This window comes from Diabrotica virgifera, chromosome 9 (assembly GCF_917563875.1).
Source record: "Diabrotica virgifera virgifera chromosome 9, PGI_DIABVI_V3a".
Classification (NCBI taxonomy): Eukaryota; Metazoa; Arthropoda; class Insecta; order Coleoptera; family Chrysomelidae; genus Diabrotica; species Diabrotica virgifera.
The window spans coordinates 177,294,516-177,582,873 of record NC_065451.1 but is presented as its reverse complement, the minus strand read 5'-3'; the positions used below and the strand labels follow the sequence as shown (position 1 = coordinate 177,582,873).

At 32.8% G+C, this 288,358-nt stretch overlaps 1 protein-coding gene across 1 annotated transcript; it reads left to right on the top strand.

Moving 5' to 3' along the window:
* Positions 1 to 88,382: 88,382 nt before the first annotated feature.
* LOC114337294 (ankyrin-3-like) lies at positions 88,383 to 201,180 on the top strand. The gene is made up of 12 exons (XM_050660764.1): positions 88,383 to 88,472; positions 91,366 to 91,662; positions 99,292 to 99,447; positions 114,381 to 114,707; positions 120,603 to 120,879; positions 138,604 to 138,764; positions 140,342 to 140,545; positions 142,132 to 142,353; positions 146,881 to 147,105; positions 154,204 to 154,500; positions 161,491 to 161,677; positions 200,903 to 201,180. The coding sequence occupies exons 1-12, from the start codon at positions 88,383 to 88,385 to the stop codon at positions 201,178 to 201,180; spliced, it is 2,721 nt and encodes a 906-aa protein (XP_050516721.1).
* Positions 201,181 to 288,358: the final 87,178 nt, after the last annotated feature.

The following is a 288,358-nucleotide window of genomic DNA, read 5'->3' as shown; positions in this document are numbered from 1 at the left end:
TTTCTAGATGGTCCGTAAAAATATCTGCTAGTAATGGGCTTAGAGGATTGCCCATAAGTCCTGCACTGTTGTTTGCGTATATTTGAGTATTAAATTCAAAGTAGATTTCTGCAAATTTCTAGAAGGTGTAAAATTTCAGATGTAATGATTAGATTCTGATGATACATCATTATAACCGGCAAACGAAATGATCAAAAAAAGGAAAGGAAAAAACAAAAGGACAAGAAACAGAAACAGAAAAGAATGAAGACATATAATGAAACTAGCCCGAACAAGGTAATCCCAAAAAATTTTAAGATCGTTACACAAAAAAATATCAATAAACATTGAACACAGTATTAAATATAACAATGAGATTGAGAGGTACTAGAACATCGAAAATTGAAGTCAATGCGAGCATGACACAAACGAAGAGAGGATACAAAGGCAGCTCTAGATAGAAAATCTTAAAAGAAACTCGTTCATAACACGGATTCGTTAATCTGTTATATTGTGATAAGAACTAAGTATTTCAACTTACGTTGACCGCATAATATATTTAATTTAAAACTGTAGAATTGGTTTTACACCTGTAGTAAATACCGAGAAATTTATAACACCCTAAGTTACTAATACCGTATAAATTTCACCCCTTTTTGCACCCCAAATTCCCATTAAGGAGCTTTTTATCTGCTTTCGGAACGAAGGGTATGATATTATTGATTTTGTAATCATGCTAAATCATCAATCATCTCCATAAAGAAGTTATATTCGCTTCTGTTTGTAGACCGAAATGCCTGAAAAAGCCGAATATAATATGCTCAAGTTCCTAAATAGAATTTTCGGGAAAATAAACATATAAATGGATAAATCCATCAAATAACTGGAAAGGTGTTTCATGGGACTCATTTTTTTATGCAAAAATATGAAAGAGAAAAACAATTTGGTTTCAGGAAGTGCAAAATATTTGGAAAATATTATTAATATTTTGTATTTTGGCAACGGCGTCCGATATGGACGTCGAAACGTTAATATAATCATTTTTTAGTTAAATTGTGGCTTATTTCCCATTTAGAATAGTCAATTACAAAAATGCCACAAGGAAATGGCTTCAGAACAACATTTGGAAATTCGTTTATCAGGTAAAGGATCCCGAATTTATTTTTTTGAACTATCAAAAATATCCAAAGCGTCATGCATATTTTTTTTCTGGAAAAAAATTTTAGCTATCTCAAAAAAAAGATTTGCGGAATATCCATTTGTTTAATTAAAGAACGACTTTGCAAATTGATTTTTTTTAAACGTTTTAGAGGATCCAGTAAAGAAAAAGTTTATATATAATATAATATTATTCTCTCGATATATTATTTTTACTGGGAATCTTGGTAGAATTTCTTAACTGATTGCGTTTGTAGCATTTTTTCATGTTAAATTCCCATCTTATACTGACAAATTTAATCTTTGCTACCTCTTAAACATAACAAGAAACAGAAGTATTATATCATAATGTAGTAGTAAGACCTATTTTACTGCCCAGAAGTAAAATAGGTCTTACTATGTAGTACCTTGTAAACTTTGATTTATAATAAATATTCTACACAGATGATGCATCTTAAATATTCTATTGCCTTTAATATGCCTTCTATGCGAGGAGACACTATTATTTGCTACTGACGTTGTATTACTCCTTCGAAAGATATGTTGTTGAAAACTGAGGTACTCACGTATTTTAAAATGGAGTAGTGTTCGAACTCATCTTTGTCCACTGTGAAACTTTATATAGCTCTTGCACCTGTCATCATCTAATGAAATTATAATCTTTCTCCAAAGTAATTATATATATATATATATATATTTCTATAGCAGCTATGCTATCAGCATATAAGGTCTTGAAGTATTCTGCTAATGAATGAGTTATCCAGGGTAAACTTGGGTTATCCCCAACTTGTATTATCACTTTCCAGTGCAAGGTTATTAATATTGGAGTACCAAAATAAAATTTAGAAAATGTGGAAAAACCGAACGTCAAGAACAGTACGCATCCAAATCTCAAATACAAAGTGAATTTGGTCGTGCTATCTTCACAACATTTCTGGTACAGTTTGTCAAACGTAGGAAAGAGTTTGACAAACTATATCTGCTAGTGACATACTAACCGACCTTTATTTGTTAAACCTAACTACCTTAATGCCTGCAAAAATCCTCCTTGTTTCAGTACCACTCTTGGGTATCTATGTATATAACTGTAGCACATTTTCGTAGATAGAGGAGTGAGACAAGGATGCATTGTGTCACCGGTGTTATTTAATATGTATTCTGAACATATCTTCGAGCAAGCACTGGTAGAACTATAGGAAGACGTACTAGTCGACGGAGTGCGTCTAAACAACATTAGATATGCTTACGGCACAGTAGTTTTTGTAGATAGCTTTTAGATGGTTTGCAAAGAATAATGTCGCGCATCATCATCATCAAGGGTCTCGACCTTCTCAAGCTTTCTACGCCATTCTGTTCTGTCCCTTGCTTGTATTTTCCAGTTGCCGACCCCTGTCTTCTCGACATCTTGTGTTACCCCGTCAATCCACCTCAGCTTTGGTCTACCCCGTCTTCTCCATCCCACGGGTTGAGCTGTTAGAATCTTTTTTATCATGTTCGATTCAGGGGCTCGGGCTACATGTCCTGCCCACTGCAGGCGGTAATTATAGTGATAATATATTTTCCACCAAACGTATGCTTGTAGATATTCTGCAGTTCAAAGTTATATCTACGCCTCCATATTCCGTTCTCACAGACCGCTCCGAATATCTTGCGTAGCACCTTTGTTTCAAAAATCGATAGAGCGGATTCATCTGTTTTAGTTAGCGTCCATGCCTCTGATCCATATGTGAGAATGGGGACTTTCAATGTTCTATACAGCCTTATACGAGTTTTTTGAGACAGACGTTTGTTAGCTAAGTACTTCGATAGTATATACTATGATAACACCTGTTTGCAATTATTATTCGTCTTTTTATTTCCCCTGATGTGTTATTATTAGGGTAAACTGATGTCCCTAAATATATGAACTCTTTGACCGCTTAGATCTGCGTCAACATTTCCAGCTCTTGTGTTTGTGTTAGTCGCCATGAATTTGGTTTTATTACGATTTATATGTAACCCCATTCATTCTGCTGCTGCTACTAGCTCGGTTAGGATTTCCGCAGTTCTCGCTATGGTTCTTGTTATAATGTCCAAGTCCGTCGGTCGTCTGCATATGCTTGAATTTGGACAGATCTATTGAATAGTGTTCCCCTGCTATCTAAATTAGCGTCTCATACGACTTTTTCTAATGCTACATTAAAAAGTTGACACGCCAGTGCATCTCCCTGCCTTAACCCCTATGTATTTTAAATGGGGTTGACGAGTAGTTTTGAATTTTTACTGCTAATATCATCTTCGTCATTGTCAGTTTTATCATACATATGAGTTTTTTGGAATTCCTAACACATTCATAGCGTTGTAGAGACTTGGCAAATAAGACACTGTCATATGCAGCTTTAAAATCGACAAAAATATGGTACATATCTGTGTTAAACTCTTGCCCTTTTTCCAGGATCTCTCGTAATGTAAAGATCTGGTTAATGGTTGAAGGTAGACGCCTGAATCCTGCCTGATATTCTCCTAGAAACGTTTCGGTATAAGGCTATGTCGCGCATATCAGACACAAATAGAGAACATGGATTTAATCTCAATAAGAAAAAACAAAATACATGGTAGTCAGTAAGCGCGAAATAAATCATACACGGCTTTTGGTTAAGCATTGACAAACCAATTAAGCCACCGATTGGCAAGGTGGATAGTTAGACACTTACAGATACAGTTTGGTACCTACCAAAATTTTTATCATAAAATGCTATGTATTTTCTATGTTATTATACGGAGTAGAGGTTTGGACACTTTCCGAATCTTCTTTATGAAAACTCGAGGCCTTCGAGATTTGGTGTTACAGACGCACTTTAAGAATGTCATCGGTGGACCGTGTGAAATGTCTGTATCCCGAAAGATGTCTGTATCCCGAAATTACCAAAGTACGTGCCTCCTAGCGGCGGGATACGGGCAACAATACATTGGCTTATAGGGCAGTCCTTACAGTAGGGATCCTGGCCTATACAGAAAAATGCAGGCGGGTGTGGAGTAATACTGCACTTTGGTTGCGTTGGTGGTGTATTGGCTAAACGTGCAGGGCAGGGTATGGTGCTGATAGAAAAGGCATTCAGGCATCAAATATCCAAAAATCTTTTCAGGCCACAATAATGAAAAGACCTTCTCCAAACGCAGTAAAAACTTATACTGAAATGATGGCATCTCCTGAGGTAAAATGTTCCGGAAGTAAAATGAGCCTCCGTTCGGATCTCCGGATGAGGACTATCTCAGGGGGAACACCATTGCAGGTTAGAAAAATCAGGATAGGGTCTTGGAATCTTGGTAGTCTTACAGGTAAGAGTCTGGAGTTAGTGGATGCGCTCAAACGAAGAAGAGTTCAAATTGCTTGTATTCAAGAAACTAGGTGGAAAGGACAAAGGGCGAAAGAACTAGGTGAAGGATACAAATTGTGGTATGTAGGGAGTAGTAACACTAGAAATGGAGTTGGTATAATTGCTGATAGTGAAATGAAAGATAACGTAGTAGAAGTTGTAAGAACGAGTGATAGAATGATGTCAGTGAAATTTGTAATTGATAAAGAGGTATTGAATGTTGTTTGTGTGTATGCTCCCCAAACAGGTCTGGGTGAGAATGAAAGAAGAGCTTTCTATGATCAATTAGGAGACGTACTGAGTGATATTCCAGCAGAGGAGAAAGTTATAATAGGAGGTGATTTCAATGCACATGTGGGCCAAACCAAGACAGGATATGAAACAATTCATGGGGGATTAGGCTTTGGAACTAGAAATGAAGCTGGAGATGACATGCTTGAATTAGCAACAGCATTGGATATGGCGATTGTTAACACATTCTTTAAAAAGAGAGAAACTCAACTTATTACCTACAAAAGTGGACAACATCAATCCCAAATAGACTACTTCATGATACGGAAAGAACACATACGTGAATGCAAGGACTGCAAGGTAATAGTGAGTGAGACAGTAAGCCAACAACATAAGCTGCTTGTTCTGGACATCGAAGTAAAAAGCGAAACTAAACAAAAATATCGGAGAGGACCACAAAAAATCAAATGGTGGCTGCTGAAAGATGAGAAAGAAGGTCTATTCAGGAGAAGAATAGTAGAAAAAATATGTTGGAACATGAAAGGAAGCCCTAATACAATTTGGAGAAAAATGGCCAGTAGTATTAGAGAGACTGCTATTGAAATACTTGGGAAAACGTCAGGAAAAAAGTTTGAGGATAAAGAGACTTGGTGGTGGTAAGGAAAAATAAAAGAGAAGAGAAAATTATATAAAAAATGGCAAGAAACCAGATCCGACACAGATCTTCAAAACTATATGGTGGCGAAAAAGGAAGCGAAAGTAGCAGTAGCAAAAGCCAAAGCAGAAGCGTATTCAAACCTATATGATCAACTTGATACCAGGGAAGGCGAAACGAAGATATATAAAATAGCCAAACAGAGAGCAAGGAAAGCAAAAGATTTTAACCAGATTAGATGTATCCGTGATGAAAATAATAAAATACTAGTTCACGAAAGGGAAGTCAAAAAGAGATGGAGAAAGTACTTTGACAGCTTATTAAATGAAGAATTTGACAGACAGCCTGTAGAGTCAACGGAGACAGTAGCAGCAATGGTCACCAAAATAACCAACGAGGAAGTGGCTCAAGCGCTTCAAAAAATAAAGAAAGGAAAAGCGGTAGGACCAGATGATATTCCTGGGGAAGTATGGAGAGCATTGGGAGAGACAGGAACAAGGTGGCTAGCAGGTCTATTTAATAGAATTATGGAAGTCGGACAAATGCCAGACGAATGGAGAAGCAGTATACTGGTACCTGTTTACAAAAACAAGGGAGATATACAACAATGTACAAACTACAGGGCTATAAAACTGCTTAGCCACACCATGAAAATATGGGAAAGAGTAATTGACAGACGGATACGTGAAGAGACCGAAATATCCGAGAATCAATGTGGCTTTATGCAGGGTAGATCAACAACAGATGCAATTTTCATTATAAGGCAGTTGATGGAAAAATACAGGAGTAAAGAAACAAACGCTCATATGGTATTCATTGATCTTGAGAAAGCATATGATAGAGTTCCTCGAGAGATTCTGTGGTGGGCACTCAATAAGAAAGGAGTCCCTGGTGAATATGTAAAGATTGTGAGGGATATGTATGAGGGAGTAACGACTAGTGTTAGGACAGGTGTGGGAGAGACTGATAAATTTCATGTGAAAGTAGGATTGCACCAAGGCTCTGTGCTTAGTCCGTATTTATTCTCATTAGTTTTGGACCAGGTAACAGCGAAACTACAGGGTAACATTCCATGGTGCTTAATGTATGCTGATGATGTCGTGTTAGTAGGAAATAGTGAAAGAGACTTAGAACAAAAACTGGAACAGTGGAGACAAGCTCTGGAGGAAAAAGGTTTAAAACTTAGTAGGACAAAAACAGAGTATTTGGAATGTTCATTTAAAGATGGAGCTACTACAAATAAAATGGTATCTTTGGATGGTGAAATGATTGTGAAAAGCAATAGTTTTAAGTACCTAGGATCGGTATTACAGAGTAATGGAGAAATAGATGGAGATGCATGCAGTAGAATTAGGGCTGGATGGATGAAGTGGAAAGAAGCGAGTGGTGTGTTGTGTGACAGAAAAATTCCAATGAAGCTGAAGGGAAAATTCTATAAAACAGCCATAAGACCGGCTATGATGTACGGAACTGAATGTTGGGCAGTGAAAAAGAAAGAGGAACAACGAATGCATGTGGCGGAAATGAGAATGCTTAGATGGATGAGTGGAGTGACAAAGAAGGATAAAATTAGAAATGAGTATATTAGGGGAAGTCTAGGTGTGGCACCAATTGATGCCAAAATGAGAGAGCATAGGTTAAGATGGTTCGGTCATGTTCAACGTCGAGACGTTAATCACCCAATACGAAGAATAGCTGAAGTGCAGATTCCTGGAAGGAGTAGGAGAGGAAGACCAAAGAAGACCTGGGGGGAGGCGATAAGGCAGGACATTTTGGTAAAGGGGATTAACATTGATATGACCCAAGACAGAATTGTGTGGAGAAATGCAATTAGGGAAGCCGACCCCGCATAGGGATAAGGCAAAGAGAATGATGATGATCGGTGGACCGTGTGACTAATGTTGAGGTCCTATCTACAATGGGAAAGAAATACGAGATTATTAACTTAATTAAAGAGCCAATTAAATACTGGGTAGAAAACGTTAATGACAAGAGAGGGAGTGGAGGAAGATAGTATTCAATAAGGACCTACAAAGCCTGTACATGGCTCATATATATTTTATTAAAAAAATTATAAAAAATACATATAAATTCTGTAAAATCTCGCGAATGTTCTAAATGTTTCTCCACCAAATAAACATTTGATCTCTAATAATAAAGGTGGCTGTAATAAAACCAACAACAGCAACAAACGAAAAACTTTCGAACTCGCCATATTTTGGGCGTCGTAAACAATGAGTCGGCGACGCCTGGCGTTCAGCTGAGACGCCAACCTATCCTAACATTGACGGACGTTCAAAATTTTTGGCAGATCGTAATCTTAATGGTTAATATCCGCAAAAGTTATATAATTGAAAAGTTTTGTGTAATCGCCCAAAATAAACACCTGTAAATATTGTTGTTTGTTTGGGTTTATATGACTGCGGACACTAAATCCATTCGCCAATTTTACTATTTTTTATTTTATTAGTCATTTTTTCGTATCTTATCCTAAAACTAATACTAATATAATAAACAATTCTACTAATAAATAATTATTTTTGTATTTTTTTTTTAATAATTTTTTATATATATATTTTTATTAATTTTTTTCCAAATGATGTTCTCAGAGTTCCACAGCAAAAACTGCAACATTCTTCTTTAGCCCTCTACTTCATTCGAAAGCTATTTTACTATGGACTGTCCAAGTTCGTCATTCATTTTTATCTACATATTTTTTTTTATATTTTTTTAATTATTATATTTTTTTTCTATTTTTTTTATATATCTTTTTTTATATTTTTTCTTTCTTTTTTTTTATTATTTTTTTATTTTTTTTTATTTTTATTTTATTATTTTTTTTATATTTCTTTTCTTTTTTTTTCTTTTCTTTTCTTTTCTTTTTCTTTTAACATATAACAATTTACAAGAAATACTTACTCTATATTTTACAATTACAATTTAAGCTTAATATCTAAAATATGTTTATACAATAGTCGGTATACCAACTCATTATTTTCTAATGTTAATAAATAATTTAAATTAATGGGATGGTGGACATCAGTCAAAGAATACAGTGAATTTAAAAACATATTAACTTTATTAGAGATAAGAGAACAGGTCAAAATTTTGTGTTGTAGATTGCCCAACTGTCCACAAATACATTGTGGACTATCAGCTATATTAATTTTAAATAAATATGATGGAGTAAGACAGTGGTCAAATCTCATTCTGCATATGGTTCTTATCATATCTTTTGTCGACTCCATTTTAGAAAACCAAGGTTTATCCGTTATATAGTTTCTGATTGATCTGTAGTGGTTTCCTGTATTTACGTTTTCATCAATATACCTTTCTTTCCATTCTTTCTTAATCTCTTTGAATAAATTTGATTCAATATCTTTTGGCGTACAAAGATAATGGGTTAATACTCCTTGTGTCACCGCGTTTTTAGCCAATTCATCTACCATTTCATTTCCAGTTATTCCACAGTGGCTTTTAACCCATGCCAACTTAACAGACTTTCCTTGTTGCTGAAGTTCTTTAATTTTATTTATGATATATAATTCAATGTAGTTCACTTTTGATTTAGGATTTATAGCACTAATTTTACTAAGAGAACTTTTACTGTCACTAAAAATTATAAACTTTGAATGATTTATATTAGATAAATATTTTAGTGCTTCCATTATCGCTATTAATTCAGCTGTGTATATACTCATAATAGAATTTAGTTTAAACATTTTACTAATTTTATTACTGCTATCCCAATAGGCACATCCCACACCTTCAATATTTTTTGATGCATCTGTATATAGCATACAATAATCTTTGAACATTTGTGAACTGTCGGAGATAAACACTAATTTTCTTAAAGATATAGGCAACTTGCTATAGTCCCTTAAAAAGTATACCTGAACTTGTTCCATACTATTAAAGTCAATATTATAATTTGGGTTTATGTCATATTTATAAAGTTGTTTATCATATATTGTCATTTTTGAATATCACCTGTAAATAAAACCAGTGACTGTTTTAATATAAGATACAAAATAATAAGATAAAAGATAAATGTCAAAAATGATTTATTTGAAACGTCACTTATAAGTTTGTTTATCGTGAAAATTATTGTAAAAATTGCTAAAACACAATCAAAAAGTCATGGTAATTCTCGTAGAAGACGAAGTCCCACCAGAGGAGTCCCATCGCAAATTATTCGCAATCCTCTCTTGAATTTTATAAGATTTTCGTAGGTCCGATAAACAAAATTTCTCAGTACCTGAATTAGTGAGAAGAGGAGCCCAAATTTAAAGGGAGATGAGCAAAAAGACTATTTTTTGTTCCTTTTTGTAAGGTTTAAAATCATTTAGTGTGTTTTATAATCAAAATTTAACCTTCACGCACAAGTTGTACGTACAACTTCAGTGAGGAACTAAGTTTATTTTATCATGTACAATTTATTTGCTACAAATACACTCCATTATTATTATTATTATTATTATTATTATTATAGTATATTATTATTAAGAGAGTCTTTTTTCATATATTTTCTTTCTCTTCGTCAGCTATCCTTATTCTCATTTCTTAAGTATTAAGTCCTTGTGATTAAATTCATCCATATAAACTGCACTTAAATTTGTATAGTACGTGATATTACGTTCAGTTGTTATTAATATATTAAATATATCTTTTTTGTCTTATTTTTCTGATATCTTTTTTATTACCAAGCCATATTTTGTCATCGTCTCTTAGACCAGTAAGGATGTGCGAAAAAACGTCTATTTTTGGATGTGATAGGTGGCATTCGGATTTTTGCAGATAAAGTTAGGTGACACCTTCAGTAATAATAATTGACTTATGCTCCTTCTCAAATATGCCCGGAACATTAATAAAAAAATTAAAATATTTAAAAATTTCGAAAAACGTTGATTTTTTTCTGCTTTCTTTGCTTATAACTTTAAAACGATTCGTTTTGGAACAAAGTCGTAGAGAAATAAAATAAAGACAATTGAATTTTGTATGATGTACGACTGGTCAAAAATGTCTTAACGTATTACATTTTCTTCAATATAGCAATAAATACAAAATAAGGGGGCAAAATAAGTCTGTTGTTATTCAATATTTTTTAGCCACTTTGGTGGCACTTAGAACCTTAGTAATTCACTTACCAAATTCTTTGTAACATACTTAAATCGTGTACCAAATTTCATAAAAATCGACCTAATAAATTTTGCATAATAAATTTGCAATCTAAATGTTTTTAAAAAAGTTCAAAATTTTTAAAATCTTTCTGAACAAAAAGTAGACCATTTAGAAGTTGGCTAATATTTTTACATATAAAGAGCTGCTCTACCTATCTAATACACTTTACAGAATTAAAATCGGATTATTTAAGGGGCCCCAGCAATGTTTTAAATTTATAAACAATTTTTGTATATAATTATAAACTTTGTTTAATAATAAAAAAAATAATTTTTAGCAATGCAAATAATTAAAACCGGTATAATTTGACTTAAACTTTCAAATGCTGTCAGCGGAATTGCTATTTTATTTTTTAATCAAACGTTATTCGCGTTCAAAAATTGCAATTTCTCGATTTTTTGAAAGTTCCACCGCGTTTATCTCGAAAACTATGCATCCTACGAAAAAACTTGTAAGAACATTTTTTGCTTAGAATTACCCAACAAATTCAAAAAAATGTTTTATTTTGCGAAAAATCGATTTTATGTAATTCCTCAAGTTCTTTGTTTATAACAATCTTATCGACATCCGGATCAACTGTTTCCCAAAAAATTCGTGTTCTACGGGTCAAAATACATAAAAAAACTTGGGTAAGTCCATCTAAATAAAGGAGCCCGTAGCACCCCCTCCTGGCCACAGCACTAATTTGTTTATAAGCCAAAAAATTGTTTATAACTTTAAAACATTGCTGAGGCTGCTTAAATAATTCGATTTCAATTCTGTAAAGTGAATTAGATAGGTGGAGTACTTCTTTATATGTAAAAAAATTGACAAATCTTTGTATGTTCTAGTTTTTGTTGTGCAAGATTTTAAAAAAATTTAATTTTAAAAAAAAAAGTTTAGATTGCAAAATTATTATGCAAAATTTAGTAAGTCAATTTAAATGAAATTTGGTGTACGGTTTTAGCACATTACAAAAATTTTCTAAGCGAATTAGGAAGGTTCCAAGTGTAACCTAAGTGATGGAAAATCATTGAAGAAGGACAGGCTTGTTTTGCCCCCTTATTTTATATTTATTGCTATTTTGAAGCAAGGGCGATAAATTAAGATATTTTTAACCAATCGCATCTGATAGAAAATGTAATTATCTTTGTTTTATTCTTATAGGACTTTGTTCTAAAGTGAATAGTTTTTAAGTTATAAGCAAAAAAAGTAGAAAAAAAAACGAAATTTTTTGAAATTTTTAAATACTTTATTTTTTTTTATTAATGTTCCGGGCATATTTGAGAAGGATCATAAATCAATTATTATTAACGAAGTTATCACCTAACTTTATCCGTAAAAATCTGAATGCCACCTCTCACATCCACCTAAAAACAGATCCTTACTGGTCTTTCTGTATAATCTTGTTTATTGTTGGTTGATTCGCCAAAGGCGACATTTGCAATTGTATTTTAGAGATATCTCAGAAAGAAACAGATCTTTCTTTGTAATGCAATATCTAATAAAACCAAAAATTGTCTCACGAGGTGAAGAAATCCAGATATACAAAAACATAGTATGACCAGCAGTCACTTATTAAAGCGAAAGATGGACGCTAACGAAAACAGAACTAAACATACTGGTGGTGAGGAAACATAAAATTCTTCGAATAAATATGGCCCTTGCAGTGATAGCGTGACAAATGAATTATATTACGGATGAATAGTTGCTTGGAAAATACATACTATGAAAAATAAAAGTATGTACCGATTGATTTGATTTCAAGGGGTTTTAGAAATTGTCTGTACTGAATTGAATCCAATAATAACTCTTTTTATGATTCACTCCACCATCAATAAATCGTAATAACAAAATCTATAAATACAATTCCGAATTTTTAATTGGCGAGTAATGAAGCCAAGTGATTTTTGGCCACTCGCCAGACAAACTTTCAAATTCAATATTCTTAAACACGTATTACATAGAATAAATCAGAACCAATGTAGATTTTATGCTCTTAATTTGTTGGGATTGTTTTAAGAGCCATATCATTCAGAAATATTAATAATATTATAAAACTAAATGGAATTTTTAAACAAAAATAGGTTTATAGTTTCACGTGCTTTTATTTACAGAATTGTTTGTAAATGTTTCACATCACAAGTTAGTCCAGAAAGCCACTGCGCATCCGCTAGGAAAAATATTCCGATTCAGATTTTTTGCACAATCTTACTCAAAAAGGACCCCTTTTAACAAATTTGCTTGTTGCCAGTACCAAAAGTGGGTCAAAAATTTTTTAAACGTTTTTTTTTTGTTTTTTTTTCCTAATATTGTTTTTTTGCATGGAACATTTTTTAGGTTTTTTGGGTCACTCCAAACGGTCTTTATAGTGGCTGACATTTCTCTAAAGTTGATAGTTTTTGACATATAAGCGATTAAAAATTGAAAAATTGCGAAATTGGCCCTTTTTAACCCTCAAAAACTATGTGAAAAACTGAAAATTTAAATGTTGCCGAGGTAGTTAGATATTCTTTAAAAACATCGATTGATGAAATCCCGAAGAGTTTTTTGCAATACAATATTCAAAACTCCTTTGTTTTTTAATTGCTAATCAAGCCTGCGCGACACTATTTTCCACCGACAGTATGGTGAAAATGAAAGGAATAAATTCGTTATTTCGTAAACCGGCGACTTTAAGGAAAAATACCGAAACGGGTCGATTTTTATTTTTAGATTATGATATTGTGGCACATATGGTATACTAGTGACGTCATCCATCTGGGCGTGATGACGTAATCGATGATTTTTTTAAACGAGAATATGGGTCGTGTGCTAGCTCATTTAAAAGCTTCTTCAATTCTCTATTCAGAAATATAATTATTTATACAAGGTCTCCTTTTTCTTCTTTTTTTGTCCAATAATTTAATTTAATAAAAAAATTTTGGACACCCTGTATAAATAATTATGTAAATAAAAAATCAATGGGAAATTCCCAATAGTTGGCTGTATACCATAGTTTAAAAAACCAATACAGAAGTAAAAACTTCGAGATGTATTCTGGTATAAAATCGTTTATTTAAAACTATAAAATGTCATCGATTGCAGAACGTTTTCGTTCTAAACAGAACATCTTCAGCGCATCCTGCCGAGTATTTTGAAACTAGCACACTGTAAATAGTGTTAACATCATCATATATGGTTTACATAATGTAATATGTTAAAATGTTATGACTACAAGTCGATGTTAATGGATAAAGTGGAAGACATGCTAAAAGGGTGCCATGGTTCCCTGCTCGAAGATACTAGGTACTTGCCAATTCAATGGGCACAGACCAACTAAGGTCTGTGCCCATTGAATTGGCAAGTACCTAGTATCTTCGAGCAGGGAAGCATGGCACCCTTTTAGCATGTGTTCCACTTTATCCATTAACATCGACTTGTAGTCATAACATTTTAACATATTACATTATGTAAACCATATATGATGATGTTAACACTATTTACAGTGTGCTAGTGTCAAAATACTCGGCAGGATGCACTGAAGATGTTCTGTTTAGAACGAAAACGTTCTGCAATCGATGACATTTTATAGTTTTAAATAAACGATTTTATACCAGAATACATCTCGAAGTTTTTACTTCTGTATTGGTTTAATTATGTAAATGTTTACATTACTAAATAGAGAATTGAAGAACCTTTCAAATGAGCTACCACACGACCCCTATTCTTATTTAAAAAAATCGTCGATTACGTCATCACGCCCAGACGGATGACGTCACTAGTATACCATATATGCCACAATATCATAACTTAAAAATAAAAATAGACCTGTTTCGGGTTTTTTCCTTAAAGTCGCCGGTTTACGAAATAACGGATTTAATCCTTTCATTTGCACCATACTTTATGCACATTGCACATGCAACGGTGGAAAATAGTGTCGCGCACGCGTGATTAGAAATTAAAAAATAAAGGAGTTTTGAATACTGTATTGCAAAAAACTCTTCGGGATTTCATCAATCGATGTTTAAAGAATATGTACCTACCTTGGCAACATTCAAATTTTAAGTTTTTCACATAGTTTTTGATGGCTAAAAATGGCCGATTTCGCAATTTTTCAATTTTTAATCGGTTATGTGTCAAAAACTATCAACTTAAGAGAAAAGTCACTAAAGACCTTTTCTATTTGGAATGATCCAAAAACCTAAAAAAACTTTGTTCCATGCAAAAAAAATAATTTTAGAAATAAAACAAAAAAACGTTTAAAAAATTTTTGACCCACTTTTGGTCCTGGCAACATGCAAATTTGTTAAAAGGAGTCCTTTTTGAGTAAGATTGTGCAAAAAATCCTGCAGAATATTTTTCCTAGCGGATGTGCAGTGGCTTTCTGGACTAAGTGTAGTTTATTGTTATAGTTTTATAATTTATAATCGGTCCATAACGTTCTACAACGTCTTTCGATTCCCAATCGCCATTGTTCTCTATCGTAACACATGTCTTCGTTCAAGCCTCTTTCGCTAATTTCCCTATGAATTCCCTGTATCCAGCTTTTCCTAGGTCTTCTTCTTGTCCGCCGTCCTTTTGGTGTCCATCGTAGTACTTGCTTAAGTAATCTTTCGTCTTCCATACGTTGTACGTGGCATCTTAGTTGCTTTGTTTTTATATCGTCAATTATAGTATGCTTTACATCTAGTATCTTCAATATTCTTGTATTTCTGTTTTTATCTCTTCTTGATGATCCGTTTCAGTTTTTCTGAGCTGAAATTTTTCATATTTTCTGATTTTTCTTTAAGCGGCCAAACTTCGCTGGTATATTTTATCATGATCTTAACATATATTTGAAGCATCACCATATCCAACCCTCTGTATAATATAAATCTTCTAAGTTCATTTTATGAAAGTTTTAAACATTATTATAAACATCCGAAACGTCTTACTTATTTTGCAATTTTTGAAGCAACACAAGGCTAGAAACGTTCCAATTACAAAAGCATTATAAATGCAATGTTGAAGGTTTTTATATGACATAGGTTTTTGTTCTTCTTTCCAGACATCTTTCCTCTGTTCTCTCTTTACCGGTTTTCTTCATTGTTACTCCCAAGTAGTTAAAGCTAGATACAGTTTCAGAGACTAAGGTTCTGTGTTATTAGATATTTCTGAGTTCTATCCTCCTTTCCTATCATCATGTATTTTATTGTGTGCTAGTTTATCTCTAGACCTATTCTCTTTGCTGCCTTGTCTAATTTCTCAACTGCTGTTATAAAAATGGCATCTTCGACTTTGTTATGATCTTGAAGTTGATTTGTAGATAAAAATTTTTTTAAATAATGATAATAATATGATTTTAAATAATTATAATAATAAAATACTAGTTCACGAAAAGGATGTCAAAAAGAGATGGAGAAAGTACTTTGACAGCTTATTAAATGAAGAATTTGACAGACAGTCTGTGGAGTCAACGGAGACAGTAGCAGCAAGTGTCACCAAAATAACAAACGAGGAAGTGGCTCAAGCGATTCAAAAAATAAAGAAAGGAAAAACGGTAGGACCAGATGATATTCCTGGGGAAGTATGGAGAGTATTGGGAGAGACAGGAACAAAGTAGCTAGCAGGTTCATTTAATAGAATTATGGAAGTTGGACAAATTCCAGACGAATGGAGAAGCAGTATACTACTACCTGTCTATAAAAACAAGGGAGATATACAACAATGTACAAACTACAGGGCTATAAAACTGCTTAGCCACACCATGAAAATATGGGAAAGAGTAATTGATAGACGGATACGTGAAGAGACCGAAATATCCGAGAATCAATTTGGCTTTATGCAGGGCAGATCAACAACAGATGCAATTTTCATTACAAGGCAGTTGATGTAAGAGATACAAGTGTAAAGAAACAAACGCTCATATGGTATTCATTGATCTTGAGAAAGCATATGATAGAGTTCCTCGAGAGATTCTGTGGTGGGCACTCAATAAGAAAGGAGTCCCTGGTGAATATGTAAAGATTGTGAAGGATATGTATGAGGGAGTAACGACTAGTGTTAGGACAGGTGTGGGAGAGACTGATAAATTTCATGTGAAAGTAGGATTGCACCAAGTTTTGGACCAGATAACAGCGAAACTACAGGGTAACATTCCATGGTGCTTATTGTATGCTGATGATGTCGTGTTAGTAGGAAATAGTGAAAGAGACTTAGAACAAAAACTGGAACAGTGGAGACAAGCTCTCGAGGAAAAAGGTTTAAAACTTAGTAGGACAAAGACAGAGTATTTGGAATGCTCATTTAAAGATGGAATTACTACAAATAAATGGTATCTTTGGATGGTGAACTGATTGTAACAAGCAATAGTTTTAAGTACCTGGGATTGGTATTACAGAGTAATGGATAAAATAAATGGAGATGCATGCAGTAGAATTAGGACTGGATGGATGAAGTGGAAGGAAGCGAGTGGTGTGCTGTGTGACAGGAAAATTCCAATGTCACACAGTCAAAAAAGTTGGAGGGACAATTCTATAAAACAGCCATAAGAGGAACAACGAATGCATGTGGCGGAAATGAGAATGCTTAGATGGATGAGATGAGTGACAAAAAAGGATAAAATTAAAAATGAGTATATTAGGGGAAGTCTATGTGTGGCACCAATTGATGTCAAAATGAGAGAGCATAGGTTGAGATGGTTTGGTCATGTTCAACGTCGAGACGTTAATCATCCAATACGAAGAATTTCTGAAGTGCAGATTCCTGGAAGGAGTAGGAGAGGAAGACCAAAGAAGACCTGGGGGGAGACGATAAGGCAGGACATGTTGGTAAAGGGGATTAATATTGATATGACCCAAGATAGAATTGTATGTAGAAATGCAATTAGGGAAGCCGCCCCCGCGTAGCGATAAGGCAAAGAGAATGATGATGATGAACGTTTTTAAATAATGAATGGATTGCATTAATAATGTTTTTGTTTGCAAAGTTTTTCCTTCTTTTTGTCCTGCATTTCTCTGTTGTATTCTCTCAATTTTTGAATTATTTGCTACACTGTATGTATGGAATTAATTGTCGATCTCCCAGATTTAGGAGGATAATTATCATAATATTATAGTATTTCCCATTCCATTTTAACTCCTGTTAATTAAACCCTGTTTGATATCAAAGATTTAACATACCATTCCAGCTTAGACTCACACCAACATACCATTAAAGCCAGTAATGTATGTCAGAGGGGCAACCTCAGGCCGATTAGAATATTTTCGAATGGGGTGCACGTAGTCGGGGGTGCCGATGGGATATGAGACGCGCCGTCGCGACGCAAGTATTGACCGGTGACGTAAGAAGGCGTCGGCAAACCAACGCATGGACTTCTTTTCAACCGGGGTGCATCCACTAGATTCGGATGTTAAACATTTCATTTCTGATATATTTTTCACGACTGTGATTTTAAACGAGCTGATATATTATAGGAAAATATTTTTCGGTGTACTTTAGAGATTTTATACTAACGTTTACAGACTTGGTGAGGTAAAGAGTGTATCTGGATGTGTATTATTACCTGTTGACGATTTCTATGACCAAAATGGGGTGTTTTGCTTGATCAGTTGCAAAAGCCCAACTGTTGTTTAGGATGAAGTGTTTTATATGATGTCTTTGTGCTTGAAGTGTCTACGAATGGTGAGTTTGCAGTTATTATTACCAAGCCTATTCTTCTTCCAGAATATAATTTATTATAAAAAAATATGGCCCCCAAATTTAATTTATATAAAGGAATATAGTAGTTATTTAATAATCTAAGATCACTGATTCAATAGATTGACATGCCAGTTTTACAGTCACTTAGGGGAATACTATAATATGTAAACATGAAAATATGCGAATAAAAAAATCAAAACAAAACATTTCTATCTGGTTAAAATTGTCAAAAGCCTAAATTTATTGTTTTAAGTTATTCATTCTTTTAAAATAGTATTATTTAGTATTTAGGTTATGTGCTCAATGGATGGCCTAAAATTTAATACAAGAAAATAAATAGTATTAACCTTTCAGTAGTCTCGTAGATTTTCAGGACATGAATAGTTGCGCCGCGTCGGTCCAAGAGATCTGTACTTTTTCTTAAGAATTTATTGATGAAGGATATAATCTTTAAACAGTTGTGTTTTATTATTCTCCAAGTTTGTGATCCGTATAATAATACTGCCTTTACATTACTATTGAAGATTTTTTACTTTGGTGTGCAATTTTCTCTCATTAAATTTCCATATATTATTTAACATATTGTATGCTGTCAGTGCTTTGCTAATTCGTGTTTGAATATGCTCCTTTGCTCCTCCTGTCCTGTTCAGTATGCTTCCTAGATAACTGACTTTTTCCACTGATTTCAGCTCTTGATTATCTATTTGTATGCCCATCTCTCTCAGTGTGTTAATCTTCATTAATTCAGTTTTATTCCTGTTTATCTCGATACTCATTTTTTACATTCTTTGGCTAATTTCTCACTTTTCTCTGCATGATATATCTCTTTGCTGAAAGTAGGCATATTTATATCATCTGCGTATTGAAGATCTTCTAATTGTTCAAAGGTATTGCAGTGTATCCTAGTTTTACCGTTGTAGTCCGTTCTTTAACGGTAAAATATCGCAAACCTCTAAATTTTAAAGAACCGCTTAGATTGACATGAAATTTGGCACACACATAGCTAACATGTCAAAGAAAAAAAGTGATATTGTGCCGATATGTGCTTTTGCTTTGGGAGTGGTTTTCACCCCCTCTTGGGGGTGAAAAAATATTCGTCCAAAGTAAGTCAGGAAATGGATAAACTGGCTAATTTTAAGTAACTATTGTTCTATAGAGTTTTTTCACTAAGTCAATACTTTTTGAGTTATTTGGTAGTGAATATGTTCATTTTTTCAACAAAATAACCACCCTTTTAGACGGTTTTTCGCAAATAACTCAAATATTTTGTCGAAAAAACATTCTTAGCAAAAATATATCCTATAAAAAATTTAAAAAAAAAGTGGTGTATATATCACGTCTCTATACCTAGTAGAAGTAGAGTTATAGCTAATTAACGTGAAATATCCAAAAATGAAGCACATTTAGGGGAAAACTCATTATAACTTATTTAAAATGTTTAAAAAAAGCTTCACTTCTGTTTTATAAAAAAAATTTCTGGCATCAAAAGTAAACAAGTTACGTTCAAAATAAAATTAGTCCGTTTTTGTTTTGGTAAAAAAATCGAGAAAATCGCCCCCTAATTAGTATCTTAAATGAACTTAATCGTTACGACTTCAGAAGTTTCTTGACTCGTGTATGTATGGTTTATATGATCTATAAGTTTCATCGGTTCAAAGTCCTTATTATTGAAAAGTCTGTAGTTAAAAGGGGTTGAACGAGTCACTGATCACGAATGTATGCAAATTTAGAAACACCAAATCTTAATCAATTTTTGTCTAACAGAAAAACAAAAAAAATACGTGATATTCAGAAAAGCAATGCTGACTTTTTTGTTTTTCGAGATTTTTGGTATCTCTAACAATATTTAAGTTATTTTGAATAAAAACATATTTTTCAAAATTAAAATTTTTAAAAATTTTACTTTGAAACCAAATTTTTTCAAAAATAAGCACTTTTAATCAATGAAACTTACAGATCATAATAAACACAACATAAGTAAAATAATTTGTGGAGCGGTAACGATTAATTTCATTTAAGTTGCTAATTAGGGGTTGGTCTTCCCGATTTTTTTTTTGCCAAAACAAAAGGGATCAACTTTATTTTGAGCGTAACTTGCTAAATTTAATATTAAAAACTTTTTGTAAAAACAGAAATAAAGCTTTTTTTAAACACTTTAAAAAAGTTATAAGGGGTTTTCCCCAAAAGTGCTTAATTTTTTGGATATTTCACGTCGAAATATTTTATTTGAAATTTAATGAATATGAATCTATTTTTCATTGGCTATAACTCTGGTTCTACGAGATCCAGAGACCTAACGCGTACACCATTCTTTTACTTTTTTATAGGGTATATTTTTGCTAACAACGTTTTTTTCGACAAAATACTTACTTTTTGAGTTATTTGCGAAAAACCGTCTAAAAATGTCGCGTCAGAGTAGAGAAGGCGGGGCGATGCACATCGAGAACGTAGGCCTCGATGACAATATGACACATTGAATACTCCACTAATAAAACTGTAAATTTTGAACACCCTTTAGACAAATGTGTAATAATTAATTATGGAATACATTCAACCAATATCCAACTATTTAGATGTAAAAGTAATGTTTTTATAATTTCGTAGATACCTTGAGAATAAGCCTTCTTTTATAATTTTACATTTTAAGAAAAGTCGACATAACTCAGAACACTCTGTACGTAGGTATAGGGAAGCCTTATGAAACTATACCTTATTTTTTGCGGAAAATTAAAAAATTCAATAAAATACAGGGTGTTCCATTAGAAAAAATATAACTTTGATACGGCGCCATTTATTGGGACACCCTGTATATTTCAAAATAATTTTAAAATGTAGCTTTTATCAACATACAAACTATTCAATTTAAATTTTTTTCAAATCTTTTACCATTTCGCTGTAATCTTCCGTCGCGTTAGTGGTGACTCACCCTGTATATAGCGACTGTTTTACAGCATCATAAGCCGTTTATCGCAATTCGAACGCCATTGTTTTCTGTTTTGCCATGAATCTATTTCTATATTTCTTCTGTTCATGGCTATATTGATCCCTTTTTCCCAAGTTTTTTTGGTCTTCCTTTTTTCCTTCTTCTTTTTGGGATCCACCTCCAGGTTTTAATTGGTAACCTCTCATCATTCATTCTTCTCATGTGTCTCTATCGTATCCGTTAATGTTGTTTCCACCTTCATCATTTCTTTTATTCTATCGGTTCTTACATGATCGTGTAATGTTAATCTACAGCATCTTCGCCAAAAATTGTTCTCTACTGCGTTTATTTGGTTCTGCATTTTCTTATTTATTGTCCAGATTTCTGAGCCATATGTAACTGTACTTTCAATAAATGTTTTATATAGTTGTTTTTTTTGGACTTTCTCGTATATCTTTACTCCATAGTAATGAGTTTATCTGACTTGTGATGGCTCTTACTCTACCTAATTTTTGTTGTATGTCTGTTTCGTCGTTTCCATCTTCCGTCAATGTAACTCCCAGGTATCTATATTCTTTAGTGTTTTTTATTATTTTTCCTTCTCAGTCTAGGTCTTCGCCGCCTGTGCAGCCTATTGTCATATATTCTGTTTTGTTTGTATTTATTTCCAGACCCCAATCTTCATACTCCTCTATCAGAAAAATAATAATAACTCCATAACTCCTCCATATAAAATAATAATTAAAAACAAAATAAACTACTATCACCACATCAGGAAAAAAGTTTGGTCGTTTATTGGAAAGTACACAGAGAAAAATACCACTGTAAATTTACATGTTTACGTGTTTAATAAAAATCAAATAAACGTTTAAATCATTTTAATTTTCAGCTGTCTTCTGATTTTGTTCAGCTGCTTTGCTAATTTATCTTAGGTGTTTCATAAATATTCGGTAAACATATGTCAAGATTTTTTTAAAAGTGTACGTGCTGCTAACATACATTTTTAAAATTTAGCAACTGTTTGTCAAAAGGCATCTGGCTAATGAATTTTAAGTTTACAAATACTTGAGACAAAGCTAAAAACATTAGAAATCAATCATTTTCTTAGACGATTTATCGAGGTTTTTATTGGGTTTATTTCAGGTACAGGAACGTGATTTGAAAACGTGTATGTATTTTAATTAAATCAAAGTTATTTATACTGGGAATTTATACGTTTTTTTTATTACGATATTTTCGGTGGATCGAGAGTATAATCAGATCCATTGACGTCATGTAGTATCCACAATATGAAATATTGACGACTAAACAGTTTTTTTCGTGAAATTAATTTTATAATAAGTGAAAATAGTTTCTATCCTTGTGGGATTGGCGGAATGGGACGTTTCGGCGTCGCCGTTTCGGCGTGGCCATTTCGGCGTGGCCGTTTGGGCGTAGAGCCGTTTCGGCGTAGGCCGTTTCGGCGTAGGCCGTTTCGGCGTCAGAGATTTTATTTTAGTTGACTAAATACCTACATTGGAGTCTATTAGTAAGACATTATTTTGAAAAAAATCTTTTAATATAGTTATTTAAGTAGATACATTGGAGTCCATTGATCACAAAATTTTAATATTAATGGTAGATTTGTATATGTCAATTTTATACTTATGTGTGTGTGCTTGTTATTTAGCTCATAGTTAATGTAATATCTGTAATTGGCTTCTAGCTGTAGATATTATATATAAATAAATGAATAAACAAGATTGCAAAGAATTTTGATTTTCGGGAGAGAATCGTGGCTGCAACATCTACAGACCTCAGATGTGTGGTATGGTGACGGTACATTTGCTATAGCACCATCTCTATTTTTACAAGTATACACAGTTATGGCCACAAAATATAATGGAGTCCATCCAATATTTTATGCCATGCTGCCGAATAAAACAAGATCCACATATACCCGTATGTTTGAATTGATCAGACAAATTGTACCAAATTTGCAACCCAGAGCAATCCATTGCGATTTCGAACAGGCGGCATTTAAGGCAATGGAAGATTGTTTTCCAGGCGTCGACATCAATGGATGTTTTTTCCATTTGGCACAAAATATGAAGAAACAAGTGGCTGCTATGGGATATACGAGAGAGTATAATGCTGATCCACAATTCGCTTTAAATTGCAGAATGTTGACAGCATTAGCATTTGTTCCTATCGAACATTTAGATGATGCCTTTGCCGTTCTAGCGGAAGCTCTACCTGCTGAACACCAACCACTTGTAGACTGGTTTGAAGACTACTATATTGGACGTATGAACAGAAGAGGAAATGGCAGAAGACCAAGTTTATTTCCCCAAAGGATGTGGAACCTCTACCAGAGAACTCTGGATGGAGAAGACCGGACAAATAATCACGCTGAGGCCGCCCATAGAAGACTCAAGATGGAATTGGGAGCAGATCATCCAACCATATGGAAATTTATAGATGGCCTGCGTCAGGTGCAGAAAGGTCGAGATGTCTATTTCGAGCAACTTGTGGCAGGTAATCTCCCACCATTGAAATTAAGAAAATACAGAGACGCAGATGATCGCATTTCACGGCTTGTGGGAAATTTTGATGCAAACGGGGATGTTTTAGAATTTTTAAGAGGACTAGCACATAATTATAATATGTAAGTAGGTACTTTATTTTAATTAATATTTCGTGAATAAGTTTTGTAGGTTAAATATAAATGTCTTGTATGTAAGTATAAATGTTTCAGAATTTTTAATTGGACTAGCACATATCTAATTATAACATGTAAATAATAACTAAAATAAAATATTCATTTTTCCAAAATCTTGTTTATTCATTTATTTATATATAATATCTACAGCTAGAAGCCAATTACAGATATTACATTAACTATGAGCTAAATAACAAGCACACACACATAAGTATAAAATTGACATATACAAATCTACCATTAATATTAAAATTTTGTGATCAATGGACTCCAATGTATCTACTTAAATAACTATATTAAAAGATTTTTTTCAAAATAATGTCTTACTAATAGACTCCAATGTAGGTATTTAGTCAACTAAAATAAAATCTCTGACGCCGAAATGGCCGACGCCGAAACGGCCTACGCCGAAACGGCTCTACGCCCAAACGGCCACGCCGAAATGGCCACGCCGAAACGGCGACGCCGAAATGTCCTAGACCCTGGGATTGGTACTCACCGAAGGGGCCGCGGACGTTCGGATACAATTACAATTAGCGTCTCTTTGCAAAGACAATGACGTCGACTTTGCTTAGTAACAAGATATTTACTCAACACACATACACTACACATTACACTAGGTACCTGATTAAAAAAATCAACTACCATGCCAATGGCCAGTAGTTTTCGAGGCATTAAGCTAAATAAAAAAAATTTAATATCCTGATTTATTTGATACAACTACCTACTACACAAGGCGGCAAAAGTTTTAGAATGGTACATGATGTTTGTAGATCCTAGAAAAATCTGAGAAATTGACAAAAAGTGTGTTATTTCCGGATAAGTGAAAAGGTGACAAAGAATAAAGAGAAATATAACAAATTTTCAAGTATTCAAGCTTTCTCTGTTGTTATACAGTGTGCGCTTTTTAAACATAAATTTAAATGTACAGGCTTTATTTTTAGTCGTGCAACCTGTACATTTTTTATATTTTTAAAAGCTGTTTAACAACCTATAGTACGTTCTTTAATGGTAAAATATTGCAAAACCTCTAAATTTTAAAGAACCGCTTGGATTGACATGAAATTTGGCATACACACATAGCTAACAAGTCAAAGAAAAAAAGTGATATTGTGCCGATGTGTGCTTTTGCCCTAAGGGTTAGTTTGACCCCCCTTTTGGGGGTGAAAAAAATATGTTTAATAAAATAAGTCCGGAAATGGATAAAATGACTAATTCCAAGCAAGTTTTGTTCTATAAAGTTTTCTCACCAAGTTAATAGTTTTCGAGTTATTTGCGAGTGAATATGTTGATTTTTCTACAAAATAACCACGTTTTCAGACGGTTTTTCGCAAATAACTCAAAAAGTAAGTATTTGATCGAAAAAAAATTCTTATATAAATTATAGCACGTAAAAAAGTAAAAAAACATGGTGTATGTCTATATATTAGGTCACTATACCTAGCAGAAGCAGAGTTATAGCTAATGAAAAATAGGTTCATATTCGTCAAATTCCAAATCGAATATTTTAACGTGCCATAACCAAAAAACGAAGCACTTTTTTGGGGGAAACTCAGTTTTAACTTTTTGAGAGTGTTTAAAAAATGCTTATTTTTGTTTTTTAAAAAAATATTTTTTAGCATCAAAAGTAAACAAGTTACGCTCAAAATAAAGTTGGTCCCTTTTTTTGGTAAGAAATCGGGAAAATCACCATCTAATTAGCATTTCAAATGAACTTAATTGTTACCACTTCACGAGTTTTTTACTCGCGTATGTATTGATTATATGATCTGTAAGTTTCATTGGTTCAAAGTCCTTATTTTTGAAAGATCTGTAGTTAAAAGGGCTTGAACGAGTTACTTATCACGAGTGTATGCAAATTTAGAAACACCGAATCTTAACCAATTTTTGTCTTACGGAAAAACAAAAAAATACAAAGTATTCAGAAAAGTAAAGCCGACTTTTTTTATTGTTTAAGATTTTTGGTATCTCTAACATTTTTAAGTTATTTTGAAAAAAAGCATTTTTTCAAAATTAAAATTTTTGAAAATTTTATTTTAAAAACAAATTTTTTTAAAAATAAGCACTTTGAATCGATGAAACTTACAGATCATATAAACACAACATAAGTCAAGTAACTTGTGAAGCGGTAACGATTAATCTAATTGGGGGTGATCTTCCTGATTCTTTTTTGCCAAAACAAAAGGGACCAACTTTATTTTGAGCGTAACTTGCTTAGATTAGATGCTAGAATTTTTTTTTATAAGAACAGAAATAAATCTTTTTTTAACACCTTAAAAATTGTAATGTGTTTTACCCAAGAATGCTTCATTATTTGGATATTTCACATTGAATTATTCTATAGGTAGGGTTACCATACGTCCGGATTTCGTCCGGACAGTCCGGATTTGAAAGACATGTCCGGATTGGCGTCCGGATATGAGAAATGTCCGGATTTTTTTATTTACTAAAAAAATATTAAAAAAAAAACATATTTAACAAATTACTCGCAAGATCTCAAACATGCAAATTTTATTACGGTTACAATTGATAGTTCAAACAGAAACGAAATCAAATTGACTCCGGTATGTGTTCCTTATTTTACGCAAAATGAAGGTGTCAACGTGAAACTTTTATTTTTTGATGAATTTCCGGGTTAAACATCTGATTTTTTAGTAGAACATGTTTTAAAATGTATTAAAAAGTACTCAGTTGATTCAAAAGTAGTTTGCCTTTGTGCTGATAATACTAATATGTACTAACTTTGGTGGTGTCAAAAGGCAAGGGCAAGGATATGTTTTTTTCCTTGGACTACCCCTGTCCGGATTTGGCCTTAATAAATTATGGTAACCCTATCTATATACACCGTTTTTTTCACTTTTTTATAGGCTATAGTTTTGCTAAAAATATTTTTTTTTTGACAAAATGCTTACGTTTTGAGTTATTTGCGAAAACCCGTCTAAAAACGTGGTTATTTTGATGAAAAATGAACATATTCACTTGCAAATAACTCGAAAAGTATTGATTTGGTGAAAAAACTCTATAGAACAAAAGTTGCTTAAAATTAGTCAGTTTATCCACTTCGGAACTTGCTTTGGACATATATTTTTTCACCCCCGAGATGGGGTGAAACTCACCCACGAGATGGGGTGAAATTCACCCCCAGGGCAAAAGCACACATCTGCACCATATCACTTTTTTCTTTGACATGTCAGCTATGCGTATGCCAAATTTCATGTCAATCCAAGCGGTTCTTTAACATTTACAGCAAAAACCGTGAAAGAATGTACTACTAATTTCAACGAACTATATTATATAGGGTGTATTATGAATAATACAGGGTGAAATTTTGAAATTATAAAGTAGGCAATAAAATTGTTTGTGTCCTTAGAACATTATAAAAAATACTGGGACACGTCAACTTTTAAATTCAGATGAGCGCCTCAATACGCGCTTCAACACGTGCGTTGGTCCGAACCATAAAACATTATTTTAAAATAACAAATTTATCTATTTACTAATATATTTGTGTATTTTTTTACTGTGTCTATAGGCAAATTACTTTCCAATATTCGTTAACTCTCTCTATGTAGAACTAATCCATTGCTCTATAAAGACAACGTCATCGCTCGACATGTGTGTGTCGACGATTCATCTATCAAGTGTCTCCCTAAAAATAAATCCAAAGGGGTGCTACATCACACCCCAAAAAAGTAGCAGATGACCCCAATGTTTGACTATTGACTCTGTACTAATATCTCACACGCAAATGAAAGACAGGTCCACCAATTAGAACCGTATTAATTAATTATTGTGTCAATTAAGTTTAATTTGTTAGGTGACAGTGACGTAGGAGATAATTTAATTATTTTTAGTGTTTTATTTATTAAGCGGCCTAAATGGAAACATGTATGTTTTAGGCAAATGAAGGTCATTTATTTAACTATTTAAATGTGTCCCTTTTCACTAGAAAGTCACCGGGAAAATTATGTAAAATTTTACTTTGAATACGAAATGCTTTTCTGATTGAATAATTTACCGCAGCATTTACCAATAATATAAATCCATACATTTTAAAATCAAATCATTTATTCTTATTATTTACAATCAAATTAAAATTTGACATGTAGAGGAAGATCCATTGATAACTGTCTTTACATAAATAGGCTATTGATTATGTATTTTAGAAAGGAACTACAACGTTAACGGGGTTTTATTGTTTCATATGGTCAATGGACCTCTAAATAATAAAAACCCGCGGAGTGCTACCATTTAAAGGGGTGCGTTTTTGAGAAAGGGGTGAATTAGTCCCTAGGCACAGGGCGAATTAGTGTGAGTTCTATGCACTTTTGGTACAAACATGTCTACAGGAAAATTGTTCCAGGTTAAATTTACTATCGAGGCATCACCTTTTAAAGTCAAAAATAATTTTTTTTACAAAAATATATTCAAAAGAAAAGCAAGAAAAAAACACAAATGATAGCAATTTTGTTTTTTGCCCCATAACTATTTTCCACGGGGATGTGGGTATAGGCATTGCTTCACGGAAAAAAATATTCCATTCTTTCTCTTTAAAATGGCGTTTAGTAAAAGTCTCTGTGATTTATATTTTCCAAAATATGATTTTTAAAAATTCGCCACTCACAGCGATTTTGGCCCATTTTGCTTGTTACTTCTCAAACATTGTTCTGTAACTTTTTTCTACGTAGCTTTAGGTATATGCACTGTTACATTTAATGGGAAGAAAAGTTAATTACTCTTAAAATGGTCTCCTATAGAAGGCTGCATGGCTATTTTTAAGCAAGATATGGTTGTTCAAAGTTTTACACTTTTAATGATTTTTGATATATTTTACCATTATTTTTAAATTTCTTATAACGTTTGTTATGGTATATTTAGGTATATACATTGTATAATAAAAAAGAAAGCTTATTTTCTTTACTTTAAAATGGTGTATCTAAAAAAATTCTAGCGCTATTTTTAAACAAGATATGCTTTTTCAAAATGTGACATATACACATGCAATAGGTCCTACTAAGTGGAAACCATATGGAAAACTTTTTTATTATTAACTTTAGGAAAAAAATATTGTTTATAAAATGCTCTGAATAGTCTAAAACCTAAGATGCAATCATCAGATATAAAATTTTATCAATAGTGTACGAGGTATATTAAAAAATATGAATTTCGCTCAAGAGTAAAGTACCTTTATATTTCACAATATCGAAAAGTGTTATTAAGAAAAGTTATTTGGAATTAAAAATTATGTTATAATATGCAATTATATTCTTCTGATTGAAAAAAAAATAAAAAAAATTTAATTTTTTTTTAAATTGCGGATACTCTTTGATATCCTACGAAGATCTTGTTTAAAAATAGTCCTAGAATTTTTTGCAATATACCATTTTAAAGTAAAGAACAAGGAAAAAATTCACAATGAGAAATTTAAAAATTAATCTTTAAAAATATCAAAAATTATTAAAAGTATAAAAATTTGAAAAAGCATAACTTGCTTATAAAGAGTCGTGTAACCTTATACAATAGACCATTTTAAAGGTAATTGATTTCTCTTTCTACTAAATGTATATAGTATATACCTAGAAATGCGTAGAAAAGAGTTACAGAACAATGTTCCCGAAATAATGGGGCAAATGTCCCAAAAATGATGTGAGCAACGAACTTTGAAAAATCCTATTTCAGTAACTATAAATTCCAGAGACTTTTACCAAACTTTATTTTAAAGAGAAAGGATAGAAGTTATTTTTCACTAAAGCAATGCCTATACCTATATCCCGGTGGAAAAAAGTTATGGGGCAAAAAACAAAATTGCTGTCTTTCGTATTTTTTCCTTGCTTTTCTTTTGAATATATTTTTGTAAAAAAAAATATTTTTGACTTTAAGAATTTGATTTTTCGATAGTAAATTTAATCTGGAACAATTTTTCTGTAGACATATTTGTACCAAAAGTGCATAGAACTTACCCTAATCCACCCTGTGCCTAGGGACTAATTCACCCCTTTCTCGAAAACGCACCCATTTAAATGGTAGTACTCAGCGGTTTTTTCAAATTTAGAGGTCCAATGACCATATGAAACAATAAAATCCCGTTAAAGTTGTAGTTCCTTTTAGCTCTCTTATTTTGAACATTATCAATAGCCTAAAATTATTGAATTAAAACAAGTTAATTATTATAGATTATTCGAATATTCTTGCTAGGTCCACTATTTTGAATCTCTTCAAACGAATCTCTTCGTACATCTATAGTACGTTCTTTAAAGGTAAAATATTGCAAAACCTCTGAATTTTAAAGAACCGCTTGGATTGACATTAAATTTTGCATACACATAGCACATACAAGTCAAAGAAAAAAAGTGATATTGTGCCGATTTGTGCTTTTGCCCTAGGGGTGAGTTTAAATATATGTTCAAAATAAGTCCGGGAGTGGATAAAATGACTAATTCTAAGCAACTTTTGTTCTATAAAGTTTTTTCACCAAGTTAATACTTTTCGAGTTATTTGCGAGTGAATATGTTAATTTTTCTACAAAATAACCACGTTTTCAGACGGTTTTTCGCAAATAACTCAAAAAGTAAGTATTTGGTTAAAAAAATTTCTTATCAAAAATATAGCACGTAAAAAAGTGAAAAACATGCTGTATATATTAGGTAACTGTACGTAGTAGAAGCAGAGTTATAGCTAATGAAAAATAGGTTCATATTGGTTAAATTCCAAATCTAATATTTTAACGTGCCATAACCAAAAAACGAAGCAGTTTTTTGGGGAAAACTCATTTTAACTTTTTTAAAAAGTGTTTAAAAAATGCTTATAAATCTCATTCTATTATACTAAATTAAACTTTCACCTTAAATTACAATCGATGACGTCACGCTTCTAACCACGATATATACCAATCTTATTTCCAACAAACCAAAAATTATTTCTGGATTATAGAGTTGCTAAATTTGACTTTACAATAGTTTCTCAACATATTTTTTAAACAGTTTCAATTTTATTTTCAATCAGTTATTAACTACCTTTACATTTTAATTAAAATCCAAAAATTAAAACTACACTTTTTGAAGTTCGTAACCAAAAATTGACTTTACCTTGTCTTGTCATGTCACTCTTTGTCATTCATTTTCCTTTCATATCAGTTGGTCTGTGCTAATGGAAATGGCAAGTACCTAGTTTTTTCGAGCAAGGAAGCATGTTGCTCTTTAGGCACATACATACTTTAATCTATTAACATCGACTAGTAGTCACAATATTTTATTAAAATCTATAATGTAAGCCATATATTATGAGGTTACCACCTTCATTGGTGTGCTAGTTACAACTACTTTGCGGAATGTAAGTATTCTCCACATATTTTTCTCATTAACAGTCACAATTTTAACCTTTTTGCCTTAATCTAACGTGGAAATACTTCATTCCAGGCACTGAAGATGTTCTGTTCAGAACGAAAACGTTTTGCAATCCATGTGGATGACTTTTAGATAGTTTTTTAAATAAAACGATTTTGTACCAAAATACAATTTGAAGTTTTTACTTCTGTATAGGTTTTTTTTAAACTATGGTATACAGCCAACTATTGGGATTTTCCCATTGATTTCATTGTATTTAAGTTTCCTTAGTGTTATCTGTGAATAATTTCACTCTTGATTCTGCTTACGCCTAATTTAATTTCTAATATCTGATTTTATATCAGCCACGGCATTTCGTTGCTCCGTTATATATATGTTTCGAGACTCTCCGACACTTTACGGGCGCACTGGTCTGCTGCTTCGTTTCCATCAATACCGATAGGAGACGGGATTTATATGAACGTAATGCATGGAGGAAGTAATGTACGCACTAAAAAGAATGAAAAACGGTAACGCCCCAGGTCTAGATGAAATACCAACGGAAATCCTTAAACTGATAGAAGAAGACTCGATCAACATTTTAGTTGAACTTTTCAATAGCATTTATACACCAGGAAAAATACCACAAGAGTGGCTTTTATCCACCTTTGTTATTATACCAAAAAAGGTGAATGCCAAACAATGTAGTGATTACCGTAGTCAGTTTGATGAGCCATGTACTGAAAATATTGCAGAAAATTATACACATTAGAGTACATAGAAAACTGGAAATGGACATCAATGATACCCAGTTTGGATTCCGAAATAGACTCGGAACAAGAGAGGCGTTGTTTGCACTGAACGTTATGTCTCAAAGATGTCTTGACATAAATCAAGATGTATTCATGTGTTTCATAGATTATAACAAGGCCTTTGATAAAGTGCGGCATTATCATCTAATCAGACTCCTGGCAGAAAAGAATTTAGATAAACGAGACATCCGACTAATAGCAAATATGTACTACAATCAGAAAGCAGTAGTGAGAGTAGAGAAAAATACCCCTGAAGAAATCGAAATAAATCGAAGTGTGAGACAAGGGTGTATACTGTCACCAACCCTGTTTAATCTTTATTCCGAAGACGTAATGAATAGAACACTCTATGAGCAATCCATAGGTATTAAAATAAATGGTGTTAGATTAAACAATCTTTGCCGACGACACCGTTCTGATCACAGAAACACTTGAAGAGCTACAGACATTAGTGAATAATATAGCAGACTGCAGCGAAGAATATGGACTATCTTTGAACATAAGGAAAACTAAATTTATGGTAATATCGAAATCAACACGAGATGTCCAAAATTTATATTTACACAATGAAATTATCGATCGAGTTAGCAAATACAAATATTTAGGCACTTTAATAAATGAAGACAACGATAGCTCAGCAGAAATCAAAATAAGAATAGGAAAAGCCAGATCCATATTCACTAAAATGAAGAGAGTGTTCTGTGGAAGAGATTTGAGCCTTGAAATGAAACTTCGCCTGATGAGATTTTACGCACTTTCTGTGCTGTTCTACGGAATGGAGTCATGGACGCTGAAAAAGATTGATACCAAAAAATTAGAGGCATTTGAACTGTCGATGTATCGCAGAATCTTGAGAATATCATGGACGGAGAGAGTCACAAACGTCGAGGTCTTGAGAAGAATGAATAAAGAAAAGGAAGTCATATTTACGATCAAAAAACGAAAACTGCAATACTTGGGACACATTACAAGAGGCGAAAGATATGAACTGCTTCGAATAATTATGCAGGGGAAGATAGCAGGAAAAATATCCATAGGAAGAAGACGAAACTCCTGGCTAAAGGATCTACGGGAATGGTATAGCTGTAGAAACAACGAATTGTTTCGGTCAGCAGTTTCGAAAATACGTATAGCCCTGATAATCGCCAACCTTCGGAACGAAGATGGCACTTGAAGAAAAAGAAAAAAGAATTCATCTGGAATTTTCTGAGCCTGTTGTAGATCAGATTTGGAAAATGTGGAAGGCCGAAGATCACGAGGAAGATCCCCAACAAGAAGGATCCATCAAAGTACAGGAATATACAAAAAACTTATTCATGAGTTAAAAGAAATGACCAGAGACAAAGATCTTTGGAGACGGACAATACACGATATCAGGTCGAAAACTACACGGGTGCCAGGATTTAAGAGAGAAAAGCTAAGACTTTCCGCACATCAACTTTTAAAGATGTGTTAAAAGTAAATGAATAACTTCTAATCCAAAATAATAAACCAGTAAGACATTAAGAGCGACCCAAACCTCGTTTTGTATAGAGCAATAAATTTATATACAAACACCATGCATAAAGTTAATTTTACTTCTAGGAGTAAACGTACTCAATCAAAACTAAACTGTGCACCTCATGATATAACAGATATATTTAGTTCGCGAACAAACTGCAAGTAAACAAAACGTAGAAATAACGAAAGTCATTCAAATAAAAACGAATCCGTTGCCGAACAGTTGCCAAAAAGTCGTTACGAAATAGGTGTTTATAAATAAATAATGGCTTGTCTGCGGATTGCCGATGGCACGCAACCTGGTTCATTACCATCCACATTAATTACGGATCTATTAGCAGATTAGCACTCAGTCAAATAGTAGGAATCTGTTAATCAAATATCGATCCGTCTCGTCTATAGTGTTTCGTTTCGCTACATTTTGAAGATATTTCTAGTTAATGTAGTCCAGGGTAATAAGGTTTTTTCCATGACACTTGAACAGCCAGCATACTGAAGCGTTTTTTCGACAGGTAATACCTATAAGAGCAAATTGTAACTATTTCCTGCGTAGGATCTGGCGGCCATTTCTATTTATAAACAATTAAGTGTCAAAAAATAACATTTTTCACTTTTTTTTCAAATAAATGTAAAACAGGGAAACTTATGGTTTTTTTAGTACAAAAATATCTTCGAGATTATGGAAAAAGCTTTAAAATGACGTATTACAAACTTTGATATACTCATTTATTGTTATATATAAATGCGAAAAAAGGTCGGAATTGCAAAAAAAATTATTTTCGCAATAACTGTAGTAAAAACTAGTGTACAACTTTGAAATTTTTGTCAAATAAGGGTTTTTTGGCGCTTAATGTGTGATAAAAATTTCAAAGCGATTCATTCAATTGTTTAAATTTTATTCAAATTGTTTATCCCAGAGAGCATTTTTTTGCAATAACATAACTCAGAAGAAAATGACGTTAGAACCATTCCACAGGTGTCAAATGAAAAAGCATGAGCTATATTTTCAACTTGGTTTAAAAAAAGTGAATAAAAAATGCATTTATTAGTAATAAATAATTATGCAAAAGTATCGTAAATATTTCCTTATAAACTTTTTATTTTGTTATGTAAGAAATTATACATATTTATTACAATTTTTTATCAATTATGATATAGATAACATTACTTGGTAGTTGTGCACTTAAAACAGGGTAAAAAAGTTAATTTTTTTGGAAAAAGTTATTCAAAAAGTTTATAAAGAAAAATTAACGACACTTTGGCATAATTATTTATTACTAATAAATGCATTTTTTATTCACTTTTTTAAACTATGTTGAAAATGTTGCTCATGCTCTTTCATTTGACACCTGTTAAATGGTTCTAAGGTCATTTTTTTCTGACTTATGTTATTGCAAAAAAAATGCTCTCTGGGATAAACAATTTGAATAAAATTTAAACAATTGAATAAATCGCTTTGAAATTTTTATCACATATTAAGCACCAAACGACCCTCATTTGACAAAAATTTCAAAGCTGTACACTAATTTTTACAACCGTTATTGATAATTTTTTTTTGCAATTCCGACCTTTTTTCGCAATTATATTAACAATAAATGAGTATATCAAACTTTGTAATACGTCATATTAAAGCTTTTTTCATAATCTCGAAGATACTTGTACTAAGAAAATCATAAGTTTCACTGTTTTCCGTTGATTTGAAAAAAAAAACGGGGAAAATGCCATTTTTTGACAGCTACAGTAGGAAAAATGAAAGAATACCCATGAACGAACATATAAAACACGCTGTATTTTCCTGTCACCGTGTCAGACAAAAAATTGGCAGCGCAAGTACATATACATATACATAATAATTATTGTTACATGTACTTGCACTGGAGAATTTTCTTTGTGACACGGTGACAGGAAAATACAGCGTGTTTTATATGCTCGTTCATGGGTATTCTTTCATTTTTCCGACTACACTGTTACTAATAAAACACTCGTATTCTAAGGTTATACCGTATTTATATCTAGAATAGTTATTCTAAGTATAAGGTAGATATAGTGCGAAAATAATTTGTTACTAATAAACTCGGTATAAGTTAGATAGAAGTATTCCAACTTTATTCCGAAATAATAGTTTGGCAACGTCGCAATCTTCTGCACAAATACATAGAACAATGAGATATTGTGTCAAATATGTCAATTTTGATTTTTCTCTGTAACTGACCAACCAAATTAACCTGGGCAAAAAGTTTTTTTTTTTGAAAATTCGTGTAAAAATACCAGGTTTACAAATCCCAAAGTAGATTAGTCCACAGTCAATATTAACAGAGTTATTCAAATTTTTTATAAGCCAAAATTGACTCTACTTTTGTAAAATGTTTTCGGAATGATAAAAATGAGTTTTTATTGATTTTTTTAAATATGTTTAAAATAACAGTATTCTTCTGGCATATGGTTTCCACAGAATTGCTTTAATCATTATTATTTTCTGAACAATAACATTGCAAAAAAGCACTTTGGGATAAACAAATTGAATAAAATTTAAACTAACTGACGAATCATTTTGAAATTTTTTGTGCATTATATGGACTGTTTGACTCAACTTTCCATGCAATATCAAATTCAAATAAGTGAATCACCTATTAAATTTTCTAAAAACCTTACACCATCTTTAGAAAAACTGATATTACTTAATTTTGAATTCCTTATCGGTGTATTGTGAAAGGGGATTTATTCTATCTTTGAAAAATTTCCTTTTCGGGTATTTTCTATTATGTTAATTAAATTATCAACTTCTTTGACAGCCGCAACATCTCTTAAACACATTTTTTTACTCACAAAACAAATCAAAATATTATAATATATTTTTGCCTCTGATGACATTGATATCCATAAAGTAGGTTATATCATACCAGACTTTTTTTTGTAAGCATTTATTAACAATCAGAATTACATACTCTATGAGTTAATTTGATAACAAGTACAATAACTTATATCAATGTAGTATTGTACACTAAAATGGCGTTATGAAGTACATCACCCAGCGGTTTCACCTCAGTTTCAGCGAAGATCTATGAGCCATAATCTTCGCAATCTTCTGTTGTTTAGTGGCTGCAGTAATGGTAATATTAATTGGTTGGGGTGGCCTTCCAATTTCTCGTGGTGTCTGTTGGCTCTTTCTTGAATTACTGTGCTGACTAACGGGATGTTTAGGTCTGTATGAAGGGTTTAGTTGGAAATGTACCACGGGGCATTTGCGATGGTGCGTAGAATTTTTGATTGAGTTTTTTGGATAATTTTTGTGTTTGATTTGCTGGCACAACTCCATAGTTCTATACCGTACGTCCATATAGGTTTGATGACTGTTTTAGAAATCAGCAGTTTGTTCTCAATTGAGAGTCGAGATTTTCTACCTATAAGCCAATTAATTTCTTTCACTCTTAACTCAATTTGTTTCTTCTTCTTTAAAATGTGTTGTTTCCAGTTTAATTTAGAATCAAGATGAAGCCCCAGGTATTTGACGATATTCTGTTGTGGTATGTTGACTTGATTAAGGCTAATATTTGGGCATTGGTCTTTCCTTAGTGTGAAAGTTATATGTGTTGACTTAGTTTCATTAGCTTTTATCTTCCATTTCTTTAACCACTGTCCAATTTGGTCTAGGTGTTCTTGAAGTTTTAATACTGCAGCTCTTGGATCCTCTTCAGTTGCAAATATTGCTGTGTCATCAGCGAAAGTTTGAATGGTGGTTTGTGGAGAGGTTGGTAAATCGGATGTGTACAGTACATCAAGAAGTGGACCCAATATACTACCTTGTGGAACTCCTGATTATACTAGACTTAAACAAGGGTGTGGGTCGGTATAAACTTGGACTAACTTTTTATACCAAGTATAACCTATGTCTAAGTTATTCCATGTTTATTGGTAGTGATTTTGTCTATACCTGATTTATTCTCAGTATAACTTTTATACTTGGTTTATTAGTAACAGCGTAATTGTTTATGAATAAAAATGGCCGCCAGATCCCACGCAGGAAATAGTTATAATTTGTTCCTATAGGTTTTACCTGTCGAAAGAACGCTTCAGTAACCTGGCTGCTGAAGTGTCACGAACAGGGTATATTTTTGTCTTATTACCCTGGCCTAATAGGGTTCGAAAGCTGTTGAGTTGTGTAAGTTAAATGTTATGTTTATATGGGATTAGCCACAGTTAGGTTGTAATCATTATTTCATTCATAGAAACTCTGACCAATAGAAACCTACAAGAATAAAAATTACAGCGATTATTTCATTCAAGTAGGCAAGCTTGTTTTTATGTAGGATATATGCTCTTGGAAAGTTATAAAATAAAACCATTTGATCTTGACAATTCTCTGTCGATAGACTAAATAGTTTTATTTGGTTTCGGCCATATTGCTTTATGGAGATGCTGAAAGCCATGATAGATTACAATATAAGGGTTACATAAAAATTATAAATAAGCGACTTAAAGACATAAATTCGATTTATTTTAACGTTAAAACATTAAGATTTTAGATAAAATTATTTTTCTTTCAAATTAATATTTTTCGAATTTAAATTGTTTTATTATTGTATGTATGTATATGTATATAAGCTGTACACTCCCGTGGAAGTTATAGCTGTTTTTCACTTTAATGATCCGTTAAGACATGGGGGATCAGGCCACTTTTCTTCTAATCTCTCTCCTCAAAGCTTCTGGTGTGTCTTCGTTTCCGTCACTATTTTTCTCCACTCATTTCGGTTCTCAGTCTATTTTTTCCAGCTTCGAATTCCCATAACTCTTAAGTCGTTTTCGACTTGCTGTTTCCATCTTGCTTTTGGTCTGCCTCGTGCTCTTGTCTCAGGGGGTATCCAGTTGGTAATAACTTTAATGGGATCATCTTCACTTTTTCTACTTATATGACCATACCACCTTATTCTTCGTGCTTTTGCTTCTTTCACTATGTTTTCTCCTTCCATCCATTGTTCTATTTCGTGGTTCATCCAGGGTCTTCTTTCGTTTTCATTTATTACTTTTGGTCCCAGAATATTGCTCATTATTTTTCTTTCAAATACTTTCAGCTGTTCTTCTTCTTTTAACGTTAGGGTGTTGGTTTCTATATCATACATTACCACTGGCCTTATGGTAGTCTTATATATTTGCATCTTTGTATTTCTGCTTAATTTTTTATCTTTTATTATTTTCTTATTTTTGTGGTAAGCTCTATTTCCTGCTTGTAGTTTCTATTTCAGGTCTATTCTTTCATTATCTCTTCTAATCATCGTTCCCAAGTATTTGAATGTATCTTCTTCCTCAAATCTGTAATTATCTACTATCATTTGTGTTAGTCTTGTTTTCTTGAATCTGCTTGCGTTCATGTACTTTGTTTTTTCCATATTTATGTCTAGTCCTCTTCTTTTTGCCCCTTTTTCTATTTCAGAGAATGTCTTAATTAATGATATTTTGTCCCGGGCTATTATAACGATATCAGCTGCATAACCTACTATTTGTACTGCATTTTTATTAATTATTCCGTTATTTGTTGCTTCTTTTATTGCACAATCTAGAGCTGTAATGAATAACTCAGTTGACAGGGCATCCCCTTGTCTGACTCCGTTTTGGACCCTAATCTTCTCTGTTGTCTTTTGACCTAAATCTAATTACTGCTTGTGCCTCTTTCATTGTCATTTTTATTAACTGTATTAATTTGCCTGGTATTTTTATGCGTGTTAGATCTTTCTGTTAATTCTCCTCTTTTTAGTTTATCGAAGGCCTGTTTAAAATCCACAAAAAGCATATGCAGTTCCATGTTGTGTTCATATTATTTTTCCGTGATTTGTCCTATTATGTGAATAGCGTCTATCGTCGATTTTTCTTTTCTGAATCCATATTGGTAATTTCCTATGATTTTTTCGGTATGCTCTGCTAGTCTGTTCTTTATTATTCCCGTCATGACCTTATATGTCACATTTAGCAAGGTGATTCCTCTATAGTTTTTGCATATTTTTTGGTCTCCATTTTTGGGTATCGTTATAATTATTCCCGTTTTCCAGTCTTCTGGCATTCTTTTCTCTTTCCAAATCGTTACAATTAATTCATGTATTTTTCTAGTTAGAGCTTCTCCACTATATTTGATGAGTTCTCCGTTTATGTTGTCATAACCCGCTGCTTTTCTGTTCTTGATCTTCTTGATACTTTCTGCTACTTCTTCGTATGTAGGTTCCTTGTATTCCTCCGCGTCCTGTCTTATCCTTGTTATGTCCCCTTCCTGTGTCATCTCACCTGTTGCTTTATATAATTCCTGGAAATGTCTTATCCAAATGTCTTCTTCTATGGCTACCATCGATTTTGGTTTTTTCCTAATTTTAAGTAACTATATAGTGGTTTAGAATTATTTCTCATATTTTCTCTTTCGATGTCCATCATTATTTCTTCTAATTTTCTTTTCTTTTTCATTTTACATGTTTGCTTTGCTATTGTCCTTGCTCTCCTATATGTTTCCATATCTTCTGCTGTTCCTGAGTTTATCCATTTCAATCTGGCTTTACTCTTTCTTTCTATTTGTTCTCTACATTCCTGGTCAAACCATTCATTTCTTCTGATGTTCCTTATTGTGCCAATTTCTGTATCCGCTGCCTTTCTTTATGACTTGTTTAATTCGTTTCCATTGTTCTTCTATTTCTTGTTCTTCGTGTTGTATTCTTCTTTTAAGTTCTTCTTTGTATCTATCTTTTATTTCATCCTCCTCCAGTTTTTGTATGTTCCATTTCTTTTTCACTACTTTTGTTTCTTTTGGTTTTGCCTTAATTTTGCATTTTGCAATCACCAGCAAGTGGTCGGAGTCTATGTTCGCTCTTCTATATGATCGTACATCATTTATTGACTTCGCTTGTTTTTTCTTGATCAGAATGTGATCGATTTGGTTTCCGGTATTAGTTCCAGGTCTTAACCAGATTATTTTGTGTACATCTTTATGCTGATTGTTTTATTATTATTATTAATTTTTAATCGCCAAAAGTCAGGAATTTTAGGGCGCGTGAGTTATTTAGACCTATTTGTGTTAACATTATCAATAAAGTTGGGTGCGCAAGTGTTTTTCTACCTTGACAGTCCGAAATAACCAAGTACTTTTTATTATTTTATGTTTACAAATACGTATCTACCTATCATAACACATGTAAAAATTTGTTGGCCTTTATGGAGTATATGGGTTTTAAGAAACCTTTTTAAGTTCACTATAAAACTGCCTGCACTTAAAGTGTCCTTTAACATGGTTTTAAAAGTGTTTAATATATATAGCTGTGTAACAGCGTAGCAAGGGGCTGCGTGCTAGACATGACATGGCTAACTTCAAGCCAGTCAACATGGTTGTCACTTGTATGATTTATTGTATGTAAGATGTTTAGTAAGTTTTATAAAAATATATAAGTTTACTCAATACTATGATTGTTTGACTTATAACCCATTAAATAAAGTAGTTTAAACATGGCGCAGTCAAACAGCTAGTTGGGTTACAGTTTCCAGTCGAAAAGCTAAATTTATAGCAACTTGTACACGAGGTACCATACATAACCTACAATGGCAGTGATGGGAATAAATGTAAAATTACCACCAGATTTTGACCTGCAGGATCAAAATGCTGCAAGCGAATGGAAGTTCTGGAAGACTAGTTTCGAAGATTATTTACTAGCAACGGGACAAGACCAGTCAGCAGATAAAATGAAAATGTCAATTTTAAGAAATATAATTGGGGCTGAGTCTGCCAAAATTATGTCCACATTCGAGATCCCAGAAGCCGAAAATAACAAGTATGACTTGATGATATCACTAATCGATAAGTATGTTAATCCAAGGATGAATGAATCATTTGAAAGATACAATTTTATCATGAGGGTCCAGAAAGAAGGAGAGTCGTTTGAGCAGTTTCTTACTAGTTGTAGACATTTGATTCGAACATGTAATTATAATGAAATTGATCCAGAACAAACAGCCGAAGATAAAGCTCTGAGAGACAAAATATTAATGGGCATCAGAGATCCAGTTACTAGAGAAGCTCTATTGAGAGTGGACAAACTTACCCTACAAAAAGCCATCGAATTTTGTAGAACTAGTGAACAAAGTAAGAACCAAAATTTGAAATTTCATACCGAAAGAAAAGATGTAGACATAGGAGAAGTTCGTAAAGATAGGTACCAGGGCCATAGAAATTATAATAACTCTAGAAGTAAAGCGAATACCAATGAAAAATTCAAGTGTAAAAGATGTCAATCAACTCATGGGGCCAGAGAATGTCCAGCGTATGGAAAGAAATGTAAGAAATGTGGGCTTTTAAACCATTTTGCAAAGTCGTGTAGAGTGAAGAATATTGATGTCATAGATGAAGATAGCAGTGATGGATCAGCTGATAGTTTTGTAGGAAATGTCAATAAAGTATACCAAAATGTAAGTAGTCAAAATATTTGGGATGAAATTATAGAAATTGAAAACAAGAGAATTAAAGTAAAACTTGACACAGGTGCAGATGTAAGTATAATTCCATTAAAAATTTTTAAGAAAATTGATAAACAATTTAAAATTAGGGATAATCATTATGTACTGAAAGGGTTTGAGGGTACTCAGGCTAAAACAATGGGTGTCGTAAATTTATTTTGTAAACATAAAAATAAGTATGTTTACGAGGATTTTACAATTATTAATGGGGCAACTCGAGTTCTTTTAAGTGGTAAATTATGTATTGATTTGGGGTTAGTTAAACGAATCAACAATATTGAGAGTTGTGGTACTTTAGAATTAGCAGAAAGGGATAAATTTATAAACCTTAACCCTGAAGTTTTTAGAGGTCATGGTAAATTTTGTGGTAAACATAGGATCACTACAGTAGACAATTTTGAGCCAGTAAGTTACCCACCTGTAAATGTACCTGTCGCAATTAGAGATAATTTAAAAAATGAATTAGATAGGTTGACAAAAAGAGGGGCAATTGTCAAAGTTAACGAAATTGACCCCAGGGCAAGCATAAACCGCATTGTTATTGTGGAAAAGCAAAATGGTAAGTTACGTTTATGCTTAGACCCATTAGATCTAAACAAACAAATAGTCCGCAAACCAAGAGTAGTACATAAATTGGAAGATGTTTGTGCACAAATGATAGGTAAAAAGATATTTTCTGTATTTGATCTCTCTGAAGGGTATCATCATTTAGAACTTGACGAGACATCATCATGGAAATGCTGTTTTGCAACTTCTTATGGAATTTTCAGATATAAAGTATTGCCATATGGATTATCAAATTCCCAAGATCTGTTTCAAGAAGTAGTAGAAGATAAATTTAAAGGTATAGAGAATTTATTGATTTGTCATGATGATATGATTGTTATGGGAACAACAAAAGAAGAACATGATACAACTGTTAAAAAAGTGTTAGAAAGGGCTAAAGAAGTAGGAGCAAAGTTTAATGGGGACAAATTTCAATATTGTCAAGAAGAGGTCAGATTTATGGGTCAAGTTTTTTCACATAAAGGGATGCAAATAGATCCTGACAGAGTGGAATCACTTTGTAAACTTGAAAAACCAAATAGTAAAGTAGAATTACAAAGAATTTTGGGCGCATTTAATTACGTTAGACGGTACATTCCGAACATGGCTGAACATATTCAACCTCTTTGTCAATTACTTAAAAATAATGTAGAATGGGTGTGGCTCCCGTCACATCAAAAATGTTTTGATAATTTAAAGAACATAATTTGTAAATCACCAGCGTTAGTCCCTTATGATCCTAATCAAAAAATTATTTTACAATGTGATGCATCTAAAAATGGTTTAGGTGTTTGTATGTTCCAGAAATATGATTCTATTTTAAAATTAGTAGCTTGTGCATCACGAAATATGAATGATAGTGAAATAAATTATAGTCAGACTGAGAAGGAACTATTGGCAATTTATTATGCTACTCAAAAATTTCACAATTTTATTTATAATTTTGATGTTGACGTTCAATCAGATCACAAACCTATAATCTCCATTATGAAGAAGCCAATTTCCAAAATTGGATCAGTTAGACTCCAACGTTTAAGGCTTAAACTTCTCAAGTACAGATTAAATGTATATTTTGTTCCTGGGAAAGACATACATTTTGCTGATATGCTATCTAGGTCCAGTTTAAATATAGAGACACATGACCCAGAAATGTTTGAAATGGTCCACTCAGTGAGTAAACATTTACCTATGAGCCAGGAAAAGCAATCTGAGTTAAGACTAGCTACTAGCCAGGATGAGGCATTAGCAGTAATTTTTGATTTTTATTATAATGGGTGGCCAAAAGAAAAAAATGTTCCTCAAGTGTGTAAAAAGTACTATGGTATAAGAGATTCACTGTATTTTGAAGCTGGCATCGCATTTATTGATGACAAAATAATTATTCCGAAAAAACTTAGGCTTGACATGATAAAATTGCTTCACAAAGGCCATATAGGAGTCAGTAAAACTATAAACAAAGCCAGGAGTATATATTATTGGCCAGGACTTAATGATGATGTGACAAACTATATAAAAAAATGCAGGATATGTGAGAAATACAGACCAAATAATTTTAAAGAACCAATGATGCCTCATGACATTCCCAGACTAAGATTCAATAAAGTTGGTACAGACATTTTAGAGTATGGTTCAAAAGCATATTTAGTAATTGTAGACTATTTTTCGCATTGGTTGGACATTTCAATATTAAAAGATAAAACCTCCAGTTCAGTAATCAACTCATTTCAAGATACTTTTAGTAGATTTGGATATCCAGAAATTTTAATTGCAGATAATCTACCATTTACTTCGGTAAAATGTAAAAATTATTATAGAGAAAAAGACATTACAATTATGACATGCACTCCACATTACCACCAGAGTAATGGACTTGCAGAAAAAGCAGTCAATATAAGCAAACAAATTTTAAGAAAGAGTAATGAGGAAAATGTTGATTTTAGAGATTTGGTGATGGAATATAATAATACCTGCATAATAAATCTTGATGCATCTCCAGCTCAAATTTTACAGAGCAGGATCCTGAGAGGACAATTACCAACTACAGCTAATAAATTAGAACCTACAATCCAGAAACAAGTATATAAGAATTTATGCAAAGAAAAAGAGAAATTACAAGTACGTTATGATAAGACAGCACGAAGAAAACCAGTAGAGTTTAGAAAGGGAGATAGGGTAGTAATAAGAAGTTCAAAAGATAATTATTGGCATAAAGCAATTGTGTTAGAAAAGGCCAATGAACCTAGATCATATTGGGTGAAAAAAGAAGATAACAATAAAATTATTAGACGGAATTCACACCAAATGAAACATTCATACACCACAACACTTGAAAAAGAACTCATTTTAGAACCCGAGTTGTACCCTGATATTCAGTCACAAAGTGTTCATAAAGATACCACTCACATTAACGTAAATGATAGTGTTAATAAAACCATTAGTTGCCCAAGCCCAAATGTAAAATCAGTACCTACATTGAGTCATAAAGTCAACCCAAATATTGAGACTTCTAACAGTTATAAGACGAGAGTTGGTCGTAATATAAAGACCCCTTATAGATATCGATCTTAGGGGGAAGGTGTTTAATATATATAGCTGTGTAACAGCGTAGCAAGGGGCTGCGTGCTAGACATGACATGGCTAACTTCAAGCCAGTCAACATGGTTGTCACTTGTATGATTTATTGTATGTAAGATGTTTAGTAAGTTTTATAAAAATATATAAGTTTACTCAATACTATGATTGTTTGACTTATAACCCATTAAATAAAGTAGTTTAAACAAAAAGCACCTTCACAGCAGCTTTGAAACCAGTTGCTTAAGAAAAAAAGTTTTAAGGTTTTTATTTTTGGTTTTATTGACCTCTTTCAGTGTGGGCCCTTTTATGTTGAAAGCGGTTTTATTGCAACCTTACTTAAAAAAGCAATTGGTTTTAATTTTAGTTTTATTCTACAGTTTCAAAGCATCCTTAAAAGACTTAATAAACCTGTTCGGTGCTACTTGGGAATAGTTATAATTTGTTCTTATAGGTATTACCTGTCGAAAAATGCTTCAGTACCCTGGCTGTTGAAGTGTCACGAACAGGGTATATTTTTGTCTTATTACCCTGGCCTACATATTCTTGGCTATACGCTGCTATTCGATGTATTTCACGATTTTTCACAAAATTTCGATGTATTTTTTCAGTAGTCTCAAACGAAGAAGGCATAAATAGGCGGAATTTACGAAAAAAAGCTGAACGTGTAAAAAACACCTAGTAGTAGTGCTCCATTTTTTGTATAATATAATGTCTATTAAAGGTTGCTGATTTTTTTATCTATTTCATAATTTCACTTAGTTAGAAACAACTGTTAGGTAAACACAATTAATTGGAAACACGTCCCTGACTCACGGACCCTCATCCGGGATAGAAACAACCCCTAAAAATAGACTCGTATACATAAAATTGACAAGAGATCGCGAGTTCCTTCTTTTACGTTGGTAAATGTCAAAGTTCGTCGACGAATCGATAAAGTTGGGGTAACAAAAGTTGGACTGTCTCTTCCTGGCACAACACATTTTATTGTTATTTTATGTTGCGGTTTGCGAATAGGTGAACGCGTACGGAAGTAATTATATGATATTTAGTGAATAAAACGTATACAATAAAACAGTTAGTCCAGGAGCCAACGATCAAAGTCCACGAAGTTTCAAATTGTATTATATTCTTTAAGCCGGATTTATGTTAGGACGGGACGTGCTCGATACGTGCCGCAAAACAATAGAAAGCGTTCGTCTCCGCACGCCCCCTATGTCGCCCCGTTCCTATATATGATAAACTAGCCAATTATTTTCATATCGTACCATTCATCAACGTGCCCCGTTTGATCGCCGTGTCGTGCATGTCCCGTCGTAAGATAAATCAGCCTACACTGCGTTTAGTTTTCAATTAGATATATACGGACTTTAAATAGTCGGCAACACTGCCAGGTACCACATACTATAATTCAATAAGCTATGCTTTATTCTTATAATTTATAGACATGTAAACATTAAGAATACAGACAGCATAGAATCATAGAGTACCAATTTCTACTATTTTAGTTTTTTTATTATACGACTATTTCGTTTAGATTTTAAATATTATAGGGGAGTGCATATACATTTTCACTTCGGAAAAAATCAAACAAGATAGAACTTTTTGTAATTTCATTAAAAAATGTTTAATAAACAACATATATCAAAAAGTTCTACTCGAGAAGTGGGTGCTTCATTTTTGATTAAACAAATGAACTACGAAATTAGATGTTTTTTTTAAATAACTCCGAAAATATAAATTTTAGAAAAACTGACTTGACCATTGAAAAATTCAGAAAATTTTACAAAAAAAACCTTATATAAAGAATTTTCTAAAATTAAATCTGTATCTTATATAATTTTTTTATTTATAACGCCAAAGTCACCCTTCTCACAAACATTGGCGCACTGTAAACTAGCGTACGGTGAAGTGCACGGTTGAGTTATTTTAATGTAATTCTTTAACTAATGGATCAAATGAAATTTTACAAATCGAACATGAAAGAAGAATAATTAACCTATCTTATGGTTATAATAAAAATAAATAAAATGTATGGGCATAAGTACGGTGTGGGCGGAAAGTGGGCCTTACATGAATTTTGTTTAAAAATGATTTAAAAATGTGTAACTAATACAATTTTTCTTATCAAACTCTGAATGTTGCATAACTTACCTTTCAAGCATCTTACTAAATGATGTTTCATTCAAAAAAAATCTCAAAAATTTAGTTCACATGATATGACGTCTCAAAAAATGTCATTTTTGAAATCTTCGTAGTTTTATAGAATTACCACCACTTTAAGACGGTATTACTCAAGTTTGAACAGATCTATTACAGCTTTATATATGCTTTTTTAAAGCTTAGGATGTAGTCTTTATAATGCACTAAATTATTTTGCTTTAAAAATGAAATAAACTATTTCTTTTTGAGAAAATTAAGAAAGATAACAAAAATGTAATACAAAAACCGAAAATTACCTGCTAAAAAAATGTTTATACAAAGTGATCAAAACTTTTTTCTGTAAAACTTACCTAAAATACATTTAATAACAAGCTTAAACAATTATGTTCAACAAAAAAATTTTTTTAGCTCTTATACAGTATGTCTGCGTAACTTGAAACCTATTGATAACTTTTTTATTATCAGTTTTACGAAAAAAAGTTATTCTTTATAAAATACTCTGCATCGTATATAATCTCTAAGATGCAATCATCAAATATCAAATTTAATTAATGTTATACGAAATATGCCAGAAAATATGAATTTCACTCAAGAGTAAAGTACCATTAACTTTCACAATATCGAAAATTATTATTAAGAAAACTTGTTTGGAATTAAAAAATTTGTTTTAGTGTTCAATTACATCCTTCCTATTAAAATATTGTGAATAATAAAGGCACTTAATTCTTAAGAAAAATTCATATTTTTTACATACCTCGCATAAAATTAAAAAAGTTTGATATCTGATGATTGTATCTTAGATTTTAGACCAGGAAGAGCATTTTATGAATAATATCTTTTTTCGTAAAAGTGATAATAAAATAGTTATTATAATTGTAATAAAATGATGATGAGTATCCGTAATTTGAGAAAAAATTAATTTTTTTTTATTAGAATGATATAATTGTATATTTAAACATAGTTTTTAATTTCAAACAACTTTTCATAATATCATTTTTTTATATTCTAGAATATAAAGGTACTTTACTCTTTAACCAAATTCATATTTTTGACATAACTCGTATAAAATTGATAAAATTTGATATTTGATGGTTGAGTATTAGATTTTTGACTATCCAGAGCAATTTATGAAGAATAACTTTTTTTCGTAAAATTGATAATAAAAAAGTTTTCCATGTGGTTCCTAGCTACGCAGACTTACTGTATAAGAGCTTCTGTATAAGAATTTTCAAATTGCAATACCATATTCGGATTCAGCATAATCAAAAACAAAAAAGAAACATATTTGATCAAAGTAAAATGATGAATTTAACGATATTTTTAAAATTATTTATACAAAACAATTGTTATTGTTTAAACAATTAATAAACAATTAGCGGCCAAATCTGCGAGTAGAAATTTTTACTTTAACAAGTATATAAACTAACAAAAAAAGTTTTAGAAAAATATAAGCTTGTTTGAATTTTTCCGAAACAATGCCTCTTTTCGTTCTAATTGCACTCCCCTATTAGTGGAAAATTGTTACTTGTTAATTGTTTAAATTATTCATTAATTATTTTTAACTAACTATGTATTTAGTTAATACAATAATTTATATACTATGCACTAGAAACTAATAATCGAGAAAAGAGAAAAATTGATAAAGTCATTTTAATAGCATATTGTTACAATCGAAACCAGTAGATAACTTTTGAACAGCTTAACAGTTAAAATACAATTTCAAATGTTTGGTATAAATGTTTAGGAAATTTGAGTAGCCGCTTTATAGATATATCGCCCACGATTATTTATAGACACTTACAGGTATTTTAACAATCGTATTAGGTCACCTACTCATTGTAAATTAGTCATTTCAGAACTTAAAATTCGAAGCTTGCATAATATGGTACAGTTAAAATTATTTAGAAAAGAGAAATTAAACTTTTTTTCCACTTTTAAACGGGCTCCACACTCTCAGTGAAGTTACTTCGCCAAAGTTGACCGAAGTTTGAAGTACCGTCACTACACACTCGTTCTACTTAGCGAGGAAGTGCGATACCGACAAAGATCCCTTTGACTCGGACGCGCCAGACCGACAGAGAATGGAAGTAGAACGAAGTGAGGCAAAGTTGTACAAGGTGGCCGTCTACACTCACGCACTTGTTGAACCTCGATCGACTTCGGCGAGTGTGGAGTTCGCTTTTAGAGACAAAAAAAGCAAGTTCATTAGCGGAACCGATTCAAAATTATTCTGCACATAATATTTGAAGCAGTATTTGGTTACATTATCTCATTTTCTTATTGGTTATTTCTTTGTTATTATTTATAACTATAACAAAGTTATAACTGTAAAAGTAGAAGAAGAACGAACTGACCCAATTGAATCTGGCAATGGGAATTGAATCCGGCTATGGGATAAGACAGGAGGATTCCATGAGTCCTCTATTGTTCAAAGTTCAAACTAATCATGGATGAAATAATTAAAAAAGTAAGAACTAAAAAATAGTACCAAATTAGAGAAAAACAACTTAAAATAATCATAAAATGCAGATGCTGCAATACTAATCTCTTAAAGTAAAAATGATTTACAACGTATGCTGCACCAATTCAATTTAACCGCCAAAAAATTTAACATGTTAATTTTCCCAAAAAAGACCAAATGTATGGTTATAACACCAAACCTACTAAGATGTACATTAGAACTGGAGGGTCAGATAATAGAACAAATCATTTGAGTTTGAATATCTAGGATAACACAGAATCTACAGTTGAGTCCGCGAGTCTTTACCCGTGCGTCATCATTTAAAGCATTCGAAATAAGTCGATGATAAGCCGGAAATTAAAATTTACTAAACGCAACAGCAAGTGAGAGCAACTGTAGCTATGGAAAGCTCGAAACGGGGCTGCAGGTTACCTGAATGAAACAATACGGAGAAATAAAAATATCGGAAAAGAAATGAAAGGCAGAATTTGCAAAGCAGTCATCAAAGCAATAATGACATACGTAGCAGAAACACGACCTGATACAGAGAGGACAAAATGAATGCTAGAAACAGCAGAGATGAAAACAATGTTCCCCAATACGAAGGTCAGTGGGAAGACCACGACAATGATGGAATGACAACTTACTGGAGGCACATTGGAAAAACAGACAGAGTCATGTCTACACAAAAAGAAGAAGAAGAACAGGAAAAAGTTGTAACAATTATAAATGGATATTTTTGATTAAAAAAGGCATATAATTTGTTTGAGGTTTTTTCAACTTAGATTATAGCAAAGTAAGTGACATTGTCGTATTGTACGATCCAAGATAAAATGTATAGCTGCCGAAATATAGCAACGAAGGGGGGAAAACTTTAAGTTTTCTATTTTTTTTTTTTTTCAGTTTATCTAATAAAAAAATTTAGCCCACCCTTTCAAGTTTCCGCACACTTGCGGAAATTGAAGAAATTATAATTTCTAATAATATTTCCAAGCGACTAAAGCAAAAAATAGGATCATAAATTTACGATTTAAATACCTACATCAAAAACAAACACTGCCGGGTCTAAATATCACTTACTTTGATTTATATTGGGAAATATCATCCTTAAATCCGTTTACCGACTTTAACATAAGCTGCAAAGAGGTTGAATTAAGCATGCTATCTCAATTTCATGAAAAATGCAGCAGGAACCGTGTGGCCTGCAACAATGGTGCACTTGTGCGATACAACCATTAGGGTGCGAATTCTCGATGGGGATTGCAGTCACCTTACGCTGCGTAAACAGGGTCAAAATTTTATGGAGGGTGACTTCCATCAAAGCGTTTGGGGGTAGTCAATCTCGAAAATCATTAAAACTATACGACTGGCGTATGAATTGGCCACGTGATTATTATTACTCATTCGTTTTGTATTGCAAATGATGGATAATCATGAGTTTTGTTTTGTCAATTTACAAGGATGAGTTATTATTTTTAAATTAAAAATGTTTGAAAATAAAAATTAGAATGAAATGAACAAAGACTAAAAGTTTAAATAATATAAAAAAACATTGTTAAATACAATAAATGGTATAATGTCGCTAAAAATGATAAACGTCAATGAAGGATTTTAGACCATGAAGAACTCTTGCTCGTAAAGTTTAAAGAAAGTAGAGTGGATATCAACATAAACCTATATAATTTTGTATAAACCTGTATAAACTTTGAACAAGCATCATCAAGCAATAACTAACTTTTTGAATAATTTATCAAAATCCTCAAAACAAAAAATATTTGGATTTGCAGACATAGTGAATTTGATCTCTGATAACGAAAGAATGACCTACTTTTTGAACACCTAGTAAAATGCTTAACAGAACTATGGTCGAACATGGGCCAGTAGGAAGACCAAGGAAGAGGTGGATAGACGAAGTGAGAACAGATGCTAAAGAGATACTGAGGATGGACAACTGGAGGAGAGCAGCCAGAGACAGAGATACTTGGAGACGGATGCTGGGGGAGGCTAGGGCCCGACTTATTCTTTCACGTATCCAATAGTTACTTATTCATTTAATATTGAAAAGCTAAACTATTGAAATGAACGACTAAAAGTAAAATATTTTATCCGAAATCTCTGCCTTGAAGTGATGCCTCTACATTCTACGGGTAGCGATAAAGTATGGAAACACGGTAATTTCTTTGAAACCGCTAGTAAGATTTTTACCGATTTTAGTGGGTAAGGGTCTTTTAATACTGCCGATATTATAGTGGTAGTTACATTGTTGTCAAATCTTCCTTTTTCTGGAAATCTAATGAACTTTCTTATTTCAAATAGAACATCCTGTATATTTTTTGCGTCTTGAAGTCCATAAGAAACACTGAGTATTTTTCCTGTTATAGTCCCTATACACAAATGCCATATTTCCGGAGTTATTGCTACATTTATTTAAAAAAAAATAAATTAAACAAATTATAAAAATCATTTTTATTTTCGGCCCGGCCAGATATTATTTTAGGTTCTTTGGATCATTGAGAACAAAAATGGTCTTTTGTAATTTTCCTCTAAAGTTAATCGTTTCCGGTAAATAAACAATTTAAAACTGAAAAAAATCGAGAAATGAAGATTTTCAAGGTTCAAAAACACAATAATACAAAGTAAATAAACACAAAAATACAAGTAAAAAATATTATTTTTGAAACTAAAAAGTGCCTAAATCTAAGTAAAAATCATATTTTATCAGTTACCTATAAGTTATTTGGTCATATTTCATTTTAAAACATTGTTTTTTAGTTGTTAATGCAACCCGATCGCCCGTCCTCTCATATGCGCTTTAATAACATTAAAAAAAAACAATGTTTTAGAATAAAACGTGCCAAAAATTCTTATAGGGAGCTGATAGAAGGAAGTTTGAGCTTAAAATTAGGTACTTCGTAATTTCCAAAATTATTTTTTTTCTTGTGTGTTTTGAACCTTAAAATCGCCATTTTTCAATTTTTTTCAATTTTAAATTGTTTATAACTCGGAAACAATTAACTTTACAGGAAAATTACAAAAGACCTTTTTTATTCTTAATGATCCAAAGAATCTAAAATAATATCTACCCAGGCCGAAAATATTTATTTTCATATTTTGTTTAAATTATTTTTTTTTAATAAATGTAGCAATAACTCCGAAACTATGGCATTTAGACATAGAGAATATAACATGAAAAATAATCAGTGTTTCTAATGGACTTCAAAACACAAAAAATATACAGGGTGTTCTATTTGAAATAAGAAAGTTCATTTGATTTCCAGAATAACGGAACATTTGACAACAATGTAACTACAACTATAATATCAGCCGCATTAAAAGACCCTTACCCACTAAAATCTGTAAAAATCGTATTAGCGGTTTCTGAGAAATTACCGTGTTTCCATACTTTATCGCTACCCTGTATAACACAATGCTTTGATAGTCATGAACTAAAATTTGTAAAATATCATCATGTTTTCACAATTTTAAAGTACTTGCCAATTATATGGTCTGTACATGACTGAAAAGGTTTATGTTGCTGAGACAAACTGTCCATGTACATGTAATAGCTATTTGTATAACAAGGGGGGAAAGTGCTACTTTTCCTCCCGAGAATGAAGTTTACTTCTCGACGCGTAGCGGAGGGCAGTAATCATTCAAGGGAGGAAAAGGCACTTTACTCCCATGTTATACATATGATTTTTTCACCTTCCTCAAATAACAAGTCTGTTTTCATCGTTAAATAATTTATTGATGTCACTAACAAAATTAATTAGAGAACTAAAATTAACAAGTAGGTACAGCAGAACTATTAACTGTCAAATATACGTCAAATTTATGACAACATTTAGTGCAAAAGATATCTCGGCAATATATATCTCAGCAACAGTATGGTCCATAAGTTTGTACGTAAACGGGTAATACAATCGGGTAATAATGGATGACAAGATCCTACTTTCAGCAGCGACTTATATTAAAAGAAAAGTTAAAGTAAAAAAAAAACATTGTTAATTCGGCCTTGCTTTTTTCCTAATTTTTTGTGTAAAAATTCAAGCTTCTACATTATTGAAAATTTAAATTTTTTCAGCAACAAGAGATCATCTGTCCCTTTTTGCATTTCGATTTTTTGTATTTCAATTTTCACATTCGTCAACTCAAGGCGTAAATGTATTTTATTAATAAAATTTATAATCCTCTTATTTGGCGAATTATTAATAGGGTTAAGAGCTAAGGATCCTATTATGAGACCCGTTCCTAATATGAGACCCCTGTCTCTAGAGTCTTGTAAGTGCTGCAGCCTGGTTAGTGGGGTAAAAACAAGTTTTTTGCGAGTCAGAAGTTTTTTAATCGGTGTAGCTCAAACTGAATTTTTATTTTTAAGGTGGGAGAAAAAAATCACCTTAGTAATTAGTTGATAGCTACCTAAATTGGTTACAGAAACACGCAATTATAGTGGCGTAAAAACCAATCCTAAACTCAAAATACGGACTAAAAAGTTCACACGTGGTTGCTCCTAATATGAGACCCTCAAGTGTGCCTAATATGAGATATATCATATTAGGGTACTGTAATGTTTTGAGTATAGCATCATGTCTTTTTATTATTTTATTGAGAAATAAGCCACAATTTAAGTTAAAAATGAAACTTGTTGACGTTTAGACTTCTAATTTTTATTTTTAACTTAAATTGTGGATTATTTCCCAAAAAAAAAAGAAAATTGCATAATACGACACAAAGAAACAGCTTCAGAACAGCAGAATCATGTCTACATCATGTAATACAGTTTAAATCCAGAACAATGCGTTAAAGTAATTTGTATCACCTTTTTAACTTATATAACGTGGTGTCTCATATTAAGATACCACATGTTGTTCTGAAGCTATTTCCTTGTGGCATTTTTATGATTAATTATTTATATGGGAAATAAGCCACAATTAAAATGAAAAAAATAATTTTATTAACGTTTCGACGCCCAAATCGGGTGCCGTTGTCAAAATACAAAATATTACTAAAATAAACTAAAGTGTTGTTGCTAAGCAAAAAAAAAAAATTCTTCTAATAATTTATTTAATCTCACTCATTTATATTGGCAATTCAGACATATATTATACATTTTAAAGTAGAAGACTTTAAAATGATATTGCCAATATTTATTTAAGTGAGATTAAATAAATTATTAGAAGAATTTTTTTTGCTTAGCAACAACACTTTAGTTTATTTTAGTAATATTTTGTATTTTGACAACGGCACCCGATTTGGACGTCGAAACGTTAATAAAATTATTTTTTTCATTTTAATTGTGGCTTATTTCCCATATAAATAATTAAGATACCACATGGTCTCATATTAAGACACCTTTTTTTAAGTTGGGAAATTTGACATTTTAAAAAAATTATTTTATTAGTAAAAAAATGTTTAAAATTAATTTTGAACCTGTTAAAATATAATTGCATAATTATCTGACATTTATCTCATTTAAGATTTCTTGAATCCATAAACTTTACGATTACCAAGAGTTTTTAAAAAAGGGTCTCATATTTGGATCCATTACCCTACTAAGTGATCCATTTCATCTTTCCTCGTTACAGGTTTAACCATACTCCTGTATAAATAGTCAATTATTTATACCGACCATTCCATGCGTTTTGGTTCAAATCATTCTTCTTGCAAAGCCTCTTTGATAACGGGTAAACCTAGAAATACGTGTCAGGGGATGGCAAGAGACTTGATTTGAATCAAAACGAAACGGTATTAGATTACACAATTATGACGATTCAGATGGGTAAACTGAGATGCGTTGGTGGAATATTTTCCTAAGCGTCGCCCGTTTGGTAGTTTTATACCTAGGTAAACAGTTTACTTAAATCTATTTACTAATCATTACTAGAATTACTCGTGTTAGACAAAGATGAGTGTTGTCACCTGACTTATTTAACATTTATGGTGAACATGTCATGAGGATGGTTTTAGAAGGTTGGGCCGGTGGAGTAACACTAGTTGGTAGGAAAATCTCCAATTTAAGATTTCCTGATGACACTACACTTATAGCAGCAAATGAGCAAGAAATGTTTGATCTTCCGCGAGGAGTTGAGTACGAAAGCAATAAAATGTCTGAAAATCAATAAAGCTAAGATTCGACACTATTCAACTGACTAACATGTTACAGGAATACCAGATAGTAAACACCTTTATCTATCTCGGGTCTAGTATAACTAACGATGGTAACTGTGAAGCAGAAGTTCGGAGACGTATTGGTATGGCAAAAAATGCGATAAGTCGCCTAACTAAAGTTTGGAAAGACAGATCTATCTCTCAAAATATCAAGATGAGACTGGTGAATGCCCTTGTATTCTCAATATTTCTATACGGAGCAGAGACTTGGACTCTTCGCGCATGCGAGAGCCAAAAAATTGATGAATTTGAGATGTGGCGCTGGAGAAGAATGCTGCGCATACCTTGGACAGCTCATAGGACAAACGTTTCCATTCTAAACCAACTCAATTTAAAAAAAGGCTGTCCAGCAATATGTCTGCAATGAATTCTGCAATTCTTGGGTCACGTGGTTCGCAGAGGTGACGACAGTTTGGAGAGATTAATTGTTTATGGAAACGTTCCGGGGAGAAGGACAAGAGGACGATCACCAACTAGATGGTCTGACCAAATAAAGCATTCAGCTGGAAACTCATTCTGCGAAGCTCTTAGAGCAGCTGAAGATAGGGACCAATGGAGAAACATTGTTAGGAATATTGGAAGAAATCACAATCCTAAGTAATGGGGAAACGACAAGAGAGAGAGAGAGAGAGAGAGAGAGAGAGAGAGAGAGAGAGAGAGAGAGACTAGAATTACTAATCATTTTATTCCCCAAAATTTCCAAAAAAACAAATAATCTACAAAACAAATTAAACATTGCAAACAAAGTATTTTCGTTCACCAAGCGGTCGTACGGCAAATATTATACTGAATATTATGGCCGTTACTGTTGCCGATATTGCCAGCTACTCTGCTGCAGCCACATATTGCTTTAAAAATATTGCTCCTTTTAGAGGCACCTTAAACAACAGAAATAAGTTCTGGAATAGCTATTTTTATAACAAGGGAGGAAAGTGCTACATTTCCTCCCGAGAATGAAGTTTACTGCCCGACGCGTAGCGGAGGGCAGTAATCATTCACGGGAGGAAAAGACACTTTACTCCCATGTTATACATATGGTTTTTCCACCTTCCTCAAATAACAAGTCATTTTTTCATTTTTACTTAATTTATTTATGTAACTAACCAACAAAATTTATTAGAACTATAACAAGTAGGTACAATATAACTGCCAAGTGTCAAATATTATAAGTCAAATTATTAATGTAAACATTGTTAAATCAAAATCAAAATTTACTGTTTTTTACCATTCCGCAAAATACCGTACATTACGTGTTATAAATAAACGTTAAAATCTATAGATATTTACGTAATAGAAAATAGATATTGTACAGGGTCAATAAGTTATATTTCATGAAAGAAATACTATGACGTCACTTTTACTTTTCCTCCCTAAGGAGGAAAAGTACAACTTTGCTCCCTCCAATCAGGTCCGGAAAAGTATACTTTCGGTAGAGGTAGGTGGAAAAATTTATTTGTTATGATTATGATCAACGCTTAGGTCTACGTTTGTTTTGATAAGTCACCTTTTATCGAGATGTGACTTCTTTTTCAAAATATACCTAAAACTGTAAGATATAAATAAATTTTAAGATTATTAATAGGTGTCTATAATCATACTAATATAAAAATATGTGGTGGATTCGACAAATATTCAAAATATCTCTATAAACACTGGCTTATCAAAAAAGTACTAAGAGGCAAAAAAGTTTTAAAAACATTGTGTTTAACTAATGGTGCCACAATAATAATTTAAATGGAACGTGCACAAAAGTTTGGGGGGGGGTTAAGGGAACAAAACCCCCATAACATTTTTATGGGGTGCACAAATTTCACTTCAATTTTTTTTAAGATGTTGCTGCCATAAAAATTCCACATGTCCATTTTCATCTAAGAGTTTTCGATATATGAAAATAAAATCGATTTCCATTTTGTAAATTCAAAGGGCTGTAACTTTTTTTGTGTGCACTATTGTATATAGGTAATCAACCTATTTTTGACCCCAGAATCTGTGGTATAATTTATAACCAAGCTTTTCGGGACACCCTGTATAATAATATACAGGGTGTCCAGAAACTCTACCGACAAACGAAGACAGGAGATCCCTCAGATAATTTTAAGACAATTTAACCCAATTCACCTAGTCCGAAAATGCTTCCTAAGGGAGCTAGAGCTCTTTGAAAATGGCGCCATGTAATTAGTTTTTCTTAAATACCTCCGGAGCGCTTCTATTTAGAAAAACGAAAATTTGTATACATATTTACTTTCCTGAAATGAATCGATTCCATCCATTGTGAATTTCTAGTACCGGTCATAGGCGTCTGTTTTGCGTAGGGCAACGGTTATTTTATCGCATAACTTTTTTGTCTTCAATTTTTAAGCATTTTTGATTCTGGATTATTAAATTGTGAGGTATTCTAGTACTAAAAGGTGCTCTTACTTTAAGTCGGTAGTATACACCGTTTTCTAGAAAAATCGATTTGAAAGTTTTTAGTTTTGGGAATTTGAAAAAAAAGTTAAAAAAAATTTAAAAAAAAATTTAAAAAAACGATATATTTTACAAACTTAAAGCAAGAGTAACTTTTAGTACTCGAATATTTCATAATTGAATAATCTGGTGTCAAAAATACTTAAAAATTAAAGACAATAAAGTTATGCTACAAAATAACTGTTGATTTACCCAAAACGGACGCCTATGACCGGTACTAGAAATTCGCCATTAATGAAATCGATTAATCTCTGGAATATAAATAAATGTACCAGTTTTCATCTTTCTAAATAATTTTTTTTAATCTTTTTTTTTTAAATGTATAAACATTCTCAATTTCTTTGCAAAACGAAAATGCAGCAGCTGCATAATACTCTGGTTAAAGCGGAGAGTGCAGGAAGAGTCTATACCGGTTTCGGAGATCTTTTTCCCCTCATCAGTAAACCCATATCCTCTTCTCTCCGCTTTAACCATTTACCATAGCTTAGGGCCTTCCCGAATTGCAAAGAAAGAAATGTCACGGATGAACTAGGGCCATCTACCGGAAAACAAACTAAGTTATCAATCGAAGCAGCGCAGAAAACGACAATAAATATCGCCTCCGTACCACCAGATTGACAACAGGTGGAATACTTTCTTTGGTTACACCTCCTGAGACTTTTACAATTTATAAGTCATACAGGTGCCGAGAAAATTAAGATGAAAGAATTTTAAATAATTCACAACTCATCTACTCAGCATGGTAAAGCTCCAACAAGAAAGATTCCTTAATACTCAAAAGAGTAAATGAATTAAAAATGTATAAACATTCTCAATTTCTTTGCAAAACGAAATTGCAGCAGCTGCATAATACTCTGGTTAAAGCAGAGAGTGCAGGAAGAGTCTATACCGGTTTCGGAGATCTCTTTCCCCTCATCAGTAAACCCATATCCTCTTCTCTCCGCTTTAACCATTTACCATAGCTTAGGGCCTTCCCGAATTGCAAAGAAAGAAATGTCACGGATGAACTAGGGCCATCTACCGGAAAACAAACTAAGTTATCAATCGAAGCAGCGCAGAAAACGACAATAAATATCGCCTCCGTACCACCAGATTGACAACAGGTGGAATACTTTCTTTGGTTACACCTCCTGAGACTGTTACAATTTATAAGTCATACAGGTGCCGAGAAAATTAAGATGAGAGAATTTTAAATAATTCACAACTCATCTACTCAGCATGGTAAAGCTCCAACAAGAAAGATTCCTTAATACTCAAAAGAGTAAATGAATTAAAAATGTATAAACATTCTCAATTTCTTTGCAAAACGAAAATGCAGCAGCTGCATAATACTCTGGTTAAAGCGGAGAGTGCAGGAAGAGTCTATACCGGTTTCGGAGATCTTTTTCCCCTCATCAGTAAACCCATATCCTCTTCTCTCCGCTTTAACCATTTACCATAGCTTAGGGCCTTCCCGAATTGCAAAGAAAGAAATGTCACGGATGAACTAGGGCCATCTACCGGAAAACAAACTAAGTTATCAATCGAAGCAGCGCAGAAAATGACAATAAATATCGCCTCCGTACCACCAGATTGACAACAGGTGGAATACTTTCTTTGGTTACACCTCCTGAGACTTTTAAAATTTATAAGTCATACAGGTGCCGAGAAAATTAAGATGAGAGAATTTTAAATAATTCACAACTCATCTACTCAGCATGGTAAAGCTCCAACAAGAAAGATTCCTTAATACTCAAAAGAGTAAATGAATTAAAAATGTATAAACATTCTCAATTTCTTTGCAAAACGAAAATGCAGCAGCTGCATAATACTCTGGTTAAAGCGGAGAGTGCAGGAACAGTCTATACCGGTTTCGGAGATCTTTTTCCCCTCATCAGTAAACCCATATCCTCTTCTCTCCGCTTTAACCATTTACCATAGCTTAGGGCCTTCCCGAATTGCAAAGAAAGAAATGTCACGGATGAACTAGGGCCATCTACCGGAAAACAAACTAAGTTATCAATCGAAGCAGCGCAGAAAACGACAATAAATATCGCCTCCGTACCACCAGATTGACAACAGGTGGAATACTTTCTTTGGTTACACCTCCTGAGACTTTTACAATTATAAGTCATACAGGTGCCGAGAAAATTAAGATGAGAGAATTTTAAATAATTCACAACTCATCTACTCAGCATAGTAAAGCTCCAACAAGAAAGATTCCTTAATACTCAAAAGAGTAAATGAATTAAAAATGTAAAAACATTCTCAATTTCTTTGCAAAACGAAATTGCAGCAGCTGCATAATACTCTGGTTAAATTGGAGAGTGCAGGAAGAGTCTATACCGGTTTCGGAGATCTTTTTCCCCTCATCAGTAAACCCATATCCTCTTCTCTCCGCTTTAACCATTTACCATAGCTTAGGGCCTTCTCGAATTGCAAAGAAAGAAATGTCACGGATGAACTAGGGCCATCTACCGGAAAACAAACTAAGTTATCAATCGAAGCAGCGCAGAAAACGACAATAAATATCGCCTGCGTACCACCAGATTGACAACAGGTGGAATACTTTCTTTGGTTACACCTCCTGAGACTTTTACAATTTATAAGTCATACAGGTGCCGAGAAAATTAAGATGAGAGAATTTTAAATAATTCACAACTCATCTACTCAGCATGGTAAAGCTCCAACAAGAAAGACTCGTTAATACTCAAAAGAGTAAATGAATTAAAAATGTATAAACATTCTCAATTTCTTTGCAAAATGAAAATGCAGCAGCTGCATAATACTCTGGTTAAAGCGGAGAGTGCAGGAAGAGTCTATACCGGTTTCGGAGATCTTTTTCCCCTCATCAGTAAACCCATATCCTCTTCTCTCCGCTTTAACCATTTACCATAGCTTAGGGCCTTCCCGAATTGCAAAGAAAGAAATGTCACGGATGAACTAGGGCCATCTACCGTGTAACGTTTGAAAAAACTCCAACATTAATTTAATATCCCAATTCCCAAAAAGAATGTCTATTTTTTTAATTTATTTTGTGAAGTTCAATATCATTATAAGATCCCAAGCCGACCCTGTATACAGCCATGAAGTATTGCAGCAACATTTCAATGTGTTACAAGATTCCTGTTTATTTGAGACGCAGAAACAGAATTTGTAAGAAGTGTTGACAAAAGTACAGTTCTAATGCGTAGATGAACTTTCTAGAACAAATCTTGAACTGAAAGTTGAGTTCTTGTCAACTAAGCATCCCTAAGGATCAAAATCGCTCGGTACTTCCGTCGTATTTTCCCCGATCTGTGGCTTCAGACCGAAGCGCAGATCAGTCCGGTTTGATTTCTTCAAGCGTGAAGATCGCTTGCCGACTCACCCCAAAAGGGCGTGGTGCCTTTTGTTACCCGCCGGTAAAGGGTATAGTATGTCGTTCTGGAAGATCTAGTGTGAGGGCACGATGTTTTTTTTTACCCCGTAGTGAAGTTGGGTGCTCTTACACTGTGTTTGAGTTGTGACGCAGTACTATACGCCGGCGTGGTATGAAGTCCCTGTATCTTGTCCAAGTTCCTGTTTAAATGAAGTCTTCCGAGTCCCGATTGATGTCCTGATGTAGACATTTTGAGTTCCAGTCCCGTGATGTTTATCCAGTTGATTGCCCCGAAATAAAAAGGAAGCCATGAAGCCCACCTCAGGTCGATGACCCTGCTTGTTTGTAGATGAACCCCCTTTCCGTGTAGTTTGTGACGTGTGATAAAGGATTTTGTTTAAATATGGTATGATATATTTTTTTAAATTTTGCAAGGATCCCAAATGGATAAATATTTTTGTTGGTAAAGAGTTTTGAAAAATAATAGTTGTTTGTGCTTTCATGATGCAACTTGTAAATTAAAATGACAGTGACTTTGACCTTTGACAGCTGCGTCAAAATTTTGTTTTGACATACACTGTCCAACAAGTTCTTTTGTCATTCTTTTGTTATGTTAAATTGAAGATTTTTTTTGTAATGTAAAAGATTTGTAGATATTTTGTCCTGTAAAATCATTTCCTGTTAAAAGTTTTTTTGTTTGTTTAAAAAAAAAACCACCGTAAAGTTTTAAATAAATGTTTGTGAAAGTGTATCTATCATCTCATTTCTGTAGCCTTTGGAAAAATTTTAACAGAAAACTAATGCAACTGTATGAAAGTTTTAGTTCAGGAGAAAAGAAAGAATATGGCATAGAAGCCAATAATAAGGAAAGATGTTGTCCCAATGTAACCCCAAAGAGGAATCAATGATGATTGTCCCCCCGATTGGTACCCGTAAGTAAGAAAGTATCCAGTAAGTACCCATAGGTGAAATAGAGGATTTATTTCAAACGGCGTCCCTTTTTGTTAAATAGTAGAAAGATCCTCTAGTCAGAGTAAGTACCCTTATGTATTTAGTTATGGTAGTGTAGTCATCTTAACACCCCTTCACCCTCCCTAACGAATCTACGACCTAGCTCCCGCACAACAAATGAGCTGCCGTCCCGCAACGAGGCTTTATGTGTCTGCTTCTTCTTCTTTAGCCCCATTCTTACCCCCCAGTATCTCTATAGATAGTCTTTCCTTGTTCCCATATGAGCAGACAAGTAAAATGCAGCAAATGTCGCCCAACGTGTGAGGCCGATTCATTTTTCTGCCTCCTTCAGTATCCAGTAGTTGTCTTGTCCAGTTGAATGCTTCAACTGGCCCCGACAACGTGGGGCGTGTTATTTCTACCCCCTGACCCCATTAGCATGTGCCCACTACCATATCCCTTTAGCCTCCTTTCGGTCTCATTTGTACTACAACTGTTAGGCAGTGCCCGTCTTGGGTAGCCGATCTCAGTTTGTGGTGCAGGTGTTTCCGATAACATGGAAGCTCGACTCGTGTCATGTTTTGTATGCCCACTGTTACAAGTCTAGCTTGTAGACATGTTCAACTAGTAGTTAGCCTATCTACTAGTCCCCAATGTCTTTAGCCACCCCCCACTTAGTGTTACATTTGTAACGTACACCCTGAAGTTTGACCTGAGTAGATATCGCCCCAGTCTTCCCATGTAGTTTAGCCCAGATTCCTCTTGTCTTGCCCCCCCGAAACTGTTTCATGTCTTTTAGTGCCCCCGAAACTGTTTCAGTCTGTTAGTCCCCATGAAAGAGCCCATTTTTGTAGTTTTTGTTGCAAAAGTTAATAATTTTTCCAAAGAGGTGTAAGTATGTACACATTTTGTTGTGATGTTGATTTGGTCATGCTGTTGATTGTATAGGCATGTACCATTTCATACATCATAGTGTATTTAACTTGTAACCCCATATGTATACTGGTATTGTATGTATCGTAGAACAGAATTGTATGTTATTTTAGCGTACTAACTGTATTGTATTGATATTGTACCCATGATGAAAGCATTGATTTGAATTTTTTTGAAAATATTGATGAAATATATAGACAAACAGTTGAATAAAAAAGTAACGTAAAATTTTTTTGAAAATTTTGATTAAAAGTAACGTTAAATATTTTGAATATTGAATCCAATTATGAAGTATAACAGTATGTTGTATTTTTTGCATGTATTCCTATAGATCAACAGTTTTTTTACAGAATAATCGTTTTTTGTGATTTATTGATTTGGTCATTTGATTAGATGTGTGATGTTGTTGGTATGGTCCGTGTATGAGCTTAGCCCCGTATAGTCTGTGTGAGAGAAGTTACCCCTTGAGAAGTGGCCCCGTGAAGAAGTGAAGAGGGAAACCGTGGAGAGGCCCCCCACTTCTGTGTTTTTTTCAAGCAGCCAGGAGAAAAGCTGTCACTTTTAGATTTGAAGATAGCGTTCTCTGTCGACACTGTTTGAGAATAACTGTCTTGAAGTGTAGAAGTTAGCCCCTGAAAAAGCCCCCCCCCTGTCTGTGTTGCCCCTTGTTTTTTTTTTTTGACTAATCTATCTTTGTAGGTGTCAAAAGGATGCCAGAGGTTAGTTAAAAAGAGCCCGTGAAGTAGTAGTTGAAGTTTCCCCCCAGTGAAGTAGTTGAAGTCCCCCCGTGAATGAAGTATGTCTTTTTGTATCTGACATGTCACAAGTGTAATACTCGTGATGAAGGAAGTGTTGTTCAGCTATCTGTGAACACTTTCATTAGTAGTCGGAGCAAGAAATGTCTTATCCCGTGTGAGCTCATATAGGAACCAAATTTCAATATTGTTTGTGTTTGTAAGCCCCTGAGTATATCTAGAAGTCAAAAAGTATGTTGTTGTCTGTTTGTTTGTCTATCCCTGTTTTGTCTGGAAGTTTTAGAGCCCATTGTCTGTTGTCCCGTGTTGTCTATTAGCCTGTGTTGTCTATTAGCCCGTGTTGTCTATTAGCCCGTGTTGTCTATTAGCCCGTGTTGTCTATTAGCCCGTGTTGTCTGTTAGCCCGTGTCCGTGCTGGAGTTTGATTTTTTTTGGCGAATAGTTAGTTGACCTCTCTTCTCTTTGTTGATTGAAAGTAGGCCAAGAGCAGAAGCTGTGACAAGGCTGGTGAGGTTAGGATCTGGCCGCGTTGAGTACAGGTGAAGCTTGCTTTCGGTCGATAAATGGAAGCGGTTGTTCGTCAGAACTGTCATACTTTCCAATGTCCCTTTGGTCTTCCCCTTGCGTGTTGCTTTCACCCCCTGTTTTGAAAAAGTAGCCCCCCGTTTTAAAAATAAAGTCCACCCCCAGTCTTGAGAAATGAAATGCCCCCAGTTTTGAAAAGTAAGTCTATCCCCAGTTTTGAAAAGTAAAGCCCAACCCCCCTGTCTTGAAAAATGAAGTCTATCCCCTGTTTCGAAAAGTGAAGTGTAGCCCTGTTTTGAAAATGAAGTCTTTCCCCAGCTTGTGATTTGAAAATGAGAGAGTTGTCTAGTGAACGTTCATGAAAGGTTCTTATGTCCTGGATTGGACTGTTGATTGAAAACGTAATGATGTAGTGTTCTCTATATCATATGTTGCGTTCATTTCCCTTAGTCTTGTTTAAAAAGTTTGATATCCTGTTTGAACCCAGTATACTAGTCTTTTTGGTCTTTTGTTGTTGTCACACATACCCCCTCCCCCTTGTTAGTCTTGTTTTGATTTTAGCCCTTGTTGTTGTCATATACCCCTTTGTCTAGCCCTGTCTTGTTTGAATGAGTTGTTGAAGTAAGTTGTTGGTGAGATTTTGTCTCACTGAGGTGTTTAGACTGGATTGTCTAAATCCTCGTTTTGCAGAACCGTTGCCGAAATGTCCCGTGAAACTCGCTAGGTGTTAGCAGAGTTTGGGCAGATGTTTATCTGTCAAACATCAACTTTTTAGTTTTTGTGAACCGCTCGCGGTTAGGCAACGAGGTGACAAGGCTGTGTCTGCCCTGGTATGTCACTTGTGTTACTGCTGTGGATGTCAGCGAGGTCCACACAGGGCACAAGTTTAGTTTCTTTCCCAAGGCACAGAAACTCTTGTCACCTACAGTTCTTTGTAGAGTCAAGAAACATTTAAGTCTACTCGACTTTAAAGAGTCTGGCGATTGATGGCACGCTAGCCCAATCCCTAACGACTTTTTTGTTTTGTTTAATCCCCACTAGCCATTATCTAAATATTTTGATATTGTTGTCCTGTCACACCTAAGATGTCCATGTTGGATTTTTTTCTGTTTGTTATCGAAAACTGGATAATCTTATCCAGGTTTCTCTTTTGCGCGGAGGCTTTGTAACGTTTGAAAAAACTCCAACATTAATTTAATATCCCAATTCCCAAAAAGAATGTCTATTTTTTTAATTTATTTTGTGAAGTTCAATATCATTATAAGATCCCAAGCCGACCCTGTATACAGCCATGAAGTATTGCAGCAACATTTCAATGTGTTACAAGATTCCTGTTTATTTGAGACGCAGAAACAGAATTTGTAAGAAGTGTTGACAAAAGTACAGTTCTAATGCGTAGATGAACTTTCTAGAACAAATCTTGAACTGAAAGTTGAGTTCTTGTCAACTAAGCATCCCTAAGGATCAAAATCGCTCGGTACTTCCGTCGTATTTTCCCCGATCTGTGGCTTCAGACCGAAGCGCAGATCAGTCCGGTTTGATTTCTTCAAGCGTGAAGATCGCTTGCCGACTCACCCCAAAAGGGCGTGGTGCCTTTTGTTACCCGCCGGTAAAGGGTATAGTATGTCGTTCTGGAAGATCTAGTGTGAGGGCACGATGTTTTTTTTACCCCGTAGTGAAGTTGGGTGCTCTTACACTGTGTTTGAGTTGTGACGCAGTACTATACGCCGGCGTGGTATGAAGTCCCTGTATCTTGTCCAAGTTCCTGTTTAAATGAAGTCTTCCGAGTCCCGATTGATGTCCTGATGTAGACATTTTGAGTTCCAGTCCCGTGATGTTTATCCAGTTGATTGCCCCGAAATAAAAAGGAAGCCATGAAGCCCACCTCAGGTCGATGACCCTGCTTGTTTGTAGATGAACCCCCTTTCCGTGTAGTTTGTGACGTGTGATAAAGGATTTTGTTTAAATATGGTATGATATATTTTTTTAAATTTTGCAAGGATCCCAAATGGATAAATATTTTTGTTGGTAAAGAGTTTTGAAAAATAATAGTTGTTTGTGCTTTCATGATGCAACTTGTAAATTAAAATGACAGTGACTTTGACCTTTGACAGCTGCGTCAAAATTTTGTTTTGACATACACTGTCCAACAAGTTCTTTTGTCATTCTTTTGTTATGTTAAATTGAAGATTTTTTTTGTAATGTAAAAGATTTGTAGATATTTTGTCCTGTAAAATCATTTCCTGTTAAAAGTTTTTTTGTTTGTTTAAAAAAAAAACCACCGTAAAGTTTTAAATAAATGTTTGTGAAAGTGTATCTATCATCTCATTTCTGTAGCCTTTGGAAAAATTTTAACAGAAAACTAATGCAACTGTATGAAAGTTTTAGTTCAGGAGAAAAGAAAGAATATGGCATAGAAGCCAATAATAAGGAAAGATGTTGTCCCAATGTAACCCCAAAGAGGAATCAATGATGATTGTCCCCCCGATTGGTACCCGTAAGTAAGAAAGTATCCAGTAAGTACCCATAGGTGAAATAGAGGATTTATTTCAAACGGCGTCCCTTTTTGTTAAATAGTAGAAAGATCCTCTAGTCAGAGTAAGTACCCTTATGTATTTAGTTATGGTAGTGTAGTCATCTTAACACCCCTTCACCCTCCCTAACGAATCTACGACCTAGCTCCCGCACAACAAATGAGCTGCCGTCCCGCAACGAGGCTTTATGTGTCTGCTTCTTCTTCTTTAGCCCCATTCTTACCCCCCAGTATCTCTATAGATAGTCTTTCCTTGTTCCCATATGAGCAGACATGTAAAACGCATCAACCGGAAAACAAACTAAGTTATCAATCGAAGCAGCGCAGAAAACGACAATAAATATCGCCTCCGTACCACCAGATTGACAACAGGTGGAATACTTTCTTTGGTTACACCTCCTGAGACTTTTACAATTTATAAGTCATACAGGTGCCGAGAAAATTAAGATGAGAGAATTTTAAATAATTCACAACTCATCTACTCAGCATGGTAAAGCTCCAACAAGAAAGATTCCTTAATACTCAAAAGAGTAAATGAATTAAAAATGTATAAACATTCTCAATTTCTTTGCAAAACGAAATTGCAGCAGCTGCATAATACTCTGGTTAAAGTGGAGAGTGCAGGAAGAGTCTATACCGGTTTCGGAGATCTTTTTCCCCTCATCAGTAAACCCATATCCTCTTCTCTCCGCTTTAACCATTTACCATAGCTTAGGGCCTTCCCGAATTGCAAAGAAAGAAATGTCACGGATGAACTAGGGCCATCTACCGGAAAACAAACTAAGTTATCAATCGAAGCAGCGCAGAAAACGACAATAAATATCGCCTCCGTATCACCAGATTGACAACAGGTGGAATACTTTCTTTGGTTACACCTCCTGAGACTTTTACACTTTATAAGTCATACAGGTGCCGAGAAAATTAAGATGAGAGAATTTTAAATAATGCACAACTCATCTACTCAGCATGGTAAAGCTCCAACAAGAAAAGATTCCTTAATACTCAAAAGAGTAAATGAATTAAAAATGTATAAACATTCTTAATTTCTTTGCAAAACGAAAATGCAGCAGCTGCATAATACTCTGGTTAAAGCGGAGAGTGCAGGAAGAGTCTATACCGGTTTCGGAGATCTTTTTCCCTCATCAGTAAACCCATATCCTCTTCTCTCCGCTTTAACCATTTACCATAGCTTAGGGCCTTCCCGAATTGCAAAGAAAGAAATGTCACGGATGAACTAGGGCCATCTACCGGAAAACAAACTAAGTTATCAATCGAAGCAGCGCAGAAAACGACAATAAATATAAGAGAAGAGGATATGGGTTTACTGATGAGGGGAAAAAGATCTCCGAAACCGGTATAGACTCTTCCTGCACTCTCCGCTTTAACCAGAGTATTATGCAGCTGCTGCATTTTCGTTTTGCAAAGAAATTGAGAATGTTTATACATTTTTAATTCAGTTACTCTTTTGAGTATTAAGGAATCTTACTTGTTGGAGCTTTACCATGCTGAGTAGATGAGTTGTGAATTATTTAAAATTCTCTCATCTTAATTTTCTCGGCACCTGTATGACTTATAAATTGTAAAAGTCTCAGGAGGTGTAACCAAAGAAAGTATTCCACCTGTTGTCAATCTGGTGGTACGGAGGCGATATTTATTGTCGTTTTCTGCGCTGCTTCGATTGATAACTTAGTTTCTTTTTTTTTAATTCAAGGAACGAAAAATTTTCAAATCGATTTTTCTAGAAAACGGTGTATCCTATCGACTTACACTAGGAGTACCTTTTAGTACTAGAATAACTCACAATTCAATAATTCAGAGTCAAATATTCTTAAAAATAAAAGACAAAATAGTTAGGCGATAAAATAACCGTTGACCTACCCAAAACGGACGCCTATGACCTGTACTAGAAATTCGCAATGGATGGAATCGATTCATTTCTGGAAAGTAAATATTTATACCAATTTTCGTTTTTCTAAATAGAAGCGTTCTGGAGGTATTTAATAAAAACTAATTACATGACGCCATTGTCAAAGAGCTCTAGCTCCCTTAGGAAGCATTTTCGGACTAGGTGAATTGGGTTAAATTGTCTTAAAATTATCTGAGGAATCTCCTGTCTTCATTTGTCGGTAGAGTTTCTGGACACCCTGTATACCTACATAATATATCAAAAATTATACCATTCTACCATTGATATCACAAGTAATTTTAATATTGTTCTGAAGCTATTTCTTTGTGTAATCTAATTTTAATCTCAACCAAAAAATGTATTTGCATAAAGTAAAAAATCAATATCACTTAACGACCAGTAGTTGACGTTATGTTTTTTTTGTTTCAGTCTGACGGAAATACGTCTTTCTTGCGTGCTGCCCGAAATGGCCAACTTGATAAAGTTTTAGAACATTTGAAATCGAATATCGACATCAATACTAGCAACGCGGTAAGTATCAAATAATTTAAGAGATAGAATATTGAATAATTTAGTAGGTTTTATCATAATCCGAATTTGATTAGATATTTAATTTTAATATTAATTTTTAATTAAAAACGAATTACAGTAAAACCTCCGTTAAGCGAAACCTTTTTAACCGAAACATGATTTAGCCGAAATGGTTGACAGTTTCAATAATTTCGTCAATAAAAAGTAAATTTAAAAAAGCAATAAAATTAAGGAAAATGAACATGTTTAAGAGTGTTTTTTTAAAAAAGCTTCTATTTTCTTTTGACAACGATGTTTTGCAGCTATATCTCTCCAATACTATGTAATTTTGATACAAGAAGAATACAAAAAACAATGTTATTTTTTACCGAAATTCTCGTTATCCGAAACGGTCCCCCCCCCCCCCAATTGTTTTGGTTAACAGAAGTTTTACTGTAAAATTAAATACTCTAAAAAAACCTTAAGGAAAGAGACGAACAATATAAAAGCGAATATAAACACAAGTAATAAAGAAAGTAGGGGAATCACCCTCCTTAACGTGAGCTACAAAATATTGGCATACATTCGTTACAATCGACTATCAGGATATTATGAAAACATAACTAGCCATCAAATATGCCTTCTAAGACAAGTTTTAAAAAAAACATGGAATGTATGGAAAAACATGGAAACGAGTATGGAATTGATACTCATCATTTGTTTGTGTGCCTATGGCAGTGTAGACTTGACAATGACTATGACAATGCAATTAGTGAAATTGGTGAAAGCAACCCTGTCCACAGTCGAGTGTAAGGTTGGAATGCAGAACGGAATATCAATAATTTTCCAGACACAAATAGGAGTTCGAATGGGAGATGGCCTATCTTCTCTTTTATTCAATATTGCCTTGAGAAAGCTATTAGAGAATCTGAATAAACAACAAGAGGAACCATTATTAATAGGAGTGTACAAATACTGACGTATGCGGATGATATCGATATCATATCAAGAAGAAAAGCAGACCTGGAGCAATAGTTCACGGCATTGGAAGCTCCAGCAAAAAGAATGAGTTTAGACGTTAACACTAGTAAAACTAAATATATGGAGATGACAAGACAAACAATAACCAATTAACAATACCCGAAGATCTAACGGTTGGAACAGATACTTTTGAAGGAGTAAGAGACTTCATGTACATATATCTAGGCTCAAAAATCAACCAAAGTAATACAGTATCTACAGAAATTAATACACCTATACACATTACACTTTGGGCCGAAATAAAGGAGTACATTTTTTAGTTGAAAATAGCTTTTTTGTTTTTTGGGCGATTTAATTTTTTTTGCAGGGCTAATAGCCTAGCATGTTCTCAACATGACTGCCAATTTGGAACCAAATAACGTACAGGGTCGAACTAATAAAAAAATGTATACATATAACGGTGAATTTGAGCTCGTTGCAAATGAAAACTGTCTTTGCTAAAATTGAACTGATATGCTCTTTTGGTAGGTTAACTATCCAAAACACTTCAGTAAAAAGGAAATTTTTAAAATTACCGGATTTGCAAAATATTTTTTTATTTAACTAATGTTCAGAATACGCCTTCGCCATAAAATCCCGAATTTGTGAAGTATCATTTTTTACTTAAATTAGGAAATCTTATTCGAGTACTTTTTTAATATTATCACCAGAATGAAACCATCTTAACACTAAATTACATATTTTCCATCGTTTTTGCCTCATATTAGCAGTCACTTTTGTTAAATGTCTTAAGAATTTCTCAAACGCTCAATGTCAATTTTACTTAGTAAGCCATGACTGCTTAGGTTGCCATGGAATTTGTTTGACATTTATAGTTAAATAAGTAAATTAGCCAGTTCCTAATGCCAGTTTTAAGCAAAAAGGATAGAATATTAATTAAATATTACCGTGAAAAATATAATAATGGTGCAAGAAAAATTGTAAATGAATGAATTTCCTTAGAAAAATTGGCATATAGGAAAGTTCTTAAGACATCTAAGGGAAACCCATGGGTCTATTGAACAAGTGAATGAGGAAGGGGGCGAAGCTCAAGAACTGAAGAAATTATTGCTAGAGTAAGGGTTGTTATAGGAAATTTGCAACCTGATCAATCTGTTGGAACAAGGAAAATCGCAAAAGAAACTAGGATTTCCCACACATCAGTTCGAAGAATCATTAAAGAAGATTGCCATCTTAAAGTATCTAAAAAAGTTTACTGTCAAAGACTTGTAAGCCAGCCAACGTAAGAGAAAAACGACTGGAAAGATGTAATCTGCTACTAAGAAGATTCCGCTCTCGTGAAGACATTAGAAAAATATGGTTTTCAGATAAATAAATGGTTTATTTACGGCCTATTAAAAATACCCAAAGTAATAGGGTGTATTCTGACGTACAATTTAAGAGGGAAATTTCTCTAGAGCATCTTTTAATTGAAAAAGTCATTTCTCAAAAGGTGTAAAATGATCTCTGTTGCAGTATCCATGTTGGGAAAATCTCGTCTGATTTTTGTTGATGCCGGGTAAAACTTAATTCAGAAACATATCAAGAACAAATCTTGCAGCACCTATTACCTGAAATTGAAGAAGTATGTTATGATTACACTTTCCAGCAGGATGGTGCTCCTTTGTACACCTTCCACAATTCAAGAATATTCTTGAGTGAAAATTACCCGGACTATATTGAACCAGAGATGTGGCCACCTAAGAGCCCAAAATTAAATTCGGTTGACTATTCAGTTCAATAATGCCTACTCGGAAGAGATCCTAAAAATCCCTCTTGAGGGTGAAAAAGCTGGAATAAAGGTGAACGGAGTTCCCATTAACAACATTAGGTATGCGGATGACACTGTCGTCTTAGCCAAAAATATTGAAGATCTTCAGAGACTGGTTAACAAAATAGCGATATATAGCCAAGAATACGGTCTAACAATGAACATCAAGAAGACAAAATTTATGAGAATATTTAAAACTCAAAGAAATAACGAGAATCTCTTCATAAACGGAACCAATGTCGAACGAATAGACCAATATACATATCGTGGAACAATGATTAACAAATGATGACTTCCAGGAAATTAAAATTAGAATAGAAAAGGCTAGAGTGAATTTTAACAAAATGAGAAGAGTGCTCTGCACAAGAGATCTAAAGCTAGAGCTAAGAGAAGGCTGGCTAGGTGCTACGTTTTCTCGACTCTGTTTTATGGAATGGAAGCTTGGACCTTGAATGCGGCATCAATGAAAAAACTGGAATCATTTGAATTGTGGGTACATAGACGAATTCTGAAAATATCATAGACAGAACACGTCACTAACAAAGAGGTTCTGAGAAAGATGAATAAAGAAATGGAAGTCTTAAATACAATCAAAACCAGAAAATTGGAATATCTCGGACATATTACACGTGGAGAGAGATACAACTTGTTCCAATTGATTATGCAGGGAAAGATTCAAGGAAAGAGAAGCATAGGAAGACGCAGAATATCGTGGCTGCGCAACCTGAGAGAATCAAATGAACTTTTCAGAGCAGCCGACTCCAAAGCCCGAATAGCTATAATGATTGACGACCTCCGTCGTGGAGATGGTACTTGAAGAAGAAGATTCAATTTGGGAAATTTTTGAACAAAATTTGTATGACGGACAACAATTTGAAACCATCAAACATGAAACAGCTCAAAGAAAGAATGCAGTTTGTTTGGAACAATTTTGAACAGGGTGTAATAAATGGGGCTATCAATTTATGGCGCAGACGACTTCAAGAAGTGGTAAACAATAATGGTGGCCACATTCATAATATTTTAGTCTAAGTTTTATAGTATGTTATTCAACGAGCATGTAATGAGAGCTATTACTCACGATGATGAAGTTTGCGACACGAGCCGTAGGCGAGTGTCGTAATTCATCAAAGTGAGTAATAGCCATTACATGCGAGTAGAATACTATACTTTTTCTACGACCTTTTTTATTTTAATTAGTAAAAATATAATTATCTACTACTCGAGATTTAAATTATAATTTATAAAAATACCTAAATGCTGTTTACCCCTAGTACGTGGCTAAATAATTGGTTGCCTACCATTACCCAATACTTATTTATTGTAAAAATACAACAAGAAATAGTCAATCCAAGTTCTATTCGTTTCCGAAAAGTTATAATATAAATTATAATTATTATAATTTGTACCTACTGTCAGTGAATCTAATAAATAGGATATGGCTATTGTCGGTGGACGTATTTCATATAGTTATAAGTAATGTATGTTTACATTATATTATAATATAATAATATAACTATATATAATATGTTATAACATATTTGACACAATATAACTTGAAAAATAAACACAATATTAGTTATAAATTCCAATTAACACAAACAAAATACGCTAATGTCATTGTCACTAAAATAAATGATAAGAATGATGACGTCAATATTTTTAGTAAACAAGACACTTAAAAAATATACTGATATTGTTACAGTTAAAATTCCTTTAAAATTTTTCGAAGTTAATTACAGTAAAACCTCCGTTAACCGAAATAATTGGGGGGAAGGCCGTTTTGGATAACAAGAATTTCGGTTAAAAATAACATTGTTTTTTGTATTCTTCTTTTATCAAATTACATAGTATTGGAGAGATATAGCTGCAAAACATCGTTGTCAAAGGAAAACACAAAAGAAAATAGAATATTTCTTTAAAAACACTCTAAATATATTCATTTTCCTTAATTGGATTGCTATTTTTTTAATTTATTTTTATTGACGAAATTATTGAAACTGTCAGCCATTTCGGTTAAACGATGTTTCGGTTAAAAAGGATTCGGTTAACGGAGGTTTTACTGTATTGATATAAATTACAATTTGTATTAAATAAACAAGTTTAAGTAATTTTATTTGCAGTTTAATAGATACGATTAATATTAAAAGTGGCATGCGCCACTTGAACCTAACTTCAGCCCGTGAGTAATGACCCGTGAGTAACTTCAGCCCGTGAGTAATGAACTATTACTCACGGGTACAGTAATGGGTGCTATTATCTATTAAAAAATAGCGAATAATGAGCATATTATTAAACGGTTGTAGAAAAAAATTATTAAACTATTTTCATAAATGTATTATTTGTTAAAATGTTATATTTTCCTAATTTAATAAAAAAATTATATTTTCCGAATCCGGTAATTTTAAAAATTTCCTTTTTACGGAAGTGCTCTGGATAGTTAACCTACCGAAAGAGCATATCAATTAAATTTGAGCTAAGACAGTTTTCATTTGCAACGAGCTCAAATGCATAGTTACATAAATTTTTTTATAAGTCCGATCCTATTTTTCCTTCCAAATTTGCAGTCGTGTTGAGGACATGTTAGGCTATTAGCCCTGCAAAAAGAAATTAAATCGCCCAAAAAACAAAAAAGTTATTTTTAACTAAAAAATGAATTCTTTTATTTCGGCCTACAGTGTATATCTTGCAAATAGAGTTTACTATTGTTTAGAGAAACTTTTAATACAAACATAGTCACAAAAAGAATGAAAATATAGATACACAGAGCTCTTCTCAAGCTCGTCCTCACTTACCGTCAGAAACGTGGACGATGACAAAAAGCGATAAAGAACGATTATGTTATGTTGAACGTAAAATCCTGATTATGACATAGGCGCTATAATTTGGAGCTTTACCCCCTTTATAGTGAACCTAGTATTGGTAGGTCCATCAAAATAACCAGGATGTGGTGTCTAAGCCACTTAGAGAGAATAATGAACGAGATGGAGCTGTTGAAACACATACATATATAGTCAGAAACTGAATGAAGTAAGGAGAAGAGGCAGGCCCAGAGCACGATATAAGGACCAGGTGGAAGACGGTGGAAGTGTTAACATTGGAAAACCAAGGCGAAGGATAGGAAAAAATGGAAACTGATTCTGGAACAGACCAAGACTCTATAAGTAATAGAGCCAATGATGATGATGAATAAAGTAAAGAACAAATAAGAAAGATAACTGAAGAAGTAGAGAAAACAATCAGAAAAAATTTGAGAAAATATAATAACGAAAAGATCCAACAAATCATACAGGCAAATAAAAGCTTAAAGGTACTTCAAAGCAAATTAATTAAAACTGAGAGAGTCAAATAATCAAATTAAAAAAAACTAATAGGGTGACATCAGGACAGTTATTAAAAACTGTTGAAAAAATGATGATTTTCAAAGCTCAAAAACACAAGTAAAAATAGTTATTTATGAAACAGTTTGTGAAGTATGCTTTTGTCGTAAAACTGTTAAAACTTTTGTCGTAATTTATTGCTCATTATGTTATCACCATGACAACGCGAAAGTTAAGGATATTTGATTATATTAAAGTGTGTCAAAAACAGTGCGAAAAAGTAAGTCCCATTTAAAATACATTGTTACTTCACACACACTTTAAACACTTCAACTGATATTTATAATGACAGTTTTCATAAAGTAATAGTCCAGAAAGCCACTGCGCATCCGCTAGGAAAAATATTCTAATTCGGATTCTTTGCACAATCCTACTCAAAAAGGACTCCTTTTAACAAATTTGCATGTTGCCAGGACCAAAAAGTGGTCAAAAATTTTTTAAACGTTTTTTTTTTGTTTTTTTCCTAAAATTATTTTTTTTGCACGGAAAAAAGTTTTTTTAGGTTTTTTGGATCATTCCAAAGAGAAAAGGTCTTTAGTGACTTTTCTCTAAAAATGGTAGTTTTTGACATATAAGCGATTAAAAATTGAAAAATTGCGAAATCGGCCATTTTTAACCCTCAAAAACTATGTGAAAAGCTGAAAATTTGAATGTTGCCAAGGTAGGTAAATATTCTTTAAACATCGATTGATGAAATCCCGAAAAGTTTTTTGCAATACAATATTTAAAACTTATTTGTTTTTTAATTGCTAATCAAGCGTGCACGACACTATTTTCCACCGACAGTATGGTGCAAATGAAAGGAATAAATTCGTTATTTCGTAAACCGGCGACTTTAAGACAAAAACCCGAAACAGGTCGATTTTTAATTTTAAAATATGATATTGTGGTATATATGGTATACTAGTGTCGTCATCCATCTGGACGTGATGACGTAATCGATGATTTTTTTAAATGAGAATAGGGGTCGTGTGGTAGCTCATTTGAAAGGTTCTTCAATTCTCTATTCAGTAATATAAACATTTACATAATTATTTATACAGGGTGTCCAAAAAAATTTTATTAAATTAAATTATTTGACAAAAAAGAAGTAGAAGGACACCCTGTATCAAAAATTATGTAAATGTTTACATTACTTGATGGAGAATTGAAGAACCTTTCAAACGAGCTACCACACGACCCCTATTCTCATTTAAAAAAATCATCGATTACGTCATCACGCCCAGACGGATGACGTCACTAGTATACCATATATGCCACAATATCATAACTTAAAAATAAAAATCGACCTGTTTCGGGATTTCTCCTTAAAGTCGCCGATTTTCGAAATAACGAATTTATTCCTTTCATTTGCACCATACTGTCGCATGTCGGTGGAAAATAGTGTCGTGCACGCTTGATTAGCAATTAAAAAACAAATAAGTTTTAAATATTGTATTGCAAAAAACTCTTCGGGATTTCATCAATCGATGTTTAAAGAATATCTACCTACCTTGGCAATATTCAAATTTTCAGTTTTCCACATAGTCTTTGAGGGTTAAAAATGGCCGATTTCGCAATTTTTCAATTTTTAATCGCTTATATGTCAAAAACTATCATTTTTAGAAAAAGTCACTAAAGACCTTTTCTGTTTGGAATGATCCAAAAAACCTAAAAAACTTTTTTCCATGCAATAAAACTAATTTTAGGAAAAAAACAAAAAAAAAACGTTTAAAAAAATTTTTGACCACCTTTTGGTCCTGGCAACATGGAAATTTGTTAAAAGGAGTCCTTTTTGAGTGAGATTGTGCAAAAAATCCGAATTAGAATATTTTTCCTAGCGGATGCGCAGTGGCTTTCTGGACTATAAAAACGTATACATAATATGACATAGAGTAGATAAATATTATTTTTGAAATCATCCCATACTCAAGTTGAAACCTTCTCTATGAGCTCCCGATAAAAATTTTTGGCGTGTTTTATTCAAGAACATTATTTTTTAATTGTTAATAAAGCGCTTATGACAAGACGGGCGATTAACAACTAAAAACAATGATTTAAAATGAAGTAAGCCCAAAATATTTATTGGAGACTAATAAAACAAAGTTTATATATGTACTTGAATTTAGGTTCTTCGTAATAATTTCAAAAACAATATGTTTTCTTGTGTTTCTGAACCTTTTTCTAAGCCGAAAAATTTTTATTTTTCATTTTTTTTTTCAGTTTTAAATTATTATATAATTCGAAAAATATCAACTTTGGAGAAAAATTAAAAGAGATCTTATTTTGTTCCGAATGACCCAAAAACCTTAAAAAAACTGTTTGCGCGCTGAAAACAGGGCAGCTTTATCCATTAGGCAATATAGGCAGTTGCCTAGGGCGGCACATTATGAGAGGGCGGCAAGAATACTGTACAAAAAATATTTGTATATAAAAATTATGGATCTGGGTTCTGTCATTAAAGAGTATGAAGCTCTTTCAAATTACTTTACCACAAGGAAGCCAAAAAATTGTGCCCAAATAAAACATATAAAGAAATAAGAAAGAGAAAAAGAAAAATTCAATTTGATGCCGGTGATGAACTAAACTTTTCAGCTAGTGATGAGATGAAAATCCACACTTTCTATATTATAATCGACACTCTGAATAGACTCTGGAATCTTATCGACTTATTTATCAACGTTTTCGATTTATTAACAGATTTGCCAAAATTAAGCAATGAAGAAATTATTAAAGAAGCTGAAAATCTGATACAAAATAAAGACGACCAAGATACATCATTCATACATGAATGCATTCACTTAAAGGGTCATTTGGATATCACAATAAAATCACCAATTGACATAAGAAGAGTTAGTGCAGTCACTGAATGTGGATATGAGCTATTACCTCCGATTTCGTTGAACCTCCATCGATTTCCATGAAAATTGGTGAGTAGTTAGAGGATATCTCAAGGAACAAAGGTGACATGGTGTCAACTTGCTCTTTTACCCTGGGGTGGATGCCACTCCTTTTTGGGGGTGAAAATTATTTTATTAAAAATATTCCCAAAATTAGATAGTGGGACAAATTCTAAGCAAAATTTGTTACATAAAGTTATTAAAATAAATCAAAACTTTTTGAGTTATTAAAGATCAAATATTTTAATTTTTCGTGAGAAAAATGCATGTTTAACCGATTTTTCATAAGTAACTAAAAAACTATAAGATTTTACCAAAAAGTTATTATTACCAAAATTGAAGCTAATAAAAAATGAAATAAACTCCTTACTGGAAAAACATTTTAATGTTAAATAAAAGTGAGTTCTAATAGGTAATTGAATGTATATTTTTTTCGGCGAGTACCCAAATATAAGTAACTATTCAAGCTTAAATAACGGGAAAATAATATGAAAATTAAATAACATAACACTATTAAACATTTTTCAAAGTACTTAAAAATATCTATAAAATAAGCCCCCGAACAAGTTGATAGCATTAAAATTTAGGCACCAAATATTTTTCAAAAAAATCTTTTAAAAACCTTTACAAAAAAGTTATTGTTTTTTTTTTAATACCTCCGTTAATTTTTACGATATCAGGTTTTACTAAAAACCATTTGAAAGTTAATTTTAATGGCTATTAATCCACGTTGAATTTAATCTTTTAGACCACTTACTTTTTTAAAAATAAAAGGTTAAATGGCCCCGGTTACATGGTTCTCGCAGCAAAATTTAAGATTTAAACGTTTCTATCTCGGTTATTTTTTACTATTTAGAAATAGTAAAAGGTAAAATATTTGATACAGAAAAATGTAAAATTTGGTTATACTTACACTTTTTACGTATATTGAGTAATTTTGGAGTTATTATCAAAAGAAAATGAAAATTACGATAATTTTAAAAATTCTGATTTTTTTAAATTATATCTTTTTTTCAAAAATATAAATTCTAAACCGGTCAAAATTGTTGAAATCATTATATTTTACAGGTACATATATTTTATTAAACGCATTGTTTTCCCGTTATTTAAGCTTGAATACTTAGATTTGCGTAACTACTCGTCGAAAAAAATATACATTCAATTACCCATAACTCACTTTGAATTAACATTAGTTTAGTTCTTTAACTGTATTCAGATATTCAATTTTGGTAATAATAACTTTTTTGTAAAAGCTTGCAGTTTTTGAGTTATACGTGAAAAACAGCTTTAAAACATGCATTTTTTTACGAAAAAATAAAATCTTTGATCTTTAATAACTCAAAAAGTATTGATTTATATTAATAACTTTATATAACAAATTTTGCTTAGAATTTGTCTCTCTATCGATTTATGGTATTATCTAAAAAAATAATAATTTTCACCACTGAGAAGGGGTGGCATCTACCACCACGGTAAAAGCGCAAGTTGGCATTATGTCACCTTTATTCCTTGAGCTATTCTCTAACTACTCACCAATTTTCATTAAAATCGATGGAGGTTCAACGAAATCGGAGGTGAAAACCTTCAATGACTGCACTAAGTGGATTGAAAGATATTTTCCCTAATTTTGACATTGCTTTGCACATTTATTTGTGCATCCCAGTTACCAACGTGTCCGCTGAGAGGTCATTTTCGAAAATGTCAAGAATTAAAAATGATTTCCCATCAAGTATGACGCAAGAACGTGTTAATTATTTTTCGATTTTATTAAAAAAAAAGTTTTTTTGAAAGTCTTTTTTTTTTGAAAAAATTTTCGGATGTGATCGAACTGGAGTGACGATTTTTTCTGTTATAGGTATATAAACATCGTAGTTTAAATCCATTTTTAGTGTATTCTTATTTAAATAAAAATTTCTGCAATGTTTTTTCGCAAAAGTGGTAGGTACATGTTTGAAAAGCGGCTACTAGAGAATTGCCTAGGGCGTCAATTGACCTAAACGCGGCCCTGGCTGAAAAAATTTATTTTTATTATAATTTCTTTAAATAAATTAGGAAGACTTAGCATGGGCGACAACTTTAACCTTAATTCTTTGGGATTTTAAAAAAGGATTATGCAAAAACATGTCATGGGAATATTTTTCTGAACGAACCAGAGCTCTTCGCCTCGTCTATAAGGAATGTACTGGAATAATAAACGACAAAATAATTGGACCCTTTTTCATTGAAAAAACTTAAGGGTCCAGAGTATTTAAATTTAGTGGAAAACAGTGTCGTATTTGAAGTAGTTATAGACCGGACTGTGTCGTCGCCCGCGCTAGCGAAATTATTCCGATTCGATATTTTTGCACAAACTTACTCAAAAAGAGGTCCTTATAACACATCCACAGGGTGCCGGGCGGTGTCGTGGTCGAAAAATTGTTTAAACAATTTTTTTAAACAAATTCACAAAAATAATTTTCTCACTTCGAACAAATTTTTTTTAGATAATTTAGGACATTCTGGGCAAAAAAGGTCTCTTGAGATTTTTCTGTAAAATTGATTGACGGTTATACGCGATTTAAAATTTGAAAAATGCGAAAATGGCCATATAACTCGACAACAAGTAATTTTAGAGAAAAATCACAAGAGACCTTTTTTGCTCAGAATAACCCAGATTATCTAAAAAAAATCGTTCGCAATGAAAAAATTATTTTTGTGAATTTGTAAAAAAAAATTGTTTAAACAATTTTTCGACCACGGCACCGCCCAGCACCCTATGGATGTGTTATAAGGACCTCTTCTTGAATAAGTTTGTGCAAAAAAATCTAATCGAAATAGTTTAAAAAAAATACTTATGGAGAAAATAATGGCGTGCATACATCGGATGAACAACAAGGATTTAGAAGTGGAAGATCATGTAACGATGCAGTTTTTGTGATAAGGCAAATAGCGGAGAAATCATTAGAATATAACAAACCAGCCTGTTTCTGTTTCATAGAGCTATAGAAAGCGTTTGATAGAATCCAATTAAAAGATGTGAAACACCTACTATATGACAAAAATTTACCACTGGATATCATAAAACTGATAGAAAACATGTATGTAAGAAATAAAATAGAAATGAAAGTCAATGGAATAATAACAGAACCCATAGAAACAAACACGGGAATTAGGCAAGGAGATTCACTAAGCCCTCTGCTGTTTAACATAATGTTGGATGCAATAATAAAACAAGTGAAGAAAAAAAGAGGGTACAAAATGGGCAATAGAGTGATAAAAATACTCTGTTACGCTGATGACACCGTGTTAGTAGCAGAGTGCGAAGACGACTTACAAATATTATTGCACGAGTTCAATATTAATGCAAAAGAAATTAATATGAAAATATCAGCCCAAAAAACAAAAAGCTTAGTAATTGCCAAAGAACCAATAAGATGCAAATTGGAGTTAGACAATCAAATTATACAACAAGTAATGACTTTCAAATATCTGGGAATTAATCTGTCTCTCTGTAAAGAGGTAAAAGACCAAATATTTAAAGCCAGTAGAATGACTGGATGCCTAAACGACACAATTTGGAAAAACAAACACCTAAGATTAGAAACAAAGGCCCGAATGAAGTGGAATGAACACATAAGCAGGATGTCTGAATCAAGGATAGTAAGAATAGCCAGGGATAAGTCACCGTTAGGCAGGAGAAGTATAGGACGCCCAAGGAAAAGATGGAATGACAACTTAGGGGCAGAATGAAAGGCACTGTTGAAGAAAAACAAGCAGTACTGCCTATATAAAAGAAGAAGGAGAAGAAGAAGAAGAAATAGTTTCGCTAACGGGAGCGACGATACAACCCGGTCTATTAGGTTAGTTCCAAATTCAATAAAGTATTTTCCTTAGTGAGATCGGTTAAGTTAATTGTTGTTCTGTTTATTCTTTCAGTACATTTCGATAGAAGGAAGTCTATGGTTTGGTCATCTGTTGGATTGTTTAGATATTGACTTATTGGTTCATTTTTAATTTTGTCCATTTCTCTTCTGAACTGTTAAGTGATGTTGTTTCTTCTTCTTATGGTGCCATGCACCTATAGTGCACTGGCGAATTATCTCAAGGTCACGTCTGTCTTTCGCCGCATGCAACAGTTCGCTAATGTTATTTATGCCTGTCCAGTTCTTTATATTTCACAGCCACGACGCTTGTTTGTGACCTACTCCTCTCTGGCCCTCAATCTTTCCTTGGATGATTAGTTCAGGGATTGCGTAGTTTTCCCCTCTCAGAATTCTCTCTCAGTATTTGCTTTTCTTAAGACTTCCTCGTTTCTCACCCTATGTGTCCATGGTATGCGGAACATTCTTCGCAAGTTCCACACTTATTAATGGAAGATATTTTCAACATCCATAGCTCCATGCCTTATAACATAACAATATGGACCATACAAAGCACTTAACCATTCTGTAACGGAGATTGAAGGAAAGATTGCGGTTTAAATTTAATAAAAGCTTATCTTGCTTATTCGGTACGGCATTTTATTTCTTGTTGAGGAACCCATTGGTCATTCACCATCATTCCTAGGTATTTGAATGTTTTCACTTGCTTGGTTGGAGCATTATCTACTTGCAATGGTACTTTTAAAAGTGCGCCCCTTCTTTTTGCCATGCATTTAGTTTTTCCAGTATTTATCTTCCATAAATCACAAAAGTCAAGAAGTGGTTTAATTTATTCTTATTTTCTGCACTTTTGCCATGTTTGTATGACCGTTGCCCTCTGACAAAAATAGGAAATGAATACACATTTTTAAAAATATTCATTACATATTTTGCTATCTACACTTCCTGTATATTTTAACTGAAATCACTGTTTTGATGGAATAGCAGCTGTAAAGATCCTTATCAAATTTTTCAGCTTTTTTAAAACTCCGTTTTTTTTAATGTAACATTTCATCAGTATTAAGTAACTTAAATATACATTCATTTCATTTTATTTAGTAATAGTTACAACATGTTTAAGCGTGTGAGTGGACGTAAAACACACGGCCCTGGCTGTACTAAGGTAATATTTTGTTGTCTATTTGGCACATTTACGACTTAATAATTTGTGGGCCAAAAGTACATCTCTCGATTATCCGATATCCGCTTCAGACCCTTATTCGTATCGTAAATATACATAGAGGGACTCTGTACTTTCCAGCTATCCCAACACTCCTTTATATTACGCATAACGACCTCCCACAAGACCTCTTATTCTACCGTAATACATCTCAATCCTGTCACTCTATTAACATAGGATAACCCTTCTCTTATCACTTAATTATTTAGTTTATCCCTTATAAAATTATCTTTGAAGTTTTCTCTTCTCTCATCACTAAATTATTTAGTTTATTCCTTATAAACTTATCTTCGCTAGGAAATGGTTCTGCGTGTTCAACAATCCACCCGTCAGGATAGAGAAGTTTCATCAATAGTACATTCTTTCACGGTTTTTGCTCTAAATTTTAAAGAACCGCTTGGATTGACATGAAATTTGGCATACGTATAGCTTACATGTCAAAGAAAAAAAGTGATATTGTGCCGATGTGTGTTTTGCCCTGGGAGTGACTTTCACCCCTTCTTGGGGGTGAAAAAATATATGTCCAAAATAAGTCCGGAAATGGGTAAACTGACTAATTTTAAATAACTTTTGTTCTATAGAGCTTTTTTGCCAAGTCAACACTTTTCGAGTTATTTGCGAGTGAATATGTTCATTTTTCATCAAAATAACCACATTTTTAGACGGTTTTTCGCAAATAACTCAAAAATTAAGTATTTTGTCGAAAAAAACGTTCTTAGCAAAAATATAGCCTATAAAAAAGTAAAAAAAATGGTGTATGCGTTAGGTCTCTGGATCTCGTAGAACCAGAGTTATAGCCTATGAAAAATAGATTCATATTCACCAAATTTCATATAGAATATTTCGTCGTGAAATATCCAAAAAATTAAGCACATTTTGGGGAACACCCCTTATAACTTTTTTAAAGTGTTTAAAAAAAGCTTTATTTCTGTTTTTACAAAAAGTTTCTAGCAATAAATTTAAGCAATTTACTCTCAAAATAAAGTTGGTCCCTTTTGTTTTGGCAAAAAAAAATCGGGAAGACCACCCCCTAATTAGCAACTTAAATGAAATTAATCGTTACCGCTCCACAAATTATTTTACTTATGTTGTGTTTATATGATCTGTAAGTTTCATTGATTCAAAGTGCTTATTTTTGAAAAAATTTGGTTTCAAAGTAAAATAAAAATTTTAATTTTGAAAAATATGCTTTTTTTAAAATAACTTAAAAATTGTTAGAGACACCAAAAATCTCGAAAAACAAAAAAAGTCAGCATTGCTTTTCTAAATATCATGTATTTTTTGTTTTTCTGTTAGACAAAAATTGATTAAGATTTGGTGTTTCTAAATTTGCATACATTCGTGATCAGTGACTCGTTCAACCCCTTTTAACTACAGCCTTTTCAATAATAAGGACTTTGAACCGATGAAACTTACAGATCATATAAACAATACATACACGAGTCAAGAAACTTGTGAAGTCGTAACGATTAAGTTCATTTAAGAGACTAATTAGGCGGTGATTTTCTCGATTTTTTTACCAAAACAAAAAGGGACTAACTTTATTTTGAGCGTAACTTGTTTACTTTTGATGCTAGAATTTTTTATATAAAACAAAAATGAATCTTTTTTTAAACACTTTAAATAAGTTGTAATGAGTTTTCCCCGACATGTGCTTCATTTTTGGTTATTTCACGTTAAAGTATTCCATTTGGAATTTGACGGATATTAACCTATTTTTCGTTAGCTATAACTCTGCTTCTACTAGGTATAGAGACGTGATATATACACCATTTTTTTAAATTTTTACAGGCTATATTTTTGCTACGAATGTTTTTTCGACAAAATATTTACTATTTGAGTTATTTGCGAAAAACCGTCTAAAAGCGTGGTTATTTCACTCAAAAATTTTTTTAAGATACCCATTATCATTTTTATTTATGATAACTCCGAAATTATTAATTTTACCAAAAAAAGTTATTCTTTATAAAAAGTTTTTCACGTTGTACAAAATAAGATTCAATAATAATATTTCACATTTTATCAATTTTATACGGGGTATGTCAAAAAATAATATGAATTTCGCTCAAGAGTAAATTACCTTTATTTTGCACAATATTGAAAAATTTTATTATAAAAAGTGGTTCAGAATTAAAAAACATGTATGAGTATACAATTACATCTTATTGACTGAAATATTGTGAACTATACAGGTACTTTACCCTTGAACAAAAATCATATTTTTTGACAAACCTCGTATAAAATTAATAAAATTTGATAAATTATGGCTGTATGTTAGTTTGTAGACGATGCAAAACTTTTTATAAAGAATAACTTTTTTTCGTAAAACTAATAATATCGAGATAATTTGAGAAAAAATTTCAATTTTTTTTTTCAATTAGAAGAATGTAATTGCATATTAGAACATTATTTTTAAGTCCAAACAAATTTTCGTAACAATTTTCAATCTTGTGATATATATGAAGATACTTTACTATTGACAGAAATTCATATTTTTTGACGTCCCTCATATACTATTGATAAAACTTAATATCAGATGATTGCATCTTAGGTTTTAGACCATGCAGAACTTTTTATGAAGAATAATTTTTTTTTCGTAAAATAAACAATAAAAAAGTTTTTCATATGGTTCAAACTTACAGGGACATACTGTATATACTCGTACATTAGTAGTTATTCATTTTTTTTTTGGTTTTTAATTTTTAAGCATATCCAAATTAGTGATGTAACGAATATTCGTATTCGCATTCGCATTCGCGAATATTCGCATATTTTTGCATATTCGCATTCGCATCCGCATTCGCGAAGTTTGTGCGAATGTTTTGCGAATATGAATATCAGAAAAAAAATTATCTGAAGATAATATTAAGTTAATAAAATCAAAATCTATTCACTTCTCAACTTTTTTTTTATTAAGAAAAGGTAACTTAACCTTGAATAATCACATTATCAGCTTTCACTTTATTTTATTATTTGGTATTAAGTATGGAATAAAGCTTAAGGTTCAGATTCATTTACACTAAATACCAATTAACTTTTCATTATAAATTTAGGAAACATTACAAAAATAGAAACAAATTATTAAAAAACTGGACATTCGCATTCGCATCCGCATTCGCGAATGTCGGTAGCAGATATTCGCATTCGCATTCGTATTCGCGAATGTTCAAAAAATGACATTCGTTACATCACTAATCCAAATATATATATTATCTATTTTATTTTTCAAAATATAATAGGTCTGGATCCCGCGTATGAAAAAAAAGTTGATTAATAGCAAGCTGAAAATTTGTTAATAGCTTAAGGGTGTCTAGTCGAATAAACTTTGATATGTGTGAACACTGGAACAGGGGTAGTTTTAATTGTGGAACAGGTTAAAAATTTGGAACGGTCACAGCACGAAAACGGCACATTTATTTTGTCCGACAGAACAGACTTAAACTCTTCGAACAGAGATTAAACTCTCATGCAAAAATCAGACTGCTATTTATCACCAAATGGGCGTTTTAATGAGTGGAACATGTAGAATATGTCAAATGACAGGAATTATGACAGGTAATAAATAGCAGTCTGATTTTTTCATGAGAGTTTAATCTCTGTTCGGAGAGTTTAAGTCTGTTCTGTCGGACAAAATAAATGTGCCGTTTTCGTGCTGTGACCGTTCCAAATTTTTAACCTGTTCCACAATTAAAACTACCCCTGTTTCAGTGTTCCCATATACCGTAAAATGGGGTGAGATTGATCTCCCGGGGTGACATTGATCATTTGTCGTTGTATCACATATATGTAGATACAACCGGCAACAATGTAAAATTGTTTCTGGGGGTGGCACTATTCATTTCTTGGATCTTGACTATGATCAGTTCACGTCGTTGTTAGTTTTCAATTGGCATTGGGAAGAAGTTCTGTGGCTTTGAAATTAACCATAATTTTAGCCTATTTTTATAGTTTGTGTACTTTTGATGGTAGAGAAAGAACAGAGGTAAGTTCGCTATTTCTAGTGTTATACAATTATTTTGTATGGTTCTGTAATAATAATTTTAAGTATCTAGCATTTTAACTAACGCCAGCTTTTTTAAGATGGCGGATAATATTGAATGGGGTGACATTGATCAAGTGATCAATCTAACCCCACGTTACGTACGTTCCAGAAATTAATTTATAATTTTTGTCACAGATTTAAGAATATCAATCAAAATGGGAAGAACGTACAAAAGACAATTAGGCAGTAGAACGTATGGCAATTTTAATGAAGAACAAGTTAATCAGACACTGCACGATGTATTGGAAAATGGATTATCGTTAAGAAAAGCCGCAAAAAAATACAAATTGCCCTACGGAACTTTAAATAACAAGTACCACGGAAGGAAGATTAAGAAAACAGGTGGACAATCTGTATTCACATAATATGAAGAAGAAGCAGCCATTATAGACATTATAGAAGTAGCCATTTTAACGTGTGCAGATTAGGGATATCCTCTAAGTACAATGGATTTGAGAATGTGCGTCAAAAGTTTTTTGGACAAAACTGGTAGAAGTGTATCTAGATTTAAGGAGGATATTCCTGGAATTGACTGGGTAAATAGCTTGTTGAAGAGACACTGAGGTATTGCTGGTAAAAGATTAGCAACTAATATTAAAAAAAGCCGAGCAGAAGTATCTCCGGACCTGATTAAAAAATACTTTGACAATTTACAACAAACGATTGAAAATGTTCCAGTTGAAAATATTTTTAATTACATCGAGTCCAACGTCTCAGATGACCCCAGAAAAAAAATGTGCATCTACCGAAGAGTATCTACCTATGTCTGTCAGGTAAAAGGAGTTGTAGAAGGAGAAGAACTCGAAGTTCAAGGCCTTAAATCAGCAGCATCGAGGAAGATTTTCAAAATAATTAAAAATGACATATCCACTGTTCCCTTCAATGATGTAGTTGCCTTACTACCAGATGCAACACTTGAGACGAGTTCTGATAGGCTACAAAAATATCATTTTCGCGGAGAAATTAATATAAAAGAGTGTTAAATCAAATTTTCTTTTTTTTATAAATTGTTCTGAATTACATTTTTAGTTGTTAAAATATGTTTTTTTTTTGTATAAATAAAGAATAGTACAATAAAAATAGTGTGATCATTCTCACCCCGCATGATCAATCTCACCCCTTTGTAAAAATTCGAAAAACTGTCTGACCGAATTAGTCAGGGTTAAGATTGATCATATTCTATTTAAAAGCACTACTGTTTCATGCTATAAAATCGTCATGATCAATCTCACCCCAGTCACGGGTCTAAGATTGATCACCCTTTTTTTATGAGATAAGTGGATTTTCTTAGTAATTAAAACAAAACTAGTGTTAAATCAGTACTCTTTAGATATTAATATAACACGTGAAATGTTTCAATATAGAACAGTAACAAAAACGTTTAAAATATAAATAAAATAAAGGTAAAATTGATCAATCTCACCCCATTTCACGGTATCAAAGTTTATTCGACTAGACACCCTTAAGCTATTAACAAATTTTCAGCTTGCTATTAATCAACTTTTTTTTCATACGCGGGATCCAGACCTATAACTAAATTTTATGATATAATAATAAATCTAGTTAAGTAAACACTTGATTAGTCTTAAGTACTTACATAACTGAAACAGTATAGACATTTGCTCAATAATAATCAAAAATGTCGTTTACAAATCCTACACCAATACAGTTAATTTCTGGACCGAAATAGAATAGAATATGTAACTAATATTTTGCATACAAAACCTACTCGAATTCAGTCGCCCCCATGACTGAATTGGTATAGCTTTTGTAAATTCGCATCCTGGATATTATCTCGTCATCAGAGTCACAATCTACATTTACCTAGCTGCTAAAGTGTTTAAAACAGTTTACATGTTGTATCTCTTCTCCATTAGGAGAAAGCAGACGTTGATCTATTTTTAATATTTCTACCTTCCATCAACTTTGTCTTTGAAATGGTAATTTTAAGGCCTTTCGATAACTTGGTTCACTTTACTAATGTCTGTGTCCCGCACGGCGTGCGGAAAATTAAAATACCTTGTAATATGGCATTAAAATATATTATAATACATGCAATAAACTAATATTTAGCTATTATTTACTAATCTATTTCAAATTTATCTTATTGTGTTCATGTTTTAATGAAATTAGCGCGATAATTCGATGAAATAAAATTATTTTGACATAATATTTAAAAGTCAGATCAGTAGACAATTACAATGGTTTTGAATCGTCGTCACGGAAACCAATATCGTCGTCCTGGTAAATGTATATTAAAAGTTTGGTTTTGACAACCGTATCAAAGATTTAATTTGTTTATTTTCACTTCTAAATAAAAATTGATATAACGAAAGCTACTCGGGCAAGCACTCGACTGCTTGCCCGAACTCGCTATCCCGTCGTTCGGGTCAACGGCAGTCTCGTGCGTGAAAGTATCACTTTCCGCACTAGTTAGGAAAATAACTATTTTTAAACACTTGTAAAAGTTGTAAGAAGTTGCCAAGAATGCTTCATTATTTGGATATTTCACATTGAATTATTCTATTTGGAATTTTTCGAATATGAACCTATTTTTCATTAGCTATAACTCTGCTTTTGCTAGGTATAGAGACCTAATATATACACCGTTTTTTTTTTACTTTTTTGTAGGCTATAGTTTTGTTAAGAATATTTTTTTCGACAAAATGCTTACGTTTTGAGTTAGTTACGAAAAACCGTCTAAAAACGTAGTTATTTTGTTGAAAAATGAACATATTCACTTGCAAATAACTTGAAAAATATTGATTTGGTGGAAAAACTCTATAGAACAAAAATTGTTTAAAATTAGTCAGTTTATCCATTTCGGGACTTATCTTGGACATATATTTTTTCACCCCCGAGATGGGGTGAAACTCACTCCCAGGGCAAAAGCATACATCGGCGCCATATCACTTTTTTTCTTTGACATGTTAGCTATGCGTATGCCAAATTTCACGTCAATCCAAGCGGTTCTTTAAAATTTACAGCAAAAACCGTGAAAGAATGTACTATATAGGTACATATGTCAAAAACCGCTATATTTGCACGTTTAGATTATAATATCTCAGAAAGCAGAACCAATTTGACAATTTTGAGCTCAGATTCGGATTCAGAGCACAAAAAAACTTCTGAAAAGTATATTCTAATCTCTCAGTCTGAATATTGGTAAAATTTTGTGGGCTTGTGTTATTTTAGTATTCTCAGCTTTAACTTAAGTTTTACAACCATTATCCTAAGCTCTAATATTTTCTTACGTCTACGTTATATTATAAAATGTTAGTACAATCCGACAAATCAGAGGTGGCGCGTGACCTTGAGCGAAAATACACAGCGACAAATGCAGAATACGAGAAGGTCAGCCGCCAGTTCTCGCTTGTCGCATTATAGTGTTTTTTTACGGATTTTCTGATTACTCGTCTTTTATTTCAGAACGGCTTAAATGCTCTTCATCTCGCTTCAAAAGACGGTCACGTAACCATAGTCGAAGAGCTCCTCAAGCGAGGCGCTGTCGTCGATGCTGCCACTAAAAAAGGTAACACCGCTCTACATATAGCTTCTTTGGCTGGCCAAGAGGAAGTCGTCAAGCTCCTAGTTCAACATGGCGCTTCCGTCAATGTACAAAGCCAAAATGGCTTCACACCGTTGTATATGGCTGCCCAAGAGAACCACGACAACGTCGTCAAATACTTATTGGCCAACGGCGCGAATCAAAGCCTGTCTACAGAGGTAAATACAAACACAAACACCATTATAAATGTTTTAGTATAAAATGAAATAATATTATTTCATTAAATTAGCTATATACTAGGTTTTTCGTTCAAAAAGTTTTGCAGTTCGATAAGAGAGGGCGTTACTACTAGTATAATTTTTTTAGATTATATTGGTACACTCTTCATATACACGAGCGGGACACCCTCAAAAAAGCGCTTAGTTTTCGAGATACTAGAACATACTTTATATTTCCGAGGGTACTGAAAACGAAAATGAAGTTTATTTTGAATTTTATGTGGGAGAACATTGTCAAAATCGCAGTTTTAAACTAAACATAAAAAAAATGAAATCACGTTTTTTTGCGTTTACCTCGCTACAACTCTGTTTGATTTTAATATTTTTGTTCTAAAGTTTTTACAGTATATAGCTCTAACATTTCTGAAGACAACGGTACCTGTTTCAAGCTTTTATTCTTATCCTGATAAAGGTTATCAATTTTTCAAAGGAAAAGGTGCGGATTTGTGCATTGCAAAGTTTAATCGCAAACGTTGTGTGACGAAGTTAAAAATTTAGCTTCTTAGTCACATTCATGTTAAAGTAGGGAGTACAAAGAAGTTTTCTGGTAAGTTTTAGATCAAAATGTTTAATAGAAAAAAAAATAGTGCAACTTTTAATGTCGACATTAGAAATCCCCAATATAACGCTTATTTTTCAAAATACTGACAATGGGTGGAGAATGGCTAATTTTAGTCTTATATTATGTTTTTGACCGTGATGAAAACGAAAATGAAATTTATTTTAAATTTTAGGTGGGGGAATATTTTTAAAATTGCAATTGTACCATAAAAATAAAAAAAAAATTAATCACGTTTTTTGCGTTTAGCTCACTACAACTCTGGTCCTTTTTAATATTTTCTTCTAAAGTTTGTACACTACACTTTTTTGAAGACAATGGTTTCTGCTTTAAGCTCTTAGTCTTATTCTAGTAAAACTTATGAATATTTTAAAGTAGAAGGTGCAGATTCATGAATTGCAAAGTTTAATCGCAAAATTTGACTGACAAAATTTGAAATATAGAGTTTAAATCAAATTCAGAAATAAACATGAGAACAGAGAAGTTTTCTGGAAAGTTTTGGATCAAAATATTTTATAGAAACCAAATGGTGCAACGTTTAACATCTACGTTATAAATCCCCAAAATAATGCTAATTTTTCGAGATACTGATCATTGGTGGTGAATGGCTAATTTTTCTCTTACTTTATATTTTTGATGGTGCTGAAAACGAAAATCAAGTTAATTTTGAATTTTAGGTGGGAGCAAATTGTCAAAATCGCAGTTTTGCCCTAAAAATAAAAAAAAGTTAAACCACGTCTTTCTTAAAATTAAAAGTTGCACCACATTTTTTCTATAACACATCTAGACCTAAAACTCCCCATAAAACTTCTTCGAACTCTATGGTTTAACATAAACGTAATCAAATAGATAAATTTTAAATTTTGTTACTTAATTTTTGCAATTTAACTCTGCAATTCACGAATCTGCACCTTTTAGTTTTTTAAATTCATAACTTTTATAAAAAAAAAAGACTGAAAGACTACAGTTACTTTCATACTCTTCACAAAGGTAAGAAATATATGCCATAGAAATTTTAGAAAAAAAAATATTAAAATGGAACAGAGTTGTAGCGAATTAAACGTAAAAATTCGTGCCTTCACTTTTTTTTTCATTTCTAGGTTAAAATTGCGATTTGACAATGTTCCGTCAAATAAAATTCAAAATAAGCCTCTTTTTAATTGTCACCACCATCGAAAACATAAAATAAGACCAAAATTAGCCATTCACCTCCCATGGTCAGTATCTCGAAAAATTAGCGTTATTTTGGGGATGTATAACGTCTATATTAAAAGTTGCACCATTTTTTTATATTAAACATTTGTAACTAAAACTTTCCAGAAAACTTCTTTGTACTCTATTTTTTACCATGAACGTGATTAATAAGATAAATTTTCAATTTTGCCTCTTAACTTTTGCGATTAAACTTTGCAATTCACGAATCTTCACCTTGTACTTTAAAAAATTCATAACTTTTATTAGAATAAGAATAAAATCTTAAACAGATACCGTCGTCTTCAAAAAGGTGAGCGACATATAGTGTACAAACTTATACAAAAATATTAAAATCGACCAGAGTTGTAGCGAGTTACACGCAAAAATACGTAATTTAACTTTTTTTATTTTTATGGTAAAATTGCGATTTTGACAATATTCCTCCACCTAAAATTTAAAATAAATTTCATTCTCGTTTACAACACCGTCAAAAACATAATCTAAGACCAAAATTAGCCATTTACCACCCATTGACAGTACCTCGAAAAATAACCGTTATATTGGGGATTTCTAATGTCGATAATAAAAGTTGCACTATTTTTTTTCTATAAAAAATTTTGATCTAAAATTTTCCAGAAAACTTCTTTGTACTCTCTATTTTAACGTAAACGTGATTAAAAGGCTAAATTTTAAATTTCGTCACTCAACTTTTGCGATTAAACTTTGCAATACACAAATCCGCACCTTTTCCTTTGAAAAATTGATAACCTTTATGAGAATAAGAATGAAAGCTTAAAGCAGGTACCGTTGTCTTCAGAAATGTTAGAGCTACCTATATACTGTAAAAATTTCAGAAAAAAATATTAAAATTGATCAGACTTATAGTGAGGTAAAGCAACGTGATTTCATTTTTTTATTTTTAGGTTAAGATTGCGATTTTGACAATGTTCCCAGACATAAAATTCAATATAAACCTCATTTTCGTTTTCAGCACCTTCAAAAATATAAAGTATGAATAAAATTAGCCATTCACCTCTCCGTGGTCAGTACCTGGTCATTTTAGGGGTATCTCCCGCTCGCCTAATATGAACGTGTGTGAAGTAGTTTTAGTTCAAGCTGTCAATTAATTTTTTGTTTACAAGCCATTGTAGCATTTTGTTACAAGCCCACTGTAACACTGCTTTTATTACTGTTTATTAAAGAAGGAGCAAAGTTAGGGATTTCCCAATAATCTCGATCAGGTGTACATATTTTCTAGAAATATATTATAAACAAACCCAAATTATTTATCCTAGAAAATAATAGTACTATGAATATCATGAGTAATAGGACACAGTTTTAAATAAATGCATAAAAAAGTCAAAATGTGCAAAAAAACATCTACAATAGGCAAAATAGGCAAAAAAGGAATTTAATAAAGCTACTTTTGCTATACTATTTTCAGATATAATCATACCTTCATATTTTTCTATCAACAATTTTCTGAACCGTTTTTTTACCTGATCACAAAACTTTACCAAGAAAATTTATCTGTTCCAGAAGTTAGCAAATAAACTTTCTTAACTGGTAGTTTTTGATTTATTTTTAGTTTTCGTAATAAACCAAATAAGCTCCAGAAAAGTTATAAAATTACTTTTTAATCTTTGGTGAGTTGGCAGTTGGTTCAAATAGATACGAAACTTTTAGATGTATAATCTAAAAAAACTTCAAAACTTCATGAAATTTAATAGCCTATGATAAATGTATTTTATTTATAAATAACATTCTATGTGCCAGATGCTACAAATAATATAAAATAAAAATGTAGCAATATATTTATAAGCCACTATTAGCCACTTGTTTCTCAAAATTCTCTATTCTATTATTTACTAAACAATATCAGGTAAAGATAAAGTATCAAATGGATGACAAAGAAAAACATGATTTGGTTAGGCAAGTAATGCATCAGCAAAACCAAGCTAATGATCATCAGCAAGCAAAACATAACTGCAGCAAATCTATATGTGAACCAAATGAGAATTGAACGTATCTCACATTACAACTAATTGGGAACTATAATCGATGAGTCGTAGGACACTACCCAAGAGATTAGATGTCGTATCGGAAAGGTAAAAAGTGCATTCTTTACTATGAGCTTTGTGTTCAATTATTGTTCAAGAGCCATGATCTCACCCTAAAAACAAAAATAAGGCTCTTTAAATGTTACTTGTACTCAGTGCTTCTATATGGAGTAGAAACATGGACATTGAAGGCGGAAACTCTATCGAAACTTCAGGCTTTTGAGCTATGGTTGTAGAAGGATCCTGAAGATACCATGGACAGACAAAGTTACCATTGAAGAAGCACTACGGAGGATGAACACAACCGCAAATTTGGTCAATATCGTGAAGGGCCGTAAGCTGCAGTACTTAATAGGGCCCCAGGACGAAGAAGAATATCCTGGCTTGCTAACCTGAGAGAATGGTATAGAAAGACCTTAACACAACTATTCCGTATAGCAACCAACAAAATCATCATAGCCAGAATTATCGCCAAAGTACGGAACGGACAAGCACCCTAAGAAGAAGAAAAAGTAATGCATTATATAGTCAAGAATGACTATCATGATAAAGGCTTACAAATTCCACATGACAAGAATTTGTGGCTATCTTCAAATTAAGGTTTTGATAAATTTCCCGATGTCGACCATCAATATTGAACAGAAGGCGGATCACTTATTGTGCAACTGCCCAGGGTTGGATAGGATAAGGCTTAATACATTTGAGCATTATCAATTCAACACCTACGACTTGTAGAAATGTCACTTATTAAGGCCATACAAGACTTTGTCAAAAAGGCTAGGCTGAAGGGACAACTTTAACTTAGGAATAAGTCACAATATACCTCTTAGGAGAAAGGGTGGTTAAACGCCCAGTCATATTAACTCTACCGTAACCTAACCATAACCAAAAACTGGATGCAAACAGCACAAAACAGAAATGCAAGGAAATAACTAAGGGAGACCTATATCTAGCAGTGGATAGTTCCGGGTTAAATGATAATGATGATGAACCTAACCATCAATATGTCCATTTATCCCGAAAGACAAATATAATAAGTCTTAAGACTCTCTCAGGCCGTAATCACATAAAACTCTGCAATATTGGAGTTACTTGGACTTTCCTGTGAGATCCCTAGCGTTAAATTATGTAATTTTATATATGGTTCCATATTGATTCCACGAGTATGAGAGAAGGAATTCGTCCATACCTGCAGAGTTCCTTGTGCAGGTATTAAGGATACAGCCAGACAAGCGACAGTTTATGGCGCTGTAAGAGCAGTAAAATGAAGCGCGAGAAATGTGTCCCACGGTAAGTAGATGGCCAGACTGAGCTGGAAATTTATTACACTCACCGTGGGACCCATTTTTCGCGCTTCATTTTTACATTCAAGATGCAGTAGAAATAAACAAAACAAGACACGTTAAATGCTACTAGGAGCACTCCTGAATCATAATTTACAATGTATACATAGACTTTGGAAATCATGATTTGGGATTTACAATGTATATACATTGTAAATTATGATTCGGGAGTGCTCCTAGTAGCATTTAACATGTCTTGGTTTGTTTATTTCTACTGCATCTTGATTGTAAATTTAGTATAGGTATCAATATTTCTCACGATATTTTACATAGTGCACTACAACTGCATTTTATTGGAGCAATCCATAAGCCTAATAAAAAAAATGATGATATATGAGACTATAGTGAAAACTATCACTTTATACAGTTGTGAGGTATGATCACTGAAAAAAAGAACATTGGCAATGTTGAGAGCAACGAAAATATTTTTGAGGTGGCGTGATTACGTAATCAAGTATTTTTTTAAATAATAATAAGGGTTATGTGATAGCTTATTTAAAAGGGTATTCAATTCTTTATTGAATAATATAAACATTAACAGAATTATTTATACAGGATGTCCAAAAAAATGTTTTAATTAAATTAATTGAGACTAAAAGAAAAATGTTTGTTATTAATTTAAATCAAAATACTTTTTACTGTGGTGAGAAAACAGAGAAAAATGTTTATTTGACAAATAAACATTGATTTTCGCTTAAATGAAATGTTCAAACAGCCAAGAGGTAGGTGGGTAGCAGCTTTAAGATTGAAGTTAAGCGAAAAACTATATTTATTTGTCAACTAAACATTTTTTATGTTTAGTAACAACTGTAAAACGTATTTAAATAAATTGCATACATACATTCTTCTTTTTGTCTCAATTAATTTAATTTAACAGGCATTTTTTTGGACACCCTGTACAAACAATTATGTTAATGTTTATATTACTGAATAGAGAATTAAATACGCTTTCAAATGAGCTATCACATGACCACTATTCTCATTTAAAAAATAATTGATTACGTCATCGCGCAGAGATGGATGACGTCACTAGTATAATATACAGTATGTCCCTGTAAGTTGTATCCATATGGAAAACTTTTTTATTATTAATTTTACGAAAAAAAGTTATTCTTCATAAAAAGCTCTGCATGGTCCAAAACCTAAGATTTAACCATCAAATATCAAATTTCATGAATGTTATACGAGGTATGTCAAAAAGTTTGAATTTCACTCAAGAATAAAGCAGCTTTATTTTTCACAATATTGAAAATTGCTATTATGAAAAGTTGTTTGGAATTAAAAACTATATTCTAATATGCAATTATATTCTTCTAATTGAAAAAAAAAATTTTTCAAAAATTTTATGGATAACTAACATTATTTTCAGTTATTTCAATTCTGATAACTCTTTTATTATTAATTTTACGAAAAAAAAAGTGATTCTTAATAAAAAGTTGTGGATGGTCTAAAACCTAAAATATTATATCAAATTTTATAAATTTTATACGAGGTATGTCAAAAAAGATAAATTTAGATCAAAAGTAAAGTATGTTTATAGTTCAGAATATTTCAATTATAAGGATGTCATTACATACTAAAACATAGTTTTTAATTATAAATAACTTTTCATAATAATTTTCATAATAACAATTTTCGATATTGTGAAAAATAAACAATTTTGCTCTTGAGCGAAATTCATATTTTTTTACATACCTCGTATAAAATTGATAAAATTTGACATAAGATGGTTGTATTTTCGGTTTTAGACCATTCAGAACTTTTTATTAAGAATCACTTTTTTTCGTAAAATTAATAATAAAAGAGTTTTCTGAATTAAAATAACTGAAAATAATGTTAGTTATCCATAATTTTTCAAAAAAAAAATTTTCAATTAGAAGGATGTAATTGCATATTAGAATACAGTTTTTAATTCCAAACTTCCAAACTTCCAAATTTTCATAATAGCAATTTTCAATATTATGAAAAATAAAGCTACCTACTTTACTATTGAGTGAAATTGAAACTTTTTGACATACCTCGTATAATATTCAAAAAATTTGATATTTGATGGCTAAATCTTAGATTTTGGACCATGCAGAGCTTTTTATGAAGAATCACTTTTTTCGTAAAATTAATAATAAAAAAGTTTTCCATATGGATACAACTTGCAGGGACATGCCAAAGAGGAGGTATATGCCAAAAAATCGTAATTTAAAATAAATCGACCAGTTTTTGGGTATTTCTAATATTGTTGTTTATTTAGCCACTAATGAATTTATCCGTTACCTACTTTAGGATATTACTGTATAATTTTTGATAAATCTGTCCTTGCAGCTCCTTTTTATGAGTTCCGTGCATACATCACTGTACCCTTGAATATTGGTCAAAAAATATTACTTTAATTATTTACGAAATTTTCTTTTATTTTCAGGATGGATTTACGCCATTGGCCGTAGCTATGCAACAAGGACACGACAAAGTTGTTACAGTTTTATTAGAAAATGACACCAGGGGCAAAATCAGACTTCCAGCTTTACACATAGCAGCCAAGAAAGATGACGTCAAGGCAGCCAAACTGCTTTTAGAGGTATGATAGTTTTCAATTATCTTTTTAGTCATCTATAAATTCTCATCCAGGTTCACCTGAACACGGTTCAGCTCTAAATTTCTGTTCTGATTTCCTTTTCGCTTATTTCATATAATATTTTCAGTAAACAAAAAGGCATAAAGGATAAAATCGTGCTTTAACTTCGTATTCCAACCAACAGTTTACAAGAAATGAAAAATGTCGATCATTTTTAAGTTGATTTTGACTTCTCAAATGGTCATCCTACCACCTGGTTTCTATTTCTTTTAGATTATTGTTAACACTGCCTCGGATATTATGAAATCTTGAAATTATTTATATTAATTTATAATTTTTATTTTTATCCCTTTTATTTTAGTACCTATTCTTTTGTGGCAATCTTCTCTTGCTATTACTTACCCCCAATGTTTTCAATATATCCAACCTATTTTCAATATCCATTGTATCTCCCAAATAAGAGGTATCAATAACTCTAAACAGATAAAATATATTACAGATTTATATTTCTATCTCTTTCCTATCTATTTCCTATTTCCTCACGGTGAAATAAATGAACATTAAAAGTTCATCTTATCCTAATATTTTTTGAATTTCAAATTGGCACCTTCACCATTTTTTTACATTTTACTACAGATGTTTCGAATGCTGCCAAGACAGTAACGAATGAATCCATTTCTCTTTGTCTTTAATTATGTCAAAATGTCAATTTGATTAAATTGTTATGAGTGTTTTAAAGCCACCTTAGTTTTTATTGTTTATAGTCCAGTCGTCGGAGAAAAAATGCCATTGAACCTCTCAAAATCATACCAAGATGAATTTTGCTGACAGTATAAATTTTGGTACCACAAAAAAGATACAAAAAAGAACACCCCTCGTAGCGGTTGGAGAAATAGTAGAGGCATTGAAGCACAAAAAAAGGCCTTACTGTCGATTTTTGGCGCAGTAAGACGGATTTTAATGCAGTTTGGTGCGTTGGATTCGTGAGAATGTCAGGAAATTGTGTGCATAAGAAAAATGCATTTCAAAAGTGCATTTTGAAATAGGCAATTATTATAAATTTGCAACTCGGTAAATAGTGGGAAAAATTGACTCAATTTTCTTACTCGGAGTTTTTGGGGTCGCTGAAAACGAATATGAGGTCGGCGAGAGTGTGCAAACAACCTGGTGCCTGCAGCGGGTGTAATAAACGTCTTCCTCTGGAGTATTGTGGTAATTTATCATCTAATTGCCTTAAACTCATTACTCGGAGGTTTTTGGGGTCGCTGAAAATGAATATGAGGTCGGCGAGAGTGTGCAAACTACCTGGTGCCTGCAGCAGGTGTAATAAACGTCTTCTTCTGGACTATTATGGTAATTTGTTAAATAATTGGCCCAAACTTGTTAATCGGGGGTCTTTGGGGTCATTGAAAATAATTATCGCAACGACTAATTTCTAATTTCATAGGATATTATAAAAAAAACATGATTATTTGTTCAGGATCTCTATTTTTTTTAATTTGGCACTTAAAATTATGTTGGCAGTATCGATAAATTCTTCATAATTGCATGTAGGATTTATGGCTTTCTCTCTCACACGTTTGTATACACTAATATAACGGTTACACTGTAAGCAGAACAAAACACTTTTTTTCTTATTTTGTTTTCCTGTTATTTAAATAATTTATTATAAAGAAGTGTAAAAAACATATTTTTTTTATTTTAATTAACGTGTCTCAGCAACGCAGGCCATTGACATGGTTACAAAAGTAAGATTTAGAATATGTTTAAATTGCAAGAATTAAGAACATTAAGAATTTAAATTAAGAAATTACAATATCAGCAAAATGATAAAAACAACATTCATATGGCGTAGTATAACCGAGAGTCTTTGAGAAACATTATCAGATTATTAAATTATCATAATACTCCCGAAGAGGTTTATTACAACCACTACAGGCACCAGGTACTTTGCACACTCTCGCCGACCTCATATTCATTTTCAGCGACCCCAAAAACTACCGAGTTACAAGTTTGGGCCAAATATTTAACAAATTACCATAATACTCAAGAGAAAGATCTTTATTACACCCGCTGCAGGCACCAGGTAGTTTCTACACTCTCGCCGACCTCATATTCGTTTTCAGCGACCCAAAAAACCGCCGATTAAGATAATTGAGTCAATTTTTCCCACTATTTACCGAGTTGCAAATTTATATAAATTGAAATGCATTTTTCTTATGCACAAATGCAATTTGAGATTTCTTATTCATTACATTAGTTCACAAAATTTCCTGACATTCTCACGAATCCAACGTACCAATCCGCATTAAAATCCGTCTTACTGCAACAAAATCGACACTTCAATCCTTCAATGCCTCGACTAAAACGGGAAACATCGATTTATCAAGAAACTGTGTGCCGTAGAAAAAAATATTGCAAACAAAAAATGTAGCTGAGATAATTTTAAATAAAAAAATGTATTAGAACTTTTTGTGTAGAACGAGCCGTTCTACGAGAAACAACGTTTAAAGCGACTGGCGATCTTGAAATCAGTTACGCGCGCGAAATCATTTTTTTAAATAAAATTTTTGTCAAAACGCTAAAAACTTAATATTTTTTGAGCAAACTTTTTTGTCCTATTGAGAAAAATCAAAATGCATTTTCAAGATGAACAGTTTTCGTATAAAATTTTTACATTTTGCCACACAGTAATTTAGTTTCTATAAAACTGTTGAATAAATAGCAATCACTTCCGTTGACCAGTCGCTGTGAAATTTCCATTTATAGAAGCTAATCTTCAAAACCTGTAACCTGAAATTTCGATTTTGAGTTTTATCAATGAAACATATTTCAAATGCCTAAAAAACGCTAAATTAATTTTTTCAGATTACAAACAATCATAGGAAATACGTCCATGAGGACTGGATTAGGTGGAATTTCTAGGTGAAGTTGTGGCTTCTGTTCAGAAAAACGTTTAGTTTCGAAAATTATACTTGCTGCTAAAACGAAAAGAAGAAGTTATAGATCGTTTGTAGTATAAAAGTTCAAATTTATCGTGTTTAAGCATATTTCAAGTGCATCACGGCAAGCATTTTTTGCCAAAACTCAAAATTGAAATGTACTGTTATACAGGGTGTTTCATTAATAATTGTCCATATAGTAACTGGAGAAACCTTAGCACAAAATACGTAGATTTAACCTAAAACACTTAAATAAAATGTGGTTCCTAACTGAGTTACAGGGTGTTTTATCTAAAAATTTAAAAACTATTTTTGCTCAGCATTTTAAAACTATTCGACGTCTCCTTTTCATACTTGGCAGAAAGTGCGACTACTATACATCCTACTAAATTGTGATAATCAAACGTTTCTAGCTACTACCAGAAGCGTACGACAGGGGATAGTGAATGGTTAACCCCTCTCAAATTCTACGCCACTGGACGAATTACTATTTTAGTGCCATTTTTAGATTCTCCAATACTTTCTACGTAAATAACATACTCCTTATTGGTAACGATAAAGTCATTAGTTTTCCAGATATTTGAAGTTAAATATGAAACGGCATTATTATTTTGATTAATTTATGATATGATTCATATGATTAAAATTTAAAAATTATTTGTACCCAGTACTTTAAAACTATTTGGCGTATCCTTATCATACTTGGTAGAAAGTGTAAGTACTGTACAATCTACTAAATTAAGATAAATAAACGTTTCTAGCTACTATCAGAGGCGTACGACAGGGGATAGTGGTTGGTTGACCCTTCCAAAATTCTACGCCACTAACGAAATTGCTATTTTAGTGTATTTTTTTTATTTTTCAATACTTTTTATGTAAATAATATACTCTTCATTCGTAGCGATAAAATTATTACTTTTCGAGATATTTGATATTAAAAATGAAGCGACACAATACATTATTCAAAATAACCGTGTCGTTTCATTTTTAACTTCAAAGATCTCGAAAACTAATGACTTTATCGTTACGAATGAAGAGTATATTATTTTCATAGAAAGTGTTGGAGAATCAAAAAATTGAACTAAAATAGCAATTCCGCCAGTGGCGTAGAATTTGGAAAGGGTCAATCATTCACTTTCCCCCGTCGTACGCCTCTGGTAATAGACAGAAACGTTTGTTTAACATAATTCAGTAGTTTGTACAGTACCTATACTTCCTGCCAAGTATGAAAATGATACGTTGAATAGTTTTAAAATGCTGAGCAAAAATAATTTTTAAATTTTTAGATAAAACACCCTGTAACTCAGTAAGGAACCACATTTTATTTAAGTATTTTAGGTTAAATCTTCGTATTTTGTGCTAAGGTTTCTCCAGTTACTATATGGACAATTATTAATGAAACACCCTGTATAGTACCCTTTCAGACTAAGACTGGTGTCTGGTGTCCGACACCCGTGTTGAGCTGCCCCCCCCCCCCACTTGCAAAAATTAAAAAACAAATAGCCCAGATTTATGAGCTATTTATGAGCTTTCATATTCCGCAAACTAAAAATTTTGAGCAGGAATTTAATACTTTAGTGGGGGGGGGAGGGGGAATGAGTCAGTACCCTTAAAAATAGGAATATTGAATCGGTTTTTGCGGCAGAATTACGAGCTATTTATGAGCTCTTGAAATTATATAGTTTCGATTTTTGAGCTCATCCCCTTCACCCCCAAACAACCCTTTAATTGATTTAACTTAAGAGAAAAATGCTGAGAAAACTTAAAATATATCGTATTGCGGATATAACTCCTCTAGCTTATGTACTCTAAATATAAACTATTAACCCTGCTGTCCTGTTCGGGTCTATTTGACCCAAAAAATAATTTATTTCTTATTTTACAAATTATTACGCGGCGTAACGATTTGGTGTTTCGTGACTTTATTACCTAATATGAGGTCTTTCAATTGCATATGAGATAAACAATCAACTTCCTGATTTTTTTGATAAAAATGAAATTGTTACCTAGGGTACGTTCGGGTCAATGTGACCCGAGTATTTAAACCGTTAAAAATTACTTGTGTATGTGTGTTTAGTTGGCAGTATTCTATATTAGCAGTACCTGTGTGTTTGTCAGCCGCATACGTCTGTAAACAAAAACAGGTTTCTGCAAGCTAAAACTTGTAAAGTCAACTGTAGTGTAGCTGGACGATGTTGCAAACCAAATTATAAATATGACCAACATGGACAGACAGCATGTATTTGGAACCAACTGGAAAGACATGAATAAAGTTGGTTTCCAAGCATACATTGGTTTTTTATTTTTAGCTCGAGTTTATAAGTCCCATGGTGAATCAACTAAAAGTTTATGGAATGAAGAAACGGGTCGTACTATATTTAGATCAACAATGTCGCTTGATATATTTACAGAAAGTTTGCAAGTAATACGTTTTGATAACAAAACTACTAGACAGGATAGAAGACGTTTTGATAAACTTGCGGCAATACGTGAAATTTATGAAACATGGGTAGAAAATGTAAACAGAACTTTTAACCCTGATGAAAATGTTACCGTCGATAAGCAACTAGTTGCCTTTAGAGGCCACTCTCCCTTCAAATGGTATATTCCAGCAAGCCAGCGAAATATGGCACAAAACTTTAGGGTTTATGTAATTATGAACAGTAAAACTTCTTATGCTCTAAAATTGAAGATATATACAGAAATGCGTGTGGTGTGTGACTTGAGTAGTGATTTGAAATGCCACAATATTACGTGTATAATAACTTTTTTGCATCGTAAAATTTAGGAAAATTTATTCTAAAACAAAGTAGATACAATGCCTGGGATTATAAGTAAAATAAACCGGAGCTTTCAGCAAAAATCGCGAATAGAGAAGTTCATAGCTCGTCTTTTTTGCTTCATGCAAGATTTGACAATATTCCCAAAAATAATAAAAATGTTGTTCTTATGAGTACTTTGCATCATGAATCGAGGCATCATGCATCATTTTCATCAAATGAAAAAGCCCCAAATTCTTTTAGATTACAATTCCAATAAGGGAGCAATGGATACTCTAGATTAGCTTGTTGGCACGTATATATGTGAGAAGAGATAAATCGCTGGCCAATGATTGTTTTTTACAATCTACTGGACATTTCTGCCTACAACGCGTTCGTATTATGGGCATCAATAAATATCCAATGGAATACCAATCAATTGGGAAAACGGCGAATTTTTCTTGAGGAATTGGGAAAAAACTAATGAATCTAGTCATCATTTCCAGAAAAAATATACCAATAACTAAAGGCTCTTACGAACTGGCAAAAAGGACACGAGCAGGAACAAGTAGACAAGATGGAAATGCTAGTGAACCGTCTATTAAATCTAACTCCGCCTGCTAAACGAACACGCTGTAAACTTGCCGTAAAAACGATGACAAGACAAATTATTATATTGGATTACATCACAAACATATTTGTAAAATCCATTCTTTTTATTAATGTCCCAGTTGTAAACTGAATTAAATTTTTGTAGATATTTGTTACTAGGCTTTTTTGAAAGAAAAAATGTCTTTTGTTTTTGTTAAGAAGGTTTAATTTACATTAACAACATAATTTTTGTTTAATTAACCATAATTTATTGTTAGAAAAGTTTTATTTATCACCATTAGCTTATTTTATTTCGATTAAGGAGCGTAAATCATAGTTGGGTCATATTGACCCGAACAGTACATTTGTGTAGTTGACTCGAACGGGACAGCAGGGTTAAATCAAGTGCACTTCGATTATAGAGCTACAACCCCTTCGCAAGAAAACCATCCTATCTTCCCGGCTAAAGAGAAAGTTGTAGTTAAATGCTTAAATTAATTATCTACATATCATTTAATAATTTATAAGCTTCCAAATTACGCGCATTTAGATCATTAAATTGCAATTTATTTTGTATAGTGCAGTCACTGAAGGTAAAAATCAACGATTACCTTCAATTTCGGTGAACCTTCATCGATTTTCATGAAAATTGGTCAGTGGTTACAGGATACCTCAAGAAACAAAGGTGACATGGTACCACCTTGCGCCTTTACCCTGAGGGTGGATATCGCCCCTTCTCGGGGGTGAAAATTATTTTATAAAAAATAACTGCACAAATCTATAAAAGAACAAATTATAAGCAAAATTTATTATATAAAGTTATTAAAATAAGTCAATACTTTTTAAGTTATTAAAGATCAAAAATTTGAATTATTCGTGAAAAAAAATGCATGTTTTGAAGCGGTTTTTCGTAAATCACTGAAAAACTGTAAGTTTTTACAAAAAAGTTAATAGTAGTTTAATTCGTATAGCTTATATTCTAAGAATAAACTCTTAAATCACGCGCCTTTCGATTATTGAGCTACAACCCCTTCGCAAGAAAACCATCCCATATTCCCCGGCTTAAGAGAGAGTTGTACTTAAAATATTTAAATTAATTATTTGGCGACTAGATATCGCTTAATAATTTATGAGCTCGCAAAATATACGCATCTCAATTATTGAATTGCCAGTTTCTTTCTATAGTGCAGTCACTGAAGGTAAAAATCAACTATGACCTTCAATTTCGGTAAATCGCCATTCATTTTCACGAAAATTGGTGAGCGGATTTTGATGCTATCAACTTTTTCTGGAGCTCATTTTTGATAGGTATTTCTAAGTACTATTGACAGTATTTAGTACCTAAGTGTTATAAAATGCATCTCTTTCCCGTTATTTAAGCTTGAATCCTTAGATTTGAACAGTTGCAGAAAAAAATATACATTTAATTACCAATAACTTACTTTAAATTAACCTTAAATGGTTTTTCAAGTAAGCAATTTATTATATTTTTTATTAGCTTCAATTTTAGTGATGAAAACTTTTTTGTAAAAACTTACAGTTTTTGAGTTATTTATGAAAAATCGCTTTAAAGCATGCATTTTCTTTCACAAAAATTAAAATATTTGATCTTTAATAACTCAAAAAGTATTGATTTATTAATAATATTATATAACAAATTTTGCTTACAATTTGTCCCTCTCTCGATTTGTGGGGTTATTTTAATAAAGTAATTTTCACCCCCGAGAAGGGGGTGACATATACTCCAGGCTAAAACCGCAAGATGTTATTGTCCATTCGTGAAAATGAATGGAGGTCATAGTTGATTTTTACCTTCAGTGACTGCACTATAGAAAGAAAATGACAATTCAATAATTGAGATGCGTATTATATTTTGCGAGCTCATAAATTATTAAACGATATGTAGTCGCCAAATAATTAATTTAAATTATTTTAGGTACAACTCTCTCTTAAGCCGGGAATATGGGATGGTTTTCTTGCGAAGGGGTTGTAGCTCTATAATCGAAAGGCGCGTGATTTAAGAGTTTATTCTTAGAATATAAGCTATAAGAATTAAGCTACTATTAACTTTTTTGTAAAAACTTACAGTTTTTCAATGATTTACGAAAAACCGCTTCAAAACATGCATTTTTTTCCACGAATAATTAAAATCTGTGATCTTTAACAACTTAAAAAGTATTGACTTATTTTAATAACTTTATATAATAAATTTTGCTTTTAATTTGGTCTTTTATTGATTTGTGCAGTTATTTTTTATAAAATAATTTTCACCCCCGAGAAGGGGCGGTATCCACCTTCAGGGCAAAGGCGCAAGGTGGTACCATGTCACCTTTGTTTCTTGACGTATCTTCTAACCACTGACCAATTTTCGTGAAAATTGATGAAGGTTCACCGAAATTGAAGGTAATCGTTGATTTTTACCTTCAGTGACTGCACTATACAAAATAAATTGCAATTTACTGATCTAAATTCGCGTAATTTGGAAGCTTATAAATTATTAAATGATAGTCGCCAAATAATTAATTTAATGCATTTTAAGTACAACTTTCTCTTAAGCCGGGAAGATAGGGTGGTTTTCTTGCGAAGGGGTTGTAGCTCAATAATCGAAATGCACGTGATTTAACCCTGGAAGATCGCACCTATTTTTTTTTTACATAAACTACACATATGGGTGTCAGATACCCAATGATTTTTTGTGAAGAAATAACAAAAAAAGGAAATATTTTATGATTTCCAGAGACTCTCTAATCACTATTGAATACACACGAATAATTAAATCAATAATTTTATTTTCTCTCTATTAATTGCAGTAACAAAAAAGAACAAAATATAAAAAATACCTAAAAATAATTAAAAAACATTTTCTAAACAACCGGAAACATAATTCAAAATATTTTAATTTAATTTAACAACAAAATGGTCTTTCTAACTAAAATATAACACCTTTTGATTATAGAACTCATATTCATTCTTAGCCAGGTATTTCAGTTTCACTCATTTTAGTAACTACATTCATAAGACAGTGTGGCTCTATGCTCCATGCATTATGCTTTATAGCAAGCCGAGCATGCACCCTTTGCTTTTCCATCTTTGCCTTTGCAAAAATAACACCTAGTTTTCTTTACTAAAGTTGTGGGATGTTGTGTTGTTAGGTCATTAACTTGAACACACACTTGATCGCAAACCTCACACATGGGTGCTACATACCCTAGCCTGTATTCAATAAATCCTCGTGATTGGAAATATTGCTCAAATGAGACCGCAACTACATACCCGTCCTTGGCAGACTAGAGAATGAATTTACATAAAGCAGCATTACCATTGAAATGCAGCTGCGCAAGCTACATGCAGTTAAGTGTCGCGATGGGTATCTCACACCCAAGTGTGAGCTTCCAGGGTTAATAGTTTATTCTTAGAGTATATAAGCTATACGAATTATATCCGCAATACGATATATTTTAAGTTTTCTCAGCTTTTTTCTCTTAAGCTAAATCAATTAAAGGGTTGTTTGGGGGTGAAGGGGATGAGCTCAAAAATCGAAACTATATAATTTCAAGAGCTCATAAATAGCTCGTAATTCTGCCGGAAAAACCGATTCAATATTCTCATTTTTAAGTAATGGGGGGGGGCTGACTCAGCCCCCCCACTAAAGTATTAAATTCCTGCTCAGTGGAACGAGCTCAAAATTTTTAGTTTGCGGAATATGAAAGTTCATAAATAGCTCATAAATCAGGGCTATTTGTTTCTTGATTTTTGCAAGGGGGGGGGGGCAGCTCAACACGGGTGTGTCCGACACCAGTGTTCAATTGCAGCAAAGCATTGGTGAGCCACCAAACTCAGCCAGACACTCAAAGTGGCTCGTCTGTAGACGTTCATTTAAAACAATGCTTTGCTGCCGGTGGCCAGCACCGGTGTCAGGAACCAATGTCTTAGTCTGAAAGGGTACTTAGAGGTTCTGAATATTAAGCTATAACAACGGAAACTATACAACTACAGGTCTATGAAAATGATTAAATTTTATTGATCCTATTATCATCATCATCTTATGGCTCTACAACCCTTAGTCGGTCTTGGCCTTTTCTAGGATCAGCTTACATTCCTTTCTATCCTTCGCATTGGTTTTCTATTTTCGTACTCTTAGCACTGGTAAGTCGTCTTCCACCTGGTCTTTAAACCATACTCTAGGCCCGCATCTTCTCCTCACTCCATCCTTTCTTTGGATATAAATATGTTGCGACGCGCGACGTCTCCATTGTGTTCATTCTCTCTAGTGGCCTAGCCACCGCAGCCTGTTTATTTTGATGGATCTACAAATACTAGGTTGACTATAAATGCATTAAAGCTCAAAATTATCGTGCCTATGACATAATCCATTTTACTGCACGCCTTTATAAATATGTCGTTTCTGACGAGTAAGGCCATCCGCACATGGGTCGATCGAAGACACGTCTCGAAGTTCGCGCGTCTTGCTCGTCTTGTACGAACCCTGCGCCACAAGCGATCGTTCTCCGCACACTAGTCTTGCTCACATCTTTCAACCAGGAAGAACAGATTTTTTATATATCAACCAAAACGACTATTTCGATCTTAGAAAACTACGGTATTGTTACATTTTTAGTATAATTTGAATACAACAGCATTATACTGAGGACACTTTTCTACTTCCACAACGAATTTTATATTAAACACCTAGAAACAGAAGTTCAATGTTTTCAGAATTTTATATTACAAAAAGTATTGGTTCTGAAGCTATTTTCTTGTGGCATTTTTACAATTTTAACTATTTATAATGGGAAATAAGCCACAATATTATTAAAAAATTATTTTTATTAACGTTTCGACGCCCAAATCGGGTGCCGTTGTCAAAATACAAAATAATACTGTAGTATTTTGTATTTTGACAACGGCACCCGATTTGGGCGTCGAAACGTTAAAAAAAATAATTTTTTAATAATATTGTGGCTTATTTCCCATTATAAATAGTTAAAAAATATAGGTATTTCCACAAAGATAGTAGGGATTACTAGATACAATCAACGAACATGCACCTATCATTAAATAAAACTAAAATTTCATTAAGCGCAAAAAACAACAAAAAACGAAGGAAACAATAGTATATTAAGTATGGAGAACGGTAAGGGTTTTATACCGATCGAAGGCAATTGTTTGGAGGAGGAGCGGAGCGACGACTCCAATTATTGTCTGCGATCGGTTGCCCTTAACGTTCGACATGCTATAACGTTTTTTGCACGTGAAATTAAACATTTTCGTCATATTGACTAGTTTCATTCATTTTATCAAGATAGATACTTTGGTTGTTAGGTAGTAACTAGGGTGCATAACAACAATGGAGAATTGAGTTTTTATTTAGTTGTCAATAATTTTAAGTAAAATTTTGATTATTATAAACTAAAATGTGAGCGAAAGTGAATTTGAAGAAATTGAACGGGCTTGGGAAGAAGGGTGTTCCGCAATTATTCCCGAAAAATCCAAAATCCGTTAACAAAATACCTACCAAAGTTTTAAAAAAATGGTGCGAAGGCAAGAATTTAATAATCGAAGAAACGACTCTATTGGCATATTTCGTTCAAAGACATATGCAGTTGAAAGCTCCTGGAAGCCTCTGGGCGGAATATTCAATGATTAAATCCACCGTTTTTCTTTATGATGGCATTGCTATTTCCAAGTTTTCAACTTTGATCGCGTATTTGAAGGGAAAAAATGTTGGATACTACTAATGTATGCGATTCTGCAGGAGTTTCTGTTAGAAGTGAAACCACAGCCCAAACAAGTGGGATTTCATTAAATAATTTAACAAATTGTACCATAAGTTTCAATATTAATAAATAATTCGTTAGCTTTCTTTATTCTTTCAAAAAATAAATTAAAATTAAGAGATTTTTTAACTCGACGGTAAGTGAATTACTTACCGTCGAGTTGGAGTACTTACCGTCGAGTTGGATTACTTACCGTCGAGTTGCTAGTAAATGTCACCTATTGACGTAAAATCTGTCACGGCAAACAGTCAAAAATGATCAATTGTGCAAAAATAAAATAAACTACCTATAGTATGGTATAACTAGACATCCAAACTGAAAGTTATCCTCCAACACCAAATTGTTCTATATGGTCCACATAATGTTCAGAAAAAAGTCTAACCATTTTGAGCGTCGGGTTTGAGGGGATGGGGAGGGGAGAGAAATCGATAAATTCGTAGTTTTTTACGTTTTTCGTCAACATTTCTAAAACTATGCGTTTTAGCATGAACAACCCTCTATACAAAAATATTCTACATAAAATTTGAAAATTTGAAATAAAAAAGACCCTATGCATAATCTTTGGTCCAAAAAAAACGCCTAACCCAGACATCCAAAGTAAAAGTTTTCCTCCAACACAAAATTGTTCTATATGGTCCACATATTGTTCAGTAAAAAGTTAACCAATTTGAGCGTCCGGTATGGGGGGGGGGGGAAATGGGGGAGAAGTCGGTAAATTAGTAGTTGTTTTACGTTTTTCGTCAATATTTTTTCTAAAACTATGCTTTAGCGTAAATTATGTTCTATACTCAAATTTTCTACATAAAATTTAAAACAAAAAAGGTCCAATACATAATTGTTATAAAATCAACGGTTCCAGAGTTACAGTGTCCAGGGTGAAAGTGGAGGTTTTCGATATTTTTATATTTTTTGGGCAATTTATAATATTATTATTGATAAAAGAAATTTTTTTGTAAATAAAATTTGCTATTTCAGTGGCCGATGGTATGTTAGTGATAAGCCCTTGAAGAAACGTCAACCTCATCACCCAAAATCATCATCAATTGTCCAAATAATATAAAAAGTATCAAAAACCTCCACTTTTCACCCTCCGTAACTCTGGAACCGTTGATTTTATAACAATTATGTATAGGACTTTTTTGTTTTAAATTTAAAACATTGTTTACGCTAAAGCATAATTTTAGAACTATTGACGAAAAACGTAAAATAACTACTAATTTACCGACTTCTCTCCCATCTCCCCCCCAAACCGGACGCTCAACATGATGTAACTTTTTACTGAACCTTATGTGGACCATATAGAACAATTTGGTGTTGGAGGAAAACTTTTACTTTTGATGTCTGGGGTAGGCGTTTTTTTGGACCAATTACACTATAATACCTCCGTAACTTTGGAACCGTTGGAACAACGAAGGAACTTGAGTGGCGGGGAGAGACCAGCGCGACTGGAATCGAGTCGAGTATTTCGAGCGTCGCCCCATGTGCGGACGGCCTAAGTGATCTTATTGATTGATCTTATGAGAATCGTAAAAATGGCAAATATCGCGCAACGTTTATTTATTTAACAGATTTATACAAAGTGTGCATATAGTGCACTTGCGGCAAAATGCAAAAAATGCATTTTGCGCGCATATCTCACATTCAAAATCATTGTTTCTGAGAGAAAGGTTAAATCTGCACAAAAAGTGCTAATTATTTTTTATTTATTTTGCTCAACAGGCCATGTAGGCCCTGGGCGTGAAAAACACAATTATATTTTTTTTACTATACATATCTAAAATATACAATATTAATTTGTCTATTTAAAAAATACATCATATAAATAGATACGTATATATAGCTCTCATTTTACAATTCATGGCATATTCTTCTGTTACAATTTCTCTTGCGCTTTTCTTACCACTCCTCTCCATTATTTTCGGTCTAATACCTTGTTTCTCCAGTTATCTATTTTTAATTCTCGTAAATCTGCTTGGACGCTGTCAAACCATCTTCCTCTCCTTTTTTTCCCTACTGGTTTCCTGTTCAATATCATCCTGGTCATTTTATGGTTTTCCAATCTTTGCACATGTCCCAGCCATCTTATTCTATGCGCCTTTATTATTGCGGTGATTTTTGGTTCCGTATACAGCTCTTCCAACTCTTTATTTGTCCTTCTTCTCCATCATATTTGTGTATTTATGCCGCCGTAAATTGATCGGAGAATTTTCCTCTCCCATCTTTCTAATCTTTCTTCATCTGCCTTTCTTAAAACCCATAATTCAGCTCCATATACAACCGTAACTCTAATCACTGTCTTGTAAATTCTTTCTTTTGTTTTTCTTGAAACAAACTTCGACTTCATTAAGGATCTCAGCATTCCGTATTTCTGGTTGCCTTTTGTAATTCTGGATTCTATTTCTTTATCTTCATGTCCATTTTCCTTTACTTTCACACCAAGGTAAGTAAACTCTTCCACTCTGTCAAAACTGTATATGTAATCTTTCTCCCCTTTCTCCAGAAAGTGCTAATAAACATTTTTATTTTCAAAATTAGGTATCTCAGCTACATTTCTTTAAAATATTTTTTCTACGGCCTACAGATTCTTGTTAAATCGATTTTTTTCGCGTTTTCTTCCTTCGAAGAGAGTTTTAGGAGAAAGATAGGAGTGGTAAACTTTTTTTCATCTTTTTTGGGGTCCAAAATTTACATTGTCAGCAAAATTTAGCTTGTTTCGTATCTTTTTTACAGGTCAAATCTCTGGAAACGGAACTATATTGCTATTTCTGCAATTGTCATAAGTTGGGTACTTTATTTTATTTTTTATTGGTTTTCAAATAACCGCTTTGTTTGTAGTATAATATTTAAAGAGTTTTCTCCATTTGCAGAACGAACACAATCCCGACGTTACATCCAAATCAGGCTTCACACCACTTCACATCGCATCACATTACGGCAACCAACAGATCGCCAACCTGTTAGTCCAAAAAGGGGCCGATGTCAATTACTCCGCCAAGCACAACATCACCCCCCTCCACGTCGCCGCCAAATGGGGCAAGAGCAATATGGTTGGTCTTCTTCTAGAACACGGAGCTACCATAGAAGCTAAGACGAGAGATGGTTTGACACCTCTCCATTGCGCTGCTAGGAGTGGGCACGAGCAGGTCGTGGATATGTTGTTGGAGAGGGGAGCGCCAATTAGTTCAAAAACAAAAGTAAGTTACATACTACTACTACTACATTTCCGGTTGTTCTATGGGTGCTTTTCTATGTTTCTTCTGGTAGCCCGCATTATCATTTTAGTTTTACAATTGGTTGTGTGACTTGGCGTCTTCTACAATATAACTCCATTCGTTCCTGTCTTTGATTATGGTTATCCATTCTCTAACTCCCGTCTTCTTAAGGTCCGCAATTATCTGGCTCTTACTACTACTTTGAGAAATTTGTAGTATTTCCAGTAGGTTCTGTTTCCTGTCTGGATTCTTTTATTAACTGACAACTGATCAACTGACACCTTAAGATATTTAAAGTTTTTAACCTTTTCAAACTCATATTCCTCAATATTTAACCTTGTCACATCAACTGTATTTTTCTTGAACATATTATTTTGTTTTGCATTGATTTATGGCCAAACCACTCTTGAATGCGTCTTTGCACAACTTCGCAAATTTTTCCTTTAATATGTTTAGGTTTCTGTTAATCAATGCTATGTCATCAGCGTACGCCACAAGTTGCGACGTCGATGTTATAATAATTGTACTTCTTATTATAGTCCACAATACATCGTCCTTTTTGGAAGATTATTACTAGTGTAGGAAACAGAGGTTGAACCTTGCAAAATGGACACAAGTCCGGTTTTATTTTTTTTCTGGCATATCAAGGGGTGCTTGTTATAAGACTAACTTTTTCTGAAAAAATTTCGCCCCGGAACCCCCCTTTTCACCCCTTTAAAGGGGGTAATTTATGGTTTTTGCAGAACGTAGCCCTTCCTGTACCTTTTACAAAAAATTTCTTTTATAGAAATATGAAGAGGACTATATTTTCTACGATTTATTTCCGACAGCATCTCTCTATCATCCACCGTTTAGCAAGGGTGGCGCCCCAAAGTTGACAAGTTTTTAAAAAAGATGTTTTAAAAAAAAATATATTTTTCCCTAACTGTAACGGAAATTAAAAAGAAATGCTGCGGAGATTATTCACAAATAGATGATTGATTTTTTGGTATAGGTTTCACTTAAGGGTAATTGCCCTTTTTTTAATTACAGGGTGTTACATTTTAAAAAACCCCTTTTTATACCATCTGAACCGTTTATGCTAGAGTAAAAAGACTTTCAGCGATTACCCATGTACTGGTGTTATTTACAAATTTGTATAATGCACCCCCATTTTTCCCCGGAACCACCCAAAAAAAAAGAACAATTAATAAATAAAGTGATTTTCTTGGAATCCTTCACACACAATGCCCTTCATTAATATGCTTCATATATCATTTTGTGCAAGTTATTATTACCCATGCATGGACTTTAAAAGCGATTTCCTAGTGCAACCCCTGTAGCCAAAAACAATAAATAAAATTGGGGGTTGAAAATTTTTTTTGTTTTTTGCTTTTTGATCCATATGGGCATATGCTTCATCAATAGTGCTTTTCAAAAATATATATGGTTATTGCAACATCCCTGCGCAAACCACCCCTATCCTTGAAAATATACTGCAGAAACTACCCCTATACCTTATCCAGCATGTTTTTACGATTTTCTCATTACCTATTCATTTTTTTTAAACAAAACTTACACAAGGTTAAAGACCACTATTTACTCTAAAAATTAGGTCCTATTCATTTTTTTCGTTTAAGCAACCGTTACGGCACAGTGGCGCCGTAAACCTCATATATGCTTTGACGGGCTCCAGTTTTTGTTTATTTTTTCGTCATCTGTTTGTTTTATTGATAAAGTACTTATGTAAAATAAAACAACACATTGTAACCTACAAATCATGACCTATGCACATTTAACATTCTTTGCTCCCCAAAGCTACAGTGGTGGCCCAAAATAAATTTTTTCATATTTTCGCCACCTACACGCATTTTATTGCGTTAATGCTACCTTAATAGCACAATATTCACCCCTAAGTGGTCGCTAAGCAGTGGCGGATCCAGGGAGGGGTGATGGGGGCGATCACCCCCACCCCTCTCAAACCAAGTGATATTATATTTGAAGATTATAAAAATATTCATTTATTTTTATAGAAATATTTATATTAATATTATTTTTATAAGAATGACTTTTTATGCTTTAGCGACAGTGGCGGATCCAGCATCGTTAAGAGGGGGGTGCCAATTGGTTAAATTTCTATAAAAATAAATGAATATTTTTATAATCTTTGAATATAATATCACTTGGTTTGAGAGGGGGGGGGAGGTGATCACCCTCATCACCCCTCCCTGGATCCGCCACTGCGTAGCGACCACCTAAGGGTAAATATTGTGCGGTTAAAGTAGCATTAATGCAATAAAATGCATGTAGGTGGCGAAAATATGCAAAAATTTATTTTGGGCCACCACTGTGGCTTTGAGGAGCAAAGAATGTAAAATGTGCATAAGTCATAATTTGTAGGTTACACTGTGTTGTTTTATTTTGCATAAGTACTTTATCAATTAAACGAACAGATGACGAAAAAAAAACAAAAACTGGAGCCCGCCAAAGCATATATGAGGTTTACGGCGCTACTGTGCCGTAACGGTTGCTTATACGAAAAAATGAATAGGACATAATTTTTAGAGTAAATAGTGGTCTTTAACCTTGTATAAGTTTTGTTTAAAAAGAATACATAGGTAATGAGAAAATCGTAAAAACATGCTCGCCAAGGGATAGGGGTAGTTTCTGCAGTATATTTTCAAGGATAGGGGTGGTTTTCGCAGAGATGTTGCAATAACCATATATATTTTTGAAAAGCACTATTGATGAAGCATATGCCCATATGGATCAAAAAGCAAAAAACAAAAAAAAATTTCAACCCCCCATTTTATTTATTTTTTTTGCTGCAGGGGTTTGCACTAGGAAATTGCTTTTGGTGTCCATGCATGGGTAATAATAACGTCCACAAAATGATATATGAAGCATATTAATAAAGGGCATTGTGTGTGAAGGATTCCAAGAAAATCAATTTATTTATTAATTCTTCTTTTTTTTGGGGTGGTTCCGGGGAAAAAATGGGGGTGCATTATACAAATTTGTAAATAGCACCAGTACATGGGTAATCGCTGAAAGTCTTTTTACTCTAGCATAAACGGTTCAGATGGTATAAAAAGAGGTTTTTTAAAATGTAACACCCTGTAATTAAAAAAAGGGCAATTACCCTTAAGTAAAACCTATACCAAAAAATCAGTCAATTATTTGTGAATATTTGCCGCAGGATTTCTTCTTAATTTCCGTTATAGTTAGGGAAAAATATATTTTTTTTAAAATATCTTTTTTAAAAACTTGTCCTAAACGGTGGATGATAGAGAGATGGTGTTGGAAATAAATCGTAGAAAATACAGTTCTCTTCATATTTCTATAAAATAAATTTTTTGTAAAAGTTACAGGAAGGGCTACGTTCCGCAAAAACCACAAATTACCCCCTTTAAAGGGGTGAAAAGGGAGGTTCCGGGGCGACATTTTTTCAGAAAAAGTTAGTCTTATAATAAGCACCCCTTGATATACCAGAAAAAAAATAGAACCGGACTTGTGTCCATTTTGCAAGGTTCAACCTTTGTTTCCTACACTATACAAAAGTCTTAAAAATGGTCTTAACTGCTTCGTTTGAGCGAGTCTACCACTTTCTGAAAAATTTTAGAGTGCAAGTTGTACGCGTTTCCGCGTCCCGCGTCATTAACATATTTAGGTTGTCGGAATAACGAAACGCGGCTATAAATTTGTCGGACAAGAGATCTTCTTCTTCTTCTTCTTCTTCCTCTTTATAAGCAATTCTTATTGGCGGATTGATGTTCATTGGCGGATTGATACCTCTATGGAAGGTTGTCACTCCAGCTTTTGCGCGGTCGGCCGATACTTCTTCTGCCGATTGGTGATTTATCTCGTGCTATTTTGACCACACGTGTCTCCTCCATTCTTTTTTCTATTGAGTGTCCATTTGTTTATACACTGTACGTTACATTGTCTTCTAATATCTTCGCTCCTCTTTCGATCTTGTCTTTGTGTTGTGGCTGTATCGGTTCTGGTTTCTGATGCATATGTCATTATTGGTCTTACACTGGCTTTATAAATTCTTGACTTCATCTTAGTGTTAATATGTCGGTTTCACCATATAGTGTTATTAAGGCATCCTGCCAATCTATTTGCCTTTTGTACTTGATTTCTTACTTCTTTGTCTAGGTCTCCGTAACTTGACAATGTAATTCCAAGGTATTTTACTTCCATTACTTGTTCAATACTGATGCCATTATCTATTTTGCATCTGATTGGTTCTTTACTGATTCCTATTGTTTTAGTTTTCTGAGATGAAATTGTCATATTGAATTCTTTTGCTCTTTTGTTAAATCTGTGAACTTATCTTTGCAGACTATCTTCATCTTGGGCTATCAATATTGCGTCGTCTGCGTAGCAGAGTATTTTTACTTCTTTGTTTCCCATTCTATAACCTCTTCCTTTGTTGACGTTTTTGATGATTTCATCCATAATTAAATTGAAAAGCATAGGACTCAATGAGTCTCCCTGTCTTATTCCGCTGCCTATATCTATAGGTTCTGTAATTTGTCCATCTATTCTGACTTCCATTTTGTTGTTTTGGTAGATGTTCTCAATAGTTTTTATCTAGAGGGACTTCTCTATTATACAGAAGATGGATTACATCTTTGAGTCTTACTCTGTCAAATGCTTTCTTTAAGTCAATCAGACACATAGAAATGCTGGTCTATTATACTTTAGTGATTTCTCAGTAATTTGCTTTATGACGAATATTGCATCTGTACACGATCTTCCAGTACGAAAACCCTGTTGTTCATCTGCTAAACTTATCCTCTGATTCATTACGTCTTGTAAGATTTTAGTTGTAAGTTTTAGGGTATTATTTAACAAGTTGATACCTCTGTAGGTTTCTGGCTTCTTTTTATCTCCTTTTTTAAATAGTAGAATTAGTTCGCTCGTTCTCCACTCTTCCGGTATTTTATTGTGTTTTATGATTTTGTTAATTAATGTTGTTAATTGTTCTGTCATTGCTGTTCCACAATATTTCAGTAATTCGTTTGGTATTCCATCCTTACTTGCAGCTTTTGGAGATCGACAATCTTTATTAATTAAATACAAGTACATACTTTAACCTGAAAATTACGAGTTTTATAATAACAAAACTACCGCTAGCGTGACATCTTGCGGGTGTCGGACTCTACGATTTTGATATTACAAAACTCTTAATATTCAATTGAAAGTACTTACATTTAATTAATAAAGATTGTCGATCTCTTGTCCAACAAATTTACAGCCGCGTTTCGTTAGTCCAACAACGTAAATATATTAATTACGCGGAAGGCGGAAATGCGTCCAACCTGCACTCTGAAATTTTTCAGAAAGAGGTAGACTCGCTCAAACGAAGCAGTTAAGACCATGTATAAGACATTTGTAATCATCTTCCAAAAAGGACGATGTACTGTGGATTATTACGGTAACTCTTATTGTTCCTTCTATAGCGACATTAAATAGTGACTTTGATAGACAGTCGCGTTTCAGTGACGTTGATAGACAGCCTTGATTTTCGAGTAAATATTTCGCATGACATATTCTAAGACCAGGTTAAACAACAATGTGGACATGAGGATCTTCCTGTTTTAGTCCAAAATTTACGCAGAAACCATTTTATGTTTTCCCTCCTATTCTAACTTATGCAAATCAGTTAGGTACTTACACATATTTGACATATTTGCGTTACTGCAGCTAGTTTCTTAAGCATGATCAGCTCAACCATTGCATTCCATAGTCTTAGACGATTAATTGCATTATAAGCTTAACCGAATAAAATCGAATCATATAATTATTCGGTTGTATTTAATGACCTTCCTCTATAATAAATACAAAGGCATTGCACATATTTCTATAAAGTGCTTTATTTTTCTACAGAATGGCTTGGCACCACTCCACATGGCAGCCCAAGGTGACCACGTGGATGCCGCACGTATTCTTCTTTACCATCGAGCACCAGTAGATGAAGTTACGGTGGATTATCTCACCGCCCTCCACGTGGCAGCCCATTGCGGACACGTGCGCGTAGCAAAGTTGCTTCTAGATAGACAGGCCGATGCCAATGCGCGCGCGCTTAATGGGTTTACACCATTACATATAGCCTGCAAGAAAAATCGGATAAAAGTGGTGGAGTTACTGCTAAAACATGGAGCAAGTAAGTTAACTTTTTAAAGGCATGTACAAGGCGACACAAATATCTGAAACCGCCAAGGTCAGTCGATCGAAAATTTTGGTTACGCGACGTTGTCAGATTAATCGATATTCAAAGGTTTTTTATTTTTTTATTTGTTACTTGTTTCATAGTAAATTTCCTTTTCCTTACTCCTGCGTACATTTTAAAACATTGTGTATAATTTCACGAGATTGTGCACTTAGTGTCCTGTTTTTCACGGCACTGGTAATATTCATGTTTATTAAAAATATATCAAATGACTTCTACGTAAACAACTCTTCGACGATTTTATCTGGCAATGCAGCAAAACCACTGATTACGTGCACAATGCATTTTAAGAATGTTAACTCTTTGCACCAACGCGTTCAACTGCAGTCTCCTCTCCTTGATTTGCTGCCTTGGTGACCTTCAGATATTTCTGTACAATTGTAATTCTAATAAGGTTCTTTCAAAGCTTGTCTCTTAGGTATTATTCGACCCTTTAAAATAATTAAATTAAAGACGAAGCCTTTATTGTATAATAGTTTATACCAACCAATTGTGTACTCTCGTACTTTAGATCACTAATAGATTAATCAAAATTGTTGTGGTAGTTGATGAAATAGATGAGTCTATCGATATTCTTACCTCTGCATCTCTACAAATGTACTTACTGAGTCTACTAAACAGTGTTAAATGTCTTCTTATGGTGTTCTAATATTAAACTGGTCTGGTTCAGGAACATGCAGACACTAAGATGGTATATGAATTATAGTAGGAATTTAGGCCAATTATAGACCAACTAGACCCAAGCAAAGATATCAAATGCAGAACTGCAGCAGCTCGCACAACGTTTCTAAAATAGTCCAGGGCGCATCTGTTTTGAGATGGACGTTAAGAGGTGACTCAATTTTTTTTGCAGAAATTGCTTGAAAATAACTCAAATAATAATATTTAAGTTATCCTCCCACTCAAAATGGTCTGGAACATTGTTTAAATAATCAAAATGTCAAAATATGAAGGAAAAATTCGATTTTTTTATTGGTTTTTTGATTATAACTTTAAAACTATTCATTTCTGAGAAAAGTTGCACTGACATAAAAGTTGCGTAATTAAATATCCTACAATATAGAATTAGCTAAAAGTTTAAAAAATAGTCACCATTGTTGCAAAATAGCAATAAATGCGAAAAAACCATACAAAAACAAGTATTCGCATTTTACGTTTTTCAACCATTTATGCTACACTTAGAACCTTCATATTTTACCCAGAAAAACTTTATGATATAGTTAAACAACACTTCAAATTTCATTAGGATCGGTTTAATAGATTTTGCAAAATAAATTTTGCAATCCAGCTTTCGCAAAAAAAAAATTAATTTTTTTTAAATGTTGCAGGACTGAAAATAAAGCAGATAGCAAGTTGAATTTTTTTGCTTATAGAAGTGTACTGTACCTTTCATTTGTAATTTGCAAAATTAAAATCGATTAATTACCACGGCGTCAGGAAATTTTTTAAATAAACATTGATTTTTGGTGCTACGCGCAGGACAGCGGTGTTCGATCCACACAAGTTGATTTCCACCAAAATTTCTTCGAATCTTTATCTAATATATTACTTTCTTACTCTATATTTTGTTGTATTTTAATATTTTAATTAAACAAAAATCAAACTAATTTTATTATTGTTTATGAAATATTGTTTAAGCAATTGCATATGTTTAAAAATAATAAACTTTTATTCTCTAAGTTAAAATATATGAACAAAGAAAGTTTTTGCTAAAAAAGTGTTATTTCAAAGGATAGAGTATGTGTTTTTATTTTGCAATAAACAAATTTATTTATTTATATCGAAATGTAATAAAAATTAAAATGTATCAATCATTATCAAAGGTCATTGGAATGCCCAATCAGAGCAAACTATCCGCTGTCCTGCGCGTAGCACCAATAATTAATGTTTATTTAAAAAAATTTCTGACGCCGTGGTAAATAATCGATTTTAATTTTGCAACTTGCAAATGAAAGGTACAGTACACTTCTATACGCAAAAAAAATTCAACTTGCTATCTGCTTTATTTTCAGTCCTATAACATTTTGAAAAAATAATTTTTTTTTGCGAAAGCTGGATTGCAAGATTTATTTTGCAAAATTTATTGAACCTATCTTAATAAAATTTACAGTATTGTTTTACTGTATGATAAAGTTTTTCTGGGTGAAATATGAAGGTCCTAAGTATAGCATAAGTGCTTGAAAAACGTAAAATGCGAATACTTGTTTTTGTATGGTTTTTTTGCAATTATTCCTATTTCACAACAAGGGTGACTATTTTTTAAATTACTTACCAATTCTATATTGTAGGAAATTTAATTACGCAACTTTTATGTCAGTACAACTTTTCTCGGAAATGAATACTTTTAAAGTTATAATCAAAAAACGAAGAAAAAAATCGAATTTTTCCTTCATTTTTTGGCATTTTAAATATTTAAACAATGTTCCGGACCTTTTTGAGAGGGAGGATAACTCAAATATTATTATTTGAGTTATTTTCAAGCAACTTCTGCAAAAAAATTTGAGTCACCTCTCAACGTCCAAATGTACTAATATTTTTACAGATGCGCCCTGGTCTAAAATACGTAAAAATACAATCATTCTTCTGTAGCTACAGGGTTCAAAAGCCATCTTATGTGTTCATGTTTAGCTTCCGTAATCGTAATTTCACCGTTTAAGCAGTGAAGTGTGATTATAGCTGTTTCTCGAGATACTGAAAACAAAAAAAGGAGAGCTAATCAACCAGAAAATATCAATATATTACCAAAAATTATTATTTTCAAAACCAAGCATATTTAATATGGCGTTTATTTATTTTTGCTGTTTATAAAATCATACGAATAGTTTCTATATTTAGCTGATACCGGATGTTATCATTTTTCATTATATTGTTTTGATTTTATTTTTGTATCTTCGTCAAAATGTTAAGCTTCATATGCATTTATGCAATTATAATTTTTACATGTAATGTGATATTTTTGAAATAAACACTTGCAACACAAATCGATAACTATTTCGATTTTTAAAATTTTATTCCGATACGAAAATAAGTATTTTTATGAGTTGTTGCTATTTTTAGGAGATTGATTGCACTTTATTTTTATATCAGATGCATGCGCTGAGTAAACAGTTGTGTTATTACTATTAATTATACTTATCAATGGGTGTAATTAATTTGTGTTGTTTGTTTTCTATTTACAAAGATATCTACAAGTGGAAAATAAAATAGTTAACAATAGTTAAAGAGTTAACATTTCAAGTAGGTACATTGTCGATTCTTATATTTATTTAATGGCTAAGAAACGTCGTCTACGCGCGTTGTCCTTTACTTGCACATTTATTTTAGGTCTGGATCCCGCGTACCAAAAAAAGTTGATTAATAGCAAGCTGAAAATTTGTTAATAGCTTAAGGGTGACTAGTCGGACAAACTTTGATATATTGGAACACTGGAACAGGGGAAGTTTTAATTCTGGAACGGGTTAAAAATTTGGAACGTCAGACTAGGAAAACGTCAGATTTATTATGTCCGACAGAACTTCCAATTGATTTGTTACCCTTTCATTAAACTCTCATGCAAAAATCAGACTGCTATTCCTATTACTAACCAACATGATTCCTGTCATTTGACAATGTTCTTCGTATTCCACTCATTAAAATGCTCAGTTGGTGATAAACACCAGTCTGATTTTTTCATGAGAGTTTAATGAAAGGGCAACAAATCAATTGGAACTTCTGTCCGACAAAATGCATCTGACGTTTTCGTAGTCTGACGTTCCAAATTTTTAACCTGTTCTACTATTAAAACTTCCCCTGTTCCAGTGTTCCCATATATCAAAGTTTGTCCGACTAGACACCGTTAAGCTATTAACAAATTTTCAGCTTGCCTTTAATCAACTTTTTTTTTCTTATGCGGGATCCAGACCTATTTATATCCTTTTTACTTCACATTAACGTTTGGAAAGATTGTTCTACAAAAACTACTAGACGGTGCGTTATGTAGCTCACGCTTTTGTACAGTGGTCTCCACTTACCACCCTATATTTTGAATCAAAGGCTTCTCGTCATTTAAAAGGACCCCAAAGGGTTTTTTATCGGTTTTTGTTTGGGAAATTTGGTAATGGGGAAAAAGAAGAAGACGACTGAAAAATAAATGGTTCGAAGCCGCATTGGTGTTGTATCTGAAAGAAGAAAGTTGATATTAGCCACTGTTACATGACACACACTGTATGAAAAGATTTTATTGCAAAAATGCGCTTTTTTTACATTCACCCATTTATTTATTAGGTATCGAATTGATTCCATTTGGCTGCTCGACTTTTTTGTGGAACATCCTGTATTTTTTTTTTTCTTTTGAAGTCGTAACTGCTGATTATTTTTCATGTAATGTTTCCCAAATGCCATAATTTTGTCGTTATTGCTAAATTTATTTAAACAATTTTTTTAACAAATTATAAAAATCTATTTTTTTGGCCCGGGCACTCGGGGCAGAGATATTATTTTAGGTTTTTTGGATCATTCGTAATAAAGAAGGTAAATTGTAATTTTTCTGTAAAGTTGAGCTTATTTGAGTTATAAGCTTAAGAGGATCGGTACGTATTTTCGGCTGCAATGCTATTCAAATGGGGATTCATTTTTTTCGAATCCTGAGAAAACTAATAAGTATTTTTGAAAAATTTAAACGCATAATGAAAGATTACGTTATTAGCGAGGGCCCAAAGTCCCTGAGAACGTCTATAATGTTTATTTAAATAAGTTACAGGGGTGAAAAACTAGGAGAAAATTTAGTGTGATTTTTAATTTCAAATATCTCATTCAAAATAAACATTTTATTTATTCTAAGGGACTTTCGGCCCTCGGTAATAATTTAATCTTTCATTCTGCGTTTAAATTTTTCAAAAATATTTATTGGTTTTTTCAGGATTCGAAAAAAAGGAACACAATGCCGTGGTAATATTTTCCAAATCTATCTTTGTCTTACAACGCACTCAGCCGAATATAATATTGTCAGCATATATTGTCAGTCAGACACTGACAATCAGTGACAATTTTAAATATTTGACATTGCATCGGGAATATTTTGAGGTATTGATTAAATATTATTGATATATAGTGTATTTGATAAATAATTGATTTAAGACGTGAACTTAATAAAAAGTTATTTATTGTGTATTATTTGTGGAAGATCCAAGCAGAGAATACATCAGGATAATATATTCTGTGATCCAAGTATTTTGTTGTTAAAGATGTTTAAAATTGTAAGCGTTCCATAACAATATATTATTAAAAAATCACTTTAACACTTTTCCTCTTTTCTCGATTGAGTATTAGTTTTTGTTGTACAAATAAATTATTACAATCACTGAATACATAGTTAGTGAAAAAAATATCACATTTATTAACTGAATTAATAATTTGCAATTATAAAAATAACTGTTATCCAAGAACATTCAAAAGCCATCTCTTTAAATTAATGATGACATTTTCAAGTAGAATGACATTCTAGTAATGTTTACATATCCATACCAGTGTGAATTTTACTACACGTAATTTGCCGTGTAAAGACAGAAAAAGTAGGGATACACGTAAAATATTTGCGAATTATGTAGCCATAGCCTTAAGGGGAAACAGTAGTGATCAACAGGTAGCGAAAACGCGTTCCAAGATTGCGGCTGTAATTTTGAATATTTTTTAGAGATATTTGGCACACGTATTCGTAATATAATAAAGAATGGCGGTACAGAGCCCAATTTAAAAAATATATTAATATGTGAAAATTACTCTGTAATTAAATACAATATTAGAAAAACGAGCCTGTACCGCCATTAATAAGAACAAAAAAATACACTTCCTTCAAATAAACTTTTTTATCCGATGCCTAGATTTTGTGTCATTGTGGAACTACTGATGAAATAAATAAAATTAGTAGTTCCAAAATGACACAAAATCTAGACATCGGATAAAAAAGTTTATTTGAAGAAAGTGTATTTTTTTGTTCTTCTTAGTGGCGGTACAGGTTCGTTTTTTAATATTGTATTTAATTACAGAGTAATTTCCACATATTAATATATTTTTCAAATTGGGCTCTGTACCGCCATTCTTTATTATATTACGAATACGTGTGCCAAATATCTCGAAAAAATATTCAAAATTACAGCCGCAATCTTGGAACGCGTTTTTGCTACCTGTTGATCGCTACTATATCACCTTAAATATAGGTACTTAGTCATTTCAACAATAATATTTTTTTACTTGTGTTTTTAAGCCTTGAAAATCGTCACTTTTCGTTTTTTTTTTCTGTTTTAAATTGTTTATAAGTGGAAAACGATCAATTTAAGAGAAAAATTGCAAAATACCTTTCTTGTTTCGAATGATCCAAAATACTTAAAATAATGTCTTGCCAGGCCGAAAAAAAATTGTTTAAATAAATGTAGCAATAACTCCGAAAATATGATATTTAGGTAGCGGGCATGTTAGATGAGAAATAAGCTGAATTTCTCAAGGACTTCAAAACGTAACAAATACACAGGGTGTTCCTTTTGAAATAAGAAAGTTCATTACATTTCTAGAATAAAGGAAGATCTGACAACAATGTAAAAGCCACCAAAATATCGCCTGTATCATAAGATCCTTACTCGCTAAAACTTATAAAAATCGTGCAAGCAGTTTCCGAGATTATTGAGGCGTTCCATATATAAAACTCACCCTGTATATTTAAATAGGTATATATACATTCTGGCAAAATGGAATTTTTTTTTTCATGGTACAGTCGATTTTTATATTTAAGGACTAACAAACGCCGTTTACGTGTTGTCCTTTTGCACATTTCTTTAGATCCTTTTAGAGTCGTCAGATCCTTTTTGCTTCACTTTAATGTTTGGAAAGATTGTTCTACAAAAACCACTAGACGGCGCTTTATGTAGCTCATGCTTTTGTACAGTGGTCTCCACTTACCACCCCACATTCTGAAACAAAGGCTTCTCGTCATTTAAAAGGACCCCAAAGGGTTTTTTTATCGGTTTTTGTTTTTAGGAGACAACCTTCATTATTGTAGAATAATTCATTGAACGAACTCAAAAGGGTTTGTGAAGTGAGAAAAATTATTTGGACTGTAATAATATATAGCTCTAACATCGACACGAAACATAAACGAGTAATAAGGGATGACAGGATTATGTCACTGGAATTTATATTTAAGGGGATGGGTACGTATTTTCGGCTGCAATGCTATTCAAATGGGGATCAATTTTTTTCGAATCCTGAGAAAACTAATAAGTATTTTGAAAAATTTAAAAGCAGAATGAAAGATTACGTTATTAGCGAGGGCCGAAAGTCCCTGAGAACTTCTATAATGTTTATTTTAACAAGTTACAGGGGTGAAAAACTAATAGGAAATTTAGTGTGATTTTTAATTTCAAATATCTCATTTAAAATAAACTTTTTATTTATTCTAAGGGACTTTCGGCCCTCCGTAATAATTTAGTCTTTCATTCTGCGTTTAAATTTTTCAAAAATATTTATTGGTTTTTTCAGGATTCGAAAAAAATTAACACAATGTCCGTGGTAATATTTTCCAAATTTGAATTTCCGATCTGGATCTGAAATCAAGCTCGATCAGAAAATTTCGGATTTTTGTAGTGAGGTATAGACCATTTGACCTGAAATTTGATTTCGATTATCAATATAAATATACAGAATCTGTCCCCCTCTATTAGGTCGCCGATGATTATTTTATGCCCTAAAATCTTTGATATCAACTTCTTCTGTTTCTGCATTCTTTTAAGAAGTTCGTTGTTTCTTATTCTTTTAGTCCAGGAGAAGCGTAGGATTTTCCTCTAAAGGTTCATTTTAAAGGAACCATAATATACGTAAAGATTGAGAAAACACAGACTTTTATATATCGTCTAGTTGTTTCCTTCAAATCCCTTCTTGTGATCATTTCTGAATGGTTTACTTGTTTTTAAATCACAATGGGTAGGTACCTAGTAGTAATTTTTTTGGTAAAGTCATTGTTAGAGGTTTCTTTAGTGATAGAGATATACATAGACCTGGATCCCGCGTATTAAACAAAGTTTATTAATTAGACAAGGCGGAAACGGCGGGTTCGTTGGGAAAAATATTCCCATGAGATATTTTTGCATAATCACATTCGTGACACATCCCAGAATAAGGTTCAAGAAGTCGCCCACGTGAAAAGTGGGCCAATTTTTTTTAACAATTTTTTTTTAATCAAATTGCAAGAATCAATATTTTTGGCCCGAACAATTTTTTCTTTAATTTTTTGGACCATTCTGGACAAAAAAGATCTCTTATAATTTTTCTCTAAAGTTTCTCGTTTTCGACTTATAAGCAATTTAAAATTTGAAAATCGCGAAAATGGCCATTTTTAAGACTTAATAACTCGGTCAAAAATTATTATTTTGAAAGTCAGAAAGTGACTAAGTCAAAGTTTAAAGTCGCCGTTACATGATCCTGAAGAAATCTGTGCCAATAATTTACTACTAAGCTGTTATTTTTAATTAATAACAATGAGTGGTTAGATCGTATTGACGCTGCTATAAATGTGAGTGCGAGTAAGATGCACAATTGGACTGCTGGAATGGCTTCTCTCTCGCACTCAGCATTTACAGCCCCGCACAAGTGCATGGCGCTTATTATTATTACTGAAAAATAACAGCTTAGTAATAAAATAATCACAAAAATTTCTTCAGGATCTTGTAGGCGGGGCTTTAAACTTTAATTTAGTCATATATTGACTTTCATAATAATAACTTTTAACCGAGTTATTAAGCCCTGAAAATCGCCATTTTTCGTTTTTTTCAATTTTAAATTGCTTATAAGTCGAAAACGATCAACTTTAGAGAAAAATTATAAGAGATCTTTTTTGTCCAGAATGGTCCAAAAAATTAAAGAAAAAAATTTCGGGCCAAAAATATTGATTATTGCAATTTGATTAAAAAAAAATTGATAAAAAAAAATTGGCCCACTTTTCACGTGGGCGACTTCTTGAACCTTATTCTGGGATGTCTCACGAATGTGATTATGCAAAAAAATCTCATGGGAATATTTTTCCCTTCGAACCCGCCGTTTTCGCCTTGTCTAAATAGCAAGCTGAAAATTCGTTAATAGTTTAACGGTTTCTAGTCGGACAAGCTTTGATGTAGGGGAACACTGAAATAAGGGAAATTTTAATTGTGGGACGTGATTTTAATTGTGGGACGTGATTTTAATTGTGGAACGTGTCATCCTGACAAATTTATTATTGTGAAAACTAGCAGGTTGTTTTTAAGGTTATTCAATGGCAAACTTTATAATTATAATATATGAAAAAATGTTTGTCCGACAAATATGTTGGGCATTTTAATAAGTCCGACACCTACAACATGTCAAATTACAGGAATTATGTTGGTTATAAATAGCAGCAGTCCGATTTTTGTATTTTCATAAGAGTTTAATGAAACGGTAACAAATCAATTGGAAGTTCTGTCCGACAAAATACGTAGGACGTTTTCGTAGTCTGACGTTCGAAACCTGTAACCTGTTCCACAATCAAAATTTATCCGACTAGATACCGTTGAGATATTAACAAATTTTCAGCTGTTTTTGGTACGCGGGATCCAGGCCTAATCATCCAAATATATTTTTGTATAGGTTGGTACATATCCTATATCCTCACTTGTACTTATAAAATAGCACTTTTTAAATTATATAATCTGCATAAAATATTTCTCCAATTTTATCAAGATATGTAATCCTATGTCCTCTAAATTACATAAATGGTGGTTGTAAATTGTAAATAAGACATGTCTCGTTGTTATGCTAATTTATTAGATTCTATGCAGCAATTATGTGAATAACAAAGTGGGAATTTAAGTTACAAATCAACAACAATAGAATTGAAATTGGCGAAGCAATTTATACTTCTAATTTAATTTTGTTCTCTAGGATCTAGGTTAAAACATAATGGACAGAATACAAAATTTTATAATTATGAACTACAGAAACTTAAAGCAAGAATATAAATACGACAAAATGAAATTAAAACTGGAAACCTCCTTAAAAGGAATCCCCCAGTTGGAATATTGTTTATATTTCTGATTAATCAAGAAAGTTGAGTTCAAAATGAATTTGTTGTCGAGGAGAACCTAATAGAAGAAGTAATTACAGTGGAACCCCGATAAGTCGGCATCCGATAACCCAGAAATCTGGCTAACCCGGACCAAGTTTCATCAGACAAAACAAACATTTTTATGAGTTATGTACCAAGAAATGAAATATACTGTATACAACTGTACGTAATTTAGATGTACTTTGCATGTGTATTTCATGTTTTTGCAACTACACTCACCGGCACAAAATTCCGCCACCCAAAATTTTTGATTAAGTTTGACAATTTATAACTATATTATTTCTGCTCCTATTTTCAAGATTCTTGCACCAGTTTGTAGGTACATACAGATTAAGCCAAATAAAAACGGAACATATGCAGTTAATACAGTGTATCGGAACTACGTTTGAAATAGTCGACCAATATAAAAGTTTGACACACATAAATCATAGCAACTCATCTACCTGTCTTCTTTTAGGCTAAGGCTACGGCCAGACAAGCGACAATTTACGGCGCCATAAGAGCAGTAAAATGAAGCGCGAAAATTGGTCCCGCGGTGAGTGTAGTGGATGGCCAGACTGAGCTGTAAAATATCGCGAAGCAATATCAAACGGATCCATCTTCAGCGTCGTGTCGCAAACAAATGGATCTAGGTCCAAATTTGTACCTCATCTAGCCACAACAACGACCGAAACACTGTATTTACATCTCGCGACCCGCCGTAATTTACATCCCCGTCTGGCCATGCTTTTTACTGCAGTTACTGCCGCTGTATTTTACTGCTGTTACAGAGCCGTAAGAGCAGTAAAATGAAGCGACCGTAAAAAGCATGACCAGATGGGGATGTAAATTACGGCGTGTCGCGAGATGTAAATACAGTGTTTCGGTCGTTGTTGTGGTTAGATGAGCTACAAATTTGGACCCAGATCCTTCTTACCAGGACCCATTTTCGCACTTCATTTTACTGCTCTTATGGCGCCGTAAATTGTCGCTTGTCTGGTCGTAGCCTTAGCCTAAAAGGGGACAGGTAGTTGAGTTGCTATGATTTATGTTTGTCAAACTTTTATATTGGTAAACTATTTCAAACTTAGTTCCGATACACTGTATTAACTGCGTATGTTCCGTTTTTATTTGGCTTATTCTGTATGTTGATATCGTTTGGTATTATTCCGGTAACAAAAAAAAATTGTTTGCATTGCATTATACAGGGGTGAATGAAAGCGTTGTATTTTCTCCCAACTTTAAAAAATTCTGTGGAAAAATGGAATGGCTGATTTGGTTTTATAATGCTGTCATATTATCCCGGAGGCATCACTAAAAGTTTGTTTTTTTTTAATTATCCGAATATCCCTTTTCTTGTAAGAGCTGTACCATTTTTTGTAAATAAAAACACTGATTGACTCAAAACATAGAGGTTGGATTGATAAGATTAGAATGGCCCGCATGCAGCCCAGATCTCAATCCTATTGAGCATTTATGGGATGACTTAAAAAAAGTTATTTGGCGTCATCCTAGGCCTCCCGAAAATTTGGTACCGTTATGGTCCTGGTAGAGGAATATCGGGCTATTCCCCAGGCGAGGATAACACATCTTTATTCGATGCTAAATAGATTGCGAGCAGTCGTTGCAGCAAGAGGTGGACGTACCCGCATTCTGAGTTAGTCATATTCTGTTTACATCCGTGGTTAAAGTTTAGGCAAATATATAACCTATAAGACAATTATTATACAGGGTGTAACAAAAATACAGGTCATAAATTAAACCACATATTCTGGGACCACAAATAGTTCGAATGAACCTAACTTACCTTAGTACAAATATGCACACAAAAGAAGTTACAGCCCTTTGAAGTTACAAAATGAAAATCGATTTTTTTGAATATATCGAAAACCATTAGAGATTTTTTGTTGAAAATGGACATGTGGCATTCTTATGGAAAGAGCATGTTAAAGAAAAATTATAGTGAAGTTTGTGCACCCCATAAAAATTTTATTGGGGTTTTGTTCCTTTAAACCTCCCCAAACTTTTGTGTCCGTTCCAAATAAATTATTATTGTGGTGCCATTAGTTAAATTCAATATTTTTAAAACTTTTTTGCCTCTTAGTATTTTTTCGATACGGCAGTTTTTATCGAGTTGCGGCTTCTTTTTTAATATGTTTACATAAAAATTGTATGAGGGTTTTGTTCCTTTAAACCCCCCAAATGTTTGTGTACGTTCCAATTAAACTATTACTGCGATACCATTAGTTAAACACAGTGTTTTTAAAAGTTTTTTGCCCCTTTGTATTTTTTTGATAAAGCATCTTTTATCGAGATGTGGCTTCTTTTTTAATATGGTTCAAAATATACTTAAAAATGTTAATCATAAATAAATTTTCATATTATTACTAAGTCTCCATAATCGTACTTTACCATATACAAATATGTGGTGGATTTGACAAATATTCAAATATCTCGATAAAAACTGACTTTTGGAAAAAGTACTAAAAGACAAAAAAGTTTTTAAAAACTTGTGTTTAACTAATGGCGCTACAATAATAATTAAATTGGAACGTACACAAAAGTTTGGGGGGGTTTAAAGGAACCAAACCCCCATAAAATTTTTATGGGGTGTCCAAATTTCATTATCATTTTTTCTTAAAATATTACTGCCTTAAGAATACCACATGTGCATTTTCAATAAAAAATCTATAATAGTTTTCGATATATTGGAAAAAATCGATTTTCATTTTGTAACTTCAAAGGGCTGTAACTTTTTTTCCGTGCACATTTGTACTAAGGTAAGTTAGATTCAATCGAACTATTTTTGGTCCCAGAATATGCGACTAAATTTATGACCTGTATTTTTGTCACACCCTGTATTTAACTATAGAATAGAAATTAAATTATGGATGTTACAAATGTTTTATTTTACAATTGTATTCTTAATAAACATTTTATAATTATCAAATAAGGATTTAGCAACCGCAGCAAGATAAGTCGAATGAAGTAGGTTCGGTGGAACTCCGTGACTGCATAAATATAACGTCAAATGTGACACTATTGTGTGATAATGTTTTAAAACAGTTTAAATTTAAACAAATTAAGGCAGAGCATTAATTTTTTAACTGCTTTCTGTGCAATTTGTTTAAGTATAAGGAATTTAAATTGATTAGTATTAATTAAATACAGTTTAAAACGTATCACACATTATTATAATTAATCTTCGTTTGGAAATTGTGATTTTTATTTTTAGAAAAAACTGTGGTTGTAGAAAAAGTATAGTGTATAACACGTGCAGAAAGGTAATTTCTCACTCGTTTGAATTGCGGCACTCGCTTGTGCTCGTACCGCAACTTTTCAAACTCGTGAGAAATTAGTACCTTTCTGCACTGGTTGCACAATATACTATTATCTGTAAGTACACTGTATATTATTAATTTTTACCATATTCTCCGGCTAACCCGGATTGTCGATAAGCCGTATCGGCCTAGCTCCCTATTAATACGACTTATCGAGGTTCCACTTTACTTGTTCTCACAAGTGTGTCTGATCAGAAACCTTACGCAAATAAAATAAAACCAGTAAGGGTTTTGGGATGAGTAGGAATGTAGTGTGAGATTAAAATATAATTTTACACTTAAATCAAACCCTGAAACTAAAAAGAGCCAATAATAATTAATGTATTAAGTAAAAAAAAACACCATCAAAGAAGTGATATAAGAAAAAATTGGCAGTTGAAAGACATGAATGGCTAAGCTAAATAATAATGCAGAATGCGAAATAGGGGGCTGAACAGAATTAAGTTTCAAAATCTGCGAGAGACTGAATGCCATGCAATAGAAAAACAAAAAAACTTTTGCTCCCTGATCACTAAGGATTAGTAAAAAATACAAATGAATAATGAAAAAAATAATTTAATTGATTGAATTTGATTGAAAAAGGTAATGCCACATCTTTAAAACTTTAGATAAATATGTGCATTGTACCGACCTAAAGAATATTTTCAGATAAAAGACACCAGACCTTACTTATGCATATTAGTAATTTATTGAAACGAGATCATGATTTAGGGTTTTCTGAGTAGTTTTGGTTCTTCATTAAATGTTACCATTGCATCAAATTTTGTTCTCTCCAGTTTGGTATTCTTATTATTTCTTCTATGTCTCTCTAAACTGCAACTACCACTTTCTTTCTGGTCGTATTCTTCTTCCCTTCTCTGTTCCTCTCACTTGTAATAATTTTAAAGCAATTATTTTCTTTTGGATCCGTTCCACCTATCTTAAAAATCTGTGTCTACGCCCTCATTTTCTCTGTTATTTGGGGTTACCATATTATATCTTCATTACCTCCAAGGTATTTGTTCTCCAAATTTTCCTTGTTCAAATTTTACAGCTTCTTTCTCCCTTCCGGTTCATGATTCATGTTTCAGATGCGAGTAGTACTGTTAGCGAAATTATTGTTACATATATTATGATCAGATTTTATTGCTCTGGATTTAAGATTTGCCTTCCAATAGGAACTTTTTATGAGCTCACTGCTCTGCTACCCTTTACTAGCATTTTATATTGTCACCACAGTTCCGTAAAATTTAATCCATATAGAAAATGTCTTCTTCTTGACTGGCTTTAAAACTCAAGATGCGTCTTGCATTTTCTACGATCTTACGCTTCTTTTTGCTATTGTGGTACCCCAATCCTAGATAAATCGGCTTTAACATAACACTTCCATCTTATTCTAGGACGGTATACTGAACCGTCTGGCCTCTCAAAAAATACTTTCTTTAACACTCTGTGTTCCTCTGATCTTACCCCATGACCTGCCAATCTTATCCGGTTAGCTTTTATGTGTCTGATGATGTTTTCAGTACCATAAAGTCACCAATTCAGCATTACGGACCTTCTATTAGAGCCAAATGCCATTCTGAGAACTTCCTTTCAAATAACAACTGGGCGAATACTTGACATGTAAAGTCTTAATTTTCTTTTTAGTAGCTTAGATCTTAATAATGATGATAGGGAGAATAATGCTCTATTCCCCGCAGCTATCCTTGCAGAGACGCTTGCTAACCTGAGATATAGAAAATGTCCTCTGACGAAAAAGAAGAAGTATTAAAAAAAATGTAAAATGTTCTGGATGTCATCGAAATATCTCGGAATGTCTCGTAAGGTTGGGAACATCAGAAAATGTATATAAATATGAAGTCTTATGGTTTATCTTCTTTTTGTTGAACTGTCGTCACCTGAAGATTTCCTTCTTTGGTTACATTACCTTGTTCTTCAAGCTGAAAGTGGCTCTCAACCTATAATTCGTTCAAAGCATCTTAGAATTCTTGTACTGTTCATTAACTCATTCTTCTCCTTCGCCAATTTTTACAGATCGGAATATGTATGTATGTAGTGTTTTCAATATTTCGAGTTATACTCATTGACACATGTTCTCTTAACTCTTCTATTTCACTTTTACTAATAAGCAACTATATCTTCTTCTTATCGGAAGTGACATATAAATATATTAGATAGAAGAGAATTTTAAAAAGTGATTTTGAGTGACGTTTTAATATAAACGATAATTTGTGATGTAGGTACATGAAATGAAAATGAAGAAGTCATGATACCATTCGACAAAATCAAGGCGAGTAGTAAATGATGAGATATATATTGAGGACTGTGGGAATATTTAGAGACGAAAACGTAGACCTCCTGAAAAATATAGTAGCAATTTTAAGAAAAATGCTAACTCAAGAGATATGACTTGATCGAATAAAGAATAGTACAGAGGGAGGTTTAAATCCAAAAATTATAAGAATATTGCGGTGCTACGATGGGCACCAAAAGGACGGCGGAAAAGAGGAAGACCTAGGAAAAGCTGGATAGAAGGAATCCATAGGGAAATCAGAGAAAGAGGCTTGAACGAAGACATGCGCTACGATCGAGAGCAATGGCGATTGGGAATCGGAAGAAGTCGTAGAACGTTATGAACCGATTATATATATATATATAAGAATATTGCACGATAGATAATTATTAGAAACCAATATTAGTGTAGACACACGCAGGCCACTCTGCAGTGCTGCTAAGCGGCGCCACAAAGTAGTCTCTGCTGATTAGCCATAAATTTTTATGTGAATTAAAAGTACCATTCCAGATGCGCGACAGTGGCTGCCACGGTCGCGATCAGTGACTGGCCCCCGCTACTAGTGGCTTCCACAAGTCGCATGAACATTTTCAGATGGGTCACTTTTGTAGCTGTCGCAGTTTTTTACGAGAGTTTACACGGTGAGCATGTAAAATGTCTTTTGATTCCGAAAGGTTTTTGATCGAACTTCAAAATAGACGGGCTATATAGGATCCGATATGAGGATGACATCATAAGCTTTTCTTCAGGAGAAATGCTTTTTCTCATGTTTGTATCGGTTCTTTCAATATGTTCTTTAAGATGACTACTCGTATAAAACTCTTCGAAGGCACCTTTGGACATTCTAAAGTAATTGAAGAATTTTTCAAAACGTCGGATTTTAAGTTATTCATTATTAATGTATATTATTGTTCAGTTAATATAATCTGTCTGACGTATCAAATAATTTTACATCTCACTGGAAAAAAATACATTTTATAGAATAACTTTATTAAATAGATATATAAGTATACATAACCCAATAAAAATAAAAACTAATATCAAATAATTTTGCATCTCAACGAAAAAAATACATTTATAGAATAACTTCTACAATCGGCAATCTATTTTTATTTTAGAATAGCTGAACCTTTACCATAATACATAGGAGCTAAATTAGGAGCATAATACATAGGAGCTTTCATGATAAAAACGTAATTGCTTTTGACTATATGAGCAGTGGCTTACTAGATATCCAAACAGTCAATATGTCTCGAACATCTAACCAAGCTTTATCCTATGTATCAGTAGCAAAATAGATTCCACGGCCAACATTTCCAACCAAGAGAAACTGTTTCTTAAATTCGCAAAGAACCCAAAATTTCTGTATAATATTGAAGAAAGGGATATTGAAGCTAGGATGTTTTTCTATGTTAATAAGAAATTTTCCCTAATCTATAATTCCAAAATAAAATTACGATTATACCTACTAATGGGGTACTAATACCTACCTGTTAATCTTCGAGCCGACCTGGGGGGTTTTAAAATGTACCTGGGGTATCATAAAGCACTAAAGGATTATAGTGAGCCGAGATGGGAATACCCCGTAGAACTACTAGAAGGAGGATTTCCTCGTCTGAATCAGTCCATCCATCCATCGTTTAACTGAACAAAGTGCCTACTTTTTTCTCACTGATTACATTAAACGCCAAGCCCTTTAAGACTAGCCACTTCGCAGCGTTAGTCATCGGTGCTACAAAATCTTTAGTCTAAGTCACTTTGTAACGCCACTCACTAGCGCTGTAGAGGGGCTCGTATGTTTCTTTACTTACAATCTCGTATTTCTCTACATTTTCGTATGTTATATATCATACAAATATAATAAAGGCTTTTCATGAAGTTGAATTTATCGTAAAAAAATTCACCAATCATTTACGAATAATCAAAACTGATAATAATAACTCATTTTTATTTTTAAGGTATTGGAGCCACAACAGAAAGTGGTCTTACACCTCTCCACGTAGCTAGTTTTATGGGATGTATGAACATCGTCATATACTTACTTCAACATGACGCCAACCCTGACGTGCCTACCGTCAGAGGCGAAACACCACTCCACTTAGCTGCTAGAGCAAACCAAGTTAGTATGCACAACATTTTTATCTTTCACTATATAGTTGGGATTTTAAAAGTTTAAAAGCATTTTTATGAGTTATAACTAGTTTTTATTTTTGAGCTCGATTATATTTTAAATTCGTTATTTTGTCTTCTGATGGTAAAGGTAGTGCGGACAGTCAATGACAAGATTATTTATTTACTGTAATTAACTGCCTGAAGATTTCTAATTAAAAGTTTGTATATGAAACCATATTCTTAAATAAAGTCAATCAGGAACGACTTCAAAAATTACAGATTTTACTTACCTACTTACTTACTTATCAATGGCTTCTCCTTCTTCAAGTGCCGTCTCCCAATCGGAGGTTGGATATCATCATCACTATTTTTACTCTATCTTCTGCTGCTCTGAAGAGTTATATGGGATTACATTTGAACCAGTCTCTTAAATTCTTCAACCAGAACACTCTTTTTCTTCCTACGTTCCTTCTTCCTCTTATCTTTCTTCTTCTTCCTCTTATGAGTTGACAAATAACAACCTAAGTAAAACTATGGTTAGGTACCACAATTACGTTACGACTATTGCTGGTAAATGTACAGGGTTATTCACTATATTTTGACCCCCCTGTAAACTGCTTTGTTTACAGAATTAGAAAAAAATATTAAATGCAAAAGTTATTCTATTTTTAAATTATGATTTTCCGACATATATATCATACTAGTGACGTCATCCATCTGGGGGTGATGATGTAATCGACTATTTTTTTAAATGAGAATAGGGGTCGTGTGATAGCTCATTTGAAAGGGTATTCAATTCTCTACTCAGAAATATAAACATTAAAATAATTATTTATACAGGGTGTCAAAATTTTTTTTAATTATTGAACATTGAATTTATGTGAAAAGTAATGTTTATTTGTTCAATTAACATTTATTTGTGTTTTCTGACAGCAGTAGAATGTATTTTAAATTAAATAAATTACATACACTCTTCTTTTTGTGTTAATTAATTGAATTAAAAAAATTTTTTTGGGCACCCTGTATAAATAATTATCTTAATGTTTATATTACTGAATAGAGAATTAAATAACCTTTCAAATGAGCTAGCACACAACCCCTATTCTCATTTAAAAAAATAGTCGATTACGTCATCACGCTCAGATGGATGACGTCACTAGTATGATATATATGTCAAAAAATTATAATTTAAAAATCGAATAACTTTTATATTTAACATTTTTTTCTAATTCTGTAAGTGAAGCCGTTTACAGGAGGGTCAACATATAGTGAATAACCCTGTACTTATTTGAAAACTAATTAATTCAAAATTCATTCAAATTTTTTGCATATAAAGAATAATTTAGTCGGACATTAAACGTTGAAGGCACCAAGGGTATTATAGATAATAACGCTTTCGGTCAACGTATATCCCTCGGGCCAAAGGCCCTCGGTATACCCACCATTGACCTCAAGCGTTATTATCCTTATAATACCCTTGGTACCTTAATAACTAAAATGTAACGTTTCCGAAATCATAATAATTTCACCATTTTTAAATGTGAATTATATTGGTCATTATAATTAAATTCATGTTATTTTCAGACTGACATCATTAGGATTCTCCTAAGGAATGGTGCGCAAGTGGATGCTAGAGCTAGAGAACAACAAACACCTCTTCACATTGCTTCTCGCTTAGGTAATGTAGACATCGTCATGCTACTTCTTCAACATGGTGCTAAAGTCGATAACACTACCAAGGACATGTACACATCGCTTCATATAGCAGCAAAAGAAGGACAAGACGAGGTAAGCATATATGTTTGTTTACTTTTAGTTTTAATGATGAGACTTCAATATAACCAAAAAAAACATAGCATATACAAGATCAAAGTTTATTTTTTTCTTTTTCTTGTAACATTACCATTTGGAGTGGTAGTGGGTCCTGGTTGTGCAGTCAACCATCGTTCAGTGAACCTGGTACCTGGCACCTGGTTGTGCAGTCAACGTTTCTATTTCGAACGGTCTTCACTGTTCTTAAATCTGACCATATGCTATCTCTTCATCGCATTTGTGGACATCCTGAGCCCTCTCCATTTGATGGCTTCCTCCCAGAATAACTTGGTAAGGTGGTTATTAGGAAGTCTATGGACATGATAAGCCCATCGTAGACGTTGGGATTTTATCTCTTGGATCTATCTATTATGGTATGCATTGGAAGATGCTTGCATAAACCCCATACCAAGCTCGCAAGTTCTACAATCATGAGGTTCTTCATCGTCATGGACTGCGTTTGCCTGATATTTTCCCTTTCATAATATTTCGTAGCAACCTATATTTGGGACCTCTCATTACATGTCCGAAATACTCCAGCTTTCTCTTCTTGATGCTTTTTATAATATCAGTTGTCGTGCTGAGACGTTCTAGTATTGTGGAGCTTCTAATCTTCTTCACCTAAGAAACTTTTAAAATTCTTCTATGGCTCCACTTTTCGAAAACTTCGAGATTATCGATTTTATTCACAGTCAGGACTCGACACCATAAAGTAAGACCGAAAATATGAAGCAGCGAATATTTTGAAATATCTGCAGTCAATCCAGCTACCCAGATATCAAAAGTGTTCCACCCTTTCCAGGATTTTTGTCTACAGCCATTTACACATATTTTATCGGGCTGGATAAGCGTTTCCGAAACTGAAAGTTCTGCCATTGCATTCCATATCTGATCCATTTTAATGCTGTTGTATTCTTAATGGAAATATTTGGAGAGATTGTGGATAGTTCTATTGAATTCCCTTCCTTCTTTTTTCAAGCGTCTGCTTGAAGATCAAAGTTAACAAAGGAGAAAAGCAACATATCTTCCGGTTTCAAATCAGAGAACTTAATCAGGCTAGTAATACTAGAGCAACAAGAGAATCCTTCTTCTTCTAGTCCCATGACCGTTATCGATCGTTGGATATCATATTGGCTATCGTATTTGCTATCGTGACTTTATTGACAGCAGCTTTGGCTCTGAATAACGATATACTTACTCGATTTTCCATACCACTGCCTTAGATTTTTCCGTCATAATATTGTTCTTCTGCCAGGACCACGTATGCCAGCTTGCGTCTCTTATACCAGTTGTATTATTTGATTTAGCCGTCTAAGGTCTCCCCATTTCTAACTTTGACAACCCAGCTTATTTTTAGTAGTCATCTGTATACCCACATCTCAAAGACTGTTATGAAAGCGTTATATGAAAGCACTTAGAGTCCACGCCTTTATTCCATAGAGTAGGACAGGAAAGATATAGCACTATGTCATTGGAAATTGAAGTTTAACTGCTAAATGACGTTAACTATTTTCCAGAAGTATTTAAAAGCTATGATAATTAAACTATTTTATTTCTTTTAGGTTGCTGGTGTTCTCCTAGAAAACGGCGCTTCCTTAGACGCAACCACCAAAAAAGGGTTCACTCCTCTTCACTTAGCTGCCAAATACGGTCACCTTAAAGTTGCAAGGCTACTACTCCAAAAAGAAGCTCCAGTAGATGCGCAGGGTAAAAATGGAGTAACTCCTCTTCATGTAGCCTCACATTACGATCACCAAAATGTCGCCCTACTTCTTCTTGATAAGGTAAATATACGATCTTATGAGATAGAAGAGATAGAGACGTTGAATTCACTATTCTAAATTGAAATTTCAATGACCTGGAAAAAACGACATGAGACGTAGAATAGTAGGTAAAATAAAGTAAAAACTAGAATTTAAAAAACCCAGAAATATATTAAAAATGATATCGAAGAGTGAGAAATCAGCAGCAGATGAAAATGATTCCTTGAGTAATCGTTGGGCTGAAAAGTTCGTAGGCTAACATAGAAAAAACACTTTTTTTTGATAAAATTTGATTTTAATTTTCAATATCGTAACCTTCGAGGGCTATACAACGATTATAGCGGTCATTCAACTTTTAAATACCATTTTTATAATACAATTTGTCTTTAGCCTCAAAATAGTCTAGCCTTAGTTTCAGCGATTACCTATTCATTGCTGCTAAATTTCTTTCCAGCGAGCATTTTGTTGAGGTCAGCGAAGAGGTGGTAGTCGCTTGGAGCCATATCTGGTGAATACGGTGGCTGCGGAAACAATTCGAAGCCCAATTCATGAAATTTGGCCATCGTTTGTCTTGATGAAATAGCACCTTCTTCTTCAAATGGGGCCGTTGTTTCGCAGTTTCGTCTTTCAAACGGACCAATAACGCAATGTAATAGTCGCTGTTAATGGTTCTTCCCTTTTCAAAATATCCGATGAATATTATACCATGCGGATTCCAAAATACTGATGCCATAACCTTTCTAGCCGAGCGACTGTTACATATTTTCACGTTTTGAAGTCGGTTCATCACGTGCAGTCCACTCGGCTGACTGTCGATTGGACTCCTACTCTGGGTTAATTAGCAAAATTCATGGAAAAGTTATTTACCAGCAATTCTATTGCTGGAATCGAATTATAAGATCCTATATATTAATAATATAGGTATGCAAAGTCCGCAGATAGTGTGCTACTTTTTTTATAAGCAAAATGGCGCCGACAAATCGTATTTTTTTCAATTATTGCTCTATAACTCCGAAGATTTTAACTTTACAACAAAAACACTCAAATAAAAATTCACCGCAATTAAATTCTGCATAGAGATATGTTTTTCACGATTTGCTCCGACGAAAATTTTTCTCGAAAAATGCGGGTTTTCCTAACAAAAACTCTAATTTTCAAATAAAGTTTTAGGTAGGTAATTATTAATCAATAATTAAATAACTTAGTGACATCAAAGCTTTCTTGGTATAGATTGTAATTCCAGAAGCTGGTGAAAATTAAACGAATATTTTAGCAACAATTCAATTGTGAATTAACAATTTACGATCGCAATAATAACCAAAATAATCATGATACATTGATCAAACTTATAAAGATTATAAAAATGAGATGCTTATTTAATATTTTATCGACAAAATATAAATTTTTCTTTTTTTTGCATAATCTTTAAATTTTGAAAAAAAAATAGTTATAATACGCTGGTATTATTAGTAAAGTACAAAGAAAGGTTATTTACCATCAATTTTATTGCTGGAATCGAATTATAAGATCCTATATATTATTAATATAGGTATGCAAAGTCCGCAGATAGTGTGCTACTTTTTTTATAAACAAAATGGCGCCGACAAATCTTATTTTTTTTAATTATTGCTCTGTAACTCCGAAGATTTTAACTTTACGCCAAAAACACCCAAATAAAAATTCACCCCAATTTAATTCTACAAAGAAACATGTTTTTTCTGATTTGCTCCGATGAAAATTTTCCTCGGAAAATGTGGGTTTTCCCAACAAAATCTCGAATTTTCAAATAAATTTTTTGGACCAGTAATTATTTATCAATAATTATATAGCTTGGTGGAATAAAAGCTTTTTTGGTATAGATTATAAATTCAGAAGCCGGTGAAAATGAAACGAATATTTTAGCAACAATTCAATTGTTAAATATCAATTTACAGTCGCAATAACAACCAAAATAATCACAAGACATTGATCAAACTTAGAATGATTATAAAGGTGTGATGCCTATTTAATATTTTGTCGACAAAATATAAATTTTTTATTTTTTTGCATAATCTTTAAATGTTTAAAAAAAATTGTTATAAAAAAATTAACATTGCTCAGAAATTGTTTATTATATTCTAATTTTATAAAATACTTAAAATGCGTATTTCATAGGTCTTGAAAATGAATGCTTTAAAAAAAAATTTCCAACCATTTGCAAAAAAGTTATGAAACAGCAAATAAATATACGAATTCTCCGTTGTTTATAATTTGTTTTAATTGTTTCAAAGCTTAAAAGTGAGTCTATGGTACAATCTAATTACTCACAAAGAATGTCAAAAATTAGTGCAATGGTTATATTTTAATCAAAGATTAAAAATACTTTTTTTTGTAATTTTTAGCGCAAAAGTAGGCCTGATACAGAGTCGGAGCTAAAATGTTCACTCGAAGCGACTGACACGCAGCATACATTATTTATAAAAGTGTACGTCTCGCGCGGCCGGTCGTCGCTCCGAGTGAAAATTTTAGCTACAGTACTGTATTATTCTACTTTCGCGCGTGTACATTACAAAAGAATATATTTATAATCTTTAATTAAAATATAACCATTAAACTGATAATCGATATTTATTTGTAAATAATTAGCTTGTACTTTAAACTCACTTCTACGCTTTGAAAGAATTAAAAAAAATTATAAACACCGTAGTAATCGTATGTTTACTTTGCTGTTTCATAACTTTTTTGCAAATGATTGCAAAAAAGTTTTAAAGCATTCATTTTCAAGATATTTGAAATGGGCATTTTAGCTATTTTTTTAAATTACAATATAATAAAAACTTTCTGAGAAACGTTAATTTGTTTATAACTATTTTCTTTAAACATTTAAAGATTATGCAAAAAAATAAAAAATTTATATTTTGTCGACAAACTGTTAAATAGGCATCTCATCTTTATAAGATTTCAAGGTTTGATCAGTGTATCATAATTATTTTGGTTATTATTGCGACCGTAAATTATTAATTAACAATTGAATTGTTGCTAAAATATTCGTTTAATTTTCATCAGCTTCTGGAACTGTAATTTAAGCCAAGAAGGCTTTTAAGTCACCAAATTATTTAATTATTGGTAGATAATTACTTATCTAAAACTTTATTTGAAAATTAAAGATTTTGTTGGGAAAACCCGCATTTTCCGAGGAAAATTTTCATCCGAGCAGATCGGGAAAACACGTCTCTATGCAGAATTTAATCACGGTGAATTTTTATTTGGGTGTTTTTGTTGTAAAATTAAAATCATCGGAGTTATAGAGCAATAATTGAAAAAAACACGATTTTCGGGCGCCATTTTGTTTATAAAAAAATTAGCACACTATCTGAGGACTTTGCATACCTATATTATTAATATATAGGATCTTATAATTCGATTCCAGCACTAAAATTGCTGGTAAATAACTTTTCCCAAAAATGGCCTATTCTCCGATAATCAGCCCAGACTATCCAGTGTGAAATGATAGAGCCATGTTTCATCCATTGTAACATATCGACGCCAAAATTCGGTTTTATGACGATTAAACAGTTTCAAACACTTCTCACAATCATCAATTCGTTGTTGTGTTTGATCGATTGTGAACTCTTGCGGCATCCACTTTGCACAGAGCTTTCGCATACCTACCCAAATATTCATGAACAATATATCCAACAAGTAACACGTTCCTTTAATAACTTTAGGGCCGGTTGTTCGAACTCTAATCAACAATGATTATCATCAAATATTGAATTACTGTCAGCAACTGTCAATGTCAACTTTGTTTGGGTTGCTGAAAACATAATTGATTAAAATTATGAGACTAGTTAATCAATTAACATAACAATTATTAACATAATCGATTAATAAATCTCATAATTATTGTAATTAATTATGTTTTCAGCAACCCAAACAAAGTTGACATTGACAGTTGGTGACAGTAATTAAATATTTGATAATGATCATTGTTGATTAGCGTTCGAACAACCGGCCCTAAGAGTGTCAGCTATCTCAAACATCTTCACATTACGGTCCTACAAAATTATTTTGTGGTCTTTTTTGATGTTTTCGTTGGTAACAGCCTCTTTGGGGCGTCTACTGAATGCATCGTCCTTGGTGCTAATTTCACCTCGTTTAAACTTAGCAAACCACTTCTCAACCATTGATTTTTCTGGCGCAGAGTTCGAATAATGTTTAACAAGCCAAGCCTTGGATTCAACTGTATTTTTTTTGTTTCGCTAAAAAGCAATACTTTATTACGATACGGAATTCCTTTTTATCCATTTTTTTTAAACTAACACAAGTTGTTTCGCTCAAAATGCTGTATCTCATAAACTAGTGGTTCGACAGCTGTCTTTATACACGCATCTTTTGAAGCTTAGGGCTGAAAAAAATCATATGGATTTAATACCAGTAGTAGGTACCATTTATGTGTCAGCCTACGAAATTTTATCCCACCATATGTACAAAGTATATAAACACTTTAAATATACCTAATAGTTTTACTGTTCTCTTTTTTTGACAAGTAACTAAATATATTTTTAGGGTGCTTCTCCACATGCTACTGCCAAGAATGGTCACACTCCTTTGCACATAGCAGCCAGAAAGAACCAAATGGACATAGCCAACACCCTTCTAGAGTATGGAGCCAAACCTAATGCAGAAAGTAAAGCTGGTTTTACACCATTACATCTCAGTGCTCAAGAAGGGCATGCGGACATGACAGCTTTGCTTTTAGAGCATAAAGGAGACGCCAATCATGAAGCAAAGGTATATTTATTTTATAATTACTACTCTATTAGATGACTAGGTTTATTCAAAATTTTAACGAGATTGAATTAACTGATTTGAATTTAATTATTTTTGCAGTAATGATTATAGTATCTTTTCAGTGATAGGTATATTTGACATCAGATTGCTTTAAAAAATTGCGTTCCCTTAGTAGAGCACAGCTCGCATTATACAGGGTGTCCAGAAACTCTACCGACAAATGAAGACAGGAGATTCCTCAGATAATTTTAAGACAATGTAACCCAATTCACCTAGCCCGAAAATGCTTCTTAAGGGAGCTAGAGCTCTTTGAAGATGGCGTCATGAGATTAGTTTTTCTTAAATACCTCCAGAACGCTTCTATTTAGAAAAACGAAAATTGGTATGCATATTTACTTTTCAGAGATGAATCGATTTCATCTCATTGCAAATTTCTAGTACCGGTCATAGGCGTCAGTTTTGGGTAGAGCAACGGGTATTTTATCGCATAACTTTTTTGTCCTTAACTTTTATGCATTTTTGACACCGGATTATTAAATTGTGAGGTATTCTAGTACTAAAAGGTACTCTTGATTTAAGTCGGTAGGACACACCGTTTTCTAGAAAAATCGATTTGAAAGATTTTCGTTTTTGGAATTTGAAAAAAAATTGAAAGGACTTTTCAACAAAAAACGAAGTATTTTACCAACATAAAGTAAGAGTAACGTTTAGTAGGTACTCGAATACCTCATAATTTAATAATCTAGTGTCAAACATGCTCAAAAATTCAAGACAAAAAAGTTATGCAATAAAATAACTGTTGACCTACCGAAAACGGACGCCTATTACCAGTACTAGAAATTCGCAATTAATGAAATCGATTTATCTCTGGAATATAAATAAATGTACCAGTTTTCGTCTTTCTAGATAGTTTTTTTTTTAATTTTTTTTTAATTCAAAAAGCAAAAAGTTTTCAAATCGATTTTTCTAGAAAACGGTGTGTCCTACCGATTTAAAACAAGAGTATCTTTTAGTAATAGAATACTTCACAATTTAATAATCCAGTGTCAGAAATGCATAAAAGTTAAAGATAAAAAAGTTATGCGATAAAATAACCGTTGCCCTATCCAAAACGGACGCCTATGATCGGTACTAGAAATTTGCAATAGATGGATTAGACTTATATCTTGAAAATAAATACGCGTACCAATTTTTGTTTTTCTAAATAGAAGCGTCCTGGGGGTATTTAAGAAAAACTAATTACAAGACGCCATCTTCAAAGAGCTCGAGCTCCCTTAGGAAGCATTTTCGGACTAAGTGAATTGGGTTAAATTATCTTAAAATTATCTGAAGAATCTCCTGTCTTCGTTTGTCGGTAGAGTTTCTGGACACCCTGTATATTCTCGTATATGTGGAGGAGCTCCCAATAAGTCTATTTTCTCATATTGGTTTTCGATTCGTTCTTTTATGAATCGTTCCTTTTTGTCTCCGTTTTTGTGCATAGAACTTATACACTCCATGCTTCAATCATCTGGAATATTTTCTTGTTCGATTGGACATTTAAAAGATCTCCGTCAACAGTTCATTAGTATGGACGGTCCGAGTTTTATTAGTTGAACGGGGATGTTTCCAGGTCCTGTGGCTTTCCCTTTCGTAGACACTGGTTGGTTACACTTCATCTTCGTCTTTTGGATGTGTTGTTCTGACGTCTCTGTAATTTATTTTGTAACGTTATCCTGCTTCCGATGGCCGGCGTAGCTCAGGCGGTAGGATGTCTGACTCGCATACTGGTAGGTCGGGGTTCGAAACCCAGTGCAGGCGAGAACAGCTAGGTAGACATTTTTAAAAATGTCTATAGGCCCCAGGTCGACTCAGACTGAATAAAATGAGTACCTTGAGTGAAACCATGGGTAATAATAGGCGGTTGAAGCATAGCACTGGCCCTGTTACCTTCCTTGTATACCGTAGGCTCTAGATATAGCAGACTTCTTCTTCGTGATGTGCCTATCCGTGACGAATGTTGGCGATCATCATGGCAATCTTCACTTTATCTGCAGCAACGCGGAAAAGCTGCACAGATGTTGTGTTGAACCAGGTTCTGAGGTTCTTTAACCAGGATGTTCTTCTTCTTCCTGGACCTCGCTTTCCAAATATTTTTCCTTGCAGGATGGCTTGTACGGCATATCTGGATTCATTTCGCATAATGTGTTCAAAGGCTATCCTTCTATAATCCCAAAACTGCGTCAGCGGTATAAAACGGGAGACTATTATTATTATCATGCTTCCGTCAATAGGAATTTGTAATATTCTTCTCACTCTGATATACTTATGGGGTTTTCTGATATACTTTTCTAAGGTTTCCTATAAACTTCCATGCTTTAGATACTCGAGTTCCGAGTTCCGACCATATATCTGTTTATTTCTTCACATTTTTGGTCCACGTTTCGTTCTTTCTTTTGTTCACAGTTCTTAACTTCCCTATTCCAGTAAGTATATATTATCCAGTCTTCTGGATTTTGCGTTTGTAGCCAGATTCGATAGGCTTTCTCTTAGATATCTACCAACTCTCCTAAATCTTATTTCTTGTGAGCACCACTCAGTTTTTTATTTGAGAGTGTGGTTCTTCTATCGACTTGTTTTCTTTTCTAAAATTTTGTAGTTTTGTAGTCAACCTGCGTTGGTACAAAAATTGGGTTGATTAATTCTATAGACTTTCAGTAGTAATTGCACTAGAGCTCTAAAATTACCGATTTGTTTTCCGATTGACACTTTGACAGTTTTAATTTAACGACCCGAAGGGGAGTGAAATTATGTATAAGTGTACGTCACGAGGGCAACAAGTCGATAATAATTTTAGAGATCGAGTATAATTCGCTGAGATTATTTCATGAATAAAACTCTCTTTGTAAATAATTTTAAACTAATATTTTATTGATATCTTCACCTGAATATTTGCTAAACCTGTTTCTTGGAGTTCTTGGTGACAAGTTGTAAAACCATAAATTGTCATTAATGTCACTGAATGTTCATTTTTGCGTAGTAACGAAGGTTATCTGACGTAATGCTTGACGACGGGATATTGTCAAAAATTATCGCTGTAATTTTTATTTCTGTAGCTTTCTATTGGTCAGAATCTCCTATGAATGAAAGCTATCAAAATTATATTTGTTTACACTAATATTCGCGGGCATTGTTTGTTCTTATTAATAGTCGCTGTTAGTTTCCCAGTATTTAACTAACACCTTTCCCATGGTTAAGTGGTCATCCTATCCATACTCCGCTTCTCGACACAGCCTTACGTCCAAAACTTTTAGATTTGATTGTTGGCTCATGATGACACAATCAATAATAATTATTACGCTTGGTTATCTTGTTGGTTGTGTCAATGTACTATATCTAAAATTAAAGTAAAAATAAGTCGTGTAATTTGAGTAAAGTTAACATGAACTAGTCGCTTATTTAAAAAGTTAAGAAAAGTTCGACACTGACATACAGACTGTTTAGTGTTGGATTAGATAAGACAAGTTGCTTATAACTTCGTTTTTTTAAATGGGACACCCTGTATATTTTTACATTATTGGATTCTCTTCGATGTGTTCTTTCTTAAAATATGAGGTTTTGTAATGTTATATAGGGTATTTCAAAAGATAATTACGTTTTTTTATTAATTTCGTAGCAACATTTACTCCCTGTAGAATTGTAGTAGTTTGACATCTAAAACTCTACTTACGTTCAAATGATTCTTAATATGATCTACTATTGTTAAGAATCATTAGTATAGCTAAATTTTTAATTTTAGTATACAGGGTTGGTCGAAACTCGGAATGAGTATTTTCTGAGTTTTCTTAAATGGAACACCCTGTATTTTAGTATTGTAACGATATGACATTTTATGGTATTTTTTTATTTCTTAAGCATTCCCTATACCCAACTAATTTAATTTGTGCTTAATTGTTAATCGCACCAACAACCTTAACTACGTAGGTATTTTGATAGCTAAACCATTATTGGTAATTTTAAGGATCAGCCTGGATTAATATGTATTTATTTCTGAAAAATTATTTGTGATTGAATATTTTCACGGCCAACCTAATCAAATTTTACGTATTTTTTGGTAAAATTAATGTTTAGCTTGAATCACCAATAACTCACAAATTAAAGCAGTTAGGTATAGGGAATGCTTAAGAAATAAAAAAGTACCATGAAATATCATTTCATTACAGTACTAAAATACAGGGTTTTCCATTTAAGAAAACTCAGAAAATATTCATTCCGAGTTTCGACCAACCCTGTATACTAAAATTTCAAAATGAGCTATACTAATGATTCTTAACAATAGTAGACTATATTAAAAATCCTTTGAACGTAAGCAGAGTCTGTTATGTTAAAGTAATAGAATTCTACAGGGTGTGAATGTTGCTACGAAATTAATAAAAAAACGTAAATATCTCTTAAAATACCCTGCATAATATTACAAAACCTCATATTTTAAGAAAGAGAATATTGAGGAGAATCCAAAAATGTAAAAATATACAGGGTGTCCCATTTAAAAAGACGAAGTTATAAGTAACTTCAGGTATAACCGGAAGTTGTAAAGAGATGAAAATATTTTCGTTTAATAGATTATCCTTCAAAACCCATTTACTCCAATTTTCATGATTCTGTTGCCTTTAGTTCTCGAGATACTTCTAATAGGCCAGTTATCTGCCTCACCCTATATAGTATTATGCTCTGTATTTTCTCTTTGTTATGAGATTAATCAGCATCTTGTTAACTCAATTAATTAATTAATTTAAAAATAAAATAAAAATTTTATTTTTAATTCAGTTGCAATGCGAAAGCAAAACAATCTTACTTTTCATTTAGAATACGGAGCGCAGTCCAGTCCCTTGAATCGCGATTTTCGGCTCTTATTGGAGCCTCATCGGAAAGAACGTAGGCTTGTTCTCCATATCCCAATTGATCCGCACTGAGAAGTTTTCCCACCCATTGCAACTGAAGTGAAAATATTAGGTGACTAGCGTCATCTGGCAGTTAAAAGATGAAGTTTTCGATCCTAATAGTATTATTAATAATATTTAGAAAATATTAAAATATTACTACAAGATTTTTAAATCGAAAACTTATTGGTCCGAAATAATAATAAATAATAAGAGCCGAAAATCGCGATTCAAGGGACTGGACTGCGCTCCGTATTCTAATTGAAAAGTAAGATAATTTTGCCTTCGCATTGCAACTGAATTAAAAATAAAATTTTTATTTTATTTTTATATTGGTCTTTACTCCTTCGAGTAACTAGGTCCATTTTCTGTTGGAATTTACCAGCTGAACAGACGGGGTCGTGAATTGTAAGTTTTTTGAATTCCCTCTTGTCTTCTTCGCTTCAGCATCCATTTGGCTTGCAAATTTTAGAAGCCTTGGAGGTGTTACCAAGGAAATGGACCAATAAGTTTTCGATTTAAAAATCTTTTAGTAATATTTTAATATTTTCTAAATATTATTAATAATGCTATTAGGATCGAAAACTTCATCTTTCAATTAATGAATTATTTTAATTACTACTCATGGAAACAAAACCAAAATTTAATAAAACCTTCCAATAAAAAATATTCTCAGGGCTAATTGATGTTAATATATTTATCACCTTTCGTGTGTGGCTTCTAGTATCTCTCGTTGCTTACTTTATCCAGGACAAAACGGGGAAAATAAATATACTCAAAATCATATAAATTTTATAAATATTACTTATTTATACACTATACCATACAATATAAGATTCAAAATGTATGCTAAAACTTTATTCTATTGGCAAAATTTCTTATCTAATAAAATTAATCTTTAATTATTCTACTATCTCCTTTTTCTTTTAACAAATTTTCATTTCAATGATTCGGTAGACTGTTTTTATTATTATAAAAAAGAACAATATTTAATTTGCCCTTTAAATAGATTATTTATCTCTTCTATGAATTTATGAATGAATAAAGTATGCTGTACAAAACTGTTAAATTGACAAAAAACAAATATGGTATGTAATATACAACAACTCTCTCCTTTTCACAAATAATCTGACTAACCTTGTTTATCTTCTTTACTTCATCTCATGGATTGTATTGTCCTCGGTTCTCCCACACGTGCTCCTCGGATGCTGCTACGGTCTTTCTCTCCCAAACTGTTTCACAAACAAAAAACAGCACTCGCTCGAAATCTCTCCTCTATTTAGTCTCCGACTCGATACAAACAATATCAATTTTTATAATTCCAAGATTTTTTCTCTCAGCTCGATATCTTGTGCAAAATTGATACAAACCGGCTACTCGTTCCAGACAGAAACTGGAATCTATTCGGACACGAGGAGATTGTACTTCTCGACTCGATCACGACTTCGTCTCAACACGAATCTGCTTACACGGCCACCAAATTCACCACTTTACACAAAATTACTACTTTTCAAAACAGGACTGCTCCCTTCCGATCTTAATTACACAGTAAATCTTTTTCCTTCATCAATCTGAGACTCAACCACTCTGTTCTCCCTCCATCCATCCCTTCGCCAATCACAAGCATTCTCTCTACACATTACATCCCTACTTTCATTTCTTAAGAACAAATAGTGTTGTATACAAATTTTCTGTCTTGTCAAATTTCCAGGAGATATTAAAATTAAATGTTTTCTTATATCCTAGAAAACCCCTATATTCTAAAACTAAAGAAATTGTTTACCGTCGTTTCTTTCTAGGAAACCATTTAGAAACATTCTATTGTCTACTCTAACCGTGAGTACATTCACTTTCTAATCCGACCGTATTTTAGTTCATTGTTTAATGTGTATAAGTCCGTTCGTAGAATCTTTACCACTAAACATTTCCTCTTTCCACGAAACACTGCTTACGGCTAAATCATATTATTTACAAATTTTGGCTATATACAGGGCGATGAAAATTTACGATCTCGTGATCTTTGACATAAAATCAAATCTCTAAATATTCCCCATAAAAATTATTTAACAATAGAGTGGAAAAAAACTAAACAGTCTGAATTTCAATAATAAATCAAAATTTATGTTAATCATTTTCGATATAAAATACTTCCCTTATATTGGTTATGTTTTATTTTTAGAACGGTTTAACACCCCTTCATCTTTGCGCTCAAGAAGATAGAGTACCAGTAGCCGAGGTGCTCGTCAAGAACGGTGCTGACGTCAACTGCGCTACCAAGGGCGGCTACACTCCACTCCACATAGCCAGTCATTACGGCCAAGTCAATATGGTTAGATATCTACTAAAGAATGGTGCTAATATTAAATCTACGACGTCTCTAGACTACACACCCCTTCATCAAGCTGCGCAGCAGGGTCACGCTACCATAGTCAACATCTTGTTAGAACACAACGCAGATCCAAATGCAGTAACAACGGTAGGTGGTTTTTTTGTAAATAGTTTAGTAATCTTCTTCTTAAAGTGCCCTTTCCATGATTGAAGGTTGGCTGTGACTAAAGCAAATTGCTCTCTATTTTGAGCGATTCTTAGTATCGAATGTGTGTCGATACCTGTCCAGTCTCTTACGTTCTTCAGCCAGGAGCATTTTCTTCTTCATGGACCTCCTCTTCCTTCCACTTTCCTTTCCATTATGAGTCGTAAAAAGTTGTATTTTTCTCCTCTGTAAATATGTCCTAGATAACTCAGGTTTCTGTTTTTTACAATATTTAGTTCTCTTTCAGTCCCCATTCTTCTCAGCACCTCGTTGTTGATCACGTACTCTATCCAAGAGATCTTGAGCATCTTTCGAAAAAGCCACATCTCAAAGGCTTATACGCCTCCTACTTGTAATTCCAGAGTCCATGTTTCCACTCCGTATAGCAATATGGAATAAATGAATGTTTTTACAAATTGTTATCAAATATCCAACGATAAGGTAGAGTTTATTAGGATTTTTTCATTCTTTGAAAAGCGGACCTAGCATACTCTATACGAGCACGTATTTCGACCTCGTGTTCAAGATCGTTTGTTAACCAGCAACCAAGATACTGGAATCTGTGTAGGGGTTCTATCTAGTCCAGTCGGGTTAGACGAATAACAGGCCTAACCTTGCATTAGGAGCTGCCCCAAATTTTATTTTTTTAATCTTTAGGGGGGGTCAATAGTAGTGTTTAAATCTCGACTGAATTCGGCCATTGCGTTAGCCGCCATCTTGATTTTAAACGAGAACCGTTTTTGCGCAATATCACCGCCATTTTCAACTTTTTGACAAAAAGTATAACAACCAAAATTGTTTAAAACGTAATTTTCTATCATTTCTATGTTAACAATTTTTCGTGCCATCGATATTTTCCGAGTTATAGCGAAAAATAGTGACAGTTATATATAAATAGAGCATAATTATTGAATTATCTCGTTTATTTTTAGTTTTACGACAAAAATGTTCCTATACAAAAATAGAGAGAATTGATTTCTACACAATTTTAGTTTGTTTCATTTTTTTGATAAAGTTAATATTTAAGGTAGTATGTATGCGATAATGGCCCGAGCGTAAGACCTGACTGATTTTGTAGCAATTGTTTTTGTTCAATATCTACGCCATTTTCAACTTAAATTGTTCCAAATATGATTTCCTACAATTTCTTTTTAACAATTTTTTTTCATGCGGTTGATATTTTCCGAGTTAAGTGGGAAAATAGTAAAAAGTGGTGGGGGGAGCATAATTACTGAATTGAATCTTTTTTCCGAGCTGCCCCAAATTTTATAATTCTATCCTTTAGGGGAGATCAATAGTAGTGTAAATTTAAAATCTCGACTGAATTCCGCGGTTGCATTAGCCGCCATATTGATTTTAAAGGAGAACCGTTGTTGCTTAATATCTCCGGCATTTTCAACTTTTCGACAAAAACGGTAGGAATTAAAATTGATGGAAACGCAATTTCCTACAATTTCTTTTCCAAAATTTTTTTATGCGATCAATATTCTACGAGTTAAGGAGGAAAATAATGGAAGCGGAGGGGAAGCATAGTTATTGAATTGTCTCATTTATTATTAACTTTACGACATAATTGTACGTAAACAAGAATAAAGAGCATTATATTTTATACAATTTTTGAAACTTCCAATGAAACACCAACCAAACTAAGTACATCAAAGACAAAAATAATAACTTATATGCATTAAGTTCACTTAATTTTATTAACTAGCGGGTTTTATTGGTTGAATTTGTCTGTAGACAATTAAGTTTCATGTCAGCTAACATATTTTAATTATTTAATTTTTTTTTAATTTTGGACCCCGTTGGGGGGAATTCTCCCATCCTCCCCTCTTAGACCCGCCACTGGTTCTCTCGAAAAATTGTAGTAAATTGCAACAATTCTCGTAATTGCAACAATTTCAGTCCTTACACTTTTTGTCGAAAAGTTGAAAATGGGGAAGATATTGAACAAAAACAATTGCCTTAAAATCAATCGGGTCTTACGCTCGCGCCTTTACCGCACACGTACTACCTTAAATATTTATTTTATCAAAAAAATGAAAGAAATGAAAATTGTACAAAATTTATTTCTCTTCATTTTTGTGTAGGTTAAAATTTGTTGTAAAAGTAATAATAAACGACATAATTCAATAAATAAATAATTATGCTTTAACTGTCACATTTTTTTACCCATAACTCGGAAAATATGGACCGCACGAAAAAAAATATAATAAACGAAATTATAGAAAATCGCATTTTCAACAATCTCAGCTTCTATATTTTTTGTCGAAAAGTTGAAAATGGCGGAGATATTGAGCAAAAACTGTTCTCGTTTAAAATCAAGATGGCGGCTAACGCAACGGTCAAATTTAGTCGAGATTTTAAATTTATACTACTATTGACCCCCTAAAGATTAGAAGAATAAAATTTGGGGCAGCTCCTAATGCAAGGTCAAATGGTATCCTGACTGGGCTAATCTCAGTGTTGCCAACTCCATTGGAAGCTATTATAGTACGAACAGGGAGATTATTATAGTACATTGGAAAAAAATATAGTAGGTACAAGATTTAAGTTTGGGGGAGGGGTTTAAGGGAACAAAACCCCATAAAGCGGATGGTGGTGGTCTCTGAAACAAAATTAAATCTTAGACTGTCTTTCATTAATAAAAAAATTGTTTGTATCCTATACGGTTGATTCAAATTTTTCCAGTGTGTCCTGATTCCTGTCCTGATTTAAAGGACCATTACGTAATCCGATCTACTTGGAGTAACATCTATTTTAGGTTTAATTGTTCCAAATAACTCATGCAGATACGTGGATACGTGCGTAGAGCGAGACAGCAAACAAAAAACGATGTTGGAGTTAGCAAATTGTTGTCAAGGCCCCGCGATAATTGTAAATGAATGCACTTGGCCTAATGTTAATGTTTATACCGTATTCGTCATATTTAATTTTTTTCAATGGATTTTTTCAACGTTGATTATGGATTATAACACAGTGTTATGGTTATGCGGATTAAACACTAAATATAAGGGTCCTTGGACCCACCATTAAAAAAAATTATTACCTCCCTCATGACACTTTTTGTATTCAGTTATTTATATCAGCAATTGTATTATGTTGTACTTCAGGGATATCACTAGTGTATAACAGGTATAGGACCGGTCCTATCACACTACCTTGTGGTACCCCTGCATTGATTTCCTTTAGTTCCGAGTAGGCTTCTTCTTGCTTAACCCTAAAAACTCTCTCTGATATATAAGATTCCAATAATTCTATGTATTGTCTTGGCAAAATCCTGCTTAATTTGTACTTAAGTCCTTCGTGCCATACCTTATCAAAAGCTTGCGCCACGTCGAGGAAGACAGCGGAGACACTGCCGTCTTCTAAACGAAATGAAGTCAGTGCATATAAATTTTACAAACAAGAAAAATCAATACATTCCTGTTAACTTAAATAATACTTAGATACCATATGCCGACACCGCAAAGTATTTGGGTATTACACTAGACGCTAATCTACGCTGGAAGGCCCATGTTAAAAAGAAACGAGAACAGCTTAACATGAAGTATAAAAAATGTATTGGCTATTGGGAAGACAATCCACTCTCTCGATCTACAATAAAATACTTTTGTATAAACAGATTATAAAACCTATATGGACATATGGCATCCAACTATGCGCTAGTAATACAAATTTAATTATCATTCAACGATTCCAAAACAAAGTGCTAAGGAGCATTGTCAACGCTCCATGGTACTATAGGAACAGTGATCTCCATAGGGACCTAGACATGGATACTGTTAACAAGACCATAGAAAAATTTTCCAAAAGTCACGAACAACGACTTCTTCAACACATCAATGTTGAGGCCATCCAGCTCCTCGACAACACGGATCTAGCTAGAAGACTCAAGAGGAAGAAACCCTTCGAGTTAGTTAAGTGAAAAATAGTGCACAGTGCAAGTGATGGTACAAGTTAAAATTTGTACAATATATTAACAGAACCTAGGGGGGGACTATCGAGTTTGTCCTTAGTCTTGAGTTTTTTAGTAGTAATTTAGGTTAGAAATAAGTTGCTCATTGATCACATTATTTGATCAGATTGTAATGTCCTTAAGCATCTTATTGGTGTTTAATAAATAAAAAAAAATTATTTATATCGAATCGGACAACTTTTATATTTCGGAAAATTTTCAGGAAGGATCATTTCGTAAATATAGAGGTTTCTAAACTTTGGTGAATCCGACAACTGGAGTAACCTTAAAAATTTGTCGGATAATATAACCAGTAAATTGTAAGCATTTTAATCAAACAATCCTGCAAAAAAAATCAGCATTTATGACTCCACAGTGCACCCCCATAGGGGAGGAGGGGCGCACGTGTCATAAAATTTACAATTAACTGGTAAATGGTCCTACTCCAGTTGTCGGACGCGCCAAAGTTTAGAAACCTCTATACTTACGAAACGCTCCCCTCCCCAAAATTTTCCGAAATAGAAAAGTCTCTTCCATTATGAATACATGAATTCCAACATGAATAACTGAATAAAACAAAGTCTCATGCATGAGTAAGAAATTTTTTTTATAATATAATAGAGGTAATAATTTTTTAATGGTGGGTCCAAGGACCATAAAATATTAATATAGAAAATCACTGTCTGCAATAGACAATAGTTTTATAGACTTTGAACAAGCCTTTGACTCAATTAAGAGAAAGGAAATAATATAAGCCCTAAAATATCAAGGAGTAAGTAAAAAACTAAGAAATCTAATAAAAATGTCAATAAACAAATCAAAAATCAGTATTCTAACACAAAAAGGGGAAACAGAAGAATTCGAAATAAATAAAGGAGTGAGACAAGGTGACTCGCTGTCAGCAATACTATTTAACCTGACAGTAGATTTTGTGTTAAGAAAGATCCACAAGGAAAACCTAAGAGCATCAGGTGACCAACTAATCGCCTATGCAGATGATATAGCGATAGTAACAAAAACACGAAAAATCATGAAAAAAATATTAACGGAGATTGAAGAAGAGGGAAAAAAGTTGGGACTAAGAATTTATGAAAAGAAAACAAAATTAATGAGACTCGGAAAAGCAGAACAAAACAGAGAGAGATAAGGATAGGAAATAAAAAATTCGAGGAAATACAGAAATTTAAATACCTGGGCGTTATGATAAACAACAAAGAGGAAAGAAAGAAAGAATAACTGCGACAAACCGGGTATACCAAGCAAATAGAAAACTACTAAAGAGTAAAATATTAGCCAAACAAACAAAAATGGATATATATAAAACAATAATTAGACCAATAACGATGTATACAGCAGAAACGATGACTGTGACAAAAAAAGAAGAACAGAAATTAAGGATAAATGAACGAAAGATAATAAGGACAATACTGGGTCCAGTGAGAATTGAAGAACAAGAGTATAGAAGGAGAACGAATAAAGAAATTTTAGAAGAATTAAATGGTGAAGATATAGTAAAGAAAATAAAAGTGCAAAGAACCAAATGGCTGGGTCATATATGGAGACAAGGACCAGAATCAGTATCAAAAGCTATGATATTGTGGCAACCAGGAGAAAAAAGGAGACGTGGTCGACCCAGATCGAAATGGTTAACTGAAGTAGAGGAGGGCCTAAGAGAGGCAGGAATTACTAAATAGAAAGAGAAGGCAATAGACCGGAAGAAATGGAAACATATTAGTGAACAAATACAATGATCATGGGGATTGATCCACCCCGTAAAATGGATCTAGAAAGCGAAACCCCACATGGGGTGTTAAGCCATATACTATACTATCCTGTCTGCAGTAACATTTTCTATCGGCAGTTTACATTATTTATGAAATTTGCGATTCTCAAGAATAAGATAACACAGACCGACAAAAATTGACTAATATTCGGACCCAGCTATCAAAATACAGTTTCCAGAAGATTTTTGTGCACTGAATCCGAATCTGATCTACAAATTGCCAAATTATCTCTGGTTTCTGAGATATCCTAGCCTATTCTAAAAGTGCAAAAAGCGATTGTGGCCGTTTTTGAGGTTATGTATCATCGCAATATAATTTTTTCTTTATTAAAAATGTTGGGTCATCTTTTAATTTGCTTAAATCTAGTTCAATATTTATTCAAATCAAATCGATTTTGTACATTCGAGGTCAATTTCGAGAAAAAAAAAAGTACCACCGTGTAAATTTTTAAAATAAAATAAAAAATAATACGTATTTGCTTACGGTTTTGCCACAACATGAGCAATAAACTTTATCCATATCCATAGATAGCTCTTTGTAAGGTTTTATCCAAGTTGAAACATTGCTTATTTTAGGCATTTTCAAAGCACAATAATTATTCACAATTAGAAATACGCGTTGTTTACGCCTCCAATTTTACAACAAAAGTGAAACCAAGTCAAACTGACCGTCAAAATAAAAATTTTTACCTCGAGACATAAACTGGCAAACACAAACTCTTAATTCCAGGACAAAACGCGACAAAACTATAAGCTACTGTCTTTTATTAGTTACTATACCAAGAATTTGAATACCAAATGATTATAAAACAAAATTAAATATTGACTATTTCATGCTATCTGTAAGTATGAATATAAAAATATATAGTTAACACCAAATTTTCAAATTATATGCACTTTATGCTCACTTGTATAAAAATATGCAAAATTTGACATTTTTGCATTTTTTATGCATTATATGCAAAATATGCAATTTGCATATTTGCCTAAGTCTAGTGATGAATATTGACTTTAGTCACTCTTTTTCCTTTTTCCTTTAAATGCGGTTAAAAAAAGGACAAAAATTTCGATGTTGTCTTCACTTATTAGTTTTAACGTTTCTGGGTATATTCCATCTGATTCAATTCCATTTTTTATATATTTTACCACCCGCTAAACTATTTGATATTTACTTATTCTTTTTTTTTTTCAGAATGGCCAAACGCCCTTGAACATCGCCCAAAAACTGGGCTACATTACTGTGATCGAGACCCTAAAGGTTGTAACGACGGTTACCAACATCACCACAACAACTACGACGAATATTGAAGAAAAGTACAAGGTGCAAGCCCCTGAACTCATGCACGAGACGTTCATGTCAGATTCTGAAGAAGAGGGCGGTAAGCGACGAAACTTTTTTCATTATTTGTTTGTGTTTTGTATTTTTTGCGTAGAAAAATTTATGAGAGAATTATTTAAGATAATAAAAATACAGAATGAATAATATCGATATCATATAAACATACTAGAAACCATAGGTATTAACCACTATTAAAAAAAATAATATAATCATCAGTGGTAAATAGTTGATTATCATGTGCGGTATTAAAGAGTTAATTCTCTAAGAAACAGGTTTAGGGACATCATAAGAGAATGTAAGTTATTATGTATATCATTTTTAGTTTTAAATGCTGATTGTTTCACTTCACTACTTCGTCTGTTCATTTCTGACTGTTCATTTCACTTATTCCTCGTTAGAGGGCGTTCTAACCATACTGCGATATAAATAGTTTTAATTTATATCGAGAAACTACGGTCGTGTTGGTGTAAAATTATCTTCCTCAGAGCCTCATTGACAACATGTAGACCTAGAAATAGTACTATCGGAGGATGGAGGGAGACAGATTTAAATCAAAACGAAACCGTAGATTTTCTTATTTTACTAATGCCATACTCTGTATTAGAGTACACAGACTCGTTTCATACGGGTTCTCTGAACCGCAAATTGGAATATTTCCTAGCGGTGCCTTTTGGTATTGTCATACCTGGGTTAGACAAAGAACTTAAATCGAGTCGAAATTCATTTCGATTGTTTAAATATTATGGGAAATTTTTATAAATAAAAATATGAGTCGTATAAGACATGTTTTAAGAAATATTTCGATAATGTATTCAGCAACAGCTTATTTAATGTTTCTATTGGAAAAAAAAACTAATTTTCAGCCAAATTCAATGTTCAACGTGCCTTCCACCAGTATATTACCTGGATTCATTGCGCCTAGAGTTTGATGGTTTAGATTTTGTGTACATAAAAAAGGGTCTAACGGGTGCGAGAGGTTCGACTCAAATAGATATTAGGTAAACAATAATTCTCTTGTATATAACAGGTTTTACTGATTTATTTATTTATTTTTTATTATTTATTAAACACCAATAAGATGCTTAAGAACATTACAATCTGATCAAATAATGTGATCAATGAGCAACTTATTTCTAACCTAAGTTACTACTAAAAACTTAAGACTAAGGACAAACTCAATAGTACCCCTTAGGTTCTGTTAATATATTGCACAAATGTTAACTTGCACCATCACTTGCACCGTGCTCTATTTTTCACTTAACTAACTCGAAGGGTTTCTTCATCTTGAGTCTTCTAGCTAGATCCGTGTTGTCGAGGAGCTGGATGGCCTCAACATTGACGTGTTGAAGAAGTCGTTGTTCGTGACTCTTAATGTTGTTCTGAAGCTATTTTCTTGTGGCATTTTTGCAATTAACTAGTTTTGATGGGAAAAAGCCACACTTTTACTAAAAAAAGATTTTATTAACGTTTCGACGCCCAAATCGGGTGTCATTTTCATATTTATCAACGCCCAAGTCGAATATTTTTTGTATTTTGACAACGACACCCAATTTGGGTGTCGAAACGTTAATAAAATCATTTTTTTAGTAAAATTGTAGCTTATTTCCCATCAAAACTAGTTAATTCGTGACTCTTGGCAAATTTTTCTATGGTCTTGTTAACAGTATCCATGTCTAGGTCCCTATCGAGGTCACTGTTCATATAGTACCATGGAGCGTTGACAATGTTCCTTAGCACTTTGTTTTGGAATCGTTGAATGATGTTTAAATTAGTATTACTAGCGCAGCCCCATAGCTGGATGCCATATGTCCATATAGGTTTTATAGTCTGTTTATACAAAAGTATTTTATTGTAGATCGAGAGAGTGGATTGTCTTCCCAATAGCCAATACATTTTTGTATACTTCATGTTAAGCTGTTCTCGTTTCTTTTTTTAATTAGGGCCCTCCATCGTAGCCTAGCGTCTAGTGTAATACCCAAATATTTTGCGGTATCGGCGTATGGTATCTGAGTATTATTTACGTTAACAGAAATGTATTGTTTTTTCTTGTTTGTAAAATTTATATGCACTAACTTCATTTCGTTTAATTTAATTCGCCAGCGTTTAGTCCACTTGTTAAGTCTGTTAACAGAGATTTGTAGCTCTCTCGCTGCTTCCTCATGGTCTTCACCTACGGCTAAAACGGCAGTGTCATCAGCAAAGGTAGCTATTGTGTTATGATCTAATTCAGGGATGTCACTAGTGTATAATATGTATAGGACCGGTCCTATCACACTACCTTGTGGTACACCTGTATTGATTTTCTTTAGTTCTGAGTAGGCTTCTTCTTGCTTAACCCTAAAAACTCTCTCTGATATATAAGATTCCAATAATTCTGTGTATTGTCTTTGCATATTTCTATTTAATTTGTATTTAAGTCCTTCGTGCCATAAAAAGCTTGCGCCACGTCGAGGAAGATAGCGGAGCAAACTTTCTTTTCTTCCAGCGACCTCTCTATTATATCCGTTATTCTATGGACTTGCTAATTTATGAGGTAAAAAAAATAAACTTTAACGACAATTAAAGAAATTCCAGAACTTTTTTGCGGTGAAGATATATTTACAAAGAAATACATTATTAAAAAAATATGTGTGTCGAGAAAGAAATTTATACAGACCCGTATTGAAAAATAAACATGTTTTCGATATTTTACAAGTTTGTAACAATCAAGTTTCACGTGGGCCCGGCAGGCCGCACATCAAAGAAACATGAAACGTAAATTACGTTTCATGGAAATAAAATAGTGCTAAACAAATATACGTCCGGCCATTTATGAAACTCTCCGAAAATAAAAATGTGTCATGAGCATGAATCACACTCGTTTCATTTGTAGGCGGACTTTGAGATTTGTTTAGCAGTGTTTTATTTTCATGAAACATGTTTTTCGTTTCATGTTTCATGTTTTTCGTTTAATGTTTCTTTGGTGTGCAGCTTGCCTTAGAACATCAACCATTTGGATTTATGACCAGTATCTTCTTTTCTCACGTTAAGAACAGATACCAAAAGGGATATAATAACACCGATTACTCTGGAAAAGTGGGATGGCTATTTCAAGCAGTTACTAGTAGAAAATAGAGAAGATTTTATTAAAAACGAAGATCACGAAAGTTTCAATGTAATTGTCAGTGGCTCACCGATTCGGTTAAGACTGGAAGAAGTACGAAATGCATGCAAATCCCTAAAAAATAGAAAAGCGTCAGGGCCTGGCGACATAGCACCAGAACTGCTCAAATACGGTAGCAACATCCTGTATGAATACCTAAGAGATCTATTTAATAGATGTATGAATGGCGAAGTCATACCAAAAGAATGGCAATTGTCTGTAATTTCTACAATACACAAGAAAGGCAGTAAAAATATATGCGATAATTACCGGGGAATATCTGTCACAAGCACCATCAGCAGAGTTTACGGAAAAATTATCAAAAATAAAATAGAAGAAGAATACAAGGACTTAGAGGCCGAAGAGCAAGCCGGTTTCCGCGCTGGCAGATCCACCACTGACCACCTATATTGTGTAACACAGTTAATAGACAAACAAATAGCCTACAATCAAGAACTGCATTTAGTGTACATAGACTTAAAAAAAGCATACGATACTGTACCACAAAGTAAACTTTGGGAAGCCCTCGAAAAAACTAACATCAGTCTGAACCTCATTAAAGCTGTAAAAAATCTATACCAACATAATATATCAAAAGTTAAGCTAGGCAAGGAAATCTCGTCAGGATTTGAAGTGAATAAGGGTCTTAAACAGGGCTGCTGTCTATCGCCGACACTATTTAAAATATATTTAGAGCAAGTTTTGAAATCCTGGAAAAGGAAATGTAAGAATATGGGTATACAGCTAAATGATGATAACATGCTATACACTCTATGTTTTGCGGATGATCAGATTCTTATGGCCCAGGATTATCACGATATTGAATATATGACCCGAAAAATCATAGACGAGTACCGGAACTGGGGTTTAGAAGTGAATACCAAGAAAACGGAATATATGTGCGTTGGAGGTATACAGCAGGATCTAGCGTTGGAAAATGAAATAACTATTAATCACTGTCAGGAATATAAATACTTGGGTCTTACAATTACACAAGATGGAACGTTGGACAAGAATATCCAAGAAAGGTGCACACAAGGAAGGAAAGCTATCGCATTATTGAACAAAATCCTATGGAACCAAAGTATCTCCAAAGAAAATAAACGTAACATCTATAACAGCATTGTTAAGAGCATTATAACATACAGCAGCGAAGTTTGGCCACTTAAAGAAAAATCCGAAAATATGCTCAGAACAACTAAAATGGACTTCTGGAGAAGATCTGCTGGTATATCAAGAATACAAAAAATCAGAAATACAAGAATATTGGAGATAATGGATGTAAAGCATACAATAATGGACGATATAAAAACAAAGCAACTAAGATGGTTTGGCCACGTACAACGTATGGAAGAAGACAGATTACCCAAGCAAGTGCTACGATGGGCACCAAAAGGACGGCGGAAGAGAGGAAGACCTACGAAAAGCTGGATAGAAGGAATCCATAGGGAAATCGGAGAAAGAGGCTTGAACGAAGACATGTGCTACGATCGAGAGCAATGGCGATTGGGAATCGGAAGACGTCGTAGAACGTTATGAACCGATTATATATATATATATATATATATATATATATATATATATATATATATATATATATATATATATATATATAGTTTAAGGAGGAGAAAATAATTGGGTAACCAGCTGAATATGGACAAAGTGTACTAATATATAAATTTTATCTATCATCATGTATATTTTAAATTATGGACTTTTGTGATATGTTATTTCTGTATTTTAGTTTTTTATCATTTTATTTATATTTGCTTCTTTTAAAACATCGTGACAACAATTCTCACTTAGTAAGTATACTGCTAATTCATCTTATGTACCTACCTAATAACCAACATTGTAGCTTTCCCTGATGATGCCCATGAAAATGGGCGAAATATATTGGAATAAGTAAAAAGAGTACACTTTGTCCATATTCAGCTGGTTACCCAATTATTTTCTCCTCCTTAAACAATATATATATATATATATATATATATATATATATATATATATATATATATAAATCCTACTATCAATTTGGCATCGATACATTATGCATTTACCATCAATTTGGCATCGTCTTGCAAAGTGGCATCTGTATATCGATGCCACTTTACACTACCTTAATAACTTTTTTCCTGTACTTGTTAGCAGAAGTCTAATCAACTCTGTAGTTAGAGATTTGATTCCTTGATGTTACTTTAATATATCAGCTTTCTTTGTTTATTCCTTACTGACTTATATAAGTTTATTCCATAAAATGTTTGAGTTCAAAATGATGGCACAGTGAAAATATTATATACATTTAGTTCAGTGTTTTACCGTTTTGTCGCTGCCGCTATATACATGAAAACGTATATCCCACTTTCATTATCAATCATTTTGGCATCAGAAATTTGGCATCACTGTTGAATACAATATTATCCACAACGAAAAATAGGCAATTTGAGAATGTATATATTATTTTCATCAACAAATCATTCTGGCATCAAGTTGTTTTCACCCAATTTTGAAAAAATGTGAAAGCTTATAATCCAAGGATGGTACTAAAGGTGAGAAATTTGACCTAAACTATCTGTCCGTCGGTCTGTCCGACCGCGAATATAACTCTTACGTCATTATACCAGGTAGAATGACAAATGAGGTGTCAAATGAAAGCGTATAATCCAAGGATGGTACTAAAGGTGAGATATTTGACTTAAACTTTCTGTCCTTCGGTCTGTCCGACCGCAAATATAACTCCTCCGTCATTATACCAGGTAGAATGACAAATGAGGTGTCAAATGAAAGCTTATAATCCAAGGATGGTACTAAAGGTGAGAAATTTGACTTAGGCTGTCTGTCCGTCGGTCCGACCGACCGCGAATATAGCTCCTCCGTCATTATACCAGGTAGAATGACAAATGAGGTGTCAAATAGAAGCTTATAATCCAAGGATGGTACTAAAGGTGAGACATTTGACTTAGGCTGTCGGTCCGTCCGACCGCGAATATAACTCCTCCGTCATTATACCAGGTAGAATGACAAATGAGGTGTCAAATGAAAGCTTATAACCAAAGATGGTACTAAAGGTGAGAAATTTGACTTAGGCTGTCTGTCCGTCGCGTCGGTCAGTCCGACCCCGAATATAGCTCCTCCGTCATTATACCAGGTAGAATGACAAATGAGATGTCAAATGAAAGCTTATAATCGAAGTATGGTACTAAAGGTGAGACGTCGGTCCGTCCGACCGCGAATATAACTCCTCCGTCATTATACCAGGTAGAATGAAAAATGAGGTGTCAAAAGAAAGCTTATAATCCAAGGATGGTACTAAAAGTGAGAAATTTGACTTAGGCTGTCTGTCCGTCCGACCGCGAATATAGCTCCTCCGTCATTATACCAGGTAGAATGACAAATGAGATGTCAAATGAAAGCTTATAATCCAAGGATGGTATTAAAGGTGAGAAATTAAACTTGGGCTGTCTGTCCGTCGGTCCGTCCGACCGCGAATATAACTCCTCTACTATACCAGGTAGAATGACAAAAGAGGTGTCAAATGAAAGCTTATAATCCAAGGATGGTACTAAAGGTGAGAAATTTGACTTACGCTGTCTGACCGTCGGTCCGTCCGACCGCGAATATAGCTCCTCCGTCAATATACCAGGTAGAATGACAAATGAGGTGTCAAATGAAAGCTTATAATCCAAAGATGTTACTAAAGGTGAGAAATTTGACTTAGGCTGTCTGTCCGTCGCGTCGGTCAGTCCGACCCCGAATATAGCTCCTCCGTCATTATACCAGGTAGAATGACAAATGAGATGTCAAATGAAAGCTTATAATCGAAGTATGGTACTAAAGGTGAGACGTCGGTCCGTCCGACCGCGAATATAACTCCTCCGTCATTATACCAGGTAGAATGAAAAATGAGGTGTCAAAAGAAAGCTTATAATCCAAGGATGGTACTAAAAGTGAGAAATTTGACTTAGGCTGTCTGTCCGTTTGTCCGTCCGACCGCGAATATAGCTCCTCCGTCATTATACCAGGTAGAATGACAAATGAGATGTCAAATGAAAGCTTATAATCCAAGGATGGTATTAAAGGTGAGAAATTTGACTTGGGCTGTCTGTCCGTCGGTCCGTCCGACCGCGAATATAACTCCTCTACTATACCAGGTAGAATGACAAAAGAGGTGTCAAATGAAAGCTTATAATCCAAGGATGGTACTAAAGGTGAGAAATTTGACTTACGCTGTCTGACCGTCGGTCCGTCCGACCGCGAATATAGCTCCTCCGTCAATATACCAGGTAGAATGACAAATGAGGTGTCAAATGAAAGCTTATAATCCAAGGATGATACTAAAGGTGAAAAATTTGACCTAGGCTGTCTGTCCGTCGATCCCTCCGACCGCGAGTATAAATCCTCCGTCATTATACCAGGTATAATGGCAAATGAGGTGCCAAATGATAGCTTATAGTTCAAGCATGGTATTAAAGATGAAAAATTTTACCTAGGCTGTCTGTCCGTATGTCTGTCCATCCGCGAATACAACTCCTCCGTTATTAATACAGATAGAATGACAAATCGGGTGTCGAATGAAAGCTTTTAACTTAAGGATGGTATTATTAAAGATGAGAAATTTGACGTCGGAGTTCCGGTTTTAGAGTTGCAACCGTAAGTATTTACTATTTTAAAGTTGCCGAAAGAGAATAAGTGATATATTATTCAACGTGGCTTAGCAAGATGAGAACAAATGTAAAATTTTGGTTTTTACGTAATTTCCGCTTAAAAAGTTATAACCGGAAATGCCATTATTCGCGGTGTGCAAGTACTTGGAACGGATACGAGAAACGATCGTGCGCGAATAGCGGAGAAATATTGCAACTTTCTTAAATAATTCATATTGTCCATTGAAATTGTCAAATTGACGTACATTTCATACCTACTGTCATTGAAGAAGAAAAATTATATGTTGCTCTGCAATATTGATATTATATGCAATTATTATATGAAGGCAAATTAAATTAATTGTATTTTGCTTGCAGTACTGCATTTTAATAACTAATTTTATTTACTACATACAATTGTTTACGTTTTAATAACATAACCTGAATCTTATTTTTTCTTCTTATTATTTTTTTGGATTATGGCCTTGACAATTATCCAGTAACCAGGACTAATATAATTGGCCAATATAATTAAAAGTGCGAATAAAGTTGCAGAGCGTAGAAACCAGGTGTCGTTTTGCCGAACTTGCACGGTCCCAATAGACTCAGAAATAGTATACGAACACATAAATCGAAGCGTATTGAAAGGTTTGAATCTTTAGAGTTATTTCTGTGTAAACAGTTTAGTAAAAATGACTCAAAATTAGTAAATTTGTATATCAATCCACGCAAAGTTACACGAAGAATTCAAATATCGACTTCCAATTCTACTTTCGATTACTTTGGGTGAAAACCTAGGACTTACGAAGTCCAATTACTTGTTTTCTTTAAAAATAAGACATGTCATAAATATGCCTTAGGCATCATAGAAGACAATGACACAGAAAAATCAAACAAGCAGCAGGTCAAAAGGGCCTTAGTTATGTATCTTCGGTCCTATTGGTTCAATCGTGACGTACAGCGCCTGAAACGATGGGATTTAACTGGCAGAATACGATGGTGTAGACAAATGAAAATGACGGCATGTAATAACACTTTAAAATTGTAGAAATAAAATGGATTAACGCACATGGTATGACATATTATGTGAGAGTATTTAACAAATAGAATACGATTACATACGTCCAGTTTTTGACAAGCGACTTCTCTACATATGATAAACGCGAAAGGGCCCCAACGTTCACTGTTCGACATAGGCCTCCCGTTCACTGCATATACCCACTGCTTTCTGACGCTGTGACTTAAGAGGATAGGATTTAACGAATAAAACGACAAAGAAGACTAAACAAGGCAGATCACGGGAAAAACACAACTGTCCGTTTTATACTCCACAGGGAAGCATCAAATATTCAACGTAAGGATATATTATAGTATAACGGTATGATAAATCTTTTTCTTTTTTTTTTTTTTCATTTAGTGCATTCCGTACGTTTTTTAAACATAATCAGGAGAAGTTGTTGAATTTCTGAAGTCTATAAAAGAATTTCTTAACAAACCTTTTTTTAATTGTGTTATGGATTATTTTTAAGAATGTGTTTAAAAGGTAGCTCACAGGCTTATTGTTCAATGGTCTTATCACTTTTAAACGCCTGTCTTTTTTGTAGGACTATTAATTGTGATTTCAAACATTCTAGCGGGACAATGCCTTTTGTGTAACTGAAATAAATATTGTTATCGATTTAATTTTTTTCCTCAATTAATTGAATGCCTCCTACTGGTGTTTGGTCTAAGTTTACCGCTTTTCCCCATTTAAGCTAAACTGCTCGTCAAAAGTTAGGGATATAGAAAATTATGCTCATTTTCATAGCTAATTTTTTCGAGAACAGATTAACGGATTCCACTAATTTTTTTTAATATTTTAGATTTTTCGTTAGTATTTACACAGTTGTGCAAAAGTTTACCCAAACTTTTTTTTGTACTTTTACCGAGTGGTATAAGTACAAAAAAGAAGTTTGAGTAAACCTCTTGTTAGGTATTAGTTACGTATCTTCACTCCCATTGGTCCAAACGTGTCGTACGGCGGCTCAAATGATAGGAATCAGTCAACAGAATACAATGACACAGAAAAATCAATTACAGTAAAATATTGAAAGGGCCTTAGTTACGTATATTCGCTGCTATTTTTCCAATCATGACGTACGGTGGCTAAAATGGTAGGAATTAACCAACAGAATACAATGACACCCAAATCCGGTGTCGGAAAGCTGGTCGAGAACACTTCGTCGACGGAAAATTGGTCGACAACAGTTGGTCGACAAACAATTGGTCGAATGCACAATTCATCGAATGGACAATTCATCGACGAACATTTGATCGAATGGAATTTTCGTCGACAAACTGTTATTTATCTTTAGGATAAAGGGATTAATGGTGACAAACGACGGGTAACTGGAATATTGTATTATATATTTTTTTTTGGGTTTTGTTAATTTTGTACCTAAATCTTACCGGAGGTATTGCGCCTTTTATAAATGTGTAGTTGTGAATTAAGTTTTTGATAATAAAATCAAGAGGGTAAGAATCGCTTTACTTTTAAACTCTTCACTTTTGGCGCATCATGGACGGCTCGTTTTTAAAAGAATCGTTTTAATTTTTTTTTGTATAAACATGCTCTTTCATTCGTTTAAATGTTGCTTTTCAAATTTTCTAATATTTATAAACAAAGCCCCGGTGAATTTTTGAAAAAAGTGGCTAACTCGGGTTTTAAGGGTTGTAGGGCATTAAATTTTTGTTTCAGTTTCTATAAGAATACCAACATGTCGAATAAAAAAAATTAACTTCCTACGTGTTGTTGTTCTGAAGCTATTTTCTTGTGGCATTTTTGGAATTAACTAGTTTTGATGGGAAATAAGCCACAATTTTACTAAAAAAACTGATTTTATTAACGTTTCGACGCTCAAATCGGGTGTCGTTGTCAAAATAAAACCATTTTTTTTAGTAAAATTGTGGCTTATTTCCCATCAAAATTAGTTAATTCCCACATGTTAATGCGGTTGTTATTTTAATTGTTTATTCGCGAACTCAATCGACTATAGGTGGCAGTGCAGTTGCATGAAAATGGCCGATGTAATTGGGATAATGCATTTTGATATAATTAATATTTTTATTGATGTAATTAATTAATATAAATAAATCATTCATTAAATGAACACACCAGACAAGCATTCAATCGACATTGATATATAGGTTAACGGATGTTTTGTTTAAATCTTCATCCCAATTCCTCTAGTTCAAAATAAGCGGCAGCACCCTCGCTTGAGTTCGCGAATAAGCTTAAAATAACACTACTTTTTCAAAATTATTTTATAATTATTTATAATATTTATTATAAACTTTTTATTCAAGACTTGATCTAATTTGATAAATTGAACCTTTCTCTTTGGTTTGATGTCTTTAGAATTTATGTTGACCTAATAGTTTATGCATAATAACGCTGTAGATAGAAGCTTTTTGGGATAAACAATTTCAATTTTGCAATAACTATTAGGTAAAACTTCTTGAAATTTTAACGGCTGAATACTTCTAATATTGTTCCTTTACTTACGCGAAAATAAAGCTTTTAGTGTATTTTTAGAAAAGTTATTAATTATTTTCAAAAAATCGACTTTTGAAGCTATTTTCCCAATAACTAAGCAACAAATTAACAAAAAGAACTTTCCAAACACTCATTTTAAAGAATTTTCTATGCTCTTCAGTAAAATTGTATCACCTTTCCATACAGCATACCGGTCTCCACCTTTAATATTTACAATCAAATAGCGATCTTTAATTGTTTATATATTGTTTATAAGTTAAAAAGTACGTTTGATTTTTTGCATAATTTTTATATTGGATACTGTTGTAACTAAATTTACCCTAATGCCATAAGCAGTTCTTAGATACCTGTATCAACGGATGTCACGAAAGAGGCCATTTATTTGCTAATTTCTCTGGTCTATCACACCCTTTCTTATCTGTGTTTACAATCCAAATCATTAAGCCACATAAAGAGGTAGGGCAATAAACTCACTATAGCTATAGAAATGCTTTTACTACAAAATTTTAAAAGATAAGAGTTATAACGGAACAAGTATGCATACCTGCATTTTAAGACCCAGGTAGATTTTTGGGGATGACACAATGACACTAAAAGATGGCTTTGCCGATGATTGCATTCAATTGAGATGGTAAGTAGGTATGAATCACCTCTAGTTATATTTTAATGGCTTTGTAATTTAACTTCATGGGGTACGAAAGAATTAAGAAACTTTTAAGAATTTGAAAAAACATAGTTTTTGGGGGGTTTAGGTGTTTTACACAATTTTTGAATATCCCTAAAAACTCAGTTATTTCAAATTATATATACGTAACCTATAAAAAACCTTGAGTTAGTCTATTTTGAAGTATATAAAATGGAGAAAATCCCAAAAAACTACCGAAAAAACCAGTTTTCCGGATTTTTGAAGATGGCGCACCTTACGAATAAATCTGAAAAAAGTCAGAAATACAGATTTTGATAAAATTCACAAAACGCAAAAAAATTAGACATGCAGCCATCGCCAAAAAAAGTTATACGTACCTATTAAAAAAACAAAAAACATTGAGGTTATGTACACTCGACCTTCGGGTCCATAAAAATATATGTTTTGTAAAAGCCTCAGCTGTGCGTGTGAATTTTTTGTAATTTATAATTTAATTGCAAACCAACTTAAAAAAAAATAAAATCGAAAAATTGACATTTTTTGATGTGGGGAAAGGGGAAGGGGGTGGTGGGCTAAAATTGCGGTGATTCTTAATTTTTTTAATCACATAGAACGTAAAAAAATAAAAAAAAATATTCAGGCTGTATCGACTTCAAAATAATACAGCATCATGCCAAAAGGGCCTTAGTTATGTATGTTCGGCCCTATTGATCCAATCGTGACGTACGTCGGCTGAAATGATAGGAACTAACCAATAGCATACAATGACATAGAGAAATCAAATACAGCCTCATGTCAAAAAGAATAGAATAAACAAAAATTTCTTTTGAATTAAATATTTGAAATAAAAAATCACACTAAATTTTCTTTTTTTTTCACCCTTTCACTTATCAATATAAACATAAAAGTTTTTAGAGAGTTTCGCCCTCGGTTATAATGTAATCTTTCATTCTGCGTTTAAATTTTTCCAAAATTCTTATTAGTTTTCTCAGGATTCGAATAAACTGAATGCATTTAAATAGCATTGGTCATAATTTTGCGCCTACTCCCTCAAGGCTTAAAAAATGTAACATTTCAAAGGAATGGAGATATTTCAAAGATTCGCTGAGACTATAATTTTTATCTAATATACATATATCTGTAGTCCATCCACTCACGGTAAATATTGCAAAACCTCCGAATTTTAAACAACCGCTTGGATTGACATGAAATTGGGTATGCACATAGCTGACAGGTCAAAGAAAAAGTGATATTGTGCCGACGTGTGCTTTTGCCTTGGGAGTTAGTACAACCACTTTTATAATGTGAAAAGACATACATTCAAAATAAGTCCTAAAGTGGATAAACTGAGTAATTCTAAGCTAGTTTTTGTCTATAGATTTTTTCTTAACATACTGTTTGAGTTATTTGCAAGTGAATATATTATGTTCGTTTTTCAACAAAAAAGTCACGTTTTTAGACGGTTTTAGAAAAAAACTCAAAAAGTATTTTAACGAAAAATATTCTTAGCAAAAATATAGCGTATAAAAAAGTGAAAACAATGGTGTATGTATGAAGTCTGTAGACCCTGTAAAAGTAGAGTTGTAGTTAAGAGGAAACAGTAGCGATCAACAGGTAGCGAAAACGCGTTCCAAGATTGCGGCTGTAATTTTGAATATTTTTTCGAGATATTTGGCACACGTATTCGTAATATAATAAAGAATGGCGGTACAGAGCCCAATTTGAAAAATATATGAATATGTGGAAATTACTCTGTAATTAAATACAATATTTAAAAAACGAGCCTGTACCGCCATTAAGAAGAACAAAAAAATACACTTTCTTCAAATGAACTTTTTTATCCGATGCCTAGATTTTGTGTCATTTTGGAACTACTAAAATTTTGTATTTCATTAGTAGTTCCAAAATGACACAAAATCTAGGCATCGGATAAAAAGTTTATTTGAAGAAAGTGTATTTTTTTGTTCTTCTTAATGGCGGTACAGGCTCGTTTTTTTAATATTATATTTAATTACAGAGTAATTTCCACATATTAATATATTTTTCAAATTCGGCTCTGTACCGCCATTCTTTATTATATTACGAATACGTGTGCCAAATATCTCGAAAAAATATTCAAAATTACAGCCGCAATCTTGGAACGCGTTTTGGCTACCTGTTGATCGCTACTGTATCACCTTAATGAAAAGCAGGTTCTACTTCGTCAAAATACAAATCGAATATTTTAACATGAAATAACCATAAAACGAAGCACTTTTCGGGAAAAACTCATGACTTACAACTGTTATAAAATGTCTAAAAAGTTTTATTTGTATTTTTATAAACGTTTCTAGCATCAAAAGTTAGTTAGCATCAAAATGAAGTCTCTTTTTTGTTAAAAAAATGTAAAAATCACCGCCTAATTTACTTATGTATTGTTTATGTGATATGTACATTTTTTACTCTTTGAGATATTTAGTATCACTAATGTTTAAGTTATTTTAAACCAAGGCATTTTTTTTCAAAATTAAAATTTTTTTATTTTAAAACCAATTTTTTTTTAATAAGCATTTCTTGCCAATAAATCTTATAGATCATATAAACAGTATAATATAAGTAAATTAACTAGGGCGGTAACTATTAATTTCATATGGAATGCTAATTAGGTGGTGATTTTCACGATTTCTTTTAGCAAAAAAAGGGACATATTTTATTTAAAGCGTAACTTACTTTTGATGCTGATGGTGATAGAATAGATACTTTTTAAATAACAAAAATAAAACTTTTTTAAACACTTTAAAAAATTTGTGGCGAGTTTTCCCGAAAAGTGCGTTATTTTTTGGATATTTTACGTTGAACTAGTCGATTTGGAATTCGACGAATAAGAACCAACTGTTGTTCAGCTCCAACTCTGTTTTTATTGTGTGTCCAGACTTCATACATACATAATTTTTTTTACTGTTTTATAAGCTTTATATTGCTAAGAATAGTTTTTTCGATCAAATACTTACTTTTTGATTTATTTACGAAAAACCATCTAAAAACAAAAAATACAAGGAATTTAATTAGTTTATCCACTTACGGACATATTTTTACCTATATTTTTTCACACTCGAGAAGGGGGTGGTACTCATCCCCAGAAAAAAGCACACACTGGCACAATATCACTTTTTTCTTTGACATGTTAGCTATGCTTATGTCAAATTTCATGCCAATCCAAGCGATTTTGTAAAATCCAAAAACAGTGAGTAAATTGTCCAATGATATCTTTAAAAAAGACTAGTGCATTTTACAAAAACTTAGGTCAATAAATAATATGAAAACAGGCGGAATATCAACCAATGTTGAATGTTTTTACAAAGTATTGTTTATTTTTCGCTACTCGAAGGGGACAACTATTAAACTGGTTTCTTCCACTTCCAGACAATTTTTTAACCGCATATGACATCAAAACCAGAATTAAAAAAATTCGGTTTCGACCTCTTAATACACGTAAATTGATCAAGTATATTTTTCTGTGACTATGTGTGTCACTTCCGGGTACACCATTTTAACCGGAAGTGGTGTAAAACTAAAAAAAGTATTTCTTTGTTCTCATTTTTCTAATGCGCGTCAAATTTCTAATCGCTAGTACCATCTATGGGTTATAATCTTTCATTCAACCTCTGTGATTATATCTGACAGACGGACGGACAGACAGGCATAAAACCGGACAGGCATAAATATTTGTTCTCGTCTTTCTAAGGCGCGTCGAGTAATACATAGTTTGTACTATTTCTGCGAATTTAGAACAATACTTCGGGTTGCAACTCTTTATCCTGAAGTCGGAGGCCAAATTTCTCACCTTTAGTACCATCTTTGGGTTATAAGCTTTCATTCCACATCTAATTTGTCATGTTTTAACCCGGCATCCGACAGGTGAACTTTTTTGCCACTAACAGACAGGTGGGATGTGACAAACCCCAGCATTGAAAGAGTTAAAGAATCTCAAAAAATATCTCTACGTTTAGATTAGTTAACAGAAACAGTAAAGATGCAGTAGAAATAAACAAACCAAGACACGTTAAATGATACTAGGAGCACTCCCGAATCATAATTTACAATGTGTAAACTTTAAAAATCATGACTTGGAATTTACAATGTATATACTGATGTGATCTTGATTATTGATATGAGATAATATTCTTATATGTCACTTAATTTAATCAATGTATTAATACTAATCTAATTAATTAACCAGATCACATATCAATATGTTTTCAATCTCAGGGCGAATTATAAATTAATTACTTACTTTCGTGGCTTCTGAATATTTCTTAATGGTTCCTAATCGGGATAGAAAAGAAAAGAGTAAAAAAAAATACAAATATGGGTTACAATTATAATCAAAATATTTTTTATTTTATTCAAAAGGCAATCAATGCTTAATATTTGCTATTTCTTATTATTCTTAAACATAACATTTACAACTGGGAATTTTATTTCCTTTTGGTTTTCTATTGAAAGTTTTTATTAACATTTAACTATTAGGAGTTATTAGGGACAACTCTATTTAAGTTTGATGAAGCTTTTCTGATATTATTGATTATGTTATTCAATTTTTTATGTGGAATTTAATACGAAAAACCCATACATTCATGTCCAAACAAATGAGACTGACCTTTTCCTGGTGAACTGAAAATGTCCTCACACAAAACCCTTTCCTGCTATCCTTGGCTGCGATCAAACCTCGTCCTGGCTTCCAGTGATGTTCTCCTTTGAAAAACTAGCTCGAATAGCTCTCGTTCCTGCTTTTGTCGTGATGCTGTGTTCTACCTTTTTCGAAACTGCTATCAGCTACCGGGACACTCTGGGCTCAAGGAGGTTCTTTTACTCTCGACCTGGCCTACTTCTCGTTCCACGATAGATACTCCACACTCACGGAACTACCGGCTTTCTCACTCCTCGAACACTACCGTCTACTACTCGACTTCACTTCTCGACAGCTCAAAACATTCTGATCCCACTTTGTCATTCATTCACCTACTTTCTCAATATCCCTTCCAGATTCACAAATCAACCTTCCACCACCAACTCTCATTCTCAGTATTCCTCAAAAACCAATTTTTAATCTTTCTAAATATGCTTAATGGATTTCAAAAGAAAATATTTAATTCCCATTCTAAAATCACTTTCTACTATTTACAAATTTTAATGACCTATTCTCTCTTTCAAATGAGTCTTATTTAGCATAGGCTAATGATCGAAACCTTACGCGAAAAACGATAATGAACTATCATCTATTTCACTGAGTTTTATTTAGCATAGGCTAATGATCGACCTTCCGAGAAGAACGATAATGGTACGCGTCATTCACTTTGTTTATTTTAAGCGCACTGTCCCGAGTTCCGTCTAATCACTTCTTAAAATTAAATATAACAATTTGTTGTATACAGGGTGTTCTAAATTTATATGCCCGTGGTTGAGAAAATTGAAAATATTTTATATTAAATTGAATCCTGTTTACAACCATCAAAATTTAATTTTCATATCAAATAGAAATATAACAATACATTGTAAATAATTATGATTCGGGAGTGCTCCTAGTAGCATTTAACGTGTCTTGGTTTGTTTATTTCTACTGAATCTGGATTTTAAATTTAGTATAAATTTCTACGTATTATGACTGTTTCTTGTTGAGAATAAAGAAAAAACTTCACCAATTATGGTTTCATTTCGAAAACAACGCACACATCTTATGGAAAATATAATGTCACTCAAATTCAATAAAATTTATACGAATAGATCCGTTTTAATTTACCGATCAAATCTTATCATTGCGCCAACTCTCTATTTTCAAAAATAAGAGCAGAAATTGATACAAATAAATCTGAAATCAAATGGGTAGGTACATAAGTTAGAGAGAGAAAAAATATTTTAAACTACCCAGATTTTCGGTACTCCATAAATCAGCGGATTAGTTTCACTAATCCGCTTAGGCCCAGCGGGATTTAAGCTCTTATGAATAGCACTCGGAGCAATAATGATTGTAACTTTAACACTTTTAACACTTTATGGACTCCAAAAATGTGATTTCGATAAACTTTAATTGCAATTTGCGCCGTAATTAATCATAATTAAGAGTTGGCGCAATGATAAGATTTGATCGGTAAATTAAAACGGATCTATTCGTATAAATTTTATTGAATTTGAGTGACATTATATTTTCCATAAGATGTGTGCGTTGTCCGTATTATGACTGTTTCTTGTTGAGAATAAAGAAAAAACTTTACCAATTATGGTTTCATTTCGAAAACAACATAAGTCCACAAACTTTAAAACATAATATCAAAAAAAATAAGCAACATTTAAACTTTTTTGGTCTTTCAGATATAGGTCTGGATCCCGCGTATGAAAAAAAAGTTGATTAATAGCAAGCTGAAAATTTGTTAATAGCTTAAGGGTGTCTAGTCGGATAAACTTTGATATATGGGAACACTGGAACAGGGGCAGTTTTAATTTTGGAACAGGTTAAAAATTTGAAACGGTCACACCACGAAAACGGCACATGTATTTTGTCCGACAGAACAGACTTAAACTCTTCGAACAGAGATTAAACTCTCATGCAAAAATTAGACTGCTATTTATCACCAAATGGGCCTTTTAATGAGTAGAGCATGTAGAATATGTCAAATGACAGGAATTATGACAGGTGATAAATAGCAGTCTAATTTTTGCATGAGAGTTTAATCTCTATTCGGAGAGTTTAAGTCTGTTATGTCGGACAAAATAAATGTGCCCTTTTCGTGGTGTGACCGTTCCAAATTTTCAACCTGTTTCACAATTAAAACTGCCCCTGTTCCAGTGTTCCCATATATAAAAGTTTATCCGACTAAACACCCTTAAGCTATTAACAAATTTTCAGCTTGCTATTAATCAACTTTTTTTTCATACGCGGGATCCAGACCTAATAGATGCATTTATAACCCATAATACTTATATAAAATATAGTATTACTATCAGAATCTCTAACTACTAATGGAAAGATTTTTACGTTTCCTGAAAAATTTACACATTGTAACATACAGTGCTTCCATAAAGTAACGCATAATTTCATTATTTCGTAAACCGGCGACTTTAAGGAAAATTTTCGAAACAGGTCGATTTTTATTTTTAAATTACAATTTTTTGGCATATTACATATCATACTAGTGATGTCATCCATCTGGGCTTGATAACGTAATCGATGAATTTTTTAAATGAGAATAGGGGTCATGTGATAGCTCATTTGAAAGGGTATTTAATTCTCTATTTACCAATACAAACAATAACATAATTATATATACAGGGTGTCCAAAAAGAATTCTTTAATTAAATTAATTGAGACAAAAAGAAAAATGTATGTAACTTATTTAATTCAAAATTCGTTTTACTTTTGTCAGAAAATTAAATGTTAGAGCTGCCATCCACCTGCCTCTTGGAAGTTTAAGATTACGCTTAAGCGAAAATCAATATTTAGGTTTTAAATAAAACATTTTTACGTTTGCTGGCACCAATAAAATATATTTAGAATTAAACAAATTACATACATTCATCTTTTTATACCAATTAATTTAATTTAAATAACATTTTTTGGACACCCTGTATAAATAATTATATTAACAATTATATTATTGAATAGAGAATTACATACCCTTTCAAATGAGCTATTACATGCCCTTTATTCTTATTTAAAAAAATCAACGATTACGTCATCACGCCCAGATGGATGACGTCACTAGTATGATATGTATGCCAATAAATTGTAATTTAATAATAAAAATCGACCTGTTTCGGTATTTTTCCTGAAAGTGTCCGGTTTGTGAAATAATGAATTTATGCGTTACTTTATGGACGCACTGTATATTGTTTCGCAATGACCCATTAAATTATTATAAATGCAATTAACCATTGACCATGTCATGAAAATGGCAATATAAAATTAATTTTTCAAATGTCAAACTTTAAAATTTGTTTTTGTTAACAAAAAAATAATTTAAATATCTATTATGAAATTCGTTACAAACAAAATCTGATATTTCAACTAAACGAAACAAAATACACAATAAAAGTGAATTATTAAACTCATTCAGGGACCCGTTCAGACAAAAGAGCCTACAACTGGTTTTTACCTGAGTGCGAGTGGAAGACTTGTAACGTGAAGCGATCGATATTATGTATCTAACTAGGTACTGTCTTTTCCGTAAAAATGTATATCTTGGCAACATCCTGTTGTTGCCAAAGTGATGTTTAAGCAATGTTTTTGACCTACGGGGGTCAAATTGTCGTTATAGTGTAAGGAATAAAATATATAAATAAATCGGATTACTGAAAATCCGACAACGGTGCCAAGCTTAAAGAAGTGTACTAAGCGAACATTCACGGATTATACCTAGAAAATGATAGCATTTCTAGGTGATGCCAAATGACTGCAACGTGAAAAGATGCCAATTTAATAGCGGGATGTATATATATATATATATATATATATATATATATATATATATATATATATATATATATATATATATATATATATATATATATATATATATATCTTCTTTTCTCAACTTTTTTCTTAGTTTTACTTCTTCTGTTCGTTATGTCTTTTGATCGGCTGATATACTTTGCATTAAACAAATCACACACTCGTTGCTAAATTGTCGTTTTATTTGCACATTCCATAAAAATGAAAAGTTCTAATTATTGGGTTTCACTCAGTGTATTCATAATTTAGTTCTAATACTTTTTCCTTGAAAATATGAGAATATCCTGAAAAGTCAATTAATATTTTAATTGAGATTAGGACATATGATTTTTATAAATTAATTGCTTTTGAGTATTTCTATGCTTAGCTTTGTTTTCTTTTTTTTAACACTAAAAACACTGCACTATTTTTTTTAAATAATAGCAAATTCTCAAATTCAAAAAAAAATAAATTTTTGTTTTTTTATTAGGACATATTATGTCCTGAGAAGTTAATGTTTTGTTTTTAGTGGTTTATTTTGAGTTACCCTCACCCCAAAAAAGCCTTTTTAGTACGAGTAAACTGAACTTTACAAATATTTTCGTAAATAATCAGTCATTCATTAAATAATACGCTATAACCATAACCAAACAAAATTCCTATCGTATGAATGATCCCAATCAATGAGGATTTATTTATTTATTGTCAAGGATGATGATTAATAGCTATTTGTATAACAAGGGAGGAAAGTGCTACTTTTCCTCCCGAGAATGAAGTTTACTGCCCGACGCGTAGCGGAGGGCAGTAATCATTCAAGGGAGGAAAAGGCACTTTACTCCCATGTTATACATATGGTTTTTCCACCTTCCTCAAATAACAAGTCATTTTTTCATTTTTACTTAATTTATTTATGTAACTAACCAACAAAAATTATTAGAACTAAAACTAACAAGTACGTACAATATAACTGTCAACTGTCAAATATAAGTCAAAATAATAATGTAAACATAAATCAAAATAAAAATTTACGGTTTTTTACCATTCTGCAAAATACAGAGTGTTTTATAAATAAACGTTAAAATGTATAGAAACTTACGTAATAGAAAATAGATATTGTACAGGGCGTCAATAAGTTACATTTCATGAATGAAATACCATGACGTCACTTTTACTTTTCCTCCCTAGGGAGGAAAAATATTTTCCTCCCTAGGGAGGAAAAGTACAACTTTGCTCCCTACAATCAGGTCCGGGAAAGTATACTTTCGGTAGAGGTAGGTGGAAAAATATTTTTCTTGTCTTTACAGTGTAGTGATCTCAAGGTCGCGGCTGTCGCCTACATTTTTCAGCGTAGTATAATTATTACTCAATGCATTTAAGTAAATTGTGTAAACAGCATTACATGAATTTCAATTTAAAGGAATCTTCGCATTTGTGTAAACATATTGTTCTAGTTGAGTTGAGATGATTATTACGACAAACTTTATTTAAAACAATTTAAATATATACACTTCTGATAAAAAAAACTGGGCACTTGCATTTTGTATGTCCTTTTTTAAATATACAAGCTTGGTCAAAAAATCCGGTCTCTTGCATTTTGTATGTTCTTTTTAAATAATGTAGGATGTAGGCACTAAGTGGTTTAAATAGGGGGGGGGGGAATAAACATTTATAATAGAAACCGTTTATTTAAAACACTAAAAAATAGACAAGGCGAGAACGGCGGGTTCGTTAAAAAAATATATTCCCATGAGATTTTTTTGCATAATCACATTCGTGATACATCCCAGAATAAGGTTCAAGAAGTCGCCCACGTGAAAAGTGGTCCAATTTTATTTAACAATTTTTTTTTTCAAAAATCAATATTTTTGGCCCGTACAAATTTTTGTTATGTTTTTTTGGACCATTCTAGACAAAAAAGGTCTCTTGTAATTTTTCTCTAAGGTTGATTGTTTTCGAGTTATAAACAAGCTAAAATTGAAAAAAAAAACGAAAAATGGCGATTTTCAAGTCTTAATAAATTTTTTAAAAGTTATTATTATGAAAGTCAGAAAGTGATTAAATCAAAGTTTAAAGCCCCCCCTACAAGATCCTGAAGAAATTTTTGTGATAATTTTATTACTAAGATGTAATTTTTAAGTAATAATATTGAGCGCCAGCACGTATTAGGCGGCCGTCTATGGTGAGTGCGAGAGAGATGCCATTCCGGCAGTCCAATGAGGCATCTTACTCGCACTCACATTTACAGCCGCGTCAATACGCTCTTACGGCTTATTGTTAATAATTAAAAATAACAGCTTAGTAATAAATTAATGACACAAATTTCTTCAGGATCATGTAGGGGGGGGGGGGGTTAAACTTTGATTTAGTCACTTTCTGACTTTCATAATGATTTTTAACCGAGTTATTAAGTCTTAAAAATGGCCATTTTTGAGTTTTTCAAATTTTAAATTGCTTATAACTCGAAAACCATCAACTTTAGAGAAAAATTACAAGATACATTTTTTGTTCAGAATGGTCTAAAAACCTAAAAAAAATGTCCAGACCAAAAATAATAATTTTTGGAATTTGATTAAAAAAAATTGTTAAAAAAAATTTGGACCACTTTTCTCGTGGGCGACTTCTTGAACCTTATTCTGGGGTGTATTACAAATGTGATTATGCAAAAAAAAATCTTATGGGAATATTTTTTCCAACGAACCCGCCGTTTTCGTCTAAAAGTAATAATAGCAAAAATAAGTAACTCAAAAGAAAGTAATAAGTAACGAAAAAAAAATTTGCATTGTTCGAAAAATTAAACAAAAGAAAATAAAATTTTAATTGTCCCCAGTTGGCTGTTTTTGGGTTTAGTATCTGGTATTGCCTCCCCTACATCTGGGGAGGATTTCAATACGCCTAGGCATACTTTGCAATAAGTTGCTGAATCTGTTCTTGCGGTATATGTTCTCATTCTCCATTCAACGCTATTTTCTGTCTTTAAATAGTTTCTGGCAATAGTCGCCTCTTTTTAATCTTTTTCCCTAAAATATCACATAAATATTCTAATGGATTCATATCAGGACTACCAGTGGGCCAATCTAAAACGAGAATTCCGACAGTATTTGTAGTCCATGACCATTCGCACAGTATATGGACGCTGGACGCGCATTATTCTGCATAAATAAGAAAGTATCTCCAACGAAAGGGTCGTAGGGGACAACAGTTATTGTCCATTTTTTGTTGGAATTTTTCCGCGCTGGACAGATGGGATGTGAATTGCAAATCATAGAATTCCCTCATTTTCTTTTGTCCCAGCATCTGCTTGGCTTACATTTTTAGAAGCCACGGAGGTGTAACCAAAAAAAAAATGGTCCCAATAAGGTTTTTATTTAGTATTATTTTATATTTTATTGAATTGAAAACTTTCACTTGTATCTAGCACATGTCGCTATGACACCCAGGCCATTTCGTTAATTGGAAATCGAGGCTAGTCATCTGAGTTCTTTCAGTTTGTTTTAGAGATATAGACAAGGCGAAAACGGCGGGTTCGTTGGGAAAAATATTCCCATGAGATTTTTTTGCATAATTACATTCCTGAGACATCCCAGAATAAGGTTCAAGAAGTCGCCCACGTGAAAAATGTGCCAAATTTTTTTAACAATTTTTTTAATCACATTGCAAAAATCAATATTTTTGGCCCGCACAATTTTTTTTGTAGGTTTTTTGGACCATTCTGGATAAAAAAGGTCTCTTATAATTTTTCTCTAAAGCTGATCGTTTTCGAGTTATAAGCAATTTATTATCGAGTTATAAATTGAAAAAAACGAAAAATGGCTATTTTCAAGGCTTAATAACTCGGTTAAAAGTTATTATTATGAAAGTCAGAACGTGACTAAATCAAAGTTTAATGCCCCCCCCCCCCCCCCCCTACAAGATCCCGAAGAAATGTTTGTCATTATTTTATTACTAAGCTGCTATTTTTAAGTAATAATATTGAGCGCCATGCACGTGGTAGCCGGCCGTAAATGCCTGAGTGCGAGAGAGATGCCACTCTGGCAGTCCAATTGTGCATCTTACTTGCACTCACATTTACGGCCACCTACCACGTGCATGGCGCTCAATATTATTACTTAAAAATAACAGCTTAGTAATAAAATAATGACAAAAATTTCTTCGGTCTCTTGTAGGCGGGGCATTAAACTTTGATTTAGTCACTTTCTGACTTTCACAATAATAACTTTTAATCGAGTTATTAAGCCTTGAAACTCGCCATTTTTCGTTTTTTTCAATTTTAAATTGGTTATAACTCGAAAACGATCAACTTTAGAGAAAAATTATAAGAGACCTTTTTTATCCAGAATGGTCCAAAAAACCTACAAAAAAAATTGTCCGGGCCAAAAATAGTGATTTTTTCAATTTGATTAAAAAAAATTGTTAAAAAAAATTTGGCCCACTTTTCACGTGGGCGACTTCTTGAACCTTATTCTGGGATATCTCACGAATGTAATTATGCAAAAAAATCTGATGGGAATATTTTTCCCAACGAACCCGCCGTTTTCGCCTTGTCTAATAGCTATATATGCATTCTCTGATGAAAAACTAACGAGTTTTGAAACCGGTCAGAGTGCTTATAGCGCTTTATAAGCGAACTGAAATATATGTAAGTCGGGTTTGGCTTCGTGTTGCATTTAAATGAAAATGGATATTCTTCATTTTAATTTCTATTAATAAACTGCTCGTCAAAAGTTAGGGATATAGAAGATTCTGCTGAATTTTTGTAGTAGATTTTTTCGTGAACAGATTAACGGATTCCGCTAATTTTTTGTTTTTATTATTTTAGACTTTTCTTTAGTATTTACACAGTTATGCAAAGGTTTACTCAAACTTTTTTTTTGTACTTATACCGGGTGGAAGAAAAGAAATGTTTTCCTTATGTTAAGTTTGAGACGCCCTGTAGGAAGGACGAGGTACAAATGGGAGTATATATCGAAATCGTATTGTAGTCTTATGTTTTGTGAACATTTTATTTTTTGAATGTCCCTAATATCTTTAGAAATAGAAAAAATAGACGGTTTTGTAATTTAACATGTGTTTTAACCGAAACAAAAGTTTGAGACACCTTGTAGGGAGAAAAAGTCACAAAGGTGAGTATACCTCAATATTTTGTTATAGTCTCATATTTTGTGAATATTTTATTTTTTTAATTTCTCTGATATCTTTAATAACAAAGAAACTAGACGATATTACTCTTTAATATGTGTTTTAACTGACGACATGCATCACATCACACATGTGAAACATAGAAAAACATATTAAAGAGTAATACCGTCTAGTTTCTTTGTTATTAAAGATATCAGAGAAATTAAAAAAATAAAATATTCAAAAAATATAAGACTACAACATAATAGGGTATACTCACCTTTGTGCCTTTTTCTCCCTACGAGGTGTCTCAAACTTTTGTTTCGGTTAAAACACATGTTAAATTACAAAACTGTCTATTTTTTTGTTTCTAAAGATATCAGGGACATTCAAACAACAGCATGTTCACAAAACATAAGATTACAATATTATTCTAATGTATACTCACATTTGTACCTCCTTCTCCCTACAGGGTGTCTCAAACTTAACACAAGAAAAACATATTTTTTTCTTCCACCCGGTATAAGTACAAAAAATAAGTTTGAGTAAACTTTTGCACAACTGTGTAAATACTAAAGAAAAGGCTAAAATAAAAAAAATAGCGGAATCTGTCTGTTCGCGAAAAAATCAACTATGAAAATCAGCAGAATTTTCTATATCCCTAACTTTTGACGAGCAGTTTATTACTCCTATCTGAGTATGTAGATGCCATTTTTCGTTGTAATTTTTCCGCGCTGGACGGGTGGCATGTGAATTGCAAATCAAAGAATTCCCTCAGATTCTTTTGCTCCAGCATCCGCTTTTCTTGCATTTTTTAGAAGTCACGGAGGTGTAATCAGAAAAATGGTCCAAATAAGGTTTTTAAGTTAATATTATTTTATATTTTATTGAATTGAAAACTTTGACTTGTACTGTCGTATGTATATATCTGCTATTAGAGTTCCATTTTTGATCAAAAATAAATTCGGTGCATCCGTTGAAAAAAATACCCCCTCATACTATAGCATAGGTACTCCTGCCACCAAAGGACGTTCTGGGTGAAATACAGCAAGGTGCAAATCGTTCTTCGGGTCTCCTCTATACACGTTCGCGTCCGTTTCGAGATCGTAAGCAAAAACGGGACTAATCAGAGAACATTACAACACTCCATTGTTGAACACTCCATGGTCCATCTATGATCATTCATTAATCTCATACTGTTAGCCTGATGGGTTGTTGTTAATTTAGGGCATGCTATTGACATGCTTATGAGAACGAAAAACACTTTTATGCAGGACTTTTTTTATAGTTGGTGCGGAGTTATGAGTTTCTTGAGCGTCAAACAAATGACTAGCAAGAACATTTGACGTTAAAGGACGGTTCAGTAATTAGGGCTTACAATACCGAACGAAAATCTGAATAACGGTATTTGATATTTGAAATTTGAAATATCGGGATTCGGTATTAAAACCGGTATTATTAATAAAAAATTTACTAAATATATTTAAGTTTAAACATTTATTTATTAATTTATTTATGTTTAAAAATAAAATTTTATCCAAATTTTTGGGCGATAAACGATTTCTTCTTAGGTTTGTTAACTGCCCAAGCTTTGAAAATCCTCTTTCGGAAGGTACTGCTGTGGCAGGTATTGACAAATATTTAACAGCCAATTAATAAAGCTCAGGGAAAGTGGATTTGTATTTTTTCCAAAATTCCATCGGGTTATTTTTTATTGCGAAATGTGGCATTTTGCAAGAAAATGCCAAAATGGTGCCATACTCGGCTCGGTATATTTAATAAATATGGCTGATATAGATTGTAATATGTACAACGGAATTGTTTGTTTATGTTCAAAAAAAATTTCTTGTAAAATGAATTAATATTATTTTAAATTAGATTTATATTGTGCATAAATTCAATTTTTATCAACTAATGTAATACCAAAATACCGGTATTTTTATATAAATGCCGACTTTTAATAACGGGCAAAAATCGTCCGGGATTCCGGTATTCGGGATCCCGGAATCCCGGTATTGTAAGCCCTATCCGTAATGCGGAAATCGTAAAAAAACGTTCATCGCGCTGATTTCTGCACCTTTTTCTACCTGTCTTTTAGCTAGTGCATTCTTCACTGACGATGCTTCATAAGAGAATCACGGACGGCACTTTTGGCAATATTCAAATGATTTGGAACAGTGGTTCTCAATCTGTGGTACATGTACCTACCACTGGTGGTACATATCATTATTTGCGGTGGTACACAAAACGCAAAACTGTCAAAATCACCACTATTACAGTTAATTAGATTACCTATCTAGATAGGTAGTTATTTCAGTTAGGTGGTACCAAAAATATTAAAAAGTATTTTGTGGTACATGACTCAAAAAGATTGAGAACCACTGATTTAGAATATAACGTTCAAACGTGAACAGGAAAGTAAAGTATTTCCAATTTTTAAATGCAGTAAAATTTGTTTAGTACATTATGCTTGGACCAACACCAATTATCTGAGTTGAGACTTACTTTTATTATTCATCATAATATAATTCGTAAAACAATAAATTAGACATTACGTTCAACAATATGTAACATAATACTTACGGACAACAGATTATTTGGTTGTGACAAGAATACAATTGAACAAAATTTATGTATACAGTTTAATATTAAAAAATGAGTATTTGTTGGTGGTGTTTCATTAAAAGTAAGTTTATAAACAATTTTTAATTTTTGTTAAATACCTAACTGTAATAGGGAACTTTCATAAAATTTTAAATTCGAAAAAAATGTTATAAATCGCAACAAAACATAATTTAAAACATGTATCAAATATAAAAAAGCTTTGTTTCTCTTTCGTTTGGCCCCTAAAGACGATTAAAAATTTAAATTATAGACCAGGACGCATCTGTAAAAATATTAGTACATTTGGACGTTGAGAGGTGACTGAAATTTTTTTGCAGAAATTGCTTGAAAATAACTCAAATAATAATATTTGAGTTATCCTCTCTCTCAAAAAGGTCCGGAACATTGTTTAAATTATCAAAATGTCAAAAAATAAGGGAAAAATTTGATTTTTTTCTTCGTTTATTGATTATAACTTTAAAAATATTCATTTTCGAGAAAAGTTGTATTGCCATAAAAGTTGCGTAATTAAATTTCCTACAATATAGAATTAGCTATGAATTTAAAAAATAGTCACGCTTGTTGCAAAATAGCAATAATTGCGAAAAAACCATACAAAAACAAGTATTCGCATTTTACGTTTTTCAACCATTTGTGCTACATTTAGGACCTTCATATTTCACCCAGAAAAACTTTATGATACAGTAAAACCATGCTGTAAATTTAATCAAGATCGGTTCAACAGATTTTGTAAAATAAATTACGCAATCCAGCTTTCGCAAAAAAAATTCATTTTTTCAAAATGTTACAGGACTGAAAATAAAGCAGATAGCAAGTTGAATTTTTATTTACATATAGAAGCGTACTGTACCTTTCATTTGCAATTTGCAAAATTAAAATAGATTAACTACCACAGCGTTAGGAATTTTTTAAATAAACATTAACTATTGGTGCTGCGCGCAGGACAGCGGCTAGTTTGCTCCGATTGGGCATTCCAATGACCTTTGATAATGATTGATACATTTTAATTTTTATTACATTTCGATATAAATAAATAAATTTGTTTATTGCAAAATAAAAACACATACTCTATCCTTTGAAATAACACTTTTTTTAGCAAAAACTTTCTTTGTTCATATATTTTAACTTAAAGAATAAAACTTTATTATTTTTAAACATATGTAATTTTTTAAACAATATTTCACAAACAATAATAAAATTTGTTTGATTTTTGTGGAATTAAAATATTAAAATACAACAAAATATAGAGTAAGAAAATAATATATTAGATAAATATTGGATGAAATTTTGGTGGAAATCAACTTGTGTGAATCGAACACCGCTGTCCTGGGCGTAACACCAATAATTAATGTTTATTTAAAAAAATTACTGACGCCGTGGTAGTTAATCGATTTTAATTTTGTATATTGCAAATGAAAGGTACCTAACTTCGGGCCCTGGGCGCTGAATATTTAGGGGCCCCTTAATTGCTATTCGTTGTCAGATTTTTTTACAAGAAAACACATTCATGTATTTATACTCGCAAAATCCATAAATAATTTTTAGCAAACAAGAAGAATACCAAACGTAAAAAATATTCCAAAAATTACATTTAAAAATGTATAAAAAAAACAGAAAGTTACACAAAACAACACATGACAAACAAAAAATATATTCTAAAAAATACATCAATGACAACAATTAGATCACTTTTTTGCTTGACTAGGCATTAGCAATCTGTCAGATAATACTATCACAATTCAGTTGCTCCAGGTCTTCATTTTCTATAATACAATCAATACATAGTGATATGCGTCTAGATTTTCTTGACCCAAATTTGGCGTTAAATATATTTTTATTCTTTTTAAAGCCGAAAAAGACAGCTCAACTGATACATTAGAAGTTGGTATCGTGAAATATACTTGCAGTAAAGGTAAAATATTGGGAAATGTTGCCTTTACAATCTTTACATCCTGGATGGGATGATACCAAATTTTATAAATGTTTGTTCAACTTTTGACATAATTTTATAGAATGGGTAATTTCGTTATACAAGTTCTCTTTGGTTTCATCAACATATTTTTTATATTTCACATATAAAGTATTAATTGACGTCTTGATTGCTTCTTTATCTAGCGTAGAAAATCATATAACAGCTGATGTAACATCTTTGTAGCATATATCCTCGTCTTCGCAAAAAAATATTTTTGGCTTCTAGTTCAATTTCGCTTGACATATTTCTTACGTCTCCAACAAATCCCAAAATAGATGTCATTATTTCTACTCCAATTGACACGTTTAAGTCCACAGTTTCTTCACGTTCACGTATTGCTTTTGCATTAACTCATTCCAAAGTTTTTGTCCAAATCAGTGTCAATAGAACTGTCTCAAAGATTTTATTCAGCAGTGTCTTGGCTTCATTTTTAATTGTTAATTTTTCGTCTCTGTTATTGCTTATCTGGAAAAAATGGGTTTGATGGACTACTGTAACTAAAGCATTTACAGCGTCAAAAGTTTCTACAAGCTTTGATTTCATTACTTTCAAGAATTCATTGCAAATTTGGTGAGACAGATAGCTAACTGAACCTTTTTATTTATTCGCATTTCGTTGTAAATGCTCAGCTAAGAAGTAGTCAAATTTAGCCTAGTTGGCAACTTAAGTAATTTTCTTTATGATGACTCATTAAATCCTCATTGCATCAACGGAAAGCTAGTCCTTGAGAAGCAAGTCATTTAGTAGTGACAACAACTCTTCTTAGGACGTTTATCCAATAGTCAGCTTCGCATTTTACTTGCTCTTTCAAGCCAGCTTCTATAACTCCAATTAATATTAATGATAATCTTGTCATTAATGTAACCATAGAGTTCAGATGAAATTTACTTTCTTCGTGAGATGTGAGCAAAATATTGAAATGTTTCCAGTGGGTCCATCCAAATTCAGTTAAACTATTTTTTCAAATGAAAATAATTTGCAAGGGCAGGTAACAATAAACAGCTTTAACACTTGCGTCGTATATTAGCCAATCTCTCTTTTCTTTGCCTCCATTGGGTTTTCCTCTATAAAAGTTGCTTTTATTTAATCTTGTATAATAAGCTTTTTCTCCATCTTCAAACATTTTTTTACAATGTTCTAAGGAATCACTTTTTTGTTTAAAAGTTCACAGTTTGTATAAAGTCATCAGTCTTAAAATCAGACCATTTTGAAATCGCAGGTATTTCGTCGTCTTTTTTTTCTGTTTTGGAAAATACGTAGATTATTTAGAGGACTTTACTTTTTTATTAGTAAAAGGAACGGGCCTTACGGGCCCCTCCGGGGCCCGGGCCCCTGGGCGCCCGCCCCAAGCGCCCAGTGCAAAAACCGGCACTGGGTACAGTACACTTCTATACGCAAAAATAATTTCAACTTGCTATCTGCTTTATTTTCAGTCCTGTAACATTTTGAAAAAATGAATTTTAATGATCTTAATGAAATGTACAGTTTGTTTTACAGTATCATAAAGTTTTTCTGGGTGAAATATGAAGGTCGTAAGTGTAGCATAAATGGTTGAAAAACGTAAAATGCGAATACTTGTCTTTGTATGTTTTTTCGCAATTATTGCTAATTCTATATCATAGAAAATTTAATTACGCAACTTTTATGTAAGTACATATTTTCTCGGAAATGAATACTTTTAAAGTTATAATCAAAAAAACGAAGAAAAAAATCGAATTTTTCCTTAATTTTTTGACATTTTGATTATTTAAACAATGTTCCGGACCTTTTTGAGAGGGAGGATAACTCAAATATTATTATTTGAGTTATTTTCAAGCAATTTCTGCAAAAAAAAATTGAGTCACCTCTCAACGTCCATCTCAAAACAGATGGGCCCTGGACTATTACACCAGCTAGCCCAAAAGGCCTCGTGACGTCATCCGGTTATATGTTTACATTCTGTACTTACCAACAAAGTAAACAAAATGGTACATTATTTTAAATTAGGCATTATAAACGTCAGTAGAAAGTACCGTTATGTGACGTCACAAGTGTTTTTGATCGTTTGAACTATTCATAGAAAACTTGTACTTTTACAAAATGGTTTTATTTTCCATAGTAAACCTTCTTTCCTTTCCTTCAAAAACTGTATGAATCTCCAATCTCAACAAACTGGTATATATATATATTATTACAATGACATACGATAAATGTCATTAGAATATAAATAGTTTTCCCTCACTCCGCGACGATGAGCTGGCCAAATACCCAAGTAGGTGGAGGCCAATAAACTAAAGAAGGAGAAGAAGAATATACTTAAATATAACTACAATCATAACTATATAATAAAACTATGTGACTTCACGGGTCGTTTGAAGTATTACGAGTTTTTGAAGCGTGAAATTTTGGAAATCTCATTTTTAAACAAAACTGAACATTATTATGTACTAAAAAATAATGTTCAAGTTCCCTATAATTATAACATACTTAAATTATTTTCGCTAAAAGATTACAAGAGCTTTGTTAAGTATAAAAACTGTTTTAGCCACTTATACCCGATTTCACCAACGATACCTAAATATTTAAGAATTACCTAAGTGGGTTTAGGTACTTCCTAACTCTAAAACGGATTTCACCATACGATAAGAATTGCCTAAACCACTTAAGCATTACCTTACGTTAGGATACGGATTTCGATATCCCTAAACTTTAGGTATTACTTATCGTTGACAGTCGGGTTATGTTTTTACAATTTTGACTAATGTACTTGTGACGTTTGTCAATAATTTGCTCTTACTTTAATTTTTCTGTTATTCTGTAATATTAGGTATATTATTAGTTGTAATTTTGTATTTTCTTTTATATTAATAATATAATATGTGTTGGAAAATATAGAAAATCCTTTGGAGTTTTTTACAGGTCTGTTGACAAAATTATGTAGTCTACCTACTACCTAACAAACTAGTGTTGTGTTTCAAAAACCCATTCATGATATAACTAAAAGTGTGTCATTAAAAATTAATAATAAAAAGCAATTTTCAACATATTATATATTTTAAAATAATTTCAATAATGACAATTCAACTAACTTCAATTTTTCGTCCTATGTGAAATTTACAACTCTTTTCTTTTCCTCCATTTCAAGCAAGCAAGCAAGCATAGTGATTTAACCCAGCCTGAGAGACTTGCTCACCCCTAGAGAATGACATTCGGGTGATACAATTCATTGGGGCGAGGAGGATTAACTCCCGTAAGCAGGAATCACTCCACCCCGCTTCAATGCTCCAGACCATCCACTTACCCCCCGATAGCACTCTGATGCGCTATAGAGGCTCTCAATCAGCAAAGTGCTTATCATATGGGAGTCTTGGGTACACGGACTCCCATATGAAATCCTACCCCGATCAATGCAGGCCAGCGTGAGGCGCTCTATTCCCGCTATCTCTAGTGACTTATCTTCGATCTGTTTTGCTTGCTCGGGCGCCGAGTCCCCGCTCTGGGCTCTATCCAGTTCGGCGACTCGGCGCTCGAGGATGTGGGCCCCTCATGCCCTTTTTTGGGTTTTGTTACTAATATTTTTTTTTGTGGCTTTCGCCTATTGTTAATATTTTATTGATTTTTTTAGTGGCTGAAGCCGATTTGAAGTTTTTTGTATATTTTTTTGAGGGATGTCTGAAAATTATAAAAATCAACATTAATAAATATAATGAGATGCCAAAGGTGAGCAAGTTGTCTTCTTTTGATAGAGCTACGATTATCTAGCCTTTATTATATATTTACTAATATTTGTTGTTTGGGTCTCCTATGTTTCCATCTATGGTACACATCATACCTTAATATCTCTTGCAAGATCCGGTTTGGGTGGTCTTCTAGCTCAGCAAATTTTGTTCTGGCTTTTTCCTCCATAATATCCAGTACTCTTATTTGTTTTAGGTCTCTAAATAAGAACCGTTCGGCGACGTATCTGGGCACGTTTGCAGCTTCTCTGAGGCAGTTGTTGTGTGCCGCTTGTATCTTCTTTTTGTTACTTTGACTTATGTGACCCCATGCAAGAGATGCGTATGTAATTATTGGCAGTATAATGCTATTTATCAGTCTTAATTTTGTTTTCATAGCTAATTTGCTTCTTCTTCCTGTGAGTCCTCTTATTGCTGATCTGGCCGCTGCTGTTTTCTGGACTGTTGCGTTGACATGTGATGTGAATGTAAGACCTTGGTCCATTGTGACTCCTAAATATTTAACTTCGTTTTGCCATTCGATGGGTCTGTCTTGCAATGTTAGCTGTTCTTCTGGGTTATCTCTTCTCTTTTTGAAGATAACCGCTTGGGTCTTATCTGGATTTATTGCTATTTTCCATTGGATACTCCATTCTTCTATTGTATCCAATGCCGTCTGTAGATTTCTTACAGCTATATCTAGGTTCATGTGTTTTGCAGCAATTGCAGTGTCGTCTGCATAAAGGCTGATGAATGTTCCGGGTGTTCTTGGAACATCTGCTGTATATATGGTATACAGAAGGGGTGATAAAACTGCCCCCTGTGGTACTCCAGCTTCCGGCATTCCGTGTTCTGATAGAACTGGTCCTATCCGGACCCTGAACTTCCGGTCGCTTAGGTACGAGGAGATGAGTTTCGTCATGGCCCCGCTGTATCCATAATCTCTCATTTTGTATGTCAGTCCTTCATGCCACACTCTATCAAAGGCTTTGCTTACATCCAGAAAGGCTGCTCCCGTATATTGTTGGTCATTGAATCCAGCTACTATATATTCGGTAAGTCTTAATATTTGAAGTTCGCTGGAATGTTGAGCTCTGAATCCAAACTGTGATTCTGGGATTATGCCTAGCCTGTCTGTCTCTGATTGGAGCCTGGTTTGGATGACCCGTTCCACTATCTTACTGACTGCTGGAAGTAAGCTAATCGGCCTGTAATTTTGAGGAAATATGTGGTTCTTTCCTGGCTTGGGTATCATAATTACATGGGCTTCCTTCCATCGATTTGGGAAGAGCCTGTATCTTAGTATTGCGTTTGTTATATTTGTCAAATACACAACTGCTTTCGAGGGAAGATACTTCAGAGCTCTGTTAGTGATTTCGTCTGGACCAGGTGCTTTCTTTGGTGAACTTTTTCGAATCAGTTCACTTATTTCTCTTGGTGATGTGGGATTTATTATTTCTTCTTGTTCTTCGGGCGTTTCTAGTTCTGTTTCTTCGACTTCTTCGATAAAGTCTATATCTTCGTCTTGGTGATAATTCAGTGTACACTCTCTTTCAAGTGTCCTTCTCATCACCTCGGCTTTATCTTCTTCTGTGTAGACGATCCCATTTTCTCCATGTAGTGGGGGAATGGGTTTTCTATCGTTTCTTAAAGTTCTTTGGAGCCTCCATATTTCTTGCATATTTTGGCTCCTTTCCTCCATTTCTTTTATGTAGTTTTCCCACTTTTGGCTTCTATGGTCTATTAGTGCCTGTTTGACTTGTCGATTCAGTCGATTTGCCCTATTTTTATCTTCCTGGTTTCTTGTTCTTCTGGCTCTCTTTTTGGCTCTGTTCTTTTCCCTTATTATTTCTTTTATTTCCTGATTTATGTCTCTAAATCTTCCCATATGAATTTCATATTCTTCTTCAGTAGTGCTATTTCTTAGTGCTTCTTTTATGATGTTTTCGAGCTCTAGGACTTTTTCCTCTATTTCTTGTGGATTGTCAATTGTAGGAATGTTTCCAATTCCTATGCTCACTAGGCGTTTGAAGTTAGACCACTTGGTTTTCTTTCTTTTCTTTGTTGTTCTGTTATCTTCTTCCCATGTACCTATTTCTATGAGTATGGGGTTGTGGTCTGCTGATCCTTCGTTTAAGGTTCGGATGTCTGTTTGTAGTCCTAGGCTTTTGGCCACTACTATATCTAAATGGGTTGGTAGAGCATTTCCAGGAAAGTATGTTGGTTCGATGGGCCCAATCACCATGGTGTCTTCGTTGTTCACTAGATAATTATTCAGTATTCTACCGTTTCTGTTTGTAGCTCTATCGTTCCAGTTAGGGGATCGGGCGTTTAGGTCTCCTATTATTATGGACGGTTCTTCGGCGTTCAGGAACGTATTCAGGTCGTCGTCGTTTAGAGGATCTGTTGGCCTGACATATGCTGAAGTGATCCTTATTTCACCTTGTCTCATCTGGACTTTTATTGTTGTTGCTTCCATAGTGTTTAGTGGTGGCGTATGTTGTAATGTATGATTTATTCCTTTTCTCACTAGGATAGCAGTTCCTCCTGAATTTGCTCTGTGGTCGTTCCTGTAGATGTCGTATCCTGGAAACTTGATATTGATGGTATGAGTTAGTTTAGTTTCTTGCAATGCTACGACATCCATTTCATATCTATTTATTAATTCGTCCAGCACGTTTGTATTAGTTCTTATGCCGCCTGAATTCCAGGAGCCTATCTTCAGGTATCCCCTAGTTTCGTGCCTTAGTTCAGTGCTATTTTTACATTTTTAATCGCTTCACTTACCGTTTTTATGACTAGCTCTTCTATCATCGTGGCCAGTCCTTTTTGTTGTTCTTTTGAAATTAATATGGTCGAATCTGTTGTTGGGTTTTGTGTTGGTTTGGTGATTTGGGCGTACGATTGCCCATTGTTTCTTTTAGGTTGTTGTGTTCTGTTGTCTATTGTTATTTGTCTGGGTCTTCCCCAGGCAGGTATCTTTGGGCATCCTCTATAACTTGCCGGGTGTTGCCCTTGGCAATTAGCACATTTTGCTTTTTGTTCTGCTGGAATTTGGCAGAATTTACTCTTGTGATTTTCTCCGCACTTTACGCACCTAGCGTCTTTGAAGCATGCATTTTGGGCGTGGTGGAAGCCCTGGCAATTAAAACATTGAGTTGGTCCGTTGCTCTTTCTTAGATCTTCTATTACTACTCTCATGTACATAAGGTTGGTAATTTTCTTGGCTTTGGGTACGTCTTCTTTTTCCACTGTAATTATAAACATTGGCAGAGATTTTTTGTCTGCCTTCCTAGACTTCATGTTTGTTACGTTAATTGTATTTATTTCATGTTTATTTAATAGTTCCGTTTGTATATCTATAGGTTTTGTATTTGAGGGAAGTCCTCTAATAACCATTTTAGGCTTGATATCTTCGTCTAATGGGAAGGCGATCCACTGAATTTTGATTTCTTTGTTATAATCTTCCAAGATATGGGTAAATTTTCTATAATCTTCAGGGCATTTTGTTTGAATGAGTGTTTCTCTTCCGTTTTTGGAGATTTTATTGTCTGTGTATATCTTTTGAGTTTCAGCAATTTTCAATATTGTTCCTGTTTCGTTTACTGTTTGTAGTTTTATGACGGGTGGTTTTGGTTTGGACCTGTTTATAGTGCTTTCTTGATTGTTTTGTTCGGTGATAAGGATATTATCAATTTCGCTTGTTTCCATTGTCTCTTCCCTGCCCTTATTCGGTAGGGAAGGAAATAGTTCTTGTACCTTAGATGTTGATGGCACGCTGTTGTCTTTTCCGACCTTTTTTGGCAGGGAAGGGAAATCTTCATTTGTTTTTGTTGTGGGTGTTATGGGTAAATTTTTTGTATTTGCGATGTTATTATTAGTATCTTCAATTTTTTTCTTTGGGATTGCTGTCATCGATTTTTTTTCATTTATTTGTATATCGGTTGTCTGGTTTTCGTTTTTAAGTTCGTCGAATCTTTTATCTATAGTTTCGATTACTTTTTCTTGAGAGTTTATTATTGTATTTTGTAGTCCATTGATTTTTTCATTCAATTGATGGATTTGGTTTCTGAGATTTTTAATTTCTTCGTCCTTTTCTTTTAGTTGCTTTTTCATTTCAGCCACTGAATCTTTCACTGAATCCATTTCACTGTACATATACAAACAACATACAAGACTGTATTTATTATATACAAACTTAATGCACAAATAACTAACTACTAAATAAAATAACTATAACAGTACAAAACTGAATAAAAACAAATTGGCAAACAAACAATAATGACAAATAATCGAAAAAGTATGAAAATGTCATCTTATTCTTCTTTTTATTTATCAAAAATAGTTCAAACGTACCCTAGGTAATACCTAAGAAAGCATTTCCTAGATAAGCAGTTCTTTTAGTTGTGAAATGCGATTGTTCCTAAGTATTGACTTAAGAAGTTCCTAACGATAAGAATTACTTAATAAGGCAACTGTTTAGGTATCGTTGGTGAAATCGGGCATTATTTTTTTATCTTATCCCATCTGCTCTATTAATAGTTTTAACATAATATAAATATATTGATTAAATTCCTTCTACATATTTTTCATCTCTACTCAGAATGAATATTTAGGGAAGCTTTGCACGAAATTGAAGAAGTCATTCTATTAAAAGGGTACCGGGTTAAACAACACACGATATCCATATGACACTATCACTATAGTATTATCGTACAACCTAGAAGACCTACAAGACCTTATGAACAAAATCACATATTACAGTCGAGAATATGGACTCAATATAAATGTAAAGAAGACAAAGCTCATGATAAATAGCAAGAAAAAGATAAGAGAAGGTCAATTCTACGCCAAACAAATCGCATTCCATAATAAATGAAGAATGTACCAACAACTAGGAGAAAAGATGGCGCTTAGGAAATGCCAGATCCACCTTCAACCGGATGAGGTCCCTTTTCAAGAGCCACAACTTTTCTGGATACAAAAGTAAGAATGGTACTATGGTAAGTCTTCTCAGTTCTTTTTTATGCTGTTGAATCGTTGAACTTCAACGAAGAAAATGCAGAAGATTGGAAGCATTTGAGATGTGGCTATATCGGAGATCCCGTGGATTGGCACAAAAATGAGGAGGTGTTTAGAAGAATAAATAATAACTGAGAGGAACTGACTACCAATAAATCTCGAAAGTTGCAGTACTTTGAACATATTATGCAAAATTAATCCAGATGCTCTCTGCAAGGCATTCTGTAAGAAAAAATATTTGGAGAACGTGGTCCAGGAGAAGAAGAACATGTTCCATATCTTGCCTACTTCAGACAAGAAAATGATTAACTACCAAGATGATCGCCAATATTCGTCACAGATAGGCACCTCAACAAGAAACTACGACTGATTGTAACGAGAATTACATTTTACGTCTTTATTTTAGGTTTAGATTTCCAATGCGGAAATCGTTTTCAAAAAATTTTCCCGCATAGCTTAACACTAAAATTGCGTCAAAAAATGACCAAATGCTATATTTGGTCAGTGTTGTTACGTGACACCGAGACCTGGACTCTGAAGACTGATACGATCAATCGCCTACAGGCGTTTGAGACGTGGTTGCATAGAAGACTGCTCCGGATATCCTGGACAGCGATGCAGGCCAACGAGGCTGTGTTAAATAGAGCGAATATTGGTCCTGAGTACCTACCTGAAAACTATTAAAACAAGAAAAATTTTATACTAACTGCATCTTCTTAGAGGAGACCGGTATAGCAGATGTCATGCTTAAGAATATTCTCGACTGGACAGGAATACGCAGTGCTGAATAACTATTCTGATTAGCTGAAGACCGTGAACAACTCGCCAATGTAATTTCCAACGTGAGGGGACCTCATAATCTTCTTCTTCTTCTTCTGGCATCATAACCCTGGATGGGTCTTTGCCTGTCTGTCTATGTCCTTCCATTCAGATCTCTCTTGGGCCATTCTCCTCCATTGTCTTATATTCATGGTTTTCAGGTCGTCTTCTCAGGGGACCTCATAATATGGCAATGAAAAAGAAGAAGAAGAAAGAAGAAGAAAAGCATAAAAACAATATGAGATTTAGAATATGAAATTGTAGACTTCATTTTAATAATTACCAGAGAACGGCAGTTCTCGCCAGTGGCGCACAATACCCCTACATGCGACACTATATATACACGAAATTTTAGATTTTCTAAATATGACTGAATTTAAAATTTTGCCAAATCCCATCTTAAAGTTTAGGAAAAGACTCGCCCATCCATATGTCAACTCTTCATTTTGGTCCAACGGTCTGGATTTTACGGCCCTTCCCATTTAGGGTCTGTTTTTTGTTCTCGTCCCCAAAACTCCCAAAAATTTAAAAAATTTAAGTCAAGCCTTTGAGGCTTCTGATAGTACTAATCATTACCTTTCCAACATATGTCTAATTTTAAAAATCGGTTATATCATTCAAACGTTACCGAGCTCGGAAATATGACTCAATTTTTATTTAAAAATGGGAAAATGTTTGTGGATATGTTTGTATGTATTGTTATGTTCTACCTTTTCTATTTATTTAGATTAATTAGCAAATTCTTAATTTGATTGATTATCCAATTATTTTATTTATTGCCTATGTAAAGACATAACTAAATTCCAATTAAATTTTCCAATCAATTTTATTATCAGGGCTAATTTTGTATTTGATACAATACCTGTAATCTGTGGATTCTAGTATTTCTAGTTGCTTACTTCTTCCAGGGTAGAAACAGGGAAGTTGACACTTCCCTGTAGAAGTAGAAACACTCAAATTCATATAAATGTAATCTATTGTTTTTATTAAATGCCGTGTACAAATGATTCAAAAATATTAAAATTTAACTTTGTTGCAACAATCTCTAACTCAATAAATTAAACTCTAACTCTGATATTTCCTTGTTTTGACAAAATTATTTATTTAATTAATTTCTTATTTACTCATACTAAATTGAATGAATTTTACTTTTCTTCTTTTGAATTGATTTCTCAAATTTGAAATGACTAACTGTGTTACAAAAATATTGTTCAATAAACAATTAAACAAATATGATCTTGATATAAATAACTTTTCTCCATTCAGAAAATGATTTGACTAACCTTTTATTTTTCACTCCCTCGTTTTCTGGATTGCGCTGTCCTTGATTCTCTCAATACGTACTTTCTGGTTGTTGCAAAAAATTCCCCTCGTCAAAACTGCTTCCAAGAAAAACACACAGGACTTGCTCGAATATCTAGTGCACAAACGGATAATAATCAGCTACTCGTTCTAGACAAAACAAAGGAATCTCCTTCGGACCAGGTAAATTAACTCTTCAACCGGTCGACGATTTGGTTTCAACTTGACTCTGCTCGCAAAGGCTGATCACACCACTCTACACTGATTATACACTTTTAAAACTCGACTGCCTTCTTCCGATGTCAATTACACAGTGTCCGTATTTTTCTCTCAAATCCATACTCTCACATTCATTATCCCTTCTCCCCATATTTTTCCTCCACTCAACAACAACCTCTCTCAAACCATTTATTTCTTAAGCAACCCCATATTCTTCCACATAGCTTTTCCAATTTGTCAAATTCAAGGAAAATCATAATTAGTTATTTTCTACTTTCTACTCTTACAACTAAAATAATACCGTTTGTATACCACATAAAATACCTTCCCGGAAGGATCTTAAAAACGTTATTGTCCCGTCAACGCCCTCTCCACTTTCTAATCACCGAAATGTTTTGTTAATGTCCCGTCAATTTCGTTGAATAATTATCACTAATCGTTTTAAATTTTCCGACACTTGTTTACCAGTAAAATTAAATTCTAAACAAATTTGGCCATATACAGGGTGATGAAAAACTATCATTTCATGGTCGATGATATAAATTAAATTTTTTTGAATTTCCTTAAAAAAACAATTCCACAACAGTATGTACCTATGTGGAAAAGTTATACCGATCTGAATTTTTTTTCTGTGTTTCAAGAGGGGGTCAGGGCCGATTCAGAACCGGTGTAGTTTGTGACTTTTGACATCCCATCAGCCAGCTATAGGGCTTGGTAGATACAAAATGGCATATTTTTTGGGCGTATATATCTTAGGTTCAAGGAGAGACAGGAAAACCGCAGATACACCAAAACAATAGCGTTGAGTTAAGCTTTCAAATGGTGCCTAAGCGGTCAAGATTATACCTGCACACGGCTCAGTATAGCCAAAAAACTAAAAAGTTAAACTTTAAAAATTTTGGTTTTTCGACAATTACTCAGAATTTCAACCTACGAATTGCGCCAATAACTGAGCGTTTGTAGGAAGACTCTAGACGCGTCTAACGGTGTATACCTCATATCTGGAAAAATTCGAATTTTTAAGTTATAGACTTCATAAGTATGATCAAATCTAATTATTATGGGAAAAACGGTTTTTCAAGCTCAATAATTCCTGTAATATATTCAGTTATCATACTTGACCTTGGATGCATCAGATACTTCTTGTCAATGCGTTTCAAACTCATGTTTAATGATCAAAATCGTTTAAGCCGTTCAGAAGTTATCGAGCTCCAAAAGTATAATCCATGTAACCATTATCGCCGAAATGGTTTATGTAGTTGTAGTGGTTACCACGCTAAGTTTGATCGGGCAATCCGAGTTCATTTGCCGGCCATAATCATTAGGATGGCTGGAATATGAACTCAGATTGTCTTATCGCAAGTCTGGTGTCGGAACTATTAGATCATTTTATAACGTTTAACGTGTGATCGAGAAACATTACATTCAACTTCATACATTTAATTTATAAAAAACTTTGAAAAACTCCTGATACAAGAAAAAAAAACCGCTAAACGCCGTAAAAATGAGTGGCGCATACAATATTCCAGCTACAAAAGAGCTGATATGGATATTACGAGGCGCGAAAATGTGTTTTCATTTTGATGGAAAATAAGATTCTAGTTTTATTTTGAAAGATTTTTTCCATAATATTTGCTAAATTTGAAGTAAAACGCGCCACAAAAGAGCCTCAAAATGCAAACTGTTTCAAAGTTACTCTTTTGTGGTGCGGTTTATTTCAAATTTAGCAAATATTATGGAAAAAATCTTTCAAAATAAAACGAGAATTTTATTTTCCATCAAAATGAAAACACATTTTCGCGCCAAGTGATATCCATATTAGCTCTTTTGTAGCTGGAATATTGTATGCGCCACTCATTTTTACGGCGTTTAGCGGTTTTTTATTCTTGTACTTTATAATAGTAGTAATAAGGCTTTATAAACTTACACAGTGCCATTTGTCATACTCGTAGTAAACATTGGTTTGTATTCCACTTTCACAATCACTTCTATTTGTATAACTTCTAAAATCATTTTCCAGTTTTGATTTCGAAAATAGCATTTTGTATACAAACCCGCGAATGTGATTAAATTCCATTAAAATTATTTACACCATTTGACCCGTCGATCTTCATTTAAAAAATTGGCTTCGCATCATGATCGACCTACATAAGTATTTACATTACTCAGTTAGAACTCTAATCTCCCAACCAGTGCTTGTGCTTTCCGCGTCTCACCTAAAGACTATCCCAAAGGATAAAAGTAAAAGTTTAAAGTTTATAAATAAAAATGTTCATATGCGAAATATATTTCCTGTCTATATTGTATACCAGTAGGATTAATAGTATACCGAGAATTAGGTGAGTAAAAAGTGATATCATTCATTCAGCGTCTGTATCATGTCAAACATAGGTGGCGTGGGAATAGATAGTCTACAAATAAAAAAAAACAAAAATAATTCATTTTCATGGATTTTTCTTTGTCCGGACTTTCTTTAAGTTCCCTAATACTTAGTTATCGATGATTTTTAACATACATACATAATCGAAATTAATGGTTCCTCTTCTAGCGTTAGGTGTCGAGGGATACACTTCTAGCTTTTGATAATTTTCTCTATTCTTTTCTGTTCTTAGCCATTTGTGTTGCTCGTTGCTTCTTGTCAAGATTTGGCCTTATTTTGTATGTAATACCTTTGATTTGTCACTGTTCTACTCTGTTATTGTCCTGCCTCTTCTGTTTTTCTCTAATGGCTTAGATTCCCACAGTCTTTTCACTTGCCTGTTACTGTCCATGCTCATTTATTCCTTATTATTGTTTTTAAGTATGTTTTATATTTCTACATTTTTTAGTCTGGCTTTCCCTCTTGTTTCTATTGTACTTCTGACGTAGGTATTTCATCTCTGCTGCTTGTACCAATCCTACTCTGGTCTCTTCTGTTTAAGATCAAATTTTTTGCTCCATATATGTCAAAGTTGGCCAATATATTATTTCATATTGCCGTCTTAGTTTTCCTTGATATTTGATGAATTCTCTATATAGCGCCTGAATTAGTTTTCCTGTAGTCTCTAGTCTTTTATTGAGATCGTCCTAGATGCTTTCTTTGTTATTTATTACAGTTTCCAGGTATTTGTGTATGTTTTTTTGCTTTATTTTTTTTATCTATCTCCACTATGATTAGGTGAACTTTGTCTTGTTTCTTTGTCTTGTTTCTTTGTTATTTTCATTATATGTGCCTTCTCTTTATTTACATTTAGGTTGTATTTTTTACTTCTGAGTTCAGCTTTTTCCCCTGAAGGCAGGAAACCACCTTCGGGGACTTTTTCAACGTGTGATGTACAATCTGTCGTTGCGCACGACAGGAATACTCTGACTTTTCCCAATTAGGACTTCTCCATCTATATAAGCTGTCAACACATCTAACGCTGTTTTTTCTTATTCTGTTCAGCGGTGCTCATGTATTGCAGGATAGGTTCAAACAGTTCCTGTGGTGAGTCACTCTCCCATTGTCATCTCCGGGCTTTGGTGAGACTGAAATATTCCTGATGTAAGGAGGTGGCCTTTAACCTTCCGATGACCAACCTTTTTTTGTTACACGGATGACCAAGGGGGGGAAAATGACCCCAGGTCAAAAATGTCAAAAACGACAATTAACAAAAAAATGAAGTTTTTTTTTTAATTTTTTTTTTGCATGGACTTTATGCATTCAGCCAGTCACAACATGAGTATTAGTGTCATGTGTAGTGTGTATGTTGAGTAAGTGTCTTGTTACTTTGCAAAGTCGACGTCATTAGCGTAAAACTACTTGGAATTACACATAATAGAGGGTATTTTACTAAACATCAACTTCAGAATATATTTTTTATTCGTAAAATATAGGGAATTTTTTTTTATTTCAAAATACGAGGATATCTAGAATGATATTAAAGTCAAATAAAAAAATAATGAGTTAAAAATTCAAAATACTTTTGAATTCATTAAAGAAAACATACGCTGGGGTCACAATTTCCCCCGCTTGGTCATCCGAAGGTTAAGAAAGGAGGATATCAAAAACGCAGTCTATTCATTTCGATATCAAGCTCGTCATGGTGGATGGGTAGTTGATGGTCAGCCTGGACTTTTCAATATTCTCCTATTTTCTCTAATAGCTATGCTGACAAATGTGGCAGTCCTTAAGAGAGCAAATGCTACCCGCGAGCTGCTTGATAACATCAAATATAGAAAGATGGCCTATTTTGGACACGTAGTAAGGGGAGAACGGTATAATATTCTTCAACTTATTATGATGGGTAAAATCGAAGGACGTAGAGGAATTGGTAGAAAGCAGGCCTCTTGGTTGAAGAATATCCGGGAGTGGACAGGAATAAAGAAAGCAGAACACCTATTTAGAATAGCTCGAGACAGAGACAGTTTCGCCATGTTAATCGCCAACGTCAAGGGGACTTGATAGGGCACGTTAAGAAGAAGATTCTCTAATAGAAGAGAATGACTTCATCGCAGTTTCGGCAGTCGATGTGACTTAGAATGAGAAGTCAATAGTTCAGTGTTAATCTAATTGTCATTAGATCATTCGCAATGGCTGGTTTAATTGCGGATTGGTACGGAGGTTGAGGAAGCCCATGTGGTGCCACATAGCTTTTTAATTACATTATTTCGTATTTTTAGTTTTGCTGCAGTTCTTTGTAGCTGTTCTTTAAAACTATTAAGTTCTGTCAAAAGTTACTAGGTATTTTGGTGTTAAGTTATGAGTCAATATAATAGTCCGTTTTTAAAGTGAACTGAGAATTTCTTGTTGGCTTGGGCATTATTTAGATGGAAACAATACACTTCGGATTCCATTGCATGTCGTGCTATAATGGCCCAGTCGTCAACGTAGTCAAATTTCTGCGAAGTTGTCCTAGGCAGGTCCGCGATGTATAAATTAAACAGTAAGGGTGTCAAAATATATCCCTGCGACAGTCCATTGCCAAGCTTCATTTGGACACTTACCCATCATTGCTTCATTTGCCACATTGGCAAAATGAAAGGGTCTGTCGATGAGCATGTAGGGGAGCAAAGTATGCTAAATGTGCAGTCATTCGAGCGCTTTGGGGACCTATTGGGTTGTGAAGAGTAGGTCCTAAAACCAAAAAAAGTTTTCCATTTTAGTAGGAACTTGTCCATTTTTAATTTAATTCTCCATTTCCAACAATCGTTTGTTTAGATTATAGCGCCATCTATCCATAATTCTAAAAAATGTCTCGAATAAAAGTTATTTATTTTTATATAAGGAATCCAAATCTGCAATAAAAAATGGGGGCTCCTATTTAAGATTTTAAAGTAACCCCCACTCCGCCTCCGTGGGGGGTCGTGTTTGGTGCCATTCGATAGATTTTTCAAAAATATTGCAGGGTACCAGGTTTCTCTCCATATGATAATTTGACGCGCTCGAGTAACTGCAAAAATCCCCGCTTGGGCTCCCCTACCACAATGAGTTTACTAATTTTTTGACACTGAGTCTCACGGAGTAGTATGCAGATTAGTCCTTGTCTCCAGGTTGCATCGTGTACAGCTGATATGTCAATGAAAGCAACGGATGTTTTAATCTTTCTTTGAAAACCTACTTCAATACATGTTTTTAGGGATACGATCTGATCAGTGCAACTATGGTTATGTCTGAACCCTGCTGTGCTGAATGGGAATCAATTAAAATATGTTTCTACTAATTCTGTTGTATACATATTAAGCGTTCTGACAGTGTATAGATACAGATCAGCAGTGGAATCAGTCGCTAGAGTTTTGATGCTGCTAAATGACCTTTGCCGATTTTAATATGGCTACAATAGAGGCCTTTTAAGTAGGTAGGGGATCTCTCCTGATTTTAAGATATTTGTAAAGAAATCAGCCAGTCATTCCCTAGCATATTTGCCACAGTGAAGTAAAAATTCTAGATTGATATGATCGGGACCGGTTGCCTTTCCAGACTTAGTGGAACAACTCCAGACAAGTCGTTAAAGAATTCAGATGTAAGTGGGTATACAGATTTCAGTATTGTAGTTCTTGTTTTACTTTTGTGTTGTGGCCACGGTCTCTAGGTGCTCTATCAATGTGAAAAACTATGTCAATCAATGCGCTAAGTATTTTTTCAGTACTGATTTTTTAGTCAAAGTTATGTCCACACTGTCAGTTAGGAAATATAAGCCGTCGAGAATGTTCAAATCAAATCTGTGTAATTGTGTAAGTACCTAGTAGTTTTTGTACGTATATTTTTAATAATAATTACCAATGATATTAAATACAGATTTATGTTACTCTCGATTGCATTTTATTATTATATTCTTCTTTCTCTGCTTCAGCTATTTATCGAGAAATACTCATAATATTAAAATACTCCGACACTGGCGTTATTAATGATGTAATTTAATGTAGTAAATCAATTATGACTGGTAGTAAAAGTAAATGTATTAGTATTAGATAAACTCTTATAAAAACAAGAGGTATAATGTACTTGACTGTCGTGGATGAAAAAAACTTGATTTAAATGTTTATTATGAACAATGATGTCATAATTCTTAATATCACGGAATACAACATTATAATTAGGCGAATAAACACAAAGTGTTCCATTTTTGTTGTCATGCAGTGTTATTTTTAAAACATTCGATAATAAAAATGTAAATTTAATTTTGGAAAAATACTACTTCAAATAAAAACACAATTAATTAGTATTATTAAAACAGTTAAATGTTGTTCAAAAATTCAGATTGGTAATTTATTTAATTTATAATATATAATATTGGAAAGGTCTGTAAGGTCAGTTTTATTATTATTACTAGATTGATGTATTTTAAATACGAACCACCTCCAATATAAATAATCTTTTAAAGAAAGCCAGCTTTAGATTTAATTCGATTCGGAAACCACCACCATTGGCTGACCTAGGTTTCAATTTTAAATTATTTGTTATTTCATTATTTCGAATACTTGCTCTTTTATACACCGAATATAATACTGCGCATAGACGCCCTCCCTCATCAATTTAGAATATGTGCACTGTATGTATTTTTTGGTTCCACATCACATAAAATTAAGAAAAAACAGTTTGTCCAAAAAATAAAACAAATGTCGGGGGCAAACCCCCTTTTCACTTAGGTTGGTCGTACCAACTTAGAAACCCTCGCGGGTTCATGCACAACAACTTTGCTAAAGGTCATTACATGATCAAATACGTAGTTTACGATTCTCTAAAGGACATACACACATTCATTTTTTCTTATATATATTTAAATGGCTATTTAAAAATAACGGTTATAGATAGAAAAAATGAAAATTTAGGGTTGTATGTATTTTTTAGTTCCACAACATATAAAATTAAAAAAAAACAGTTTATCCAAAAAAATTAAAAAAAATGTCGGGGGCAAACCCCCTTTTCACTTAGGTTGGTCGTACCAACTGACAAACCCTCACGGGTTCATGCACAACTTTGCTAAAGTAATTTTGTGATTAAATGCACAGTTTGCGATTCTATAAAGGACATACCCACAAATATTCATTTTTATTTATATATAGAAGTAACTTAATAACTACATATTAAATTACTAGTTGTTTAAACTAATTTTCAAATTTGCAAAATATTACTTATACATACTTGTATAAATAAAGATGATCTCTTTTAATTTGAGAAATGTATGCTCAACGCCCAATTTTCTGCAATAAAAATTCTATAGAAATTGAGGAAGTTGCAAATTATTTGCAGAAATGGGAGACGTAACATTGTATTTTTGTTTGAATATGCCGTATAATTTTATGATAATCTTGTAATAATCTTTATTGTGTAATAGATCTAAGTGGAAAATTTAGATTTGGGTTTATTGCTTCCAAAAATATCTCATGCTTGCATTTTAATACTTTATTTGAAATCTAATGCTCTATATTATTTAAAAACACAATAGTGTAAGTTTATTATTAGTTGAATACAACCTCAATACCACTTTTCCCTTCGTTTTCTGAACGATACCTAATAACTAAATTGTTTTCATTCATAGCCACTGAAGTAGATGGTACCATTGTTTATTATTAGTTATTTAAGTAAAAACTCGATATAAAATAACAGACATCACCATTCATCCCTCGTTTTATGAAAGATATTTAATAAATTGTTTTCGTTCATATCCATCGAAGTAGATGGCGCCATTGCATACTTACCACTTGAGTGAGAAACATTCAGGAGATATTTGTTGGCCTTTGAGTTTGAGTTGTATTCAGATATCCTTATCTTTAACCACAAATACTGACAAATATTCAACTGCCACAGCTGGCACGACGAAATGACCAAAAATACACTTCTTCAAGAAATAACGCACCACCTTAAAAATGGGTAATTTTTGATATCTCGAATTTCCTAAACCTGTTGTCCGATTTTAGTGATTTTTTAACATGTTATAGCGTTATTCTTTTACAATATCGCTGTAATAATATTGTTGCTAGACATTTCTCAAAGTTCGCGTGACCCTGTGGAATATTCTAGCATTTATAAAATACTGAAATTAAAACCCAACTATAGCCTCAAGTTTCCTTAACATTCTGTTTTCTGATTCATTCGCTTATGTTGGATAATTAAAAAGTTAGGTACTTTAACAACTAGCCTTGTTTTTTGTCAATACAGGGTGTTTTTAAATAAGTATGGCAAATTTTAAGGGATTACGCATGAAAATATAATGACAGATTGCTTTATCAACGTATGTCCGCAAATGTTTCGTTTCCGAGAGAGGGGGTGTTAAAATGTTTCTTACAAACTGACGATTTGTCAATAAAATTTGGTGGGTTTTAAGAGGTAGTTACTGCGCATTATTTGATATACATTTAGGAATTTAATATTCACCATTGGCAGGCATACGGGTAATATGACCCTTATGTGCACCAATGGAGAACATAAAATTCTCAATTCTCAATTGTATGTCAAAAAATGCATAATAACTACCTCTTAAAACCTACCACATTTCATTTGCCTATCTCAACCGGTTTTAGAGCAATAGAAAAATTTAAACACACCTATATCGGAAACGAAGCATTTGCTGACATACGTTTATAAAGCACACTGTCATTATTTTTTCTTGTAGAATTAGCTGAAAGTTCGACATACTTATTTAAAAGCACTCTGTTGTTGATGAAAAACAAGGCTAGTTGTTAAAGTATCAAACTTTTTTCAAAAAATAGAATGTTAAAAAAGCATGAAGCTATAGTTGGGTTTTAATTTCATTATTTTATAAATGCTAGAATATTCCACAGGGTGACGCGAACTTTGAGAAAAAATCACAGTTTGATTGGTACACCCGGTATACAATGACAATTTATTTGTCTAGCAGCAATATTATTACAGCGATATTGTTAAAGAATAAGGGTATAGCATGTTAAAAAAATCACTTAAATCGAACACCAGGTTTAGAAAAATCGAGGCATCAAAAATGACTAATTTTTAAGGTGGTGCGTTAATTTCTCGGAGAAGTTTATATTTATAATAATCGATGCAATAACCCAAAAATATATTTATAACAAAAAATTAATTTAAAAATCACATACCCGTTCTGTCATAATATACTAATAGACCAGTAAGGATCTGTGAAAAAACGTCTATTTTTGGATGTGAAAGGTGGTATTCGGATTTTTGCAGATAAAGTTAGGTGACACCTTCAGTAATAATAATTGACTTATGCTCCTTCTCAAATATGCCCGGAACATTAATAAAAAAATTAAAATATTTAAAAATTTCGAAAAACGTCGATTTTTTTCTGCTTTCTTGGCTTATAATTTTAAAACGATTCGTTTTGGAACAAAGTCGTAGGGAAATAAAATAAAGATAATTGAATTTTGTATGATATACGACTGGTCAAAAATGTCTTTACGTATTACCTTTTCTGCAATATAGCAATAAATACAAAATAAAGGGGCAAAATACGCCTGTTGTTATTCAATGTTTTTAACCACTTTGTTGGCACTTAGAACCTTAGTAATTCGCTTAGGAAATTCTTTGTAATATACTTAAACCGTGTACCAAATTTCATTAAAATCGACTTAATAGATTTTGCATAATAAATTGGCAATCTAAATGTTTTTAAAAAAGTTCAAATTTTTTAAAATCTTTCTGAACAAAAAGTAGACCATTTAGAAGTTGTCTAATTTTTTTACATATAAAGAGGTGCTCTACCGATCTAATACACTTTACAGAATTAAAATCGGAATATTTAAGGGACCTCAGCAATGTTTTAAACTTATAAACAATTTTTTGGCTTATAAACAAATAGCTTTGTTTAATAATAAAAAAATTAATTTTTAGCAATGCAAATAATTAAAACCTGTAAAGCTGTCAGCAGAATTGCTATTTTATTTTTTAATCAAAAGTTATTCGCGTTCAAAAATTCAAAAATTGCAATTTTTCGAATTTTTGAAAGTTCCACTGCGTTTATCTCGAAAACTATGCATCCTACGAAAAAACTTGTAAAAATATTTTTTGCTTAGAATTACCCAAGAAATACAAAAAAATGTTTTATTTTGCGAAAAATCGATGTTATGTAATTCCTCAAGTTCTTTGTTTATAACAACCAAAAAATTCGTGTTCTACGGGTCAAAAAATACATAAAAATCTTGGGTAAGTCCATCTAAATAAAGGAGCCCGTAGCACCCCCTCCTGGCCACAGGACTAATTTGTTTATAAGCCAAAAAATTGTTTATAACTTTAAAACATTGCTGAGGCTGCTTAAACAATCCGATTTCAATTCTGTAAAGTGCATTAGATAGGTGGAGTGCTTCTTTATATTTAAAAAAATTGACAAATCTTTGTATGTTCTAGTTTTTGTTGTGCAAGATTTAAAAAATTTTAATTTTTTAAAAAAATTTAGATTGCCAAATTATTATTCAAAATCTAGTAAGTCAATTTTAATGAAATTTGGTGTACGGATTTAGCACATTACAAAAATTTTCTAAGCGTATTAGGAAGGTTCCAAGTATAACCTAAGTGATGAAAAATCATTGAATAAGGACAGGCTTAATTTGCCCCCTTATTTTATATTTATTGCTATTTTGCAGCAAGGGTGATAAATTAAGACATTTTTAACCAATCGCATCTGATAGAAAATTTAATTATCTTTGTTTTATTCCTATACGACTTTGTTCCAAAATGAATCGTTTTAAAGTTATAAGCAAAAAAAGTAGAAATAAAACGAAATTTTTTGAAATTTTTAAAAATGTAATTTTTTTTTTTATTAATGTTCCGGGCATATTTGAGAAGGAGCATAAATCAATTATTATTAACGAAGTTATCACCTAACTTTATCCGTAAAAATCTGAATGCCACCTCTCACATCCACCTAAAAACAGATCCTTACTGGTCTATAAACGATATAATCTAAAGGAGAATCTCTAACGATTTGGTAATCATTCGATAGGAAAGAATTTTGCATTTATACAAAGACTCGATTGCAAAATTTAGCCAAGCCCGTTTGAGCTTATTACCTGTTTCTATATTTATCTTTCTTAACTTTTTTCAAGTTCATTCAAATGGATTTTATGCAGAGATTACCTAATTATCACTTAAATAATTCTCTCATTATTGTGTTAAGTTTAAAATCGTAAACAAAAGTAATGCTTACTAAAGAACATAAACGAGCCATTGTTATGAAAAATAGAATTTAAAAATATTGCTGAAAATATCATTTTATATGTACTTGTAAAATTTAGATTGATTCGGCATCATGTGCAAGGTGGCTATGATTTTAGATTCTACAATGTTAAATATGCATATGCTAATATGCATAATTATCTTATTTTCTTCGTAAGATCTCAAATTTTCATACTTTTAAAAAATAATGTTCATTCATTTTTGATTGTTTACTACCTATCCAATAATTATTGATGCAGACTGAAGTACCATTTTTCATCTTATAAACAATGAAGTTATCTGCGCCCTTTTAACCTTTACAAAAAATCAAAATACGCCATCTGAAAGGTTATGAAAAATCTTAAGAAGTTGGCATGACATATATGCTTGTTTTTTAATCTCAGCGCAATTGTTTATAACAATTATTAAGAGCTGAAATTTGGATAGTTTATCAATGAAATTTCAATTGTTCGTTTAAAGTTTAATTCACTTATGCATTTTTACTAACATTGTTTTATTTTTATTTTTATTTTTTATTTTAGAGTAGGTATATTAAACTTTGTAATACGCCATTTGAAAGATTTTTCCATTCTCTCGAAGATGTTTGTACTAAGAAAACCAGAAAACCAAGTCTTACAGTTTTCCATTAATTTGAGAAAAAAGGAAAAAAGGCCGTTTTTGACACTAAATTGTTTATAAATAAAAATGGCCGCCAGATCTTACGCAGGAAATAGTTACAATTTGTTCTTATAGGTATTACCTGTCTAAAAAAACGCTTCAGTACCCTGGCTGTTAAAGTGTCACGAACAGGGTATATTTCTGGATTATTACCCAGGCCTAAAATGAGTACCTTAACACGTTGACGGACAGTGCATCAAATGTATAAGCAAGTGTTGTGACACTATATGTATTTTGCAAAGTAAAATAGGGAAAAATGCAACGTCCATAGACGTTGTGTCACGTTACATCAATGGAATATAGACGTTTATAGACATTCTGTCCGTCAACGTGTAAAATAAACGTGTCAACAAGTAAAACCACGGGTAATAATAATAGGCGGTTAAAGCGTAGCGCTGCTGGCCCTGTTACCTTACTTGTATACAGTTGAGTCCGCGAGTCTTTACCCGTGCGTCATCATTTAAAGCATACGAAACATAGAAAAAAGTGTTGTGTGATTTGGTAGAATGCGATCTTACCCTTCAAAAAATATGTTACGTATTTCAGCACTTGGAAAATTGGAAAGATACTACAAATCTGGCCTCCACATAAGTGGTCTGTAGCTTCGACATGATAGGTGTGAAATTTTAAACGTTCTTGCTGTTGATTGGATAGGAAGGGTAGCGTTATCTAGCCTCCACGCTAGGTACACCATAGCCTCAATACGGTACTTTCAACATTTAATATTATTTTATTCAAGTGGACAATAAAGGTAAAACACAAACAACTTTTGTTTCTTAATTATTTATTTATACAATAATGTGACATTTTACATAGAAATATGAGTATTTAATTTCGATTAAATATATGTTTACTTGTTGAATTTATCGGCTGCACACAACAGCTGATCGGCCATTAGACCCAACAACAAAACGCGAAATAAAATGTGTATTTTAAAACTGTTGGATAAACAGTACCTACAATCAGAAAAACTTACCTTTAAAAAGGTACTCGATTATGAAATAACAAAAATATCAAAAAACACGACTGAATATCAGCTTTTTATGGTGACACAAACTAAACACAAACACCAAACACATCACATAACCGACCATATAAAATAAGTGAACGACAACGAACGAACGAACACGAACACAGATTACAGATTCACAGATAGCGCAGGATTTGTCAAAAGTCATGTTCCACCAATCACAATGCCGACATCAGCGCCTCTGACTAAACGGAAGGAAAATAAATACGATTACATGTTTTTTATTAGAGTTAGCGGGGCATGATACGAAATAAGTCGGAAATCTATTTCACGCAACAACAAGTGACAGAAAGTGGCTGCTGTTCGGATTACGGGTTTTATTATAAAATTTGACGTTATCAAATATATAGAATGTCAAATGTACGTTTTGCTTCAAAATTTTTGTGCAGAATTACAGCTACATTTGAAGTAGCTTAATAAATTTTTTTATTATTATTGAGTAATAAATAAATAAACAATTTTTAAAAAAATTAAATATATTTTATTTTTGTTATTTTATTCACTTTGACGGAAACCTAAACACAATCATTTCTTTACTGTGTGAATGACGTTAATAGCTTTGTATGTTTTAAATATTAATTGCCAAAATATAATTATTTACCTTAAAAGTTCAAAGCCCAATATAAAATTAGTTGTGAAAACAACTGTTTGTGTAATATAAAGAAACTTCAAAACGCAAAAATTCGACAAAAACCGCAAAAAATTCAACTGACTGACAGCCACAAAAGTAAACAAAGCAGAAACGTCAAACAAATTGTGCTTAAAATATGAAAACATACCGAATCGTCTTTTTTGTACCTATCTCTTTTCAATGCACTAGTCTAGATGGTTCATAAAAATAATATGTGTTTTTACTTAATAACGAACGGCAGCTGGTTTGTCATGAGTTTCATGCATGGAAGAGAATGATGCTAGATAAAAAGTATGTGTTTTATCTCGCCAGGTATTAATGACGCACGTGTAAAGACTCGCGGACTCAACTGTACAGTAGGCCCTAGAGATAGCAGACTACCCTGCTATAATCCCAAATCCGCGTTAGCGATATAAAACGGGAGAATATTATATTTTTGAACATATTTACATTAAGCATTACTTTTGGTTGCGAGTTATTTGCAAGTCAACATGTGGCCGCCAAACCTCAAAGATTGATTTCTATCCTCGCTGAACCCAGCATGCACGTTTAACCAAGCACGTTTACCAACTAGATGTAGGCATTTAGGCATACAATGGTTAGCTTATTGCCGATCTGGCTTTTTCTCTAGAGGAATCATTTTTTAATCCACACACCGCTCACCAGTCAGTATGAATCATCGCCATATTTAAACATTTTAACCATTACCTTTAGTCTGAAATTATAAACAATTTGTTTGCGGTATATACGTATTCTACATTCGCCAAACACGAGATACTGCTTGAGATTGAGATTTAGTTTCGCGATTTCATCAAGGAGAATCTGAAGCAGCGACTGAATTTTTGAATTGTGCGCATTTTTGTTTTGCATTAATTTTTATTACTTTATTCCTACTTGAAAAATCAATATTGTTTTACTTTTTGGCGTGTCATTTTAATCGTTTTCTCGGTAAAGTGTTAAAGTATAATAAATAAAATCGTAGTAGACTGTGGTAAATTTTTGTGAGGATTGTTCTTGGTGAAATAATAAAAAAAGGAAGATGGGCAAGAAAGGGGCGAAACAGTTACATATTAGGAGAGTTTTAAGTAAGTTCCGTTTATTTTCTGAGAGAAAAAAGTAGTTCTAATGTCAACTGCGAATCAAAAATAAATATAACAATAATAAAGCTTTAAGTTTATTATAATTAAGTAATGCAACAAACATCACTCACATTGTTAACTTTACAATCAACTATTTTTAATGGGAAATAAGCCACAATTTTACCAAATTTACAAATGTTAACTTTACATATTATTATGTATTTTCATTGTTGATTATTTTGACGTTACTGTAAAAAAACACAAGTGGAGTATGTCTTGTCAGTTCTGAATTGCTGCAAAAAGAAAAATATAAGTAATTTGTTGTCATAATTTTAAGATTAATATAAATGCAGATTTTTGTTTATATTCGATTCAGAGTTGGACCACCATCTCCATATAGCTATTTCAGCATCCTCATGCCTCCTCAGTGAAGCTATGCACAACTTTAAGATTAATATTGAAATAGACACTATTCGTAAAAAAACAAACGTTTTCATATTTACATACGCATTTCTTGTTTTTTTTTCTATCCTGGCCCTTATATTTCTGTTGTTTTAGCATTATTTTCTGAAATCCAGATTCCTAGATATTTATATTTTTTAAACCTTTCTATCGGTACATCTCCTATGTATGTTTATATTTGTTTTTTTGGTTATCAGATATTTAGCCTTTTTTGTAGTCATACCTATTTCTAGTCATACTTTTTACAAAAGTTGCTTGTCTTGTTTAGTAGCAGTTTTAACTGTTGAGCAGAATTTAGCGTATTCACTGTGTCATCGACATATCTTATGTTGTTAATAGTTTTTCCGTTAGTGATTATTCTTTCAGTTTCTTCGCTTCTTCAAAAATAGATTCACTATATACATTGAATTGTGATGGAGACATAATGCATCCCTGCCTAACTCCTCTTATGATTTCAATTTCTCAACTGGGTTCGTTATCTACTACAATTTGTGCTTTTTGATTCCAGTAAATGTTTGATATAATTCTTATGTCCGTTTTGCCTATGTTTGTTGTGTTTAGAATTTGGACCAATGTTTCGTGTCTTACTTTATGAAAGGCTTGTTCAAATTTTAAGTTGTACTTTTTTTTAATATGTTTTAAACCACACCATAATCTACTTCTACTCCCATCTGTCCTGTTCTATTGTATTTGAACCACTCATTGATATATTCTGTCCATTTCTTTAATTTTAGTTAGTATTTAACACTAGTTTCCCATTTGTATCCTTTACTATTCTCGGTTTTCGTTTTCTATTTTAATTGGGAATTAATTATTTAATTTTTGTGTGTATGTGTTAAAATTATATGCGGTAATGCATAGGCCTCTGTCCATTTCGTAAAATAGTCCATGGCTACCAGAATGTATTTATTTCCAGCATCGGTTTCTGGAAATGGACCTGCAATGTCGATTGCTACTCTTTCCATAGGACTTCCAACATTGTACTGTCTCATGGGTGCTCTCTTTTTACCAACTGGACCATTACCGGATGCACACAGTTCACATTTCCGGCACCATCTTCTTACATCATCTTTACAGTTCACCCAATAGAACCGTTCTCGAACCTTTTGCAGAGTCTTCGTAATACCAAAGTGTCCACCTGATGTACCGTCATGCAACTGACGCAATACTTCTGACACTTTACTTTTAGGTACAATCAACTGAAGCTTAGATTCTGTACCATCATCGTTCTCAAAGGTTCTGTACAGAAGATCATCTTTTAGTATCAGGCAATTCCATTGGCTCCAGTAGGCCTTGACTTCCGGACTACATGCACTAATGTTTTGCCAACTAGGTCTCTCACCTCGACGCATCCAATCCAATACTCTTTTTATACATGGATCGTCTTCTTGGGCTTCTTGTAACTGTTGTGGCTGCCATTGCTCATTAACGACGGTGGTTCGTCTCACGGGGCAAAATCGTTCCTCTAATTTGGCACAGTGATTACAATTTGCACTGCATGGTCGTCTCGAAAGGGCATCAGCATTTGAATGAACTCTTCCGGCCCTGTGTTCTATCTCATAATCATATTCTTGAAGTCGTTCTAACCATCTTGCCATCTGGCCCTCTGGATTACGGAATTGTATGAGCCATTTTAGAGCAGCGTGATCTGTTCGAAGAAGGAACTTTCTGCCGTACAAGTATTTATGGAAATGTTCGCAAGCCTTCACTACACCCAGCAGTTCTCTTCTGGTAACGCAATAGTTTCTTTCTGGTTTCGACAGGACTTTGCTGAAATAAGCGATGACTTTTTCCTGTCCATCCTGGATTTGTGAGAGAACAGCTCCTATGGCACTGTTGCTAGCATCGGTATCCAAAACAAATTTTCCTGCCTGTCCCGGGTAGCTTAATATCGGTGCACTGATCAGAGCCCTTTGTAGTTGTTCGAAAGCTTTTTGACACTCCTCACTCCATGTATATTCTTTGCCCTCCTCCGTCAACTTTGTTAGGGGCTTGGAGATATTGGCAAATCCTTTGACAAATCGTCGGTAATATGTACATAGGCCAAGGAAACTTCTAATTTCATGTTTATCTTTTGGTACTGGCCAATCTTTAATTGCATCAATCTTTTCAGGATCAGCTGTTACACCATTACTCGATACAATATGTCCTAAGTACTTAACTTCTCGTCGAAACATGTGACATTTCTTCGGACTTAACTTCAAGTTCGCTGCCCTCAATCGTTGAAAGACGTCTATTAGATTCTTGGCATGTTCATCAAAGGACCTTCCAACCACAATTACATCATCCAAGTAAACCAGGCATGTTTTCCATGTTAGACCTCTTAAAACTGCCTCCATTAATCTTTCAAATGTGGCAGGGGCATTACATAAACCAAACGGCATAGCCGTAAACTGCCAAAGCCCTGATCCTATCGAAAATGCGGTTTTCTCCCGATCGGCTGGCTCCATGTCTACTTGCCAATATCCACTTTTTAAATCGAGTGTGGAAAACCAACGAGAACCGGAGAGAGTATCCAATGTATCGTCTATTCTGGGCAAAGGATAACTATCTTTTTTTGTTACCGCATTGAGCTGGCGGTAGTCGATACAAAAACGCGTTGAACCATCTTTCTTCTTTACCAGAACTACTGGTGATGTCCATGGACTGTTCGATGGTTCAATTACCCCTTGTTTGTCCATATCCTTGATAATCTCTTCGGCTTCATCTCTTTTCGCAAATGGAAGTCGTCTAGGCCGTTGTCTGATTGGCTGAGCGTCTCCGGTATTTATTTTATGCGTTACTATGCTTGTTTTTCCCTTATCCTTCGTGTCAATAGCAAAAACATCTTGATACTCTATCAGCATAGATGTCACTTTTTCCGTTCGTTCATGATCAAGATCTTGGCATCTTTCAATGATCATCTCAACAAGCTCCTTTGGATACTTCGCCTTCGATGATTTCTCATTGGTATTCACAGAGCAAATTGAAGCCACGGGAACACACTGCCCGATCAAAGCTCCTCTACTTAACTTGATAGCAGTTTCCCTTAAATTCATAACTCTTACAGGGATCGCATCTCGAACTTTTACCAAAGTTTTCGCCGTTAGGAACTCGACATTATCCACATCTTCGACCATCCTTAAACTTCCCTCTCGGCAGTGTCCATCAAGCATGGTCATCAGAATTTTCTCACTATTACCGGGTATGGTTACGTCGCATGTAGTAAGTAAGCGGATGACATCTTCTTTGTCGTCGTGAAAGGGCAACTCTTCACCATTGATCTTGAGAACTCCATTTTGAACATCCAATATTGCCCCCACTTTCCTTAGTACGTCCATCCCCAATATGAATTCGTCGGAGATCTCGGCAATTAATACTTGATGTTCAACTGTGGTCTGGCCAATGGATACTGACATATTAGCCTCGCCATATGTATTAATTAGCTCACCAGTCGCTGTTCTAAGCTTTACTGTTGCAGGTGATAATTTATTATGGTCTCGTACTACATCTGGACGTGCGATAGTTCTCGTTGCACCTGTATCCACCAAAAATGATCTACATCTATTACTGATACGACCTTCGATGTATAAGTTGTGGATTCCACCGGAGGACGTAAGGTTGACAGTTACTATGGGGGCTCTAGTTCTCGAGGTCGGCAGTTGCCCCTTGGTGTCGACCCGCTCTAGTTTTCCGACGGCTGTACGATCTTCTTACAATTACGACGAATGTGGCCTACGTCTCCACAATTCCAACATCTAGGCTCGCGTCTCTTTGGCATCTGATTACTTAATACTCTCCGTATAATTTCCTCCAGACGTTCATCGTTGTGTTCGTCACTTTCTTCAATGGTTCTTACTCTATGGCCTCGTGAAGTTTGACTAGCCGTTTCGTGTTCCAATGCAATAGCAAGTGCTTCATCTAAAACTTTCGGTCTTGCTAGTCGTAAAGCTTTCTGTAGTTCATTATCTTTCAGCCCATTGACGAAGGTATCTACTGCAATTTCTTCTAAAACGCTGTCTGGCACCTCTGGATAAGCCAACCGCACCACACGAGCCACATCTGCTTCAAATTCTTGCAGATTCTCACTTGCTCGTTGACTTCTACTTCGCAGTTGTGCTTTGTATACTTGTTGTAGATGGGCATCTCCATAGCGTTTTTCTAGACGAGTGAACAAGGTCTGGTAACAATTTTCTTGACCCTTGGGAATTGACCTTAATATATCTGCAGCATCACCTCGTAAAGCAGCAGTCAAGGAAACAGCCTTTTCTTGTTCGGTCCAATGATTGGCGGTCGCAATAGCTTCAAATTGTTTAAGGTATATGGACCAAGAGGACTTTCCATCAAATGGTGGTAATTTGAATCTCATATTATGCGACATTTCTTCTCTCGGTAGTTCATCTTTCACTACAGGATCTAAAGCTACTGCATGAACTGACGGTTGCACTTTTGTATCGGTTATCATGCTCTCTAATTCTTTGATCTTCTCTTCTACGGCCAAAACTACTGCATTAACTGAAGGTAGCACTTTCGTATTGGTTACCATAGTCTCTAGTTGTTTGATCTTATCTTCTAACATTTCTTTACTGTCGTCTACGCTTTTCTGTATCTTATCGAATGTTCTAGAAACCTCTTCAAATTTCTCGTCGTTCTGTCTACAAAGGTCTTTAATTACTTGAGAAACACTTTCAAATTTCTCGTTGCTCTGTCTACAAACTTCTTTAATTACTTGAGAAGTCTCGTCAAATTTTTTAGCAACGTTCTCGAATTTCTCGTCGCTTTTTCTACTAACTTCTTCAAGTTTCTCGTTGTTCTTTATAGAAGTTTCATCGATCTTTTGAGAAATGGTTTCGAATTTCTCATTGTTTTGACTACATACGTCTTTAATTATTTGAGAAGTCTCATCGAATCTTTTAGCAACATTTTCGAATTTATCGTCGCTTTTTCTACAAGTTTCATTGATCGTTTCAGAAACAGTTTTTAATTTCGATAAGATTACTTGTTCTGCTGACTGGAAGTGGAACGTCTCTGGGTCATCTCCGTTCTTCGTGAGGACATCCTTGAGTCGTGCTTGTAGGACTATCTTGCACCCACTGCTGTCTAATTCGTACTCTTCTAATTGTTCACGGAGCTGTTTTATGGTCAGTTCTTGTAGCAACATCTTTGGTCGGCACACACGTACTTTTCAAAATGTCTAAGTCTTTCCGAATACCGAACAATCAACGCACTTCAATTATTCCCGACGAATAAAGTTCAAAAGTCTTTTTTTCACTTTTCATTTATTTACACTCCACACCGTTAACACCACTGTAGCGGTTATTTACTGTAATTACTTCTAATTACAATAAAACTAGCGGTTCGTAATTTATATACGACTTTATTTATATAAGTTACAGACGAATTTATCTTATACCTTTAGCTTAAGACTAACTCTATTTACAAATATGTCCTATTTATATATGCGATACAGATATTCCAGAAATATCTATATATCTCCAGCTATGTCCATGTGACCGCTTGCACGTCATCGGCGCTGCATCGGCGTATCTCGAAACATCGATAGTGTTCTGTCTGTGCTAAGACGGGAGCTGGTATACGAGGGTAGGTCAATAATTATTTTGTTACAATATTAAATGAATGACGGGAGCATTTGTAACAACTGCAACACAGGCACTCACAGTTTTAACTGGAGTAATGCCAATGCATTTAGAAACACAAAAAAGAGCATGTAATTATTGGCTAAAAAAAGAAAAATATGAAAAAATAATACAAATAATAGGATTAGATATAAGAAATAAAAGAGAATTAAAAGAAATAATAAATAGAAAAAGACAAAATGAATGGGAAAATTCAACAAAATCTAGACGTTTATACAATTTTATACCAATATTAGAAAACATTCCAAATTATTTTAATCCAAAACAAGGTTTAATACACTTTTTAACAGGACATGGACCGTACCCAACATATTTGGAAAGATTTAACTTAAAAGATGATGCATATTGTGAATGTGGAGAACTAGGTACACCAGAACATATAGTGTTACATTGTGAAAATACTATAGAAAATGAAGAACACAGAGAAATGAGAAGAAGATTAGAAAGAATTGAAATAAGAGATATATTACAAAATGAAGAATATTTTGAAATATTAAACAATCTCACACAAATAATATCTAAAAAACAACAAGAAATCTATAATAATAGAAGAAGACAACCAATAATCCAACCCTGATGAAGTTGAGTAAGATAAAGTTAAAATAAATAAAATAAAATATAAATTCAAAAATAGATATTTACAATTATAATAATAATAATTCAATATAAAATAAATAAATAAAAATAATAATTCAATACATAATTCATAAAAATAAAAAAAAATAAAAAAAAAAAAAACTACCAACTCTCTTCTGAAAATAGAGGGACTGTCTTTATAACTTAGAAGGGAGTTGATAGTACCAAAAATATTTTAAATTGTTTATTTAAATTTGTTTGTTATACGTAATTAAGAGATTATGGCAAATTGTTATTGTAAAAATAGATTTAATAGTTGAGTAAAAAATGTAAAAATATAAAAAAAAATATCTGTAATCCCATCAGGAAAAAAAAACGACCTGGATTAGTCACTAGAGGCCAGGTCATATGTATAAATAATAAATAAAAAAAAAAAAAAAAAAAAAAAAAAATTAAATAAAAACCTAAAAGTTTCTTTGAGATAACAGAAACGTGATTTCACCGTGATTGCACGCGCAGTGAGGAATTCCCTCACTTGAAGAGGGATGTCTCTTCTTTCAACTATCACACAGCACACTGACCGCCTGAAATATTCTATAACTTTTTCATACCCTCTCATGAACCATGCTAAAGGCATTCCTGGGTGCTTAAGGTTATCGTATTAGTTTACACAATTTCATTGGTTATAAACAAATATGGTGAGGGATTCCCTCATAGCGCGTGTAATGGCGGGTTAACAACCTTTGCGTTAAAATCTTCTATTATAACTGTAACATGCTGCGTTTTAATGGATTTTAAAATATTGTCTATCTCTTCGTAAAAAGTTTCAATATCGCTCTAGTTTGTCCACAGTTGGAGCCTAAACTTGTATAATTTTTATTTTGGGTTTGTTCCGAATTAATAGTAAGAGTATACCTTATTATATTTGAGTAGGAGGGGAAATTTACTACAGCTTCAAAAATTCTATTATACTAAGCCATTAATGCTTAAAATATTTTTTCTCAAAACTTTACTTTTGTGAGTTAGTGGATTTTCCCAGTACGCCCACGATATGTTTTCTATTGTCAGTTAAAAGTAATATAAAAGCAATACATTTACATGTGAAGGAGGTCGAATTAACCGTTAAGTACGAATAATTGCTCAAAAACAATAGACACATCTGAAGATCAGAAATCATGTAAATGCAATTAATGTATAATGATTTAATTATGAAATCTTCGATTAATCATACCTTTGTCTTCCAACTAAGATTAGAAAGTGTCTGTTTAATTATTAGATATTGCCTTAATTTAATATTTCAATAAATTACTAGCATTATGTAATTTTAGATGGGATTAATAATTTTGGATTGGATAGATGGAATAAAAAAAATTGATCTTAATTAATAATAATTAATCGCTTACATTGCCCCTAAAACGTTGATATACAAAGTATCATCACTTTTATTCTATAATACAGGGTAAAGGTTCGAAAATATTGGTCATAAGTTATACCACACATTTTGAAGTCAAAAATAGTTCGATTAAACCTAACTTACCTTAGTACAAATGTGCTCATAAAAAAGTTACAGTCCTTTGAAGTTACAAAATGAAAATCGATTTTTTTTTCAATATATCGAAAACTATTAGAGATTTTTTATTGAAAATGGACATGTATCATTATTATGGGAGGATCATCTTAAAACAAAATTATAGTGAGATTTGTCCACGATTTGTCCACACCATAAAAATTTTAAGGGGGTTTTGATCCCTTAAACTCACCCAAACTTTTGTGTACGTTCCAATTAATTCATTATGGTGCTCCCATTAGTTAAACACAACGTTTTTAAAACTTTTTTGCCTCTTAGTATTTTTTCGATAAGCGAGTTTTTATCGAGATGCGGCTTCTTTTTTAATATATTTATCTACATAAAACTTTTATGGAAGTTTTGTTCCTTTAAACCCCCCAAATGTTTGTGTACGTTCCAATTAAACTATTATTGTGGTACCATTAGTTAAACACAGTGATTTTAAAACTTTTTAGTCTCTTAGTCTTTTTTTTTGATAAGTCACCTTTGGTTGAGATGTGTCCTCTTTTTCAAAATATACTTAAAAATGTAAATTATAAATACATTTTCAGATTAACAGGTTAATCGTACTTAACCATATACAAATATGTGGTGGATTCTATAAATATTCAAAATATCTCGATAAACACTGTCTTATCGAAAAAGTCCTAAGAGGCAAAAATGTTTTAAAAACAGTGTGTTTAACTAATAGTGCCACACTAATAATTAAATTGGAACGCACACAAAAAAGTTTGGGGGGGGGGGTTTAAGGGAACAAAACCCCCATAAAATTTTTATGGGGTACACAAATTTCACTTTAGCTTTTAAGATGCAGCTGCCATAAGAATGTTACATGTCCATTTTCAATGAGAAATCTCTAAGAGTTTTCGATATATGAAAAAAAAATTGATTTTCATTTTGTAACTTCAAAGGACTGTAACTTTTTTGTATGCACTATTGTATATTATAGGTGAGTGAGGTTAAATCAACCTATTTTTGACCCCAGAATCTGTGGTATAATTTATGACCAATCTTTTCGGGACACCCTGTATAATTATAACATCTAACAATAAAATACTGAAAACTTTAGCTTTCAACACTTCCATAAAATGTATTACAATTTATGGTCACTACAGCTGTTTAGCAAGCATGTATTTGCAAGCTAGCAAGCAATTTGATTTAACCTAGCCTGTGAGACTTGTGCACCCATTAAAATGACAATTGGGTGTGACAAATTCATTGAAGCGAGTTGTATTAATTCGTGTAAAACAGGAATCCCTCCACCGTGCTCCAATGCTCCAGACCATCCCTTTCCCCCTGTAGCACTCTGATGCGTTATAGTGGCACATTAGCCATATACTCTTCATGTGGGAGTCCTGGGTAATAGAACTCCAACATGGTTCCCTAACCGTTTCAAAATCCAGGCTAGCGTGAGGCGCTTTAATTCTGTTATCCTCTTGTAACTTGTCCGCGTAACTAAAATTGCTGGGCTACACTCTGTTCGGAGACTTGCAGCTCAAGAGTTTGGGCCGTACGTGCCCGGGTTTTCTGTTTATGTTAATTTTTTTGGAGACCTGCGCCGGTTTTTGTTAAAAAAATTTTTGATTTTTTTGGTGGCCGTTTTTTTGTTTTTGCGGTTTTTTTTGTAGGATGTCTGAAAAATAAAAATCTTATTTAATGGGGCCTACAGAGTATTGCGCTTGTTCACGTTGATAGAGCTACACACTATACTCGTTTATTTCTTTTATTTCTTCTTATGTTCTCTCTAGGATACATATTTATTTAAACTAAAAGGGGTAATTCCCTGGGTTGGCTGTATACCATATAGTTAAAAAAACTCTAACAAGAAGTAAAATCACTTCTATGTAAAAGGTACATTTAATAAAATTTTGGGATCCATTGGGATTTTTAAAATTTTATTAAATATACCTTTTACATAGAAGTGGTTTTACTTCTTGTTAGAGGTTTTTTACATATTTATTTATTTTATTTTCTAGGCTATTTATTTTACTTTATCTCCGGCATTTATTTTTATTTTATTTCACTATTTGCTCTTTTGGACGTTTAAGTGATGTATTTTTACTGTGTGTCTACACTGTCTTTAACTGAATAAGTTTAGGAGGGTAGAGCTATCTGTCTTAAGTTTGTCATTCAGAATTATATCTGTATTTTTAAATTTATTAATTTCCATAAATTCTAATAAAGATAACTTAAGACGTTTATTTTGAATATGGGGAATTTAAAATTTTCCATTAAAAGAATGATTATGATCTAGAAGGCGAAGTAAGTAGGTACGTATAATCTGTTTTTCTATTATTGAAAGCCCTTCTGTGTTCTGCTATACGTTTGTTATAAGGTTCTACCAGTTTGGCCAAAGTAATTTTTTGGACAGTCACCATAGGTAAGTTATTTACATTACTATTTAATTTCTTTTTCGTTTAACTCCTGTTGTTCTTAATGCATTTTCTTAAGTTTTTGTTTGTTCTGAACTGAAGTAAATATATTAAGAACGACAGTAACCAAAAGAAAACGCATTTAAAAGGTGGTGTATACAAGCTTACACGTAGTGACTATCCAAAACATTACACCGTTCAAACTAGTAGAATCTTTAACAAACGTATAGTAGAACACAAAAGGGCTTTCAATAATAGAAAAAGATAATCATTCCTTTATTGACCAATTTCAAATACTCGATATTCAAAATAATGGCTTTAAGCTATCCTTGTCAGAATCTATTAAAAGTAGTAAATAAAAAAAATGGATGTGTTGTTTCTTCTTCCAGGTCACAGAATCTGCATAGTTCATGATCTGCCAATCCCACTAGACGCAATTGCCTATTCAGCTTACAGTGCCCTCTTAGAAGGGTTACTATGGTTTTGACTATTTTCCAGTCTTTGCTTAGTAGATTTGCCCTAAATTTTGGCGAATGTTCTGTAGTTAACTGTTTCCCCTGTTTTTGTCCGGGTGAATTCCTTCCCATTCCAGAAATTTGTAAGCTACCCATTTTTTTAAAGCTGTTCCTGTTACTGCTTTTGCAACGCCGCATAAAGGTTCCCGTCCAACGAATGCCATTGATGAGCGTTGTTTTGTCATTTGAACCCTCTTTTTCATTGTCTTTATATTATGACCCTGGTGTCCTGGTACCCAGGATACCGTAACCTTGCTACGATTTCCTTGTTTATTTGGGCACCCACACAATCCCATAGTAGATTAGATTTGACCTCTATAGAATTGAGTGTCGTAATGGCTGCCTTCTCTGCCGTTCTATTTCTTGCACGCAGTGATCCTTTCTTTCAGGAGGCAGTATGGGAAAGAACTGGAGGTGTAAGGATTGGAGGCAGCATCATTAACAATATAAGATTTGCAGACGATACCGCAATCATGACAGATAATATCGACGATTTACAAATTCTTCTAGGAATCGTTAACAGAGAAAGCAAAAAGATGGGACTAACAATAAATATATATAAACCAAAATACATGGTGATCTCGAAAACCCCTGTTGGGTTTGGAGACATTGGGGACATTGGAAGGTAAACCGTTAGAGAGGGTCGACAAGTATAAATACCACGGAGCACTAATAAACTCACAGTTAGATCAAGATGAGGAGATAAAAGTTAGAAAAGAAATAGCTTGAAAAGTAAATACAAGTCAATGTTTACAAAATAAAAAATTAAGTGTGGCTATCAGATTAAGATTTGTCGAATGTTTTGTTTGGTAGCAACTACTATAAGGGGTAGAAGCTTGGACTCTGAAATCGTAATCCGTAAAAAATTGAAGGCATTCGAAATGTGACTGTATAGGCGTATTTTGAAAATTCCTTGGACTGCAAATGTCAAGCGAAGAAGTGTTAAGACGAATTGGACATGGCAGAAAGCTTATGAACACAATTAAATAAGAAAAACATCGTATCTGGGAAATAGACTTCGAAACGATAAATTAATAATCTCTGTTAAACGTTATCATGCAAGGAAGAGTAGAGGGAAGAAAAGGTTTGGGAAGAAAGAAGACATCTTGGCTGACGAATATCAGATTGGACTAACCTCAGTGTTGAACACATATTTCATGTTGCAAAAGATAGGGAAGTTTATATTAGTATTCGCCAACCTTCGTTAGAAGACGGCACAATGAGATGAACAAGTGATCCCTATGTATCCATTGTATCCCTATCTTTGTCCCTATTATACCGGCTCCTACACCCTTCTGATTCTGATCATATTCGTGTATCAGTGTTCTGGGCTAAACAACTCATTTGTGTTATTTATGTTGTAGTGGCATTATCGTATATTATGTATATTTAAAATGTTAAAAATAATGATGTATAAATGCAGTATTTCATAATACGTAGCAATTACACATTAATCAACAAGGTCTTGCGAAATAAATTAATCATTATGTCTAAAATTAAACAAAAAATATATTCAAATCAAACAATATGAATTCCATGTACATCGTTGTATCTTCGACTTCCAGATTTTTGGCGTCTCAATAAAATCTTAAAATAACATAAATACTATTACAAATTCAATATTTGTACACACAACAAATCCCAATGCTGTTTATAATTAATTAAATCTTTGCAATAACATGACATCACGGCGAAGATATTCGCTTGTAATGTAAATATCCCTGAAAATGTTCATTTTTATGTAGTAAAATTGACGCAGCTTGGCCAAATGGTGTAGTTTCAGTAGTTTTCTGAAAATAAATAGTCTACTATCGCGAACTATTAGTCTGAAAATTTAAGGAGTGACGGGCAACGTGTGCCAATTATTTGTAGTAATGGTGCGAATTTGGTACCGATTAAAACAGCGAATTGTTTCAAGGTAATTGTCATTGCTTTTTTAAAAACTAAACTGAGTAAAATTAGAAATGAACCACTCTTGTTTGTTTTTCTAAGTCTTCTTCTTCTTCTTTTTGTATAGACATGACTCTGTCTGTTTTTTCAATGTGTCTCTAGTAAGTTGTCGTTCCATCGTTTTCGTGGTCTTCCCACTGATCGTCTTCCTATTGGGTAACCGTCTCTCGCTGTCCTGACTATCCTATTTGTTGTCATTCGGCTTATGTGGTCATTCCATTCTATTCTTCTGTTTCTTACCCAGTTATTAATGTTATCCACCTTGCATCTCCGTCGTATATCTGTACTTCTAGCTCTGTCCCATAGAAGTCTTACCATCGATTTTTCGAAGGGTTTTCATCTCCGCTATTTCGAGCAATCTTTTTGTCCTTTCTGTGTCGGGTCAAGGGCGGATCCAGGGAGGGGGCCATGGGGGCCATGGCCCCCTCCGAGAATTTAGAATAATATAAATTTAAATATTTGCAGTTCAAATGTTTTTAATTTCAAACACATATATATGTACAAAACAGGGGATAAATACGTTTTCTGGACTAGAATTGAAAAAAAGAAGTAACGGAGAAGCTTCAAGAATGACTTTTGGGTTTTTTATAAATCTAAATGTTGATAATTTTACAGAGAAAAGAATAAAAAAGAAGTGAAGCGTTACTTGGCTCACTAGCACTTAGAACAAAGGAGTTGGTTGGTATTTTCGCACAGTCAAAAGGAATTGTTTTACAAATATTGCGTTTTATTTTTCTAATGAAAAATATGGTCACAATAACGGGATGACAGTCCAAAGCCCTGTCACGAAACCTTTAACATATTTCCCCAAATTCATGAGCAAAGACGGAGTCATATAAACCCATGAAAAACATCATACTACAAGGAGTGCGTTCAGGTTGAGCTGGATTTTCTAAAAAGTTATAGCAACCCTCAAAAGTCAGTCATTAACCAGATAGACTCTCAGAGGTCTAAACAGAAACAAAAAATAAAGAAAGACTACTAGTAGGGTCTATAGTGTTCTTAGGTCGACAAAATATTCCTCTAAGAGACCATCGTGATGATGGCCTTATGCTTCTGGATGAAGATGCTGGACCTAGGAATGAGGGGAATTATCGATTTTTCGTTTTTAATGCCAATATGTACATTGAGCGATGAAGAATGTGATGACAAAACCCTACATGGCTAAACACATCCATGTAACCAACCATAAAATTCGATATGTCCACTATTACAACAACACCGCGAACTTTTAAACTCATCTGGTGCAAAATCACGTTTTTTGACATATCGGGTTTTGCCTTAGAACCACAGTGTTGTTAAGGTTTAAAATCGCATCAGGAGAAAAGACTCTTAAATAACGCCTATCCACAGCACCTTCCTGAGCAACATGGCATTAGTAGAAGCAGTCAAAATCAATTATTAACATGTTGTGGTGAAGAAATAATTGAACAAATAATATTTGACGAAACGACTGACGTATCCCACGTGGAACAGCTTTCTCTAAATTTGGATACATACACAATAACAACATTCGTGAAGACTTTGTCAAATTCATTGACGCTTATGAGAACCTAAAAATAATTAGTGAAAATCAAGAAATAGGGAAATAACAAGGCCTGGCAGGAGAAGAATTGGAAAAAATAGTATTAAACTTGTTGAAAGAACTGCACTTGGATCCGAAAAAATTTGTAGGAATAGGTACTATGGCAGGAATGATGGATTTTAAGGCACTTCTCAAAGTGTGTGAAAAGTGACTTAAAACTCACCATTGTAACCCTAATTTTTAAAAATTACCATCGTACTTCTGGTACTCCTCCCCAAAAGAAGTTTATGGCCCCTCCCGAAAATCGGTCCTGGATCCGCCCTTGTGTCGGGTCGTGTTTCTGCCGCGTATGACATTATTGGTCTGATGACTGTTTTGTAAATTCTGCCTTTCATTTGTTTTTCGGTATTTTTATTTCTCCAAATTGTCATTCAGGCAACCTGCGGCTCTGTTTGCTCTATTCACTTGATCTTCCAATTCTGTTTCGAGCCTTTCGTAGCTAGACAGTGTGATGCCTAGGTATTTATCACTTGTTCTATTATCTGACCTTCCAGCTCCAATTTACATCTTATTGGATCTGCTGTTATAACCGTGCATTTTGTCTTTTGTTAGGAAATTAACATGTTACATTTTCTGGCGATTATGTTGAATTGGTGCAGCATACGTTGAAAATCATCTTCACTTTGAGAGATTAGTATTGCATCGTCCGCATAGCAGAATATTTTAAGTTGTTTTTCTCCCATTTCGTATCCTTTTTTTAGTTCTTACTTTTTTTATTATTTCGTCCATAATCAGGTTGAACAATAAGAGACTCAAGGAATCCCCCTGTCTTATCCCATTGCCGGCTTCATTTGGGTATGTTAATTCATCGTCCACTTTTACTTAGGTATACTTTTGTTGTGTTGTTCTGGTAGATGTTGTTTTTCTTTTTTATTTTTCTCTCTTTGTGTTTTTCTAAGTAGGGGAACAAGGGGCTTGTTGTAACAGGGGTAAGTAGTAACACGGCTTTTTCATAGGTTATTTGACCGTTTTTAACTAATTTAGCTAACTCAATCTTATTCTCTTATCGCCCTGCAAATGACACCGTCTAGCCAGCCATCCTCCGATAGTTGCAAATAGTAGTTTTGTGCACGTGCTTCATTTGGATGAGGTAATTTTTTGACTCTCATAAAATTTTGGTTATCGCTATTGTTTTAAACGGAAATGAATCTTTCGGTGTTCATTTCTTTTCTAAATTTAGTTATACTTTGACGTTGCTTAACGATTTTACGATTATCAAGATAATTTTACAGTTATTTTAATAAATATACAAAAGTGTGCTATGGGGTATGTTGTAACAAAACGTTGGGGCTTGTTGTAACATGTTACAAATTGCGCTGAATCTTACTAAATTTATGATCTACAATATAAAAACGTATTATTTAGTTTAGTAATAGTCCAGAACGAGACAACATAAAAGAAAATCAGAAAGGGCAACGCAAAGCCAGAAAGTGAAGTCTACAAGTTAGGTTCAGCGGAAATTTTAGATAATCAATGTAGCATAAAGCAAGCAAGTAAAAAAGCACGGACTGTGCCATGTATCTTTATAATGATATACCTAGAAAAAAAGAAAAATATTAAGAGTCTACAAGTGAGCTGTACTAAACCAGGAATAGTTTTTACAGCCGAAGAAGAAAGTAGAATGGCTTCGTATATTCTGAAGTGCACCGAAGTATATTTTGGACTAATTCCCATGAAGATGCGAAAACTGCCTTACCAATATGCTGTGAAACTCAGTGCTAAGCAACTTCCTTCTTCTTGATATCAAAATTATACAGTTGGTCCAGATTGGGTCCAAAATTTTATGCGGAGAAATCTACATTTATATTTAAGAACACCAGAAGCCACCTTATTAAGTCGAGCAACATCTTTCAACAGGACCAACGTTGGTATTTTCTTCGAAATATTCCAAAAAATTCGAATTTTCGTAATGTTACAACTTGCCCCAATAGATGTTACAACTAGCCCCAAGCGCGGGGTAAGTTGTAACAATGCACTTTTTTGGTAAAATGCTAGTTGATTAAAAAATAACTGTCTTCTTAACTTTTCTTCAGTTCAATTTTATTCAGAAAGAGTTAAACTAGCGTTTAGTGTTTAATTAGTGATAATTGGGAAAATAGCTGTCAAGATATATTTGATTTTATGAAAATAATTAATCATGTTATTGTTTACATTACTAAATAGGGAATTAAATAACCTTTCAAATGAACTAGCACTCGACCCCTATTCCCATTTAAAAAAATAGTCGAATACGTCATCACGCCCAAATGGATGACGTGACTAGTACAATATATATGTCAAAAAATCATAATTTAAAAATCGAATAACTTTAGTATTTTAGATTTTTTTCTAATTCTATAAATAAAGCAGTTTACAGGCGGGTCAAAATATAGTGAATAACCCTGTACATGACTCAAAAACATTGAAAACCTTTTCCTTTAACATAGATTGTTTCGTCTTCAATCTTGTTCTTACAGACAATCATGATTTTTTTCATGTCATGTTTTGTTTTTTTTTTCATTACAATTTTTTTACTTCGATACGAGTCATGTGATTTTTAAAGCCTTGGAATACATTTTGCAACTGCAACATCGCAGACAAAGCAATTCTTATTTTTTCTGTGGTAATCCTATCTTTTAATTCCTGAATCTTGGCAGGTTCTGTTTCATAAACGATGTTTCCTAAGTAAATAGTCTAAAGGAATCATGTCGGGTGATCGAGAGGGATATTCCTTCTTAATACATTTTATGAGGACTTCTGCCATCAAACCCATTATTTACGTATTACATCCCCAGTGCAGTTAGTGCAGGTAGAGCATCGTCTTGTTGCAGCGAAATTTTGTCGTTTGGGATATTGTTATTCTGTGCAAGTTGTTTCCGCGATAATTGAGGCGTTCCATGCTTAAAACTTACTTTATATAAATAGACATTCCTGATATACACACACCCAAACTTATATGGAATCACCATGTATTTCAAAATAATATTTATTTCTTTTCAAAAAAGTTGTTATTGTCGTGAAGAATAAAGGTTTTTATTGAAAATAAACAATTCGATAAGACAATCAGATATTACAGCTCGGTACGGTATAAGTTATTTGCTGGAGTTGCAAATTGAACGAAAATAAATAAACTAAATTTTGCGTCCAAAGACGAAGATATGCATCATGTAGGGCATAGAACTTACAACGGGGAAAGATTATTGGTCTTGTGGAGCAAATAATGTTCTCATAGGGACATAGCTGCAGAGATAGGCGTAACAGAGGGCGTTCTGTCCAAATCCTATGCTAGCTAACAGGAGCTAGGAAAGCTCAAAAAAAAAGCAAGGGAAAGTCGCCAAAAAGTTAAACCGGCTCGCCACGATCGTTTAATTGTCCAATCAGCTGGAAGACACCTAACCATTTCTCACCAGCAGCTCCAAAGGCAGCTTTTGGAAGCTATAGGTGCAACTGTTTCAGTTGAAATGATAAGAAGAAGAGTTCGTGCCAAGAAGTATACAGCAGGAGACAGTTATGGCTTTACGAGTTATCCACGCAGCACAAGATTAATCGCCTAAATTGGTGTCTTCACCACCAAAACTGCAACATTGCGAATTGACAAAATATGCTATTTTCAGAAAAAGTCAGGATTTGTGTAAAATCAGATGACCCTCGAAATCGTGTACTTATAGGTCGAGGAAGACAAGCAAGAACGAAAACTGTAAGATTTCTTCACAAAAAATATACAAGGGGAAGTATAATGTTCTGGAGAGGAATTGTGATCCGTAAAAAAACTGCTTTAATTTTCATCCAATTAACTTTAACTGCTCATGGGTATGTTGATAACCTGTAGTTAGGCTCTGGAGAGGTGCAACAGGAGAAAATTTAATTTTCATGCATGATAATGGACCTCCACATACCATTAGAGTGACTAGGAGACATCATTAAAGCAGAAGGTGTCCCTTGTTTGGAGTGGCCTGCTTACTCACCCGAGCTTAAACCTATAGAATATTTGTGGGGTACGCTTAAAATAAAAATTAGAGCTCGCCGGAATAATCCACAAAACACCGCACGGCAAGTACAAGCTGCTCTTGAAGAATGGAGCAACCTACCACAACAAAATGTTGATAATTTCATTAGGAGCGCTCCCACGCAAACTGAAGTTTGCATACGGACTAGAGGTGATAACACGGACTACCAAAAAAAAACAAAAAAAAATAAAAACAATTTAATCATTATTCGTTTTACATTGAAATTTGTTATGCTATTGACTTTAAAACAACTATTTTTAATTTAGTGTTTAAATACTTTATTGTTTTATTTAATTGTTATGTATTTGTTATTAAATTGCTTTAAAATAAAATATTATTTGACTTCGTGTGTTGGCTTTTTTAAATCCGCACGAAATAATAAGAAATATCAGATGATTCCATATAAGTTTGGGTGTGTGTATATGTATGAGAATGAAACTTTTAGTTATCATTATAGTCCAGAGAAATAAGATTTTTCTCGTGACACATCCCCCTCCAGGCCGAAACCAAATTTTTTGAGAAGGATGGACATCTACAGTATGTCCCTGTAAGTTGTATCCATATGGAAAACTTTTTTATTATTAATTTTACGAAAAAAAGTTATTCTTCATAAAAAGCTCTGCATGGTCCAAAACCTAAGATTCAACCATCAGATATAAAATTTTATGAATATTATACGAGGTATGTCAAAAAGTTTGAATTTCACTCAAGAGTAAAGTAGCTTTATTTTTCACAATATTGAAAATTGCTATTATGAAAAGTTGTTTGGAATTAAAAACTATATTCTAATATGCAATTACATCCATCTAATTGAAAATTTTTTTTTTTTTTAATTATGGATAAATTACATTATTTTCAGTAATTTTAATTCTAATAACTCTTTTATTATAAATTTGACGAAAAAAGTGATTCTTAATAAAAAGTTCTGCATGGTCTAAAATAGTCTAAAACCTAAAATACAACCATCTTATGTCAATTTTATACGAGGTATGTCATAAAAGATAAATTTAGATCAAAAGTAAAGTACCTGTATAGCTCAAAATATTTCAATTAGAAGAATGTAATTACATACTGAAACATGGTTTTTAATTCTTAATAACTTTTCATAATAACAATTTTCGATATTGTGAAAAATAAAGGTGTTTTACTCTTGAGCCAAATTCATATTTTTTGATATACCTTGTATAAAATTGATAAAATTTGACATAAGATGGTTGTATTTTAGGTTTCAGACCATGCAGAACTTTTTATTAAAAATCACTTTTTTTCGTAAAATTAACAATAAAAGAGTTATCAGAATTGAAATAACTGAAAATAATGTTAGTAATCCATAATTTAAAAAAAAAATTTTCAATTAGAAGGATGTAATTGCATATTAGAATATATTTTTTAATTCCAAACAACTTTTCATAATAGCAATTTTCAATATTGTGAAAAATAAAGCTACTTTACTCCTGAGTGAAATTCAAACTTTTTGACATAACTCGTATAATATTCATAAAATTTTATATCTGACGGTTGAATCTTAGGTTTTGGACCATGCAGAGCTTTTTATTAAAAATAACTTTTTTTCGTAAAATTAATAATAAAAAAGTTTTCCATATGGATACAGCTTACAGGGACATACTGTATATTATTAACCTATATGTTTCCTGCAGCCGATTTTGATGATATACAAAGTTATAAACAAATGAAGATCAAAAAACGCTAAATTTTCACTTTTTTCGTCTATTACCAAAAAGTTAAGCACTTTAAACAAATTTGAGTGTAAAAAACTCATAAGTCGTATAAAAAACTTCAATATGGCGTTCGCTGGTTGCTTAGAAAATTGCAAAATAAATCATAAATTTTGAGTTTTTAAAAATATTCATAACTTATGTAAAAATTAACTTAGAACCTTCTTATTACACGGAATGCTGATACTTCTTGTACTTAAATTATATTTTAAATTTTAAAGCAATTGGTCAAATAGTTTAAAAGTTATTTAATTTGTTTATCCCAATTTCATTTTTTTTTGCAACACTACAAGTCAGAAAATTATGAGGCTACAATCATACTTTGGACAGTTTATGAAAGAAGAACATTTATACTATTGCCATTATTATCAAGTATATTCAAATGGGAAATAAGCCACAATTTTACCTAAAAATGATTTTATTAACGTTTCGACGCCCAAGTCGGGTGTCGTTGTCAAAATACAAAATAATACTAAATAAATAAAAATGTTGTTGCTTAGTAAAAAATTCTTCTAATAATTTATTTAATCTGACTCATTTATATCGGCAATTTTTAAAGACAGATCACATGCTATGATTTTTTTTTTTTTTGTGGCGGATATTCTTGAGTTGGGATTGATTTCATGTAATCGAATGAACTATCTTTTAGTAAAGTCGTCCCAGGAACGCAACTCATCAATATTGGCAATATCATTTTAAAGTCGTCTACTTTAAAATGTATAATACGTGTCTAAATTGCCGATATAAATGAGTCAGATTAAATAAATTATTAGAAGAATTTTTTACTAAGCAACAACATTTTTATTTATTTAGTATTATTTTGTATTTTGACAACGACACCCGACTTGGGCGTCGAAACGTTAATAAAATCATTTTTAGGTAAAATTGTGGCTTATTTCCCATTTGAATATACTTGATTATAAAAATGCCACAAGAAAATAGCTTCAGAACAACATTGCCATTATTAAAAATAAATGACAAAAAATAATTTTAAACAGTGTAAAATTATTTTGAAAAAACATGTCGATTTTTTGCTTACTTAAAAACAATTAGAATAACTTTTTAACCGTTACCTGTAGAAAAATTATTTTTTCATATTTAGAAAGACTGAATTTTTATACATATTTAGAAAGAAAAACAACTGCCCTAGGACAATTAGGGACAAAGTTAGCCCCCCCATTTTTTTTAATTCACATGTTTTTGCAAAATAATTTTGCAATATTTATAATTATTTTTTGTAATTTTTTTTTTAATTAAATTAATACTGTAAATTTCCTTCTTCCATAAACTATCCAAAGTATTACTGTAGCTTCATCATTTTCTGACTTACAGTGTTGCAAAAAAAAATAAATTTGGGATAAACAAATTAAATAACTTTTAAACTATTTGACCAATTTCTTCGAAATTTAGGGTATGAATTAAACACCATAAGTCTCAGCATTCCGTGTAATAAGAAGGTTCTAAGTTAATTTTTACATAAGTTATAAATATTTAAAAAAACTCAAAATTTATGATTTATTTTGCAATTTTCTAAGCAACCAATAAGGATAGACATATTAAGCAAACGCCATATTGAAGTTTTTTATACCGTTTATGAGTTTCTTACTCTGAAATTTGTTTAAAATGACTATTTTCTTAGTAATAGACGAAAAAAGCGAAAATTTACCGTTTTTTGATCTTCATTTGTTTATAACTATGTATATCATCAAAATCGGCTGCAGGAAATATATTGGTTATTATTATAGATGTCCATATTACTCAAAAAATTTGGTTTCAGCCTGGAGGGAGTTGTGTCACCAACAGGCTATTTTTTTTTTCCTTATTTCTCTGAACTATTATGTTAATATGTTAATACATGTAATATTTTTATATATTATGGAAGAAGCAAACAGTAGACAGCTTCTGTGATATTTATGATATTTTTATCTAATTTTTGAATGTGTATATAAGCCGCGTATTGATAACAATCACATTTTTTTGTAATATCCTGCTTCTATATAGTTTCTACATTAAACTAACAAAATCAATTCATGTGTAGTCATACTAATCTGTGTAAATATGAAACTAAAAATGTCGAAATTTTTTGTAACACACCACATTCTTTCATCATTAGCGGAACTTACTAACTCATCTAACAGTAGCTTACAGAAATCTAGAATTAGTCACTAGGCCAGTTTACTAGTCTACATGTTTACCAGGAAATTGAGCATTAAAAATCGAAGAATTACTGACCGCTATGTTTAACTACAATGTGGGTAAGTCAATAGAAAACGCGTACCTTCTCGTAGTTATCGAAATTTTTGCTAAGTCATGGATTTTTTATTGACATTTTAGCAAAAAAGCGATTTTTTTATTAATTTCAATATTGTGAAAAATCGTGAAAATACTAGTTCTTTAAAATAAGATTTTCTAAATTAAAAAAAAAAGTTAATGCAAATTAAACTCGAAAGAATATATAAGAATTTAATTCAATTGTTTATAGTTATTAAAATAAACAATAAAAATGTATGTAGTTACTATGTGTGCAAAAGATTGGCGCGATAGGTCGAGTAGTTTTTAAATAATTCTATTTGTTAACCCCATTTGAAAAATGGTCATTTTTAAATGGCTGTACAAATTGCTGTTTTTGGCATTTTTAATTGTAAATTTGCATTTTACGTTTAAAGTAAGCATTTTACGAAAAAATCACAAGAATAATTTTTCGTAATAAAGTAATTTCAAGGCGAAAAAAAATATTTTTTTTTTATTATTTGTTTAAAAATAATTTGGTTTGCTAACTTTAACAAGTTTTTACAGTGTTAATTTTGCATATATTATAAATTTATAAACTTCATTAAATTTTAAATGAAAAATTGAAACTTCATTGATAAGCTGCCCTTTGAGCTATTAATTGTTATAAAAAATTGAAAATTGTGGTATTGAAAAAAACGAAAAAAATATCTCTTCTATGCGGCATACTTACAGGTAGAATGACGTCATTATACCAGATAGAATGACAAATAAGGTGTCGAATGATAGCTTACAATCCAAGAATGGTACTAAAGGTGAGAAATGTACCTACGACTTCCGGTTTTGGAAATGCAACCGAAAGTTAGTAGCCGAAATAGTACAAGCGATATATTACTCGACGCGCCTAAGAAAGGCGAGCACAAATATAAACTTCCGGTTTGATGACTGTCTGTCCGTCTATCCGCGAATATAACTCCTCTGTTATTAATACAAACAAAATAACAAGTGAGGTGTCGAATGAAATCTAATATCCCAAGGATGATACTAATGATGAGAAATTTGACCTCGGACTTCCGGTTTTCGAGTTGCAACCGGAAGTACCGTTTTAAAGCCGCCGAAATAGTATAAGCGATAGGTAGATTATTCGACATGACTTAGCAAGCTAAGAAAAAAATGTAGACTTTTGGTTTTTATATAATTTCCGGTTAAAAAGTTCTAACAGGAAGTGCTATATTATAGTCGCAGAAATAGTACATGTGACATATCAATCAAAGCACATTGAAAAGTCGAGCTTGAATCTTTAGTTCCGGTTTTGAAGTCATTCCCGTTTAAAGAGTTGTGACCGACAGTTAAGTAAAAATGACTCAAAATTTGTGAATTCGTATATCAATCGACGCAAAGTTACACGAAGAGTTCAAATATCGACTTCTGATTTTACTCCCAGAAAACCTGGGACTTACGAAGAGCAATTACTTGTTTAATTATTTATAAGGCGAAAAATGCTACTTCATTTATTTGTAAGTATCTAAACAATAAAAATGAAATATACTTTTTTAAAACCATGAAATTATGAGATCAATGAAGACATTCACATCAAAAAAGCCCCTCTAAAATATTGGCACAGCACCTATACTGCCATATGAAACTGATCTTTTTTGTCTCAAATAGGATAAACCAATAGAATTGTTTAAAAACTACTAGACTGATCGAACCCATCTTTTGCACATATTATAGTAACTACTTATACATATAAAAAATCACATTCGAAAATGTTTTTATAGTTATTTATGACATAAGTGTTAAAAGTACACGTTTAAGGCACGCATGTGAAAGTTTGCAGAATGAGCGATAGCGAGTTCTGCAATTCACATGAGTGCCTTAAAAATTTACTTTTTAACACGCATATCATACAATATTTTTTCTACAAACGTAATTACAGGACAATATCTACAAAAGCTTTTACTTGAACTTGACTGGCATTCCATTTTTATATTTTGTTGACATTACATCAAAATTGTCTATACGGTCAATACGAACTGCAGTGCCTTAAAAATATTTTAAAGCACTAGTGCCTTAAAGTAGCATTTTTAACGCTCGTATGGAGTGCTAAAAATTGCTAATGATGAGCGAGACTGGTCTTGGTCTTGCGGTCTTGGTCTTGGTCTTGCAGCAAGACCAAGACCAAGGCCGCCTTTTTGTTGCAAGACCAAGACCAAGACCAAGCTTGCAAAAACAAGACCAAGACCAAGACCGAACCTTGCAAGACCACGCAAGACCAAGACCAACCTGCAAGACTCTTGCACTTTTTTGAGAAAAATTGGTTCTTATTATTTAACTTTATTTTTTAGTTCAATAATATATACTGACATTGTAAGAAACCTTAAACAATATCGAATTTTTAAAATACATAATATTTTGGTTATATTTTTAAGTCGTTTTGATTAAGTCAAACGGTTGCATTTTCTCAACCTTCAAAGTGTCCAGAAGGCAAGTTTTCAAACGGCGACAGTTCAAGGAAAATTGAAATTACTTGTAAGACAAAAAAATGTAATTATAGATAGGGTAATCCATAAAAAAAATGCAATTAAAAACGGTTTTTATGTACCAGTAGTTTTCGCTTTTTTGTCTAATAAAAATACTGACACTTATTTCAATTCTTTTCGCATAATCGAGAAAAAAGTAAGTCGTTAAATTTAAAATGAATACAAAAAATATCATAATAGATTTTGAAAAGGGATTCACAATTCTGTGAAAGCATTTTGGCCTGAATTAAAAATATCTAGTTGTCGATTATAATGTGTCAAGCTTGGTATCGCAAAATCCAAAGCGTAGGTTCAGTTTCTGAATATAATGACACAAATTCCAATACTGGGAAATTTTTAAAATTATTTTTTTGGATTCATTTTTTACAATAAACGAAAGTTGGAAGTTGAATTATTTGTGAAAATCCCGGATGACAAACGTGTAAAGAATTTTACTGATTTCATAGTTGAAAACTATTTGGAAGAATCTAGGTTTTCCCCAGAAAGGGTCAGTAGTACAAATAGTATGTGCCGCACTTGAAATGCATGCGCATCAGTTCAGTGTGTTTTAAGATCTAGTTTTTACTACCCACATCCGAATATTTTCAACTTTTTAAATGTCACAATGGGTATTCAATCCAAAAATATGTGAACATAAAAAGTGCGAATAACTCGTGTTACGAGAGCAATGTAGTTTAAATAAAATTAAAGAACTGCAAGATAACAAATTACAGAGTTAAGCGTTTATAACTCCCCATTAGGTTTAGTTATTATGTTATAGTATTAGGTCTATAAATAGGTATGGTAAATATGTACGTATTTACTAAAAAGTATGTTTTAGTTAGTTTATAAAAAAAGTTAATTATATTAAATAATGATTAAATAGAGTAAAAAATATTTGATTTTTGTGTTCTCTTAAAAAAATTTAATATATATTCTTAAATTTGACCCTCGTAGGATAAATACTACAGTGTTCGAGTGAAAGGAGCAGATCATTATCTGTTAACAACTATAAACCGTTTATCCCTTTTCGTAAAATCCGTGAATTGAAGGTCCCCGACCATTTGTGGCACCTTTAAGAAGCTCTTTTTCTTTAACATTTTATTACAGGGGCAATAAACAATAATCCAGACTCAAGACGTGGTCTGAAGGCAGGCGGCAGGTATCGACAGCATGCAAAACACAACGTGACACAACCGAAGGTCGGCAATTGCAACAAGGGTTGTAAATGCAGGTTTTTCCTACTGATAAACATTACCGTTATAAAATATACTCTAATCTCTTTATATAGAGAGAAATAATTAGGTCATTAGGTAAATGTATAATGTTAAAATTGGTATCCGTTTGAAACTACATTCTACATTCTGTTAAAATTTTAAAGCAAAAAATATAGTTTCATTCTTCACATTTTTATTTATTTCAATGTACATTTTATTCGAAATTGTTTGGTTCAAATTATTACTACCAAAAAAGCAAGACCAGCAAGACTCTTGCAGCAAGACCAAGACCAAGAACAAGACCGGCTAGTGCAAGACCAAGACCAAGACCAAGACTGCCTTTTAGCTGCAAGACCAAGACCAAGACCAAGCTTGCAAGAACAAGACCAAGACCAAGACTAGCCTGGTCTTGGTCTTGTTCTTGTTTTGCTCATCACTAAAAATTGCATTATTAACACGGTTGTAGAAAAACATTTTTATTGTGTATTTCAATAATTATAAACAATTGAAAAAAAGGCTTACTTTCGGGTTTAATTTGTAATAACTTTTTTGTTTATAAACATTTTTTAATTTAGAAAGACTCATTTTAAAGAGCAAGAAAGTCGTCTTTTGAATATTTTTCACAATATTGAAATTAATGAAAAAATCGTTTTTTTTTTGCTTAAAAGTTAAAAAAAACATTACGCAGTAAAAATTTCGATATTTACGAGATGGTATGTCTTTTCTATTGAGCCCAAGATATTCCAGTTGAAAAATGGCACCCAGTAATTTTTCGATTTTTCAAGTGCCTTTTCGGCCTCGTTTCCTGGTGTACTTAACAGAAATCTAGTATTAGTCACTAGGCCAGTTTACTAGACTACATAACTTAGTTCTAACAAACTAACCAGAAACAGTTGCTTGACGCTTAATGTGCTTAATGTTAACCCCTAACAGTTACAAAAAGAGTAAATAGAACTAAAATACTAATCATCAATAACAGGGGATGAAATATTGGACGGATTCGGTAGTACCGCCCCTCACGAACGCCACGTCTATCTGCCGTATTTCTGCGGTACGACAAAATTGAATCGTAAGTGATGAAATCCAAAACTATCCACTCAACAACACAACTACCTAAAGACGGGATCCCATGGAGTGTGGCGTGGCATGCCTCACCAGTTTACGTCGGCAAAAAGAAATAGAAAATATATAATAGTCAAAAGAAAAGTTTACTTTGCAATTAATAAATATTTACTTTATGATAAATAATTACCATCTTGTCCCCTACAGTATCGAGGTACCCCACCAGTGCTGGCGGTAGAAATTTTAGTAGGTTGTAATTCATACAATCACAACACAACATCAATAGAGCACAAAAGTACCAGCTTATCATTTTCAAACCTTAAAGGGTTTGTTTCAGCTTATCATTTTCTTTGAACTGTACTCATTTACTGACAAACAACCGTAGAGTACACGCCACTCCGCGCGAGCAATAAATATGGGGTTTTTGCCCAAGGATCGTAAATTCTGCGGGAAGTAACGCTTTAGTTTTTATCTTTTTCTATTACATATTTTCTATTTCTTAAGGCTTGCCACGTCATGTTCCATTGGATGCCAGCTTAATAGACATTATGATATAGGCATATAGTTGCGAAAGAAAATTTTGTTTATAGAATGAAAATTTTGGGTGTTTTTTTTTGCAACTATATGTCGACTTACTTTATTCTTTTATCCATACCTACGAATAAGTACCTATATCTTAACTAGATATTCAATTGTAGATTGGTTGGTACTAAAGTTCTAATAACGTCGTATGTCAAAAATCAATAATTTGAGAGGTAAAAAACGTGATATTTTGAGAACTCCTCAAAACTATTATATTATTGTATTGTATAATTATTATTATCTTTCTGTTTTGGATATATTGAAAATAATAATACCTATATTTAAGGCATTAATGTGGAAAGAGATATACAGTGAGTTGGAATAAATTATTGATCTCGAGAATGGGCGAATGTGGAGAAAAATCCTAGATTTTTATTTTTAAATTAAGACTTTTTGGAATATAGAGTATATTAGTTACGCCATCCATCTGGGCGTGATGACGTAATCGATGATTTTATTAAATGAAATTAGGGGTTATTTGATAGCTCATTTGAAAGGATATTTAATTCTCTATTCAATAATAAAAACATTAACGTAATTATTTATACAGGGTGTACAAAAAATATTTTTATTAAATTAATTTACACAAAAAAGAAGAATGTAAAAATTCAAAATACATTTTACTGCTGTTAGAATAACAGGTAATAATGTTTTTTCACAAATAAACATGCTTTTCGTTTAAATTCAATGTTCAAATTGCTCAGAGTAAATAGTTTAAAAATAAAAATCGACCTGTTTCAGGATTTCTCTCCAAATTCGCCCCTTCTCGAGATAATGAATTTATTCCAACTCAAACGTCCTCACTGTATATCAAAGCGCATTGCGGTAAATATGTATTGCACCTATTATAGGTAAGGTTGCTGACATAAAGGCTGGTAAAAAAGCACATTTTTTTAAAGAATCTTCCATGACAGGTACCAAGATAGCATCTTTTCTTAAAATCATATTTCTATTGTTTATTAACGTTAAGAGCAGAAAATTGAATAGATCATAGGTAAAGGTCTAGATTTTATGAGCCCATTTCTAGATGTCATATGCCAGAGAAGATGTAAAAAGATATAACCCGTTAAAGCGATTTGACCATAAAATACCGCCACGCCAATGTGTAGGGGAGAACCTTTCGAGCTTGTTTTGTTTTAGAATGGAACTTCAAATTGAAGCGCACTACAAAAATCTGCAATATCTCGGCTTCTGGGGCACGCAGAATATTCACTTTTTTAGACTGGCGTAGCCCTACAAAATAATAAGGACTTGCGCTCTACTTTCACATCCTGGAAAAATCGGAAAATCCCAGAACAATAAATAAATAAATGTTTCCCATAAAAAACTTGAAATTTACGATTACTTCGTAAGAAATATTTAAATTTTAATAATTAATATACTTACTTAAGTCGTCCTCTTGTACCTTACGGTGTCGAGGTAAGTGGAGAAATCAGACGTCTCCATGACTTTCGGTCAGTAGCTAGTCTTTCTGCTTGTCTCCCCCCAATACGAATATCATTCAATTTCTCGTTGAAGTTAAAATAAAGACAAGGAGAAAACAGATACTTAATATTAATAAAAATGAAGAAAATCGCTACGAACAACCAAGTATTAAAGTATACAAACTTCAGTCTGAAAATATTAGGAAAGAATACTCTCATAAATTAAATGAAGAAATACGAAAAACAAATTGGAAAACTGAGGAGGATATAGAAATATTATGGAATATTTTTAAGGAGCTGGTGTATGCGACTGGGAGTAAAGTATGTGGTGTAACGAAAGGAAGATATCTGAAAGGTACAGCTTGGTGGAATAATGACATAAAATTGGAAGTTTCGAAGAAGAAAAAATTGTGGAAAAAGTATATAAGCAATAAAAGTGAAAGTAATTATCAAGAATATAAGGAACAGAGAATATTGGTTAAAAATAAAATTAAAGACGCTAAGAATCGTCAATAGGAAGAATTTGGAAATAAAATGGAAAGTGTTAGTAAGGGTAATGCGAAGTTGCTCTATAGGACCCTAAAAAATCTAAGACAAAAGAAATCAAACGAAGTAACAGGTTTAGAGAACAAAGATGGTAACATATTATTAAAAAATGAAGAAATTACCGAAAGATGGCGAGTACATTTTATGGAATTAATAATGGGAGACAACAACGAAATAAAGAATGACAGGGAGGAGTACAATATGAACAACAGGATGAGGATGACATAACATACGAAGAATACAGGGAAGCAATTTTATAATTAAAAAATGGCAAGGCTGCAGGACACGATAATATTAAGGCTGAGCTAATTAAATATATGAAAGGAGAAGGATTACAATTACTATGGAAGATCATAAGGAGATCTTGGCGTACCGGATGCATACCTAGAGATTGGACTCTTGCAACTATTCTACCATTACACAAAAAAGGTGATAAACATAAGTGTTCTAACTACAGGGGAATATCATTGTTGGTAGTTGCTAGTAAAATCTACGAAATAATACTAGAGAAAAAGCTGCGAGAAAATATCGAGGTCACACTGGATGACAGCCAATGCGGCTTTTGGCCAGGGCGAGGTACAACCGATCTCATATTCACGGTGAGACAGTTATCAGAAAAAACCCTATAGCATAACATTAAGTTGTTTCTCTATTTTGTTGACTTGGAAAAAGCATTTGATCGGGCGCCACGTAACAATATCTGATAAATATTAAACTGTAGAAATGTGAAAGCGAAGTTAATCCAAGCAATAAAGAGTATACATATATAAATTTACATGTAATAATGAGAACGAACAATCGCTAATCTCTAGAATTCTACACAAGGACAGGTGTAAGACAGGGTGGTGTTCTGAGTCCTTTGTTATTCATCACTCTTATGGACGAAATTGCAAAAGAATGCAGTGGTAAGGTAAAAAGAACTGGGGTTGGGGTGTATAAACTTCAACAAGTTTACGTGTCAGCGTTGATATATGCCGATGACCTGGTAATTGTTGCAAAATCAGAAAAAGACTTGCAAGTGAATATGAATGTTTGGAATGAAGCCTTTAAGAAATTTGGGATGAAAATAAATATTGAAAAAACAGAAGCTTTAGTAATATTGAAAACTCAAAAAATATAAATGTAAAGCTGAATAATGAGACCATTACACAAGTAGAGGACTTTAAGTATCTAGCATCAATAATGAACGGGCAAGGAAATATAGAACCAGAAATAAACAGCAGGGTAATGAGTGCAACAAAATTATACTATGCACTAAATAAAAGTTTTCTTAGGAAGAAAGAAGTAAGCCTGAAAACAAAAATGAAAGTATTTCAAACTGTATACGAGCCGGTGCTACTCTACGGTAGTGAAACGTGGACAGTGAACGACAACATCCGTAGTAAAATTCAAGCATGCGAAATGCGATATTTACGTGCGGTATCCGGGGTAACCAGACGTGATCGTATAAGAAATGAAGACATACGTGAAAGGTGCGGTGTTGGAAGGAACTTAGACAGACTTGAAACGAAACAGTTATCGTGGTTCTGACATATGGCGAGAATGAGTGAAAGTAGAACTGTAAAGAGGGTATGGAAAGCGGTATCTGACAACAAACGACGAAGGGGCAGGCCAGCAAGAACGTGGAACGCAAATATTGGATTAATAATTAATGTATATTTTTTAATTAAATATATAATATTTACTTATTAATAATTAGGTACTACTCCTAACGTGTATTTAAATTAAAATATGAAAAGACTTATTTTTAAGATTTTTTACACTCTCTGATTAATGATTTTAAAATAAATTTAAAAAGAATGTTTCCGTATTTTACAATAATAATATTAAACACTACTATTACACGTCTGTGCAAATAATATAAAATAATCTAATAAAATAATAATATAAAATAAATAATAGAATTTAAATATTTCTTACGAAATAATTTTTAACATTTTTATGTGAAAATCTAACTGATTTTTCCGGGATTTTCCGATTTTTTCGGGAGGTAAAAATAGCAAATGAGGGAAACACTCAAGGTAGAAGGGCCATATCTCAACTAAATAGTATTATTTGGGATCAACATATATCCAAAAAAAATAAACATCGAATATACAACACTATTATAAAGAGTATAGTAGTGTATGGAAGTGACGTGTGGCAGTTAAAGACAACTACTAAAAGAACACTACAAGCCACGGAGATGGACTACTGGAGACGTGCCGCAGGAAAATCAAAACTCTAAAGAATTAATAACGAACGTATACGAGAGATTATGGGAGTCACACATACGATTGTCGAAGATATAAGAGTACAACAACTAAAGTGGTATGGACATGTGCAGAGAATGCCAGAACACCGTCTGCCAAAACAGATTCTAGATTGGTCACCACATGGAAAGAGAAAAAGAGGCCGACCCAGAAAGAGCTGGAGAGAAGGAATAGACAGAGAGATCCGAGAGAGAGGTTTAGACGAAGACCTTTGGGAAGATAGAGATGCATGGAGATTGGGCATCGGAAGACGTCGGAGGACGTTTTAAACCGATTATGTATATATAAATAGCACAATTCCTATTATTTTATTGACCTAAAGCAATTAAAAGATCAAGCTTCTATGTAGGTACCCTAGAAACCGAAAATTTGACAATAATTTTTTCACCGCTCTCCAATTTGAAGTTCCATTCTTTAAAAAACGGAGGACGAATAGGCGGTATCTTATGAGTACCATCACTTGAACGAGTTATACCTTTTTACTTCTTCTAGGTACAGTGGAACCCCGATAAGTCGGCCCCCGATAACCCGGAAGTCCGGCTAACCCGGACCGATTTTCATCATATAAACATTTTGATTTTCAATATTTTGTATTTTTCAATTTATTTGTGGCTTATTTCCCATCAAAATAGTTAATTATCAGACAAACCTTTCAACAATAAAAATGTATGTAATATAATATTTGAGAGATAATGTGTATGTGTGTAATTTGAACTATACGATATTAAAAATGACTCATAGCACACGCCGCAGAAACAACAGCCACCTGTCTGTAGTATCTATTCCTTTTTATTTCAAACTGTCAGCATTGTTTAGGAAAGACTATTTAAAAAATTCTTTTATAAGCAATGGTCTTTAGGTTTCACTGTTCTTAAATAATAACATTACATCATTGTGACTGTATTGTGTGTCTTGTATTGTTCGCTTCCATTTGCTTACGTTTGTGTTTGGTGTTTTTTTTTTTGGTAATTTTAATGAGTAGGTACTGTGCATATTTATCAATATATTTCATGTTATTTCAATTCTAACGGAGTTTATCTGTAAGTATACCGTGTTTTTGTTAATTTTTGCCATATTCTCCGGCTATCTCGGATTTTCGATAACCCGGATCGGTCGCGGTCCCGATTAATCCGAGTTATCGAGGTTCCACTGTATATGCAATCTATAAAACGTGTCATAAAATTTATGGAAATGGAAATATGATTTTATGAAAAAAATTGCCATATTGATTCATATTAGCCATACAAGCTTTTTTTAAGATTGTGTTTTTTCATCACGCTTTTTTAAAATTTGCCATCACCTTTCCGGCATATACATTTTAGAACCTTCAAAAGCATGTATAAGATTTTTTCAGCTATTTTTGTCTTTACTGGCCTAAATTGCGAATTTTGATAATGATTATTTCACATACAATTCCGATTAAAATCCAAATATTATATTAGTTTAAATTTTATTTTTCCCACTTTCTTTACTTCTTATACACTAGGTAGTACCCATATAATATTACAAGACGTGATGTGACAGATATGCCATTTCCAAACGGATTACCTCATAATACAACAAATCTTTTGAAATACAAACTTTCCAATGTTCATAAAATTTTCTTTGTACGAAAAGAAACCGTAATTTTCATTTTAGTACTCTTTGAATTCCCATTATATGTAAATGATTTATTTCACATTGCTGCAATTACATCAGTAAGTGAATAACATAAGGCGCAAATATATATAAATACATAAGACCATGACATGAAAACAAAATAGTTGTCACGTACTTAACAGTAACTATTTACTTTAAAGGATATAATTACCGCAATAAAACATATTTTTGCAATGTGAACTATGCGTACCAACCAATACACACAACCAATTGTAACGAATCGGGGAATGTGACAGTTAATAATTAGGCAAAGTCGATTTCACAAAACTTTCATTTTCACTTTTCACACAATAGACTGTGTATGAAAGTAAAAATCAATTTATACATCCGATTTCGGTGAACCTACATCGATGATTTTCATGAAGATTGGTGAGTAATTAGAGGATACCTCAAGAAACAAAAATGAGATGGTGACAATTTGCGCTTTTACCCTGGGGTAACGCTTCTAGTGAACGAAAATTATTTTATTAAAAATAACCCCAAATATCGATAGAGGAAAAATTCTAAGCAAAATTTGTTATATAAACTTATTAAAATTAATCTTAAAACTCTCTCTATTAAACTTTAATAAATTAAAGATGAAAAATTTTAATTTTTTGTGAAAACAATGCTTGTTTTGAAGCGGTTTTTTATAAATAACTCAAAAACATTAACTTTTACAAAAAAGTTATCATTAATATAATTCAAGGTAATAAAAAATCGAGTAAAGTCCTTACTTGAAAAACTTTTTAGTATTAATTCAAAGTGCGTTACAGGTATTTTTTCGGCAAGTACTCAAATCAGTGTTCAAGCTTAAATAACGGTAAAATGATGCATTTTATTCTTAACCACTTGTCAAAGTGCTTAGAAATACGTATCAAATCAGCTCCAGGAGAAGTTGATAGCATCAAAATTTATATTCCAAAAATTTTTCAAAATTATGCTCCAAAATGTTTTCCAAAATATTGTTTTTTTTTTTAGAAAACTCAGTTAACTTTTATGATATCAGGTTCATCCCAAAAACCATTTGAAATTTAATTTCAACGGCTATAAAATTGTATTAAATTGAATCTTTTATATCCCTTATTTATTTAAAGATTAAATGGCCCCGGTTAGCATCTAAACATTCCGTATATTATGTATTTGGTACCTAGGAGTTTTATATTGGTTTTTTGCAGCACGCGGTCATATTTCAACCAATACGCGACGAGGTGCCAAACGCATATACGGAATGTTATTCAGTGCGAAATGTTAAATATTCGTAGACCGAAAAAGACAGTTTTCATTGGAGACAGTTAAAAGGAGATTAATTAAAATACTTGTTAATGTATTATTAAATAAAAATGAAACAATAATGATAGTATTTGGAATGTTATTTGGTGCGAAATTCATATGGGGAATGATAAATATTCGTAGACTAAAAAAGACGACTTTTTATTAAGTCAGCTAAAGATAACTGATTTTAAAATATTTTGTTAATGTATATTAAAGTCAATAAAACAATTATTACCTATACGAAATGTTATTTGATGCGAAATTTATAAATGGAATGCTATGGTATATATTTGAGAGACTTTATTATCACTTTATTTGATTATTTCGCTTTCGCAGAATTTTTAATGACTTGCACGTGTTGTATAGTATGTTTAGAATTATGTTTCAGCTATTCAATTTTGTTATTTCTGTTGAAGTTTAGGGCTGTGTGCTACCAGACGAAAATTGTCGTCTTTTTTAGTCTACGAATATTTTAACATTTCGCATATGACTTTTGCACCAAATAACATTCCAAATACTATAAATGTTTTATTTTTATTTAATACATTAACAAGTACAGTGGTACCTTGATATACGAGCGCCCTAATATACGAGTGTTTTGAGATACGAGCCGCCGAGCGAGCGATGTTTTGCTTTGAGATGAGAGAAAAATTTGAGATAGGAGGAACCGCTTTTTATTAAAATTCCTGCCTCATTTTGACTACCTACTTCTAACTTAAAGGAGGTGTTAAAAGGGTATAATGCCATCTAAGGGCGTTACAATAATTTCCAAGCTCCGGACTTCTCTCCATGAAAAGATGGAGAAACTACTGATGGTATGGGTGACAGAGAAGCAGCTTCAAGGAGGAACCTTAGCACAAAGCATCATATGTAAGAAGGCACGAGCGATTTATGAAAGGGAGGAAGAAACAAACCTCTTTGGACAGTTTTTTTAAACAAGCTGCAGATGAAAATGAGCAAAATGTGACGAAAAAAGCGAAGACCACTGACGAAAATAAAGCACTTCCGTAAGCACCTCACTTTTTCTTATATTTCTACAGAATATGTATGTATTTTTTTGTTATTTATAAATAAATGTTTCTTCTTGTAAAAACATTTTTCTTATTCAAAAACACTTGACAAAAACAACTAAGGTGGTTTTTTTTTGGAACTGGAACGGATTAATGACATTTCAGTTAATTTCAATGGGGAGAATTGCTTTGACATACGAGCAATTTGACATACGAGCAAGGTTACGGCACGAGTTACTCTCATATGACGAGGTACCACTGTATTTTAAAATCAATCTCCTTTAACTGACTAATAAAAAGTTATCTTTTTCCGTCTACGAATATTTTACATTCCATGTATGAATTTCGCACCGAATAACATTCCGTATATGCGTTTGGCACCTCGCCGCGTATTGGTTGAGATATGACCGCGTGCCGCAAGGAACCAATAGAAAATTCTTAGGTGTCAAATACATATACGGAATGTTTAGATGCCCCCGGTTACATGGTTCTCACAGTAAAATCTAGGTTTTAAACATTTCTCCTTCGGATATTTTTTATTCTACAAAAATAAACAAGCTGAAAATGCGAGCATTGTCATAACGAAAACTTTGTATATTTACGTATTTTAATTCATAATATGGAAAATTTCTATTATGAAAAGTAGTTTAGAATTAATAATTATGTTTTAATGTGCAATTATATCATTATAATTTAAATGTTATGAACTATAAAGGTAGTTTACTCTTGATCGAAATTCATATTTTTTATATACCTCGTATAAAATTAATAAAATTTTATATAAGGTGTCCCAAAAGTAGTGGAACGGTCGAATATTTCGCAAACTGAACATCGGATCAAAAAACTGAAAAATACGTGTTCAATCATTTTCAAAAATCTATCCAATGACATCAAACACCAACCTCCACTACACCCCCTGGAGGTGGGGTGGGGGGTAACTTTAAAATCTCAAATGGAAACCCCCAGTTTTTCTTGCAGATTTCGATTCGTTACGTAAAAGTAAGCAACTTTTATTCAAGACATTTTTTCGAACTGTGGATAGATGGCGCTATAATTGGGAAAAACGATTTATCCTGATACCATGGGTAAATTATAGAAACGGTCTAATATCTCGAGAAATACACTTCCAAATGAGAAACCAAACAAATTTTTTTAATACTTTTCGAAAACCTATCTAATAACACTAAACATGACCCTCCAACCCACCCCCCAGGAGGTGAGGTGGGGGGTAACTTTAAAATCTCAAATGGAAACCCCTAGATTTTCTTGCAGATTTCGATTCGTTACGTAAAAGTAAGCAACTTTTATTCAAGACATTTTTTCGAACTGTGGATAGATGGCGCTATAATTGGGAAAAACGATTTATCCTGATATCATGGGTAAATTATAGAAACGGTCTAATATCTCGAGAACACTTCCAAATGAGAAACCAAACAAATTTTTTTAATACTTTTCGAAAACCTATCGAATAACACTAAACATGACCCTCCAACCCACCCCCCTGGAGGTGGGGTGGGGGGTAACTTTAAAATATTAAATAGCAACCCCCACTTTTTATTACAAATTCGGATTTGTCATGAAAAACTAAGCAACATTTATTCGAAACATTTTTTAGAATTGTTGATAGATGGCGCTTTAATTGGAAAAATACGATTTATTAGCGCCATCTATAAGCATTTTTAAAAAATGTTTCGAATATGTAAATGTTGCTTAACTTTTCATGACGAATTCGAATCTGCAATAAAAAGTGGAGGTTGCTATTTAAGATTTTAAAGTTACCCCCCACCCCACCTCCAGGGGGTGGGTTGGAGGGTCATGTTTAGTGTTTATCGTTAGGTTTTCGAAAAATATTACAAACCTGTTTTTTGGTTTCTTATTTGGAAGTGTATTTCTCGAGATATTAGACCGTTTCTATAATTTACCTATGGTATCAGGATAAATTGTTTTTCCCAATTATAGCGCCATCTATCCACAGTTCGAAAAAATGTCTTGCATAAAAGTTGCTTACTTTTACGTAACGAATGCAAATCTGCAAGAAAAACTAGGGGTTTCCATTTAAGATTTTAAAGTTACCCTCCACCCCACCTCCAGGGGGTATAGTTGGAGTTGGTGTTTGGTGTCATTGGAAAGATTTTTGAAAATGATTGAACACGTATTTTTCAGTTTTTCCATCCGATGTTTAGTTCGCGAAATATTCGACCGTTCCCCTACTTTTGGGACACGGTTGCATCATAAATCTTAGAACAAGAAGAGCTTTTTATGAAGAACTACTTTTATTTGTCAAATTAAAAATAAAAGAGTTGTAAATGAAAATGTTCTTGGTATCCATAATTTGAGAAAAATCTTCAAATATTTTTTCCATTAGAAGGATGTACACAGACACAATACTGGCTAGTGATTTTAGTCAATAATTTTGCCAATTCGACAAAAAAATAATTTCTAAATAGTTAATAATTATTACTAAATAATTAGTAATTTTGCCAATTTCGGCAAAATTCTCAAAAAACAAAAGCATTACCTTCTACAATCACTAGCCAGTTGTGTCGAGTTTAGGGAACGACTAGGTATTCGCGGTGTGCAAGTACTTGGAAAGGGAAACGAGAAACGACCGTGCGCGAGTCGCGGAGAAATATTGCAACTATCTTAAATAATTCATATTGTCAATTGAAATTGTCAAATTGACGTATATTTCATACCTTCTGTCATTGACGCAGAAAAATTATATATTGCTCCACAATATTGATATGATATGCAATTATTATATAAAGGTAAATCTAATTAATTGTATTTTGCTTGCAGTACTGCATTTTAATAACTGATTTTATTTACTACATACAATTGTTTACGTTTGCTAAACATAACCTGCATCTTATTTTTTCTTATTATTATTTTTTTGGACTATGGTCTTGACAATTATCCAGCAACCAGGACTAATATAATTGGCCAATATAATTAAAAGTGCGAATAAAAGTACAGAGCGTAGAAATAGAGGTCGCTTTGCCGAACTTGCACGGTCCCAATACATAATATTTTAATTTTATATTTTATAGCAAATGGAACAGTCCATTTATCATAAAGGGGAGGCCGTATTTATACTGGTATAAACCTTTTTAAAACTGTTAATAAATTATTGCTTTTAAAATATTTATATTCAAATTGTATTTTTGAACATCTTATTTATTTTATATAATAATTAAATTCACTATCAAATCTCATTGATGTTTTATTAATACAGTGGAACCTCGATAAGTCGGCCCCCGATAAGCCGGAAGTCCGGCTAACCCGGACCGATTTTCATCGGACAAACATTTCAACAATAGAAATGTATGTATTATGTTAAAACATTTTATCTGCAGCCGCTTCTGGAATGTCTTAAAAATATCGAATTTCATTGATAAAACTTCCCTTCAATCATAATATAATATTTGAGAGATAATGGGTATCTGTGTAATTTGAACTATATGATAGTAAAAATGACTCATGCACACGGCGGCGGCAGAGCGACGTTCATTATCGCAAACAACAGGCACCTGTTATTCCTTTATTTATTTTCAACTGTCTTTTAAAAAATTGCTTTTTAAACAATGGTCTTTTAAACAATGAAAGAGTCACTGTTCTTAAATTACATAACATCGTTCCGATGGCAGACCAGACGAAATTGACACAACCAAACTGACTGAGTTTTTTTACCTAGAAATGAATAATACTCTATATTGTCTATACTAAACTCTATACAACTATAGGTAACTGTGCATATATATTTCATATTATTTTGCTTATAAGGGACTTTATCTATAAGTATACCGTATTTTATTAATTTTTACCATGCTCTCCGGCTAACCCGGATTTTCGATAACCCGGATCGGCCGCGGTCCCCATTAATCCGAGTTATCGAGGTTCCACTGTACTTAATTTAAAATTTAGTTTGACATTCACATTCACATTCAAAAAAAAGTAGCCTACTTCCTAATCAACCATTTGAGCTGACGTGTAGTGCGTCTGTAGGAGATAACCGGATTGTGACGTCACATTTTAGAGTTTGAGGTCGATTATCTCGAAGACGGTTAGAGATATCGAAATGCCGCTTTCAGATTTGGATTCAGAAGGCAAAACTACATGAGAATCCATCGATACACCTGCTCCAAGTATTGCAGGAGCGGCAACGCAATAACACACAGACTTTTGCAAATTTATAAACGAAAAGTTTTCGTTGAAAATAAGTAAAATCTGTTCTAACAAAAAACTCAAATGTCGTTCTGTATCATTTTTTACGTATATCGAGTATTTTTGAAATTATTATAAAAAGAAAATGAAATTTCTACAAAAATTTGAAAAATGCCGATTTTTTAAATCATTTTTTTCCCAAAAATATGCATTCTAAACCGACTAAAATATTTGAGAGCAATACGCGAAAAGGCATATATTTTATTTTTATTTTATTTTTTTTAATTTTGAAAGGGTCCTCTTATTTTCTTCATAAGTTATTGTTAATAATTTTGATGCTGTCAACATTTTCTGATAGATACCTATTCCTGAAATACCGTGATAAGTACATTTTATAAAACGCATCGTTTTCCCCTTATTTAAGCTTGAATACTTGTATTTGATAGTCCTGTCGCCAGTGGGGGTACAACGGCCTCCTTAATTCAGATGGACTTACCCAAGTTTTTTTATGTATTTTGACCCGTAGAACACGAATTTTTTGGGTAACAGTCGATCCGGATGTCGATAAGATTGTTATAATAAAAAAAGAACTTGAGGAATCACATAACAGCGATTTTTCGGAAAACAAAACATTGTTTTGTATTTTTTGGGTCATGCTAAGCAAAAAATGTTTTTACAAGTTTTTTCGTAAGATGCATAGTTTTCGACATAAACGCGGTTAAACTTTCAAAAAATCGAAGAATTGCAATTTTTGAACACGAATAACTTTTGATTGAAAAATAATATAGCAATTCTGCTTACCGCATTTGAAAGTCCAAATCAAATTCTATCGGTTTTGATTACTTTCATTGCTAAAAATTATTTTTTTTTTATTGTTAAACAAAGCTATAAACACATAGTGATTGAATGATGTTTTCAATGCATTTCCCATTTTAAATCGAACGAGTAGGCGCGCATACAGACAATTTCTACGTAGATTACGTACATTAAAACGCATGCATTGGGCACGGGAAACACTATGTGTTTATGGCTTTGTTTAACAAATAAAAACTTAATTTTTAGCAATGCAAATAATCAAAACGGATAGAATTTGACTTGAACTTTCAAATGCAGTAAGCAAAATTGCTATTTTATTTTTTAATCAAAAGTTATTCGGGTTCAAAAATTTCACTTTTTAGATTTTTTGAAAGTTCAACCGCGTTTATCTCTAAAACTATGCATCCTACGAAAAAACTTGTAAGACCATTATTTTGCTGAGAATCACCCAAAAAATACAAAAAAATGTTTTGTTTTGCGAAAAATCGCTGATATGTAATTCCTCAAGTTCTTTGTTTATAACAAACTTATCGACATCCGGATCAACTGTTACCCAAAAAATTCGTGTTCTACGGGTCAAAATACATAAAAAAACTTGGGTAAGTCCATCTGAATTAAGGAGGCCGTTGTACCCCCCCTGGCGACAGGACTATGAGTACTCGCCGAAAAAAAATATACATTCAATTATTACCTATATATTTTAAATTAATATTAAGAGGTTTTTCAAACGAAGAATATATTTGATTTTTTTATTATCTTCAATTTTGATAATGATAACTTTTTTGTGAAAACTTATCGTTTTTGAGTTATGTATGGAAAACCGCATTCAAACATGCATTTTTTTCATAAAAAATTTAAATCTTTGATCTTTAGTAAGTCAAAAATGATTGATTTATTTTAATAACTTTATCTAACAAATTTTGCTTAGAATTTGACACTCTATCGGTCTATTATTTTTAATAAAATAATTTCCACTCTTGAGAAGGGGTGGCATCCATCCCCAGGGCAAAAGCGTAAATTACTTGAAGTATTCTCTGACTACTCACCAATTTTCATTAATGTCGATGGAGGTCAACGAAATCGGAGGTGAAAATCTTCAGTGACTGTATGAAAGTTAAAATTTAAATAGGCTTGTATTAGGTTCAGCAAGCCGCTGAAATCAAAAAGAAGATATGACAGATGTGTATTAGTATTACTTAACTCTGTAACAAGGTTAGAATGAAATTTTCCATACTAATGGAAGAATAACGAGTAGGTCAAATTTTAATTCTAATCGAGTAACGGACTCGATTTTCTCACAACCATTATACTCTTAGATGCATTATGCGTCTCTTACATTTCTCCGTGTCTTCCCAAATTAATTGGGATTCATCAATAATTATCTGCCTTAGCTCTGCAATACTTGCTGGTTAGTTTTATAAATTCTACTTTTCGAGAATCCCCAATAAAAATAATCTTCAGAATTCAAATCGGGTGAAGGAGGAGGCAATTTAATACTACCTAATCTACCAATCCTTTGCTCGGAAAATGTTTGATCTAAATAACGCCGAAAATTTACACCAAAATGAGCTGGAGCCCCGTCTTGCTGAAACCATATGTTATTAAAATTAGCTCAACACTTGTTTTTCAGGTCAGGTACATTGAATTTCTAAGTAGCATTTCATTATTATTGCTCGCTTAATGCTTGTTAAATTTCTTTATATAAAAATGACCCAATTAACTGAGTACCCACTATATAGTTGTTCCATTTTATCTTTACCCATGCGTTGTAGCACAATTAATTTTATGAAACAGCCCCACGCATGGAAGCCATTTTATGAAACACGACAAAGAATGGAAGTCATATGGGGCCATTTTAATGTAAGACAAAAGATAGCCCCTGTTGTTTTATGAAACATGACTAATTAAGAATTGGACAAAATTCGTGCTACATAATTTATTAAGTACCTCGGTTGCTACTGTCTCAGAGATTTTAGGGAGTGGATTCTTTAATAGATGTTATGATATATTCTTATTAGCTTAGAAAAATTAGAAAGATAGAAAAATCGGAATAAGGATGTGAAATAAAAAGATAAAAAAAATACAAAAAATAAAATATTGGGCGCCATTGGTTACCTAAGGGAAACCAAACTTTATACAAAAAAAATAGAAATAAAACAAAGAAAGATAAATTAAAATAAAACAAAGAAACATAGTCAAATAAAATGATATACATAATATACAAAATGTTATAATGTAACTTACCTCCTTTACTTTACACTCAAAATTATATACTCAGTCAATGTTTTATCGTTCTTACGATTCAAGAGAGAAGGGAAGAAAATAAATTATATGTTGAAAATCAAACATTATTTATTAAAAACAAAAAAAAATAAACTCTGATCTCTCTGTTATAATTAGAGACCAGATTACCAATTAATCAAAGATGAAACGAACAGTTTTACAAATATAAAAATTATACCTTAACAATTAGTGTCCTGGCTTCTTCCTCGTAGCTTGATTGGAAAGTCCAAGGCGCTATTGCACTCGCGAAACACTTACTTCACTGTCGTTAATTACAGCAAACAGCAAACAGTACATTGTTTATAAACAAACATTATTATAGAAAAATTCAGCTTTCACTTGAAGATAAATAGTTTAAAAGTTCGTTAAACTGGATCAAAATTTTACTTTTACTCGAATAAAATTATTTAGTTAGACTCGAACGTGATTATTGAAAGTTCATTAACTTTGACCAAAATAAAGTATGTGAGCATACTACATGTTTTAACTGCACTGTTAAACATAGTAATGAGAAAATTGAAATTCCTCTCTACTACTTCTGGTTCTGACTGCTTAAAAGAAATTAGTGGATACCAACATTGGTATAAAATGATAACGACGATCTGCTTAGAAACAGCGGGAAAATCGCCGGGGTTCACGATACACCATCACATTCACCGGGCTGGAATTAACCTAGCCGGCTGGGAAACTGGAAAACTACATTCCGAAACACTTAATGGAACTCAACTCCATGACGATGGCCCTAAGGGAACCAAAACTAAACTTAACTCGATTATGGCCCTGGTGGAACTCAACTTAACATGATGATAGCTTATACGGAACTGATCTCTAGGACCGCTAACTCGATCCTTCTAAAACTTGGGTTCCTCTCCCAAAAAAAGGTGACTTCTCACTTAGACCAATAGGAATCATACCAGATATTTCTCTACCAATCAAATGGTCAGAAAAACTCTCAAGACATCCCTCGAACGCCATGATGGTTTTACCCTCAACCAATTACAATTACTTAAACTTCGCAATAACAAAATCCCTCGAGTTTACACGAAATGCGATGACTCATACAATATTACAGTTAGTTTTGAGAACCAATATTACTAAAGGCATCGGCTTATTTTAGGTTGAGCCTTCCGGTTGCAATACATCCTCAATAAATTTGTGTCTGAGAAAGTCATAAAAATCTTTCATCTTCTAGACTGCAACAGCCTAACAGCATAGCAAGGGTTCTTCCTGTAGCTATTTGGATATACCGACGAACATATAACCGACAAACTAAAACTGTAAATATCATAAAAACCTTTTTACCTTGTAAACTACAACAATTCAAGGGTTTATTGAAAAATATTCCGTTTCTTAAATGCGTAGGATATAAACAATTTGGGGCACCTTTGTACACCAAATTTCAAAGAATCACAAGAACCGAAATAAACATCCAAATCCCGTGAGAATTGAATAACGCCATACTCTGCCTATGCGGAAGATCGATATACAGGGCGTAGCGAAAGTATTACTGTGTCGGAATTTCAAATATTTAGACGGAGGACTTTCAGCGTGTTTCAGCGTCACGATTAATTTTCAAACAAATTAAATTAAAACATAAAGTGAAACGTACGTCGATGTGTATAGTATAACAGACTGTATATACACATCGACGTACGTTTCACTTTATGTTTTGATTTAATTTGTTTGAAAGTGAATCATGACGCACGAGCAAAGATAAAATGGGACAACTATACCAGACAGTAGATTTAGTTTTTGTGGTCTTTGATTATGGTTTTCACCTATTCAGTGTGGATTTACCTCACTTCAATGCATTACATTTTGGCGATTCACATTCCCACACAGTGTAAATATTGCTTTGTCGGAAAACATTATATCTTGTGAACGAAGTTCTCGTCAGTTACAATTTTATTCATCCTTCTCTTACTAAACTATAATCTACGATCGTAGCAATCTTCATTTTATTCTTACAACGGGATTTTGTAGGGTTTATATGATTTCTTATACCGGGTGTTCACTTATATTTTCCCCCATTTTAACTGCCCATAACTTATAAACAGCTCAAGATAGAAATAGCGGTTTTCGCTGAAATGTTTTACTAGGTTGTTCAATAAGTCTTGCGGTTCGATAAGAGAGTGCGTTGCTACTAACCTATTTTTTTTTTGTTATGTTGGTACACTCTTCACATGAACGTATGTGAAGTTGTATTTCAATCTGTCAATTCATTATTTTTTTAGAAGCCATTTAGTATCAATGTGTCACAGTATTTTTTACAATGGAAATAATCAAGTATCGTGCAGTGATTGAATTTTTATTTTTGGAAAGTTTAAAGGCGAAGGAAAATGAACGAATATTAAAAGTGTATAAGGACTCTTCGCCTTCAATTATTACTGTAGAATGTGAGTTGCTCAATTTAAACGTGGTCGTTCAAGCCTTTGAAGACGATCCACGTCAAAGACTCCCAAAAACAACAAGACCACCAGAAATCGTAGAAAAAACACAGGATGTGGTATTGAAAACTCGTCGAGTAACTGAAAATAATTTAGTAGAATCTCTAGGTATCTCATTCGGCAGCGTAAGCAACATTTTGGCCGAACTATTCGGTTTCAAAAAGCTGTGGTCGCAATGGGTGCCGCATTTGCTGACAACGGACCACAAACACATTCGAATGCGAATTTTTCAGCAATATTTAGGGCGTTTTCGAAAGCATAAAGTAGATTTTGTGCATCCATTCATCACAATGGATGAGACTTGGTATATTACCATGATCCTGAATCAAAACAAAAACTTAAAAAGTGGTAGAATCTGGTCTTTTAGCTCCAAAACGAGTTTGTGTCCAGAAATCGACCAAGAAGATTTTAGCATCAGTTTTTGGGATGTGACAGCAATTTTTTTTGTGGATTACTTCTTCTTCTTCTTCATGTGCCACCTCCTCTAAGAAGGTTGGCAACCATCACGGCAATTCGCACTTTCGATACCGCTGCTCTAAAGAGATCAGCAGAAGTGCAATTAAACCAAGCTCTCAAATTGTTTAACCAGGAGATGCGTCTTCTTCCGCGACTCCTTTTACCCTGTATTCTTCCTTGTATTATTAATTGTAACAAGTTATAACGCTCACCCCTCATAACATGTCCCAGATTACTTGCAAACTGATAAAACAATAAATTCTGGATATTATTGTAAACATTTAGACCAGCTGAAAGAAAAAAATCGTGAAAACAGACTCGGTTTGCAAAAGAAAAAATCCTTTTTAAACAGGACAATGCACCGTGTTATATGAGTATTTTACCAATGGCTAAAATCCATGAATTAAAGTTCGAATTGTGAGAGCATCCACAGTATTAACCTTCGGATGACCAAGCGGGGGAAATTGTGACCCCAGCGTATGTTTTTCTTTAATAAATTCAAAAGTATTTTCAATTTTTAACTCATTATTTTTTTATTTGACTTTAATATCATTCTAGATATCCTCATATTTTGAAATAAAAAAAATTCCCTATATTTTACGAATAAAAAATATATTCTGAAGTTGATGTTTAGTAAAATCTCTATTATGTGTAATTCCAAGTAGTTTTACGCTAATGACGTCGACTTTGCAAAGTAACAAGACACTTACTCAACATACCCCTCCCCCCTTGGTCATCCGTGTAACAAAAAAAGGTTGGTCATCGGAAGGTTAATCAGATTTGGTTCCTAGAGACTTCCATTTGTTTCAATACCTAAAAAAGTTTTTGCGTGGAAAGCGTTTTTCATCAAATGATGAGTATATATCAGCTGTGAAAGCGTATTTTGCCACCCTTCCTGATTCTCCCTTCAGGGATGGAATTAATAAATTGAAATCTCATTGAAACAAGTGTATTGATATTCAGGAAGACTGTACTGAATAATAAAGTGTATTTAAAGTCATAAAACTGTGTTTTTCTTTTCGAACCGCAAAACTTATTGAACAACCTAGTATTTTAGTAAAAGTTTTGTTTGAATCGATTGAATTCTTTATATCGCTTTAAAAAAATGGCGGATTTTTGAAAAAAAAATCTTTTAATGAAACACCCAGTATATGTTTTTGTAAATTGAAAGAACGGTCATTCACCTATCTAGCGATATAAAGTTTTTTAAAATCGGTTGTCAAATGACTGAGTAGTTAATTTTTAAAATGAGAGATGCAATGTGGAAATCACATACAGAATATCAATAATTTGCTTAGTTATTTTATGTTATTTAGTTATATAATTTCCACGTTGCATCTCTCATTTTAAAAATTAATTACTCAGTCATTTGATAACCGATTTTAAAAAAACTTTATATCGCTGGATAGGCGAATGTTCATTTTTTTAATTTACAAAAAAATATAGTAGGTGTTACATTAAAAAAAAGTCAACAACGTTTTTTTTAAAATCCGCCATTTTTTTTTCGTAATTGAAAGCGATATAAAAAATTTAATCCATTCAAACAAAACTTTTACTAAAATAAAACATTTCAGCGAAAACCGCATACATATTTCTATCTTGAGCCGTTTAGAATTTATAGGTAGTTAAAATGGGGGAAAATATAAGTGGACACCCGGTATAATACGCGATAGACTAAAGAATGATCTACATCATGTATCTGTGCAGCCCTGTGTAAGGATGTATATTTGTATATGGATCTTCAACGAAACTCTGCATTAAATCGTTAAGTTTTTTTTTGTAAATTATAACAGTATGTGATCTACTTGTTCGAATGCCATCTTTTACTCGTCCATGTTACTCAAATCAGTTACAATTTTTTGTACTGCCGCCTTATGAATAGGAGAATGGTTTGGAAAAGTATCGTTTAACAAGTTGACCAATTTACTAAAGGATCTTTTTGTATCGCCGTAGCCCCTCATCATTAAAAGAGTAATTCGCTCTTTTTCATTAAAAACCATCTTTATTGTAGAACTTTGAAAAACACATAAAGCAACTGTCAGCCTTAGTTATTAATACAATTTATTTTATAAAACTTCTCAATAAACGTCAATCTATTATTGGTTTTATGAATTAATGTCAAAATTACAGCATTCTATATTTAATGAATACTTTAAAACTATTGCGCATTGAGAAGTTTTATTTATTTAAGACTTTCGTGACTAGATAAAATATTAGTGCTACATAAAGAACTCGGATTGACGTGAGGATTCCATTAATAATACAATATACAGTGTTGCATTTAAAAAATCAAAGTGACTAATGATATCAGAAAAATGGGAAATCTGGCAACATTGCAAGCATCAAATTTGAAATCTTCGTATTGTCGTATAGGCGTCTGGTTTTTGTATTGTACAAATCGGGGGATAATAAGGCGTTTCCACAGTTTTGCTTCACTCTGTATATCACATCCATATCTAATAGTTTGTTCTTTGTGAAATCGACTTGGTGTAATTTATTAATTCAAATCATACTAGTATCACACTTAAGGAGCCAAATGTTGCCAAATCATTTTTTGAACAAAAATATCTAGACTAATAAACCGGTCACAAATACTTTATACAACGTCCTAATTTTTTGACGTTTAGTGTAAAGATAAATAGGTAACATCAACATCTGGCTCAATACTCTTTCCAAAACCAACAAACAAGTTACCTTATTTTGCCAGCTAACACGCTTTATATGTTTAAATAACAAAGTTTGTTTCATGTAGTGATTCTAGCTAATAATTTTCTAGTTTTACAGAGTTGTGTGTGTCCAAAATAATTTTATGTAGATTCTTGTAGCAGAAGTAATCTAATTTATTATATGAATAGAAAATTATAGTTCAGGCGATATTCGTTAAACTCGTTAAACGTGGTACTTGGTCGTAAGACTTTTGTACCATTGTTAAAACATGGTTTCCATTAAAACGAAAGCCAACAGTTTCCTTATTGGTAGTTTTATTATTTGGTCTGGTTCCATCCTCAGCTAACCAGTGATTTTCTGCCTCATATCACCTAGGACCTAGCACATTGTAAGGGCATAAGATGTGTTTGGGAGTCTTTTTCTTCCATTTCGCATTTTCTGCACCATGATTCATTCACCCTACCTAGGTTTGTTTAAACGACAATGTCATCACCATTTCGGTAACCGTTTTCGTCTCTCGTTTATTGAGGTTCATCAAATTGTCGTAAGAGTTTTTGATCAATATTTTTAATTATTTTTCTAGTTTAGATTTGCCCCTGAGTCACTCTTTATTTCAGTTGAGGAATCCTTATCGGCCACTTCTAAACATTCATCATATTGCAGCATCTTTGGTAATGCCACACAACTATTCTGTACCTACAAATGTTCCTCTCAAGTCTTGTTTTACTAACAAATCTGTTCGTTTATTCCCATGCACCCACTCCATGACCCAGCATACATATTAAGGACACTTTATTATCTTTTGCCAGATTGTTGAGGAGATATTTACAGTTCCTCATCCGTCTTACACCCGGATTACTTCCTGTAGACACAGTCCGCTTAGATCCAGTAGACAGAGTCCAAAATTTCGGTGGTATGATGACTTTATTATTGTCAACATTATGCTTCCACATATTGCTGAGCTTATCAGCTCCTCATTATAGTAAAAATATTCCTGTTATGTTGGTTCTGCTCCTAAGTTGTAAGGACTGATTATTCTTAGAGTTCCCCTTCACTTATTTTTATTAGTTTGGTTTATTTTGGTCCCACTAGTATCAGAAAAATAAGGGTCGATACCTACAGAGCTTCCACTGTAGGTATAAAGTACAAGTTTCTTCTAGTAAACTTGTGTCTTATATTGTAGTTTATGACACTTTTTAAACCGAAACTGCCTTGGAGGTTTGGGCATGGTAGAATAGGTCTTAGGTATGGTAGAAGGCCAATTGACCTTCCATGTTGTTGCTCTCGTGGTCGTGTTACCACAAGAATATGGAACAGCACAATGTAGTACTGGGAGGTATTAACAGGAATAGCACTTTATAAAAAATCTGATAAACTTCAGATTTATTTGTGGCAGAGATCACTTTTTACGCAGAGGCCAAGGTGTACTTCCCGAGTCCAAGGTGTACTACATTTGTTCATGAAATAAAAATTTTACAAAATTGCTCTGTTTAACACATAAACATGCAAAATGAAATTCCGGTGTTAAATGAACCTTTATTCAAATCGATTTACACACGTTGTACTTATCTATCTGTAATTTTCTGGTTGTTTAGAACTTAACCAACCAAATTCAATTTTGCTTAAACCTTCTTTCAATTGGAATAAAGACTAACCAGTTTAGACTCCAGCTAAATAAACAGTTCATATTTAAGTGCTCTTTTATAAAATTATTAGAATTATAGTAAAAGGTAGCAGAAAATATGTCAATTTAATTTTGATACAATCTAAAATCTAAATACCTCTTTCCAAAGTACATTAAAATCAGAATTCGACATGAAACAAATTTGTTCACCCATACCCTCCATCTGCCTGACCAGATCTAACCCATAGTGTTTTATTCTAGGTGAGGACACAGTTCTGGGCGACCACACATACAGGTACCTCACTGCAGATGAAATGAAATCCCTGGGAGACGATTCGTTACCGATTGACGTCACCAGGGACGAAAGGATAGACTCCAATAGAATGATATCGAGCTCAGAAGCGATGCCGCCGATGATTATTGAAGATACGATCAGCCCTGAACACATTACGCAGAATTATGTGGAGTATATGAAGAAGTATGCTCCGGATAATGTGGATATTAACAGACATCCGATTAATATAGGGTAAGTTGATACCTTGATTTTATTAACACGTGTTTTAAATTTTAAGAAAAAGGAATTAATCTTTGTGTGTTAACCTTTTATTAATTTCTATTTAAATGTAGAGGGAAATTCGTTCAAAAAATCTCGACTATCTATTTTAACGACACTCCTGTATATCGCAGGACCCTCTGCGGAGATGGTTTCTCTGTCTACAGAATTCAACTATATAATAATGTGTTGTATGTCTGTTACCATGTTTTTTCTACCATTTAGATTTTTTTCTGTACCGCTAAAAGAAAGTTGATACTTGCCAACTTTTTATATTGGTGCGTTGTTGTTTTACAATTATACTCTGGGCTAATTAGCAAAATACAAGGAAAAGTTATTTACCAGCCATTTTATTGCTGGAATCGAATCTTATGATTGTATATATTAATAATATAGGTATGCAAAGTCCGCAGATAGTGTGCTACTTTTTTTATAAACAAAATGGCTCCCGAAAACCGTGTTTATTTCAATTTTTGCTCTATAACTCCAAAGATTTTAACTTTACACCAAAAACACCCAAATAAAAATTCATCGTAATTAAATTCTGCATAGACACTTGTTTTTCCCGATTTACTTCGACGAAAATTTTCCACGGCAAATTCTGGTGTTTCTAACAAAATCTTATAACAATACGCAAACAATAAGTAATTGTTCATCTATAATTAAATAACTTGGAAACATAAAAGCAATTTTCGTATAGAGTATAATTCCAAAAGCCAATGGAAATTGAATGAACAGTTTAGCAACAATTGAATTGTTAATTAAAAATTTACGGTCGTTATAATAACCACAATAATTATGATACATAAGAATAACCACGATTTTTGTATAAAACGTCACTGTACCTATCTAATGTACTTTACAGAATTAAAATTGGACAATTTAAGCGGCCTCAGCAATATTTTAAAGTTATATACAATTTTTTGGCTTATAAATAAATATAATATTTCGGGAAATATTAAATAAAATTAAATTGTGAAAACGGTATTGGAAAAAAAGGGGCAGGACGCTTCTTTTAAAAGAAAAAACGTTTAATTTTGATGAGTGGTTCCTGAGATACAACCGGTCAAAGTTGACCGGCATTTACGGCAAATATATAAACAATAGGATCATAATTTTCAAACCGTCGCCTTTTTATTTTTGTCCTCTTTCTCCACACCAATTTTCATATCTTTAGAATACTCATAACATATATTATTATAATAAAAACTATCGATATACGAGTGAAAATTGACAAAAATAGCAAAATTCCAATAAAAAATTAGGTTGGAGAAAATGTAATCCCTAAGTTCAAAATCGGTATACGTTAAAAAAATACATTTTCTCGGCTTCCCATGGAGCAATTGTCTTCATTCTTTTTTTGTTCCCAAGTAACTCGAGTAGAGCCATCTAACTAACGCAATATTAAATGTTAAAGTAGCTTTTGTTTTGTTATAATAGATTTATTTATTTATAAGAAAAGAAAACTACATATTTTTCCAGTTCTAGACTATTTTTAGATAAACTTAGTACAAGTGTACCTTTTAACGTTCAAAACACAAATATTCTCATTTTAAAGCTGTATAATTATTCAAACAATCTTTATTTAAACAAATTAAAAAATTTCGTTATAATAAACCATTTAATTTATTATAACAAAACAAAAGCAACTTTGACATTTAATAATGCGTTAGTTAGATGGCTCTACTCGAGTTACTTGGGAACAAAAAAAGAATGAAGAAAGTTGCTCCATGGGAAGCCGAGAAAATGCATTTTTTTAACATATACCGATGAGATTACATTTTCTCTAACCTAATTTTTGATTAGAATTTTGCTATTTTTGGCAATTTTCGCTCGTAATATAGATAGTTTTTATTATAATAATATATGTTATGAGTACTATAAAGATATGAAAATTGGTGTGGAGAAAGAGGATAAAAATAAAAAGGTGACGGTTTGAAAATTATGATCCTTTTGTTTATATCTTTGCCGTAAATGCCGGTCAACTTTGACCGGTTGTATCGCAGAAACCACTCATCAAAACTAAACGTTTTTTCTTTTAGAAGAAGCGTCCTGCCGCTTTTTTCCAATACCGTTTTCATGATTTAATTGAATTTAATATTTGGCGAGATATTCTATTTGTTTATAAGCCAAAAAATTGTTTATAATTTTAAAATATTCATGAGGCCGCTTAAATTGTTCAATTTCATTTGTGTAAAGTACATGATATAGGTACAGTGTCTTTTTATCCAAAAATCATAGTTATTCTTATGTATCATAATTATTGCGGTTATTATAGCGACCGTAAATTTTTAATTAACAAATCATTGTTGCTAAACTGTTTATTCACTTTCCATTGGCTTCTGGAATTATAATCTATACGAAAAGAGCTTTTATATTACCAAGCTATTTAATTATAGATAAACAATTACTTATCTAAAATTTTAGTTGAAAATTAAAGATTTTGTTGGAAAAACCCGCATTTTTCGGGGAAAATTTTCGTCGAATTAAATCGGGGAAAAACAAGTCACACAAGGTGTTTTTGGTGTAAAGTTAAAATCTTGGGAGTTATAGAGCAAAAATTGAAAAAAAACACGATTTTCGGGCGCCATTTTGTTTATAAAAAAAGTAGCACACTATCTGCGGACTTTGCATACCTATATTATTAATATATACAATCATAAGATTGAGGCTGATCATTTGCCGTTTCTGGTTTTAATATGGCGACAATGGAGGCCTTTTTAAGTGAGTGGGGATTTGTCATTATTATAAGATAGAGAGAAATAAGCCAGCCATTTCCTAGGCCTAACATAATCGCCACATTGAAGTCAAAATTCTGGATAGATATTATCGAAACGGGGTCTTTCCAGACTTAATTTCTCATATTGCTGAGGTGATTTCTTCTGGAGTAACCGCATCAGATTATTTAGATACGGCTAGGGTGCAGAAATCTTTTTAAACTCATGAAAAAATAAGACTGGTATTAATTATGTTTACGTAGAGGTTTTGTTCGAAATAAATGTCAACAAAAATACCTTAAAGTCACGATTTTCCCGGCCAGACATTTATACGCAATTTAGTATACTTTCTGACGTCACCAACTAACCCAATTAAAAGCTTATGTCTTGCAGAGATACAAAACTGTTTTGTGCACGCAACCTTTTTCAGTGTCAATATCAATGCAATTGTTAACATGAACAATCACAATAATTCCTTTTTCTTACGTAATGTCTTAAGAAATATTGGTAATTGTTATTTTAATTGAACCTAATGGTCATTTTTCTTTGTAACGCTTCAGGAAGCTTCATTGGAAAAAGTAAGTTCTATTAATATTGAACTGTAGGTAGTGTGTAAATACTGTAGTGTAGTTGAATGGTAACATTTTATTTAATTATAGTATCTTGCAGCTCTAAACATGTCGATGAAATTTTAATTCTACTATATACATAGGCAACGATATTTTAAAATATAGGAATTTACTTTTTAAATAATTTTAAAATAAAAATGATTTTTGAATAATTTTAAAATATATTTTACTACATAATTTTATAAAATTATGTTTAAAAGTTCAGCCTGAATTTATTACATCTGGGAAATACATATAGTTAGGTATAGACAATTTAATTTGCTACAAATAATATCTGATACAATTTTCTGCAGGATTGCTAGTTTGCGAGATATAGCGCGAAAACACTTTGCGCCCATTTTTACAACATGGTGGCCGGGGGACAAGTGTGGCGATTTTTGAAAGCTTATACGAAATGTACAAGCAAGAAAAAAGCAAGCTTTTGCTAGAAAAAGTGAACTTTTGCACATTTCGTATACTACAAAGGACAGTAAATGATAGTATTAGGCCGTTTTCGTTCATGACCATCAAAGTAGACGGAACCTTTGTTCGCTTACCACTTGAGTACGACATTCTGGAGACATTCGTTGGCCTGTCGTGCAATACGATTTTATATTAAGCCCGAGTATCTGATCAAGGTATGGAAGATGAAATGACGTCATAACACTCTGTTGATTATCAACCCAAACACTTTAATACATCGAGAACTCATTATATTACTCGTTCGATTTCTTTTCATTTTGTATACCTACCTATATGCCGCACTGTGGTTCCAAATGCGGAAAACGTATTCATGAAACTTTAAAGGGGTATATTGTTTATACACTTCGGAATTACTTTCGTTCTTAAGGGTCTTTGGCATCGATGATTACGAATCTGACATTATTTTTTCTGAAAAACAAAAGGGAGGATTCAACATGGCGGAAAGAAATTGAAAATATCAATCAAAACGTATTTTTTTTTTGTCAAATTTGCTAGTTGAAAGTTGATGATTACAAATCTAACATTACTTTTTTTAAACAAAATGCCGGATTCAATATGGCCGACAGAAATGCGAAAATTTTATTTTAACCGCGTATTGGTTTAAAATTTTATATTATAAGACATTAATTATATATAATATATATTATATACAGTATGTCTCTGTAAGTTGTATCCATATGGAAAACTTTTTTATTATTAATTTTACGAAAAACAGTTATTCCTTATAAAAAGTTCTGCATGGTCCAAAACCCAAGATTCAACCATCAGATATCAAATTTTATGAATGCTATACGAGGTATGTCAAAAATTTTGAATTTCACTCAAGAGTAAAGTAGCTTTATTTTTCACAATAGTGAAAATTGCTATTATAAAAAGTTGTTTGGAATTAAAAACTATATTCTAATATGGAATTACATACCTACTTCTAATTGAATTTTTTTTATTATGGATAACAACATTCTTTTCATTTATTTCAATTCTGATAAATCTTTTATTATTCATTTTACGAAAACAAGTGATTCCTAATAAAAAGTTCTGGATGGTCTAAATCCTAAAATACAACCATCTTATATCAAATTTTATCAATTTTATTTGAGGTATGTCAAAAAACATAAATTTAGATCAAAAGTAAAGTACCTTTATAGTTCAGAATATCTCAATTAGAAGGATGTAATTACATACTGAAACATAGTTTTTAATTCTAAATTACTTTTCATAATTCGATATTGTGAAAAATAAACGTATTTGACTCTTGAGCGAAATTCATATTTTTTTACATACCTCGTATAAAATTGATAAAATTTGACATAAGATGGTTATACTTTATGTTTTAGACCATGCAGAACTTTTTATTAAGAATCACTTTTTTTCGTAAAATTAATAATAAAAGAGTTATCTGAATTGAAATAACTGAAAATAATGTTACCATCATTTAAAAAAAAAAAGATTTTTTCAATAATTAGAAAGATGTAATTGCATACTAGAATATAGTTTTTATTTCCAAACAACTTTTCATTATCACAATTTTCAATATTGTGAAAAATAAAGCTACTTTACTCTTGAGTGAAATTCAAACTTCTTGACATACCTCGTATAATATTCAAAAAATTTGATATTTGATGGTTAAATCTTAGGTTTGGACCATGCAGAGCTTTTTATGAAGTATAATTTTTTTCGTAAAATTAATAATAAAAAAGTTTTCCATATGGATACAACTTACAGGGACATACTGTATAATTTTATATTATACTTTTGAAATTGCTGATTACCAATATATTTTCTTTATGAAGTACATACAATATTCAGAACCTATTACTTATGTACAACAGCCAGAATCGTGTAATATGCGTTATTTTGCACTTTTGTATTCAAACAACTGCCATCAATGCATAGGCAGTTATAGGCAGCTAAACTGAAGTGATTCTGTATCTTCTTGCTATATATTTTAAGATTAATAAACATTAGTCGCAGAATTATGCAGAATTTTGTACTTTTTGAATGTATCTTTACAAAATTTTGATTATTTCAAGTATATTTTTACTATTTATGCATTAACAAATTGAAGGCATTTATTGTTACTAAATCTTAAGTTAACTAACATCTTACATTACTACATGCTTAAAAAAGAAGAATCTGCTTTATAGCGATAAAATTGATAAACCACAAAACATTTTACAGCGTTTTCAATATACGCGTTCTTTTTCACTTTCTCTGCCGGTCAAAATAACCTCGAACATGGCTCACTTGTTCCTGAGCTATGAACCAGAATACATCCAGTCTGATCCTTATACCTGCGTATTACTACTCTACGATAGTATGAGAAGACACCTGTAAACATGAAAATCTCTAGATAGGGACTTTTTTTTCGACTCATGACTACGCTTTCAGCATTTGGAACCACTGTGTGCCGTTTTAGTATCCACTCTGCTTACAGCTTCTCCTATTTTTATGATTGCTACAATTTCAACAGCTGTTACATAACAATTTTTTATTCATGTTTTTTTCTTCGGAAATAAATTATGAATATTACTAGAAATAAATAAACAATGTGGTTAAAACAATAATGACACACGGAAGATTAACTTCTATACAACCAGTATCCTTATCATTGGCGGTTTATTATTTCTTATCACTGCCGACTATGTATTTGATTATAATTGCGTAAATATGTGATTCAGTGTTATAACGTATAGTAATATCTTACAAGGATTTACTATGAATGAAATACTTTTAAGAATAGATTATGTACACTGGTAAATGTTTAAGAAAAATGATTGTCACTTTAAAATTATCATTTATACCGAAAATTATATTAGCAAATTTTAAATTATTCTACAGTTATGGACAAAATACTAAATATTTTGAAATTATCGTAAATAATGTTCAATATAATGAGTTCATGTTACCAAAACACTTTTTTTAAAGAATACTTCATCTAACACGTTTTAAAGGAATAATTAAAACAAATTAAACGCATTTTAAGCGAATAATAAAAACGCTGGACGGAAGGGTCGCCCGAGAACTTTATCGTACCGATCTATTATCGTTATGGTACTAGATACTGGCATTCTATAAAAATAACAAAGTTACTCGTTATTTTGATATTTTAGAATTTCAAATTCGTTCATTTTTCTGAGAAATTAATAGCTTACATTATTTACATTTCATTCTATTTCGATTATGCCAGTCAAGATATTATCTCCGAATTCTATCCTACTGCATGGATTTTAAGGAAATTTTGGGAGTAGTCCAATCTCCTAATTCAAAGTCAATCCTATATACTATGGCGCTTTATCATGGGGGCGGTTCCCACCACTTCTCAGGGGTGAAATATTTTTATTTTCGAATTACATGGAGAAAAAGGAAGATTTTTAAGAAAATTTAAAAATTCATTCTATAATTTGATCACATTTTCTACAAAAACCATTCATTTTAAACTCGTTCAACTTTTTGAAAGTAGAAGTAACACTATATTAAAAGGTATTGCAAAAGAAAAACAATACATTTAAATTATGTTGGATGGGGAGTTAAAACTTTTCATTTTTCCTTAAAGTACATTAGTCATATATTTTTTACACCATATCTCGCTTAATTTGTATGTAACCGACATTTAACGGTGCTCTTTTTAAAGGCCTTTTCAAACACTACAAAAGGTGTTGGTAGCATTATACACCTAAAACCTACCGTTCCTCTGTTATTTTAAGTTGAATACACCAATTTGAGCATGCACCAAAAAACAAACTATTTTCACCTACCATATCTATTTTTGTATTATAACTACAATCTCTTTATTTACAATCTAAATAATGTTTTATATAGTGTTTTTAGTTCGATGTATAGTTTTTAAGGTATTCACAAAAAATCCGTCTGAAAAGGTGTCATTTTTCAATGAAAATGGCCAATTTTCAACTACGCATAACTCAAAAAGTATTGAGTTCTCAAAAAAAAGTATAGACCAGTTTTTGCTTAGACATAGGTTCTTTAGCCACTTCCGTGCTTATTTTGACCAACAAATTTTCCACCCCCTTGAAGAAGTGGGAACCGCCCCAAGATAAAAGCGCCATAGTATATAGGGTAGATTTTGTTTCTTGAGCTATTCCCTACTTACTGTGAAAATATCAAGTACATCAATGTAGTAGGATAGAATTCGGAGCCAAATACCCTCATTGAGTGCCCTACAATAATGCTCTGCTATGATCGCGTGAGAGAGGACACACTTAAGATTATAGCAAAATTTCTATTTACCGTAACTTTTCGAGTTTTTGAGGTACAGCAACGAATTTTATGTCATTGGAAAGGTAATTTTGCATTCTTTCAAAATATGTAAAAATATACAGGGCGCATCTAAAAAGATTAAGATTTTTTATTCATTTCCGGTTCAACCGGAAGCCATATTTTTGGTAAAATTTATTGTGATAATAGATAATAAAGTACCATATATGTTTGCAAAATTTAAAATTTAAGTTTCTATTATAAAGGAAGTTACGGGCACTCAAACATTTTTTTATAAAAAATACATAACTCGCCTCCTATAGGGAGTTAAGAAATCTGACTAATGTCATTCAATTTAGCGATAGGATATCAAAAACATATCAAAAAATAAAAAAATTCCTTGGAGCCATTTTTGAGAAAATCTAGTTCAAATTTATGTCAAATTTTGACCCCTTAAATATAGGCAACCCGTAACTTTCTCTGAAAAACGATAACATTCTTCTTATAGCCCCATCTTTAAGCTATATAACGACGTTTTCAAATTAAACTTATCTTAAACAAGTTTTTAGATAGGTAGCGAAATGTGTCGGGTGGGCGGTCGGCCATTTTGGTCGCCATTTTGAATTTGGAAATGTCAAATTCCGTATTTTTATTTACCTATCGATGAGCTTACTTTGAGTTGAATTTCATTCATTTCGGTAAAAATTTGCAAAAATGGGCCCTAAATAACCCCCCTATTTCGGCCCCCCTTTGAGAGGTTTTTTTTAAAAGCTTAGTTTCTCGACAAAATTCTCTTAAACTTACTCATACCGAATTTCATCAAAATCGGTCCGGTAGTTTTTGCTGGGCGGTGGCGACATACGTACATACTTCCGATATGTTTTTTTATTTGCTTTTTAGACTCAGCGGGACTCAAAACGTCGAAAAAAAGTGAAATCTGAAAAAAAATTTTTTGCACGATCCTATAACTTTATCTATTATACTATACTACGTATATAGTACGATAAAGTGAAAAAATAAACAATAAAATTTTTGGAATGAAAACAAAAAATTGCTTGAAACTAAGTGTGGCTTAAAACGTCATATTTTAATGTATCGTTTCAAAAACAACTAAATGAATAGTGAGTATTCCCTCCTGGAACTTTGACCACTGCTGGTCACCATCTTAGAATACTCTGAATTAAATATTTAATATACCTATATACTTCACGAATTGTATTCCATTCTCCTTGTTCTGCGGCCCTTGGCTCTCCCAGTGTCAAAGGAACTGGAACTTTTCCGAATATGATGTTTTAAAGTGTCCCTTGCGTGCTCGATTGGATGTAAATCCGGGCTACTTGGTGGCCAATATAATTTTTTAAATGAAACCGTATCAAGGTAAGCATTCACTATTCTAGGAAGTTAGTCATTGTACATTAGCCCGAACATGCCATTCCAATATGGTCGGAATATGATCTAAAATGTTTTCAATCTACATGTCAGATGTCATTCGCTCAATCACCTCCACAAGTTTGGTATGTGCTTCCCAAGCCAAACCGCCCGATAGCGTTATCCTGCAACACCAAAACTAAGACTCTGTATTAGGTTACAACGTACGTGTACCGTGGGTTACAACAACTCTTCTAGAGACCAAATTTCGTGCATTTGGCACCCATACGCTTAATTCTGGTCACATCTGTTTAAATAATAAGTTTAATGAATCCCTGTTTGATATTAATCGGCATTTTGGCCTTTCTTTATTTTAAATTAAATTTAAAATTCAAAAATTCAATTAAAACGTTTAAAATTTAAAATTAAAACATTTACTAGGGTAACAGCGATGGTAACATTTCCACCGATTCCTGTTGTTATTATTATTAACTTTGTAAGTGATCTCAATATTAAGTTCGCCAGTGTATTTCTGAACTCACACAAAATTGCTATAATACCATTTACCATGTAGTGTAGATTATGTACCTACCATAGCGGAAATTTTTTTTGTCAGTTATTGAGGGTCAAGGATAGATGTAACACAGGATGTTAAGTCGTTCAAATTTAATTATTGTTATATTCTAGTTGATATATTTTATTTATTTTCCAAGCATAAATATAAATAAAATGATAAAATTAAGTATCTCTCACAGAGCATGTTTTGTATGATTCTGAATCATTCATTTACGACTTTATGGTGATAAAAAATATTTTAAAGTAATAATCACAAGTAATAAAACAACTGTTTTATTAAACTTTCTCCTTACAGACCAGTTCGCATCTGTAAAAATATTATATTATATTAGTACATTTGGACGTTGAGAGGTGACTCTAATATTTTTGCAGAAATTGCTTGGAATTAACCCATATAATAATATTTGAGTTATCTTCCCACTCAAAAAGGTCCGGAAGATTGTTTAAATAATCAAAATGTCAAAAAATGAAGGAAAAATTCGATTTTTTTCTTGGTTTTTTGATTATAACTTTAAAAGTATTCATTTTTGAGAAAACTTGTAGATACAGACATAAAAGTTGCATAATTAAATTTCCTACAATACAGGATTAACTGAAAATTTTAAAAATTGTCACCCTTGTTGCAAAATAGCAATAATTTCGAAAAAACCATAAAAAAAAACAATTATTCGCATTTTACGTTTTTCAACCATTTTTGCTACACTTAGGACCTTCATATTTCACCCAGAAAAACTTTATATGATAAAATAATACTGTAAATTTCATTAAGATCGGTTTAATAAATTTTGCAAAATAAATTTTGCAACCCAGCTTTCGCAAAAAAATTCATTTTTTCAAAATGTTGCAGCACTGAAAATAAAGCAGACAGCAAGTTGAATTTTTTTTACGTATAAAAGAACACTGTACCTTTCATTTGCAATTAGCAAAATTAAAATCGGTTAACTACCACGGCGTCAGGATTTTTTTAAATAAACATTAATTTTTGGTACTACGCGCAGGACAGCGGATACGTTAGCTCTGATTGGTCATTCCAATGACCTTTGATAATGATTAATAAATTTAAATTTTTACTACATTTCGAAATAAATAAATAAATTTGTTTGTTGCAAAATAAAAACACATAATCTGCCCTTTGAAATAACACTTTTTTTTAGCAAAACTTTCTTTGTTCATATAGTTCAACTTTTATTTGTTTAGAAAATAAAAGTGTATTATTTTTAAACATTTGCAATTGTTTAAACAATTTTTCACAAACAATAATCAAATTAGTTTGATTTTTGTGGAATTAAATATGAACATACAACAAAATATAAAGTAAGAAAATAATATATTAGATAAAGATTGGAAGAAATTTTGGTGGAAATCAACTTGTGTGAATCGAACACCGATATCCTGCGCGTAGCACCAAAAATTAATGTTTATTTAAAAAATTCCTGACGCAGTGAAAGTTAACCGATTTTAATTTTGCAAATTGCAAATGAAAGGTACAGTATTCTTCTATAATATGTAAAAAAATTGTAACTTGTTATCTGCTTTATTTTCAGTTCTCCAACATTTTGAAAACATGAATTTTTTTTGAGAAAGCTGGATTCCAAAATTTATTTTGCAAAATCTATTAAACCGATCTTAACTAAATTTATAGTATTGTTTTATCATATTATAAAGTTTTTCTGTGTGAAATATGAAGGTCCTAAGTGTAGGAAAAATGGTTGAAAAACGTAAAATGCGAATACTTGTTTTTTTATGTTTTTTTTTCGCAATTATTGCTACTTTGCAACAAGGGCAACGATTTTAAAAACTTTTAACCAATCTTATATTATTGGAAATTTAATTACGCAACTTTTATTTTAGTGCAACTTTTCTCGAAAGTGAATACTTTTAAAGTTATAACCAAAAAAACGAAAAAAAAAATCGAATTTTTCCTTCATTTTTTGATATTTGGATTATTTAAACAATGTTCCGGACCTTTTTGAGTAGAAGGATAACTCAATTATTATTATATGGGTTATTTCTAAGCAATTTATGCAAAAAAATTGGAGTCACCTCTCAACATCCACCTCAAAACAGATCCGCCCTGGACTATTAGTATTTCAGTAATTCTTTTGGAATTCCAACCCAGTTCCGACTTTCTTCTGATTTTTTAACATTTTTATCCTTTTATACTTCTGATATTTTAACTTTTCAATTGATATTTTCGTTAGCTAATATTTAACTTGTGTGTCTAATTTCATTGTGCCGTCTGCGTTAGGTAATAATTAATCTACTAGTCATTGAGTATTTTACTTCTCTTTTTTTGAATTTTAAAATTTTTAAACTTTTTTATAAAACTTTTAGTTTCTTCCAAATTAATAGATAATAGCGAGTACTTACGTATTTTTAGCACTAAGTACTGAATTTATTAAAGAAAACTATTTATTAAATAAAATTAACTTATAAGCTGCTTCTATTTGAGCTAGTTGAGAAGCTGGAGTAGAAGTGTATTAGGGGAGTTAGGTTCAAATAATTTGGTTGTAAAAAGTTGGCAGGCAATAATTAAAATATTATATCCACACCGAGAGAAAAAAATTTTTGACATAAAGAAACTTTATTTATATTTAAGAAAGATCGACTTGGCATATTGCCTAAGGAATATATCTTTGTATTTAATATATAATTTTCTAAAATATTTCAAATAAATTTTACTATAGCCAAAGAAATATATCTTAAACATAATTGAACTATCACTTTCTGGCAAACTTCAAACCCATTTATTAGAAAGAAATTACACTTGATGTTAATTGATTTTATTAGTCATAAGAATATATTTTCTTGACATTACAAAACTATTCTTTCTGAGCCATAATATTTCTTAGTAAGGAATATTATTATCTTACTATTAATAATTAATGTATTTAATTTTAACTATTTGTAATGGGAAATAAGCCACAATATTATTAAAAATGATTTTTATTAACGTTTCGACGCCCAAATCGGGTGCCGTTGTCAAAATACAAAATACTATTAATATAAACAAAAATGTTGTTGCTTAGTAAAAAAATTCTTCTAATAATTTATTTAATTTGACTCATTTATATTGGCAATTCAGATACATATGATACATTTTAAAGTAGAAGACTTTAAAATGATATTGCCAATATTTATGAGTTGCGTTCCTGGGACGACTTTACTGAAAGATAGTTCATTCGATTACATGAAATCAACCCCAACTCAAGAATATTCGTCACAAAAAAATCATAGCATGTGATCTGTCTTTAAAAAGACAACCACATGCAACGGTGACATTAAAATTCTCGCGTTAGAGATCTCATAGTAAATCACGAGGGAAAACCAGGAAAAACCTCGTGATACTATCCCGACATCGTAAGTATTTGGTCGTAGGTGAACCTGTAGGTGATGTCTGAAGTCATCTACATTTAATTTACTCTCAAAATTAATACCAAATTCTGACTTTACTATAATTTTGTTTAAATTATAAATAATATCAATAATACATGGATATATGATTAAATAAATTATTAGAAGAATTTTTTTACTAAGCAACAACATTTTTGTTTATATTAATAGTAGTTTGTATTTTGACAACGGCACCCGATTTGGGCGTCGAAACGTTAATAAAAATCATTTTTAATAATATTGTAGCTTATTTCCCATTATAAATAGTTAAAATTGTAAAAATGCCACAAGAAAATAGCTTCAGAACAACAATGTATTTAATGTTATGAAATATATTTCGCAGATATAATCGTATATTTAGAACTAAGTTAATATTTCTTGAAAATAAAGTGATATTACATACGGCGAAATAAATCATTGTGTTAAGGTAAAATCATTATTTATTAATAAAAACAAGATATAAAACGTTATTATTACATACAAATATTTTCTCCACTCTTAAACCACTGGCTTCTACACAACAATAAAAGGACGGAGAGGCAAATCCAACTTCCTCAATGTTTCAAAATCCTCAAAATTCCTCAAAACAAAATCGTTATGTAGAAAGAGTAAACTTATTTTAATAATTTTTTTTATAAAGATATAGATATTTATTTTGACAAATTTAGGAAATACAAAAAAAAAACAAATACACGGCCCCACATAAGAACTATTAATACCAATAATAATCAATCATATTTAGTTCAAACATGGCCTTATTTAACCTATACACATCTGTGTTTATTTTTTTCTTTTTGTTAATGAAATATTAATTATTTATCTGTATAATATTAAGTCACAGAATAAACATTGTTTAGCTAAAACAAGAGGTAGAATACAACCAATGTAAAACATTGAAGCAGACATAATATGTAATTTTCTTTATTTTTATAATCTAAAAGAGACAGCAAACCTAATCAATAAGAAATTTTATTACGGGAAAGTATTATTAGTTTACATCTTAAGTCATTTAATACATATTAACTAATTCACGGCTTTCGGAAATAAAATTTTTTAACCATTAAAATATTTCTTTTAGGCTAACTGATTTCTTTATCACAAATAAATGAACTGAAAACATCCTCAGCGTTGCACTCGCCATATTTGATATATCGTTGTATTGTATATTTTTATAGAAGACGGATACATTCAAGAAACCTATTATAGTTGATACATAAGTAGACACATTTTTAAAAAGGTACTTACATGTATAAAGTTCGACAATCTCTGGAAGGCTCGCAGTTGGTTAATAGCTCCTTTCTTAATATTGTTCCGAAGCTATATATTATATCATTCTGTCCCAGCTTTAAATTGTGGCTTATTTCCCAGTTAGAGTAATAAGCTCATTTCTTTCAGACTTGTCCATCATTATACCTAAAAAGCATATAAAGATACTATTATGTTTCTTTTATATCCATTCGGATACGCAACAATATTATATACATCTTAAATTACTCAATTTACTTTTATTTAATACCTATATATGTACGTAACTTCAAAATATCCGTTAATTTTTAAATAACAACAAATATAAAATCCATCTATATGAACATGAACTAATATCACGTCATCTTGACAAACACTGACGATTAAATCATAAATAGTTAATCTGCGCAATTCTTTTGTGGAAGAAAATCTCTTTGCAAGTAACATTTCGGCTTAATGATAAAGTTTTTATTTTATAACCACAGTTACTACTGAGGGTATTTCTGAAGAATTATTTCTTGTGGTTTAAAATATTTATTTGATTGCAAGTAAATTTCTTGTTCACAAATATAAATATGGATTAACTTAACATTATATTTCTTATACTGCAAAATATTTGTAGTTTTCAATTTAAGAAACAAAAACTTTAGGATAAGAAAATTAAATGTAACCAGTAATGCATTTCTTAGTATTGAAGAAATCATCTGTAAGAAATTATTGAGTTGTGTTTAAAAACTCATATCTTTATATGTGAACCCGTGTGTTTAAGTTAATATGATATGTTAACTTTTAAGAAAGATGGCTCAAAGAAATCAGTGTTTTAGGAGAAAAGAAATTGTTTTCTCCATGCAGTGACTGGCGATCCATCGGAAATTAAAAGAAGGCGATCTTCAGATTGTATAGTAATACACTAGTAGATTGATTTCTAATTTTGTTGGGTTAGTTGCAATTTGCGTCTATACTGAACACGGTGCAAATAATCCACAGACCATTTTCTCCAAAACTCCTGTTGGAGTTTGGAACACATTTTCCAATAAGAAAGTCGGCTATTAGCGGTACTAAAGAGATCCCTTTCTGGGTAAGAAGTAAGAGTAGCTTCAATGAGAAAGTGACAAGAGGTAAGAGGCAACAGATCATTAAGATCATTGAAAAGAGGATACAAGGACGGCTACTTAATATGGCTTTAATTTACACTAAGGAAGTAGACAGTTCTTCAAAATTCAGACAAGTAAATTGCCGAGCAATTTAGACTTTCGATGACCAACTTTTTTTTCTTACACGGATGACCAACGGGGGTAAAAAATGACCCCCAGTCATAATTGACAATTAATGACAAAACATGAGGTCCTTTTAAGAAATAAAATTATATATTCATGAGTTTAATGTTGGTATTGTGTCAATAAATGAATAATGGACTTAAACATTATCAAAAAAAAAATTTAATTGCAACTGAAACCCAAATACGTTACACGTCTTGGAACCCAAACACGTTAAATATTTTTTATTCGGGAAATATAGGGAATTTTTTTTATTACGAACTATGAGGGTATTAGTCCTGTCGCCAGGGGGGTACAACGGCCTCCTGTATTCAGATGGACTTACCCAAGTTTTTTTTATGTATTTTGACCTGTAGAACACGAATTTTTTGGGTAACAGTTGATCCGGATGTCGATAAGATTGTTATAAATCAAGAAGTTGAGGAATCACGTAACAGCGATTTCTCGCAAAACAAAACATTTTTTTGTATTTCTTGGGCCATTCTAACCAAAAAATGTTCCTACAAATTTTTTCGTAAGATGCATAGTTTTCGAGAGAAACGCGGTTGAACTTTCAAAAAATCGAAAAAATTGGAATTTTTGAACCCGAAAAACTTTTGATTAAAAAATAAAATAGCAATTCTGCTTACCGCATTTGAAAGTTCAAGTCAAATTATATCGGTTTTAATTATTTGTATTGCTAAAAATGTATTATTTTATTGTTAAAACAAAGCTATAAACACCTAGTGCTTGAGTGATGTTTCAATGATTTCTCATTTAAAATCGAACGAGTACGTAGAGGAGGTAAAAGTGCAAGCGGGGCTATTTCTAAGTAGCATGCATTAAAACGCATGTATTAGGCACGGGAAACACTATGTGTTTATAGCTTTTTTTAACAATCAAAAAATAAATTTTTAGCAATGCAAATATTCAAAACAGATATAATTTGACTTAAGCTTTTAAAGGCGGTAAGCAGAATTGCTATTTTATTTTTTATTCAAACGTTATTCGGGTTCAAAAATTGCAATTTTTCGATTTTTTGAAAGTTCAACCGCGTTTATCTCGAAAACTGTGCATCCTACGAAAAAACTTGTAGGAACATTTTTTGGTTAAAATGACCCAAAAAATACAAAAAAATGTTTTGTTTTGCGAGAAATCGCTGTTATGTAATTCCTCAACTTCTTTGATTATAACAATCTTATCGACATCCGGACCAACTGTTACCCAAAAAATTCCTGTTCTACGGGTCAAAATACATAAAAAAAACTTGGGTAAGTCCTTCTTCTTCTTCAAGTGCCGTCTCCTAATCGGAGGTTGGATATCATTCACTATCTTTACTCTATCCACCGCTGCTCTAAAGAGTTCTATAGAACTGCATCTAAACCAGTCCCTTAAATTCTTTAACCATGACACTCTCCTTCTTCCTATACTCCTTCCGCCTCTTATCTTTCCCTGTATTATCAGTCTTAGCATTTCATATCGCGGTCCCCTCATTACGTGTCCCAGATATTGTAACTTTCTTATTTTTATTGTGTTTATTATTTCGCATTCTTTACCCATTTCTCGCAGTACTTCCGTGTTCGTTTTCCTCTGTGTCCATGCTATTCTAAGCATTCTTCTGTAACACCACATTTCAAATGACTGTAGTCTGAAGTGGTAAGTGGTAAGTCCATCTGAATTAAGAAGGCCGTTGTACCCCCCTGGCGACAGGACTATATCTATTATATAATGATATTAAAGTCAGATAAAAAAAGAATGTGTGTGTACTTTGTACGCACGTAAGAAGATATTCTTCTATTATATAGGTAATTTCAACGAAGTAAATATACTTAACAGGTTATTTGTATTTTATTTAAAAATGAAACTAACTTTCTTATCTACCACTTTCAAAAATTTTTTATTAAAATAACCAAAAATAAAAAAAAAGTATGAATCGCCCAGGATTCGAACCCGCGTCTTTCCAATCTCGGAGCTAACGCCCTAACTACACCAGCGAGGTCCTTCCAATTGACATGTAAGTTTCGGATATAATTACACAACACGGCGACAAATATGTAGTGTAAAAATGTTATGTATACATAATATTTTATTATTTTACTACAGAGAAACACAAATCCAAAAACACAAGAATTATAATAAATAATACATTTACTAAAGACACTAATATATTCAAACTTAAAAAGGGAAAACCCTGTAGTTGGCTGTATACCTTCGTTAGAACAACGTAGAATGAAGTAAACACTTCTGTTGTATGTAGGTATATTGATTTATTAAAATTCTTAAAATTTATCCACAAGGGAGTGGAAGTACAAAACGTTTTCGGTCGAAATGACCATCATCAGTGTAAACCTAGAAATAAGTGAACCACTTCGTCATCGACTTAAGGTCGATTATTATATAGCTTATAATGTAGCAATAGTGTTATTTAGAGGTTTTTACACCTTTTGAAGTGGCTAGTTTCAACTACTTGTACACTGGACGTAAGTAACCACATTTTCTTTTTTAACGGTCAAAATTTCACCCTTTTGCATATCAATCTAAGTGGTTCACTTATTTCCAGGTTTACACTGATGATGGTCATTTCGACCGAAAACGTTTTGTACTTCCACTCCCTTGTGGATAAATTTTAAGAATTTTAATAAATTAATATATCTACATACAACAGAAGTGTTTACTTCATTCTACGTTGTTACTAATATATTCTTTTAATGACTTATTTGCACGGTTACAGATACATAAATACCTATCTTGAAAGATTAGTAAGGAACTACATACTGTCTGTGTGCGCAGATTTATGTACAATTTTACCCTCAATCGAATCGCGCCTAAAGAAGAATATCTTCTAAAATAATGAGTTGAAAATTGAAAATACTTCTCAATTTGAAGAAAAACATATATTGGGATCAAAATTGACCTCCCTTGGTCATCCGAAGGTTAATTAAATGAGATTTAGCATTCTTTGCAGCCGTTTTCTAGGCAACAAGTTTATTTTATATAAATGTTTTTATATTAATCTATCTGAAACCGAAATCATATCACATTGCACTATTTTGAACACAAAACGTCACATAATTAAGTTGCTTTAATTTTTTTTTAGTAACAAGTATCGCAATATAAAAAAATTCCACAGTTTTAGCGTTTAATTAATCTCCAGTCGCAAATTTTCTAAACAACCGACAACAAACTTAATTTATTCAATCAAAACAAATTAGATACATTCATACACAACCTCTAAAATCTAACCAATTCCCATTACTATGCTAATAGCGTTATTAATGGTATTCGTGATGATTCAACAATGGCATCATATCTAAACTCACCTCGAGTCTTGTCATTTTTCCTTTCAGTTTTCTCGAGTACTTACTTTGCAAGCGTTCGCGGTTGGTGGAAAGTGGTTGGTGGTGGTGAAAAATAAGTTGAAAAAAGTGTTGAAAAAAGTGTCGAAAAAGTGTCATAGTGTTGAAACGATATTTTTGAAGGTAGCCC

Coding starts and splice junctions, on each gene's coding strand:
- LOC114337294 (XM_050660764.1), top strand. CDS start 88,383: ATGGATTTGAGAATGTGCGTCAAAAGTTTTTTGGACAAAACTGGTAGA. Junction 88,473..91,365: donor ATATTCCTGGAATTGACTGG/GTAAATAGCTTG, acceptor CTTTTATTTCAG/AACGGCTTAAATGCTCTTCA. Junction 161,678..200,902: donor AGATTCTGAAGAAGAGGGCG/GTAAGCGACGAA, acceptor TCTTTATTTTAG/GTTTAGATTTCCAATGCGGA.